We start from the raw sequence: 288,358 nt of genomic DNA on the forward strand, positions 1-288,358 counted from the left end.
GATTTCATTACCTAAGTAATATTATTTCTTTCCAAGCTGTACTTGGAGGAGGAAATATCATCCAATGGCCCTGAGAAATCATACCAGGGTGTCTGAATTCATTTTTTGTGGCCTTACCCAGTCTCAAGAGTTAAGCTTGCTCTTATTTTCATTTTTAGCTGTGATTTATGTAACAACTGTGTTAGCAAATGTTGCCATCATGGTCACTGTGACCTGTGAGCCTCGCCTTCACACCCCCATGTACTTCCTGCTCCGCAATCTCTCTGTCTTGGACATCTGCTTCTCCTCCATCACTGCTCCGAAGGTCCTAGCTGACCTTCTTTCAAGGAGAAAGACCATCTCCTTCAACGGTTGCATCACACAGATGTTTTTCTTCCACCTCCTCGGTGGAGCAGACATTTTTTCTCTCTCTGTGATGGCCTTTGATCGCTACATGGCCATCTCCAAGCCCCTGCACTATGTGACCATCATGAGTAGGGGGAGATGCACTGCCCTCATTGTGGCTTCCTGGATGGGGGGCTTTGTCCACTCCATTGTGCAGATCTCCCTTTTGCCACCCCTCCCCTTCTGTGGACCTAATGTTGTTGATGGCTTCTATTGTGATGTCCCGCAGGTGCTCAAACTCGCCTGCACTGACACCTTTGTCATTGAGCTTTTAATGATTTCCAACAATGGCCTGGTCACTACCCTGTGGTTTGTCCTTCTTCTTGTGTCATACACAGTGATCTTGATGATGCTGAGAACTCAAACTGGAGAAGGCAGGAAGAAAGCCATCTCTACCTGCACAGCCCACATCACTGTGGTGACACTGCACTTTGTGCCCTGCATCTATGTCTATGCCCGGCCCTTCACTGCCCTCCCCATGGACAGAGCTGTCTCCATCACCTTCACTGTCATCATCCCTGTTCTGAACCCCATGATTTACACCCTGAGGAACCAAGAGATGAAGTCATCCATGAGAAGACTGAAGAGAAGAATCATGCTTTCTGAAAGGGGATAGCCTGATTACAGATTGTGGATCAAGCTGCAAGAATATAATTGAGATATTTTCTTAAAATATTAGCTGTCACATATTGTCATGCCTCAACCATAAATAGACGAGTATAGCAAGATGGCACAGGCACAAAGGATCAGCTACCTGGCACAACGATATTGAGAAGGAACACCAGCAAGAAATTAAGCAGATAGAACATAGTCCTTAAAGAGCAATTGACAGCAAGCAGGGCACAAACGTGAAATACTGTAGAAGTTCTTGGTGTCCAGGCAATGGGATGAAAGATAGGACTGTGGTGTCCAGACATGCAGTAGGCAACAGGGACACAACCATTCAGTATGTGTAGAGACTTAGTTTTAAGGATCTTCATTGTCTTTCACTCCCTGTGACTTCCTAACAGTTGGATGTGACCTAGAACTTATACAGTCTTATTTTTAAAGCTCCAATATATGCCTACAGCAAGGGTAAGAATCTGGAACTACCTGTCTAACTGTTCATACTATTGCCTCAGACATAAGTTAGTTTGACTAGTTGAAAAAGGAAAAGCTGTATCTAAGCCAATAAATATTTTTTTCCTATGTGCACTTCTTTGTCATTTCCCTTACCACAGTGCATTAAAGAGCTCCAGAGAACTTAGCAGATCTAATTCTCCATTATATTCGCAGTGTCTAGAAAAGTGCCTGACCTGTAAGAAGCTATTAGTGTTTGTTCATTGAATTTGTGGAATGGAAGGAAAGGAATTTATATAAGAGTATGACATCAGTTCTACTTAATCATGGTTTTTAGAATTTATTTATTTTTATTGAAGTAACATTGGATTATAACATTATAAAACTTTCATGTGTACATTAAACTATATTTCAAATTCTGTGTAGATTACATCATGTTCACCACCCAAAGACTAATTACGATCCGTCACCACACATGTGTGCCTAATCACCCCTTTTGCCCTCCTCCCTTCCCACTTCCCCTCTGGTAACCAGAAATCCAGTCTCTGTTGTTATCTTTTTGTTTGTCCTTTCTTTTAATCTTCTACTTAAGAGTGAGATCATAGAGTATTTGACTTTCTCTGTCTGACTTATTTCACTTAGCGTAATACCTTCAAGGTCCATCCATGTTGTCACAAATGGCCAGATTTCAACATTTCTTATGACTGAGTAGTATTCCATTGTGTATATATACTACATCTTCTTTATCCATTTGTCCCTTGATCAGGACCTAGGTTGCTTCCAAGTCTTGGCTGTTGTGAATCGTGCTGCAATGAACATAGGGGTGCATGTATCTTTATGAATTTGTGTTTTCAAGTTCTTTGGATAGAGACTCAGCAGTGGAATAGCTGGATCATATGGTAGATCCATTCTTAATTTTCTGATTTCATAATTTTCTGAAACTCCATACTGTTTTCCATGGCAGCTGCACCAGTTTACACTTCCACCAGGAGTGTACAAGGGTTCCCTTCTCTCCGCATCCTCCCCAACATTTGCTGTTTCCCGTCTTGTTAATTATAGTCATTCTGACCAGAGTGAGGTCATATCTCATTGCAATTTGATTTATTTTTCTCTGATAGTTAATAATGTTGAACATCTTTGCCTGTGCCTGTTGGCCATTCATATGTTTTCTTTGGAGAAATCTCTGTTCAGATCTTTTGTCCATTTTTTAATTGGGTTGTTAGTTTTTTTATTGTTGAGATATATGAGTTCCTTCTATATTTTGGGTATTAACACCTTATCTGATATATGGTTTGCAAATATCTTCTCCCAATTTCTAGGTTGTCTTTTCATTTTATTGATGGTTTCTGTTGCTGTGTAGAAGCTTTTTAGTTTGATGTCATCCTGTAGGTTTATTGTTTTACTATTGTTTATCTTGCCTGGTCAGACATGGTATTTGAAAGACTGCTGGAAAGACCGATGTCAAAGAGGGTACTGAGTATATTTTCTTCTAGAAGTTTCATGTTTTCAGTTCTCACATTCAAGGATTTAATCCATTTTGAGTTGATTTTTGTGCATGGTGTAAGATAATAGTCTGCTTCCATTCTTTTGCATGTGAGTGTCCAGTTTTCACATGATTTATTGAAGAGACTCTCCTCTATCCATTATATGCTCTTGGCTCCCTTGTGAAAAATTAGTTGTCCATAAATCTGTGGGTTTATTTCTGGGCTCTTGATTCTGTTCCATTGATCTGTGTGTCTCTTTTTGTGCTATTACCACGCTTGTTTTTTTACTAAAGCTTTGTAGTGTATTTTGAAATCTGGGGTTGTGGTACCTCCAGCTTTATTCTTTTTCCTCAGCATTGCTTTGGCTATTCGGGGTCTTTTGTTGTTCCATATAAATTGTAGGATTCTTTGCTCTATTTCTGTGAAAGAATGATGTTGGAAGTTTGATAGGAATTGCATTGAATCTATAGATTGCTTTAGGAAGGATGGATATTTTAACTATGGTAATTCTTCCAATCCAAGAGCATGGAATATCTTTCCATTTCTTTGGATCTTCTTCAATTTCTTTCAACAATGTTTTATAGTTGTTGGTATACAGATCTTTCACCTCCTTGGTTAAGGATATTCCTAGGTATTTTATTGTTTTTGTTGCACTGTAAATGGTATTGTATTCTTAATTTCTCTTTCTGCTACTTCGTTGTTAGTGTATAGAAACGGGACCGATTTTTGTATGTTGATGTTGCATCCTGCAACTTGACTGTATTCATTTATTATTTCTAAAAGATTTTTTAGTGGATTCCTTATGGTTTTCTACATATAAAATCATGTCGTCTGCAAAGAGTGACAGTTTTACTTCTTTTCCTATTTGGATCCCTTTTATTTCTTTTTCTTGCCTGATTGCTCTAGCTGAGACTTCCAATACTATGTAAAATAAGAGTGGTGACAGTGGGCATCCTTTTCTGGTTCCAGTTCTTAGACGGATAGCTTTCCGTTTTTCTCCATTGAGAATAATATTAGCTGTGGGTTTGTCATATATGGCCTTTATTATTTTGAGGTATTTTCCTTCTATACCCATTTTATTTAGAGTTCTTATCATAAATGGATACTGTATCTTGTCAAATGCTTTCTCTGCATCTATTGAGATGATCATGTGATTTTTATTCTTCATTTTGTTAATGTGGTATATCACATTGATAGATTTGCACATGTTGAACCATCCTTGCATCCCTGGAATGAAACCCACTAGATCATGATGTATGATCTTTTTAAGGTACTGTTGTATTAGATTTTCTAGTATTTTGTTGAGTTTTATTTTCGTCGATGTTCATCAGTGATATTGGCCTGTAATTTTCATTTTTTGTATTGTCCTTGTCTGGTTTAGATATCAGGATAATGTTGGCTTCATAGAAAGATTTAGGAAGCCTTGCCTCCTCTATAAATTTGTGTAACAGTTTGAGAAGGATAGGTATTATGTATTCTTTGAATGTTTTGTAGAATTCACCAGGGAAGCCGTCTGGCTTTTGATTTTTGGTAGGCAATGATTACTGTTTTGATCTCCATACTGGTGATTGGTCTATTCAAATACTCTACTTCTTCTTGATCCAGTTTTGGGAGGTTGTATGATTCTAACAATTTATCTATTTCTTCAAGATTATCCAATTTGTTGGCATATAGCTTTTCATAATATTCTCTTATAATCTTTTGTAATTCTGAGATGTCCATTGTAATTTCTCCTCTTTCATTTCTGATTTTGTTTATTTGAGGCTTCTCTCTTTTTTTCTCGGTGCTTCTAGCTAAAGATTTGCTAATTTGGTTTATCTTTTCAAAGAACGAGCTCTTGCTTTTATTAATTTTTTCTATTTTTTTTTCAGTCTCTATTTCCTTTATTTCTGCTCTGATTTTTATTATTTCCTTCCTTCTACTGATTTGGGGCTTTGTCTTCTTCTTCTTTTTCCACTTCCTTTAGGTGCACTGTTTGTTTATTTGGGGTATTTCTTGTTTGTTGAGGCAGGCCAGAATTGTTATACACTTCCCTCTTAGAAGCACTTTTGCTGTACCTCATAGATTTTATCATGTTGTATTTTCATTTTCTTTTGTCTGCCAGTATTTTTTTATTTCTCCTTTGATTTCACTGACCCAATCGTTGCTCAGTAGCATTTTGTTTATTCATCACATTTTTGTGGCTTTTCTGATTTTCTTCCTGTAGCTGATTTCTAGTTTCTTACCTTTGTAGTCTGAAAAGATGCTTGGTATTATTTCAGTTTTCTTAAATTTATTGTGACTTGTTTTGTAGCCTAATATGTGATCAGTCCTGGAGAATGTCCCATGTGCATTTGAAAACGATATGCATTTTGTGGTTTGGGGATGGAATGTTCTATATATATATATATATATCTCTACTAAGTCAATCTGGTCTAATGTGTCATTTAAGGCCAATGTTTCCTCATTGATCTTCTGTTTGGGTAACCTATCCATTGGTGTAAGTGGAATGTTAAAGTCCTCTATTATTATTGTGTTACTGCATATTTCTCCTTTTATGTCTGTTAATGATTACTTTATATATTTAGGGGCTCCTATATTGGCTTCATAGATATTTACAAGTGTTGTATCTTCTTGTTGCTTTGTTCCCTTTATCATTATGTAGTGCCCTTCTTTGTCTCTTGTTATAGTTTTTGTTTTAAAATCTATTTTGTCTGATATAAGTATTGCTACCCCTGCTTTGTTTTCTTTGCCATTTGCATGGAATATCTTTTTCCATCCTTTCACTTTCAGTTTGTGAGTGCCTTTAGGTCTGAAGTGTGTCTTTTATTTGCAGCATATATATGAGTCTTGTTTTTTTTATCCAGTTGGCCACCCTATGCCTTTTGATTGGAGCCTTTAGTACACTGACATTTAAAGTAGCTATTGATAAGTATGTATTTATTGCCATTTTGCTACTTTTCGTTTTCTAGATGTTTTAGTAGTTCTCTGTTCATTCTCCTTCTCTTGCTGTCTTCCCTTGTGGTTTTATGGCTTTCTTTAGTGATGTGTTTGATTTCTTTCCTCTCACTTATTTGTTCACTTATTATAGGTTTCTGATTTGTGATTACCATGAGGTTCCCATATACTATTCTACGTATACAGCAATCTATATTGAGTTGATAGTCTCTTTAGCTTGAGCTCTTGTAAAATCTCTAATCTCTTACTCCCCTCCTCCCACATTTTATGTTTTTGAAATAATATCTAATTTCTTATTTTGTGTGTGTCTATTCATTACCCTCTTATTGTTGAAATAGGTAATTTTAGTACTTTTGTCTTTTAACCCTCATATTATCTTCAGAGGTGGTTGATCTGCTGCCTTTACTGTATTTTTGCCTTTACCAGAGATTTTTATTATCTGTTTGGTTTTTTGATAATTTTCTTATCCCTATTTGTGATCTTCTCTTTCCCACTTAAATAAGTCCCTTCAGCCTTTCTTTTAGAACTTGTTTCATAGTAGTAAACTCCTTTAATTTTTGCATGTCTGGGAAGCTCTTTATCTCTCCTTCCATTCTGAATGATAATCTTGCTGAAGAGAGTATTCTTGGCTGTAGCATTTTTTCCTTTCAGCACTTTAAATATGTCATGCCACTCTCTTCTAGCCTTTAGGGTTTTGGCTGAGAAGAGCACCAATAGCCTTATGGGCTTTCCTTTGTATGTCATTTATGGCCCTTCTTTGCTGCTTTTAAGATTCTCTCTTTATCTTTAATTGCGGACATTTTAACTATAATGTGTCTTGGTGTGGGTCTCTTTGGGATTATCTTGTTTGGTGTTCTCTGTGTTTCCTGTACTTGGGTGTCTGTTTCCTTCCTTAGGTTAGGAAAGTTTTCATCTATTATTTCTTCAAATAGATTATCTGCCCTTTTGTCTCTATCGTCTCCTTCTGGGACACACATAATACGAATGTTAGTGTGCTTGATATGGTCCCAAAGTTCTCTTAGACTGTCCTCATTCTTTTAAATTCTTTTTTCTTTTATGTGTTCAGCTTGGGTGATTTCCTCTAGTCTTTCATCGAGCTTGCTGATCCTTTCTGTATCATCTACTCGGCTATTAAGTCCCTCTAGTGAATTTTTCATTTCCAGTATTGTATTCTTCATTTCTGACTGGTTCTTTTTGATATTTTCTAATTTTTTGTTGATGTTCTCAGTGTGTTCATCCAGTCTTCTCCCAATATCTATGAGAATCCCTATGAGTTTTTGCTTGAAATCTTTGTCAGGTAGATTGCTTATTTCTGTTTCATTTAATTCTTTTTGGGAGGGGGGTTGTCCTGTTCCTTTGCATGGAATGTATTCCTTTGCCTACTGATTATGCCTCTTTCTCTGCACTTATTTCTATGTTTTAGGTGAGTCAGCCATGTCAACTGATCTTGGAGAAGTGGCTTTATGTAAGAAAAGCCTTTAGAGACCCAGTAGTGTGCTTCCCTCTCATCAGCAGTCCAAATGATCCATGAGTGACCGCTGTGAGTGCTATTTATGTCCTTCTGCTGTGTCAGGGTTGCTCTTACTGCAGATACTCAAGGAGTCTAGTCTTTCACTCCCTGGCCAGCTGTTTGTAAATTGGGTTTGGGGAGCCCCAGCAGCATTGGCAACAAGATCTAATAGCACACTTTTGTTGCAGTTTTCCTGTTACTTGAGTAGGTACCCAATGTAGTTGGTTGCTAGGCTCAGGGGATAACAGTTGCTGTAGGCCTCAGGCTTGCAAGGCTATTGTCAGCTCTCTTAGAATCACAGTTCTGGGGGGCAGGCCCTAGGCATGGGGAGCACTCAACTGTTTCAGGCTTCAGAAGGTGGGGCAAATCTTGTTTGTGGGTTTTTGTGAAGCACAAGTCTTCTGCCACTGATAAGCCCCCCCCCGCCCCCAGTCCACACACACCATAAACACAGTCCTGGCTCATGAATACTTCCTGATCTCCTGAAGGGTACTCTGTAACCCCACTGTAGATGTCCCCACCCCTCCACCAATGCCCCCCACAGTTCACCTGGTCCTCACACAGGCCCTGCTCCACAGAGGTGGACACACCAGCCTGTCTGTAGAGGATTAAGGTACCCAGTCTACGCAGGCTGACAAGTAGCATGAGGGCTTGTTGTTACGTGGTTCCAGTCCCTAGAGTGGGCTGCCTGCCCGGGATGAACTGAATTAAATCCACTCTTTATTGGGTGCAGGGGTGTGGCAGACCCTTGAACTAACAAGCCAGGGGAAGAACTCCAATGGCATCTGCCAGCATCTATGTCAGCTCTCCTGTACTTGGTCACAACAATGGCTGCCACTAATGTCTCAGTCTCTGCAGAGGTCTCATCACTCACTGAGATGCACCCAGAGCCTGCCAGGTGAGTCTCTTTTCACCAAAGGACTGTGGAGCTTTCTTTTTGGTGATTTTAGGTTGCTGTCTGAGATGGGTGAATCTATGTATGGGCCTTTTAAGAGCTGGATATTTCCAGCTTTCTTCTGATAGCTTTTCTGGGGTTATTCCCCATTGCAGTTAATAGCCAGTGGAGCCAGATAGTAGGACACTTATCTCAGTTGTGCTGAGTCTGAAGGATGCTTATAGTGGTACAGTGCCCTTACTAAGGGCCCTACTTCTCCAAGGGAGGCTGCATACCTTAGGATGGCTCCCATCTGGCTGGCTGTAAAGCTCCACCACTCACAAAGGTGGCTTCTTTTTCTCTCCATAAGGAATTTCTCTCTCTTCTGCCTCAGTCAGGACAGTTTCTTGTTGTGGGTGTTCTTTTTATCCACATTTCAGTTGTCTGTCTGGGATAATTTTTCCAAGAATAGTTGTGACCTGGCTGTGTTTGTGGGAGGAGGTGAGTTCAGAGTCTGCCTATGCTGCCATCTTGACGAGATCCTCCTTGGTTTTTAGTATTTAAAATTGTCTCTATTTCTTGAACAGAGACTTCAACATGGAAGTCAAAGGAAATGGAAGTATTTGAATCACAGTATCTGCAATCTTATACTCAAGATCTGGGCATCTGTGTGTGTCTTTATGAGAACACTAAATCAAATGTTAGATTCAATAACATTTGTTGAGACCCATATACACCATAGAATAGAAACATCCCAGGAAAAATGAGTGTTTTGCAATATTCATGGAAAATGAATGTACAAATTCATTCAATCGGAGTTTCAATAAACCAGGGCTTTGAGTATGTCCAGACAGACACTTGAAATACCTGACAATCATATATGGGAGGATGGAATTTTTTTACTCTCTCTTTCTTCTAGAGCACAAATCCTAGTAAGATTGAGTAAGTAAACAGATTCATTGAAATGTAGCAGTAGGCTAATTATTATGATAATAATAATGATAATGTAAGCCTGCATTCCTTCATTTTCATTTATTGGAAACAGCTAGATTTTTTAATTTATAATTTCTTATATTTTAGAAACATAATACAGTGCATGTATTATTTATTACGTAATTTCTTCCATGGGAAGCATCTGATACACAAACACTTTAATATTTCTGCAGGCAAATGGATGAATATTTCCACAAACATGCAATAAATAAAAACTGTGCATGGTGTCACATAAATTCAGATCAAATTTTGCAATAAAATTAATTCACGTCAGATCAGAGTTTACTGCCAAATGTATTCCTAAAAATTTTCCAGCATTCAGAGTTTTGAGATTTCAGAATGACTTGCAAAAAATGCAGAAGCTGAGTAAGAGGGAGTTGTAGTAGGAAGAGTAATCCCCCCACAAAGATATTCACATCCTAATCTTCAGAATCTGTGAGTATGCTATTTAGGTAGTAAAGGAAATTAAGGTTGTAGGTAGAATTAAGGTTGCTAATGAGCTGACCTTGAAGAGGGAGATTACCCTGGATTATCTGGGAGAGGGCCAATAAAATCACAAGGGCCTTCAAAAGTGAAAGAGGTAGAGAGCATCCAAGATGGCGCCGTGAGTAGTCCTCTTTGTCTCTCCCCCTTCGAGTCTACAATTATTTGGACACTTATCTCTTAACAAAGGATATCCAGACAGCATCTCAGGATGTCTGAGATACCCACGCGACTATACATCGGAAGGCGGACGGACTTTCCTCCGGGAGGATGTGGAAATAGGTGAAAACTCTCCGACCCTGACTGAGCAGCCGAGTACCCGCAAGCGGCTTTCTTCCAACGGACGCCCCCAGAAGATCTACACACATCTAGGGCAGGAGCGAGCACACAACAGAGGAGCGACGGTGGAAACAGGTGACCAGAACCCTACCTAAACCCCCCGCAATTACTCCTAAACGCAGAGGGAAACTTTGGAGTTGCACACCTGGGCCCACGGGGAGAGTCTCTCCCCGCCATTGGCGGGGAGACCCCGCCTGGTGTTCGCGGCGCTCGGAGGGTCCCAGAGAGAGTCGCTGAGGGTACAGAGGTCTCCTGGCTGCCACTGCCTGCACGGTGGGGCTAGGGATTGCCGGAGATCTCCGAGCGGACTGGGACTGGGTGAAGCTCCAAAGGCCGACTCCACGCCCTGGAGGGGAAGTTACAGAATTCTGCCCGGGCAGCAGAGAAAACTCTCTGTCTTCCATTAGCAGAGGGGCCATGCCCAGCACTCAACTCCAGGAAAGCCCCGGAGAGAATCCGAGGGTGGGGCAACCCCCAGCTGCCATTGCACGCCCTGTGGGACTAGGGATTGCCGGAGATCTCAGAGAGGACTGGGGCTGGGGGAAATTTCAAAGGCCGGCTCTGCGACCTGGAGGGGAAGCTCCGGAGTTCCGCCTGGGCAGGAGACAAAACTCTCTGTCTGCCATTAGCAGAGGGGCCATGCCCAGCACTCAACTCTGGGAAAGCCCCGGAGAGAATCCCAGAGGGCGGGGCGACCCCCAGTTGCCGTTGCCCGCCCCGTGGGACTAGGGATTGCCGGAGATCTCAGAGAGGACTGGGGCTGGGGGCAGTTCCAGAGACCCAGCTCCGTAGCCGAGGGGGAAACCCTACAGGCTCACAGCAGCCTTAGGGAAAGCCTCTGCACAGCACCAGTAGAAGGCACCTAGCCGGCAGCCACAAGGCTGGAAGACCCCAGGGCAAAAGCAGCATAGCTAGGTGAACTAACCACAGACTGTAGAAGATGCCAATAGCTCTCCTGCAACCCATAGAGGACAAGTGAGATTTTGTGGGTGCCGACAGCAACGGAGCGACAAATATAAGTGATCCCAGCCCTGGCCACTGGAAAAGCCCATAACACCGTTGCAGACCCCAAGGAGGGAGCACATCTAGGTGGGCTGCAACAGTAGGCATCAGCAGCCTGAAGCCCCCCTGTGACGGCCCCCACGGCAGAGGAGGGAATCCAAAGGACCACTGTGACTATGAGGAGGGGCCCAGGCCCAGTTAGCAACTGCAGACAGGGTTCCTGGTTGGTGCAGTATAAACAGCTGCTCCCCCACCGCAGCAGCTGAAACAAGTGAAAGGAGCAACTAAACTCTATCTCCATGCAGAGGCACAAATCAACAACATCAAGCAATATGAAAAAATACATTAAATCTCCAGAACAGAAAGATAGTAACAAATACACAGAAAACAATCCCAAAGAAAATGAGATATATAACCTAAATGATGATGATTTCAAAACAGCCATTATTAAAATACTCAATGAGTTAAGAGAGAATTCTGACCGACAACTCAACGAGTTCAGGAGCTATGTCACAAAAGAGTTTGATATGATAAAGAAGAACCAAACAGAAATATTGGAAATGAAGAACACAATAGAGGAGATTAAAAAAATCTAGATGCTCTGAACAGTAGGGCCGATAATATGGAGGAAAGAATTAGCAATTTGGAAGATGGCAATACAGAATTGCTGCAGGCAGAGGAGGAGAGAGAACCAAGACTAAAAAGAAATGAAGAAACTCTCGGAGAATTATCAGACACAATTAGGAGATGCAACGTAAGGATTATAGGTATACCAGAGGGAGAAGAGAAGGAGAAAGGGGCAGAAAGCCTATTCAAAGAAATAATGGCTGAGAACTTCCCAAATCTGGTGAGAGAGATGGATCTTCAGGTGACAGAAGCCAATAGATCTCCAAACTTTATCAATGCAAGAAGACCAACTCCACGGCATGTAGTAGTGAAGCTAGCAAAAGTCAACGACAAGGAGAAAATACTAAGGACAGCCAGGCAAAAGAAACTAACCTACAAAGGAACCCCCATCAGGCTATCAGCAGATTTCTCAGCAGAAACTTTACAGGCTAGAAGAGAGTGATATGATATATTCAAAAATCTGAACGACAAAAATCTACAGCCGAGAATTCTCTACCCAGCGAAAATATCCTTCAAATACGATGGAGAAATAAAAACTTTCCCAGATAAACAAAAATTAAGGGAGTTCATTGCCACAAAACCTCCACTTCAGGAAATCCTCAGGAAAACCCTCATTCCTGAAAAATCCAAAAAAGGAAAGGGGCTACAAAACCAAGAGCAGAGGAGATAAGTAGAAGGACAACAACAGAGAGTAGCAGCTCTACATCAGAACAGATTAAACCATGGGACGAGAAACAAAGGAAATTGAAGAAAACCGGAAAACAAGACACAAAATGGTAGTGGTAGGCCCCCACATCTCAATAATCACTCTAAATGTAAATGGATTGAACTCCCCAATCCAAAGACACAGAGTGGCAGGATGGATCAAAGAACAAGATCCAACAATATGCTGCCTCCAGGAAACACACCTCAGCCCCAAAGACAAACACAGACTCAGAGTGAAGGGATGGAGAACAATACTCCAAGCTAATAATGAACAAAAGAAAGCAGGTGTCGCTATACCAATATCAGACAAGGTAGATTTCAAAGCAAAACAGATAAAGAAACACAAAGAGGGACAGTATATAATGATAAAAGGGACTCTCCACCAAGAAGACATAACACTTATAAGTATATACGCACCCATCACAGGAGCACCAAAATTTGTAAAGCAACTCTTAATAGAACTAAAAGAAGACATCAACAACAATACAATAATAGTAGGGAACCTCAACACACCATTAACACCAATGGACAGAAAATCCAGACAGAAAATCAACAAGGAAATAATAGAAGTAAATGAAAAATTAGACCAGATGGACTTAATAGATATATATAGAACACTTCATCCAAAAACAGCAGGTTACACATTCTTCTCAAGTGCACATGGAACATTCTCAAGGATAGACCATATTTTGGGAAACAAAGCAAACATCAATAAATACAAGAGAGTTGAAATAATATCAAGCATCTTTTCTGATCATAATGCTATTAAACTAGAAATCAACTACAAGAAAAAAGCAGAGAAAGGTGTAAAAATGTGGAGACTAAACAACACGCTTCTCAACAAACAATGGATCATTGAAGAAATTAAAGAAGAAATCAAATTTTATCTGGAGACTAATGAAAATGAGAACACAACATACCAAATCATTTGGGATGCAGCAAAAGCAGTCCTAAGAGGGAAATTCATCGCAATACAGGCTCACCTCACTAAACAAGAAAAAGCTCACATAAGCAACCTCAAACGACACCTAACAGAACTAGAAAAAGAAGAACAAACAAAGCCCAGAGTCCGTAGAAGGAGGGAAATAATAAAAATAAGAGCAGAAATAAATGATATTGAAACAAAAAAGACAATAGAAAGGATCAATGAAACAAAGAGTTGGTTCTTCGAAAGAATTAACAAAATTGACAAACCCCTAGCCAGACTCACCAAGAAAAGAAGAGAGAAATCGCAAATTAATAAAATTAGGAATGAGAGAGGAGAAATCACAACAGATAACAATGAAATACAAGAGATCATAAGAGAATACTATGAAAAACTATATGCCAACAAATTGAACAACCTGGAAGAAATGGACAAATTCCTAGACTCCTACAATCTCCCCAAACTGAATCAGGAAGAAATGGAGAATCTGAATAGGCCAATCACAAGTAAGGAAATAGAAACGGTAATCAAAAACCTCCCCAAAAATAAGAGTCCAGGACCAGACGGCTTCTCTGGAGAATTCTACCAAACATTCAAAGAAGACTTAATACCTATTCTCCTCAAACTGTTCCAGAATATTGAGAAAGATGGAGTACTCCCTAACACATTCTATGAAGCCAACATCACTCTGATCCCCAAACCTGACAAGGACAACACAAAGAAGGAGAACTACTGGCCGATATCACTGATGAACATAGATGCAAAAATCCTCAACAAAATTTTGGCAAACCGAATACAACAATACATCAAAAAGATTATACACCATGATCAAGTGGGATTTATACCAGGGACACAGGGATGGTTCAACATCCGCAAGTCAATCAACGTGATACACTACATCAACAAAATGAAAAACAAAAACCACATGATCATCTCAATAGATGCAGAGAAAGCATTCGACAAGATCCAACACCCATTTATGATAAAAACCCTCAATAAAATGGGTATAGAAGGAAAGTACCTCAACATAATAAAGGCCATATATGATAGACCCACAGCCAAGATCATACTCAATGGACAAAAACTGAAAGCCATCCCTCTGAGGACAGGAACAAGACAAGGGTGCCCACTTTCACCACTCCTATTCAACATAGTACTAGAGGTGCTGGCCAGAGCAATTCGGCAGGAAAAAGAAATAAAAGGAATCCAAATAGGTAACGAAGAAGTAAAACTCTCGTTGTTTGCAGATGACATGATCTTATATATAGAAAACCCCAAAGAATCCATAGAAAAACTATTAGAAATAATCAACAACTACAGCAAAGTAGCAGGGTATAAAATTAACGTGCATAAATCAGTAGCATTTCTATACACTAACAATGAACTAACAGAAAAAGAACTCAAGAACTCAATCCCATTCACAATCGCAACGAAAAGAATAAAATACCTTGGGATAAACTTAACCAAGGAAGTGAAGGATCTATACAATGAAAACTACAAGACTTTCTTGAAAGAAATAGACGATGACATAAAGAGATGGAAAGACATTCCATGCACATGGATTGGAAGAATAAACATAGTTAAAATGTCCATGCTACCTAAAGCAATCTACAGATTCAATGCTATCCCAATCAGAATCCCAAGAACATTCTTCACAGAAATTGAACAAACAATCCTAAAATTCATATGGGGCAACAAAAGACCGCGAATTGCTAAAGCAATCCTGAGCAAAAACAAAGCCGGCGGAATCACAATCCCCGATTCCAAAACATACTACAAAGCTACAGTGATCAAAACAGCATGGTACTGGTACAAAAACAGGTCCACAGATCAATGGAACAGAATTGAAAACCCAGAGATAAAACCACACATCTATGGACAGCTAATCTTAGACAAAGGAGCAGAGGGCCCACAATGGAGAAAAGAATGTCTCTTCAACAAATGGTGCTGGGAAAAGTGGACAGCCACATGCAAAAGATTGAAAATTGACCATTCTTTTTCACCACACACCAAAATAATCTCAAAATGGATCAAAGAACTAAAGATTAGGCCTGAGACAATAAGTCTTTTGGAAGAGAATATAGGCAGTACACTCTTTGACATCAGTTTCAAAAGAATCTTTTCGGACACTATAACTCCTCAGTTGAGGGAAACAATAGAAAGAATAAACAAATGGGACTTCATCAGACTAAAGAGCTTCTTTAAGGCAAGGGAAAACAGGATTGAAACAAAAAAACAGCTCACTAATTGGGAAAGAATATTTACAAGCCACTTATCTGACAAAGGGTTAATCTCCATAATATACAAAGAACTCACACTGATTAGCAACAAAAAAACAAACAACCCGATCAAAAAATGGGCAGAGGACATGAACAGACATTTCTCAAAAGAAGATATGAATATGGCCAATAGACACATGAAAAGATGGTCATCATCGCTAATCATCAGGGAAATGCAAATCAAAACTACACTAAGATATCACCTTACACCCATTAGATTGGCAAAAACATCCAAAACCAAGAGTGACAAATGTTGGAGAGGATGTGGAGAAAAAGGAACCCTCATACACTGTTGGTGGGAATGCAAACTGGTACAGCCACTATGGAAAACAGTATGGAGATTTCTCAAAAAGTTAAAAATAGAAATACCCTATGACCCAGCCATCCCATTACTGGGTATCTCTCCTAAGAACCTGATATCAGAAATCTCAAGAGTCCATTGCACCCCTATGTTCATCGCAGCATTATTTACAATAGCCAAGAGTAGAACCAGCCTACATGCCCAGAAACTGATGATTGGATAAAGAAGATGTGGTATATATACACAATGGAATACTACTCAGCCATAAAAAAAGACAAAATTGGCCCATTCACAACAACGTGGATGGACCTCGAGGGTATTATGTTAAGCGAAATAAGCCAGTCAGAGAAAGACGAACTCTATATGACTCCACTCATAGGTGGAAGTTAACATATTGACAAGGAGATCTGATTGGTGGTTACCAGGGAAAAGGTGGGGGGGGTGGGGGGAGGGCACAGAGGGGGAAGTGGTGTACCCACAACATGACTAACAAAAATGTACAACTGAAATCTCACAAGGTTCTCATCTATCATAACATTAATAAAAAAAAAAGTGGAAGAGGTAGACAGAAGAGGAGGTCAGAGTAAGCAACGTGAGGAGTACTTGAGTTGACATGGTTGGCTTTAAAGACGGAAGTATCCACAAGCCAAGGAATGTAGCTAGACTCTAGAAGCTAGAAAAAGAGAAGAATGGGTTCTGCCTTAGAACCTCCAGAAAAGAATGCATCCTGCCAACACCTTGATTTTAGCTTTGTGAGGCCCATGTCAGATTTCTGACCTACAGAATTTTAGGATAATAAATTTGTGTTGTTTTAAACAACTAACTCTTTGTAATTTGTAACAGGAGTAGTAGGAAACTAATATAAGAGAAATGCTTCAATTGGAGACGAAGGGGCTGTATGGACTGAAAAGGGAAAGAAAGAGAAAAATGAATAAAAAGGGTCAGAGGTGGGACAGGGCTCAATCAAGGGAAGGTGCCCACATGTTTCTCCCAAAAGCCTAAGAATGAGCAACACACCAGGCACAAATCTCAAGTACAAGGGCAATGGGCTAGAGAAGCCAGTCCCAAGCTGTCATCACTTTAAAACTCTGTATAGGATGAAATAGACCTTCAAATCTGAAGTAAAGGTCTAATTTAACACTCTCATAAATTCCACATGTAATTGGCTAATAGTGAGATGACTTGATATCAATTGAAGTGCCCCTAGACTTTATGAAAAGAGACTCAGAGATGGAGTCTCAAGCATTTTGTATATTGACTATACTTACCATATTAGAATTTAAAATGTCATCCACTGTAAACTGTATTTGCCACTTTAATGACAGCTAAGTAGTAAAAATGAAGCATTTCCATATCACATGTACTCATTGATTGTAAGACAAATCTTAATTTCACGGATGTTAAAATATGAAAGAAAAGTTCATCTTAGAACTCAAGAAATTGAATACTTAAAAATACAGTCATGTGTCACATAATGGCATTTTGGTCAATTCAGACCACATTAATGACTGTAATCCTACAAGATTAATACCATATAACCTAGGTGTATAGAAGTCTGTATTATCTAGATTTGTGTGAGTACACTCTATGATGTTCACACAATGACGAAATCACCTAAAAATGAATTTCTCAGAATGCATCCTCACCATAAAGCAACACATGACTGTATGAGGTAATCAGTCCCTGTCACACACACATACACATGCAAACACACACAGTCACGCACAAAGACTTTTCCAAAGAGAGACAGGTAAAAAGTAAACAAGTTTTATTTTGTCAGCCATGTATTTTAGGAACACAGAAGACTGTTGTCAACTCACTAGTACAAAACAGATTTTTATAATCAAATTCTGATCGTCAATAACACATTACCTTATTTATGTGCAGTTCATCATTTTCTTGGTATTAAAATAAAGTGTGAAACTTCTATTTTTGCTCACTTTAGGGGACCAAAGATGCTACAGCTACAGTTCCTCATTTTGGAAGACATGAAGATACTTATCTTATGGGAACCTGATAAGATATTCTCTTCTGGACACCCTCCTTTTGTTTCCCAAAGATCCAGGCACATTCAGGAGTTACACTTTTCTCATTGAACATATAAACAAATGCACTCTATGGACTTGCAGCCTTTCAAGAGAAAGAAGTAAAGACTCAGTGCGTTGAAATGTAATTTTTAAAATTTCCAGGATATACTAAAGTATATAATTTTCATGGGAATTATAGGTTACCAAAATGGACTAAAAGAAAGTAGAAAAATCTTAACAGAAAGTGCCCCTCCTCCTGCCCAGCACTCCAGCTCTGCCATCAGACAGACCACCACACAGAGAGAAAAGTAGCCAGCAGCTGAGGGGATCACACAGGTGAAGGAAAGTGCCCCTCCCCCTGCCCAGTGATCTAGCTCAGCAACTGGCCAGAGTGCCACACAAACAGAAAAGGAGTCTGTTTTGAGCTAGGGAGCTGCAGATTGTGGCAAGCTTAGAATACACAGTGCCTGACCCCACTCAGTGGTGGCAGTTGGAAACTGTGAACAGATAATATCACGAGGGGCCGGCCTAGTGGCACAGCAGTTAAGTGTGCATGTTCCACTTTGGCAGCCCGGGGTTCACCAGTTCGGATCCCGGGTGTGAACATGGCATTGCTTGGCATGCCATGCTGTGGTAAGCGTCCCACATATAACGTGGAGGAAGCTGGGCACGGATGTTAGCTGAGGGCCAGTCTTCCTCAGAATAAAGAGGAGGATTGGCAGCAGTTAGCTCAGGGTTAATCTTCCTAAAAAAAATAAAAGATAATATCACGAGATGGAGACAAAAATCCAGGCCATCAAGCTGTATGAAGATATTAAATCTCAAGAACAGAAGGAAAATGACAAGTACCCAGCAATCAGCCCCAACAGCATGGAAATTCACAACCTAAATGACAGAGAATTCAAAATAACTATCATTAAAAAAATATTCAACGAGTAACTAGAAAATGCAGAAAGGCAGTTCAATGAAATGAGGAACTTCTTCATAAAAGAGATTGAAACTATAAAAAGAACCAATCAGAACTGTGTGGAGATGAAAAACACAATGAATGAGATGAAGAAAAATCTGGATTCCCTAAACAATAGAGCTGATATTATGGAGGATTGAATTACCAACTTAGAGAACAGAAATATAGAAATGTTTCAGATGGAGGAGGAGAGAGAACTGAGATTAAAAAGAAATGAAGAAATTATCTGAGAAATATCAGACTCAATTAGGAAATGCAACATAAGGATTATAGGTATTCCAGAGGGATAAGAGAAGGAGAATGGAGCAGAAAGCTTGTTCAAAGAAATAATAGCAGAGAACTTCCCAAACATGAGGAAGGAGCTGGAAATGCAAGTGAAATAAGCCAATATATTTCCTAACTGTATCAATGTAAAAAGACCTTCTCCAAGGCATATATTAGTAAAGCTGGCAAAAGTCAATGACAAAGAGAAAATATTAAGGGAAGCAAGGCAAAAGAAAACAACTAACAAAGGAACCCCTAACAGGCTTTCAGTGGATTTCTCAGCAGAAACCTTACAGGCTAGGAGAAAGTGGAATGATATATTCAAAATTTTGAAAAACAAAAACTTTAAGCCAAGAATAGTCTATCAATCAAAAATATCCTTTAGATATGACAGAGAAATAAAAAGTTTCCCAGATAAACAAAAGCTAAGGGAGTTCATCACCACATGACATTCCTACAAGAAATCCTAAGGCCCTCATAGTGGAAAAATAAAAGGAAAGGGGCTACAAAGCCCTGAGCCAGGAGATAAATAGGTAGGCAATAATCAGGAAAATGCAGCTGTCTATTAGAACAGATTAGTAAACACTTAACTATAACATTAAAGATAAAGGGAAGGAAAACACCAAAATAAATATAATCTTGTCATTTTAACACAAACTCACAACACAAGATGGAAAAAGATATGACAATGATAACCTAAAAGGGGAGGAGGAAAGAGATGGAATTGGTTTAGTCTAATGAAATAAAAGGCTATCAAAAATGCACTAGCTCATCTATAAGATATTTCTATAAACCTAATGGTAATCAGTATACAAATAATTAAAACAGAGACATAAGGAGAAAATCAAGAAAATCATCATAGAAAACTACTTAACCCAATTGGTAATCCAAAATACATGGGACGAGAAAAAAGGGAAATGCAGAAAATAAGCAATGAGAGGGGAGCATTAAGCCCTCATATATCAATAATCACTCTAAATGTAAATGGATTGAATTCTCCAATCAAAAGACAGAGTGGTAGGATGGATTAAAAAACAAGACCCAACAATATGCTGCCTCCAGGAAACACATCTCAGCCCCAAAGACAAACACAGTCTCAGAGTGAAGCAATGGAAGAAGATATGGATTGGAAAGAATTGGAAAGAATGGAAAAAGAGGAGGATTGGCAGCAGTTAGCTCAGGGCTAATCTTCCTCAAAAAAAAATGTTTATAGAAGGAGAGTAACTCAACATATTAAAGGCCATATATGACAAACCCACAGCCAACATCATACTCAATGGAGAAAAAATGAAAGCCATCCCTCTGAAAGCAGGAACAAGACAAGTGTGGCCACTCTCACCACTCTTCTTCAACATAGTATTGGAGGTTTGGGCCAGAGCAATTAGGCAAGAAAAAGAAATAAAAGGAATCCAAATAGGCAATGAAGAAGTGGAACTCTCACTATTTGCAGATTAGATGATTTTATATGTAGAAAACCCTAAAGAATCCATTGGAAAATTATGATAAATAATCAACAACTACATCAAAGTGGCAGGGTGCAAAGTCACCTTACAAAAATCAGTAGTATTTCTATATTCTGATAATGAACTAACAGAAGAGAACTCAAAGATACAATCCCATTTAGAATTGAATCAAAAGGATAACACGCTAAGGAAGAAATTTAACCAAGGAAGTGAAAGATCTGTTCACTGAATCATAAGCCATTGATGAAAGAAATTGAAGAAGATATATATAAATACAAAGATATTCTATGCTCATGGATTGTAAGAATTAATATTGTAAAATGTACATACTACCCAAAGAGATCTACAGATTCAATGCAATCCCTATCCAAATTCCAATCACATCTTTCACAGAATTAGAAAAAGCAATTGAGAGAAAGAAAAATAAATTCAGAGGCATCATACTTATGATTTCAACCTTTATACTACAAAGCTTTAATAATCAAAACAGTATAGTCTGGCATAAAAACAGACATACAGATAAATGGAACATAATCAAGAGCTCATAAATAAATCCATGCATATACAGGCAATTAATTTACAACAAAGAAGCCAAGAATGTACAATGGGAAAGGGATACTCTCTTCAATAAATGATACTGGAAAAACTAGATAACTAGATGCATAATAATGAAATCAGACCCCTGTCTTACACAGCTCAGAAAAATTATTTGAAATGGATTAAATATTTAAACATAAGACCTGAAACAATAAAACTCCTAGGAGAAAAAGTCATGGAAAATCTCCTCAAAATTGGCCTTGTCAATAATTTTTTGGATATGACACCAAAAGCACAATCAACAAAAGAAAAACTTAATAAATGAAACTACATCAAACTGAAAGCTTCTGCACAGCAAAAGAGACAATCAAAACATGAGAAGACAACCTACAGAATGGGAGAAATTATTTGCAAATTATGTATCTGATAAGCTGTTAGTATCCAAAACACATAAAGAACTGATAAACTCAATACCAAAAAACACGCAATCCGATTTAAAAATGGGCATAGGAACTGAATAGATATTTTTTTAAACAAGGCATTCAAATGGCCAATAGATACATGAAAATGTGCTCAACATCACTAAGCATGAGAGAAATGCAATTCAAAACCACAGTGAGATATCACTTCACACCTGTTAGAATGGCTATCATCAAAAAGACAAAAGATAAGTGTTGGTGAGGATGTGGAGGAAAGAAAATCCTTGTGCACTGCTGCTGGAAATATACATTGGTACAACCACTGTGGAAAACAGTAGAGAGGTTCCTCAAAAGATTTAAAATAAGACTACCATATGAACCAGCAATACCATCTCTGGATATATACCAAAAGGAAATGAAATTAAGGTCTTGAAGAAGTATCAGCACTTCTATGTTCATTGCAGCATTATTCACAACATTCAAGATATGAAAGCAATCTCAGTGTCCATCAATGGATGGATGGATAAAGAAGGTGTGGTCAGTCACAAAAAATAGAAAGTCCTGCCATTTGCAACAACACAGATGGACCTTGAGGGCATTATGCTAAGTGAACTAAGTCAAACAAAGACAAATATTCTATGATCTCATATATACATGGAACCTAAAAATCTGATCTCATAGAAACAGAGTAGAATGAATGTAGGTTACCAGGTGTTGGGGATGGGGAGAAGTAAGGAGATGTTGGTTAAACTGTACAAATTCCCAGCTATAAGTTGAATAAGTTTTGGATCTAATGTAAAGATGGTGATTATAGTTAACAATATGGTAACAATACTTGAAAGTTTAAAAGAGAGTATGTCTTAAATGATCTCACTACCAAAAAGAACGAGTAATTATGTGAGGTGATGAAAGTGTTCGCTAACACTAAGATGATAAGCATTTTGCAGTTATAAATGTATCAAATCAACACATTATATGCCTTAAACACACTCAATGATATATGTCAATTAAATCTCAGTAAAGCTGGGTTGGGGGAGGAATTACCCATCTCAAACACATAACCTGCATCATGCACTTTTTAATCTGTGTAGGCTAGTTTACAGTACTAAAACAAAATGGAAAAGCAAGTAAATCCAAACCCATCAGCATTCTGCAAACAGTGGAAGTTCATTTTATATAAGATCACATCATTCAATAAATTCAGGTAATCTTAAGTAACTATTATGATTTTGTAGACAGCTTTACTAACATACTTATCTAGATGTATCCAAATTGAGAGTTTCCATTTGAGTAGAGTGTTGGAAAAAAGGAAAAACGTGCATTCCCCAAACGTCATCTAAGTCTTGTTTCTCTACATGCAGAGACTTAGAGCAACATCATGAGACTATAATCATTCTGCATATAATTAGAAACTAGACTGGTAGCAAAGGATTTGAGGTGCAGGTTTTTTTGAGATTTTTGACAATCAAAATGAAACTGATTTGTCTATACTGTCCTCTGAGCCTTACAAGCAATGAAAACTGGACCCTTTTTCTCTCTCAGGTGCAGTATTTGGCATGTTTTAACAAAGTTCTTATTGAGCTATGGATAAACAGATAGATTTCCTCTACTGCCTCTAAAGAATTTGGATATCAATCAAAATGTGTCCGTCTGTGTATGCGTGAATGTGTGTTTACACATGTGAATGTTTCAGTAACTTCTTAATAACTCCCTTTGAAACTTCATCACCAACAACAGAATCAGGCACTGAATTCCACTTCCTTGTCCAATATTATTCCCTTTGCAATTCTCACATTAAGCCTGAGGCTGAGGGATTTGCACGTAAGATAGGGACACAGAGGAAGTTCTTGAAGATGTGATTCTTTGAATCTGCCCTTTCTTTCCTGAAAGGAGAATAAAGACACTAAGATATTTAGTCTTCCAAGACGCTCTGCCTTCAGAAACAATATTTTCAAGAATTAACATCACTAGTGTCACTAGTGTTCTATTCTGGTCTGTACCTGATGACATACAATTTGTAGTTGGAGTTTCAGGATCAAAGGTATTAGGTAAAGATGTTAAGATTTAGCTAAGGTTAAAGTTATCGATAGTGACATTGAGATGTTGTTATTGATTATACAAACTATGTATGAATAGTTTGACTTTGATATTTTCCAGGTATACTGAATGCTTCAGAGCCAAGATGATCTTCTCAGTGACAGAAACAACAAAGGTGGGTGTTAACTATTGGAAGAGAGGTGATATGTTAAGAGGGATTCAGAAATGTGGTCCACTCAGTGTGAGAGAAGGCATCATTCGTTTGCTGTGATCATTTGAGTTGCTTCTTGATGAGGTAGTCTCAGACTAAGCTCCACATAAATTGGGTTTCCAGAACCCCTTTCTGAAAAATTCTTATCTTCAGACAGACTTTACCAAATTTTCTTTTCTTTGTTTTGTTTCTCTGAGAAAGATTGTCACTGAGCTAACATCTGCTGCCAATCCTCCTCTCTTATGCTGAGGAAGATTGGCCCTGAGCTACTATCTGTGCCCGTCTTTCTCTATTTTACCTATGTGGGATGCCTGCCACAGCATAGCTTGATGAGCAGTGCATAGGTCCGTGTCCAGGATCCGAACCAGTGAACCTGGGGCCACCAAAGCAGTGCATGCAAACTTAACCACACGGCTATCAGGCGCACCCCAAAATATTCTTGTTATACAAAATGAGACCCTATATACATAAGATTGAAGAGGCAAACAAAACAATGTTTTTTCCATCCTATTTCTATCTTTTCCTTAACTTCAGTCAAACATAGATTCACACTATATTCCATCTGAAAAACAGGAATAAAGGATAGTGGTGAAAATTCAATGTCAACATTTCATAACTCTTCACACACAGTAAACACTCAAAAAATAGCAGCTTTTATTACTGATAGAAATCATTATATCTCTTAGCATAGTTCCTATCCCAACCAAATCAATCTCTACTTTTCTCTTGACATTTTACATTTTATCATGCATTATGTTCATCAATTTATACAAATCATTCACTTTCGCTAAGCTGCAAACACTTTGACAATGTGGTCCCATTTGTTCATATACATTTGAACATTGCAATAAATGTTGACTTGCTAAGTATAAGGTGGAATAAGTAATAATTATAAAATTTCCTAAGAATGACCAATAACAGCTTATAAAAAATAGGTATTATTCTAAACATATCTACATCTCTCCCTCCTGTGTGAACCCTCCACTCTCTTAGCTTTGATCCACACAGAGAAAGAGGCAGAAGAGAGTGTGGTTGATAGAGTATGGATGACCTTTCAAAAGTGGGTCACTATCTTTATTCTCTCCCCCACACTCAAGCAAGGATCACAACAGTTACGTGAGATGAATAAGTTCTAGAGAATTGCTGTGCAGCACTGTGGCTATACTGTATTGGCACCCAAAAATTTGTTGAGGGCAGCTCTCATGTTTAAGTGTTATCACAATAAAAGAAATTAAAGATATTCTTTGATATTTGTATTTATATATTGTTTCAATGTGTTTCTTAAAAATAAAATTTAAATATTTAAAAATAATTAATAAAAAATCTGATTCGTATAAGGTAATGACAAAGAAAAGCTACATATATGGAATAACAGGTGACATTTTAAGAAATTCAACATAAAACAGCCAACAGTAAGGAAACTGACTCATGCCACAGCAACATTGTAGTAAGAAACAGAATGATACTCTTTTTTTCTTTTTAGCAAGACAAGACCCTGTGGAAGTCAACAGAAAGTTCGCTAATATGAATATTAAACTTTCATACTATGAGTCTACTGTGGCTGGAACCACATTGTACTTATCTTTCTGTTTATGATTCAGATATTTTGGACATTCGATATATTTGGATGGAAGAAAACAATAGCAAAATTTGAAAACTAAAATAAATTAAATAAAATGTTATGTAAGCATCACTGCTGAACATAAAGTTTGTTCTTTTCAAAAATAGTTTTATAAGAACAGAATTATTGAATGACTTTACATGGGATAATTTGATTTGATCACCAAACTGACTGCAATCTTAAAAATTTAGACAAAACAACAAATCACAAACAGCGCAACCACGCGAGGAACATTCTGAATTGTATTCTTAGTGCTTGAGAAGAAAACAAAATAAATAGCCAAGTCTTTTCAAATGAAGAAGCTTGAAACAAGAAAGAAGTTGACTCAATGGAGCTAAAAAACTGCACGAGGGTCAAAGAATTTATTTTCCTTGGCCTAACCCAGAATCAAGAACTGAACTGGGTCTTATTTCTTTTCCTGCTTTGGGTGTATGTGACAACTCTGCTGGGAAACCTCCTCATCATGGTCATGGTGACCTGTGAATCTCGCCTTCACACCCCCATGTATTTTTTGCTCCGGAATTTGTCTATTGCCGACATCTGCTTTTCCTCCATCACAGCTCCCAAGGTTCTGGTGGACATTCTGTCACAGAGAAAGACCATCTCCTTCAATGGCTGCTTCACTCAGATGTTTTTCTTCCACCTTGTTGGAGGGTTGGACGTATGTTCTTTGTCGGTGATGGCATTTGATCGCTATGTGGCCATCTCCAAGCCCCTGCACTACGTGACCATCATGAGCAGAGGGCGATGCACTGCCCTCATTGTAGCCTGCTGGCTGGGGGGCTTTGTCCACTGCATCGTGCAGATTTCCCTGTTGCTGCCCCTCCCATTCTGTGGACCCAATGTTCTTGATACTTTCTACTGTGATGTCCCCCAGGTCCTCAAACTAGCCCGTACTGACATTTTTGTGCTTGAGCTACTGATGATTTCCATTAGTGGGCTGCTCACCACACTGTGGTTTATCTTCCTGTTTGTGTCCTACACAGTCATCCTAATGATGCTGAGGTCTCAGGCAGGGGAGGGCAGGAGGAAAGCCATCTCCACCTGCACCTCACACATCACTGTGGTGACCTTGCACTTTGTGCCCTGTATCTATGTCTATGCCCGGCCCTTCAATGCTCTCCCCACAGATAAGGCCATCTCCATCACCTTCACTGTCATCTCCCCTCTGCTGAACCCCTTGATCTACACTCTGAGGAACCAGGAGATGAATTCAGCCATCAGGAAACTGAGAAGAAGATGTGTACCTTCTGAGAGGATATAGACTGGTCGCTCACTCCTTCTCACCACCTTTGAAAATGTTCATCAAATAAACCGCATTGACTAAAGGATTTCTAAATAATTTTGATATTTCTACTGAGATGCACACGACTTTCAAAGATTCTGTTTGGCATGCAATAATAATGTAAAAAGATACGTTTCATGTTGCAAAAGGAAGCAGAGAAATCAAACTGTTAGCTGAAGAGTTGCATAATGCTTATGCAATAAAGCCTTGGAAGAAATAAAGAAAAGAGAATATGTATGCACTCAGAAACTTTATCACATTGGAATTGTTGTGGGGGTTTCATTCAGCTCTATTGCATATAATTGAGAAATACAAATGTTGTTTACTTCAGATGTACAACTTGATGTTTTGATATACATATAGATTGTGAAATGATCATTGGGGGAAAATGGATTAAGGTGGGACCTCTCTTGGTTATCACTTACAACAACACGGAAATCTCCAATTGTATAAATAAAATTAACAATAAGAAAAAGCAAATATATATATACTCAGACATTCCCACTATATTCTTGTTACCAGGAAGGGAGCTGAGAAACATAATGCAGCTTGGGCATTGGATTGCTAAGGTCTTTCATGAAGTAATCACATTTTAATGAACTAAGCACACTCAAATTAAGTTCCTCCTCTGACTTTCTGATATGAGTAAATTAAATAACTACTACCTGAAGATTTTTCCGTCTGAAGCCCACACTCCAGTGGTTGAGTGCAAGTGCTTTGGAAGCCAGCACAGCTTGAGTTAGAATGTGGACCCCAGTAACTATGGGTTCTATGACCTCATGTAGGTCCTTACCCTGACCTTCCTCTGAACCCCACGCCTACTGACCACACTTCCATGACATTGCCTCAGCGACCGGGGCTCAGCTCAAGCACCACACTCAGGACCTTGTTTCCAATTCCCTGTCCTCCTTCCTCCTATTCCCCGAGTAGGGCTATGATTTATGTATTGTATCCCCAGCACCTAGCACAGCAAGTAGAACGTAGAAAACTGTCCAAAAAATGGTTGAGTTAAAGAACTCAGTGAATGAATATCACCTCTCACTCCTTTCTGTTTCTCAAATCATTGGAGAATAGGAGTAAGAAAACAATGGATTTGTTATTATTTTCTGTTAACATGACTCCCTAAAAATGACAGAAACCTATGAAGCTGCTTCAGACTACGCATATACATTCAAAAAGGTTGGCATGAACGGAAAAACATTATTCAATACATGAACTTGGTTTTTATTTGTTTTCTTGTTCTGCTATTTACAGCATTTGGGAGTTTTTCTTTTTTGCCCTTCATTTCTGCAGGTAGATCCTAGATCTTAAAATTTTTGAAATTAGACAAATGTTCATGTCACAGTACAAATGTCAGTTCAAAAATCAGACATGCAAAGGTCCTCAGGTGGGGATGTGCCCAGGCCTTCATAAGAAGATGAGAGGAAGCAAGGAGGAGACAGGTAATAACTGTAGTCAGAGAGATAATGAGGCCACGGGATCAGGTCCTTAGGACCTTTTAGACATTGTGAGGATTTTGACTTTCACCTAAATAAGATGCGATGCATTTTGAAGGGCTTTGAAGAGCAGAATAGTGATGAATGTTTTAGCAGAAATGCAGTGCTTACTGTTATGAATAGACTGAGGTGGGGCAAGGAAAAAACAGGGAGACCAATTAAGAAGCTATTGCAAAAGTCCCAGGAAAGAAATAATGAAGACACAACTTAGGGTAGTAACAGTGGAGGTGGTGAGAATGGTGAAGAACTCTGAAAGTCGAGCAAGTAGGAGTTGCTGATGGATCCAGTGTGGATTTCCTGGTGATGTGTATGTCCTGTGAGAACTCCATCACCCACTTTCTTCATCCGCCCATTGAGATCTCCTTCACTCTCATCTACATAATCCTTTCAGGTCCAATGGCTCCTTCCAATACTTGTGTGTCACACTTCAGGAATTACCCTACATGGGTGAAACTGCCTAAGGAAGTTGTGCAGAATCCCTAAGAATAGGCATTTATGTCCCAACAGAAAAACTACTAGGGGAAACATCAGAGGTAAGGTGGAATTCTGGGTAAACTGACCTAACAGGATTCTTGCTGAAGGCAGGCCAGGGTGATCAAATATCACTTGGGGCATGGTGGATGGTGAGGAACCTGATTACACACTGATGGTGATCAACATGGAGGGTGGGGGATTTTGGCTAAACTGAATTAGCAGAATTCCTGTTAAAATTTGACAATGCAGAGACAAGCATGGAGGTCCCAAAATGGAGGCCTAGTTGAGAAGTTCAGGGGAGCCTGAGTAGAGTTTGGTCAAGGGGAGAATCTTTGTCACTGCTAAAAACTTTTAGATCCTACACAAAAAGTGTGTTCCTAAGGACATGTGCCTGAGTCACATCTTGATTACTCCCACTGAAACCACCTCTCCATCAGTAGAATTTTTCCACAACCACATCCAATCATATGCCCTCTGATAATTCTCACACTAGTTCTGGGATTGACAAATTGGTACATATGATGGAACACTGTGAATCAGTGTGGAAGAGCCAAGGAAATATTATTCCCTGAGTCTGCCCTTTTCCGCATAAAGAAAGCCACTGAAATCACTGGCTTTCAGAGGGGTATTTAACAGAATTTTCTGAAGCCAAATGATTCCCAAGGTTCGTGTGAACATTGTTTAAGATGTTGGAGAAGGAGATTGGAAATTTTAGGTAAGAAACATAACTCTACATGAGTGTGAATGACTATGGTGTCTGAGCGTCAATGAATAAGCATGAGAAGAGGAGTGAGAAAAACTGAAATCTAGATGGAATCGTTAAGATTAATAAATACACTTTGACTAAAAATAATGCAATATATACCCAAGATGCTGCATTCCAGGGTGAACTATCAGTGGCAGACAGCGCAACTAAGAAATATGAACAAAGAAGATATTGTGTAAGGAGAGTCATAGAAATGAGTTCAGTTTGGAAGTAGGGAGGAGGAAACTCTTTTTTCCTGGGATCCCTTGAATTGCACAAACAAGAGATTTTTCTCATGCTTATTTCATGTAGATGGATCTCCTCAAACTGAAATGCTAAATTTAAAACTAGAAAGAAAATAAAATATTTCAAAAAAAGTTGAAAGAATAGGACAATGAACACCTACATGCCTGTCCTTAGATTTATCAAGAACTAAAATTTTACAACGATTTTCTTTCCATGCCTACATATTTGCATCCTTTTCTTTCCAGCCAAACCTCCCACTCATCAGCAACTGTTATATATTCAAGGGGTCCCCTAAAGCCAGGTCTCCCGTTCTCTCCACTCCCATGTGCCCCAAACATAAATGTCACCTCCTCCATGCAGCTTCCTCTGAGCCTCTTGGTGAGAAATCACCCTTTTCTCACACACAGCTCATCTGTCTTATGACGGTCCCCATCACACCCGTATCACTATTATATTTCAGTTGTTTCTCCACTGGTTTGGGATTATATTCATTTCTCTCAAATAACCTAGACCTCTGCCAATTTTTAATCAATATTTGTTAAATAATGAAATGGAGTAAAAATAGCAGAAAAATGGAGCAGAAGGTGGAGGATGTTGTCTGAATTACGAAAGGTAGTTTGTGAACATGGACCTATTCCTTTCTGACAAACAGGCCTGACTTGGAGTATGAGGTACTGTACCTTCTACCCATCTGTGTAGACCATTATCTATGGTTTACGTGGAGGTCCCTGTGGAGTGTTTTCATAACTAGGTAGGACCTCCTCATTATCTCTAGTAACTAGATTGAGTTGGTGTTTTCTGGTGATCATTTCCCCACTTTAACTAGTCAGAATTGATAGCTCAGCTACTAATTAGTTCAACACACTCTATTTCCTGATAAGCCTCCTGGGTTAAGGTTACCCAGCATAATACACATCACAACAGATAAGCAGCCATGTGTGCTGAGACTCTGCATATGTTAATTCACCTAATCCCCATAACTTCCCTGTGAGGTGGATATTACTATAATCCCCATTCCACAGATGAAGAAGTGGAGACTCCATGAGGTCTCTCACTTACCCAAATGACACAGTGACAAAGCCAGGACTTGAGCACAGATAGCTCTCACTGCAGAGACCTGCACCAGATTTCTCTGGTCTGCTAAGATGATGTCAGATAAGAAACCAAACCAAGCAAGCACTTTCCTTGCTACCATACACTGTAACCACCCTCTGGGCCACTCTCATTGACAGTAAAAGAAACATACCCCCTATTTTCCCCCAAAAAAGTATGTTTTGATGAAGCTGTTTTAGAAAACATATTCTAGAAAATGTACAGCTCCTCTAAAAGATTGTCAGTACATTTAAAGGAGCTGTGTGCCTGTGACAGTTACTAACCTGGAGTTTTACTTTAAGGTAACACACACATAAGCACACTTATTGCTTAGGCAATGCTCTAAGTATTGATGCTTTTGCATAGATTAATTCATTTAATCCTCACAAAAATCACACAAGGAAGATGCTATTGTTTCCAAATACTGATGCGGAAGCTGAGGCCAAAGGGGTAAAGTAACTTCTCTTATACCGTAACCAGTAAGTACCCAGCTGGGATTTGAACAGGCTATGTGATGCCAGAGGCTGCCAGGTATCTGCCTGCATGCTCTGATTACTCTTGGTGGCTTGTTTAGTCTCCCATATTAAGTAGACTTTAAACAAAATTACATACAGAAGAAAGACAACTTGAACAGAAAGTGAGCTAGGTGAAAATAAATTTCTTCATTTGTACTGGAAAACCCACCCAAAAAGTGAAAGAAGTGACTTTCACCTTTCTTTTCTTTCTGATTATGGTAATAAAAAAGAGATAAACTGTAAAGAAAGAAATTAAGTCCCTTTCAAGGATTCACAAAAAATAAGAAAGGAATTCAAAAGCAAAATGATTATATTGTAAGCACACACTTAACATTTTAGGAAACTGATAAACTGTTTTCAAAAGTGGTTGCATCATTGTGCATTCCCACCAGAGTTACAATTCCTCTACATTTTTGTCAACTCTTCATATATCCACCTTCTTTATTTTAGCCATTTTAGTAGATGTGTACTGTTATCTCACTATGGCTTTCATTTACATTTCCCCAGTGATGAATGATGTTGAGCATGTTTTCATGTGCTTATCGGCCATCCCTATATCTTCTTGTTGAAGTGCCTGTTCAAAGCATTTGCCCCCTGTTTTTTAATTAGGTGGTTTGTTTTCCTATTGAATTTTAAGAGTTACAACCATCCTATTCTTAGGTACGTACCTAAGAGAAATGGGAATATATGTCCACACAAAGACCTATACACGAACATTCATAAAAGCTTTATGTGTAATAGCCAAAAACTAGAGACAATCCAAAGATTCATCAACAAGCAAACTGAAAAACAAAATGTGGCACATGCATACTATAAAAAGGAAAAAAATATTGGCACATGCAAAAACATGGATGTATTTTGTAAGTGAAAGAAGCCAAACAAAAAGAGAGTACACATTGTAGGATTCCATTTATAGAAAGTTCTAGAAAACACAAACTAATAGATAGTGACAGAGCACAGATCAATGGTTACCTGAAGAAGGAAGGGCAGAAGGGACATATTATAAATGGCCACAAAGACATTTTTGCATTGATAAATATATTAACTATCTTCAACACAGTGATGATTTTGTGGGTATACGCTTATGTCAAAATTTATCAAGGTGTACGCTTCAAACATATGATTCTATTTTATGTCAATGACAGCGCAATAAAAAAATAGCATTTAGGAAATAAATTTGACCAGTGAACATAAGAGAAGCTCTGCGTTACCACTTTTATTTCATAGCTGAGGAGTTATTCAACTCCAGGGCTTTTGGTACCTAAAGTAGTTTAAAGTAAAGACAGAAACAAAGAAATCCATTTAAGGAAGATAAGAACAATAGAGAAGAATTTTACAGCTTTAAAATTTTCTAATTTTTCACAGCATTAAACTTGTGATTCAAAAAAAGGAGGAGTGCTTCTGTGAAATTCAGTTGAAGGACAACCATGTTGCAGATAGGAGTTCTTAAAGTATTTAAACGGAGCACCCAGTCTGGAAAAAACCCATACTCGTGTGGATCCTCAAAGGACCCCAGTGGTACCTAATAGGCATTGTCTTATCCACACACCAAACTGCATCCATTTTTGTATCCCTTGTGCCAAAATACTCCATTTCTGAATATTTAACATTCACTTGTTTATCTTGGATACTTGGAACTTATATTCCGAGAACACTATTTTTATGCATTTTCTGAAATACTTATAAATTACAGAAGAAAACAATAACTAAATGCATGCTTGTGTAATGAGATGTCATGTAGGACATGTTAGCAATAACCTTGGAAAGGCTCTTCATATACTGATAACACCTCACTAGTTTTCTGACCTAATACCTGACTCTGTAAACATGAATCTATTAATGGAAAGTAAACACTTTCTGAAATAACACTTTTAATTTTTTCCAAGCAATGCGAAGAAGAAGAAATATGATTCAGTGGAGTTGGGAAATGGCACCAGGGTAAAAGAATTTATATTTCTAGGACTTACTCAGTCCCAAGATCTCAGTTTGGTCTTATTTATTTTCCTGTGTTTTGTGTACATGACAACTCTTCTGGGAAACCTCCTCATCATGGTCACTGTGACCTGTGAGTCTCGCCTTCACACCCCCATGTACTTCCTGCTCCGCAATCTAGCCATCCTTGACATCTGCTTCTCCTCCATCACCGCTCCAAAGGTCCTGGTAGACCTTCTGTCAAAGATAAAGACCATATCCTATACTAGCTGCATGATGCAAATATTTTTCTTCCACCTGCTTGGTGGAGTGGATATTTTCTCTCTCTCTGTGATGGCATTTGATCGCTACATAGCCATCTCCAAGCCCCTGCATTATGTCACCATCATGAGTAGGGGGCGATGCACTGCCCTCATTTTGGCTTCCTGGGTGGGGGGCTTTGTCCACTCCATCGTGCAAATTTCCCTATTGCTGCCCCTCCCTTTCTGTGGACCCAATGTTCTTGACAGCTTCTACTGTGATGTCCCCCATGTCCTCAAACTCGCCTGTAGACACCTCTGCACTTGAGCTCCTGATGATTTCCAACAATGGCTTAGTCACTACCCTTTGGTTTATCTTCCTGCTTGTGTCCTACACAGTCATCCTAATGATGCTGAGGTCTCAGGCAGGGGAGGGCAGGAGGAAAGCCATCTCCACCTGCACCTCACACATCACTGTGGTGACCCTGCACTTTGTGCCCTGTATCTATGTCTACGCCCGGCCCTTCACTGCCCTCCCCACAGATAAAGCCATCTCTGTCACCTTCACTGTCATCTCCCCTCTGATGAACCCCTTGATCTACACTCTGAGGAACCAAGAAATGAAGTCAGCCATGAAGAGACTGAAGAGAAGACTCATGCCTTCTGTGGTGGAATAGAGTAAGAGTTTCCAACCTCTTCATCACCAAGGACTAAATACATTATTTTTCCCACAAGTTCTATTTACATACTCAAATATGTTGTCAATAAACTAATATACATTTACTAGGTAACAATTTATTTTCCTAGTAAAGTTAATAGGTTGCTGGTAACCCAAGCTTCTGGTAAGCATGAAGTAACTAGTGTTATAGGATTGAGCTCATTGATGTATTTCCATTCAAATATCAAAGTAACAATGTGTCAATCAGGACAACTATATGGCAAGTGAAGAGAATGATTGAATCCATCTCCTTGTCAAGAGGTAAGTAAACAGAAGCCTAGAGTTAGAGTGATTTGCTCAAGATCCCACATCCACTTAATTACAGAGATAAGTCTTCAGATACCCGATTGATTGCTCTTAAACTATGTGGATGTAATTTATTACATTACTGGACCTGTCTATGCCAAACTGTGATCCTGTTCTAGAAAGATTTCATGATCAGTGCATCTGAAGCACACATATATGGGGACATATGGCCCATCACAGATTAAGACATTTTTTCTGCTTAGTTGAACTCTACATGGGCTTGTGACCTCTTGAGAACCTCAAAGGCACACAATGGTTGTCCTCCTGGATTCCTATCAGGAATGAAGAAGGCTTGAAAGATTTCCAATAATGGCCTACAGGGATTTATGTCATGCAGAACTACATGTACCAGATTCACATTCTTGTGGTAGGTTTAGACAAAGGCAGAACCTCAGAGATCCTACACAAAGAGCAAGCCATTCTCATTATTCCAAAACTGATCTTCTAGTCCAGCCTTACCAGGACCAATCTCAGATTGGCTTCTCCATTGAGAATTTACACTCTTCCCACTTCTCACTGCCCAAGAGAGAGAGGAAGGATTAAAGAAGATAAAACTCTAAACAGTCTGTTTTTCAATCTATTGGTGTTTGTGAAGAAGAAGTATAGGCTAGTGTTTTTGTCTGGGAAATCATGGTAAAAGTAAACCATTATAGCTGAATGCTCTAACCTCAGAGTCATACAGCCTTGGGTCCAAATCCTATCTCTGCCATCCCCCAGTTGCCTAATCTTGAGCAGGTTATTTTATGTCTTCAGAAGTCATAGGTCATCTATAATAAGGTACTTATTTACATGTCATGGAGTTGTTGTCAGGGTTAAAATGAGATGGTATATGTGAAACATACAATGCCTGGCAGGTAGTAAATGCTCAGTGAAAGGCTAATGTCATTATTAATATCATCCAAATGGCTGTGCATTACGCACATTCTGACCCGACCCTAACCCTAATCCCCATCGACCTGTTACACTCTTCTCCTACAGGACCCATACTCCTCATTATTGGGAAAAAACTGATGGGGTAGAAAACATGGGAATGTACGTTGAATTCAAAGCATCTTTCATCTTAAAATTTCCAGCTTTTGGTCATTAAAATGTGACAATAGCTTTGCTTCTTATTGTTACAACTTAAAGAGTCATCCAGAAACTGTTGAGATAAAGCATAGGAGAGTTTCATATTAAAAGAAGGTAATGGGTCAAATATAAACCCTTGGCTTTTAGAGTAGAGATAAGGGATCAGAACAAGATGTCAGAGCACCCAGGACAGAGAAGAGCCCAAGCAGAGTTAGCCAAAGGATACTGAGCGTTGAGGACAAACTTTACTTATGTCCCACTTTGGGTCTGGAATGGCACCATAAGCATTCATTGCCAAACTGGTTCAATTCACTGCAATTGCTTGTCACCTGGTGTATCAATACTAAATTTTTACAATATTAACCTGCTTCCCCTAAAATGAAAATTCTAAGAATAATTCACATTTGTCGAGTCACTGTTCACAAGGTCCTGCTTCCTTTGTTCAGGCAGCACTGGTCGCGAGTCTCTAAGCTTTCCTATATGAAATTGCCTATGAAAAATGCATACCACAAACTACTTTATAGTCTATTTCATGCCAACGTGTCCTTTTCTCTCCTTCCTATGTCTCGTGACTTACTCAAATCAGATTTTTATCACTATGTCAGAATTGGATGGCACCAAAGATCTATGGGGTCTGAATCACTAACTGTATCTCAGAAGCATAACCCCAAGAGACCAAGAACCAAAGAACCCTTGCCACATCACTGTCCCTGAGACTTCCTCAAGCCACGTTTAAACACACAACACAATCTGATTCAATAATCCAGGGGAAGGGGAAAGAATTACATCTGATTACAAAAACATCTATCATTGATCTGGATGGTGTAAAATCTAAAGGTGGGCTGCATTTTTTCCAACTAAATCAGCCTTTATTATTTTTAAGCTCTGCTGCTAAGACCCATGGAAAAGTCGACTGGCTGCTCTGGACACACACATAGCTTTCAAAATACCCTTTCTTACATTGCTCCCTGAATCAAATATTTCAATGATCAACATCTCTTGGTACCTGTGAACCCAATAACATAAAATAATTCTGAAGTAATTAACCTGATGAATATCAACAGCTGTCACTAGGCTACCTTCCTAGATTCTAAGGGAGCTGTGGGTCTTAGAGATGTAGATTAAGATAATTGTGTAGTATCAATGAACACATTGCATTCAACGAAATTGGACATATAAATCCACATCAATCAATCTCTGACAGCTGCCCTGACAGTAGCCACAAAGATTTGATTTTTCCATTACTACTCTTTTAATTAAGCTTTACATCTCAGCCAATTAAAGCAAAGCAATTTTGGTTAGAAGGAAGACAGCACAGCCCTTGGTGTAGTTTAAAATGCTTTCTTCTTGAACCAAGAGGGATGATGCACTGTCTAGAGAAAGATATGTGTACTGAAAGTGCACTAGTGCCTCTGCATGTACATGTGAGATGGAACATGGAGATGAGGGAGAGAGAGGAGGAGGGCTTGATGACATTTTAATGACTCCTACAGGAACTCCATTGAATTGGTCACTCAGCTTCCACATCCATATGCAACTATATTCCCTTTACTGATTACTTTAATAGGCTTGTGGCTGACAGACTAATAGACGTAGCTGAGTCACGGTAAGGCAAAGTGGAATTGTCGAATGATATGATTCCCTGAGGTTGCCATTTCCCATATGAAGGAAGAAGATAAAAAAAAATCACTAGCCTTGAGCTAGGCTTTCCATTAAACAATGAATTTCGCCAGAGCCTACATCTTATAAGATGCAGTTGGAGCATTATAAGAGGATCAATTTCCCACTTGAAGACTGATGTCAGTTAGTGTTGGGGTGTGTGAACTTCTAAAACTGATAAGCTGTTAGGGCTTATTTGTCAAAAATGCTGCCATTGTGTGGAATGTTCCTTTTGAAACCAAAACTCTTAATGAAGCAAAGAAAAAGGTTAGTTTTTCATGACTAGGAAGTGGGGAAGTGTGGCTTGAAAAATATTAGAAGGTCAGTTGACGCGGGGGGATGGGATGTATTTTACTTGGCATGATGTTGAGATTGAAAATTATTTGAAGGCAATTGAGAAGGTGTTCACATCCCCAGCTCTCAGGAGGGTGATTGCCTTGAAAAACAGCACTCTAAAAGCCTTCCTAAATTCATTATATGCTTCCTAGCCAGCTTTGCTTCTTGTCTGGAAGTAGAAGTTTGGGGCTTTAAGCAAGGTCTTTGAATGGCTAGCTTATCTGTGTCCTCATGTGCAACTGAATATGAATAATGTTCCTAAAATTTTTAGAGATTCATTCAAGAGTAGAGGCTTTTCAATGTTAGGAAAGAGAAAAAGGAGCAGCATTTCCTCAGTGGGAAGCTGGAGTATAGGGATAACATTCAGTTTGCAGGTTCTTACGAGATGCTTGATAAGCTTGTTTCCAAAGGATGGTCCTCTTTGGTGTGATTTTTAAGAACTCCTGTGATCCTTATTTTGACCTTGCAACACATAAAATTATATTTCTCTATCCATTTGGCCCCTTCCCCCTCTTATATGCATGAGTTTCACTACAATGTGCGTAATCCTATACTTTCAAAGTATCCTTCCCACTCTTTGCAAAAGACAGCATCCATAGGAACAGACCAGATCCATTACTTTTGAGAGTTTATGTTTGAGGAGATGCTACTCAGAACTCACTTCCCCTGCCACTGAAGCACCATGAAGCTGATCCAGGCAGTTGGTTGAGGTACCCACAATGACTATAAAATTTGCTTTCTTCAAACTCTGCTTTTTTTTTTTCAGAGTCACTTCTGACATCATCTCATACTAAGGCAGTCTCAGTCACAGCTCTCACTCACCACCTGCAGGCTCCTTACACCCACAGACTAACTTGATTTGAAAAAGATTTTTCTGAGCCTTTTTCTTTGTACCATTTTCTGGGAAGGGCTGATAAACACTGGGAAGAACTATAGTTGCAGTAGTTAAGAGCATAAGTCTTTGGAATAAGACAAATCTAGGATTGAGACCTGGCTTTACCAGCTGGGAGACCTTGAGCAACTTACTTAATCTTTCTGTGTCTCAGTTTCTCATCTATAAAATCAGGACAGTAATGTCAACTTCACATGGATATTATAGGTTTTGGAGAGATAAAATGAAGCAGTCAGTACAAGAATCACTCCACGAAAGTTTTCTAAAAACAAACTTCAGCAAAGCAAACCTCCATTATTTTGCCAACATTTCCATAATGTTGAGACCTTGGAAGTAGCATGGACCCCCCTGGGGCCTGATATCAAGATGATTGGATTTGTAAATGAGGATTATAATCTATTTTCTTTCCATAAAGGATTGTAATATAAATAACTATATCTAAACTGCGTACACAAATTTATTTATGTTTCTAAGGAGGTGTATGATACAATACTCTGATTTTTTGAACACGTCTTAGCTCAAATTCATAAGTGAAAAAGAAAAAAGTCCCTAGAGGAGAGAGAGTATTTGCCACTTACCTCAAGTGTTGAGAAGAGGGCTTTGAACGACACAATCAATAGCAAGATGAACCAGTCCCAGACAACCCCACAGATGAACCTGGCATGTATAAGGAAAGAAGCACTCACCTGGAGCTGATGAGACTGGCAAAATAAGAATCCTCAGCTGCTTTCAGTTTCCTAAACAGACATACAATCTCATCTACTCCTTAGAAGCACCTTGTGTATGAGGTAGGTCTCATTATTTTCATGTGGTAGATAAATTATAACGATGCAGGCTGAGAACTGACTCTAAGCCATTCCCTGTGAAACTCCCATGTATTTCTCATGAGTTTGGTACAATTATGGAGTGATTTGCCCAAGGCCACACCAACTAGGAAGGTGGTAAAATCCAAATTGCCTGACTGTTCCAGAGGATCCACACGTGTGTATCCAAAATGCAAGTGTGGGATATGATACTGTTCAGCACACCTCCTGGATGGAGTTTAAAAACATCGTATGCCCAAATGGGGCTATTTTCATATACATCCTCATGATTTTGTACCTCCTCCCTTTTTTCTGCCGACTCCACCACCTGCAACACTCTTATTGTCTTAACTGTAAACCTCCTGACGAAAAGATCTATGTTTGAGTCGCCTTTCACTCAAAAAGACCATCTCAATGTCATTATGATGGTTAATTTTGTGTCAACTTGACAGGCGACATGGCGCCCAGATTAAACATTATTTCTGGGTATGTCTGTGAGAGTGTTTCCAGATGAGATTAGCAGTTGAATAGATGGACTCAGTAAAGCAGACTAATTGCCTTCTCAATTAAGGTACACATCATCCAATTCACTGAGGGTCTGAGTAGAACAAAAGGTGGAGGAAGGAGAAATGTGCCCCATTTTCCCTGCCTCACAGCGTGAGCTGGGACATCTCATCTCATTTTCTCCTTCCCTCGGACTGCGATTTACACATTGCCTTCCCTACTTCTCAGGTCATCAAACTAGCACTGAATTATACCATCAGCCTTCCGGGGTCTCCAACTTGCAGACAGCAGATCTTGGGACTTCTCAGCTTCCATAATCACGTGAGCCAACTCTTCATTATAATTTTACCTTGTATATCTATATATGTCCTATTGATTCTGTTGCTCTGCTGAACCCTCATACGGTCACAGAAATATCTAGAAGAAGGAAGCAAAGAAGGAAAGAGAAACAGGGGAGGAAAAGAAAGGAGGAAAGAAGAGCACAAGTGACAACGTAATGTATGAGGCTTGTTGCAGTGGTTTCCTCAGCAGAAGATTTGAAAACCATTGACTTATCAGTCCAATATCCAAAAGAAAGATTCTAGAGTGGGCTGCTGTCATTCATTGAAATCTGTTTCCACACTCTAGATTAACTGAACAGTGTTTTAGGGGTGATTTCTCCACCTTCTAGCCATGGTAAGTATAGTGTAGGGAATTCTTACATCTGAGATGCTAGAGACCTGAAATTTCCCACAATCGTTATTCTGAACATGTGTTCGTATCACTCTGTGCCATTGACATAAACACCAAAGATGAGGAGACTGAGATGAATCCGAACTGATGACCATGGAATCCGAAAGGAGGCTCTTATCTTATTCTTCCAGGTCAGCAAAAATGAGAGTGCTGCTTGGGGAAACATGGTCTTTTAAGGATTTTTTTCTGAGGTTTAAAGAACAAAGTAAAGAAAACATAGAGAAACAAAAATCAGAATCTGAGAAGGCACTACATGTGGACAGAAGGGCAACCTGCCTAACACAAGAATTCGGGAGGACCTAAAGTCTGTAGGTGAGAAAAAGATAAAAAGGTAACTCAAGTTGTAGCTGGTAAAGGCTGTAAGTATATAACTATAAAAGTAACCATTATGCAGTGGGTCGTCAATTAAACCTCACTTGGATGAAAGTCATTCTGTAGACATGAGATTAAAATGTTATAATCACCAGGTTCATTATTTTTAACTTTCTGCTGAAGGATAATATACAAACATACAGAAAAATGCACATTAGTGTACAGCTCAATGAATTTTCACACAAGCAATAAATTTTTGTAACAAGCACCTAGATTAAGAAACAGAACATTCTCAGTAGTTCAAAATCCTCCCTCATATTTCCTTTAGTTTGGTATACTTTTTGTTCTTTATGTGAACAAAATAAGTGGGTGCACACTTTGTTGTGCCTGGCTTAGACTCTACATTGTGCTTATGAGACATTTATGTTGTTTCATGTACCGTACATTGATCATTCCCATGGCTCTATGGTATTGTATGAATTTAACAATTTATTTATCTTTTCTACTGTTGATGGGCATTTGTGTCATTTCCAGTTTGAGGCAATTACAAACAGTGCTGCTATGAATATTCTAGGATACGTCTTGGTGGAGATGACATATGCACATATGTACATACTTCCTAGGAGTGAAATAGATTATTCTGAGGACGGAGATGTATCCTCAGAAAAATCAATACGTACAACTGAATGAACTATATATATGTATCCATTCTAAGATAGGTGATTAGATAGATATACATAGATATAGGTATAGATATGGATATGGATATAGATCATGGCGTTAGCAGATATAATCAGACAGCAAAGTGATTCTCCCGATTTGCACACCCACCAGCAGGCTATGAGAGGTTCCAGTTGTTCCACGTCTTCACCATCACGGGATATTTTTCATCTTTTTCAGTTTAGCCATTTTGGTACGTAGGTGGTAGTTCCTTGCTGTAATTTCAATTTACATTTCCCTGATAATTCATGAAGTTGAATTGCAATTTGAATATCCTCCTTGGTAAAGTTTTGGTTAGTGTCTTTGCCGTTTTCTCTTTCAACATCTATCTTTCTTTACTGATTTGTAAAATATTCTTTACATATTTTGGACCTGAAGCTTTTCTTAGTATACATATTGTAAATATCCTCCCATTTGCAGGTTGTCTGTTAATTCGCATAATGGTGTCTTTTGTGAAGAAACATTCTTCATATCAAATTCATGCTTATTTTTTAATAACTGTCATATTTTGTATTAAAAGTACAATTGAATAGCTTCACGGATCTGTCACCTGTGTTTCAGTGGCCACAGTGATAGAACCTACCTGTTTGGATGACTGAGTCAAAAACCTGGGTCCTCTTCCACTGGTGGCACAGAATTGCAGGCACGGCCACATACATAAAAGATGAACTTCCTCCCCAGGAAAGCATCAGACACAAGTGACAGAAAGACAACAGTAGATTTCATAAAACTTTCTTTAACTGCACTTTTATTTCTTCCAGAGATATACTTCAAAAAGGATCTGGGACCCAATGGAGCAGGGAAATTATACCACAGTGAAAGAATTTATTTTCCTGGGAATTACCCAGTCTCGAGAACTGAGCTGGGTCTTATTTGTCTTCCTGTTTTTGGTGTACATGACAACTCTGATGGGAAACCTCCTCATCATGGTTACAGTTACCTGCGAAGCTCACCTTCACACTCCCATGTACTTCCTGCTCCGCAATCTATCTGTTCTTGACATCTGCTTTTCCTCCATCACAGCGCCTAAGGTCCTAGCTGATCTTCTGTCAGAGAGAAAAACCATCTCCTTCAGTGGCTGTGTCACTCAAATGTTCTTCTTCCACCTTCTGGGAGGTGCGGATGTTTTTTCTCTCTCTGTGATGGCATTTGATCGCTACATAGCCATCTCAAAACCCCTCCATTATACGACCATCATGAACAGGGGACGATGCACTAGCCTGGTTGTGGCCTCCTGGGTGGGGGGCTTTGTCCACTCCATCGTGCAAATTTCCCTATTGCTGCCCCTCCCCTTCTGTGGACCCAATGTTCTTGCCACTTTCTACTGTGATGTCCCCCAGGTGCTCAAACTCGCCTGCACTGACACCTTCACTCTGGAGCTCCTGATGATCTCTAATAATGGATTGGTCAGTTGGTTTATATTCTTCTTTCTCCTCATATCCTACACAGTCATCCTGAGGATGCTGAGATCTCATACTGGAGAGGGCAGGAGGAAAGCCATCTCCACCTGCACCTCACACATCACTGTGGTGACCCTGCACTTTGTGCCCTGCATCTATGTCTATGCCCGGCCCTTCACTGCCCTCCCCACAGATACTGCCATTTCTGTCACCTTCACTGTCATCTCTCCTTTGCTCAATCCTATGATCTACACCCTGAGAAATCAGGAAATGAAGTCAGCCATGAGGAAACTAAAGAAACGACTATGGCATTCAGAAAAGATTTAAATTCTATGAGGATGTGCTAACACTGAAATTTAAAGATAGATATTAAATTTCACTTCCTCAAAATGTCCAGAGATCACCTTAATGCCAAGAAGAAAGGGGCATCTATGGATACCATGGGGTCCTAAAAGAGGCTGGTCCTATAGTACGTACTGGGGACCCATGGGTGATACCGCTTTAAGGTGAGACCCATTATGTCTTCCACTACTTGCTTTCAATTATTCATTCCACATATATTTACAGAGTATGTATTATGTGCTTGGCAGAGGTGGGATTCAGACTGCTGCAGAAAGATTAAAGATAGTCACTGTCCTACAGGCACACTCCAAGATGCTATAAGAGGATATGGACAAAGTGCAGTGGAAATATTGTAGGCACTTTACTTGAGAGCTTCAAAGGACATTCGACAGTGAGGAGACCTTTTCAAGGGGAAAAAGATAGAAAGGGACAGTCTAGGCAAAGAAGTCAGTATTTGTGGAGGGAAAGACTGATGTAAGAGTGTGCCACGTTCATGCAACAGTGAGCTCGTTTTAGCCACGAAGTAGTACACTCCTGGAGTCAATACCAGTATTTGACGTTTGGAAGGAAAAACTCCGTCTGTGGTCTCCTGAGCAATGCAAATCTGTGATTTCTACTAGGGACAGAGGATCCCCAAATCACTCCAAGGCCATGGTTTCCTCCTGGCAGAAGGAGGTAATGCTGTAATTGGGAGTATTCAGGAAAAATTAACACTGATGAGTAGAGGCTTTGGACAGCTCACCTGGATTCATGAAAGGCTTAAGCAAACACAGATGCTAAGCACTCTCATGGGAAGCAACTGACTCCCCATTAGAGAGCAGAATTATCCCAATCACAGACTGGATAGGCCCAAATGTCTCATTGTTTCTGTTTTTTTGTTTCTTGGGAGTTTTTTTTCCAGGTTTGTTGAGATATAATTGACATGTAACATCATGTAAGTTTAAGGTGTAAATCATGTTGATATGATAAACTTATATATTACTATATTATTACTCCCATAGCATTAGCTACCACCTTCATCACATCACATCACATGATTAACATTTCTCTTTTGTGGTCCTCATTGTTTCTTCACACAGAGACCTCACAACTTCCTTACACTTCCCATTCAATCCATTAGAAGGTAAAGACAGGATAATAGAAAGCATGAGGCTTTAATCAGTGAATCTGAGAATTTGCTAGTCTCTATGAAATGAATGGAATGAGAATGGTGCTAGGAGAAGGTTAATCTATAACTCCATTTGGTATTTTGCTGGGATCTATTGACTTTACTGTACAATATCTCCCATTATGATAAAGCTCAAGCCATAAAAGCTGTCACTCAGGTATTAATCAGACACCTAAACACCATGACAGAAAAGTTCAAAACAGAAGTAGTTAACCACAGTAAAAGTTTATTTAATTCTCATGTCACAGGCCAATGCTGGTCTACAGTAAGAGTTGTGCCACACATTCATTTAGAGAAACAGGCTTCTGTTTCTTCCATCTTTGGCTCCACTTCTCTCCAGAGCCTCACAATGCTTTCCATTCATCCACAAAAACAGGAAAAAGAGAGAGGATTAAGAATTATGAGGTAAAGAGAGGGATGGTTATGGGCCAGTCATGAAAGTAATGTGTATCACTTTTGACCACATCCACTGGCCAGCTCATAGTCCTATGGCCTCAACTGACTGCAAGGGAGTTTGGAGAATGTGATCCTGCTCTGTCCCCAGTAAAAAGAGGAGAACATGAAAACTGATGAACTCCAGCGATTTCTTCCATACATATAACACATTATTAAGAAATCACAATTGGATTAGATGAGAAGGACTAAGACTTTATCTCTAAAAGGATTCTCTTAATACCTAGAAATATTTGCTGGAAGTGCTACTGGACCATTTGGATTCACAGAGAACCAAACTGAAATGAAGGAGATAAGAGGAAAGAAAATTTAATAGAAAGGATGGAATGGTGATCAAAGTAAGCCTGGAAATAGCATGATAATAGGCTAGAAGGTCAGGATCCAAAACATAGAACACTGGAGGAGAGTGTCCAAAGAGGACTGGTCAAGAAGACAACCCTCACTTAGCCTCATACTTTCTAAAGGCTAGTTGTAAACAAACATCTAATCATCCAGAAGCTCCTATAGAGATAAATACCATCTTCTTTGTTGATTGCTCCTCCATGTGTTCTATTTTTTGCCCATCACCCAAACATTTTCTGAATTATTATCTAATATGAGACTTACTTGCCCAAGCGTAGAATTGAACAAAGACATAGGTTTGTCTTCAGCTGTATCCATCTGCAGACCAAATGACTATTTACTGCCTGGCTCCCTCTTTGCTCTAGCATCATTGTTCTTCAGATCCTACCTACTTTTCACAATGATTCCTCTTTCTTATATTTCTGTTGACTTGACCTTGAGAAAAACCTTTGTGAATGGGCAGAATTTTAAGTAACCAAAGATATATGCAATCAGAGTTTATGTTCTCAACTGTAGGACCCTGCAAATGATAGAAACCCAGCAAAATCCACCCAGGAAGTTGCCTTGGACTGTTTACACGTGCAAAACAACCTCATCACACACAGAGATGGAAAGCAATGGAATTCAGGACAACACCATTAAATTTACTTCTCTTTCAACATGACACCAATTAATTATTTGGATTAATCTATCTCTTTCTCAAGGTGGAGACATTTTCTTTGGAATTATTAGATATTAAACTGATTCTAGCTTATTCTACACAGGTCATATATACTTGGTCCTACCATCTGATTTTTTTCTATATAAAGAAGGCTGGTTTTAAACCTCCACAACATTTTTCATAAGCAGATAAATGTATCTACATACACAAACTGGCTGGTTTAGGAGTGATCCTGCCATTCTGGACTTGTTTGAGAAATTCCAGAAGGTTCAGGTTGTTGAAGCTTAATTTCTAGGACTCTAGGATAGTCAGCAAAACAGAAACTATATTTAAGCATTCATGAAGTTTCAGCCACAAAACTCTGCCCTGGAGGGATATGCAGAGTTTTGTTGTTGATATTGTTGAGGCATGACTGACATTTCAAGTCAGAAAGGGAATGTTACCAACAATGCTCTTGTGCAATAAAGACAACTATTAGTAATCTATTTCTGTGTAACATATTAACCCATAACACAGTCACTTAAAACAACACACATTCCTTAAGTCACAGTTTGTGTGGGATGGGAATCAGTCAAGACCTAGCTAAATCTTCTGCTTCAGAGTCTCTCACATGGCTATGTCAAGGTGTCAGCTGGGAGCTGCAGTCTCATATGAAAGTTCAACTGGGGAAGGATCCACTTCCAAGCTCACTCACATGACTGTTGGCCAGAACCACAAGCTATTGGACGGAGGGCTCAGTTCCTTACTGGCTGTTGGCTGAAGGCCTTCCTCAGGCCCTAGTCCTATGGGTCTCTCCAACATGGCAGCTTACTTCATCAGAGGGAGCAATCAAAGCAAAGGAGAGTGTGTCAACTAGATAGAAGTCAGTCTTTTATAGCCTCATCTTGGAACTAACATCCTATCACTTTTTTGATATTCCCTTAAGAAGCAAGTCACTAAGTCCACTCTACACACAAGAGGAAGGAATTGCACAACTTCGTTAATATCAGGGAGGAACTGCAAATTTCTAGAAGTAAACTATGAACAATCATTGAAAATCATGAAATAAGCCTAAAAGTTATTTATTCAGGAAGGGTTACAAAAGACTAAGAAAAAGAAATAAGGGGTAAGTGAGAGTCTCAAAGATAATTCAGATATACTGAGCCCTTGTGACAAGAAGAATGATAGTATCAGCTAAGAGAAGTATTTAGTTCTTGATAACAATGCTCAAATCGATTTTAGACATTTTAAGTTACAAGTGTGCAATATATGCAAGTGAGAATATCCATAGACCTATGGTGAGACAAGGTTTCAAAAATGACATTGGGAGTGAGACAAGGGGGAAAATGGAATTCTTTGCTTTTAGGATCTCTGGAACCAGAGGGTCTAGAACATGGAGGTGCTCAGTAAATATGTCACAATTAAATACTTGATGAGTGAATGGTACCGACACATCATTTGTCTGCTTATATCTCCTCCTCATGTGAGCAGCTTGATGGAAAACAAGAGCAAATGCATTTCTCAGTCTTTATGATGCTTCTGCTTACATATCTTAATAGGACATAAGTACTCAATCTACCTAGAAATAAAATGGAATGGGCTGCCACACTGGGAGCTCTATTCATTTTCCCTCAGTTCCTACCTCCTAAGGAGACAGACTCTTGTTTGTCCCCTGTAAGCCCTTCAAGCAAAGATATCTGGGCTTTAAGCACAAGGTCCATGAGGATTCATCTTCTCCTCTACACTAGCAGAATTTCAAAACCAAAACATGCATGTCTGCACACATCTTCTAGTGCATCTTTGACTTTTCAATAACATTCAAGGAAGCTTCATCACAAATGGAAAGTTTGGCTATTCAAGTTCAACAATTCCATGAAAATATATTCCGTTTGGTGATTCTTCTACCAGATCTGGGGCTGAGATGCTGATTCTCATGGGGCAGTGTGGCAGGACAATGCATAGACAATCAAGTATAACAGGATGGCACAGACACAAAGGATAGGAAACCTGGAACACTATCATTGAGAAGGAACACCTTCAGGAAGTTAAGTAGATTGAACATAGTCCTTGAAGAGTAATTGAAAGCAAGAAGGGCACAAATGTGAAATAGAGCAGAAGTTCTTGGGTGTCCATGCAATGGCATAAAGCATAGCACTGTGATGTGCAGACAACCAGTAGGCAGCTGGGACATCTATCTCAACATTGTAGGGATCTAGCAGCTAGTTCCCACTTCAGTAATAGTTACCCTATGTCTACTTATTAAGTATATACTTACATACTAAACACTGTAAACCTTCTTCTCTATTACTTCTGTTGTAAAAGCAACTTTGCAGCTTCTTTTTAATCAACTCCCTTATAAAATACACTGGCACAAACCCCCACAACCATTCAGTATGTGTAAAGAGTCTTAACTTTTAAGGATCTCCATTGCCTTTCACTCCCTGTGACTTTGTCCAAATTGGATGTGAACTGGGACTTCTATAGTTGGACTTTGTTTGTCCCATGTATAACTACAGCAATGGCCACAATCTAGAACTACAGGTCCTTCTGTTCATACCACTGCCTCAGGTATGAATTAGTTCCACTAGTTGAAGAAAGAAAAGGCTATGTCCAATCCAATAAATAATTGTATTTTTCGTATGTGCACTATTTTGTCATTTCCCTTACAATGGTATATGAAAATACCCCATAAAATTTCAGAGTAGATCTAATTCTCCTCTATATCACCAGTGTCTGGAAGAGTGCCTGACATGTAAGAATCTAGAAGGAAGTGTTGGTTGAATCTGTAGAATGGAAGGAAATGAATGTATGTTAGAAATGATACCAAAATCTACTTAATCTTGGATTTAGTACTTAAAATTGACTGTATCTCTTGAACAGATACCTCCACAAGGAAGCCAAAGGAAAAGGAAATGATTGAATCAGAGTGTCTGTTATTATACGGAAGACTTTAGCCTCTATGTGGGTCTGTTTGAGATCACCAAATCAAGTATTAGATCCAAAAACTTTTGTTGAGACTGAGGTACACAATAGAATAGGAACATCCTAGGACAAATGGATGTTTTGCGATATTCATGGCAAATGAACATACAAATTCAATCACAGTTTTAAAAACCTAGTGCTCTGAGTATGTCCAGACAGACACTTGAAATGAATGGTAATCATATAGAGGAGGATGGGATTTATTTCCACTTTCCTCCTTCTGGAGCATGGGATGTAGTAAGACTAAGTAAACAGAGTCATTGAAATGTAACTATAGTCTAATAATTACAATAATAATACTAATAATACAAGACCATGTTCTCTTATTTTCACTTATTGTAAACAAATAGGTTTGAGAATTTAAAATTTCTTAGGTTTTAGAAAGATAAAACAGTGCATGTATTGTATATTATATCATTTCTCCCATGGGGAGCACATGATACCCAAACAACATAATACTTCTTCAGGAAACTGTATGAATATTGACACTAAGTGCAATTAATAAAATCTAGGCATGGTCTCACATTAATTCAGATCTGATTTTGCCACAAAATTAATTCAGGTCAGATCAGATTTTACCACCAAATGGCTTTCTAAAAATCTTCCAGCATTCAGAGTTTAGAGACTTCAGAATGACTGGCAACAAATATGGACACTGAATAAGAGGGGATTGTAGCAGGCAGAATAATCCCCCAACAAAGATATTCACATCTTGATCCCCAGAATCTGTGAGCGTACTATGTTAAAAGGAAGGGAAATTGAGTTTGCAAATGGAATTAAGGTTGTTAATGAGGTGACCTTTAAATAGGGAGATTATCCTCGACTATCTGGGTGGGCCCAGTGTAATCACAAGGGTCCTTAAAAGTGGAAGAGGTAGACAGAAGAGGAAGTCACACTAAGGCAATGTGAGGAGTACTTGACTTGACATGGCTGGCTTTAAAGATGGAAGGTTCTACAAGCCAAGGAATGGGGCCAGACTCTAGGAGCTAGAAAAAGTAAGAAAATGGATTCTGCTGTAGACCCTTCAAAAAGGAATGCAACCTGCTGACACCTTAATTTTAGCCCAGAAAGAACCATGTTAGACTTCTGACCTGCAGAATTGTAGGATAATGAATTTGTGATGTTTTAAGCCACCAAGTGTGGTAATTTTGTTACAGCAGAAATAGGAAACTAATACAAGGCTAATGCTTCAGTTGGAGATGAAGAGGCTGTTGGGGCTAAGACAGGAAAAGAAGAGAAAGACAGATGCAAGGAAAATGGGTCATGGGTGTGAGAGGGACCAACCAAGGGAGGGTGGTCATAGGCTTCACCCAAGAACCTAAGAATGAGCACCACACCCATGCACAAATCTCAAATAAAGAGCAATCAGCTAGAGAAGCCAGACCCAACCTGTCACCACTTTTTGAACTCTGTATAGGATGGAATAGACATTTGAATCTAAAGTAAAGATCTAATTTAACACTATCTGAAATTCCACTTGTAACTGATGAACAGGAAGACCATTCGATGCCCCTACACTTTATGAAAACAGACCCAGAGATTGAATTTCAAGTGTTTTGGATAGCGAATATACTTAGCATAGTGGAACTGAAAATGTCAAGAGCTGTAAAATGCATTTGCCACTTTAATAACAGCTAAGTAGTAAAAATGAAGCACTACCATATTACATGTACTCATTGCTTGTAAGACATATCTCAATTTCAGGGACATTAAAATGTGAAAGAAAGAAAGGTTTATCTTTGAACTTAGAAATTCAGTTTTTAAAAATAGAGTCATGCACCGGATAACAACATCTCGGTCAATTTGGGCCTCATTGACAACAGTGGTCCCATAAGATTACTACCACATAGCCGAGGTGTATAGCATGCTGTATCATCCAGGTTTGTGTAAGTACATTCTATGATGTTCACACAATTACAAAATTGCCTAACAACGCATTTCTCAGAACACTTCCCCGTGGTTAAGCAATGCGTGACTGTATGAGATAATCTGTCCCTGTCACACTCACGTATACACACAAAAACACACGCACTCAAACACTTTTCCAAAGAGAGACAGATAAAAAGCAAACAAGTTTTATTTTTTCAACAACAGGTTTTAGGAATACAGAAGACTGCCATCAGCTCACAAGTAGAAAAGAGACTTTATATAATCAAATTCTAATCGTAGATAACATCACATTATTTACATGCAGTTCATCATTGTCTTGATATTAAAAGAAAGTGTAAAACTCCTAGTTTTCCTCACTTTAGGGGACCAAAGATGCTACTGCAACAGTTTGTCACTTTGGAAGCCATGGAGATATTCATCTTATGCCAACCTGATAAGATACTCCCTTCTAGAAACCCTCCTTTTGTTTCCCAAAGATCCAGGTACATTCAAGAGTTACATTTTTCTGGTTGAACATAAAAATAAGTGCACTCTGTGGACTTGCAACCTATCAAGAGAAAGAAATAAAGACATCCATTGAAATATAATTTTAAAAATTGACAGGATGGGAGCCACTCCCATGCCCTAGTGATTTCATTCAGCCTGCTCCACTTTGGGAGTCCAGATTCATTTCCTGAGCACAGACCTACACCAGTTGTCTGCAGCTATGCGGTGGCAGTGGCCCATACACAAAATAGAAGATTGGCACAGATGTTAGCTCAGTGCAAATCTTCCTCAAGCAAAAAGTGGAAGATTGGCAACAGACATTAGTTCACAGTGAATCTTCCTCAGCAAAAAAAAAAAAAAAAAAACTGACAGACTGGAATAGAGCATATAGTTTTCATGGAATATATACATTACCAAGCGGCTCAAAGAAAGGAGAAAAATCTTAATAGATCAATAATTGTAGATGAATTGAAAAGTTGTCAAAAATAGACTCTTTGAAAAGGCACCAGGTCCGAATTGTTTTGTGGGTGATTTCCAATAAATATTTCAGGAGCCAGTAACTCCCAATTTGCTTATGGATTTTAAAAGCTTCTTAACTCATTCTATAAGGACAGCATAACTCTATCCATGAATTAGATAATAGCCCATAATGTATGTAATACTATTACATATCTGATATATGTATACACACCAATTACATCTTTGAACATAGTTGTAAGTTCTCACAAAACATTAGTAAATTACACAACAATGAATTAAAACAATGAAAAATCATGATCAAGTAACGTTTTCCAGAAACTCAAAGAGAAATCCAATTCAGTAAAATAACAGATTAAGAGGAGAAACAGTAGGATTATCTCAATGATGCAGAAAATACTCTATACAAGTCAACCCAAATTCCTAGGAAACGAAACACCTTAGAAGCCAGGAACTAGAGAAAAAGTGTATTATTTGAAACAATATATATAAGCAAGAACAACATAACAAATATTATACCTAATGATTAACATTAAAATAATTTCCATTGCCATCTATAACTAAACATGGATGGCCATTATCACCACTAATATTAATCTTTAAACTTGAATTCCCTTAAAATACTAAAACACAAGAAAAAAATGAGAAAGTATATAAATTTTTGAAAGCTGGAGGAAAAAAATCCATTATCCTCCATTATTGAGGGTACGTATCCAAAATAATACAATGAAATTTCACTGAAAAATTATAGAAAATAATAAAAGAATTCAGAAAGGTGGTCACATACTAAGTCAAATCACATACATCCTTAGTTTCCTATCCACCATCAATAACCATGGAGAAAATGTGATAGAGCTGTTTCAGACAATATGAAAGGCCACATATCCATGAAATAAAGTCTTGATTTAAACATGCACTCACATTAGAAGTGCTTATAGCAAATATTAACTTAAGTGCATGTCAAAATTCACAGGAAATGAAGGGAAGGACTCAGAACCAAAGGTAGATTTAATGCGGGAACCCAGAGAATTGAAAACACCTCCATCAGTGAGAGGGTAAACTGGAAATAAATCCACCTACCAGCAAAGAAGATAGCAGTAAAACTTCTATCCCTCAGTTCAGGCTTTGAATGGAATAAAGATAATCACTTCTAAGAATTCAAAACTTTGACATGAGTTTGGGATTCAAGTTTGTAACGCCTACATGGAATGGGAAGCCCCAAAAAGAAAAATTAACTAAGAGTGATGCAGGGTTAGTAATGCCCTATTATGCCCAAAAGAAACAAATATTTGCCCTCTTAGAAGGAATGCACACTGAACCCAAGCTTTCCAAACTTTCCACATAAATAGCTGTGCATAAATTCATAATTCACAATGACAAAAACCATGCCAAAACAAGCAATTATTAGGAAAAATCGAAAGAGACAACAAAAACACAATCAGACTCTCAAGGAGCTTGAGTACTGGAGTACTCAAATACAGAATATAATATAAATATAGGAGTGAAAAGAAAAAAATTAAAGTAGATACTTTAAAAACATGAGCAAGAAGCAGGATAATAAGGAAACAAAGGAGATTTATATAAAGAGCAAAACAGAACATTTAAATTACAGGCCAATATCACTGATGAACATCGATGCAAAAATCCTCAACAAAATACTAGCAAATCGAATACAACAATACATTAAAAAGATCATACATCATGATCAAGTGGGTTTCATTCCGGGGATGCAGGGATGGTTCAACATCTGCAAATCTATTAACGTGATACACCACATTAACAAAATGAAGAATAAAAATCACATGATCATCTCAATAGATGCAGAGAAAGCATTTGACAAGATACAGCATCCATTTATGATAAAAACTCTAAATAAAATGGGTATAGAAGGAAAATACCTCAACATAATAAAGGCCCTATATGACAAACCCACAGCAAATATCATTCTCAATAGAGAAAACCTGAAAGCTATCCCTCTAAGAACAGGAACCAGACAAGGATGCCCACTGTCACCACTCTTATTTAACATAGTATTGGAAGTCCTAGCCAGAGCAATCAGGCAAGAAAAAGAAATAAAAGGGATCTACATTGGAAAAGAAGAAGTGAAACCGTCACTCTTTGCAGATGACATGATTTTATATCTAGAAAACCCTAAAGAGTCCACTAAAAAACTTTTAGAAATAATAAAGGATTACAGTCAAGTTGCGGGATACAAAATCAATGTACAAAAATCCGTTGCATTTCTAATACACTAACAAAGAAGTAGCAGAAAGAGAAATTAAGACTACAATCCCATTTCCAATTGCAACAAAAAGAATAAAATACCTAGGAATATACTTAACAAAAGAGGTGAAAGACCTGTACACTGAAAACTATAAGACATTGTTGAAAGAAATTGAAGAAGACACAAAGAAATGGAAAGACATTCCGTGCTCTTGGATTGGAAGAATTAACATTGTTAAAATGTCCATACTTCCTAAAGCAATCTATAGATTCAATGCAATCCTTCAACAGTTCCAACAACATTTTTTACAGAAATAGAACAAAGAATCCTAAAATTTGTATGGAACAACAAAAGACCCCGAATAGCCAAAGGATTCCTGAGAAAAAAGAACAAAGCTGGAGGTATCACACTCCCCGATTTCAAATTATACTACAAAGCCATAGTAACCAAAACAGCATGGTACTGGAACAAAACAGACACATAGATCAAAGGAACAAAATTGAGAGCCCAGAAGTAAACCCACATGTTTATGGACAGCTAATATTCGACAAGGGAGCTAAGAGCATACAATGAAGAAAGGAGAGTCTCTTCAATAAATGGTGTTGGGAAAACTGGACAGCCACATGCAAAAGAATGAAAGTAGACCATTCCCTTACACCACGCACAAAAATCAACTCAAAATGGATTAAAGAATTGAATGTAAGACCCGAAACCATGAGACTTCTAGAAGAAAACATAGGCAGTATGCTCTATGACATTGGTCTGAGCAGCATATTTTCAAGTCCCATGTCTGACCGGGCAAGGGAAACAAAAGAAAAAATGAACAAATGGGACTATATCAAACTAAAAAGCTTCTGCACAGCAAAGGAAACCATCAACAAAACGAAAAGACAACCTAACAATTGGGAGAAGATATTTGCAAACCACATATCAGATAAGGGGTTAATATCCAAAATATACAAAGAACTAATACAGCTCAACAACAAAAAAACCAACAATCCAATTAGAAAATGGGCAAAGACCTGAACAGAGATTTCTCCAAAGAAGATATACAGATGGCCAACAGGCATATGAAAAGATGCTCAACATCATTAGCTATCAGGGAAATGCAAATCAAAACTACAATGAGGTATCACCTCACTCCGGTCAGAATGGCTATAATTAACAAGACAGGAAACAGCAAATGTTGGAGAGGGTGTGGAGAGAAGGGAACCCTTGTTCACTGCTGGTGGCAGTGCAAACTGGTGCAGACACTATAGAAAGCAGTTTGGAGTATCCTCAGAAAATTAAGGATAGATCTACCATAGGATCCAGCTATTCCACTGCTGGGTATTTATCCAAAGAACTTGAAAACACAAAGGCATAAAGATACTTGCATCCCTATGTTAATTGTGGCATTATACACAATAGCCAAGACTTGGAAGCAACCTAGGTGCCCATCAAGGGACAAATGCATAAAGAAGATGTGGTATTTATACACGATGGACTATGACTCAGCCATAAGAAATGACGAAATCCAGCCATTTGTGACAACATGGATGGACCTTGAGGGTATTATGCTGAGTGAAATAAGTCAGAGGGAGAAAGTCAAATACCATATGATCTCACTCATAAGGAGAAGATAAAAACGACAAAAAAAAATCCACATAGCATTGGAGGTTGGACTGGTGGTTACCATTGGGGAAGGGGGAGGGGGGAGGGCAAAAGGGGTGATTAGGGTCACATGTGAGGGGATGCACTATAATTAGTGTTCGGGTGGTGAGCATGATGTAATGTATACAGAAATAGGATGTACATCCGAAAAAAAAATTTAAAAAAAAATGGAAATGAAAACTATATGAACCGAAAGAACTCCCTGAAATGGAAAACATATAGACAAATGGATAGAATACACAAGAAAGGTGGCTAGGAGACATGGAGAAGAAAACGAACAAATTTAATAAATAATACATCTGACATGAGTTCCAGAAGAAGAAATTTCTAAGAATAAGGAAGAAACACTGCTTTATGAGATACAACTGAGAAATTTCCACAATAGATGAAAAATACAAATTAGATTCAAAACATACCATGAGAGAATACATAAAGAGTCATCCACATATAGTCACAATGTAGCAAAACTGTGAATCACACAGACAAAAAAACGTCATTCCTATACACTAACAACGAACTTTCAGAAAAAGAAATTAAGGAAACAATTTCAAACTCTGGGATAACATCAAGCACACTAACATTCATATTATAGGTGTCCCAGAAGAAGAAGACAGATACAGGGGCAGAGAATCGATCTGAAGAAATAATAGCTGAAAACTTTCCTAACCTTAGGAGGGAAAGAGACATCCAAGTAGAGGAAGCACAGAGAGCATCAAAAAAGGTAAACCCAAAGAGGCCTACACTAAGACACATTACAATTAAAATGTCTAAAATTAGAGATAAGGAGAAAATCCTAAAAGCTGCAAGAGAAAGGCAACAAGTGACATACAAAGGACACCTCATAAGGCTATCAGCTGACTTCTCAGCAGAAACCTTACAGGCTAGAAGGGAGTGGCATGATATATTTAAAGTGCTGGAAAGAAAAAACCTACAGCCAAGAATGCTCTACCTGGTAAGGTTATCATTCAGAATGGAAGGAGAGATAAAGAGTTTCCCAGACAAGGAAAAATTGAAGGAGTTTATCACAAAGAAACCAGTTCTACAAGAAATGTTAAAGGGACTTATTTAAGTGGGAGAGAGAAGGCCACAAATAGGAATAACCAAATTATTGTTTTTAAAAGAGGCAACAAAATCACTGGTAAATGCAAAAATCCAGTAAAGGTGGCAGATCAATCACCTATGGAGATAATATGAAGGTCAAAAGACAAAAGTATTAAAATTACCTAAACAATGATAAAAGGGTAATGGATACACACACACAAAATAGGAGGTTAGACATGATATCAAGAACTTCAAATGTGGGAGGAGAGGAGTAAAGAGTAGAGCCTTTAGAAAGAGGTCAAACTAAAGAGACCATCAACTCAATATAGATTGCTATATACGTAAACTGTTAATATGAAACCTCCTGGTAGTCGCAAACCAGAAAACTATAATAAAGACAGGAAAACATTGAGAAAGAAACTCGAACATAATAATAAAGAAAGCCATCAAACCACAAGGGAAGAGAGAAAGAGAAAACGTAGTGAATAGAGAAGAACTACTAAAACACCCAGAAAAAAGTAACAAAATGGCAATAAGTACACATTTATCAATAGCTACTTTAAATGTCAATGGACTAAATGCTCCAATCAAAAGGCATAGGGTGGCCAATTGGATAAAAACCAAGACCTATATGTATGCATACAAGAGACACACTTCAGACTTAAAGACACTCAAATACTGAAAGTGAAGGGATGGAAAAAGATACTCCATGCAAATGGCAAAAAATAAAGTTGAGGTAGCAATACTTATATCAGACAAAATAGACTTTAAAACAAACACTGTAATAAGAGACAAAGAAGGGCACTACATAACAATAAAGGGAACAACCCAACAAGAGGTTATAACACTTGTAAATATCTACGCATCCAATAAGGGGCACCTAAATACATAAAGTAATTATTAACAGATATAAAAGGAGAAATAGACAGTAACACAATAATAGGACAATGACACTCCACTTACACCAATGGATAGATCATTCAAACAGAAGGTCAACAAGGAAACATTGGCCTTAACGCATTATACCAGATGGACTTAGTGGATATATAGAGAACGTTCCATTCAAAAACCGCAGAATACACTTTCTTGTCAAATGCACATGGAATATTCTCTAGGATTGATCACATATTAGGGGACTAAACAAGTCTCAACAAATATAAGAAGATCAAAATAATACCAAGCATCTTTTCTGACTACAAAGCTATGAAACTAGAAATCAACTACAGGAAGAAAATGAGAAAAGCCACAAATATGTGGAGATTAAAGAAAATGCTATTGAACAACAACTGGGTCAATGAACGAATCAAAGGAGAAATCAAAAAGTACCTGGAGAAAAATGAAAATGAAAATATGACATGCCAAAATCTATTGGATACAGCAAAACCAGTTCTAAGAGGGAAGTTTATAACAATACAGGCCTACCTCAGCAAACAAGAAAAACCCCAAATAAACAGTTTAACAGTGCACCTGAAGGAACTGGAAAAAGAAGAACAAACACAGGCCAAAATTGGCAGAAGGAAGGAAATAAGAAAAATCAGAGTAGAAATCAATGAAATAGAGACCAAAAAAAAATAGAAAAAATGAGTGTAACCGAAAGCTGGTTCTTTGGAAAGATAAACAAAATCGACAAATCTTTAGCTAGACTCACCTAGAACAAAAGAGAGAAGGCTCAAATAAATAAAATCAGAAATGAAAGAGGAGAAATTACAAGAGACACCTCAGAATTACAAGATTATAAGAGAATACTATGAAAAGCTATACACCAATATATTGTATAATCTAGAAGAAATACATAAATTCTTAAAATCATACACCTTCCAAAAGGAATCAAGAAGAAATAGAGAATTTGAATTTTAAAATAAGCAGTAAGGAGATCAACAGTGATCAAGAACCTCCCAAAAAATAAAAGTTCAGGACCACTTGGTTTCCCTGGTGAATTCTAGCAAACATTCAAAGAAGAATTAATGCCTATCCTTCTCAAACTCTTCCAAAATATTGAAGAGGAGGGCAAACTACTTAAGTCATTCAATGAAGCCAGCATTACCATGATGCAAAAACAAGACAGAGACAACACAAAAAAATAAAATTACAGGCCAATATCACTGATGAACATGGGTGCAAAACTCCTTACCAAAATACCAGCGAATCGAATACAACAATATTTTTAAAAGATCATACACCATGATGAAGTGGGATTTACTCCAGGGATGCAGAGTTGGTTCAACATCCACAAATCAATCATCATGATACACCACATTAACAAAATGAGGAATAAAAATCACATGATCATCTCAATAGATGCAGAGAAAGCATTTGACAAGATACAGCATCCATTTATGATAAAAATTCTGAATAAACTGAGTATAGTACGAAAGTACCTCAACATAATAAGGGCCATATATGACAGAGCCACAGGTAATGTCATTCTTCATGGAGAAAAACTGAAAGCTATCCCTCAAAGAATGGGAATCAGACAAGGATGCCCACTTTCACCACTCTTACTTAACATAGTATTGGAAGTCCTAGCCCAGAGCAATCAGGCAAGAAAAATAAATAAAAGGGAGTAAAATTGGAAATAAAGAAGCAAAACTGTCAATATTTGCAGATGACATGATTTTATTTATAGAAAACCCTAAAGAATCCACTAAAAAACTTTTATAAATAATAAATGAATACGGTCAAAGCAGGATACAAAATGAACATACAAAAATCAGATGGGTTTCTGTACACTAACAACAAAGTAGCATGAAGGGAAATTAAGAATACAATCCCAGAGTGACGTCAGCAACATGGCGAAGTGAGCAGTTTTCTTTGACTCTCCCCCTTCAAATCTACAACTAATTGAACATTAATCAGTCATCAAAGAATATCCACACAGCACCTAAGGACACCTGAGAGATCAGCACTGCTATACATCAGAAGGTGGACAGACTTCCCCCCAGGAGGATGTGGAGACAGGTGAAAACTCTCTGACTCCTAAACAGCCTTCTACCTGCAAGCAAATCTCTACTGGCTGACAAGCTCATAGTATCGCCACAGCACCAGGGGCGGTCATGCATGTGCATCAGCAGCACAACTGTAGAAACAGGTGACTATAGCCCCAAGACCCCTGCAATTGCTCCTTAGCCCAGTGGTAAAATCCATGGTCCCACAGCAGCTGCAAGGAGAGCCTCTACTCGGCCTTAGCAATCAGACCTCTGGGAGGCCCTGGGGCAAAAGAGGCTTGGCAGCTGAGCAACCCACCAGCCGCATCTAACACACAAAGCCCTGCTGCAGCCCTGAGGAGACAAGGGACATCCAACACACAAAGCCCCGCTGCAGCCCCAAGGAGGCAAGGGAGACTCAGTGGGATGGTGCAAGTGGATAGTGACAAGTTGGAGCCCCAGTGAGACTGCTTCTTGGTCCAGGGGGAAAATTCACAGTCCCACAGCAGCTTCAGGGAAAGCCTCTGCTCAGCATTAGTGGAGAGGCCCCGCCCAGCAATCAGAAGGCTTGGAGGCCCTGGGCACAAAGGGGCTCTGCTGGCTGAGCAACTGTCGGCTGCATTTAATACACACAGCCCTGCTGCAGCCTGGAGGGGGCAAGGGAGACCCAGCAGGACTGCACGAGTGGGTGGTGACAATTTGGAGCCCCAGCCTGACTACTCCCTTGTCTGAGAGGAAAATCCACAGTCCCAAAGCAGCCACAGGGAAGGCCTCTGCTTAGCCTTAGTGGAGAGGCCATGCCTGGAACTCACAAGGCTGGAAGGCCCTGGGGCAGAAGTGGCACAGCTGGGTGAGCTAACCACAGACTGCAGTAGATACCCATAGCTCTACTGTGGTCCATAGTGGACAAGTGATATCTTGCGGGACCTGACAGCAGTAGAGCTGCAATTCTAGGTGAACCTGCTCCCGGCCACTGAGAAAGAGCATAACACTACTGCAGACCCGAAGGAGAGAATGTGTCTAGGCGGTCTGTGAGAGTAGGCACCAGAAACCCAAGGCCCCCTTGCGATTGTCCCCACAGTTGATGAAAGACCCCACAGGGCCACTACAATAATGAGGAGGGGCCCAGGCTCAGTCAGGAACAGCTGACAGGGATCCTGGTTAGTGCAGATTAAACAGCTGTGTTCCCTCCCCCCACCCCACCAGTAGTAGCAAGTGGAAGCAGTAAGAAAACTCTATCTCTATGCAGAGGCACAAATCCATGCCATCAAGCAGTATGAAAAAATATACTAAATCTCCAGAACAGAAGGAAAATGACAAGTACCCAGAAAACAATCCCAAAGAGACTGAAATCTACAACCTAAGGGACAATGAATTCAAAATAGCCTTCGTTAAAAAACTCAATGAGTTAAAAGAGAGTACAGATAGACAAATCAACGAGTTCAGGAGCTATGTCGCAAAAGAACTTGATACTATAAAGAAGAACCAATCAGAAATGTTGGAGATGAAGAATACAATGGAGGAGATTAAGAAAAATCTGGACTGTCTGAACAATAGGGTCAATAATATAGAAGACAGAATTAGCAATTTGGAGGATAGGAATATAGAAATGCTGCAGATAGAGGAGGAGAGAGAACTAAGACTAAAAAGAAATGAAGAAACTCTCTGAGAAATATCCAACTCAATTAGGAAATGCAACATAAGGATTATAGGTATCCCAGAGGGAGAAGAGAAGGAAAAGGGGGCAGAGCACCTGTTCAAAGAGACAATGGCTGAGAAATTCCCAAATCTGGGGAGAGAGATGGGACTCCATGTGACAGAAGCTAATAGATCTCCAAACTTTATCACTGTAAAAAGACCAACCCCAAGGCATATAGTAGTGAAGTTTGCAAAAGTCAACGACAAAGAGAAAATATTAAGGGCAGCAAGGCAGAAAAAAATAACCTACAAAGAAACCCCCATAAGGCTGTCAGCAGATTTCTCAGCAGATACCTTATAGGCTAGAAGAGAATGGAATGATATATTGGAAACTCTGAAGGACAAAAACTTGCAGCCAAGAATACTCTAGTGAAAATATCCTTCAAATATGATGGAGAAATAAAAACTTACTCAGGTAAACAAAAGTTAAGGGAGTTCATTGCCATAAGACCCCCCTACAAGAAATGCTCAGGAAGACCCTAATACCTGAAAAAAACAAGAAAAGGAAATGGGTTACAAAACCCAGAGCAAAGGAGATAAATAGAAAGTTAAAGTAAGAAAGTTGCAGCTCTCCATTAGAACAGGTTAGCAAATGCTAAGTATAACATTAAAGATAAAAGGAAGGGAAACACCAAGAATAAATATAATGTTGTCATTTAAACCACAAACTCAGAACACAAGAAGGAAGAAAAAAATCTGACAATTATAACCTAGAAGGGGAGAGGAAAGGGATGGAATGGCTTAATCTAAGGAAATAAGAGGCTATGAGAAAATGGACTGTCTCATCTATGAGATGTTTTTTACAAACCACATGGTAACCACTAAACAAATAACAAGAATAAAGACATAAATTGCCAATAAAATATAGAAAACTTCTTACCAGAATTGGTAGTACAAAAATCTTGGGACGAGAAACAAAGGAAACGCAAGAGAACCAGAAAACAAGCAATAAAATGGCAGCATTAGGACCCCACATTTCAATAATCACTCTAAATGTAAATGGATTGAACTCTCCAATCAAAAGACACAGAGTGGCACACACCAAAATAAACTCAAAATGGATCAAAGACCTAAAGATTAGGCCTGAAACAATAAGTCTTCTAGAAGAGAATATAGGCAGTACACTCTTTGACATCAGTTTCAAAAGAATCTTTTCGGAGACTATAACTCCTCAGTTGAGGGAAACGATAGAAAGAATAAACAAATGGGACTTCATCAGACTAAAGAGCTTCTTTAAGGCAAGGGAAAACAGGATTGAAACAAAAAAACAGCTCACTAATTGGGAAAAAATATTTACAAGCCACTTATCCGACAAAGGGTTAATCTCCCTAATATACAAAGAACTCACACGGCTTAACAACAAAAAAACAAACAACCCGATCAAAAAATGGGCAGAGGACATGAACAGAGATTTCTCAAAAGAAGATATAAATATGGCCAATAGACACATGAAAAGATGTTCATCATCGCTAATCATCAGGGAAATGCAAATCAAAACTACACTAAGATATCACCTTACGCCCGTTAGATTGGCAAAAACATCCAAAACCAAGAGCGACAAATGTTGGAGAGGTTGTGGAGAAAAAGGAACCCTCATACACTGTTGGTGGGAATGCAAACTGGTACAGCCACTATGGAAAACAGTATGGAGATTTCTCAAAAAGTTAAAAATAGAAATACCCTATGACCCAGCCATCCCATTACTGGGTATCTATCCTAAGAACCTGAAATCAGAAATCCCAAGAGTCCCTTGCACCCCTATGTTCATCGCAGCATTATTTACAATAGCCAAGACGTGGAACCAACCTTCATGCCCAGAAACTGATGATTGGATAAAGAAGATATGGTATATATACACAATGGAATACTACTCAGCCATAAAAAAGGACAAAATTGGCCCATTTGCAGCAACATGGATGGACCTCGAGGGTATTATGTTAAGCAAAATAAGCCAGTCAGAGAAAGACGAACTCTATATGACTCCACTCATAGGTGGAAGTTAACATATTGACAAGGAGATCTGATTGGTGGTTACCAGGGAAAAGGGGGGGTGGGGGGAGGGCACAAAGGGGGAGGAGGTGTACCCACAACATGACTAACAATAATGTACAACTGAAATCTCACAAGGCTGTAATCTATCATAACGTTAATAAAAAAATAAAAATAAAAATAAAAAAGACACAGAGTGGCAGGATGGATTAAAGAACAAGACCCAACAATATGCTGCATCCAGGAAACACACCTCAGCCCCAAAGACAAACACAGAATCAGAGTGAAGGGATGGAAGATGAATCTCCAAGCTAATAATGAACATAAGAAAGCAATTGTTGCCATACTTATATCAGACAAAGTAAACTTCAAAGCAAAACAGATAAAGTGAGACAAAGAGGGGCAGTTTATAATGATAAAAGGGACACTCCACCAAGAAGACATAACACTTATCAATATATATGCACCCAACACAGGAGCACCAAAATATGTAAAGCAACTATTAACCAAACTAAAAGGAGATATCAACAACAATACAATAATAGTAGGTGACCTCAACACCCCACTAACACCAATGGATAGGTCATCCACACACAACGTCAACAAGGAAATTGTAGAGTTAAATGAAAAACTAGAGCAGACAGACTTAATAGATATATATAGAACACTCCATGCACAAACAGCAGGTTACCCATTCTTCTCAAGTGTGCATGGAACATTCTCAAGGATACACCATATCTCAGGGAATAAAGCAAGCCTCAACAAATTCAAGAGGGTTGAAATAATATCAAGCATCTTTTCTGACAATAATGCTATGAAACTAGAAATCAACTACAAGAATAAAGCTGGGGAAGGGACAAAAATGTGGAGATTAAACCACATGCTACTGAACAACCAATGGATCATTGAAGAAATTGAAGAAGAAATCAAATATTTTCTCAGACAAATGAAAATGAAGACACACCATACCAACTCATTTAGGATGCAGCAAAAGTGGTCCTAAGAGGAAAATTCATTGCAATACAGGCTCACCTCCATAAACAAGAAAAATCTCTATAAGCAATCTCAAACGACACCTAACAGAATTAGAAAAAGAAGAACAAACAAAGCCCAAAGTCAGTAGAAGGAGGGAAATAACAAAAATTAGAGCAGAAATAAATGAAATTGAAACAAAAAAGACAGGAGAAAGGATCAATGAAACAAAGAGTTGGTTCTTTGAAAAAATAAACAAAATTGACAAACCCTTAGCCAGGCTCACTAAGAAAAAACAGAGAGGACTCAAAAGAATAAAATTACAAATGAAAGAGGAGAAATCACAACGGATACCACAGAAATACAAAAAATTATAAGAGAATACTATGAAAAACTATATGCCAACAAATTGGACAACCTAGAAGAAATAGATAAATTCTTAGACTCCTACAACCTTCCAAAACTGAAGCAGGAAGAAATACAGAATATGAATAGAACAATCACAAGTAAAGAAATTGAAACAGTAATCAAAATCCTCCCCAAAAATAAGAGTCCAGGACCACATGGCTTCTCTGGAGAATTCTACCAAACATTCAAAGATGATTTAATACCTATCCTTCTCAAACTATTCCAGAAAATTGAGGAAGATGGGTCACTTCCTAACACATTCTATGAAGCCAACATCACCCTGATCCCAAAAACCAGACAAGGACAACACAAAGAAGGAAAACTAGAGGCCAATATCACTGATGAACATAGATGCAAAAATCCTCCACAAAATTCTGGCAAACCGAATACAGCAATACATTAAAAAGATCATACACCATGATTGAGAGGGATTTATACCAGGGACACAGGGGTGGTTCAACATGCGCAAGTCAATCAACGTGATACACTACATTAACAAAATGAGAAACAAAAACCATGACATCATCTCAATAGATGCAGAGAAAGCTTTTGACAAGACCCAATATCCATTTATGATGAAAACTCTCAATAAAATGGATATAGAAGGAAAGTACCTTAACATAATAAAGGCCATATATAACAAAGCCACAGCCAACATCATACTCAATGGACAAAAACTGAAAGCCATCCCTCTGAGAACAGGGACAAGACAAGGATGCCCACTCTCATCACTCCTATTCAACGTAGTACTGGAGGTTTCGGCCACAGCAATTAGGCAGGAAAAAGAAATAAAAGGAATCCAAATAGGCAACAAAAAAGTGAAACTCTCACTGTTTGCAGATGACATGATCTTATATACAGAAAACCCCAAAGAATCCATAGGAAAACTGTTAGAAATAATCAACAACTACAACAAAGTTGCAGGGTATAGAATCAACATACATAATCAGTCGCATTTCTATACTCTAACAACAGACTAACAGAAAAAGAACTCAAGAACACAATACCATTCACAATCACAAAAAAAGAATAAAATACCTTGGGGTAAATTTAACCAAGAAAGTGAAAGACCTATACAACAAAAAAAAACTACAAGACTTTCCTGAAGGAAATTGATGACCACATAAAGAGATGGAAAGACATTCCACACACATGGATTGGAAGGATAAACATAGTTAAAATGTCCATATTACCTAAAGCAGTCTACAGATTCAACACTATCCCAAGCAGAATCCCAAAGACGTTCTTTACAGAAATTGAACAAAGAATCCTAAAATTCATATGGGGCAATAAAAGACCCTGAATTGCTAAAGCAATCCTGAGTAAGAAAAACAAAGCTGGAGGCATCGCAATCCCTGACTTCAAAACATACTGCAAAGCTACAGTGATCAAAACAGCATGGTACTCGTACAAAAAGAGGTGCACAGATCAATGGAACAGAATCAAAAGCCCAGAAATAAAACCACACATCTATGGACAGCTAATCTTTGACAAAGGAGCTGAGGGCCTATAATGCAGAAAAGAAGTCTCTTTAACAAATGGTGCTGGGAAAACTAGACAGCCACATGTAAAAGATTGGAAATTGACCATTCTTTTTCACCATTCACAAAAAGAAACTCAAAATGGATCAAAGACCCAAAGATTAGGCCTGAAACAATAAGTCTTCTAGAAGAGAATACAGGCAGTACACTCTTTGACATCAGTTTCAAAAGAATCTTTTTGGACACCATAACTCCTCAGATGAGGGAAACAATAGAAAGAATAAACAAATGGGACTTCATCAGACTAAAGAGCTTCTTCAAGCCAAGGGAAAACAGGATTGAAAAAAAAAAAACCCCACCAATTGGGAAAAAATATTTGCAAGTCATATATCCGACAAAGGGTCAATCTCTATACTATATAAAGAGCTCACACAACTCAACAACAAAAAATAAAACAACCTGATAAAAAAAAAATGGGCAGGGGACATGCATAGACATTTCTCCAAAGAAGATATACTGATGACCAATAGACACATGAAAAGATGCTCATCATCACTAATCATCAGGAAAATGCAAATCAAAACTACACTAAGATATCACTGTACACCCGTTAGAATGGCAAAAATAACCAAAACAAAAAGTGGCAAATGTTGGAGAGATTGTGGAGAAAAAGGAACCCTCATACACTACTGGTAGGAATGCAGACTGGTCCAGCCACTAGGGAAAACAGTATGGAGATTTCTCAAAAAATTAAAAATAGAAATACCATATGATCCAGCCATCCCATTACTGGATATCTACCCAAAGAACCTGAAATCAATAATTCCAAAAGTCCCATGCACCCCTATGTTCACCGCAGCATTATTTACAATAGCCAAGACGTGGAAGCAACCTAAGTTGTCCATCAACTGATGATTGGATAAAGAAGATATGGTATATATACACAATGGAATACTACTCAGGCATAAAAAAGGATAAAATCATCCCATTCACAACAACATGGATGGACCTTGAGGGTGTTATGTTAAGCCAAATAAGCCAGATAGAGAAAGACAATCTCTGTACGACTCCACTCATATGTGGAAGTTAAACATGTAGACAAAGAGAACAGATTAGTGGTTACCAGGGGAAAGAGGAGGTGGGGGGAGGGCACAAAGGGTGAAGGGGTGAACCCACAATATGACTGACAAACAATAATGTACAACTGAAATCTCACAAGGTTGTAATCTATCATAACCTTAATAAGAAAACTTTTTAATAAGAAAACTCATCTGAGGAGTTATGGTGTCCGAAAAGATTCTTTTGAAACTGATGTCAAAGAGTGTACTGCCTATATTCTCTTCTAGAAGACTTATTGTTTCAGGCCTAATATTTAGGTCTTTGATCCATTTTGAGTTTCTTTTTGTGAATGGTGAAAAAGAATGGTCAATTTCCAATCTTTTTTTTTTTTTTTTTTTTTAAGATTTTATTTTTTTCCTTTTTCTCCCCAAAGCCCCCTGGTACATAGTTGTGTATTCTTCGTTGTGGGTTCTTCTAGTTGTGGCATGTGGGACGCTGCCTCAGCGTGGTCTGACGAGCAGTGCCATGTCCACGCCCAGGATTCGAACCAACGAAACACCGGGCCGCCTGCAGCGGAGCGCGCAAACTTAACCACTCGGCCACGGGGCCAGCCCCTCAATTTCCAATCTTTTACATGTGGCTGTCTAGTTTTCCCAGCACCATTTGTTAAAGAGACTTTCTTTTCTGCATTATAGGCCCTCAGCTCCTTTGTCAAAGATTAGCTGTCCATAGATGTGTGGTTTTATTTCTGGGCTTTTGATTCTGTTCCATTGATCTGTGCACCTCTTTTTGTACGAGTACCATGCTGTTTTGATCACTGTAGCTTTGTAGTATGTTTTGAAGTCAGGGATTGCGATGCCTCCAGCTTTGTTTTTCTTACTCAGGATTGCTTTAGCAATTCGGGGTCTTCTGTTGCCCCATATGAATTTTAGGATTCTTTGTTCAATTTCTGTAAAGAACGTCATTGGGATTCTGATTGGGACAGCGTTGAATCTGTAGACTGCTTTAGGTAGTATGGACATTTTAACTATGTTTATTCTTCCAATCCATGTGCGTGGAATGTCTTTCCATCTCTTTATGTCGTCATCAATTTCTTTCAAGAAAGTCTTGTAGTTTTCATTGTATAAATCTTTCACTTCCTTGGTTAAATTTATCCCAAGGTATTTTATTCTTTCTGTTGCGATTGTGAATGGGATTGAGTTCTTGAGTTCTTTTTCTGTTAGTTTATTGTTAGTGTATAGAAATGCTACTGATTTATGTATGTTGATTTTATATCCTGCAACTTTGCTGTAGTTGTTGATTGTTTCTAATAGTTTTCCTATGCATTCTTTGGGGTTTTCTATATATAAGACCACGTCGTCTGCAAACAGCAAGAGTTTTACTTCTTCATTGCCTATTTGGATTCCTTTTATTTCTTTTTCCTGCCAAATTGCTTTGGCCAACACCTCCAGTACTATGTTGAATAGGAGTGGTGAAAGTGGGCACCCTTGTCTTGTTCCTGTTCTCAGAGGGATGGCTTTCAGTTTTTGTCCATTGAGTCTGATGTTGGTTGTGGGTTTGTCACATATAGCCTTTATTATGTTGAGGTATTTTCCTTCTATACTCATTTATTGAGAGCTTTTATCATAAATAGAAAATAAAAGAAAGAAGCTGTAATTACTTTTTGAAGAATTCAACCTCTTGTCCTATTATGCGTCTACATATGGGCCTCAAAGGCTGAATGCAGACAGTAAAACTTCTTTTAAGGGCTTATCAACCATGCCACATCCACTATTTTTTAAAATTTGTACATAATAATTTATAAAACATGCAGGGAAATTTCTTAAAAAATGAGAAAGTAACATCCTGGTCAAGTCAATTAGCTCTAAGCTAGCCATTATATATTTTATTGGTGAAGAATTCACATCTCTTATGATTTCTGGGCAAGGTGTGCTACCTCAAAATGTGTGGGGATTTGAATTTAACAGAATCAGAAAAGACAGTCCTGGTTTTAAAGTGACCCCTACTATCTGGCTGGGGCTCTATTTACTATGCAGCACAAAGAAACATTGTTATTGGACACTATTTTTATAAATCTCTAATTCTCTGACTTCATTATTTGTAATAAAATTTACACAGAAGTGGATATTGTTAGTACAAATATGTCTAAACTTCACTTTTTCCCCCAAATATATGTCAAATAACCTGAACTTGTAATTGGGAATCTTAAAATTTGATTCAATTATTTCTTTTTCCCAACTGTATATCTGATGTTTGCACTCAAGTCAGTCTGTATTATTTAAAACCATCCATGTCGGATAAAGAAGATGTGGTATTTATACACAATGGACTACTACTCAGCCATAAGAAATGATGAAATCCAGTCATTTGTGGCAACGTGGATGGACCTTGAGGGTATTATGCTGAGTAAAATAAGCCCGAGGGAGAAAGTCAAATACCATATGAACTCACTCATAAATAGAAGATAAAAACAACGACAAACAAACACATACCATCGGAGATTGGATTGGTGGTTACCATAGGGGAAGGGGGGAGGAGGAAGGCCAAAAGGGGTGATTAAGCTCACATGTGAGGGGATGGACTATAATTAGTTCTCGGGGGGTGAACATGATGTAATCTACACAGAATTCGAAATATATTATGATGCACACCCAAAAATAAACAAATAAATGAGAAAAAAATTTTTAAAATAAATAAATGAAAATAAAATAAAACCGTCCATGTTAAACCAAAATATAGATCAAAGCAAAAAAGAAAAAGAAAAAGAAAAAAGAATACAATCCCAAATTGCAATGAAAAGAATAAAATATCTAGGAATAAACTTAACCAAAGAGGTGAAAGATTTGTACTCTGAAAACTATAAAACATTGTTGACAGAAATTGAAGACACAAAGAAATGGAAAGATATTCCATGCTCTTGGATTGGGAGAATTAACATAGTTAAAATGTCCATACATCCTAAAGTAATCTACAGATTCAAAGTCATCTGTATCACAGTTCCAACAACATTTTTCACAGAAATAGAACAAGGAATCCTGAAATTTATATAGAACAACAAAAACCCTGAATAGCCAAAGGAATCCTGAGGAAAAAAGAACAAAGCTGGAGGTATCACACCCCCTGATTTCAAAATATGCTACCAAGCTATAGTCACCAAAACAGCATGGTACTGGCACAAACACAGACACACAGATCAATGGAACAGAATTGAGAGCCCAAAAATAAACCCACACATGTACAGACAGCTAATTTTCAACAAGGGAGCCAAGAACATGCAATGGAGCAAGGAGAGTGTCTTCAATAAATGGTGTTGGAAAAAGTGCACAGACACAAAAGAACCAAAGTAGACGACTATCTTACACCAAACACAAAAATTAACTCAAAATGGATTAAAGACTTGAATACAAGACCTTAAACCATGAAACTTCTGGAAGAAAACATGAACAGTACGCTCTCTGACTTAGGTCTTAGCAGCGTATTTCCAAGTACTATGTCTGACCAGGCAAGGGAAACAATAGAAAAAATAAACAACTGGGACTACATCAAACTGAAAAGCTTCTATACAGCAAAGGAAACCATCAACGAAAGTAAAAGACAACCTAACAAGTGGGAGAAGATACTTGCATACCCTATACCTGTTAGGGTGTTAATATCCAAAATATACAAAGAACTCATACATCTCAAGAGCAAAAGTCTATGAACCCATTTTAAAAATGTGCAAAAGATCTGAATAGAGATTTCTCCAAAGAAGATATACAGATGGCCAACAGGTGCATGAAAGGATGTTTAATGTTATTAAATATCAGGGAAACGCAAATCAATATGAGCATGAGATATCACCTCACTCCAATCAGAATGGCTATAATTAACAAGACAGGAAACAACAAGTGTTGGAGAGGATGTGGAGAGGAGGAAACCCTCATACAGTGCTGGTGGGAGCGCAAACTGGTGGAGCCACCAGGGAAAACAGTATGGAGATTCCTCAAAAAATTAAAAATGGATCTACCATATGATCAAGCCATTCTACAGCTGGGTATTTATCCAAAGAACACGAAAACATGAATGCATAAAGATACATGCACTCCTATGTTCATCGCAGCATTATTCACAATAGTTAAGACCTGGAAGCATCCAAGGTGCCCATAAAAGGATGAATGGATAAAGAAGATGTGGTATGTATACACAATGAAATACTACTCAGCCACAAGAAACAATGAAATCCGGCCATCTGTGACAACACGGATGGACCTTGAGGGTATTATGCTAAGTGAAACAAGTCAAAGGGAGAAAGTCAAATACCATGCGATCTCACTCATAAGTCAAATATAAAAACAATAACAAACACATAGAATGAGAGATTGGATTGCTGGTTACCAGAGGGGAAGTGGAGAGTGAGGAGGGCGAAAGGGGAAATTAGGCACATGTATGTGGTGATGGATTGTAATTAGTCCTTGGGTGGTGAACATGTTGTAATCTACGCAGAAATCAAAACACATAATGATGTATCCCTGAAATTTATATAATGTTATAAGCCAATGTTACCATAATTTAAAAAATTAAAAATCAAAATAAGTGAAATATGTAGAAATACCATAAGTTTAAAACCAATTTAAAAAAGGAAAACAATTCAATTTACAATTGCGTCAAAGAGTAAGAAACATAACCAACATAAGCAACAAGGTGAAAAATCTGTTCACTGAAAACCATAAGACGTTGATGAAAGAAACTGAAGAAGAAACAAACAAATGGAAATATATTCCATGCTCATGGGTGAGAAGAATTAATATTGTAAAATGTCCACAATACCCAGAGATCTACAGGTTCAATGCAATCCATATCAAAATTCCAATGGCATTTTTCACAGAAATGGAAAAATAATCCTAAAATTTGTGTGGTATCACAAAAGACAACTAATAGCCAAAGTAATCCTGTGAAAGAAGAACAAAGCTGGAGGCATCACACTTATGATTTCAAACTACATGCTACAAAGACATAATAATCAAAACAATATAGTACTGGCATAAAAACAGACATATAGACCAATGGAACAGAATCACAAGCTCAGAAATAAACCCATGCATATACAATTAATTATCAACAAAGAAGCCAAGAATATACAATGGGAAAAGAATACTGTCTTCAACAAATGGTACAGGTAAAAACTTGATAACATGCATAATAAAGAAATCAAGCTCCTATCTTACACCACTCACAAAAATGAACTTGGAATGGATTAAAGATTTAAGTATAAGACCTGAATGAGGTATCACCTCACTCTGGTCAGAATGGCTATAATTAACAAGACAGGAAACAACAAATGTTGGAGAGGGTGTGGAGAGAAGGGAACCCTTGTTCACTGCTGGTGGCAGCGCAAACTGGTGCAGCCACTATGGAAAGCAGTTTGGAGTATCCTCAGAAAATTAAGGATAGATCTACCATATGATCCAGCTATTCCACTGCTGGGTATTTATCCAAAGAACATGAAAACACAAAAGCATAAAGATACATGCACCCCTATGTTCGTTGCGGCATCATACACAATAGCCAAGACTTGGAAGCAACCTAGGTGCCCATCAAGGGACGAATGCATAAAGAAGATGTGGTATTTATACACGATGGACTACGACTCAGCCATAAGAAATGACGAAATCCAGCCATTTGTGACAACATGGATGGACCTTGAGGGTATTATGCTGAGTGAAATAAGTCAGAGGGAGAAAGTCAAATACCATATGATCTCACTCATAAGGAGAAGATAAAAACGACAAAAAAAAAAACTGCACATAGCATTGGAGATTGGACTGGTGGTTACCATTGGGGAAGAGGGGAGGGAGGAGGGCAAAAGGGGTGATTAGGGTCACATGTGAGGGGATGCACTGTGATTAGTGTTCGGGTGGTGAGCAGGATGTAATGTATCCAGAATTTGAGATATGATGTACATCCGAAAAAAATAAAAATTTTTAAAAATTTTTAAAAATTAAAAAAAAAGTATAAGACCTGAAATCATAAAACTCCTGGAAGAAACAATAGTGACAAGTTTCCTAGACATTAGTCTTGGCAACAAGTTTTTGGACATGACACCAAAAGCACAAGCAACAAAAGAAAAATTAATAAACATTTCTTTGGGACTACATCAGACTAAAAATCTTCTGTACAGCAAAAGCAATCGACAAATGAAAAGATAACCTACAGAATAGGACAAACTATCTGCAAATGATATATCCAGATAAGAGGTTAATATCCAAAATATGTAAAGAACTCAAAGCAAAAGGACAAACAATTCGATATAAAAATGGACAGAGGACCTGAATAGATATTGTTCCAAACAAGACATATATAAATGCTCAACAGTTATATGGAAAGGTGCTCAACATCACTAAGCATCAGAGAAATGCAAATCAAAACCACTGTAAGATATTACTTAATACCTGTAAGAAGGGCTATCATCAAAAAGACAAGAAATAATAAGCATTAGCAAAGATGTGGAGAAAAGGAAACCCTTGTGCACTGTTGGTGGGAAAGTGAACTGGAAAAGCCACTACGGAAAACAGTATAAAGGTTCCTCAGAAAATTAACATTAAAACTATCATATGAGCCAGCAATCCCCTCTCTGGCTATTTATCCAAAGGAAATGAAATCAGGATCTTAAAGAGGTATTGGCACTTTCATGTTCATTGTAACATTATTCACATTATCCAAGATATGGAAACAGTCTAAGCATCCATCGATGGATAAATGGATAAAGACGTGGTATATATATACGATGGAATATTATCGGTCATAAAGAAGAAGAAAATCCTGCCATTTGAGACGGACGTCGAGGGCATTATGCTAAGTGAAGTAAGTCAGACAGAGAAAGACAAATACTGTATTATCTCATATATATTTGGAAGCTAAAACGCTAAACTCATAGAAACGGAGAGTAGAATGGTGGTTGCCAGGTGCTGGGGGCTGGGCAAAATGAGGAGATATTGGTGAAAGCATACAAACTCCCAGTTATAAGATGAGTAAGTGCTGGAGATCTAATGTACAGATGGTGATTATAGTTAACAATACTATAACGATACTTGAAAGTTGCTAAGAGAGTATATCTTAAATGATCTCACCAGACACAAAAAAAGTGGTAATTCTGTGAGGAGATGAAGGAGCAAGCTAACACTACAATGATAATCATTTGCAGCATATAAATGTATCAAATCAACCATTGTAGACCTTAAACACCCATAATGATACATGTCAATTCTATCTCAGTAAAGCTGGGGAATAAAAAAAGAATTACCCATCTCAAACACAGAACCTGTGTCATGCGATTTTTAATCTGTGTAGACTAGTTTAATGTACTAAAACAAAGTGGAAAAGCAGGTAAATCCAAACCCATCAGCATTCTGGAAACAGTGGAGGTGAGTTCTACATAAGAACAACCCATTCAATAATCTGAGTTAATCATGAGTAACTATTGTAATATTGTAGACAGTTTTACTAAAGTAACTTAGCTTGCAGTAATCCAAATTGAGAGATCTCATATGAATAGAGTGTTGGAAAACAGGAAAAAATTGCCTTCCTCAAACATCATCTGTCCTGTGTCTCTACATATGGAGACTTATAGCAACATCATGAGACTATTACAATTCTGTGTATAATTAGAAATTGGACTAGGAGCAAAGGATTTGAGGTCCAGTTCTCTTCTAGGTGTTTGACAATCAAATTGAAACTCATTTCTATATAGTGTCCTCTGAGCTTTACAAGTGATGAAAATTGGACCCTTAGTAGTCCCTTGGGCACAGTATATGGCACGTTTTAAAATAGTTATGATTGAGCTATAGATAAACAGAAAGATTTCCTCTACTCCTTCTAAGTAATTTGGACACCAACCAAAATGTGTCCGTCTGTGTGCGGGTATGTGTGTTTACACATGAGCATGTCTCAGTAGCTTCTTAATAACTCCCACTGAAACTTCATCACCAACAGCAGAATCAGGCACCGACTTCCACTTCCTTGTCCAGTAACACTCCCTTTGTAGGTCTTATATTAAGCCTCAAACTGAGGGATTTGCACGTAAGACAGGGATACAGTGGAAATTCTTGAAGATGTGATTCTTTGAATCTGCCCTTTCTCTCCTGAAAGGGGAGTTAAGACACTAAGATATTTAGTCTTCCAAGAGGCTGTCTTCAGAAACAAAGTTTTCAAGAATTAAAGTCACCAGTGTTCTGTTCTGCTCTGTACCCAATAACTTACTGTTTGTAGTTGGAGTTTCAGGATCAAAGGATTAGGTAAAGACGTTGAGCTTTTAGCTAATGTAAAGGTTACGGATAGTGAAATTGAGATGTCTTTATTGATTATGTATAAATAGTTTGACTTTGATATTTTCCAGGTATATTAAATGCTTCAGAGCCAAGTGATCTTCTCAGTGACAGAAACAGCAAAGGTGGGTGTTAACTGTTCGGAAGAGAGATGAAGTGGTAAGAGAGATTCAGAAATGTGTTCCACTCAGTGGGAGAGAAGGCATCATGCATTTGTTACTTCCTTTGAGCTGCTTATTGGTGAGTCCACCTCAAAACAAGGTCAATGTATATTGGGTTTCCAGAGCCCCTTTCTGCCAAATTCTTGTCTTCAGGCAACATTGTCAAACATCCTTGTTCTGCAAAATTAGACCCTATACATGTAAGATTGAAGGGGGACAAAAACAGTTTATTCCACTCTATTTCCATCGCTTCCTTCCTTTCAGCCAAGTATATATTCATCATACATTCCATAAGAATACAAGTATAACATTAATACTCACTAAAGGATTGTGGGGAAAATTGAATAAATCAGCGTTCATAAGTCTTCAAACATAGTAAATCCTCAAAAACTAGTAGCCTGTGTTACTGCTGGAAATCATGATATCTCCTATCCCCCCAAATCTACCTCTACTTTTCTCATGACACATTTCACATTTTATCCTGCATTATGTCCATCAATTTATACAAATCATCTGCTTGTCTTAGGCTGCAAACCCTTTGACAATGTGGTCCAACTTATCCACATACATTTGAAATTGCAGGAAGTGTGCACTAAGAACAAAGAGGAGCAAATAATAATTGTAAAATATCCTAAGAATGATCAACAACAGATTCTTGAAAATAGGCGTTATTGGGGCCAGCCCAGTGCTGTAGTGGTTAAGTTCGCGTGTTCCACTTGGCAACAGATGTTACCTGAGGGCAATCTTCTTCACAAAAAAAAGGTGGGGGCATTATTCTAATGATACCATTGTCTCTCCCTCCTATGGGATCCCTCCACTCTCTTAGCTTAGATCCACAAAGGGAAAAACACAGAGGAGAGTGTGGTTGGTACAGTATGAACCACCTCTCAAAAGTAGGTCACTATCTTTATTCTCTCCCCGACACTCAAGCAAAATCACGTCAAGGATGACATCACATTATGCAAGATGAACAAGCTCTAGAGAATTGCTGTACAACATTGTAGCTATACTGTATTGCGTACTTAAAAATTTGTTAAAAGGGTAGGTCCCATGTTTAAGTATTTTGATCTCAATAAAAGAAAGTAAAGATATTCTTTGAGATTGGGATTTACATATTGTGTCAATGTGTTTCCCAATCATAAATTGTAAATATTTTAAAATAATTATTAATCAAATAATCTGTTTAGTATAAAGAAATCACAATGATGAGTTACCTACATGGAATAATTCTGCAATTTTAAGAAATTCAATGTAAAACAGCCAACAGCAAGGAAACTGACTCATGTCACAGCAAGATTGCAATAAGAAACTGAATGAGATCCTTTTATTCAGAAAAACAAGACCTCTTGAAGCCACCAGAATATTTGCTAATATGAAAATTCAATTTGTGAACAATAAGTTCTCAATGGCTGGAGCCATGTCTTCCTTATCTTTCTATATAGTGCTTCAGAAAATTCCTGACATTCAATAAATTTGCGTGGAATAAAAAATAATAATAAAATTTTAAAACCAAAATAAATTAATTAAATAAAATATGCTAGGCCAATGTGACTACTAGACGTAAATGATATTCTTTTCAAAAATAGATTTATAGGAAAAGAATTATTCAATGACGTTTCATGTGATACTTTGATTTGATCATGAAACTGATCATAATCTTAAAAACTGGGAGAACTCAAGAAATTGCAAACACCACAACCGCAGGAGGAACAATCTGAATTGCGTTCTTAGTGCTTAGGAAGGAAACAAAATAAACAGCCAAGTATGATATGAAGTAGCTTGAAACAAAAGTGAGAGAAAGATGACTCAATGGAGCTGAAAAACTGCACCAGGGTAAAAGAATGTGTTTTCCTTGACCAAACCCAGAATCAAGAACTGAACTTGGTCTTCTACTTTTCCTATTGTGGGTGTATGTGACAACTCTGCTGGGAAATCTCCTCATCATGGTCACCATGACCTGGGAATCGTGCCTTCAACCCCCATGTATTTTTTGCTCCGTAATTTATCTATTGCCGACATCTGCCTTTCCTCCATCACAGCTCCCAAGGGTTCTGGTGGACCTTCTGTCACAGAGAAAGACCATCTCCTTCAATGGCTGCTCCACCCAGATGTTTTTCTTCCACCTTGTTGGAGGGGTGGATGTATGTTCTTTGTCGGTGATGGCATTTGATCACTATGTGGCCATCTCCAAGCCCTTGCACTACGTGACCATCATGAGCAGAGGGCGATGCACTGCCCTCATTGTAGCCTGCTGGCTGGGGGGCTTTGTCCACTCCATCGTGCAGATTTCCCTGTTGCTGCCCCTCCCCTTCTGTGGACCCAATGTTCTTGACACTTTCTACTGTGATGTCCCCCAGATCCTCAAACTAGCCCGTACTGACATTTTTGTGCTTGAGCTACTGATGATTTCCAATAGTGGGCTGTTCACCACACTGTGGTTTATCTTCCTGTTTGTGTCCTACACAGTCATCCTAATGACGCTGAGGTCTCAGGCAGGGGAGAGCAGGAGGAAGGCCATCTCCACATGCACCTCACTCATCACTGTGGTAACCCTGCACTTTGTGCCCTGCATCTATGTCTATACCCGGCCCTTCAGTGCTCTCCCCATGGATAAGCCCATCTCCGTCACCTTCACTGTCATCTCCCCTCTGCTGAACCCCTTGATCTACACTCTGAGGAACCAGGAGATGAAGTGAGCCATCAGCAAACTGAAAAGAAGATTTATACCTTCTGAGAGGTTGTAGACTGTTTGCTAACTCCTTCTCACCACCTTTTAAAATGATTGTCCATCAAATAAACCAGATTGACTAAAGGATTTCTAAATAATTTTGATATATCTACTAAGATACACATGACTTTCAAAGATTCTGATTGGCATGCAGTAATAATGTAAAAAGATACATTTCATGTTGCAAAAGAGAAATCAAATTGTTAGCTGGAGAGTTGCATAATGCTTATGCAGTACAGCCTTGGAAGAAATAAAGAAAAATGAATCTGTATGCACTCAGACAATTTTATCACATTGGAATTGTTGTGGGGGTTCGTTCAGCTCTATTGCTTATAATTGAGAAATACAAATGTTGTTTATTTCAGATGTACAACTTGATGTTTTGATATACATATAGATTGTGAAATGATCATTGGGGGAAAATGGATTAAGGTGGGACCACTCTTGGTTATTACTTACAACAACATGGAAATCTCCAATTGTCTAAATAAAATTAACAATAAGAAAAAGCAAATATATACATACTCAGACATCTCCACTATATTCATGTTGCCAGGAAAGGGGCTGAGACACATATTAGAAACATAACAAAGCTTGGACATTGGATTACTAAGGTCTTTCACGAAATAATGTCATTTTAATGAAGTAAACACACTCAAATTAAGTTCCTCCTCTGACTTTCTGATATGAATAAATTAAATAACTGTTACCTGATGATTTTTCATCTAAAGCCTAAACTCCAGTGGTTGAGTGCAGGTGCCCTGGAGCTAGCACAGTTTGAGTTAGAATGTGGACCCCAATAACTACGGGTTCTGTGACCTCGTGTAGGTCATTACCCTGACCTTCCTCTGAACCCCACACCTACTGGCCACATTTCCACCACATTGCCTCAGCGACTGCGGCTCAGCTCAAGCACTGCACTCAGGACCTTGGTTCCAATTCCCTGTCCTCCTTCTTCCTATTCCCCCAGTAGCACTATGCTTTCTTTATTCTACCCCCGGCACCTGGCACAGCAACTGAAACAGAGAAAACATTCAAAAGATGGTTGAATTGAAAATCTCAGTGAATGGATATTGCCTCTCACTCATTTCTGTTCCTCAAATCATTGGAGAATAAGGGTAAGAAAACAATGGATTTATTATTATTGTCTGTTAACATGACTAGCTAAAAATGACAGAAACTTGTGAAGCTGCTTCAGATTACACATATGCATTAAAAAATGTTGGTATGAAGTGAAAAACATTGTTCAATATGAGTTTGGTTTTTATTTGCTTATTTTTCTGCCATTTACAGCTGTTGGGAGGTTTTCTTTTTGGCCTCTTATTTCTGAAGGTAGATCCTAGATCTTAAAATTTTTGAAATAAGAAGAATGTTCATGTCGCAGTACAAATGTCAGTTCAAAAATGAGACATGCAAAGGTCCTCAGGTGGGGCTGTGCCCAGGCCTTCATAAGAAGATGAGAGGAAGCAAGGAGGAGCCAGGTAATGATTGAAGTCAGAGAGATAATGAGGCCACGGGACCAGGTCTTAGGACCTTTTAGACCATTGTGAGGATTATGACTTTCACTCTAAATAACATGAGATGCATCTGAAGGGCTTTGAAGAGCAGAATAGTGATGCATGTTTTAACAGAATTGCAGGGGCTCCTGTTACAAATAGAATGAAGAGAGGTGAGGACAAAAACAGGGAGACCAATTAAGAGGCTACAACAATAGTCCCATGAAAGAAATAATGAAGACATAACTTAGGGTAGTAACAGTGGAGGTGGTGAGAATGGTGAAAAACTCTGAAAGTCGAGCAAGTAGGAGTTGCTGATGGATCCAGCGTGGATTTCCTGGTGACATGTGTGTCCTGTGAGAACTCCATCACCCACTTTCTTCATCTGCCCATTGAGAGATCCTTCACTCTCGTCTACATAATCCTTTCAGGTCCAATGGCTCCTTCTAATACTTGTGTGTCACACTTCAGGAATTACCCTATGTGGGTGAAACTGCTAAGGAAGTTGTGCAGAATCCCTAAGAATAGGCATTTATGTCCCAATAGAAAATCTACTAAGAGGTAAGGTAGAATTCTGGTAAGCTGACCTAACAGGATTCTTGCTGAAGGCAGGCCACGGTGATCAAATATCACTTGGGGGATGGAGAATGGTGAGGAACCTGATAAGATACTGAGGGTGATCAACATGGAGGTTGGGGGATTTTGGCTAAACTGAATTAGCAGAATTCTTGCTAAAATTGGACAATGCAGAGACAAGCATGGAGGTCTCAAAGTGGAGGCCTAGTTGAAAAGTTCAGGGGAGTCTGAGTAGAGTTTGGTCAAGGGGAGAATCTTTGTCACTGCTAAAAACTTTTAGATCCTACACAAAAAGTGTGTTCCTAAGGACATGTGCCTGAGTCACATCTTGATTACTCCCACTGAAACCACCTCTCCATCAGTAGAATTTTTCCACAGCCACATCCAATTATATGCCCTCTGATAATTCTCACACTAGTTCTGGGATTGACAAATTGGTACATATGATGGAACACTGTGAATCAGTGTGGAAGAGCCAAGGAAATATTATTCCCTGAGTCTGCCTTTTTCCACGTAAAGATAGACAGGAAGCCACTGAAATCACTGGCCTTCAGAGGCGTATTTAACAAAATTTCCTGAAGCTGAATGACTCCCAAGGTTCGTGTGAACATTATTCAAGATGTTTGAGAAGGAGGTTGGAAATTTTAGGTAAGAAACATAACTCTACATGAGTGTGAATGACTATGGTGTCTGGGTGTCGATGAATAAGTGTGAGAAGAGAAGAGTGAGAAAAAATGAAATCTAGATGGAATTGTAAGATTCATAAATACACTTTGACTAAAAATAATGAAATATATACACAAGATGCTGCATTCCAGGGTGAACTGTCAGTGGCAGACAGCACAGCTAAGAAATATGAACAAAGAAGATATTGTGAAAGGAGAGTCATAGAAATGAGTTTAGTTTGGAAGTAGGCAGAGGAAGCTCTTTTTTTCCAGGATCCTTTGAATTGCACAAACAAGAGATTTTTCTCAGAAAAAACAATGAGATTTTCTCATCCTATAGATGGATCTCTTGAAACTGAAATCTACAGAGGTTTTTCTTATGCTAAATTCAAAACTAGAAAGAAAATAAAATATTTCAAAAAAGTTGAAAGAATAATACAGTGAACACCTACATACCCTCCCTTAGATTTATCAAACAATAAAAATTTTGTAACAACGATTTTCTTTTGCATGTCTTTCCGTGCCTACATATTTGGATCCTTTCTTTCCAGCCAAACTTCCCACTCATCAGCAACTGTTATATATTCAACTGGTCCCCTAAAGCCAGATCTCCCATTCTCTCCACTCCCATGTGCCCCAAACAGAAATGTCACCTCCTCCATGCAGCTTCCTCTGAGCCTCTTGGAGAGAAATCACCCTTTTCTCACACACACCTCATCTGTCTTTAGACGGTCCCCATCAATGTCATATTATTAAATTTCAGTTCTTTCTCCACTGGTTTTGGATTATATTCATTTCTCTCAAATAACCTAGAACTCTGCCAACTTTCTATCAATATTTGTTAAATAGATGGAGTAAAAATAGCAGAAACATGGAGCAGAAGGCAGAGGATGTTATCTGAATTACCAAAAGTATTTTGTGAACGTAGGACCTATTCCTCTCTGACAAACAGTACTGACTTGGGGTCTGAGGTACTGTACCTTCTACCCTTCTGTGTAGACCATAGTCTATTATTTACAATTCCATAGTCCCTGTGGAAGGATATCATAAGTAGGTAAGACCTCCTCAATATCTTTAGTAACTATATTGAGTTGGTGTTTTCTGGTGATTATTTCCCCACTTTAACTAGTCAGAATTGATAGCTCAGCTACTATTTGGTTCAACACACTCCATTTCCTGATGAGTCTCCCATGTTAAGGTTACCCAACATAGTACTAATCATAACAGATAACCAGTCATGTATGTTGAGACTCTATGTATGTTAATTCACCTAATCCTGATAACTTCCCTGTGAGGTGGGTATTACTATAATCCCCATTCCACAGATGAAGTGGAGACTCCATGAGGTCTCTCACTTACCCAAGTCACACAGGGACAAAGCCAGGACTTGAGCCCAGATGGCTCTCACTGCAGAGACCAGCACTTGACTTCTCTAGTCTGCTAAGATGTTGTCAGATAAGAAACCAAACCACGCAAGTGCTCTCCTTACTACCAAACGCTGTCACCACCCTCTGGGCCACTCTCATTGACAGTAAAAGAAAAGTACCTCCTATTTTCCCCAAAAAAAGTATGTTCTGATGAAGCTTTTTAGAATACAGATTCTGGAAAACATACAACTCTTCTAAAAGATTGTCAGTACATTTAAGAAGCTGTGTGCCTGAGACAGTTACTAACCCAGCGTTTTACTTTAAGGTAACACACGTATGAGCATACTTATTATTGCTTAGGCAATGCTCTAAGTATTGATGCTTTTGCATATATTAATTCATTTAATCCTCACAAAAATCACATGAGGGAGATGCTATCGTTTCCAGATACTGATGCAGAGCCTGAGGCCAAAGGGGTAAACTAACTTCTCCTGTAGCGTAAGCAGTAAGTACCCAGCTGGGATTGCAACAGGCTGTGCTATGCTAGAGGCCCCCAGGTATCTACCTGCATGCTCTGATAACTCTTGGTAGCTTTTTTAGTTTTCCATATTAAGTAGACTTTCGACAAAATTGTATACAGAAGAAAGACAACTTGAATGGAAAGTGAGCTAGGTGAAAAGAAATATCTTCATTTGAACTGGAAAACACCCCAAAAAAGTGAGAGAAGTGACTTTCACCTTTCTTTTCTTTCTGATTATGGTAAGAAAAAGGAGATAAACTGCAAAGAAAGAAATTAAGTCCATTTCAAGGATTCGCAAAAAAAAAAAGAAAGGAATTCAAGAGCAAAATGATTATATTGTAAGCACACGCCTAACATTTTAAGAAAGTGACAAATTGTTTTCAAAAGTGGTTGCATCATTGCACATTCCCACCAGAGTTACAGTTCCTCTACATTTTTGTCAACTCTGATATGTCAATCTTCTTTTTTTATTGCAGTAACACTGGATCATAACATTATATAGCTTTCAGGTGTACATCGTAACATATTTCGAAGACTGTGTAGATTACATCATGTTCACCACCCAAAAACTAATTATAATCTGTCACCACACATGTGAGCCTAAATCATCCCTTTTGCCCTCCCCTCTCCCCTATTCCTCTATGGTAACCACCAATCCAATCTCTGTTGCTATGTGTTTGTTTGTCGTTGTTTTTATCTTCTACTTATGAGTGAGATCATACAGTATCTGACTTTCTCCCTCTGACTTATTCCACTCAGCATAACCTCAAGGTTCATCCATGTTGTCACAAATGGCTGGATTGCATCATTTCTTATGGCTGAGTAGTATTCCATTATGAATATATACCACATCTTCTTTATCCATTCTTCCCTTGATGGGCACCTAGGTTGCTTCCAAGTCTTGGCTATTGTGAATAATGCTGCAATGAACACAGGGGTGCATGTATCTTTATGCATTTGTGTTTTCAAGATCTTTGGATAAATACCCAGCAGTGGGATAGCTGGATCATACGGTAGATCTATTCTTAATTTTCTGAGGATGCTCCATGTTGCTTTCCATAGTGGCTGCACCAGTTTGCACTCCCACCAGCAATGTATGAGGGTTCCCTTCTCTCCACATCCTCTCCAACACTTGTTTCCTGTCTTGTTAATTATAGCCATTCTGACCGGAGAGAGGTGATATCTCATTGTAATTTTAATTTGCATTTCCCTGATAGCTAATGATGTTGAACGTCCTTTCACGCGCCTGTTGGCCATCTGTATGTCTTCTTTGGAGAAATCTCTGTTCAGATCTTTTGCCCATTTTTAAATTGGGTTGTTGATTTTATGTTGTTGAGATGTATGAGTTCTTTGTATATTTTGGATATTAACCCCTTCTCTCTTATTTTAGCCATTTTAATAAATGTGCACTGTTATCTCATTATAGCTTTCATTTACATTTCCCCACTGATAAATGACATTGAGCATCTTTTCATATGCTTAATTGCTAAACCTATATCTTCTCGTTAAAGTATCTGTTCAAACCATTTGTCCCTTTTTTTTTAATTGGGTGGTTGGTTTTCTTATTGAATTTTAAGAGTTACAGCCATTCCATTCCTAGGTACTTACCTAAGAGAAATGGAAACATGTATCTACATGAAGACCTCTACAAGAATATTCATAGTGTAATAGCCAAAAACTAGAAACAACCCAAATGTTCATCAACAAGTGAATTGATAAACAAAATGTGGCACATCCGTACAATAAAAGGGAACAAAATATTGGTACACACAAAACGTGGATGTATTTTGTAAGTGAAACAAGCCAGACAAAAAGAGAACGTACACCTTTTAGGATTCCATTTATAGAAAATTTTAGAGAATGCAAACTAATGGATAGTGACAGAATGCAGATCAGTGCTTGCCTGAAGAAAGGGGGCAGAGGGGACATATTACAGAGTCACAAGGACACTTTTGGAGTGATACATATATTAATTAACTTATATCTTATTATATCTTAATATATATTAAGACATATTAATTAACTATCTTAAACATATTGATGATTGCATGGGTATATGCGTATGTCAGAACTTATCAAAGTGTACACGTCAAACACATGAGTCTATCGTATGTCAATGATAGCGCAATAAAAAAAAATAGCTTTTAGGAAAGAAATTTGACCAGTGAACAGAAGAGAAGCTCTGAGTTACCACTTTTCTTTCATAGCTGAGGAGTTATTCAACATCCAGGGGTTTTGGTACCTAAAGTATATTAAAGAAAGAAACAAATAAATCCCCTTAAGGAAAAATAGAACGATAAAGAAGAATTTTACAGCTTTAAAATTATCTGATTTTTCATAGCATTAAATCTGTGACCTAAAAAAGGGAGGAGTGCTTCTGTGAAATTCAGTCCAAAGACAATCATTTTGCAGATAGGAGTTCTTAAAGCATTTAAATGGAGCACCCAGTCTGGAAAAAACCCCACATTTGTGTAAAACCTCAAAGGACCCCAGTTGTACCAAATAGGCATTGTCTTATTTACACACCAAACTGCATCCATTTTTGTATCCCTTGTGCCAAAATATTCCCTTTCTGATTATTTACTATTCACCTTTTTATCTTGGATACTTACAACTTCTATTCTGAGAACATTACTTTTATGCATTTTCTAAAATACATATAATTTACAGAAGAAAACAATAATTAACTGCATGCTTATGGAATAAGATGGCATGTAGGATGTGTTAACAATAACCTTGGAAAGAGTCTTCATGTGGTGATAATGCCTCACTAGTCTTCCGACCTAATACCCAACTGTAAACCTGAATCTATTAAGGGGGAGTAAACCCTTTCTGAAATAACACTTTTAATTTTTTCCAAGCTACACAAAGAAGAAGAAACATGATTCAATGGAGTTGGGAAATGGCACCAGGGTAAAAGAATTTATATTTCTAGGACTTACTCAGTCCCAAGATCTCAGTTTGGTCTTATTTCTTTTTCTGTGTTTTGTGTACATGACAACTTTGCTGGGAAACCTCCTCATCATGGTCACTGTGACCTGTGAGCCTCGCCTTCACACCCCCATGTACTTCCTGCTCCGCAATCTAGCCATCCTTGACATCTGCTTCTCCTCCATCACTGCTCCAAAGGTCCTGGCAGACCTTCTGTCAAAGATAAAGACCATATCCTATACTAGCTGCATGACACAAACGTTCTTCTTCCATCTCCTCGGTGGAGCAGATATTTTCTCTCTCTCTGTGATGGCATTTGATCGCTACATAGCCATCTCCAAGCCCCTGCATTATGTCACCATGATGAGTAGGGGGCGATGCACTGCCCTCATTTTGGCTTCCTGGGTGGGGGGCTTTGTCCACTCCATCATGCAAATTTCCCTATTGCTGCCCCTCCCTTTCTGTGGACCCAATGTTCTTGACAGCTTCTACTGTGATGTCCCCCATGTCCTCAAACTCGCCTGTACAGACACCTCTGCACTTGAGCTCCTGATGATTTCCAACAATGGCTTAGTGAGTACCCTGTGGTTTATCTTCCTGCTTGTGTCCTACACAGTCATCCTAATGATGCTGAGGTCTCAGGCAGGGGAGGGCAGGAGGAAAGCCATCTCCACCTGCACCTCACACATCACGGTGGTGACCCTGCACTTTGTGCCCTGCATCTATGTCTATGCCCGGCCCTTCACTGCCCTCCCCACAGATAAAGCCATCTCTGTCACCTTCACTGTCATCTCCCCTCTGATGAACCCCTTGATCTACACTCTGAGGAACCAAGAAATGAAGTCAGCCATGAAGAGACTGAAGAGAAGACTCATGCCTTCTGTGGTGGAATAGAATAAGAGTTTCCAACCTCTTCATCACCAAGGACTCCTTTCATCATTTTTCCCACAGAGTCCTATTTATATACTCAAATATATTATCAATAAACCAACTACACGTACTAGGTAACAATTTATTTTTCTAGTAAATTAATAGGTTGCTGGTAACCCTAGCTTCTGGTAAGCATAAAGTAACTAGTGCTACAGGATTGAGCTGATTGATGTATTTCCATTCAAAGAACAAAGTAACAATGTGTCAGGACAACTATATCGCAGGTGAAGAGATTGATTAAATCCAACTCCTTTTCCAGAGGTAAGTACACAGAAGCCTAGAGTTAGAGTGATTTGCTCAAGAACTCATATCCACTTAATCACAGAGATAAGTCTTCAGATACCCAATTGATTGCTCTTAAACCATTTGGATGTAATGTATTACATTACTGGACCTGTCTATGCCAAACTGTAATCCTGTTCTAGAAAGATTTCATGATCACTGCAAATGCAGCACCCGTATATGGGGACAAATGGCCCATCACAGATTAAGACTTTTTTTTGCTTAGTTGAACACCACATGGGCTTGTGACCTCTTGAGAACCTCAAAGGCACACAATTGTTGTCCTCCTGGATTCCTATAAGGAACGAAGAAGCTTTGAAAGACTTCCCATAATGGCCTACAGGGATTTATCTTATGCAGAACTGCACGTGCCAGATTCACATTCTTGTGATAAGTTTAGACAAAGGCAGAACCTCAGAAATCCTACACAACGAGCAAGCCATTCTCATTATTCAAGAACTGATCTTCTAGTCCAGCCTTACCAGGGCCAATCTCAGACTGGGTTCTCCATTGAGAATTTACACTCTTTTCACTTCCCACTTCCTGAGAGAGAGAGAGGAAGGGTTAAAGAAGATAAAACTCTAAACAATCCAGTCTTCAATTTGTTGGTGTTTGTGAAGAAGTAAAAGGTAGTGTTTTTGTCTGGGAAAGCATGGTAAAAGTAAACCATTATAGCTGAATGCTCTAACCTCAGAGTCATACGGCCTTGGGTCCAAATCCTATCTCTGCCATCCCTCAACTGTGTGATCTTGAGCAAATTATTTCATGTCTTCACAGGTCATATGTCACTTATAAAAAGGTACTTATAATATCCATCTCATGGAGTTGTTGTCAGGGTTAAAATGAGATGGTATATGTGAAACATACAATGCCTGGCAGATAGTAAATTCTCAGTGAAAGGCAAATATCATTATTAATACCATCCAAATTGCTCTACATTATGCACATTCTGACCTGAACCCTAACCCCAACCCCCAATGATCTGTTACACTCTCCTACTACAGGGCCACTACTCCTCATTATTGGAAAAAACTGATGGGGTAGCAAAACATAGGAATATACATTGAATTCAAAGCATTTTTCATCCAGCTTTCTTGGGCCAGCGCCATGGCCAAGTGGTTAAGTTCGTGTGCTCTGCTTCAGCAGCCCAGGGATTAACTGGTTCAGATCCTGGATGCAGACGTGGCATCACTCGTCAGGCCACGGTGAGGCGGAGTCCCACATTTCACAACCAGAGGCACTCACAACTAGAACCTACAACTGTGTACTGGGGGGCTTTGGGGAGAAGAACAAAAAAAAAAGATGGCAACAGTTTTAGCTCAGGTGTCAATCTAGGAAAAAAACAAATTTCTAGCTTTCTGTCATTAAAACATGACTACAGCTTTGCTGGTTATTTTTATAGCTTAAAAAGTCATCCTGAAGCTGTTGACATAATGCATTGGATAGTTTCATATTAAAAGAAAGTAATGGATCAAATATAAACCCTTGGCTTTTCTGGCAGGGATAAGGGATCAGAACAAGAAGTCAGATCACCCAGGACAGAGAAGAGCCCAAGTAGAGTTAGCCAAAGGATACTGAGCGTTGAGGACAAACTTTACTTATGTCCCACTTTGGATCTGGAATGGCACCATAAGCATTGATTAACTAACTGGTTCATTGCCATTTCTTGTCACCTGGTCTATAAATTCTAAATGTTTACCATATTGACCTACTTCCCCTAACATGAAAATTCTAAGAATAATTCACATTTGTCAAGTCACCGTTCATAAGGTCCTGCTACCTTTGCTCAGGTAGCACTGGTCACGAGTCTCTAAGCTTTTCTATGTGAAATTGCCTATGAAAAATGCATGCCACAAACCACCTTACAGTCTATTTCATGCCAATTTGTCCTTTTCTGTCCTTCCTATCTCTTGTGAATCACTCAAATCAGAGTTTTATCACTATGTCAGAATTGGATGGCACCAAAGATCTATGGGGACTGAATCACTGATTGTATCTCAGAGGCATAATCCCAGGAGACCAAGGACCAAAGAACTCCTGCCACATCACTGTCCCTGAGACTTTCTCAAGCCATGTTTAAACACACAACACAATCTGATTCAATATTTCAGGAGAAGGAGAAAGAATTACATCTGATTACATAAACATTATCATTACTCTGGATGACATAAAATCTAAAGCTGGGTTGCATTTGTTCCAATTAAATCAGCTTTTATTATTTTTAAGCTCTGTTCCTAATAGCCATGGAAAGGTTGACTGGCTCTGGACACACACACATAGCTTTCAAACTACCCCTTCTTACATTGTTCCCTGAATCGAATATTTCAATGATCAACATCTCTGGGTACCTGTGAACCCAATAACATAAAATTATTCTGAAGTAATTAACCTGATGAACATCAACAGCTGTCACTGTGCTACCTTCCTAGATTCTAAGGGAGCTGTGGATCTTAGAGATGTAGATTAAGATAATTGTATAGCCTCAATGAATATATTGCATTCAACAGAAATTGGACATATAAATCTACACCATTCAGTCTCTAACAGCGGCCCTGGCAGTAGCCACAAAGATTTGATTTTTCCCTCACTACCCTTTTATTTAAGCTTTATTTCCCAGCCCCCTAAGCAAAGCAATTTTGGTTAGAAGGAAGACAGCACAGTCCTTGGTGTGGTTTAACACACTTTCTTTAACACACATCTGCCACATTCATTTGGTCAACCAAGTCACTGAGGCTGGCCAGGCTGCAGGGGATGAGACCCCACCTGTCAGTGGGAGGAGCAGCAGAGAAGCCGCAGCCCACGTGAAGTTTTGTCGTACGCCATAGTTCATCAAGTCTAAGATGCCATCGTTTGTAAGACACATCCTGACTTCAAAGACACCAAAATGTCACAAAGGAGTCACGATAGAATGGATGAAACGTAGTGCGTGCATGCTGAGTTGTGGTGTAAAATGGGTGGGCTGCAGTTAATGTTCAAAACTTGGGTAAATTACATTCCAAAGTGAGGACCAAGAAGCAATTTTTCCCGACATCTAAAGACTGAGGGTTTAAAACACAGAGGGTCTCCCTAAAATAACTATTAAAATATTATTATAGAAAATGTCACACAAATGCAAAAAGAGAATACTATGATAAACCCTCATGAATCCATCACCCACCTTCAACAACTATCAACCCACACGGTCAATTTGGTTTGACCCATATCCTGACCTACCCCTCCGCCAAGATTATTGTCAAGCAAATCCCAGACACGGTCATTTCATCTGTAAATACTGGGCACACAACACGTGCCCTCGGTTGTAATCATAGTAACCCACTTGGCCCAGCAATGAATAACACCTCCAGCCTTCCTCATGGCAACAGTGAACACGGATTCAGCTCTGCTGGGAGCTGGGGAGGAGAAAGGGAGGTGCGGGAAAGCTGAAATTCTCATCCCCCAGAAGGAGATGCCAAGAGGCAAAGTCCACACTGGAGGAATCGAGAGGCCACATTAAGCACGTGTTATGTAGGAGCCCGGGCGTCACGGCTCCCTCTCTCGGCTCACCATGTTCCCACCGGGGGGTGGGTCCCTTGGGGTAGAGCCAGGTCTATCCATCCGGGTATCTCCCGGGCAGGGCAGCTCTTCTCCAGAATGTCGAAAGGTGGAATGGGGTGAACGGGGGCCTCACAAGCATGTGTCTGTGTGCAAATCGCAGGATCCTGTGAACGTGAGTTTATTTGGGAAAGGGGTCTTTGTAGGTGTAACTAAGTGAAGCGTCTTGAGGTGAGACCATCCCAGATGACCTAGGTGGGCCAGTGACAAGTGTCCTCGTAAGAGACAGAAGATAAGACACAGGGTGGGGCCACGTGAAGACAGAGGCAGAGACGGGAGACCCGGCTCACAGCCCAGGAGGCCAACAAGCACTGAAAGCGGGAAGAGGCGAAGGATGGATCCTCCACGCCAGCCCTGCTCCTCCCTGCACTGGGTGTGCCCTCGGCGTGTGCCAGGTGGAGGGGGCGCACGCAGCGCTGGCCTCAAACAACAGGACTCCAAAAGGTGCCCCACTGAGTCAAGGACACGCGGTTGCAAAACCACTGGCTACTACTCCTCACCGAGGAGTTAAGCTAAGGAAATGTCAGAAACAGAAGCCTCTGAGCTATTTGGGAATGCACTCGATGACATGTCGGTGGTTAGGACAGCACCCACAGCACCCGGACGCCCACCTCGCTATCCACCTGCCGGAGATACAGGGGAGACACGCTCCTCCCCAGACCCTGGGGAGCCCATCCCCATGAGCACAGGACTTAGCCAGCAAAAGAGCAAAGAAAACCCCAAACCCACAATTACCTTAAAGTGCATGATGTGAGACTTGAAAAGAGAAACTTAAGGGCAGCAATTATGAGGCTAAAGGAGGCTCGACAGAGTTCTAGCGGTGGGAAGGGTCCAGAGAGTCTTCAGTGTGGCCACACCTGGCTTGCGAATGGCTCCCATCCCCGCCGACTGCGGGCGAGCCCTGGGACACTGCGTGTGGGGCGAGCAGACCCGGGAGGCGTGGCTGAGAGTGCGCCTAGCACAGCAGAGTGCGCCTAGCACAGCAGAGCTACTGCAACACCGGCCTGTGCTCTCTGCGTCGTTCTGAGCTGACCTTTTGTTAAAGGCGTAAACGGAACCACCGAATGAAGTTTTAATCAAACACCTGCAACTTAAAGAGTCAATGATGACCTGGTCTGCTTCCAGAAGCTTCAGGCTACCCAAGGCTTGCCCAGCTTTGATCAGGCAAACGGACTGGTGGGTGAAAAAGCAGGGAAGCGCTATGTGCTTTTGAGTCTCACGCTTAAGTGAACCCAAGAACGAGGAAATGCCAAGAAAAGGCTGCCCCCAACAAAACTGGAAAACCAGCCAGCACAGGCTCTCAAGAGAACACCAAACCACCGGATCGCTGTGCCCTGACGGACACCAGCTGGAATGTATTCACCCGAATAAAGAAAACACGTCACTCAGGAGAGGCGGCCGTCAGCCCTGGAAGGACAGCAGAACAGGAAAAGGAAAACCGAGGCGACAGTCAGCAGCGCCCACCCAACACAGCGCGAGGCATGGGGTCGGCCTGGGCATCGTGCACCCCCAGACCTGATGACAATACTGCGGTGGGGGGAGGGCGGGCGACAGCACGTAGGGGCTGAGGCATCGGGTGCCCTGGGCCTGGCGCTGCCAGCCACGAGCGCCGCGCCTTGCCGCCCTGCAGCCGGGCGCATCCTGCCTGCCTGCCTGCCCGGGCCCGTCGGCGCGTCCCTCCCCTCTCGCGCCGGACTGCTTCATGACTCAGGACTCCATCTGAGCGCTCCGAGACCAGGCTCCCTGGGAACCAGAAGGACACAGCCCAGGGCGGGAGCAGCAGGAGAGCAGGGCCCCAGTGCGCGCATGGACTGACGCGCCTCCGCGCCTCCCTGTGGCCTGCGGTGCCTCTGAGCGCCAGGCTGCCCGGGCCTGGTCCCCCAGGTCTCAGCGAGAGAGGGTCTGGGCCTCGGGGGCCGAGGCGGGAAGCCCCTGGGCTTCCTGGCGGGGACGCCCCCATCCTGTGCTTCCATCCCCAGCTTTTTCATTCTGTCAACTGATTTCTACCCAAGAAAGTCCACTCGACCACACTGCCGCCACTGAATCAGCCTGGAGCCGGAGATGAGCCAGCTGCGGCCGATTTGTCACAGGATGACAGCTTATTCTCAGTATCCTTTATTGGCAGTGGAAAACGCCTCAGTACTTTATTGAAAGAAAGCAATAAATAATACTGTGATAAAAATAGTTCAAAAGGAGACTGTACATACTTTGTTACATAATCAGGAGGTTCACACAAGATTAACAGAAAACAGAATGTAACAACGAAAGAATCGTACAAGGAAGTTAAAAGCAGAAACCGAATGTAAACCGTCCACCGACAAAATGAGCTGTATAATAAATAATGCACCGTGGTGGGAACACATTTCCTGCTGGCTCTTTAATGTGCCATTTAAAAAGGAAAAGTTACACCTGCTACTTAGACAGTCCAAAACGGCTATATCGTCAAAAGCTAAAAATGTACCAATAGGTCCCTCCTTTCAACATGTTTACAAACAAATGTAAAAAGATGATTTACATAAGAAAAAATAAGGCCTTTAGTAGAGTCGCACTGCGTGGTTTCCTGGTTTCAGGGAGCCCGCGCCTTCCTCTTCCGGCACGGGCGTCCCTGTGGAGCGCGGTGCTTCCTGCTTGGTCCTCAAAGAGCAGCGGGGCGGGGGCCCGCGTCCACCCGTCGGGGCAGAGCCCGGAGAGCCCCCCAGCCCTTCCTGTGGCCGAGAGAAGTACTCCCGGCTGGGGCTCGTGCCGGGCGCTGAGGACAAGCCGTGCGGGTCTCCAGGGACGAGCTCTGCAAGCTACTGAGAGCCACCAGAGATGCTCACAGTTCTGACGGCCCCTTCAGCCCAAATTTTATCAGAAGCTCATATTTAACACCAGGTACTTTCAGTCTGTTCACGCTGCAGGATAAAGCATTTCTTGCTAGAAAAAGTAGAGTAAGGTCAGTCATTAAAACGCAATTGCTTGAAATTAAGTCTGCTTGTTTCAAAATGATTGTTGTAGAGCTGGTTACATTTGTCAGGATAACGCGCACCATGTCATGATGATCTTACAAATGCAAATGCAGTAAAATCCTCTTCTCTCTCGCCGATTATTATTAAAAAATTAATGATAATTACAATAAACGCATAATTTACAAAAGCCCTGTATCTTTTCATAGGATTTATACATACAAGCATTACAGTACATTCGTTTGAAAGACTAAAATTAGATAGAAGAACAGAATCGATTTGAAAGGATATTTATAGCCTGGATATACATGAAAAAGTAACTAACTATATAAATGAAGTCATATGTTTACATAAATATAAGAAACATTAAATTCTAAAATATTTTCTCTATGGTATTCGTGAATTTTTCACTAATTAAAAACTCTGTAATAAAATATCTTAGGGTCCATGTAACAAGTATCAACAGATTGCAGATCCACTGAATTCTGAAAGGCCGTCTTCGCCGGGTCCCGAGCGCTGCACGGTCATCTGTAGAAGTAGTGTGGGTAAACTGGAAAGGAAGCACAAACAGGACAATCAGCCTCAGGACGGGCCGCCCGGCGCGCACCTGCGTCCTGAGGCCCAGCCCTGCCTCCCTGCCCCTTGCGCTGTAGCTGCTTGAGAACTGAGATGAAACGTCAAGGAGTACGCGTATCAATGAGAAAATTCCTTGCTGACTTCCTTTTGGCGTATGTCTAACAGTTACCAATTAAAAAGATTAGGAAACCAATCAAACCTTCTGGCGGAGACGTGAAAAGTGGAGAGCGGAACACAGCCCCCGGCCCTGGTGCCACGAGCAGGGGCTGGGCTCCCAGCCCCACGTCACCCCTTCAGCGCGAGCGGGCTGCTCGTAACTGCACCCCTGCGATGGCAACGCAGCTGTGTGTTTAAAACCACCCACCAGGCCCTCAGGGTTCACGACAGCGTGGCCCCAGGAAACCTGGCTGTGCGGGGTGCGGCTCATTCAAGAACGTGTATTTCGAAGAAAGCCAGCGGGCGCCGCTGACCTGGGAGCGACACCAGCACGGATGCCAGGGTCAAGGCGGAGAGCCGCCGTGCCGGGCGCTCTCAACCACGGGTGGTCGCCAGCCAAGAGCTGAGCCGGTGAGCTCCTGCCACGCGCTGCTCTCCTGCCTCCCCACCCCCAAAAGACATTAGCAGATACTGAAAAGAGTCCAGCACTTTCAGTTTTAAGGAAAAAATGCAAATACACTTTTTTCCTTAACAAATGAGGATACACGAACCCCTCTGTGACCAACTGTGAGCATACAGAACACCAGAACCACGTAACGGGTGCAGCCGGGCTTGCGTGCGTGTTCCTAAAGGCCTGCAGGAACGGAAACGGGCTCTCCGGGCCAGGCAGCGCCCCCGTGCGGTCACCCGGCCGCCTCTGCGGCCTCCGGGCACGCGGAGCCCTCTACTCACCACGGGGCTTCAGCAGGAGTAAGTCCTGACCGTGGCGGCGTCCAGCCTCTGCGCTCCCGACACGCTGCCTGCTCCGACACCGGGGAGGAAGCGTGCAAACACAGCGTGCGGTTAGTCTTCAGACGTCACACGGGGCACACGTACACACACATCTGCACACCTACAACACCACCTACTGAGGGCTCCCAGGGAAACTGCTAGATGGGAGCGGATGAGCCAGGGAAAGAGAACCTAAGCATTGCCAGGAGGGGCTTCTCTTCAGCCCCCAGCAGCCCTGGGAGCCACTGGCAGCTAATCTCACGACAGCAAGGACGCGTCAGATGATACACACTTCGTGATGTCCTCTGTGTAAGTGACAACTACTTCAGCTGGTAAATTTGTTTCTCCTGAAACTCTCTAGATTTGCAGAGCAACTAGACTTTTCTTCGGGGCCTAAACGTGATATCCCCAAGGCCGGTGTGAGGTAGATAACCCGGGGCAGCGCTAGACACCACGGGGTGCAGGTGACCGGAGTCAAATGCAGGCCTGGCCTGAGGGAGACGCGCCCTCGGGCCACCTGCCCTCCGCGCCTGTCTGAGGGAGCATCCAGGGCACTCCTCCCCAGGGCCGGGCTGCAGGGGGTGGGTAGAGGACAATGACTCATCTAAGAACACTAAAACCCAGTCTCAGTTTCTGCCGGAAGTGATGTGTACCACTGAGGCCTTGTTCCTGTCGAGAAACACACGGCACGGCCCAAGAGGTGAGCCCCGCCTCTCCCCTGCAACCTGGACAGAAAATGTGCAAACACCTGGAGCAGATATTCCCGACTGCCAATTACACAGTTTGTGTTCCCTCGGGTCCAGCAGGAACACGTTTTATCAAGAATGTGCCGTGGTTCCAGAAGAGATGGCACGACAGCCGGCACTGTCGGTGAGCATGGGTCATCTTTCCAAACCCTGACCCTGAGGTCCCAGGAGGCCAGCTATAGCTTCCCCGATGCCCCTTATTTAAGAAGGCATTGAGCAGTCCACTCTCCCGGGGTTGGGCCTCAGTTTTCCCACAAGGGTCAACAGCCGTCTTCCATGTAATATATTCCCTACACCTCTCTCTAGGCTTATTTTTAATTTATCTGAACTCTAATCTCAATGTCGCCGTCAATACTGAACACGGGAAGTGTGACTGAGTCTGAGGAAACTGGGCACGAAGCTGTGAAGAAAATCAGAAGGCGCTCCGGCAGCCTATTCAATAAGTGGAGGGCCGAGTTACCGTTAGAGTTATACAAATTACCTCATGCTCCTTGGAATAAGAATGCTACTGAAGACACTGCTACTCTTGCCCCATTAACCAGATCACTGAGCTCTGCAGAGAGATGCAGGCTTCCAGCAGCAGTGCTGCCCTGGGGGCCATCTCACCAAGCGTCCGGCTGAGCGAAGGCTTTACACACACGCGCTTTTCTCTTATTTTGATATAAGCAAGTGAGAGCCAAACTCACAAACCTACATATGGGAAGGGCTAAGAACAGGGAAACTTGTAAAAGCCAACTCAGGACAATTTTTAAAAGCGCTTCCTTTCCCATAGCCGATCCATGGGCCACAGAGATGAGAATGAAGTCCTTCGTAACGGGAGTGTGGCTACAATGGCCCCAGCGGCCAGCACCACATGGGACCAGGACCCGCAGACGCCTCCTACGAGCCTGACGAGGAGCAGCCGTTTCACTGCCACAGCCGCTGAAGAGGACACGGCTGTACGACGACGGCCCTACAGACGGGGAGACTGAGGCCCAGTGCTCGAGGCTGTGCCCCTCCTCAGCGGCAGAGCCAGGGTCCACAGAGGCCATCTGCCCTTGATCCTGTCATCGTGGGGGCCGCGGTCAGAGCTGAGAGGTCGGTCAGTAAAGCGCGGCCAACTTGTCATCAGCCGTGTCCTCCAAGCGGAGCGGCGGTCAAAGGGAAAACCGCAAGCTCCATCTGGAACCCTGACTGCAAGGCTCGTGCGCTCCCACGGCCCACCGCGCTCCAGTGACGACCTGCCCAGGCTCACCTTCTTCCTCCTCTCCGTCCTTATGGTGCGCAGTGACAGGGACCAATGCCAGCAGGGGTGGAGGGAGGAAAGGGAAGGCTCACAGAGGGGGAAACTGTGTTCTCTAAGATGGACTCAGTCACCTCTCCAGGTGGAGAGACGTCCCGGGAGCACCCGGCGTGGCCCGAGAGCTGCTGCACCACCTTGCGGCGGAGCCTTCCAGGGCTGCCTGCCACACACACAGGCTACAGGACGTCCACTCAGCACGCCGAGAACACACACGACGCTCAGCTTTATTAGTTGGAAGGATATGCTAAGATTCAACCAGACAAGACTCTAAAAAACCTACATTATTGTTAAACTGTTATGCACAGATGTTAGGATTCATTTTAAAACACTTAACCTGGGCATGCACCAGTACTCAATGCCTTGTAACACATCCAAGAGGCCATTCTGGATCACTGTTAACATTCCAGCCACAAAGCTGCTCTTGCCGCCCACAGCGGCTGGCCGCCCCTGCACACCTACCGTCCAGCTGCGTCTTCTTCGGCTGCATGGAGGGTGAGGACAGAGAGGAGGTGACCCGGAAGTTGGCGGGGAGAGTCTCTGCGGACCCAGCAGCTAAGCCACGAACATCCTTTGGTCTAAATTTTTTTCTCCAAGAAGGTGCTCTCCTAAAGCTTTTATCATCGTCCTGGGAAATTAAAGGACAGAAAACAAGACTGATTTTAAAATAAAGGACAAAAATAGACAGTCAAGTTACCAGCCTTGAACCTGACTGCTGAACTCGTCACTGCATGTTTGTTCACACCTATTTAACCCGTTCCTGATAACCACAGGATCTACTGTCCCCACCGGGAACTTCTGAGAGTGACAGGCCCAGTAACACTATGTGGGGCCCTCACTGGGCATCGATGAGGACGGCCCTGGGCCGGCCAGGTGCATGTGCCTCCTGTTCATCACCCCGTTTCCTTTCTTATCTTGGAGAAATCATCTTCTTGCCGTATAAGATAATACATTTCTATTTGTCTTAAAATAGTTTCCAAGCTGTAAGCAGTTCTGCCTTAGAGCCGGGGAAGAGCCAGCAAGCGCTCCTTTAGCTGTCCTCCTAGTCACCAGGCAAACTCACGTTTTCTTAAGGGGCAACGAAGGAAAGAATAAAAACAGTGTGGGAACAAACCAGTCACGACTGTGTGAGGGGAAATTAACATGTTGCGTTTCTCTAATCTCCTTCTAACAGGTTTCTCCAAAGCACAGGGACTCTGGATTGGGGTCAGACATCCAGCGGTCCCCAAACATAGCCCATGGACGCCATGCCTCGGCTGCCACCAATGTTGATGGGAACAACATTTTTGAGGGCTATCAAAACTTCAATAGCAAATATTTTAAAAACAGAAAACCTCAGACTGAAAATACGAGTTTCTTACTATCTCATTTGTTAACACATTTTTGAGAGCAAAGCTTAGCTCAGGAGGTAAAATCATCCCCACCCTTAGAAGAGAGACTGCCGACGGGGCTCACGTGCGTATAAACAAATAATTCACACTGAATGCAAATTTAAATAAAATTCATTAGGCTGAAAACTCACTTCATCAAACCTTCTGTCCGTCCCCATGACCAAAAGGTTGTTAAATTCTCGTTCCAAGACAGCGCGAGCCTGAAATCATAACGAAACAACAATACCGCAAAGCTTCATCAATCTAATCTGAAGGACGTTAGCATATCACAACTGTTTTTCAAATCAAGACTTTTAAAAAGCTCAGGCTATAAACACCTTGAGCCATGACAGCATTTAATTTAATTGAATTAATTAATTTATTTGAGGAAGATTAGCACTGAGCTAACACCAGCTGCCAATCCTCCTCTTTTTTGCTGAGGAAGACTGGCCCTGAGCTAGAATCCATGCCCATCGTCCTCTATTTTATATGTGGGACGCTGCCACAGCATGGCTTGCCAAGTGCTTCCACGTCTGCACCCGGGCTCCGAACCGGCGAACCCCGGGCTGCCGAGAAGCAGAACGTGCGCACTTAACCACTGCAACACCGGGCTGGCCCCCACAACCACATTTTAAATTAGGGGATTCCTGCGGAGCCCATGGATGGGCTTTCAGGGAAAGGGACCCATGACCGCTGGCAGACTATCTACGAAAGTGTGCTCTGTGGGTTGGTGCTGGTGGGGGGATGGGGGGTATCGGCAAAAGACATACAATCTTCTGTAGAAGAAGAATAAATTTCCTGATTCTCAGGTGAGCCCGTGTGTCAAAAAGAATCACACAGGGCAATAGAAACAAAATTAACAGAATCTCCATCGGTGTACCTATGAGCATTTCTCTTTCCACGTAAGAACTAAATACATGTCGTCACTCCTACGAGCATATGGACTTGAACGAAGTTTCCCCTTTTTTTTTTATCGCAAGACTCTCATGCTGACAACAGAAAATGGAAGGACAGGCAAAACTAATGAAGAATTAAGCATTGCTGGTTTGGAACCAGTATTTTGTGGATTAGGGATAGTTGTCTGAGGTACTGTGAAGTTTTGTGTCCACTCAGTTAACCAGCTAGATGTCTCCATCAGGAGACCTGACTGAACGCTGAGTGAGAGCCGGGCCGGCTCTGCAGCATACCTGTGTGTTCTGCTTAGGGATCCGTAACAAGAGTGCCAGTGCGCTGAAATCGAAGGTTTCATCTAAGGCCACAAGTGCACCGTGAACGCCACTCTCCACCAGATTGTTTGCATATTCTTTAAGACCAATTGAGACGATCCAGCGAATCACTCGATCGTTGCTCCACACAAGCACGTCTACAGGTGAACAGAAACAATTAGAACGGCGTCTGCACAAAGCTGTCTTCATCATGCACACCTGTAACAGCACACAGAAGGTGGGCAGGCAACCGCTGCTGCATTTAGAGGTCACGCCTCGGCCCTCCTCCATCGAAGGGAAACTGTCCCACTAGAACTCATGCTGCCAAAGAACCCAAGAGCAATGAAGTTCTTACGGACATTTATTTTCTAGAGAACAGAAAATGAGGAGGATCCAGGGTCAGAAACCAGAAGGACAGAGAAGAAGCTGAATGCCCACCAGGCACGAGCGCGCTTCCTCTACAGCCTTCAGAGTTTCTGAAACACTTTCTTTTCGTCAGAGAAGGAGTTGGCGCCCTGCTCGATTCAACACAAATCTCTCATTTGTAATCTTGAAGCTTGTTTCCTTGAAGCCTTTTTTGTTGTCTCATTTTAAAAAGAGAGAAACTTAAAGATGCTCTCCAGCATATCAGAGACTGGGGGGAAGATCTTACACCACACGAAGTGATCCATTATTAAATTCGCTCTAGTAGAGATCTAAAAATAGCCACTCCATGAAAATATCTCCGGATGCTCACCAATCACTTCCAAAGACAACTTTTGTCAACTATAAAAAGATTTAAAACAGATACAGAAAACAGACAAAACTGATTTACCCATTTTATTTCCAATGCCCTTTTATACTACACACACACACACTATATATATAGTATAAAATATACGCACTACATATATAGTATAAAGTGTGTATATATATATAGTATAAAAGCTGGCTTACGGTTTTTCTTGTGATTCACGTTAGCTCAATCATGACCAGACTATCCTTTAAACGGGCTGTGTCCTCAACCAGTTTTGTCTTCAGTTTCTTTCTTTGTAAAACCTGGGGAAGAAGACAGCACTCACACGCACAGGGTTGTGGGAAGGATTAAATAATTAACCTCTGAAAGTGCTTCGAGTTCTTAAGTCTTACCTATTATTATGACTGTTGTTAGTGATTTCTTTATTCTGAAAATTCTGGGAGATTTTACTTTGAGCTTAATCGTTAACGTCTTACTTAAAAGCAGACTATTGTAGTCGATGCTTTCGAGGCATGCCGGGTGAGAGGCTCCCATTGCATCTCCCCACCTGCGCTCTCACTGAGCCGCCTCTGCCATCGTCCCCTGCTAAGGAGCTCCTCCTCCACCTCCAAGGCCCAGCTGAACCAGCGCCTCTGTGCTGCCCCCTGAGCCCTGGAGGCAGAGACACAGGGCTCCGTCTGTGCTCCTGAAGCCCTCTGATAAGTGGCTAGAGCAGAATCGCCACACTGGAGTCCAGTGAGCCGATAGCAGAGTCCTGCCCGTCTGTGCCCTGGTGTTACCCAGCAGTGTGGCAGGGGGTGGCATTTCTGAGTGAAGGAGTACACACGTCAGAACAAGTCACAGGAGGAGTGTTCCCCTTGAGACGGTTCGCGCAGACTGACGTAAGCACAAGAAAGTAGGCACAGGTGCTGTGGCTCAGAGGAGGACCGTGCTTCCTCCCAGAGATGCAGGGCGTGGTGGCGCACCCTGGTGGTAAGTCACGAGCTGCCCCACAGCACGGCCGCACACAGACAGGTGCTGTGGTGCTGCGGCCAGGGAGCGAACCTGGGCCGCTGAGTGCTGGGGGCCAGACTTGAACCACCAGGCCATGAGAGGAGGGTCTTCAAAGCACTCATCTCCAACCCTCCCTCCTCTGTAAGGATGCCAGACTAGTTTTCTCCACTTAACAAATTTCCTAATATTTTTAAAAATGGGAAATCACTAACCCACAGCCAGCATCATACTCAACGGGGAAAAACTGAGCGCCATCCCCCTGAGAACAGGAACAAGACAAGGGAGCCCACTCCCACCACTCTTACTGAACATAGTACTGCAGGTTTGGGCCAGAGCAATTAGGCAAGAAAAAGAAAGAAAAGGAATCCAAATTGGCAGTGAAGAAGTGTAACTTTCACTGTTTGCAGACGACATGATTTTATATAGAGAAAACCCTAAAGAAGCCATGGCGGGGCCGGCTCGGTGGCTGAGTGGCTAAGTTCGCGCGCTCCGCTGAGGCAGCCCAGGGTTCGGATCCTGGGCACGGACATGGCACCGCTCATCAGGCCACGTTGAGACGGCATCCCACATCCCACAACTAGAAAGACATGCAACTAAGATATGCAACTATGTACCAGGGGGGTTTGGGAAATAAAGCAGAAAAAAAAGATTGGCAACAGTTGTTAGCCTAGGTGCCAATCTTTAAAAAAAAAAAAAAAGAAGCCATGGGAAAACTATTAGAAATAAACATCTACAGCAAAGTTGCAGGATACAAAGTCTACTTACAAAAATCAGTTGCATTTCTCTACTCTAATAACAAACTAACAGAACGAGAACTCAAGAATAGAATACCATTTACAATCGCAACAAAGAGAATAAAATATCTAGAAATAGGGGTGACGTCAGCAACATGGCAGCGTGAGCTCACCCAGGACTCTCTCCCCTCCAAATTACAACTAAAAAGAGCAACTGCTTTCCAACCAAAAAAAAAAAATCCCAATAACAGAAATCCTCACAGACCCACAGCAGCCAAACGACGGAAGGCTGGAGCCGCCCTCAGAGGAGCTGGAACGGGGTCTTCGCTCCCTCCCCTAGAGACTGGGATCGCTGCCGTGGGTGTGAGAAGGAGCAGGGGAGGGGCCGTGCATTGGGAGATCGTGCAGGACTCCCACCGCTGGAGCAGCGGAAACCCTCTAACAGGGGACAGCTTTCGCGTGGGGGAACCCCAGCAAGCCAGGGCCCTGGGAGACCAGAGAGCGAGAGCTGTGCCAATCCAGGTCGGCATGAGAGAAAGTGTCCCTCCTCCCTCAACCCATGCTGGGTGCCACCATCGTGGCTGAAGGCGCAGGGCTCAGAACCAAGGCTCTCGACCCCCATCTAGTGGCGACAGGCTGTACCTGCAACCAAATAACAGCATCATGCGCAAAAACCTCTCCTCTACCATCCAGCAATTTATAAAAGTTCCAGTCCAAAAGGAAAACAATAAAAACACAGAATTATGTCCTGAGGGCTTGGAAATGGGTAAAGTAAGTCAAGAGGAGTTCAAAATAGCTATCCTCAAAATACTCAATGAGGTAAAGGGAAATATAGAGAAACAAGTCAACAAGTTCTGGAGTTACTTCACAAAAGAGATTGAAATTATAAAGAAGAATCAATTAGAAACACTAGAGACGAAAAACACAATGGACCAGATAAAACAGAATACAGATTCCCTGAATGCCCGTGTAGACACCATAGAGGAGCAAACTAGCATAATCAAAGACAGGCTGAATGGCTCCAGACAGAGGAAGAAAGACAACTAAGAATTAAAAAAACTGAAGAAAAGCTCAGAGAAATAGCTGACTCAATGAGAAAATGCAACTTAAGAATCATCGGAATTCCTGAGGGCGTGGAAAAGGAAAATGGAGCAGAAAGTGTGCTCAACGAAATCAGAGAAGAGAACTTCCCAAATCTAGGGATTGAGAGAGAAATGTGTGTGGAGGAAGCTTTCAGATCTCCTACATTTGTCAATGTAAAAAGACCTACTGCAAGGTACATAGTAGTAAAAATGGCAAAAATGAAGGACAGAGAAAGAATACTCAGGGCAGCAAGGCAGAAGAAAAGAACCTACAAAGGAACCCCTATCAGACCTTCAGCGGATTTCTCGACAGAAACCTTACAAGCTAGGAGAGACTGGAGTGACATATTCAAAACTTTAAAGGATAAAAATCTTCAGCCAAGAATACTCTATCCAGGAAAAATATCCTTCAGATAGGAGGGAGAAATTAAATCTTTTCCAGACAAACAAAAGCTAAGGGACTTCGTAGTCACAGGACCTTCACTCAAGAAGGCTCTCATACCTGAAAAAAGAAAAAAAGGGAGTAAGGGGTCACAAAACACAGAGTAGGGAGACAAATAGACAGAAGCTAAATAGGATAGCAAATATTCAACTATAGCATTAGGATAAAGGGAAGGAAATCACCAAAGCAAAGATAATCTTATCACTCTAACCACAAACTCACAACACAAGTTGGAATAAGAGATGAAAATAATAATTTCGGAGGGGAGGAGGAAAGGGACTGAAACAATCTAGGCTAAGGAAGTAAGAGACCACCAGAAAATGGACTATGTTATACACGAGATTCTGAATACAAACTTCAGGGTAGCCACTAAACTGAAAAACTGAACAGAAACATAAAACATAAATAAGGAAAAATCTAAGAAACCCAGCCTAAGAAACTGCAGAAGTCAATGGGTGGGCTAAAACACACAGGACAAGAAACAAAGGAAACACAGGAAAACCGGAAAACGAGCAACAGAATGACAGCATTCAGCCCTCATGCATCAATACTCACCCTCAACGTAAACGGACTGAACTCGCCAATAAAAAGACACAGAGTGGCAAAATAGATTAAAGAACGAGATCCAACAATTTGTTGCCTCCAGGAAACACACCTCAGCTCCAAGGACAAACACAGGCTCAGAGTGAAGGGGTGGAAGACAACACTCCAAGCCAATAGCAAACAAAAGAAAGCAGGGGTCGCAATGCTTATATCAGACAAAACAGACTTCAAGATAAGGCAGGTAAAGAGAGACATAGAGGGCCAATATACAACGATCAGAGGGACACTTCATCAAGAAGAAATAACGCTTATAAATATCTATGCCCCCAACACAGGAGCACCAAAGTTCATAAAGTAACTATTAACAAACCTAAAAGAAGATATCAAAAATAACACAAAAATAGTAGGGGACCTCAACACCACACTCACATCAATGGATAGATCATCCAGACAGGAAATCAACAGAGAAACAGTGGAGCTAAACGAAAAGCTAAAACAGTGGGACTTCATAGATACATATAGAATGCTTCATCCAAAAACAGCAGAATACACATTCTTCTCAAGCGTGCATGGAACATTCTCAAGGATAGACCATAGGTTGGGAAACAAGGCAAGCCTCTACAAATTTAAAAAAATTGAAATAATAACGAGCATCTTCTCCGATCATAATGTTATAAGGCTAGAAATTAATTACAAGGAAGAAGCTGAGAAAGGCACAAGGATGTGGAGACTAAACAATACGCTATTGAACAAGCAATGGATCATGGAAGAAATTAAAGAAGAAATCCAAAAATACCTGGAGACAAATGAAAATGATAGCATGCTATACCAACTCATATGGGATGCAGTAAAAGCTCTATTAAGAGGAAAATTCATGGCCATTCAGGGACATCTTAACAAACCAGAAAATCAGCAATCTTAAACTACACCTAACCGAATTAGAGAAAGAAGAACAAACAAAGCCAAAAGTCAGCAGAAGGAGAGAAATAATAAAAATCAGAGCAGAAATAAATGGTATTGAAACAAAAAAGGCAGTAGAAAGGATTAATGAAACAAAGAGCTTGTTCTTTGAGAAGGTAAATAAAATTGACAAACTCCTAGCCAGACTTACAAAGAAAAAAAGAGAGAAAGCTCAAATAAACAAAATCAGAAATGAAAGAGGAGAAATAACAACAGACTCCACAGAAATACAATGGATTATAAGAGAATACTACGCAAAAACTATATGCCAGCAAAATGGATAACCTACAGGAAATGGATAAATTCTTGGACTCCTACAATCTCCCAAAGCTCACTCAAGAAGGAGGAGACAATCTGAACAGACCAGTCACAAGCAAAGAGACTGAAACAGCCATCAAAAGCACCCAAAGAATAAACCCCCAGGACCAGATGGCTTTCCTGGGGAATTTTACCAAACTTTCAGAGAGGATTTAATACCTATCCTTTTTAAGCTATTCCAAAAAATTAGGGAGGATGGAACACTTCCTAACACATTCTACGAGGCCAACATCATGCTGATACCAAAGCCTGACAAGGACAGCACGAAAAAGAACTACAGGCCAATACCGCTGATGAACACAGATGCAAAAATTCTCAACAAAATTTTGGCAACCAGAATACAGTAATTCATCAAAAGGATCCTACATCATGATCAGGTGGGATTCATACCAGGGACACAGGGATGGTTCAGCATCCGCAAATCAATCAATGTGATACACCACATCAACAAACTGAGGAATAAAAACCACATGATCATCTCAATAGATGCAGAGAAAGCATTTGACAAGATCCAACAGCCATTTATGATAAAAACTCAACAAAATGGGGATAGATGGGAACTACCTCAACACAATAAAGGCCATAGATGACAAACCCACAGCCAACATCGTACTCAATGGGCAAAAACTGAGCACCATCCCCCTGAGAACCGGAACGAGACAAGGATGCCCTCTATCACCACTCTTATTCAGCATAGTACTGGAGGTCCTGGCCAGAGCAATCAGGCAAGAAAAAGGAATAAAAGGAATCCAAATGGGGCGGAAGAAGTGAAACTCTCGCTATTTGCAGACGACGTGATCTTATACATAGAAAACCCCAAAGAATCCATTGGAAAACTTTTAGAAGTAATCAACAACTACAGCAAAGTGGCAGGATATAAAATCAATTTACATAAATCAGTAGCATTTCTATACTCTAATAACAAACTAACAGAAAAAGAACTCAAGAACACAATACCATTCATAATCGCAACAAAAAGAAGAACATACCTCAGGGTGAATTTAACTAAGGAAGTGAAAGACCTATACAATGAAAATTACAAGGCTTTTCTGAAAGAAATGGATGACGACATAAAGAGATGGAAAGACATTCCATGCACATGGATTGGAAGAATAAACACAGTTAAAATATCCACTCTACCTAAAGCAATCTACAGATTCAACGCCATCCCAATGAGAATCCCAATGACATCTTTACAGAAATAGAACAAAGAATCCTAAAATTCATATGGGACAACAAAAGACCCTGAATTGCTAAAGCAATCCTGAGAAAGAAGAACAAAGCTGGAGGCATCACAATCCCTGACTTCAAAACATACCACAAAGCTACAGTAATCAAAACAGCATGGTACTGGTACAAAAACAGGTGCACAGATCCATGGAACAGAACTGAAAGCGCAGAAATAAAACCACACATCTATGGACAGCTAATCTTCGACAAAGGAGCTGAGGGCCTACAATGGAGAAAAGAAAGTCTCTTCAACAAACGGCGCTGGGAAAACTGGAAAGCCACATGTAAAAGAATGAAAATTGGACCATTCTTTTTCACCATTCACCAAAATGAACTCAAAATGGATCAAAGACCTAAAGGTAAGACCTGAAACCATAAGGCTTCTAGAAGAAAATATAGGAAGTACACTCTTTGACATCAGTATTAAAGGGATCTTTTCGGACACCATGTCTTCTCAGAGAAGGGAAACAATAGAAAGAATAAACAAATGGGACTTCATCAGACGAAAGCGCTTCTTCAAGGCAAGGGAAAACAGGAGTGAAACAAAAAAACAACCCAATAACTGGGAAAAAACATTTCCAAGTAATATATCTGACAAAGGCTTAATATCCATAACAGATGAAGAACTCACACAACTCAACAACAAAAAATTAAACAACCCGATCAAAAAATGGACAGGAGACAGGAACAGACATTTCTCCCAAGAAGATATACGGATGGCCAATAGGCACATGAAAAGACGCTCATCATCGCTGATCATCAGGGAAGTGCAAATCAAAACTACACTAAGATATTACCTTACACCCATTAGAGTGACAAAAATAACTGAAACAAATAGTAATAAATGTTGGAGAGGTTGTGGAGAAAAAGGAACCCTCATACACTGCTGGCGGGAATGCAAACTGGTACAGCCACTATGGAAAACAGTAAACAGTATGGAGATTCCTCAAAAAATTAAAAATAGAACTACCATACGATCCAGCCATCCCACTACTGGGTATCTATCCAAAGAGCTTGAAGTCAGCAATTCCAAAAGTCCTATGCACCCCAATGTTCACTGCAGCATTATTTACAATAGCCAAGACATGGAAGCGACCTAAGTGCCCATCAACAGATGACTGGATAAAGAAGATGTGGTACATATATACAATGGAATACTACTCAGCCGTAAAAAAGAACAAAATCGTCCCATTTGCAACAACATGGATGGACCTTGAGGGAATTATGTTAAGTGAAATAAGCCAGATAGACAAGACAATCTCTGTGTGACTCCACTCCTATGAGGAATTTAAACCTGTGGGCAAAGAGAACAGATTAGTGGCTACCAGGGGAAGGGGGGGTGGGGGGTGGGCACAAAGGGTGAAGGGTTGCACCTACAACACGACTGACAGACGATAATACATAACTGAAATTTCACAAGATTGTAACCTATCATTAACTCAATAAAAATTTTTTTAAAAAATAAAAAAGTAAAAAATCTCACAACATGAAAAAAAAATACCCAGGAATAAATTTAATAGGGGGAGGGTGAAAGGGGTGATTAAGCACACGTGTGTGGTGATGGCTTGTAATTAGTCTTTGGGTGGTGAACATGATGGAATCTACATAGAATTTGAAACATGCTATGATGTACATCTGAAAGTTATATAATGTTATAATCAAATGTTACTGCGATAAAAAAATAAAAAATAAAAAGATCTATACAAGGAAAACTATAAGACATCACTGAAAGAAATCAATAATGACAAAAGAAATGGGAAGATATTCCATGCACATGGATTTGGAAGAATAAGCATAGTTAAAATGTCCATTCTAGGGGCCGGCCCGGTGGTGCAGCGGTTAAGTGCGCACGTTCTGCTTCTCAGCAGCCCGGGGTCCACCGGTTCGGATCCTGGGTGCGGACGGGGCACTGCTTGGCAAAAGCCATGCTGTGGAAGGCGTCCCACATACAAAGTAGAGGAAGATGGGCATGGATGTTAGCTCAGGGCCAGTCTTTCTCAGCAAAAAGAAGAGGATTGGCAGTAGTTAGCTCAGGGCTGATCTTCCTAAAAGAAAAAAAAAAGTCCATTCTACCTAAAGCAATCTATAGATTCAATGGAATCCCAATCAGAATCCCAATGACATTCTTCATAGAACAAAGAATCTTAAAATTCACATGGGTCAACAAAAGACCCTGAATAGCCAAAGCAATCCTGAGAAAGAACAACAAAGCTGGAGCATCACAGTGCCTGACTTCAAAACGTACTACAGACCCATAGTGATCAAAACAGCATGGTACTGGTACAAAAACAGGCACACAGATCAATGGAAGAGAACCGAAAGCCCAGAAATAAAACCACACATCTACAGACAGCTAATCTTCGGCAAAGGAGCTAAGAATATACAATGGAGAAAGGAAAGCCTCTTCAATAAATGGTGCTGGGAAAACTGGACAGCCACATGCAAAACAACGAAAGTAGACCACTACCTTTCTCCATACACAAAAATAGACTCAAAATGGACCAGAGACTTGAAGGTAAGAGCTGAAACCATAAAACTTCTGGAAGAAAATACAGGCAGTCCACTCTTTGACATCACACTTAAAAGGATCTTACTGAATACCATGTCTACCCAGACAAGGAAAACAAAAGAAAAAAAGAAACAAGTGGGACTTCATCAGACTAAAGAGCTTCTGGAAGTCAAAGGAAATCAAGATTAAAATGAAAAAACAACCCACCAAATGGGAGAAAATATTTGCAAATCATATATCCGACAAGGAGTTAATCTCCATAATATAGAAACAACTCACACAAATGAACAACAAAAAAAACAAACAACCCAATCAAAAAGTAGGCAGAGGATGCGAACAGACATTTTTCCAAAGAAGATAGATGGATGGCCAATAGGCACATGAAAAGATGCTCAACATCACTAATCATCAGGGAAATGCAAATCAAAACTACATTTAGGGGCCGGGGCCGTGGCCGAGTGGTTAAGTTCGCATGCCCCGCTTTAGAGGCCCAGGGTTTCGCTGGTTCCGATCCTGGGTGGAGATATGGCACCGCTCATCAAGCCATGCTGAGGTGGCACCTCACATAGCACAGACAGAAGGACGTGCAACTGGAGGATACAACTACGTACTGGCAGGCTTTGGGGAGAAGAAGAAGGGGAAAAAAGAAAAAAAAGATTGGCAACAGATGTTAGCTCAGGTGCCCGTCTTTAAAAAAAAACCCAAAGAGCAAAAAACTACACTTAGATATCTTACACCCATTAGAATGGCTATAATCACCAAGACAAAAAACAACAAGCGTTGGAGAGGTTGTAGAGAAAAGGGAACCCTCATCCACTGCTGGTGGGAATGCAAACCGGTGCAGCCACTGCAGAAAACAGTACGGAGATTTCTCAAAAAGTTAAAAATAGAAATTCCATACAACCCAGCTAACCCACTACTGGGTATTTATCAAAAAAAAACTGAAATCCACAATTCAAAGAGACTTAGGTACCCCATGTTCATGGCAGCATTATTCACAATAGCCAAGATGTGGAAGCAGCCCAAGTGCCCATCGACGGATGATTGGATAAAGAGTATGGGGTATATAAATACACAATGGAATACTACTCAGCCATAAAAAAATAGATGTAATCGTCCCATTCGCAACCACATGGATGGACCTTGAGGGCATCCTGTGAAGCGAAATAAGCCAAATGGAGAAAGACAAACACTGGATGATTTCACTCCTATGTAGAAGATAATCAAACTTACGGACAAAGAGAACAATTTAGTGGTTACAAGGGGCAAGGGGTGTGGAAGGTGGCCACAAGGGGCGAAGCGGCACACTCACATGGTGTCTGACAAATATTAATGTACAACTGAAATTTCACAATGCTATAAACTATTATGACCACAATAAAAAAAATACTTTTTTTAATTTAAAGAAACTAGGAAACCACTTAGGCTGCTAATACACTGGGAAGCAGAAATACGCTAAATCAATTAAACGTAATGTACTAGCCTTTTATTTCATTCTGGCTTTCTTCTCTTTTTCTTTCCAGTTCTTTCCGGTCATAATTCAGCCTTCGCAGGCACATAATTCCACACTGGAAGCTCTTTCTATTTACAAAAGAAACAAAATTACAGATGGAAACAGTCAAAAGCCTCCTAGCCAACGAGCAGGAACTGTGTGCAACGACTGACCTGTGGAAGCTGTCCGCCATCTTCAGCTGCCCGCGCAGGTCCTTCTTGGTGAGATAGGCCAGCATGCGCGCGTCCACCAGGCACTCCATGAAGTAGCTGCGGTATTGCGGGAGGCCCAGGCTGGGCAGCCACTCGTTCCCGATCCAATCATGGTTCATGTCCCCGTAGGCGAGCGTCTGCTTTCAACAAGCAAGTACGATCAGTTCAGGAAAAAGAACACCCAAGAGGTCACAAGGGCAGTTTAAATAATCTTTAAACTGGATTTTTAACCTATTACATATCCTTAAAGCTTAAATGAATGACAACACTGTTCTTTATCATTTCAAAATAATTTGATCTCCTATGTACTACCTTTTAAATTTGTCAGTAGAATTTTAACAGAAGGTATCATACCACTGAAAACCTATGACTCATTCGTGTTTATAAATTTAACCTATTTCCCCAACCACAATAAAAATGTAGCTGATAACACATGATCTTTCTGAAGTAATTTTTGTGTATAATAATATAACAACAAAGAATGATCATGACTCATGAACAAGTTTGAAGGATCAATCCACTGTACACAAAAATATCTGTGGCTGGTTTTAATTTTAACACTTTGTTTTCCAAATTTCCTCAACAAAAAATCTGTTAATTTCAAAATCCGTGTAAAAAGTGAACTGAAGGGGCCGGCCCCGTGGCTGAGTGGTTACGTTGGCGCACTCCGCTTCAGCAGCCCAGGGTTTCACCGGTTTGCATCCTGGGCCTGGATATGACACTGCTCATCAAGCCATGTTGAGGTGGCGTCCCACATGCCCCAACTAGAAGGACCCACAACTAAAAGCATACAATTACATACCAGGGGACTTTGGGGAGAAAAAGGAAAAATAAAATCTTAAAAAAAAAGTGAACCGAAAAATAGTTTTAAAAGAAGAGAGAAGCAAGACAACAACTGACAGAACTGAAAGGAGAAACAGAAAAATCCACAGTTACAGTCACAAGACCTCAACCCTCCTCTGACTCAGTCACTGATTGAACAAAGAAGCCAAAACAGGCAGACAGACCCCCTCAGTAAGGATCCAGAAGCCTTAAACAACACTATTGACCAGCTTGACCTAAGTGACGTTTCGTGGAACACCCCACCCAATAATAGCAGAATACGTTCATTTCAAGTGCGTATGGGATTCTCCAAGACAAATCTCAACAGATCTAAAGGGACTGAAATCATACAAACTATGTTCTCTGACCTCAACAGAATTAAATTAGAAATCAATAATAAAAAGATATCTAGAAAATTCTCAAGTATTTGGAAATTAGCATACGGCTAAATAACCCACGTGCCAAAGAAGAAAACAAGAGAAATGGGAAAATATTTCTAACTGAATGAAAGTGAAACACAATCTATTCAAAAATTGTAGGACATGGCTAAAGCAGTGTCTTGAGGGAAATTTATAGTATTAAACACTTATGTCGTAAATGAAGGAAGGTCTCCAAACAACAGTGTAAGATTCTACCTTAAAAAACTTGAAAAAGAAGAACAAATGAAATCCACAGCAAGCAGAAGGAAGAAAATAAAAGAGCAGAAATCAATGAAACAGAAACAAGAAAAATAAAACTATGAAACTAAAATCTGGTTCTTCATAAAGATCAGTAAAATTGACTAAGCCCTAGACAGAGTGACTAAGAAAAAAGAAAAGACGTACATTACCAACATCAAGAATGAAAGAGGGGACACACTATAGGACATAGACACTGAAAGGGAAAACTGTGAACAACTGTAAGCAACTTAGATAAAATGGGCAAAAGACATAATCTGTGAGAGCAACTCATAAGAAAGAGATAAGTTGTATCTTATCAGGACTCAAATTTGCAGTTATAAACTTTCTCTCACATACACATAAAATCTTTACCTTAAATGTCTTCACTGGTGAATCTTACCAAATATTTATGGAAAAAATACCAATTCTACACTATTATTCCCCAAAAAATAGAGAAGAAATGCCTAACTCATCCTATGAAGCCAGCACTATCCTGATACCAAAACCAGACAAAGACATTACAAGAAAACTACAGACCAGTATCTCTCATAGACACAGATGCAAAATTCCTCGACAAAATATGAGCAAATTAAATCAATAATAAATTAAAAGAATAAGCTATCACGACAAGTGAGGTTCATCCTACGAACATAAGGTTGGGTCAACACTTGAAAAATCAATGACATTCATCCTATCAATGGATTCAAAAGAAATACCACTATATCATCTCAAAAGATGCAGAAAAGGCATTTGACAAAATTCGTCATTCATTTATGGAAATCTCAGCAATCTAGCAATGGAAGAAAACGGCCTCAACCTGATAAGGGGCATCTACAGCAAACACAGGGCTGACATCACACTTAACGGTGAAAGACAATGTATTCTTCCTGAGATCAGGAACAAAGGGTCTGCTCTCACTAATTTTATTCAGCGCTGCGGTGGAACTCCTAGCCACGGTAACAAGGCAAGAAAAAGAAATCAAAAGCATAGGAATTGGAAAAAAAAAACCTGTCTTTATTTGCAGATGACCTGATTAGCAACATAGAAAATGCACCTACAAACTGGCTGTGAGAACTACAGCGAGCTTAGCAAAGCGGCAGGACACAAGGCCAGGACACAAACACGAGCTGTGCTTCTAAATACTAGAAGTGAACTGGAAACTGAAATTTACAAAATGCCATTCACAATGTCATCAAAGTCATGAAATCCTTAGGGATAAATCTAACAGAACACAGCCAAGCTTTGTACAATGAGAAATAAGCACACACATTATATGTATCTACAGACATATCCAAAAAAGGCACTCGCTGCCCCTCTGTCCGAGACCAGCTGCGCCCGCAGGCCTTCTGCAGTCCCATCACGGAATCCCTGGACACAGTCCCTCTCAACTACCACCGTGCTCTGCCTTGAAAACACGGCCTCTGGTCTAATTTATCACTTACACCAACCAAGCTGGAAGAAATGACTCACACTCCAACAAGAATGCTCAAATTCGAACAGAAAAAAACATTTTCACTATTTTCTCTAAGCAACCATGAGTGGGAAAAACATCAAACATTTTCGGGAAATCATCACACTGTCATGTTTTTCACTCTTTCAAACCTTACTCTCATCTCATATGCCTGAGACTTACGCATGAGCATCTGGTCTCATTTCCTTGCCTGTGATTACGTATTCTTAAATGGGCACACAACGCAAAGATTTCTAAATAAGAGAATTCCATGGAAGCGGAACCCTCCTCCTTTTTGTTTCCTCATCATACACTCTAGTCACACTTCTTAAGTGGTCAGCGTCAGATAACGTAGGTCAGCGACTGAGGATCAGGCCCAGTCCAGGGAGCCCTCCATCTCCCGGGCCGCCATCAGAGCCTTCTGAAAAAGCCCTTGACACGGATCTCCATCATCGGACAACACCTGGGCCAGAAGAGGCAGCCACTGCCCAGGGCCTGCTAATCCACCACTGAAATGATCACAAACACACTTCTGTGATCTCTGTAAACTGTGAGGGCCGGCGGCAGGGACTGTGGCTGTCCCGCTCACTCCTGTGTCTGCAGCAAGCAGCACAGCCTCCCACAGACAGCCCACATGTGCCACTTGCTAAATGAAGGCACCCACGGCTCTCACCACACCTTGATGCTTTCTTCCCGAGGGCCCGAGGAAACCTTGAACCTCCCCTCGGCTTCAGAGCTGGCCACGAGGTAAGGGCACAGGAGAGGAACACTGTGTGACCGCGGCCCTCAGCAGACCGGGCGGCCTCACAGAGCCCAGGAAGCCTCTTCACTCCTCTCATCTGGGGGAGGCGACAGCGAGAGCAGCTCTTGCTTACTAGGAACACTGAGTGTTGGCTAACTCTGCTGCCGCGGGCACAGCTCACCCGTGTTTGTATTTCTACTGCAGAGAGCAAACATTCCGCTTATTTAATTTATACCTCGTGCCCCGGACACAGGGAATTTCCTACTCAAGTGCTGACAAAGTTCTGCTTCCTAGTGTGAAATACACCGACATTTAAGTAATTACGAAATGCACCCTTTTTAATTCACTGATGGTCATCAGTGGCCTTGTAAAGAGGTAGCTGACCAGGTTAAATCATTAATGAGGATATTTATCTGGCGTAGCAGCACAGAAGGCCCAAATCAGGAGCAGAGGGCTCACACCATCATATTATAGCTTCTCTCTTCTTTTGTTACAAAGAGAGAGAGAATTGGCTTTACGTTGGGAATACAAACAGAGGGAAACTGGCATTTCAACCAACAACTTGTACTCAGGAAAATTCTGATTTGAAACTATCCTGATTCTTTTCAGACATACAACGATCCCGTGAGGACCCTGAGCGCTCTGCCCTCAGCAAGAGCCTCGGGAGACGCCGCCTGCTCACACCGCGCGGCTGTGCGGGTCCCTCTAAAGTGCGGCATGTCACACAGCAACGCTGGTGGGGTCACAGGCAGGGACACGGCTGTGTTAGTCGAGCTGTCTCAGAGGAAGGCTGCAAGACACGTGTGGCAGCTTTTTGTGAGCTGAAGAGCTGGGGAGCTGAAAACGGAAAAGTACATTAAGCAAGAAGAGGCTTAATTTCTGAGAATTCCATTAGTAAGAAAGCCTTTTGATCAGCACTTAGTAAAACACCAACACGAAGACCCGGACGTGACGTCTCCACAGCAACTCCTGTGCTGGAAAGTTCTCAGAATTCAGTTTTCCCACCGGCAGACCTTGCGGTTAAGTTACCCAAGCGGGTACTTAAATCCGCAATGTCAGGAGCCGCCGAAGCCCCAGGACCGCGTCCAGGAGCCGGTCCGCTACACAGAGCCGTCTACGCTAACCAGAACTGACACCACGGCCCCACGGAAGAGAGGTTCAAAATTGTCCATGAGACGTGCTCTTTACGCTCTGCTTCCGCCTAATGCTTTCAAATCGTTAACAATATTCTGAAAAAGTTAAGATGTTAAAAATGTCAAGAAAAGTAAATTACGAGTTTTCATACGCCAATTCTTTTTGTTGCTGTACATATAGTGAAGAATATAGTATAGAAAGTCTCCAACCTGAGCCCAGCTTCCCTCCTCATCCTCCTGATGTTACGTGGTTAGGAATGAAAAGAACACAGCTGTTAGTATCGGTGAGCTTAGTAAGGCAAGCAGATCAACTTCAGAAGGTGCAGCGAGACGGAGGGGAAAGTTCGAGAAATCAAGGTATCATGCAAAACGCATGCAAAACAACAATCCCAGCTTCTCAGGCAGGAGCCGAGGCCCCCCCGGCAAGCACACTCAGCGAGGGAGAAAATGGGCCAGACCCTCAAAATGGAGTGTTCGGCCGAGGCCTCTCCCTAAAGGAGGTGTGAATTCAACCTACTCTAAAGAGAGAGGGCCTACCAATGTAAAGTTCCTGGAAAAATCGAAAATAAGACAAAATACGGATCCTATTTTATACATTTGACTAATACCTAGCGGAAATACTTATCAGGAACAACTGAGTGTAAAATGACCTTTCTGTTTCCCACAAAAAGGCCGGGAATGGTGCCGCTTGTAAGTGGGGTGCCCTGGGAGGAGGACAGGCTCGGGGCGGGACTGACCGTTTGTGGCGAGGCCGCGAGTGTTTCCATCTCCTCATGCGTTAACCAGACATTTCCTGTGGTCTACGGTGACCCAGGGACCACCACATCCAGGGCGAGGGAAGCAGTGACAGAGAGGAAGGTGGCAGACACGTGAGCCACGGGCACACAGGAGGAGCAGGGGAGGCGAGGCCCGTCTCCCCCTCTTCTCATTTGAGATGCCCACGTAGAAAAGGAGAGAACATCGACCAGCTCGCCCTTCTTAAAGAGTGACCACACCTAATTAATGCTGTGTGGTCAGCCACACGAGAAGAGCCCATGATTCCTAGAGCTGGATCTGCCCTGCTCACCCCCTGAGGTATGTGAAATATAAAGAGAAGAAAATACATTTTGCGCCTCTCAAAGTGTGAGTAATTCTCCAGTGCCCATCAACCCGCCCCATGGGAAAGGGCCTCAGCCCAGGAAGCCCACACAGCCGAGCTCCGGACTGGGGGAGACGGCTCGGGGCAGGCGCTCCCAGGATGGGGCCTCTCGGCCTGCACAACCTCGCCGGGGGGCTCAAGAGGCAGGGAGCAGGACTGAGTGTGTCCAAAAGAAGGCCCAATCGCAACTGTACCGGAACACCGGCCCCACGTCCTGTCCCCGTCACTGCAGCCGCGGACAGCCAGGCCCCGCGGCTCTCAACTCAGAGCTTCCCGGGGGACGGGCTCTTCACCACTGGCCGTTAACCTCAGCTCGCAGGACGCGAGCTTTCTCAAGACAGTTGATAAAAACTTGGGGAAAACCACCCCAGCGCCTTCACTTGTAGAAAGGCCACTCTCATGTGAAATGATGGGGGAACAGGGACCAGATCGGATACTGCGACAAAACTTTCCACTGGGAGAAGAGCTGTCTGTGTGACAGGTGAGAACACAGGCTGATTGTCGCTACCACAACTCTTTACTAAGAGACAAAATCAAACAAACAAACAAAAAAGGCTCTTAACACGTTTTGTGCAAAGGAACCGAGGCCTGAATCGGGCCCTGACCTGCTACTCAGAGAAGCATGCCTGTGAGGCTCTTGGTTTCTTAATCAGGGTTTTTCTCTCGAGAGTAAACCAAAAGCTAAAAGCAGAGAGTGGGCACTGGGCCAATGAAAAGAGTCTGCACTTTAGAAATGAGGCGTTGGCCTGCCCTTATCTCCCAGTAACCGCTAATGTTTTCATTAGATTAGTTTTTAACGTTTCAAACAGGAGGACCCTCTTTAAGGACGTTCGAGGTCTCCCCACGGGGAGCAAACCGGATGAGCACAGGTAATGCCTGGTGCGTGAGCACACGCAGGCTAATGGACTGCTCAGAACCCTGAGCTCCCAGGGCCCTCAGTGCCAAAAATGGAAGCACCGAGGGGCCCAACGTCACATTAGAGTAAAACACTGCTTATAGCGCAACTGGGGATCGAGGCTTTTTTCCCTTCACTTTTGATGAATTTATGTTTAAATTTGTGATCGCTACTGTTGTTTTCAGAAACTCCTACTTCTATGTTACAATGCAGCCACTGAAGCCAGGCTGTTGTTAAAAAAAGCATTCAATAAAGTATTTTTAACCACTCAGTTTTCACCCGTTAGAAGCTGTGACGTTTCTGCAGGCTGAAATTTTAAACCGGAGCCCTGGGTGTGTTTACGAAGACTTGGAGAAGCAACGTCAGGAGGGGATAAACTGCTTTCAGGGAGACGTACCGTTCTTGACGTAGGAGGGGCTGACGGACTCGTGAGGGACGTGATCGCCTGAATGGCCAGCCTCAGCTTCAGCCTGTGCAGAGGGTTGCTGATGCCGATCTTGCGCTGGATCTCCGTGTCTGACAGGGTGGACATGATAGCCCCACTTTTCACGTTGGCTCGGCAGGCGGCCACATACCAGGCTGGCAACCCAACCCAGAGCTAGAGACAGGAAATGTTAAGGCCAGAAGGTTATGCACAGTGTGTGAAATGGATTAACACGTTCACATGAGTCACATACTTGATCCAGGATCGAAAGACGACTATACCTCCAGCCAGACGCCAACAGTTGGCCCATCCCATTGTGCAAAAGGTAAACCTTGTCTCCGGGCTTCCTCGAGCAACTCATGCCTACAAATAACCAGACAGTCACAGTGAAAGACTCGATCACACGCATACAGGAAGCAAGTTAGCAGAGTACTCGCTCTATACACTTTCACAAGCATAGTAGCACATATCTCATTATTTTCCTTTCATCTTCTAAACCATCCACTTAACGGTAGTTTGGTACATGTCAGGAAGAACTCCTGAACAATGAAATGCTGACGGACTCGACAAGGTTCTCTGTAGAATCATCTCCTCGCAGAATTAAAGACTTATTACCCACTTTAAAAAAACCCAGCAGAGCCTTTGTATCCAAGGTAGGACATTCAAGCGAAAACATACTCGCTCTTCTCTTTCTAAACGATGAGGGAAAATATGGAGAAAGAGGAAACTAGACCGGGTCTGAACAGAGAAGCCTGCCTCTGTGGGAGCTTCACAAACGTTCAGCGTTCACACCACCAACACCGAGAACAATGTGGATTTTTAACACTAGGAATGGTCTACTGTAGCAAGCAAGTAGTGGACTGGATTTTGGCTGTTTCTCTTCCACGTTGCTAGTTAGCTAACTAGGTACTTGCTAAATTCAGACATTGGGTCATTTCTGTGGTTTAACCCACAGGCTTCAAATCCAGAAAATTTCAACCCGGACAGTTTCTACCAGGACCCCAGACGGAGTGTGAGCCTAAGATGCCCTGCGCTGACAGCTACCGTGGGGCAGGAGGCAGGGAGGAGTCCCAGGGCCCTCGTGAGATCAGAAATATTCTGTAGGCCTGATTATCAAATAGGCGAACTGGAACTTTACCACATTACCATCTTTGCAAATGATTCTGTCTACTGGGAACATGGCTATGTAAGAGAGAACAAAGAAGCTTCACGAATCTTATCTTACTGCTTTGTGCTGTTTACCTCCAAGCCTTTCTAAGACACCCTATCACTTTGACAGGGAGAGCCTCGGAGAGGAGACGGGGCTGCTCACCGCACGCGCCCCGACACCCCAAGTCATTTTCCATAATCATTTCTACAGAACACGTCGTCGAATCTTTTACTTCTAAAGATACATAACAGCTCTTCAACATATTGAAATGCTATTAGACTTTTCTTAAGACTATGAAGTCTACGGACAATTAAAGCTCAAAACGTTTCACACAGGATCTCAAGTAAGTGTTCCTTAAGTCACCCTTAGGCTTCTGGGGAATAACAGATATTGTAACTATCCAGGATAATTCGACCAGAGGATGCAACAAATATCTTAATAGCTCAAGTAGAGTTAACAAGGGGCAAACTTCTCTAGTTCAAATAAGCAAAGCTACTCATAAATAAAAAAGCAGCCAAGTCCACTGGAACTGCCGTCCCCCTGACACAGGAGGCCAATGCTGGACGGAGGGAGGAGGAGGGCCTCGCTGGGCGGGACCGACCGCCAGTGTGCTGAATTAAGTGCCACTTTGTGTTTCCTGGGGACAAGTTCTCCTCAAGGACAGTGGCTCTATCTTATGTAAACATGTCTGTGAGCCATAGGAGCCATACGAGCAAGACAAACACCTCCTCGGCAGACAGAGCAGGGAAAGACCTGAACCCTGACAGCACGGTCAAGGCCCAAGTCCTGCCCGCCTGGCCCGGCGGAGGGGCGGGGATGGCACTGGTGCCGGGCCAACAGGGCTTTCCGATCCCCACACTCTGAAGTGAACTAAACAGGTACTGAGTCCGGGGCACTTGGCAGAGAGTTCGTTTTTCATATGAAACAGACACTCATTGTACACAGGAACATAGGGTTAAAAATAGTCTGGTAATTCCATCATCTGGGGACTGGTGCACACCCTTCTGACTTCACCTGCAATGGTCGTTGGCTTTTATCAACAGCTTTCTCTAGTATGGATTACTTCTGGGTTTCACAGTGCAGGCCCAGCGCCCTGCTGAAAGGGCGATAAGGCAATGGAGGGAGAACGATGCATCTCTTAGATGCCGCCGAGAGACGCGAGAAGTGAGCGCGAGGACAGAGGAGACCCCAGCTGGGCGGCCGGCCCAGGTCTCTGTCTGCTTCCAGCTCCCTCCCCTATCAGGCTAGTTGGTGACCTTGAAGACCCCACACGGAGCCAGATCCCTGCGTTATCACCCCAGGCAGGAACACCAGCACCCCCTTCTTCTCTGGGGGTGACTGTTCTGTCACGTGAAGAAGGCCCCTGCCCGTGGGAGAGGAGAGGGCAGCGCCCCTGGAAGCTGTGCAGGGTAGGGCGAGCACAGGATGCGGAGACCAGACTGGAGACGCCGGGGCCAGCGCCACTCCTGCCCTCTCTGGAGCTCGGTTTCTCGAACAAATACGCTCCCTTCTTGCTCGGTCTAGGAACTGCCTTTCCCTGCTGGCCACTGAGAACGGCCTCAGGCAGACGGCCGCTCTCCTTCGTTTGTGACTACTCATCAGAGCACTTTCTAAGAATCAACAGAACCACCCGTGTGGTTCGACTTCACCGCAACCAGAGATCACCATGAAGGCTGCTGAGTCCTCGCGACAGCTAACCGCCAGGGCACGAGGTCGTCTTCTACTGGCCCTTCGCTCCAAGGCCTGAAACCCGAGAGATCGAAGGCGGCGGGCCTCTCAAGTGCCGTGCGTTTCTCTGCATCCTAAGTCTACCCGAGGCACCCACCTCTGTTCTGCAGAGGCTGAGGCAGAAGCTGATATCCTGGGGCAATGAGGTGTATTCTGTGTGCCCAGATTCTACGGCCCCAAACCACTGTCCAGAGCAAACAGAAGACTCGTCTGCTTTCTGTTGTTACGTATTTCCCTCCTCTGCTTGGAGATACTGCAATCTCTGTCATCGCTTTGTCCACCCTTAGGATCTGCGATCTCCGTTTACAGAGAGCTACTCGAGAAACAAGGGCGGGGCTGCCGTCCCTGCGGGGTAAAGGGACGAGCACTGGGCCTGCGATAGTCAGCCAGCAACTCGCGGCTGCTTGGCTGGGACTTGACCTCCTCCCTCGAAGATCATTCTAGACCCCAAGGGCGATTTTTTAAATACCTCTATACCAGGAAACTGATGTGCCATGCTTCCCAGCCTTAACATTAGAGTCAGAGGAGAAAGACATTCAGAAATATGCTAAATCCCCTGGGGAACAGGCACACGGATGAGACAAAGGTCATGTAACCCGTGAGTGACGGCGTGTGTTTTATAACTAGGACAGGACACGATGATGAAGTTATCTTTCATAACGAGAAGCGGTGTGGGCTTTGCTGACCAGACCCCAGATAAGGTGTACCATCCAAGCGACACACGCACCTCGTTTCTCTGAGGCTGACACGTTCAGTACCATGGCACCTTGCACCAACACCTGCTGGGCTCATGTCACAAACACGGCTCTACGGCCCACGCAAAGCACTACTCCCGCCATGGGGTGCAGCTCGCTGTCAGAGGCTGGGGGTGGGGGCGGCCAGGGTGAGGGGACCCGGGACAGCTCTCAGCAAAGCAGCACGACTCTCCCGGAACCTCAGTTCAGAGCCTGAGGCTGGTGACCGCCAACGCCACAGGCTGTAACACACGCTCAGCACAGCACACCCTCCGCCTCAACTTACCCTGCAACCACACTAGAGTCAACCAGGGAGAAACGGGAAAGAGAGCATTAGAACACCAGGTTACTTAAGGCGACGGAGTTCAGACAGCACCAGGGACACCCGGCAACGCTGTGGGAGCACCGCCAAGCGGACGAACACAGTGATGTCTGATTTCACGCCAGCGGTACCCTCCACGGATTCATTAAGCATGTCCAGCACCGAATGCGCCCACCACTCTCTTTTATGTACCTTAGACAAAACCTCAAAGTCAGCTCTCCACCGAAGTCACCAGGTTCTTGAAAACTCTCTAAAAGTGGATGTGTTTGGCTGTGTGACTTTGGCAGCTAAAGGCACACTTTTGAGGTAATAAAAAGAAATATTTCTGAGGACCGTATTTTGATTCTTACCTCTATAATGCAATAAACGTAAAACTGTATTCCAATAATACTTTTTCCGGATAACTCAAACATTTTCCCACAAGTATAAATAAAGCATTTTTCCTAAAGTCAATTTTATTTCTGGTTAACTGACAGAACTAAAATTACCCACTGTAGGCAGACAAATAACCTCCATACTTTGAATTTTTCCCTAGTAACTTACTAGTACGTCCTAGAACTTGCCGTGCACGACCACAGAGTTCAGAGAACGGCCTGCCCCTGGACAGTTACAGCTATGGTGACACAGAAGTGCAGAGCCAATGCCATCACGGGGAACCCGGAGCTCCAGAGAAACCTGCCTACCACCCACCACCACACACGCTCCCCACGCAGCGGGAAACGGAGTCACGTGCCGGGACAAACAATAAAGGCTGTCTCCACACAGCCAAGTGCTCAAGCAGACCTCCTGCGAATTACAAAATAAATTTAGAAAACAAGGGTGAACCCAAACTTGGGCCAATTTGAATAGTTTGTGACCCTACAGGAACCATGAACTTCCGGGGACGAGGACCGAGGCGCACTGCCACAAACCTTACGGATTTTATTCCAGCATGTGCAAGCGTGTGCACTAGAACACGTCAGCAAAATCTAACGGACACATTTTTCCTGGCATGGCTCCAGGAGGCAAAAGGCCTGGCTGGGATACGTTTCACAAAGGCAAATGGCAATTACCCAAGTTACTTTAAAACATTTTTATACAGTTCAAAGACAGCAACGTTCAAAGCACGTTTTGCTTTCAATGGTGTCTGCGGATTTCCATTCACGGGGACCTGAAAGACTGAGTATTCCTAGGGCATGGTGAGCAATAACAGAAACAACGGCACTTCGCCTGAAATAAGACCAGCAGTGGGCCAGTCAAGAAGATTAGCACGATTCTGAGAAGAGAACGAAAATGAGGCAGGGTTCACAAAAGGGAACCCAACCGGCAACTCTACAGCTAAAGGCACGTGGCCTCTAGGGGAGAGGGTCCCCGGGCCCCAGCGTGGTCCTCGGGGCGCACTGTAGGCCCGGGTGCCACACCAATGAGGCTGTCTCAGGGTACTTGAGTGGCCAGACGACCTTTCCTATCGTCAGACTGACCACAGAACCTACCAATCGTCAGCCTGTCGCAAGGACCAGCTTTGCCATCTGACCACTGGCTCTCGCCCGTCTTCCCCATTCTCAAGGTCAGCGCTTCCCTCTGGGACTGCTAACTGCCCCTTCTGTCATAGAGGGTGGTTCAGTTTCAGTTTTCAGTCGCCAGTTCACTGGGATACTGTCTCTCCCTACCTCGTTCATCTACTTAATTCTGGTTGACATACGGTCAACCAACACACAACCTGCTCCCGATCAGAACGAAGCCAGAGAAACACGCACACACTATTCCTCCATGCCCCTACCCCGGGGCATCGCAGCGTCTCAGCACCTTTGCAGAAAATGATCACCCTGCTATCACCTATTTTCAGAGTCAAGACAAATCGGAATCAAAATTTAATAAACAGACCACAAAATCACGAGTCTATTGAAGATAAAAATACAAAATCTACCGGAGGAGGAAAAAAGGGGCAACACAGCGAATATTTCCTGACAGATCATAGCCCGCACGGCAAACTCTGGATGCTGGTGATCAAGTCGGAGCGGTGGCTGCAATTACACACTCAGTTCTCCCTATTTTAGGATGGCTGGCACTGTTGCCAGTGCTTTACGTGTGTTTATGTAGCGACAGATGTGTGTCTAACACTCACAAAGCCGTGTGAGGCGCGTACCGCTGCACTCCCATCTTAGAGGAGGAAACCGGGAATGCAGCAAGGCTAAGCGGCCCCTCCCCCCAAAGCTGACGCACTGGAGCCGGACTCGGGGCCCCACGCCTGGCGGGGAGCCCTCCTCGTCAGACAGCTCTCCGGGGGACGGGAGCCTCCCCTGAGTCCTCTCCCCCTTCCTGAGCAGAGGCTCTCAGCCCCCCAGGAAGCACAGTCTCTTAAAAGCTTTAGGTTAACCTTTCAGAAGGTAATATAGACACATAAATAGATACTACATTTATTAAATAAACGTTAGTTAAAAATCAGGCACAACTGAGAAGTGTTCAGTGAGATGGACAAATAACGAAAAGCTTACTTTTTTTGAAGTTTCCGGTTTTTCTCCGCCTGTCCTCCCAGTTTGCTGAGTCCCAAGGCATCCTGAGCTGAGTTTTCGGTCTCCGAAACGCCAGCTGTGAGGGCCCAGTGGTTGAAACAGCGAGAGAAATCAACACGGCCGCATTAGGTGAGTTCAGAAACAGGTGGAAGAGCACTTGCAGGCAAAGAACACCTCTAAAGGCTAAGTTTCTGACTAGGCAACCAAGGCACGAGAATGCTCGAGAGACAGTGAGCCCTTTCTGTCTGGGACGCCAGGTTGTTCAGGGCCAAAGAACGTCCACCGTGGCTCTCTGGGTCGCATGTGTCCCAGAGAAAACATACGCCTCCTGAGCTTTCACTCCCTGAGAACGCCCAGCGTCTTCGACAGACCGCCCGTGGGAACAACCGGGGGCACACAGTAGGCACACACACGGCAGGCCCCCCGCCTCCATCCTAAGGGTTAAGAATGTTTGCTGGAAGCCACCCACCTTGTCCTAATGACTCCCTGCCGGCATGTCCAGGTCGGCCCTTTTCTTTCTTGCCAAACAGGCGGCCGATGGAGGACTTGATGCCCTTCTTCTTGGGGGCTTTGTGGAGTGAGTCCTGGCCACTATTACTACTGCTGGGGTTGCTCACGGGGCCGTCCTGTGAGCCTGTGGAGCTTTGGGGACAGAAAACGATCTTTAATGAGCGCCCTCGTCCCAACACAACGTTCCATTCACAGGCACTACAACACTCCACGCTTTTAATACTTGCTCTTCCAACTACACGAGCATTCCAAGTCTCCTCCAGGCATGTCTCCTTCGCAAAATGCATCGCGTGTAGAAACGAAGGCTCCCAGCCATCCCACCACGGAGAACCGTTTCTGAGGAGCTGAGGCTCTGAGCCGGAGCTCTCCTTCTGAGAAGGCTTCCAGTCCGAACCATGGAAGGCAGAGAGCACCATGAGCCCACCTGAGGGCCGCCCCTCGGCTGTGAAGATGCTCTCCCAACTGGAGGCCTGACCCCAGCGCCCCAGCAACCTCCCCAGTGCCACCGTCCCTGCCGCGAAACAAGAGCCACAGGGCCTACTGCAGAGGCGGCGAGGATGGACACCTGCACCCGCCACCGAGGGCTGCCAGGGCGGGACAAAAGCACAGCCCGTGGTAGTTTGACATAGGAGCACACTAGTCACCCACTGGCTCTCATGGTCCCTGTGGGGAGGCGCTTGGAGCGCTGGGGACGAGGTGGGGCTCTCCACAGCTCAGAGGCAGAGAGCGCATCCGAGCGGCGGGACACGGACGGTCCTGCAGAGCAACGCTCAGAACACGCCACATGCTTAGCAAATGCTCCACAAGAAGAGAAAGTTCTCACAAGAGTCAATTTGCAGACTCTGAAGAAATGAAGGCTTTCTAAGATTGCTGCTATCACTGAACTCTCTTTCTAAACTCACGTCGCCCAAACAGACAGCATCTTCTGCTGGGCTCACCTGAGCTCCCAGGGCAGCCCGAGGGCATCATCTAAATCAACTCAACTCAATTAACCAGTATTTCTTTAAAGTCATCATTCTGACTTTTTTCCCCAAGAAGAGAGCAATGGATTTCTGAAAGCTGAGCATGAGAAGGCGGTCTGTTTGGAGCCGGGCTAGGGTGGGACGCTGCCCTCCTTACTTCCGTAAGTCCCTGAGGTCCTCGTGGCCGACCGTGTGCAGCGCCCCTTTGTGCAGCCTGTCCAGCCGAAGGGACCGCGGGGAGGGCGGGGGCGAGGTTTCACATTTTATTGTCGTCTTGTCGTCTCGTACCTCTTCTAGGGAGGCTGGCAACTGAGGGGTTGAGACCAGTGTAAAATTAGTGAACAACACACTGTGACCAAAAAAACCCCACAACACATAGGCTTTAAATTATAACCATAAACTTATGTGGAAATCCACGAGCTATGCTTTCTGCTGAGTACAACCAGCCTCGTTCTAGCCCAACGCCACGTTAAAGGACCGTCTTACTTATCAGGAGCAGGAGCACAGAGCAGAGCCCGACTCCTGGCCTACGAGCACCAGAACGAGCGCAGAGACCCGGGCAGGACACACGGGCACTCCTCCTCCTGAGCCTCCTCGCAGCCCGAGGGCCCGCCCGCCCTAGGATCCTAGGCCACCACGAGGACAGCCACTGAAGGGCACCGAGATCTGAACCACGCCCAAAACCTCGTCCTCACACAGCACGCACGGCACTCACTGTCCCTGATGAGGAGCTGAAGACGAACGTGTTTATCTCCTGATGCATTCAGAAGAAACACCAGAGAGGGCAGAAACCTCTTGGGTAAACTGTCCAGAACTTTTTGTTTTGGGAGAAAAAGAGAAATAGCTTGTACCATGATCCACTATCATTTTGAGTAGTGATGCACCTTCCTGGACTCTGTAACAAGTGGAAAAGCAAAAAGGGATCTAACTCCTGCATCCCAGACACGCCTGTCTGTCTCATACGTCTCAGCGTGCAGAACAGATGCTATAAACTGAGGTCTTTCTACGCGGTTTAAAAGCAATTTGTTTAAGCCGGCTCAAAGCAGTCCTGGCCTTCCACTGGAAGATCCTCTCCTTCAGACTGCCAGTTTTCCCGTGTCGGGGAACGTGAGGACAGGAAGGAGGCGGTGGGGAAAACGTTAACTCCGGCAGGTCTTACTGATCCATGTGGCTCCGTGGTGAAGGCAGGGCTGGAGTCCTCAAAACGTGCGTGGCAGGCGTTTGTACAAACAGCAAGACCTGAGCAGCCAACTTGGGCTTTTTTAATGCGACTGTGTAGAGTGTCGCTCCACTGCAGCCCCACAGCGGCTCAGTGACAACCAAGGGGCTTAGTGCAAAACGGAGTCGAACTCATTTAAGATAGAACCTTAAGCCGTAGCTGGATAGATTCCGCATGCTCTCCTGATTTCAAATTACAATCTGCAGACAACCAAAGGCTACGACGGCTAGAAACTATCAATACGAAACTGAAACAGGGAGAGATTTCAAACTGAGGTTAAAACAATCACCTATAAAAAACAAAAAAGAACAGGACAGGGAGCAGTCCACGGGACTGAGTTCACTGTCCTCAGCGGAGACAGAGCTCAGGAGGAGCGGCCCGCCCTGGCCGGTGGCTGCTCCCGTTGCGCCCCCGTGGTGAGGGGCCCTGCCCAGCCCGGGGCCCGCCAGGCTGGGGCCTGCACGCTCTTTCAGAGCTGACTGGAACGAAGCTCCCCGACAGCTGGGGGGTCACGGTGGCGTAGGCCAGGGACGCTGAGGAGGAGGACAGTGCGCGGCCCACGCCGCCCGTGTCTGCACCATGCCTGCACTCCTGCCTTTCATCCTCACCACAGCCCCACAGCAAGGCCCTCGAAGGAGCCAGCCAGCCAGCCCACAGTGCCGTGAGCAACAGGGTCAGGCTGTCCTGCCTGGACGTCAATCAACACGCTCCTTCCTTCCCTGAGAAAGCCTTCCCACCGAGGGAAACACGGATGCGAGTCAGCGGGACTGAGGGCGTGCTGTGCGCCGCGGGGCCGGTTATAAGCTCTGCTCCTTGCAGATCGTGCACGGCCGGGCACCGTCTGCGGCCACCCCGAGGAGCGCGCTTCTGTCGTTGTCTTCACTTAAACAGGAGGGCAAACCAAGGCGCAGAGAGGGCGAGCAGCACACCCGGGTCACAAATCATCACTGACAGCGGGGACTTGAGCCTGCGTTTCGCTGAATCGCCACGGTGCTCTGCGCAGCGGAGGGCTCCCACGGCTGCCGCCCAGCTCATGTGCTCTAGGCGCTGCGGTCAGAGGACAGCTGCCCGAGCATCCGAAGGGCGGCCTACGAGCGCAGGATCAGGCAGCTTCTGGGTGGGGGTGCAGGCTATGCACATGGCGTGAAGGTTAGGAGGAAGGCATTCTGGTCAACAGATCTGCTCCCCAGTGCGTGCATGTCCTCCAAGAACAGGGAGGCCCGATTCACGACTATCTATAAGGAGAAGAGGCCCACTGGCCCCCGCTGTCAGGGACGAGTGAGGAGGTGAGAGAATCTGCAGAGAAGTCAGGCCGTGGGGGAAGCGACTCAGTGTCCTGGTTTTGAAATCAGACCAGTCCACACTGCAGCGTTCCCTAACTGTGTGCCCCTAGGCACAGCACGTGGCCTCTCTGAGCCTCCGTTCCACATCTGTCCATGGGGATAACGACAGTAACCTGCATCTCACGGGAAGTCCATGAGGACGAGAGAGCAGACTCGTAGAGCACTCAGCACAGGGCCTGGCATACAGTAAGAGCTCATGACAGCTAGCTATGTTTTTTTTTTTTTTTGAGGAAGATTAGCCCTGAGCTAACTACTGCCAATCTTCCTATTTTTGCTGAGGAAGACTGGCCCTGAGCTCACATCCGTGCCCATCTTGCTCTACTTTATATGTGGGACACCTCCCACAGTATGACTTTCGCAAAGGGGTGCCAGGTCCACACCCGGGATCCGAACCGGCGAACTCCGGGCTGCCGAGGAGCAGAACATGCGAACTTAAGTGCTGCGCCACCAGGCCGGCCCTTCTAGCTATGCTTATTAAAATTAGTTTTTCCCCAAACTAAAATCTGTGGCTCTGCTTCAGTAATTTCTCATTGAAAAAATACTATAGCCATTATAAATAAGCATGCAACGATGAGAAGGCAAATGAGTGGAAGAAAGGCACACCCTTACGCCTGTCCCAGCATTCTATGCAAACCACCAGTGACCTGTCTCCAACAGGACAATCGTCATTTGTGACATGCCAGGTGAGTGTCAACATGTCCATTTAAATGTCAGTGATTCACAGGGCTCATTCATGCCAAATGATAGGTGCCCGTCAATACTTCAGAGAAACAAAGGTATGTTAAATTACTAAACACTTGACCTTTCTATGATGTTTCCTTAAATCACTAGGCTGACGGACGCATGCAAAGAAATGAAGAGAAACCAGATTTACTGCATACTCTGAAGTTAAAAATTCAAGGATCAGTACAGGTAAATATATTAAAAAGAGAATGACAAGACAGATATAAGCGAGCTGAGATTCAGAGAAAACGTAACTGGAAATGGAACATCTTTTTCACCATGAAATTTAAACAGTAAGTTACTCAAGATTTACTAGAGAAACACTATAAATCGTTACTCAGGGAGATAAAATTCTATTACAACATATACAATTTATTAAAATACGGCATTTTATAGAACAAAGGGCCCTAACAGTTGTCTATTCTAAGCCAAACTTCTCTAGAACTTAGTTTGCCCTAATGAAAAACATGTCTCTAAACATCAATTTAGTTGACGAGGAAGTTATTGCAAGACTTACTATAAAACTGAACAAACCTACTTTTAGTTATTAATCACCTATTGGTCATTCATATAAAATTCTTACCTAGAAATTGATTTAAAATTTCTCAAACATAAATTTTTTGATTAAAGCAGGGTACCCTGTGAAAATACGTAAGGATAAAAGCTAGCAGAATAGCAGGTGGAATCTTCACATTCTATGATTCCTATGAGATATGTGAATTTAAAAAATAGTCTATTAAAGGCATTAATTGTTTATGTCCAACAAGTTGATGAAATTTACAGTCTTGAATATAAGCATCAAAACCAAAAGGTATACTGTTTGTGTCAAGTTTCCGTTAATTCTATACTTGGCGGATTATCTCTGTATATATAAAAGATTTCATTTCTGAATTACACAAACCCTACACAGTTTGAATAAAAGCACTCTGATCCAGCGATATCATGCCTGTATCCACATCTGTTGTACAGTGACACAGCAGTAAAAACGTATCACTACTGAGGGAAAAAGACACTATTTCATGAGAAACGAAGATAACGCAGAAACCCCACTAATGAGCCCCAGTGGCCCCCACACACACACCATGGCCCCCACTGTGGCGGTTCCCTGAGCACCCCGTGGAGGGGGTGTCACAGCGCGGGCTGAGGCCTGGTCTAACAGTGACAAAATAAACAGAAGGATGACACAAGAAATCAAAACTAAACACGGAAGCAGACACAGCGTCAGCCGGCACACACAACTACAAAAACAAGGAAAAAGAAAAACAGAACTGTTTTTACAAATTCTCTGAAAGGAAATAAGCATGAAATTGTCAAAGAGCTTAAAATATCAGCTAATGAGCTAACGATGTAAATTATAAAAATACTATGTCAAAACACCGCGAAATGGACTAGTTACCACTTCGGACGCTACTAAAGCGATTCACGGTTCATTTAATTACACGCAGGCTAACAACGCAACTAAAAACGAAAATGGGTGGTAGCAGAAGAAATGAGAACGGAAGCGCAGTGAGAAAGCAGAACGCTGTCAACATGATTTCATGCATTCACAAAACCCAGACTAAACACGTGAGAAAGCTAGGCACTATTCTTTAGAGCAGCACGCTGTCGCGGTCCCTGCACTTCCAGAGGCTGCGCACGAACGCAGCCCCGCGCTTCCCGGGGAGGCCAAGCGGCAGCGCGCTCTCACTCACGCCACCCTGGATTCACCTGCAGAACCGGTGCCAAGCATGCCACCGAGGGCATTATTAAGAGGACCGATTTAGCTTTTTCTTCAGTTTTGTTTTTGACGGCATATTCTGTACCCTCCAGTCAGGCATCCCGAACGTAAAGACAGACAGCACTGACTCTCTCTGCACATTTTCCTATATGTTACGATGGCTGCTGTATTTACTTTTGTTACACTGTCTATTGCTGGAAAACAAAAATATCCCCCTAGCTGCCGAACCCTGCAGAGCTGACCACGCTCAGAGCTGAACAAGTGAAAACTTCTCTGGAGTTCAGGCATCACCCCAATATTAAAATTAATTTGTCACCATGCTATTGTTGAATGATTAAATACGAGTTGGTTTTAAAAATCTCAAACCTCTGAGCATAACAAATGCACCTGATTTTCTTCCGGGTTAAAAATAAAGCATATTCGTGGTGTCCAAGACTTAAATCAGGTGTGTCGGGGGCGAGGGGAGACAGCACAAGAAAAGACAAATCCTTACCAGAGTCATGATACCTAGTCTGTCCACCTCCCGAGCTGGGCTGTGCGGAATCCTTCGCGGGGTGGACCGGCCACTGTTCGGAGGAGAGGAGCCGGCGAGCGAGGAGGCAGGGTAGAGGGGAATGGAGCTCACTGATCTAAAACGACGAAGATTGCCAAAACTCCCACTGCCAACTCGACTCTCAATCTCCTCCGCCCGCTGCTCTGTGTTTTCCTTTTCTTCCTGTATCAACCTAAAGTAAAAACAAAACAGTCATCCTTCCTTCATTAGCAGACAGATTAACGGGTTCAGATGAAAAAATCGGTGCTTGCATTACTGTAAGGAAACTCCAATGACGGTTGCTCCAACAATTAACACTTCAGCAAAAACGTTCTACTTTTTCTCTCTTTAACACACTCGGCTTCGGAACAGCACAAAGTACACCTTCCACTGAGTCTTACCAACTATCTCTGATCACTCGCGTTTGATTTTATTTACGTACCCCACAAGTCTGGAGGGGCTAGTTGGCAACTCTCTTACTACACAACGAGATGTTTGAATTTTACAGCTCCGACATTCCCACTTCTCAGGGCACAGCTGCACATTTACCTATCGGTTTTTTTGACTGGAAACTGGGAACTCTGATATAATCAAAAAATCAATTTACAAAGCAATCAGGAGTTTCCAAACACTTAAGTCTCTAGACTAGACGAAAACATTGATTTTTTTTTTTTAAAGGTTGAGTTCGAACAAAAGTATTTTGTTTGTATTATTTGACAGAATTCTCCACCAGCCTCATCTGAATGAATTCACGTCAACCATGCTGCATTAATTTGGAAATTCATAATTAAAGCTCTTCTCTCCTAATGTATAGTGGATGCTTAAACAGCAGTTTTAATATTTGACTATGCAAATCATTACTCTAATATTAAATTAGTAGTAACCTTGCAGTAACCTGTCCAATTAAAGTTCTACTTATATATTCTGAAAGTACTTTCTGTTACTGATACCAAGGCAGTGGACAGAATTTACCATTTATATCAGGTCAACTTGCTACATAAAGAAGAACCCATTTTACTTAGCAATACACTGTGAAAAATAAAAGCTGACGTTTATAATCCTTTCGCGTTTCCCACAGCGATGGGGAAAGGCAGTCTTCCGGGCTCTGCGGGGTTGAACACAGCACACGAACCGTGGTTTACGGAGGCAGACTGCAGGCCGCACACCCCTTCCTTGCAGAGCCTACAGCTCTCCCTGGAGTTAGTTCTGCCCCTCCTTCCCTCCCGCAGGCTCTGCGCAGGAACCGGCACTTGGCATCTGTGTCAGCTTGACAAGAACAAAATGTTGGCAGCAACTCTGCCCGGACCTCCCGCAGGGTCACCGGCACACGGCTGGTCTCTGTGTGCATGCAGGACCGGACCACGGCTGCCTCAGGCCTGACAGGGCAGATCTTGGGCTCCCTGTCACCCTGCACCCCAGACCTAAGGCCTCTTAATCCCCCCTCGGACGGGCAAGTCTTTGGCTTGATGAGCAGTGCCATGTCTGCGCCCAGGATCCGAACCAACGAAACACCGGGCCGCCTGCAGCGGAGCTCAGGAACTTAACCACTCGGCCACGGGGACAGCCCCCCCTCGGATGGGCAAGTCTTTGGATTGCACCCCACAGTCGGCCCTTTGTCGTGTAAATTTACTGTTATAACTGCTAAGAGGCTTTCGAAAGAAAACACCTCTGAAACACTGACGAGGTTAAGATTCAAACCATTCTTTGACCACTGTCTTTTTTTTTTTTTAAAGATTGGCGCCTGAGCTAACAACTGTTGCCAATCGTCGCCTTCTTTCTTCTTCTTCTTCTCCCCAAAGCCCCCAGTACATAGTGCTGGATTCTAGTTGTGAGTGCCTCTGGTTGTGCTATGTGGGATGCCGCCTCAACATGGCCTGAAGAGCGGTGCTGTGTCAGCACCCAGGATCCAAATTGGTGAAATCCAGGGCCGCCAAAGCGGAGCGCGTGAACTTAACCACTCGGCCATGGGGCCTGCCCCTGACCACTGTCTTGTAATGAACCAATTTTCACATTCTATTAGTTTAATAGAGGAAAACGCAAGTAGGAGTGGGAATTTGCCAATCTGAAAACCTCGGCTTTCTGTTCCAGGTGGTTGGGTGACACACCTGAAAACGTGAGGCTCTGAAAGACACACAAGAGGGCCCTCCTCAGCGCTGGAGGAGGCACAAGCGGCAGGTGGACGCTGCCCCAGCTCCCTGCCCCCCGCAGGGTTCAGAGTTGGGGGACACTCAGGCTGGAGGGGGGCAGGAAACTCTCCCTCCCGCTTCCTACTGCATGTTTCACCTTCGCTTGCCAGTGGACTGAACTCTGGCGTTTCTCCTTGTAAGTCACCCGCCACCTGGCACTGCCCGTGAAAAGAGTCCTGCTTCTTACCCACAAGGGCGCCAGGCCAGTCCACCTCCTCCTGGCTCTCCATGGTGCCCTTCCCGCACACCACAGCTCCCCTCTGCACTTCGGAGCAGGGAGGCCTCCTCCGATGTGCGCTCAGCTCTCTGCACCCCGCCCGTCTCTGGAACCCGGCCTGGGATTCAGAGTGGCACAGGTGGACACTGAGCTCCCCGGCAACGCTCTCCAGCTGTGTCATCGGCTCGTGGGGGAACGGACCGAACCCCTTTCACCCTTCTGCAAGATCTTACACAAGTGTACCCACACCACAACTGTGGCGAGAACGCCCGGTCAACTGAACTTTCCAATCAAGGGCAACCTCAGAACTTAAAACTATTCAAACAGGATTGAACTAAGTTTTACTATCATGGGACGTGTAGAATACGTCCACAGTATTTCTTCCAGACTGTCCTAGGTAGCATACAATTCTTTAGAGACATGCATGGTGTCTGTGGTGCTATGCACAAGCCCACGTACCTGATCTCCTTGTTGATGGCGTCCAGCTGCTCCTGAAGCATCATGGCCAGCGTCTGGGCATCGGCCTGCCCACTGGGGGACAAGAGGCCAGCTGGGCTGAAGATGGTGTCCCTGTCGTCTTCGCCGTCGGACGCGTCCACATCACTCTCGAAGGCCTGCGCCACGTTGGCCAGGACACTCGCTTGTTGGGCACGTTCCCAATCCTGTTCATTAAGAGTCTGTACCTAGAAACAAGAAAATCAAATCTCAGCAAAGATGGAAAATAACAACCAAGTTACAGCAACTTACAGTAAACCTAGCAGAAACTTAAATATCTTTTAAATAGAAGCCCAAAAGATTTTGGAAAAATAGGCCATGCTTGTAAGTTGCTGACACGTATTAAGCAGGCAGTATTGCAGGGGCAGGACAGTCGATTACTTAGACTGCCTGGTAACAGTCACATCTCACTGTGGACACAAGGCATTTCCATGACGTTATTCACAATGGTGACAAGACCGAGTGCAAACAAAAACTGAAAATTAGAAAAATACACCATGGGGGGGCCGGCCCTGTGGCATAGTGGTTAAGTTCGGTGCACTCTGCCTCGGTGGCCTGAATCCACGGGTTTGGACCTACACTGCTAGTTGGCCACGCTGTAGCAGCGAACCACATATAAAACAGAGGAAGACCGGCACAGACGTTAGCTCAGGGCTAATCTTCCTCAGCAAAAACAAAAACAAAAACCACACACACAAAAACATGGCACGATCAGCCACGCTAATGGGAAGTAAAAAGTTCACTAGATCCACGGCAGCTGTGTTCACTGCAGTTGCCACACCACTGTACTAGTGTTATCGAGTAACACACCTCACTGGAGTTCCCCAATCCTCCCTCTTCTGAGCCCGGTGTGGACGAGCACAGACAGCAGCAGGCAGGGGCAGAAGGAGACAGCAGGGCAGCCGTTGGACGCACTCGTCTCAACACCCAGGGAAGAGCGAGCTGGCGGACCACAGTCTCTAGAGAACTGAGGCTCTCGGAGAAAAGGCTCCTCTGTGCCGAGCCAACTCCTGTCTCGCGTGATGGAGGGGTACCGTGTGCAATCAGAACGCGCACAGAGAAGGCATGCGCGCCGGGGCCACGTGACCCATCCCGTGCGGCTGTCTCAGCCCCTCTCTCGAAGCCTCCATCTCTTCCTCTCCCGTCCTCACTGAGCCCAGGGCCCTGCCTCCCACTTCACTGACACGACATTAGAGCAACCACAAGACTTGAGATGCCCTGCTGGCTTATCTCCCCGTCCCCCGGGCCTTTACCCATGCACTCCACCTCCCCTCCCAAGATCTGAGGTCGCGGCCAGGTACCTGGGCCCCCACCCAGGCCAGCCCCACCTCTGGGCACGAGGCGCACCCCCTCTGGCTGACTCCAGGCTCGCCTGCTGTGCTCCCTCCCTCTCTCGGGGTAATCGATTCTCTACTGGCCCACACCCATCAGCCTGAGAAGGTTTGCGCCCTTCTCCCTCCTTCAGATAACACACCAGAACCACGGAACCTGGATGCCACGTCTCTTTCCAGCCACCACTGCACTTCGTCCCGATGCGTAAAAGGTCTCCAGAGCCGCCTCGACTCCGCCTCCACCTCCTCTCCTCCTGCTCCCCTCCCCTCCCACAGAGCTGCTCCAGGATCAAAGCGCCCACCTTAAGAAGTCCGCCACTGACCTCCACCGCCCTCTCGTCTGGCCCATCGGCAGGCCCAGGCCTGCTGCTCTTCCCTCTTCCCTGAGCATCTCGCTCACTCGGCTGCAGGCCCCGTTGTCCAGGGTTTCTGCCTACCTCCTTGTCACTCTTTAGTCTCCTGCCGGTCCTTTCTCAGTCTCCCCAACCTCTCAATTTTGGAGGGGCCCACGGCTCTATCCTGGAAGCTCCTCTCTATCAACAGGCACCCACTTTGGACTTGATCTCATCTTACACCTTTAAACACCATCTGTATGGTCATGACCCCCACATCTTTATCTCTAGTCCAGACTTCTCTCTTGGGTTCCAGGCCAGAATATCCAACTGCCTACCTGACACGTCCACCTGGACAGCAGATAGGGCTGTCGACCTGATCAGGGCCAGGCTCCACTCGTCTCCCCTGCCCCGCAGTCTTCCTCATCGCAGGAGACAGCCTCCAGCCTCCAGCTGCTCAAGCACGGGCCCTCGGGGGCCTCACTCGCCTCTTTGTCTCATACTCTATATTCAACCCATCAGCACATCGTGTTGGCATGACCTTCTAATATCTCCAAATGGGTCCTTCCCTTCCTTGGCTCAAATGTCACCGTCCCTGTGAGACCTCGCTGGCTACCCTACTTAAAACTATCATTCCCCTCCTACAGCTCAGGGTACCCCGGGTTTCCTTTCCCTGCTTATGACCATCGGAAACCCTGTGGTGGTTTAAATATACGTCCACACTTCTCTAACACTCCTCCCTTGGCCCACAGTGAGGGCAGGACTCGCTAACTCACTCTAACGCGCCCAGGTGAAGGCGTGCTGCCTCCAGACCAGGGCCTCAGAGGCTCTGGGGCTTTCTCCTGGCTCTCTCTCAGAATGAGCCCGGAGCAAAGCTGGCGGGCACCTTTCCAGGACACTCAAGCAGCCCCCAGAGAGGGGCCAGGCAGAGCCAGGCGAGTGAGCCTGGAAGTGCACTCTTCAGCCCCAGGTGAGAATCCGGACGGCTGCAACCTCAGGAGAACTGAGCCCGAACTGTCCTGCTCACAGCCCCGAGCCCACGGAACCTGTGAACTCTAAGTGCTCCTTGCTTTAGGCCACTGAGCTCGCAGCAGCCTGTGACCGCAGTGAGAGGAAACTGACACACGGCCCGTACTGTACTTCTCACGCACGCTGGCTCCTCACTAGAACGTGCGCCCTGGCGGTGCAGGCATCTTCTCTGCCTGTATTCACTGCTGGAGCCCTAGTCTATAATGACGCCTGGCCCAAACCAGGTGTGCACTGAATACGGGTGCTGTAAATAAAAATACGCAGAAGTAGATAAAGACGTGCTGTTAAACAGACACAAGTAGGAAGGTATTTAAACTTCCCGATGTGAATTCTTCTCACTAAAAGATGACGGATACACGCATTCATTCACGCTTTATCGCTGCTTCCAAACCGTACTAATTACATTACGTTGCACTTAAGAGTAGGTCATATTCTATCAGAACTTGTTCTTCAGAAAAAAGCATGCCTAAAACGAAACTCTTAGCCAGAAAAAGGAAAATGGGGGGAGGGGAAGAGAGAAGGCGACCTATGACCATTGGAATCCCCAAAGTCTCAAAGTCACGGGACGAGCAGGAGACACGCCCGAGGGCCGGCAGCTCGCGGGCGGCGAGGACGGAGGCCCTTGCCTTGGACGGCTCATCCCGCAGGGCTGCCACGCGGCCTTTCTGGGGGCGCCGCAACACCGCGCTGCTGCTGGAGGCGTCTGCGGGACCGTCTGCCACAGGGAACCTGAAATCCGAGACACTGCCCAAGTGGGGTCGGCTGAAATATGGAAAACAAAAGGTCATTATTAGATAAGAAAAGCGAACTAAGTTTGTTAGTCAAGCCAGAAGCTGTCAATTTGGAAAACACGTAATTTCACAGAAAAAGGACTCCAAGGAGGGCACCTCTGTCCTCGCTCCCGCCAGCACTGAGCCTTTCAGCCCCGCCAGTGGGGACACTCCATACCTAGGAAAGCCAATGCTGCCACTGCAGACCTGGAGATGAGAGGATGGGGTCCAGCTGTCTGGGCCGTGGAAGAGGCATCCGTCACCCATGTCAGGGCCCGCAGAGGGGTGTTCAGCCCTGCCTCTGCTCGACCTTCTCCTCGACCCACCAGGAAGCACCCGCACCCCGACCTGCGGCCTTCTACGGTCACTCTCCCATTTGTACCAGGCTCCGCAGTGTGAGGCTGGTGGACACCGACACTCCTCTCTCTGCGTGGCACTGTCTGAAGCGCTCCCACAGGCCCCTCGGAGGGAGCGGCTGCAGAAGCCCTTCTGACCACAGCTCGGGCTGGTATGAACCGGGCTGGGCAGGACGCTTTGAGGATTCCGAACCAAAAGCAGAGACTGCGTGCAATCAGACTGACAGACAATCAACACTCCCGGCTAAAACAGTCCCCTGAACCAGTGACTGGGGCCCTGAGCACCCGCGAGGGAGACGCTCAAGAGAGTCACTAGGAGAGGCCCTGGGGAGGAACTGGTGAGCAGAGGCGAGGAGGGCGCAGCCCAGCCCAGCGCTCAGCCCTGACCGTGGGCACCCCAGCCACACCTCAGTCCTGGCCCGCCACCGAGGGCCTCCCTGTTCTCCGGAAAGAAGGCTGGCTGCCTTCATTTTCAGGAGGCCTTACGATCTGAGAAGACAGAGTCCATTCATCTGATTAAAGCCAGTTAGACAGGGGACCCCTCGAGCCTCCCCACCCGATCGTGGACAGGGCCAGGGTGACATGCCAACTCATCTACTTTTGGTACACACCTCTCGACATCTTTTTAAAGAAATACCTTCTTGTAGCGTTACACGAGATTTACTGCCTGTTCGAAGATCTCCAAGTCTGGAATTCCCCTTGGAGCACACCCAGCCCTACTTCCTCTACCCCTTACTCCTCACGACACTCTCACTCTCCCTCAGGGTGACTTCCAGCCCAACTGCTCTGGGGCCGTGAGACGGTTCAACGGCAGATGAAAGCGATGCACCTGAAATCCTGCGTGTACCTCTGGATGGTTCGGGAAGCACAAATGCTTCCCGATTCTGACACCCCTTCCCAGGCTTACCTGCCTCCCGACCCGCCACCACCCTGCAGCTGATCACTTGCTGAAGCCTCTCTTCTATATGGCCAATCTGTTTATGGAAGGCCACCCATCACCGTGCTTTTCCACTCCTCAAGCTAGACTACCTTTTCTCATGGAGAAGATCACAAAAACAAGATGACCGATCTCACCGTGGAGTCACACCAAATGAGCTGAGCCTGCCCTGCCTGCCAGACCCCTTCTCCTCAGTCCACCCAAGGCCCTTCCACGCCTACTGTGATTGGTCTTCCCCCGTTTCTACAGCTCCCAACCACCTCTCTTCTAGGCCACTTGACATGCAGCCTCTAGCCTTGCCTCCCTGAAACAAAGCCCTTCCCTCCGCATGCAGCCTCTCCTGCCCACTGTCTTCAGACCACTCCGCCCCAGGTGACCTTGGCCATCCCCTCCTGCCACCTCTGCACTACCAGAGCAAAGAGCTCCTTTCTCTCCTTGTCTTTCACCTCTAACATCACACCTGGGACCGGCAAACATGTCAAGACGTCTCCATCGGAAAAGCTGCCCCCAGCTCTGCCACCCCCTCAAGCTCCTACACCGGCTCCCTTCCCTTCAGGACTCGACTTCCACAAGAGTCACACACGCGTGTCCACTTCCTCTTCACCCACGTGCCTGTGAGAGCCTCCTCGCACACACGCCTGCAATCCCGAGCAGCGGGTCCGCCTGCAGCGCTCTAACGACACGAGCCTTCCACCAGCAAGGACCTGAAGCAGAAAGCAAGTGCCTGTTCCCTGCACTGGTCCTCCTCTGCACCTCGCTCTCTGAAGCGCACACTCTCCTCCTCGAAACTCCACCTTCCAGTGGGTTCGGCGTCAGGGGAAGCTTCTGGCTCTGCCCCTCTGTCCTCACTGATTTCTCCTCTAGTTTCTAGGAGTGGGTTAGGCAGGGACAGCCGCAAGATACCCTAAACCTTCAGGATGTCCTAACTTGGCAAATGCCGGAACACCTGCAGAGGTTCAGAGCTTCCTCCTGAGTCGTGTTGGAGGCAGGGGCCCATCTCCTGTGTTTCAGTCACTGCCACCAGGTAAGCGCTTCGATAACTTTTGCTAAAGCGTAACTCTCACTTGATGACCATTTTCTACAAAGAAGTAAATCACCTAAATGAGAATTACCGCCTCTACCACGATGAGGAAGAAAAACTCAGGATGCCGGGCAACTTGGTAGATTCACGCCGAGCCAGGGGGCTCACTCCCGCAGCAGCCGGCCCGGTCACGCCTCGAAAGATCTGCGAGCGCCACGCCGTTAACTCTCAGCCTCTTCAAAACATACAGACTCCAAGCGCCGCACCAGACACGCGAACGTCAGGGCATCCTCCCGCTCCAGCAGCGCAGGCTCTCCGCGGCCTTCTCTTTCACCTCGAGGATGCGACCGTCACTCCCAGGTGGACGGGGCTTCCTCTGGCACCCTGGGCTCTGTCCTCCGATCCCGACACCATCACGCCCACACTCTGTCGGGTGCCTCAGACTCATATGCCCGACACTAATCAATCGTCCCCAGCCCCACCTCCTCCTGCGGTTCTGAGTTGAGTCAAGGACGTGACGGGAACCTCCAAGGTACCAGAACCTAACCTTCAAGATGATGCTGTCCTCTGCCCTCCGGCCTGCTCCGAAGCTCCAGGCTCCCTGAGCTCAGGCCAGGCAGTGTGTTCAGTTGGCTGCCCCTGTGGCCTGCATGTGTTCCTGTACACACACGGCAGGGGCTGGAGCGTGTCTGTGAGTGCATGAGCTCCCCGTACACACACAGCAGGTGCTGGAGCGTGTCTGTGAGCACGTGAGCACCCTGTACACATATGGCACGTGCCAGAGTGCGCCTGTGAGCATGTGAGCGCCCTGTACACACACGGCAGGTGCTGGAGTGCGTCTGTGAGGGTGTGAGCGCCCTATACACATACGACAGGCGCTTGAACATGTCTGAGCACCCCGTACACAGACAGCAGGTGCCAGAGCACGTCTGTGAGCACGTGAGCACCCTGCACACACATGGCAGGTGCTGGAGTGTGTCTGTGAGCGCGTGAGCACCCTGTACACACATGGCACGTGCCAGAGTGCGCCTGTGAGCATGTGAGCGCCCTGTACACACACGGCAGGTGCTGGAGTGCGTCTGTGAGCATGTGAGCGCCCTGTACATACATGGCAGGTGCCGGAGCATGTCTGTGAGCACGTGAGTGCCCTGTACACACACGGCAGGTGCTGGAGCATGTCTGTGAGCACCCTGTACACACACAGCAGGTGCTGGAATGTGTCTGTGAGTGTGCGAGCACCCTGTACACACAGGGCAGGTGCTGGAGCGTGTCTGTGAGCGCATGAGTGCCCTGTACACACATGGCAGGTGCCGGAGCATGTCTGTGAGCACGTGAATCCCCTGGACACACATGGCAGATGCCGGAGCATGTCTGTGAGCGCCCCGGACACACACAGCAGGTGCTGGAGATTGTCTGTGAGGGTGTGAGCGCCCTGTACACACACAGCAGGTGCTGGAGTGCGTCTGTGAGTGTGCGAGCACCCTGTACACACACGGCAGGTGCTGGAGAGTGTCTGTGAGCACATGCGTGGCCCGTACACACACGGCAGGTGCCAGAGCACGTCTGTGAGCACGTGAGTGGCCTGTACACACACGGCAGATGCCGGAGCACGTCTGTGAGCGCCCCGTACACACACAGCAGGTGCTGGAGAGTGTCTGTGAACGCGTGAGTGCCGTACCCGTGGTGAAGGGACACCCCTCTCAGCCTCGCTTGGTCCAGCTCAGCCCTCAAGGCTTCGATGTCCAGTACGAGCTGATCCTACAAAACAGCAAATGACACATACTGCAGCTGTCTCCTTCAGGATTTAAAATTATTTGCATCAAATGTTGAACATAACCATAATAGGTTAAATTAGCAGTTATAAATATCAAGTATTTTAGTTCTGAGAACGTTTTCTCCGAGAGTCCTATAGTAAACATAAACACTCAGACCACCAAATTAGCTTTATAAACCCTGATGCATAAAAAGTCATGTCTTAGTCAAAGAGAAGGTTTTAGAGGCGAAACACCGAGTCATTAACAATTATTAATTCTGTAGAGAGATTTGGGGTGGGAGAGGCGAACAATACTCACCTTCTACTGCACAGACTTCCCTGTGTTGTCTTTTTCCTTTCTGTATTGTCTTTGTCTCACATCGAGCACACATTCATTCATTCATGAATCATTTGTTCATTTGTACGTCCAATCTCATTTTTGTACACGTCAAAACAGTAAGGAAAACTGACAAAAAACTTTTTAAGTCACCTATAACCTTCTAGATCTATGCTGTCCCATACAGCAGCCACTCGCCACACGTGGCCATTGAGCACCTGAATGGGGCTGGTCCAAACTGAGATGTCCTGTAACTATAAAGCACACAGCGGGTTTCAAAGACCCACTATGAAAAAATGAATGTAAAGCAGCTCATTAGATTTTATATTAATGACATGATAAAATAACATTTGACTCTATCAGGTTAAGTAAAACTAATTTCACCTGTTTCATATTACACTTTTAAATGTGGCTACTAGAAAACTTTAGATTATACATGTGGCTCCCATTACATTTCTGTTGCACAGCACAGTTCTAGACGACAGGTTTGTGCTAAGGTTTTAGCTTCCAAATGAACCCAGAAAGGACTCAGAACTCTGATCCCTACCCGCTGCCAGACTTAACATCCACCGCCAACACAAACGCATTCACGCACAACTCTAGGAGTGCCATAAATCTTACAGCAGGGAAGTTTGACCCCACTTCACCCAACGTCTGTAGTAGTTATAGCAACAGTGAACTCGCTCAATTCACGGATTTCTCAATGATTTAGAGATTTAAGTACCTTATCATGTTGCGTTTCTTCTAACTGCTTTTTTGCATTTTCAACTTCTCGTAATAGAGAATTCTGCAAAAGATGAAGAGTCCTTTAGTGTTGATTCTTGAAAACGTTCCACATAATAGTATGGCTACATTTCTGTCTAAGACAATAAAGTACCACGGAAAAGGGGCCACGTGAACGTACTCATGAGCAGTATTAGAGTGAAATGCAACAGTGAGACCATCGCAACTTCTCATGATAATTTTTAAATACAGAACCTACTACCTCCGTGATGGATTTTTCTAAGTAAGCATGTCAAGCCCATAGTGTAGGCCTATCTGCATCCGTTAAACTGGTTTATAGTAGCTTTTAGATTTTACAATTCATCGGTCACTTGGGAAACCTGACATAAGTTTCAAATGTACAGTTTAAATCTAAGGTAAAAGTATTCTGCCCTTAAGGTTGGCCCACTGATCAAGGAGGAAAGGGGGAAGCGCCCTGTGTGGTCTCTGATAACGCCTTTCCTGACGGGCTCTGTGCAACAGGAACATCACGTCATTAGTAATGACCACTGGTCTCTCTCGAATGAGCGTGACCACGGTGCCCACCTCAGGGCAGGCTCTGGCCATTATCTTTAGGGACACCCGTGCAGTCGGGACAGGTCGTGCCAAGGCCCAATGCAACTGTCACCCATGAGAGCTTCTCTGACAAATTCTAGGGCTCTCCTTCACCCTGGGGATGGCTGAAGTGTCCCCATGATGAGAGGAGCATGAGTCCTGCTCAGACGTTTTCCAAACCGAATGGAGGGAGAGAGGGAGGAGCTGGAACACTTTCAGTTGATCCAAGCCTTTATTTTACACCATTCTCCTACACCGTTATGTTTATAAATGAGACAGAAATTAACTTCCGACGCAGGAGCAACGAAGGGGTGAGGGCTGGGCCCAGCAAAAGATTCCAGTGCAGGGGCTGGCAAGCGAGGGCCTGTCCCTGTCAACAAAGTTCTACTGGAACACAGTCACTCACTCACATGTCACCAACGGCTGCTTTCATGCTCATTATTAGTAGGCATGAAATTATTTTGCTCAATCACTCATAATTCGTAAAAGCCTAAAATTTTTACTATCTGGCCCTTTATAGAAACAGTTTGCCAACTCCTGCTCTAGAGAATAAGAATGGTAAACAAGCTTCCATACACACAAATTGGGCAAGAACATAACAAACGAGAAGTTAATTCAGCGAGCGGTTAACAGTTGGCACTTTTTCCTCCTTACGGAGTCATTTCTACTTCCTGTAATGGCTGTTAACCACCATTATGCAGCATTCCTGGGGAGCAGAACATGGGCGATCTCTCTGTAAAGGATGGGAAACCTTCGGCGAGGTGTGTGACATCCCACCTTGTCTTCCAGGGCAGCCATCCTCTCTTTGGGATGAAGCTGGAGCCTCTCATCAGACTCTGACAGAAGCTTGTCGACGGTGTCGGACAGGCGTTTGTTATGCTCCTCGTTCATCTTCTCTCTCTGCCTTGCCTGGAACAGGAGAAACAAAAACCTGGCCACTGCGAGCAAAGGCAGGATCGTTTCCCCCACCGTGGAGTCACCCGTGCCGCCATCCCTGGGCTGTTCCGGCCCTCCGCCATCAGTGGACGTCTACACGATGACCAGGACTGCCTCACAGGCGCAGAGAAAGGCAGGGCCAAGTCGGCGAGAGCGTTAATGAGAACGTCCACTGCTCCTTAAACGAGGCCCTCACGGGGCCTCAGCAATGTCACCCATCCCTGACTGTCGGGTGGGCTCCAGGAGCAGATTTACACCCAGACACAGCAGAGTTTCAAGGGGATCAGCTTATCCACACACCAGTGGAGGAATCTGCCCATGTAAACAGAAGCTTGCGTGTGGATTCAGGAGAAAAAATGAACTCAACTCACAAAGCAAAACGTAAAGAAATTCATCTGGGGCAAAAACAGTGGAGACAGAGACTTTCACCTGTTCTTTATACTCCTACATCACTTGAATTTTTCGTAATGAACGTTTATGTTGAAAAATTACAAATAATCACGAGTAATTTTAAAACTTAAAAATAAAGTCGCTAAGTCTGTGTTTTATAAAACTATCATCAATTTCATGGCTTAAAAAGCTTGCTTTCACCCCTTATTCTGAACAAAGACAAAGGGCACGTGGAGGGGACAGGAAGGGCTAACAGGCGGCACCTGTCAGGGTGAGTCCCCCGGGCCGGTGGGCAGCTCCCGGGCAGAGGGCAGCATGGCTCGGGGGCTGAGACCTGCGCTCAAGCCACGCTGCCTGGAGGAGCAGCCCACAGGGAATCGCCAACACAGTCAAGCCCTCCGTGCTTCAGCGTCCTCAGCTGACCACCACGGGTGCCAGCATCTCCCTTTTCTCATGGGTCACGGTCAAATCAAACAGAAGGCTCTCAGAATCATGCCCAACACACAGCAGCTACCACCATCTGGAGAGACCCAGCACACCACACAATAAGGCACCGGTGTTCAAATATTTTTAAAGCAAAGCAACTTAAACGTTTACTTGGAATTGCCTTACTTATTAATGGCACCCCTATCTCAACACTGGTCCTTCCAAATTCTATCAACAGTTCTGAAAGTAAGGAAGTGCATCCCCAAACGGATAAAAATCTCTGCCTAAGAGCTACGCGTGTGCGTATGGGGGGCAGGCAGAGGACTAAGATACAATCTTCTGAAGGGAGTCAGAATGTTTGAAAGTCTGCGGTCCACGCCCAAGAATACGGGCTTCTGGTGAAAATAAAATCTGACGGCCTTGAATTGGTGTCGTAAGGTTGGGTGCCAGCCGGACGCAGGACGGCCACTCGCTCCATTGCCTGGATGCTCCACACTGACATCCGACCAACTCCTCAGGGAAAACTCTCTCAGGATTCAACTGACACGAGCCTCCACTGCACACTCTCTTCACAGCTCACAGCTCAGTCACAGTCTCCTCTTCCTCGCCAATACCCACCTCTGCACACACCTGTGTGTCTGCAGTCATACTTTGGTACTTTGGGAGACAGTCAGGCCCGTGACCTGAATTTGGGCTTTCAGTGCCATATCCTAAGCAAGTGGACCTGTCATCTAGGACAACACGCCTCACTCTAAGTTTCACGGGGACCCCAGGCCAGCACCTCAGGTTTCAGGGGCGCCTGGAGAAGGTCCCCTGACGGGCTGGTCAGAGAAGCAAGCGGCCTCCTCGGGCTGGGGACCCACCTCCCTGCAGGGCCTACGGGCACCAAGCTCTTCCCCTGCTGCAGTGCTGGCATGACTGTCCCCGGGGTGGATGCACCTGTCAGCAGACGACTCGTACATGAGGCCACAAACGAAACACACATGACAGGATGGAGAAGGGACCGGTGTCCGCGTCGGGACAAGTGGAATCACGAGGTGTCGCTTTCCCCTGCCTGAGCGCGTCCCCCCCGCACCGGGCTCGGCGCTCGGCCTTGTGCCTGGACACGTACCCGCTGCAGCTCTTGATTCTTCTCCTCCAACTGTGCCTCCATCTGGCGCAGCCTCTCCTCAATGTTGCCGTGTCTCTCCTCGGCCTGTCAGCAAACACAGTGTAAGTTCAACCAGGGTCTCCGCTTCCCTGGCAGCATGCTGTACGCCACTGCGGCGGCAGCCAGCGGAACATGCTCTGCGTGCACCACTGTCAACCACGTGAGACGGAAAGCGTCTCCTTACATCTCCCGACACAGCCTACGTGGCTTCACGTGCTCATCTGGGAAGCGGTTAATCCTCTCACGTTGGTGACGCTGAGGCAGGACTGGTGTTGGTGACAAATGTGGTGAGAGAAATGTGCTTCCCCAACCCCGTGCCCAATTTCAGTGGATCGTATGCTCCCCACCCTCACACCGCGTTTGGTTAGTCAGCAGGGAAAGCAGGAAGCAGCAAGCGCGAGTGAGAGCAATGCACACGTTCTACCTTCCTGAGCTGGGAAGTAAGTTCGAACAGTTTAGCTTCCTTAGCAGTAGACATTCCAGAAGACCAAGGGTCAGACTATAAGGTCAACCAGGGACAGGAGAGACGACAGGGGAGAGAAGAAACCGACACTTTAAACACAGATCACGAAGGAAGAGAAGCGGTTCTGCGACAGCTGTTAGCAATGAACTTGCTCTGAGGGAGGCCTGTGCGCACTCGACAGCATCTGACCCACCCAAGGCGAGTTTTCACCAGCAGCAGCCTGTGCCTGTCCTGCCCTTTTCCCACGGGTGCCCTCCCCAGCAGCTCACTAAGCTCGAACCAGGCGACATGAAACCACTGACGGAGGCGCCCACACAGGCCTCTGCCAGGAGGCCCCCTGGCCCGGGGCCGCTTCTCTGCCTGGCTGACTCCCACGGGCACTGGAGGCTAAGCCTTCCCTAGGCCCAGGGAGGCTGGGCTCTCTGTCATCACGTGCTTCCTCCTCCCGTACGGGCCACCTGCTTCTAGCACCTACAACATCATTCTGAAGGTGCCTAGTCACCTGTGGATAGAGAGGGCAGGGCGCGTGTCTTGCATACGCCTAGTCAACATTTGTTGAACAGATGAATGAATAAATTGCTTAAAAATTTGTTTATTACAAATTTATTTTCATTGTCTTTAAAAGAAAATGGCAGGGCTAGCCCTGGTGGCCTGGTGGTTAAGTTCGCTGTGCTCCGCTTTGGCAGCCCGAGTTCAATTCCAAGGAGCAAACCTATACCACTCATCTGCCAGTGGCCATGCTGTGACAGCAGCTCACATACAAAAAAGGGGAAGACTGGCAACAGACGTTAGCTCAGGGTGACTCTTGCTTAGCAAAAAAAAAAGAAAAAGTAAAACAAATGAGAATGGTGTTTTCCGATTTCTGGGACCAAGTCTATCCTTCTACACAAAGCTTCCATCCTACACTTTGAGTTGCTGACTAACTCTAAGCAGCAGTGACTCTTAGATCAAGCAGCCTGGGGATGAACAGCACACACCTGACAAAACTGGAGAGAAATTAGTTCAGGGATAACAAAAGAGGAGGCTCACACTGGACATTTAAAAAGCGGTCCAATCTCAGACAACGCAAGACTAAGAACCAATCTGAGCTCTTTCGTGGGCGGAGGTGCACCGACATAAGAACAAAAGGTAAACAAGGCACACAGGGAAATCATCTCAAGATCAAAATCCCGACATTGGCCCCAGAAGGGAACCCAAGGCGGCACCTTGGAGAGCGCGGCCACCCTCTGGGCCAGCTCCGCTTCCACCTCGGGGAGCGTCTCCGCTTTCCGCAAGGTCTGCTGCAGCTTCTGCTCCGCCAACTCCAGGCGCTCTTGTAACCGGCGGTTCTTATCCTCAGTCTACGAAACGAGAGCAGAGCATCAAAATGGACCAAATCTTCTGGCCCTCTCCATATTGACAAACTGAGGAAAACTCTAAACGCAGACATCTCCTAAACCAGCTCTGACAGAAGCAGCACTGTGCTGGCAGGCACTTCAGAGTGAACCTCGTCTTCCACTGTTTGGGCTTGATTTCAATGTGCAAAGCGCCTCTGCCAAAGTATTTGCTTTACCTAAATATCTTTGAAGAAGTCTTTTTTCTTAAAAAAAAAACAAAAAACAAAAAACAAAGTTCCTATACATGAAAGAAAACCCATTTTCTGTGGAAGCTTGCTCATTCTTAGTGACAAGTTAAGGAAGAAGAGTCATCATTAACCCTTTTTAAAAAATAACCAGACCCATGATTTGAAGGTAACACTACTTCCAGCCAACTGCCAGGGGCAGGTAAGCCAAAAGATGGCCTTCTCCTTTGAAACAGAGACCTTCGAAGAGTCGGCCTAAGGAAAAGCTAGTCAAGCTATTTTTGTAAATGTATCATTGTTCTTTTAAAAAGTCCTCCTACTCTAAAAAAAAACTTCAATGTGGGAAATTTAGACAAGAACTTCTTAAAAAAAGAAAATTTTAAAAATCATCTGTAAGTTCAGGTTCCTGAGAGGCGGACATTTGCTCCTAAGCAGCTTTCTCCTCTTCCTGTGTGCACGTATCTCCGTAGACATACAGACAATATATTACGCTTGAAAACCTTTGGAAAACGCGTCACACTGTCCACAGTATTTTGTGGTCTGCCCTTTAAAGTCATCCCTGTGAACAACTCCCAAGCTCTCAAACAGTATTCCACAATAAAATTGTTAATGGCTTCCTAGTATTTTATGTTTTATTTTTATTTTGGGTTTAATGATATACTTTATGATACACCAGATGAACTCACTTTATTTTCAAGAAGCTGGATTGGGGTTTTCTGGTTAACTCGATTCTCTGGGGCTACAGAGAAACAGGAGCAAGCGTGGCTCAGCAAACCGCAGGAGGGGCAGACTCTCCCTGCTGGCTGCATTTCTAAACGCGCCATGTATTACACTGACCCAGCTGTTAACAAGCAGCCACTGCCTTGCAGCTCTCTGCCACTCTGCTCCTTTGGTAAAAACGCTAACAAGCAACAGATTAACATTCACTTAAAACAAAACAAAACAGGAGAAAGAAGCAAGGAGTGCAGTTCCATAAAATGGTTAAATCAAATCCTAAGTAATTAAAACTGGCCAGTTGAAGTCATTCACCCTTTTGAACACAGTAGTCTAAGATTACAAAAACTTTACATTGGGCCTTGGTTTCCAACATGGAAGTCACAGGAAAAAGGCCTTTAACTGCCTTAGTAATTATTCAGCGAAAGCCAGACAGAGCTCTGTAAGATCCCCTACCTGGCAATGCACGGAGTCTTTGTGCGCGATTTCGTTTTCGAGTTTGTCGTTGAGGTCGTGCACAGAGGTGGCCTCCCACTGCGCCGCGAGATAGCGCTTCTCCAGAGCAGTGATTCTCTCTTCCATGTCTTCCTTTTGGGCCATGGCCTACATTAGGTGTTTCAGACGGAAAAAAGGTGAATGCTAAAGAGAGAAAAAACTGGACTAAACTCTAATTTTGAAATCAAATATAAAATTAGTGTCCTCAGAATTCAGTTGACAGAGATGCCAGTTTCCTTCAAGGTGAATGGCAATGTACCTATCTCAAATATCATAAATATTCATAAATATTCACCTACTATGTTTGGCCACTCAGTTTACGAAGCTCATCCTTTTCTACATAAGATTACCCAGAAAAATGGACAATAAAATAGCCCAATCTTGCAAGAATCCCAGGAGGTGAAGGTCTTGACAATGAAGACACGACCTCTGTGTGCCTCACGATGCAAGTGCGCTCCTGCAGGACGGGGCGAAGCCCCTCAAGGACACGATGCTGAGACACTAGGCTCATTTTCTTGGCTAGAAGTTGGATGAAATCTCATGCAATTACCACAAAATTAAAGCAATAACATTAACAAATGGGAACAGAAGTCAAAGTTCAATTTAATTGGATGCAACCTTCTGATGCCTCATTCAGCAGCAAAATTCTATTACACAGTATCGAACACTGAAACCAGGACCAGAACTTTCTGATAGCGCCATTCCTGTCCCCCAACCTAAAAGTCCATTTCAGGTCCCTCTTTGTTTACTAAGGAACTCACGTTAGCCACGTCTTAATATTCAAAGTGACGGGTCTTAAAGAAGTTCGAAATCCTCTGCATATTAAACTCCGCCACATAAATAATCTCCTGCTGCCAAAGAACAATATAACTAAACAAGTTCTGTAATAAACGTAGTCTTTTTCTTTGTTTTGAATTCCTACAGAAAACTGCTCGCACCGAGTTGCTGAAGGGGCAGTGCGGCTGCTCCGCACCCACGTGAAAAGGTCTGAAGGGTCTTCCCGACAGGCTCTCTGAGATGGTCTCGCAGGGGTGCGCGTGCGTGTGTTCTGTTTGTTTACAAAGGACGGGCTGCAGTGACAGGAGGAAGCACCAGAGAAAGTATCCAGCCCTCATTTGCTCTTATAATGATGGTTAGACAGATTCTCGTAAATAATTCTACGTGCAGAAACATGTGCCGGAAACGAGTCTATTTCTGCATATTGTTCCAGCACGCTCCTCACGGCACAGTGTGAGCCAATTCCACTCTCGCTGTGGTCCGACCTCTGACATTCAATACCGTCACCCATCCCTTCGCAGAGCAGAAGGTCAGAGCGCCGGAAGACTGCCAGGAACGCGCCCTTAACGCTCAGCAGATCACGCTCACATCACTTTCAGGGAACAAGCAGACAACCGAAACCAACATTCCCCTTAAGCAAGAAGGAAACCTGAGCATAACGAAGAATAAATTCAGACAGCCTGGAAGCCGTGGACGTGAGGGACCCACAGACCAGGGCACTACAGCCACACCGCAGCACGGCGGGGAGCCGCGGCCACCAGGCTAACAGACCAGCTGGACCGGGGGTCCTCCAGCTCCGAAGACCTCAGGGAAAGGAGGCCTCACCACCGAGATGGGGAGGCGCCTACCACAGCCTCACAGTGCTGTTCTGTTTGGCCGTCACTTATACAGTAACCCAAAGGCTGGAGGGAGCTGGGAGCGTGAGGGACAAGATGAGCGAGGATCAAACCCAAACCGCCCAGCCCTGGGACTCCAGGGCAGCGCCGTCTCCACCACCACTCACTTCGCGGACGTCCCGCTGCAACTTGGTGTTCATTTCCTCAGATTTGATGAGAGCTTTCCTAGCGGTGTCCAGGTCTTCCTCCAGCTCCGTGACGTGACTGGAAAGGGCGGCCAGACGCTCCTTCATCTGCCTCTGCTCTCTCGACTGCTTATCTATGACTTCCTGGAGCTCGATGACTTTAGCAAGGTCCTCCTCCTGGCTTAAGGAACCATTGGAAGATCGCTGCTGGGGGAAAAAAATCCTTAAATAGGCTTGTTTGGTGAGCTAGGAAGTAAAGGACTTCCAGGAGGAAGGTAAAACCAAAGCTGATTTACGAGACCTGCTGGATGGCACAGCGCTCACGACACTCAAGCTCGAAGCGGGGCTCGACAACAGTTGTGAAACAGTGCTGCACGCACACTGCGGGCAGATGGAACTAGGAGACGACAAAGAGAAAGCCCACGGACTTGCCTTTCCATTAGTGCTCCGTGTATTTTCTTGTTTGCGGTTTACGTCAAGCACCCCATCTTTGAGAGTTTTTTTCTGATTATTCTGTTCCTTAAGAATCATTAGCTAAAACCAAAAAAAATTGGATAAGAGCAAAGAAATAAGGAAAGATAGCAAACTTCTTTTGGAAAAACAGAACTATAAACTGTAACCATAACACAAAAAGAAAACACATGGTGGTGTCACCCACCCTGAGGGGAACCAGGTTATCAAAACAGAGTTTATTATCTCCCGGCCAACCGGGTGCTTAAGAGACTTTTGCAACTTGGAAATAAAAGTCTAGTTTACGAGTCATTCAAATGACCCAGATTCAGAAAGATAAAGAACATCCGATATCCACCACTAAGGCATCATACTTTTTTCAAAATTAAGAAGTAAAAATTAACAGCCCTCAATTCCAAGCACACAATGATTTAGCAAGCTTACCTCCTCGTGTGTGGCTCCTAATTCTTCTTCCAACAAACTACATCTTTCAAGTGCTACTCGTAACCGCTCTCTCACCTGAAAACAGCAGGGGTGGAGTGTGTGGGTGCACACTTCTCCAAGCCTTCGCGGACAGTGACCCTATCACTAGCAGAATATAACACAGAACACCTGGAACGTCTCTCATTGATGTTACCGTCATGGAAACTTGCTTTTAACAGCTTTAAATTTTAAGTTTGAGAAAAATCTTCTCCCTAAATAAATTACATTACCCAATTCTTAACAGCAAATCTATAAACAGGATATAATAAATTTTAAAACATTTATGTCAGGGGCTGGCCCCGTGGCCGAGTGGTTAAGTTCGCGCGCTCCGCTGCAGGCGGCCCAGTGTTTCGTCGGTTCGAATCCTGGGCACGGACATGGCACTGCTCATCAGACCACGCTGAGGCAGCGTCCCACATGCCACAACTAGAAGGACCCACAACGAAGAATACACAACTGTGTACCGGGGGCTTTGGGGAGAAAAAGGAAAAAACAACAAACAAAAATCTAAAACATTTCTGCCAACTAATACTTTTTAACCATATAGAACTGTCTTCTTATAGAAGAACTTTGTTGAGAAGAATTCCAGAAGCTACTAAGAGTAAACTGAAGCTGCACACGCACAACGCCCGCCGGGCGCACAGCGCGCAGCCCAAGGCTGGCCCCGGGGCCGCCGGTACCTTCTCATCCAGAGCTTTGTGGTGCTCGAACAAAAATTTCAGCGCCTTCAGCACTTCCACCTCACTGGACACGCCGGCGGGGGACTGCGCCTGCCTCTTCACCACCGTCATCCTCAGGGACGGCTCGTGCCTGGAGACGAGGTACTCTAAGTGCTCCAACAGCAGCTGGGAGAAAAGGCCAACACAGACGCAAGTTTAAACAACACCTTCAATTGCACATTGGGATTCGGGGCAAATCAATCCTTTCCATCTCATGCTGAACCAGTGTGAATGCCTTCAATCCAGTAGAAAGTTAGAGAAATTCCTCCTCAAATGGATCAAAATACTAATTCTTAACTATGAATTTCAAGAAAAGTATGAGAACGCTGAACTGATCGATCACAGTTAAGTCGTGGGAAAATGTCGAAAATGTGTTTGAAACCAGGTAGAGTGGACGTCTTTCGAGTTTAAAGCCAGCCAGAGTGACTGATAGTGGCCCAGAGGCTCAAGTTCCGGCACCTACTGACCCTGGTGTTGTTTCTTTCGGCCTTCATTTCGGCAACTTCTTCCTCCCTCTCAAGGAGCTGTTCCCTGCACGCACTGAGGTCTTTAATGAGTGCTGCATACTCCTAGAAAATAAGGGGGGAAAGAGATCTTTTAAGGACAGACTCCCAGCAAGCCACCCCAGTCCTCACACAGGCAACCCCAGCCGGAGGCTCTAAGGGACCTCCGTGGGGGGTCGAGCCACCAGCCCAAGACCGCGCAGACGCCGTAACTCAGACGCCACCCTCCCTCCACCCCTGCACCTGGGCACACGCACAGCGGAGGAAGAAGGGACTCCAAGCCCACCTCCTCAGACCCAGAGAAGCCCTCGACACGTTCCTGAGCAGGAATCCTGACACCAAGTGGACACAGACATCTTTAAACGACTCGCACCCCGGTGACCTGGAGCCACCGGAGAGTAAAGAGGCCCCGAAGGCCGCCGCCCTGTGCCCAGCCTCCTGCTCTACGCGGATTCTCCCCTGGGGAAGAGCATCCCCAGGAAAAGGCTGATGGCACTCCAACGCTAACGGATTGGCCAAGTAATTACTCAAAGCCAACTCCCTAATGTGGACTTTTCACAAATGCCGGTAAGCCTTTGGTAGGAAGGGGAAGTTTAAGAAGACTTATTTCTGGGGCCGGCCCCGCGGCCAAGCGGTTAAGTTCGCGCACTCCGCTGTGGCGGCCCAGGGTTTCACTGGTTCGGATCCTGGGCGCGGACATGGTACCGCTCATCGGGCCACGCTGAGGCGGCGGCCCACGTGCCACCACTAGAAGGACCTGCAACTAAGACATACAACTATGTACGGGGTCGGGGGGGATTTGGGGAGATAAAGCAGAAAGAAAAAAAAAAAGAAGACATTTCGTTAGCTAAGGGGAAAAAGTTCCTTGACGACATCACTGAGAGGAGAGGTGCCAGGCGCTCCCCTTGTCAACCGTGGGTCACTTCTAACTGCAACACTGAGCACCCTCACACAAACACGATGTCATTAAGCTGGGGAGAAAGGAAAGCACTCACATTCTCCTGTCAGTTTTTCAATGGAGCAAAACTCCTCTGAAATAATTAAAATTATCTGCCAACTGCCAACGTTTCTCAACATTTTAAGAGTTTTCTCTTTACTGGACAAAGGAACGGATAAAGGTTCACCTAACAAATAATCCAGCTGCCAGTCAAAATACGAAAAGAGGCTGATTGAGGTAATTCTAGAAAATCAATTGACAAACAGGTGGTGTAAAGCTCACTCCTAAATTAATCATTTGCAACTCAAAGTCAGCATTACCATCTGTGGTCAATTAGAATTTGACTTTATAAGGCTAGCCCACAAAAGCCTATTTGAGCCATGATGCAGAACTGAAATACTTACCCCTGGGGGATGAAAGGAAGCAAGCCATATTGTTACATTCCACAATGGAAAAGAGTAAAGTGAAAACATTTATTTTTTTCTCGAATGCTGTTATCTCAAGGGTAACAAATAGAAGGGGATGGGGATGGAGACAGTTTACAGAGATCTTGAAGGACACGTGAACATTTTTGTGGATATAGTCAGCTAACGCCCATTTTATCTAATTTCTTCTTCAAGAGTCTATGACTGTGGGTGATCAACTTCCAGCCTGACAGCATGAGGAGCTGTGCTGACCTGCTCCCCAGTGAAACTCGTGAGATTAATAGATAAAAACAACTATTCGTGGGGCCGGCCCGGTGGCACAGCAGTTAAGTTCACACGTTCCGCTTCAGCAGCCCGGGGTTCGCCGGTTCAGATCCCGGGTGCGGCCATGGCACCGCCTGGCATGCCATGCTGTGGTAGGTGTCCCACATATAAAGCAGAGGAAGATGGGCATGGATGTTAGCTCAGGGCCAGGCTTCCTCAGCGAAAAAGAGGAGGACTGGCAGTAGTTAGCCTAGGGCTAATCTTCCCCCAAAACCAAAAAAACAACTATTCAAAGCCTCTGACCTGGTCCTAAGGGCAAATAACAAATGAAGAAACATCTATTCAAGAAAATCTATGAAGATTCCGTGGAAAGGGAAGAGTCTGCGGCTTCTGCACCAAGACTGCTCCCTCCCCCACCCCAGCTCCAGGAGGTAGAGACTCCAATCTAGAGGCTGCAGCCAAGAACACAGGCTTCCCGTCCCCTCGCCCCCATCAGAAGGACTTCTTCCTGGGAGGGGCAGGACAGCAGCATTTCCCACCTGGGCCCCCAGCTACCTGGCACAGAGGGAAGCATGGTGGAGATGTGCGGGCTCCCAGGTTCTGCCCAACTTCCACTCAAGGAATAGAGGCTCATGCCACACCTTGGGTGGCGCGTGCTGAGAATCCTGGCCCTGATCATCCCCGCCCTCGCTCTCTGAGGCAGTGGTTCCAAGGCTGCAGAGACCCCAGGCTGCTGCCCACCCCTGCCAGTGCTCAGCTCCTAGAGCACAGGTGTCACTCAGAGGAGCCTGCCATTGTCCGCACCAGGCTCCAGAGCCCTAGTTCAGAGATTTTCCGGTGGGGGGGCGGGGGGAGGCAGTAAGAGAGCTCCTAATCTCGTCCAAAAGGAGCTGACTCCACGGGTGAAGTTTAAGCCTAAGGGCGCTCTCAAGAACAGTGGGGGTCAGGTGACAGGCAGCTGGGCAGCTGGGAGGAGATGACCGGCTTTCCCAAGACACAGCCCAGATGGTACCCCGCTGGTGTGCAGGAGGGAACTGGAGCTTCGGGGAGCTGGGAGGAACCCTCCTGGGGTCAGGGCAAATACCAAACTCTGACCTGGAGACAACTCCTAGAAAGGAGGCAGGATTTGACTGGGTTCGTGTGTAGGGGAATTTATGCCCCAGGGCACTGCTGGAACTAGAGCAATTGGCTGGCAATTAGTGGAGTTAACAGCTGGGTGGGTCAGGGACAGAGGGGAAGAGGGCCCCTACCACTGCCACTACCGCCCAGGGCGACTGGGGGCCTGTCCAGAGCCGCACCTCCCCGCCCCCCCCAGGAGCACAGCCGGGGGCCACAGACACAGGCTTCACTGAAATCATCCAGCTACTCAATAAACTGGTTAAAATGGTAGGTATATACGTTTTCACTGTACAAAATTAAGGTTTAACTTTATTTTAGTTCAAATGGATAGACAACAGTTTCAACACCAATAGTTACTCAAGTCATCCTTTCCCCTGCTGAAACGAATCGCTTTACTCCATATGGTCTGTATATTTTATCACAATTTACACACACACGGTGCCCTTGGAGAAAAGGCTGCTCCTGAGAGCACAAGACTGGCTAAAGAACACGGACGACTCTGTACTTCAGTATTCCACCGCAGGCCTGCAAACAGAAAGAAACTCCGGGAACACTAAAAGAAGTCATTCAATGTGCCTTGAAGCCTGACACACACTCCCTCAAGGGAGATGCTGTGTTCAGAAGAGCTGGTAAGAGGGTGAGGCCAGAAGTGGAGGGACCAGGCAGGTATTGCAATGACGCAGGCAAGACCAGGTGAGCGAGCGCAGTGTAAGAGAAGTCGGAGGGCTCCGAAGATGCCCTGGAGGAGAGCCAACAGGATGTGCTGACAGACCCAACAGATCTGAGAGGAAGAAAGGCCCAAGACCATGCCAAGGATTCCGGCAGGAGCAAGGGAGGGACGGAGTCACTACGTTCCGAGAAGGGAACGAGCATGGGAAGAGCACGTTCTGAAGAGAGGGGCGGAAGTCCAGTGTGGACTGCTCCATTTGAGATAGCATCAGACACTCACACGGAGTGAGATACCCAGTGCAGAGCTGCAATTCCCTGTCTGGAGTTCTCGGGAACGTTGGCCAAGACGGGATAGCAATTGCATTCCACGCAAATGGACAAGGCACTGAGCGCAGACAAGAAGAGATGAGGTTCCAGCCCTGTGACAACCTAACATTGGACGGCTGGGAGATGAGGGGCATCAACAAAGCAGACTGGGAGCGGGCAGTGGGCAGGAGGACATGCCGGAATCCAGCGCTCCCAGCAGGAATCAGCCCTATCTCTGATGCTGGCTGACCGATCACTGATAGGTGGATCTGCTGAAAGGCAGGTCAGCGGTGACCGTGAGAACAGCAGTTCTGGCGCAGCGGCAGGGCCGAAAGCCTGACTGGGCTGAGGTCACTAGAGAGCAGGAGGAGAAGCGAAAACTCCTTTGAGGAACTGGGCGGTAGAGGGGGAAGAGAAACAGGGCAGGGGCTGCAGAAGACATGGGTTTAGAAAGACCTTCTGGAGGACGAGACAGTGTGCGTGCTGACTGGCAGGAAGCCAGGGGAGCGGTGGGACTGACAGAGTAACTCCCCTGAGTAAGCGCGAGCAGATCGGGCCAAGCGGCCAAGTGCAGAGGTGGCCTTTCCTGGGTGCACACAGTTCGCCCACAGTAAGAGGAAGGGCAGCCGAATACACGGGCACAGATCCAGGTAAATAGGTAGACATGTGGTGAGAGTTTACGCAAGACCTCTTCTGATTTCTTCCAATTTCACTGAGAAAACAGAGGACTTGGCGTTAAGTTTCAGGGTGGGTGAGGAGCGCTGGGGAGGGGAAAGGGGAAGGAAGAAAACAGCCACCTAGAAGAGAAGAGTCGCTGTTTGACAGTCACGTGACTGTGGCGGCATGCAGGTCCACTTCCGGTCACTGGTCACGACAGCGGACGGAGAACGCACTTACTGGGTGCAGGCTTCTGCCGGTGAGTACAGTGAAGTGAAAGAGGCGAGGGAGGGGCAGGGCGTGCAAGGCTGTGATGATAACGGACCATGGGATTTCAGGGGGGTGAGGAAGAAGGGAGAGGGGAGAAGGGCGAGGGACCATGACAAGTGGCAGGGGACCTGCAGTCCCAGGAGGGTTGAGTATCAGCGTTTTATTTTTAAGTCTTACTAGCTGTCATGGACAAATTTCGCCACCTTTAAATGAAACGCCTAGTCGAAGCACAACAAGGTGGACACTGGACGCTTCATGGGGTGCGTCGAAGCTCCCCTGCGCACCGGGACGAGGAGCTGGCTCCTACACGGACTCACACCGCCTGGAAAGAGGGAGCTCCGCCCCGGAGCCCACTTGCGCTCCCATCGAGCCCCTATGCTGGATGCCTGTCACCTCGCTTTCCCGTGACCTCCTCCCGCCCCCATCCCCGGGCAAGCCTCTGTCTCTTTCATGCAGTTCCCCTAAGTTCTTCCTAACAGCCCAGACTGTCTTCGTTCACCTGTAAAGAGAATATGCTTCATTCCTATCGCTGGGTTATATCTCAAAAGAAATCTGTGACACACTGCTTTGGCCATGGTAGAAAACACATTTACAGAACTTGACAATTATTTTTACTCCTTAAAGGAAAACCTTTTCCCTTGGCTCAAAAGAATTCGACAACTGAAAAAGCATCAAAGCAAATTTAAACTTAGGAGTTTAGATAAACATTAGACAGGAAATTCCAAAGTTTAAGATTCCAGAAGCACGTTCATATGTGCACTGTGTATCATTATTGCAGAAAAAACTAGCACAGGCTGAACAAACCCCAAATATGTGCAGTAAATGACCTCCTCTGTTACCATCACAGGAATCTAATTGTCAGCATCTACCTTTTTCCTCTTTAGAAAAAAAACGTTGCTCTAAAAAATACTGTAAGCCACATATACTACTAGTCTAAAGTGTCATTCTATTTACTATAATTAAAGTATCTCTGAAACTGAACAGATCCAATAATCACTGGGATACTTTCATTTAAAGTATAAGTCTGAGCAATACAGATTTGCATTTCCGTTTGACACTTTCTAGGATTGAGAACAGGGAAGGTAACAGCCATTAACACCAGCTCAAGAACTTGGTTTCACATAACGCTCAAAAATGCTGACATTTAGCATTTCTGGACAAAAGGTTCAGATCTGGATAACAGGTCCAGATTATGCAAACCAGACATTATTTATCAAAATCCGCCATGAGACCAATTTTAAGTTACGTCCTATGGATCAGATGCAACATTTAGCTCTGAAAGCAAAGAACATTCTTTCTTCCCAGTCATTCCAGTAGCTCCCAGCAACTGCAGGACTCTGGGCTGGAAGCAGCCGCCCTGCCCACTCCCCCAGCCCCACGTGAGTCCTGACCCCCCCCCGCCCTCCCCCAAATTCTTCACTCGGCCATCCCATGCTGCGCTTCAGCATCTTTCACTCTCTAGCATCTCCATCAGTACTTTCGTTTTATGTTTTAGCTACTCTTCATTATTTTCGCTAACCTGCTGAAACAGGAGCGAAGCTTCAGTGGCGGCAAAAAGTACCCGTCCTCTTGGTGTGGGGACAGGGAGGGTAATAAACAAATAGAAACAGGGTCTAACTGTTAGCACACCAAACGAACCCCTGAAAAGCTGACTTGCAGAACTGACAGATTATCTTGTGCCAGCAGAAGCTACCCGCTTCAGCCTTAGGTTTTAAAGCATGTCAAATTGTGAAATAAGGGAAATTGGAAGTTTATTTACGAGTCAGCAAATCATATGTTTCAAAACTCCAGCATCTTGATTAAAAGTGTGCTTAGAAAGGTTATTATAACTATCTATTCCTGTTAACAGACTATGTCTAACTGTCTGCTGATGTCGCATCTAACGACGGGAGGAGAGGGACACTCAGAAGACAGCAAACTTTACGCCCTTGGAAAAGCTGACCATCAGCTCACTGGACTTGTGGAAAGCCACTTTTAAGGCAACAGCACGGGATTTTCAGTCACTGAACGTCATTTGCAAGCAACAGAGTAAAATGCATAAGCAGTTACAAAGTCCCAATACATCTAATTTCTTTTGTCGGTTTCTCTTTAAGAAACGGATACTGACACAATCTATGCTGCTGCTCAGCATTTAGGGATTCATAGCAGAGACTGTATAATCCGAACCAAAAAAGACAGTACAGCACAGTATTTCAGCGTCATCTCAACCTGGTTCACAGCAAACACACACCATGCGTATTTTTTACGTCTTTAAGGTAACACAGAGACGGACACCCAGCAAACAGCTAATGCAGGTTACCCACTGGGACTGGGAAAGGGGGCTGAAGCGAGACTTCGTTTTTAATTTATATTCATTTTTAAATTTTTAACTATGTCCTTGCCTTGTATTTAAAACAAAAAAAAAGACCAATCCTCCCTTCTCTTTTTGTCTCCCAAAACCATGCTAGAGCACAGGACGCGACCAGAATATGGACTGTCCACGTGGACACAGAACTTGTTCAGAAATACCTGGCCCCTCAGCCACCACACCCCAATCCTGAATCCTGTTCTTGCTCTCTGCAACCTGGCCTCAGGCCCCGCTGCTGCCCTGAAAGCGCTCTGGCTCAGACACAGCAATCCGCTCGCCTGCGCTAACCCCAGGCAGGCTTCGTGCTCGCTGACCTCGCCAACCACCGTCAGGGAGCATGCGATCCCACCTTCCCCTTCTCTTCCCCTCGTCCTTTTCCCTGCTCATCTCGTAACTGCTGAACAAAAGGTTCCTGGGTGCCCTGTTCACTCTCCACACCTGTGTCCTGTGTCCAAGGCTTTAAGCCCCCACCCCGGCAACTGTCCAACTGCCCGTCAGACATCTCTACTTGGACGCTTAAACCACCTTCCCCAAACGGAGTTCATCACCCTCCTCCCTGACCCAGCCCCCAACTCCTCCCAGGCCCTCACTCAACTCAGCAGAGGACCCACCCATGCAGTTGTCCAAGCCAGACTCCCGGACGTCACATCACCCACTTCCTCTCCCCCCACATTAACCAGCTGCTGGGTACTAATTCTGCCTCCTACCTGGATCTTCTGGAGGGTCCTCGCTGCCTCCTGCTCTGCCTAGGCCACCAGGTCTCCTTGGTCTGGAGGGTGGTTCCAGAAGTCAGCTCCCGCAGCTCTGACCCTGCCTCTCTCTCCAGCCTCCTCCCTCATCACTCTGTGTCTCCTACACGGCATGTCAGTCCCAACTCATCTACAGTTCCTAGAACACGTCTGTGCCTCGGCTGTGCCCTCTGCCTCAGGTCTGTGAATCAGCCGGTCTTCCCCTGGCCACCACTCGCCCTGCTCAGTTCACGGCCTAAGGGCCGTGTGCTGCAGAACAAAACACCCGTCCACCTCAGAGGTTTGCAGGCGGCACAGGGAACCGTGCTGTCCAGACCAGCTGCCTAAAAACCACCTGTGCAGCTGATGAAAATACAGACTCCTAGGCCTCAGCCTACTGAATCAACATTTCTGGGGTGGAACCTGGAATATGTATTTTTAAAGGCTTCCCAGGGGAATTCAGTAGCCATGCTGGGAAACAACTGACCTTTATGACCTTGGACTGGTCACTTAGTTCTCCATCTTGACCACTCATCTAAAAATATGGGGAGCAATATCTACGTTCTACCACGGCCACAAGTGTGACATCAAATGAGGACGCTGGAAATGAGCCACTCCGCTGAAAGGCCTCACCGTCAGCCCTCAAACACAGGCGACGGCCGCCACCTGGCCCCGCCGAGCTCCTTCCACAGCATCTCCGGGCCTTTCCACCAGGAGCAGGTGGCTAACAGGGTTCTGACGGGCTGATTTTTGCAATATTGCTAAAACGGATGTCACTTAAGTACCTTCAAATGTTAGCTCAGCTCTTAACAGAAGCATTCCCACCCATGATGGGGAAAACGATCACACGTACACTCACCTTCTTCCAACAGGGACCACTGGCTGGCTTTCCAGCCCGCCCTGTCACCTCCCATTACCTTCGCCACCACACTTCAGAGGCGGTCTGCACGCTGCCCCGCGTACCCGTGCTCATGCCCGCCCAGGTTCTCGCTGTCCGCCCCCTCTCCCTGCCACTCACCGACCTACTGCTCTCCAAGATCAGCAAACCTGAGCGCCACCCAGCCCTCCGCTCTCCCTGCGCTGGACCCTTCGCCAGCTGTCGGCCCCGGGGTCTGCTCTCGTCTTCCAAAACTCGTCTCTGCTAAGTGCTGAGCAGCCACTGCTCCCAACAGCAGCTCAAACCTGTTCTGCCAAAAACCGAATGTGACTTCCATTTGGAGGAGAAAAAAACTACCTTAGTGTTTTTTTTTTTAATGTATGTATGGACCAGGTCAAAAATACACTGTGCCAGATGGTTACAGATTTACCCATAATGGCCAAAACCTGGAAGCAACCAAGAAGTCCCTCAGTGGGTGAGTGGATGAACTATGGTCCACCCAGACAATGGAGTACTATTCAGCACTAATAAAAAGGAGCTATTAAGCCGTGAAAAGATACCAAGGAATCTTAAATGCACATTCCTTGGTGAAAGAAGCTAATCTTGGTGAAAGAATCACATACTGTATGATTCCAACTATATGACATTCTGGAAAAGGGAAAACTATGGAGATGCTCGAAAGATCAGTGATGGCCAGGGCTGGGGGAAGGGAAGGATGCACAGGGGGAGCACGGGATTTCAGGGCAGTGAAACTACTCCGGATGACCTATAATGGTGGACACAGGTCCTTACACACGTGTTCAGCCCACAGCAGGTCCAGCACCAAGAGCGAACCCTGACGTCAACCGTGGACTCTGGGTGGTGACGATGCAGTAGGTTCAAGGACTGTAACCAATGTGCCACGCTGGTGGGGGGTGTGGACAGTAGGGGTGGCTGGGGGAGTGGGGGGCAGAAGGTATACGGGAAACCTCTGTATCTCCCCCTCAATTCTGCTGTACGCCCAAAATGGCTCTAAAAAATAAAGTTTATTGAAAGAAACCATCCTGTGCCTCTTTCCTAACTGTTGGCTTGGCAACTAGGGAGGATGCATTGTGTGGGAGTCTAATTCCAAACGAGCATCCTTTAGAGCCAAACCTGAGCATCTCTGTAGGATGCGGTCTGTCCACCGGCTGCAGGGGCACTGCCAGGCGGCAATAACACAAACACAACTCACAACTTGGTCTGCCCACTCTGACATTTGATCATTTTTGACATCTTAACTTTTTTTACTCTTGAGAGAACTGCATTACCTCACAGTAATTGAAACACTGATGTGAATTTCTTTTCCCCCCAAGACTGGCACCTGAGCTAACAACTGCTGCCAATCTTCTTCTTCCCTTTTTCCTTTCTGCTTTTTCTCCCCAAATCCCCCCAGTACATAGTTGTATCTCCTAGTTGTGGGTCCTTCTAGTTGTGGCATGTGGGACACTGCCTCGGTGTGGCCTGACAAGTGGTGCCATGTCCATGCCCAGGATCCGAACCAGTGAAGCCCCAGGCTGCCGCAGCAGAACCAGGGAACTTAACCACTTGGCCGTGGGCCGGCCCCTGATGTGACTATTTTATAACACTATTTTCAATCCACATCACTCAAATTCATAAAAAATGTGACCACACTGCTTTTCTTTTCTTTTTGAGATTTTTTACTACGACAAAAGTCACCAACATAAAATTCACCATCTTAACCATTTTCAAGAGTACAATTCAGTGATTTTCAGCATATTCACAATGTTGTGTTACCATCACCAGTAATTCCAGAACATTTTGGTCACGCCCCAAAAGCTGATCCATTAGCAGTCACTCCCCATTACCTCCCCCCCAGCCCCTGGCAGCCACAAATCCGCTGAGTCCACGGACTCGCCTGTTCTGGACGTTTCGTATAAATGAAATCACACAATATCTGTCCTTCCGTGTCTGGTGTCTTTCAGTCAGCATCACATATTTAAGGTTCATCCACATCGTAGCGTGTGTCAGGGCCTTGTTCACTTTTATGGCTGAATAACATTCGACCGCATGGATGGACCATGTTTTGTTTATCCCTTCATTCGCTGATGAACATGTGGGTTGCTTCCACTTCCTAGCGATCACGAATAATGCTGCTATGAACGTTCCTGCACAAGTTTTCATGTGGATTTATGCTATGTTTTCTCTCGGGTGTACACATGGGTAGACACATTTCTTTACAATGGCAATGAGTGAATTATTCCTTTCTTTTTTTTTTTTAAAGATTTTATTTTTTCCTTTTTCTCCCCAAAGCCCCCCAGTACATAGTTGTATATTCTTCGTTGTGGGTCCTTCTAGTTGTAGCACGTGGGACGCTGCCTCAGCGTGGTTTGATGAGCAGAGCTATGTCCGTGCCCAGGATTCGAACTGACGAAACACTGGGCCGCCTGCAGCAGAGCGCACAGACTTAACCACTCGGCCACGGGGCCAGCCCCGAATTGTTCCATTTTTGTTCCTCATTTCCAATTTAAATTTCTAGCTATGTTAGCCATCACTCCTTTCTTCTTTGGAAGGCATCTGCTTTTAAGCAAAAATGGGGATTTACTCATGGGCAGTGAGTATAAGATTTGCTTCACGTATTTTTACCTTTCTGCTAAATAGTAAACCAAAATGTTTTCGGTTGTTACAAGCATGTTGTATTTAAACACAAATAATGTCTCACAATTAGTCAAGACAATGTGAAATATGAATGCACACGTATATTTCAAAACAATCTGAAATATTAGTGTGAAAGTATATTTCAGAAGCATAACATTTCAGTGCATAATAACAGCGAAATACTCACAGGCAAAAACATTCTGATTAAATTTTTCAAACGGAGCCTGAGCGGCAGGGGAGAATCAAACCAATGAAATAAAAAATCAAGGGCAGAAATATTTATTCAAATAGGAATGAGTGCCTTCTGGAATCTTCTAGGTAGGTTTTTTTTTTTAAACATTACTTTTTTACAAAAGACGACTACCTTAAAGAGTTTCAGATAAATTAACAACACTAGATAATAATAAAATGAAAACACAATATGAAGCATATTAATGTCCAGTTTATATTCACACCATGTTTCAAACTTTCCAGTAAAGCAAGTATGTGATTTTTGGCGCTGCTCGTGCTTACTGGAGTATAAAATAGTTTTCATTTTCGAATACTTCCTTTCATAGATCTATGCACGTGCCAAAAAACCACTGAATCATAAAGAAACTGTCTTTAAAGTATGAGACCAGAAACTGCCTGCCTGACCTTGACAGCCTAAAGCCATCATTAGGAGCAGCGTAAAATCCACATTTCCACGGAGATGTTTTGGCCATCACAAACTTTTACAAAACAGGGATAGCAGCAGCAATGGAAGGATGCTCAGGACAGAGCTCTTTGTCACACCAACTTTTAAAACTTTGTTTTTTACAAATGGTAATAAAGGTATCCATGGAGGCCTCCCTTCCAGCCCTGGTGGCTCTTCAACTCGGCAGGCAGCTGAAGGCAGACGCTCCCCGTTTATCCCGAGGTTCGACGCGCGGAGAATCCAGTGAGACACGCATTCCCTCTAGTGCCTCTCCAGCAGGGACACGGCCTGAGGACGGCCGGCCGGCTCGCAGCGTCCTCCTCCTCTCACAGCCGCACTGACACAAAAGCCGTAACGTATTTATTCTTCTCCTACCGATGGACACTTACGACTGTGCTTCCGATCTTTAGCTCTGACAAACAGCATGGCAACAAATAACCTTGTACATGTATCATTCTGCACGTGTGCCAAGTGCATCTGCAGGATAAAACCTTAGAACTTCTGAGTCAAAGGTCAGTTGCAATTTTAATAGCTACTGCTAAATTATTCCTCCTGGGCCAGCAGCTTATGAAACACCTGTTTCCTGTAGCTCTGCCACCCTGGTGTGTTATTAAACTTTAGGGCCCACTTTCTTTTTTGGATCCATCTTCCATTCCCTGTCGCCCATCAAATAGGGGGTCTCCAAAATCTTCTCATATGACAGGGACTGAACGCATGCCTGGGCATTTGGTGAGAGTTCCAGAGGCAATATGTTCTTCGTGACCCTCCGTCACTCCCCTGGCCCTCTCATGACCAAGGGAACTCTTCTGACATTTCACCTGCAAAGAAGGCTCAGCTCGTATGCGAGACTGTTGTACTTGCCCAGGTCTCTACTTGACAATCTGTGATACGAAAGGCACGTTGTCCTTATTTCAGTCACGGTTATTCATTTTTCTCGGATCAAATACAATTGAGATTGGTCTGTGTTTACTTATCCTAACACACTTTTATGGAGTGGCCACCTCTTCTTTCACATTTCTCTATTTTTCTATGGAATGGCTTCTGATCATCTTCTCTTAAACTCATTCATCAGCAGAAGGTACAAACATCTGACTTGCGTCTTCGGTGCAGTCGTGCCCAAACATTTACAGAATGAAATGTTTCACCGTAAACTAACTTTTTAAATTTACTTTATTTTATAATTAGGATATTGTACTGATTTTTTAAAATTATGTACAAAAAGGAGGTACTGGATTGCTCTGAGGGACAGACCCAGAAATGGACCTGCTGGCTCCAAGACCTATGGAATTGAATTCTCAACGTTTCTAATGTTATAAATTGCAGTGTACTAAATAAAGATTAGTTTTACTGTTTTTGTCATTTCCTCATACATTTATAATTTAAGAGAGTTTGCAATGTCTTGAAAAAAACGTAACAATCACAAACACAATCGTCTCCATCAATGATTAAGATTGCTTTGTAGCGGGCCAGCTGCATGGTCATTTTTATAGTCCCATGCAAAGTGAGGACTGTCTTACTACTTTTTAGAAGATAAAACATTATTTGCAAAAATAATGTTTTATTTCACTGCAATTTCTCTATGTAGAATCTTTGCCCTTTCTTTTTGGCCAGGAAGACTGCCCCCGAGCTAACATCTGTTGCCAATTTTCCTCTACTTGGCATGTGGGTTGCTGGCACAGCATGGCTGACGAGTGGAGTAGGTCTGTGCCCAGGAGCCAAACCCGAAACCCAGGCCACTGAAGTGCAGTGCACCGAACTTAACCACACCAGGGGGCTGGCCCCAAATCTTTGCCTTTTTTAACCTCCCATGGCAATAAAGGACAGATTAAAATATTACGCTATTACATAACAGTAGAAATAATCACAAACCTGTGATTATTCAGCTTGACACCCCAGTTATGAAGCTTATGTAAACATCACATACATAGTCTGTGTGCCTAAACACAAGGCGACTTCAAGGGGCCAGCCCCCCATTTCCCTACGAAGACGCTGCCCGAAAGCTTGGCCACGTTAACACACCCTTCCAGGAAAGTAGAGCACCAGCCGACTCTGACTCCGACTCAGCCCCACAAATTTATTACAGTAAACAGGCAGACAAAAGTGTTCGTGCCAGCTGCACGCTAAGTTACCACATCGAACATGCTTACTCTGCACTTACATCACCAGGCTTTAAAACATCTCCGCGAGACCCTTAAACTATGTTTCCTAGTCTTCCTTGCTTGACAACAGCAGCTCATCTTTTAGTGAGCCCTTGGAGACTCATCTGACAGCATCTACCACGAGGGAGTCCCTCCGTTAGGACGCTCCACCTGCGAGTCACTGCTCTGTCACTCACACTCCGCCACGTTCCAGAACCACTGGTGGTCCCACCTTAGCATGTGGTGGTATCCCTCCCGGCAATGATGGCTCCACCAAAACACGGAGCCAATAAAGGCATGGAAGTGATGGAGGGTGCCAGTGTTCCAGGCATCCTGAACCTGAGAGGGGAGGACAGTAACCTGATTAAGGCCCCCGCTCCTCTAGTAAAATGACGTCATACTGGTCTCCCCAGCCCCTCTCAGGAACAGCTTTAGAGTTCACAGGTTAGCAATTCTCCTGAAAAGTCCTAGGGTGTGAGCAAGGTTTCCCCGATTCAGTTACTATTTTAGCATTTTTCAGGCTTGTCAGTAGTTCACACTAGCACTTCAATTCTGCAAAGAAAGCCACAATCCACTCTTTTGCGTGTGATGAAGCACTCTGTGAAGTTATTTCATGACCTTTATTACATGAGGACGTCCGAGATGTGGAAGAGCGTTTGGACACCACCCCCTAGGCCTTCATAGGTACCACCGAGCACAACGGCACAGAAAGGGATCTAAGACAGGACCTGCTCTGTCACACTTTGAGACTCCACTACTGACGGGAACAGAAATGTCAAACAAGACCCCCGCGGGTACTATTCAACAGCCCCACTCTGACGGCAACTGGGTCCCCGCACACTGCACCTCACTGCCCTAGAGCCACCCGCAATTCCCAAGGCAGGCAGGGAACGAGCACGGAGAAGCTGGGCCAGCACTGCAACACATACGGGGAGACCACACCTCGAAGCTCCAGCTGAGCGCACAGGACACCGAGGACAAGCGAGCAGCCTGCTCTCCTTTCCGTCTCTGACGAGTGTTTTGGACACACGGGACAGAAGGGCATCTCGGGCTGAGGCAGGGGTCTCGACATCAGCCGTGCCTGAAAGTTCTCCATGCGGGATTCCTCCCGCGGCTCCATCACGCCGGGTCAGCAGAAACACAAGTTCAGAAGGAGCACCTACGGCTACCTGAGGCTACACTGACAGCAGCTCCTCCCCGCCTGCTAACAAGTCAAAGAAACACAGCAGCTGCGGCGTGCAAGGCCACGCAGCCTCGGCTGACAGTAGTGAGGACAGGTGAGCCCGAAGACGCTGTCGACCCCCTCTCCTGCAGTGTCCACAGCAGGAGTGACAACGGCCCCCGGAGCACACACAGCTGGCTGGCGGATCTCAGGTAAGGGTGCAGCGTCAACAAAGGCGGCCTCTCGGCACCTGCAGGGCCCCCATCACGCTGCCCCACCAGAGCGCTCTCGGAGAACTGACTCCAGCCCTCGGGGACCGCCCTGCCGTGAGCTCACACCCTCGGTGCCTTTCTGTTCCTCTGTCGACCCTTCTCCTCCCACCCGGCGTGCCTGGCACACCACACCCCTCCGCAGCAAACCACCCGACACGCAGCAGGCCCGCCCAGCCGGCCCACAACTGCGCCCTCTGCTCGTGCTCGCGGGCCCGTGGCAGCTCCTCCTTCCCAATGCCGCCCCAGCCCCGCGCCTCCCGCATGCCCAACACGACGTCGCAGCCGGAGCTCAACCCTGCCGCTCTGTACAGGCTCCGCCGGCCCCTGAGAAAGACAGCACCTGTCCCTTCCGTGCAGCACCACACTCACACGAGTCTGCTCGAGGGAAAGAACTGCTCCCCTCACTGTTTCAAAATCCCCAGCCCGGGCGAACAATGTAGTGTTCAAACAACAGGTCCCCGTGGATCTGAACCAGCAACGACTACGTCTGACTGTGAATATTACCGCGTTGTAACCTTCTTAAACTGTCATGGCTCCGTGTATTCACGTCTTGCAAACCAGTCTCACACGAGCCTTATATTATAACCAGTTTTACCTACCCTCTAACTTAACAAGAAGGGCGTCTCAGAAAGAACCAAAGGTCTAAGTACAAAACTGGAACGGAAGCTACTTTATTAGGGATTTCCTCTCGAGGCTCCAGCAAGCTCAGGAGACAGCAATACCAGCTGGAGAAGGAGCAGCCCTATTAATCTGGACAATTTACTGAACAAAAAAGTTGGGAGGCACGATGCTAAGTACTCCTAAGACACAAATATTCATTGTAATAACTTTATACGTGCTTAATGCTTGACTGGTTTTCAAAATATTTTCCAGTATTTATCACATAAAAGTAGATGTCACATACGACAGGAAGGCATACATAATTAGCTCACTTCACAGACTGGAAGACAGGCCCGGGCAGGTTAGTGACCTACAAAGGTCACTTGGCTGATAAGCAGCTCGGGACTCAGAGCTCAAGACGATGTCATCTTCAGGGGGAGATCCCACGGTGAGCACCCAAACCAAGCCCCCGCAGGCTGTACGCCCTCCCAGTCACCCGAGTCGGGGTTACGGGGTCTGCAGACAGACACCTCGCATCTAATGAAGGCCCATCTTCTGCAGGGTACAGCGGTGGATGCTTTATTTTAGTTCTCACTAAATCTGCCTATAATATTGGGAAATAAATAGTATCTCTACTTTACAGACGACAAAACGGTCTCAGAAGTGAAATATCTTGGCCAAGATCAGAAAGTTAGTAAGCAGAGGATCCAAGATTTGACACGGGTGTGGAGGGGGAGGTAGAGGAGGAGGGGAGGGTGGGAAAGAAGAGGAAGCCACTCAGCAGTCAGTGAAAAAGCAGACTGTTCCACGCTCACCCAGCAAGCCCACCGCCATCATCCCATGGGGAGAAAGAGGCTGGCCACACGCCCCACAGGAGATCTTTTTGTGATTTCTTTTGCCCCCTCAAGAATGACCTTGATCCTACTCTTTCATCTGCGTTTTTCTTAAAGCTGGTGGCATTTTGAAAAACTGGAGAAAAGATAAAAGGAATCACAGTAAAACCAGCCCCAAGCACCAAATCTGTCGTCTCCTAGAGATGGGAGCGACTCTGAATCCCAGTAGGAATCGGAGTTGGTCCGAGCAGACCTCACAGGGGTGACCTCGGCCTGGAGAGGCAGCTGGGGTCTGATGAAAGCGAGGAGAGGGAGAGGCAGTACCCGAGCAGGGAATCGCGCAGGACGAGGCGTCAGGGAAGGGGAGCAGAGTGAGCAGACTGGTTGGGCAGAGTGAAGGGGCATTTACAGAGGGAAAGATGTGGGAAAGGTGAATAAAGCCAGAACACGGAGCCATGAATGCCAAACTGCCAAACACCTGCTGCCATGGATAGGCCCTGCCAAAACCTTCTCATGCCAGAGGTCTGGGTTACCCTGGGAGCTAGGTGGCCTGGAAAGGAAGAAAGCACAAGCAAAGCCACCTCATGTAGACACCAAGGCCCCACGAACGGCCCAAGCTAGCGCACCAGAGCACAAAGGAAAACAGAAACGACGTGAGAGCAGAAAACACGGGACAGAGCTGCGGACTGGCCCAGCAGGATGAGCGAGGAAGGGCAGAGGAGGCGCGTGAAGTGGGGAGGGAGGCGGGGAGATTCGAGGCTGACCAAGGAGGAAGGCGGAGCAGGACCCTGGACTGAGACACAGCAGGACGTCTACGGGCCGTCTAAGGGATATGGCAAAACTCGGGGCTGGGCATGCAGGAGCATCCCAAATGTGGAGCTCCAGACAGAAACGTGGCGATCATCTTCAAAAAGGGGACGGGTGACCCCACAGAGACGAAGGAATCTCCAAGATGACGACTAGAGCAGAGGGAGCAGAGGGCTAGGATTTAACGTATTTCCTAGTCAGTGGCACAAAACTTTCGTTCAAATGAAAATAATTACCCAAGAATGTGTGGATAGCAAGTGCTTCCTTTCCCTCCGTCCTTCCCGCAGAGGTTTTCCAACTGGAACGAACCTAATGCCCGCCAGCGAGCGCAGCAAACAGAACCACGGAGACCCGAGCACAGGCGGTTCAGGAGCTCCCTGGAAATTAAATTACTGGCAATGCTTAAAGTTACTGCAAATTAGCACTACGTGTGTCACTATCTCTTTACACGGCATTACTATAAAACTTCCCACCAGAGGCTCTTCAGACGAATTTACAACTGAAGGAACACCGGCAGCGTTTCAAAGCACAGAGAAACCCGCATCCCGAGTCCCAGACACGGTGGGCAGCGACGCCCTGCCCTCCACAGCTCGTGGGTTTCCAGGCCAGGCGGGGGCACGGGCTCGCAGCCTGGAAGCCGCGGAAAGAGCGGCTACTGTATTAACGCTTCCAGGTCTGCTGGAAACAGCTCCCTTCCCGCAGCGCCCAGCCCTGTGGACACAGTTGGGGAACATGAAGGGGAACGAACTGGACGTTAAGGGTTTGTACAAACTACGCAGAACCTATAATCAGGAATCTGCTTCCACACAATCTCTTAGTTCATCGTCAAACTTCGTTAGGAACAACTATTTCTATGGTTTGCACAAGAAAACAACCTCGGAATGCACATTCTCTCCAACTTAAACCCTTTATTCTAACCACCTACTACTTTGTCCTGCATGGGACTTTCTCCCACTCTGGTGACTGTCAGGCACCCACCATACACACATCAAAAAGACACGCTGTCCAGTTTGTGAAACTGTCTCACAGAAATGGAGTCAAGATCATCAGGAAGGAGAATAAAAGTAACAAACGGGGGGTGGGGGGGGGCGGTATATAACTCCAAATCCCTAATCCCCGGGTTTATTTAACACGTGTTCTCTTCCCTTCTCGGGGAAGTCAGGGCAGGGGAAGGGGAGGCGGCAGTTGGCCCTGATAATCCCAGCCAGGAGGAGCGTTCCAGCTGCCATGTAAGTAACACTAAACTGCCTTCTCCAGCTGCAGAGGCACAGCTGCAGTGATTTCAGGCACGCTGTCACAATTTGTCACCTGTTTTGGCTGCCCGGCCTCTGAGCCCCTCCCCAGGCCTGGGAACAGCACCGGGCCAGAGGAGCTGAGAGCCCCAGGCACTTACTCTCCCGGCCTCTCCTGCATTTGGGGCAGCACAGGACGGCCCCAGGCCTGCCAATCTCAGACTTGAGACAAGAAGCGAGCAGTGTGCAGAGGCATCCTTTAATCGCGGGCCCCGCCGGGCAAGGATGCGGCAGGGGGGCAGCACTGGACCGAGGCACGCCTGGTGAGGATGCGGCAGGGGGGGCAGCACTGGACCGAGGCAAGCCTGGTGAGGATGCGGCGGGGGGCAGCACTGGACCGAGGTACGCCAGCTCAGGATGCGGCAGGGGGGCAGCACTGGACCAAGGCATGCCTGGTGAGGATGCGGGAGGGGGGCAGCACTGGACCGCAACACACCCGGGGGGCCCTGCAGAGCTCTTCTCCCACCCTCCCATCGACGCAGGGAACCAAAGGCCTTAGAACAATTTATTTCTCTGCACGGATCACCAGGCAGCTTGTCGCTAAGCCCCCTGACTCAGCAAGTTTATTTTACTCATTACTTGTATTCTCACAATGTAGAACTTCACCCATCTTTCTCTACGAAAAGTATGAACGCACAGTAAAAACACCACCGCCTTTCAGATAAAATACCCCACACTGTGGACATACAGGGTGGAGAGAGAGACTGTCACTCCGTCCACCACACATTTGCATACCGTTTGCACTTTTTCTTCGTCATTCTCCTTTTTTCCCTATTGGTCACGGTTAACTGTGGGAGTCAGAGGGAAGCACTCTTCACCATAACCAATCTCCACACTCATTCGCTACCGGCCTCTGAAGGGGCTCCCAAACCTCTCCGTGCCTCAATTCCTTCACTGTCAGACAGGCTGCGGAACAGTCCCCTGCCTTCCAGCACTATTTATAGTAGAAAGAATGCTCTACAGTACTGTTATGAGACTCAGGGAGATAACTCACAGAAAGAGGCTTAGAAGCAATAAATGCTGGCTATTATCTCATTTAATCCCCCAAACATCTGTCTACCCAGCCCTTGGACAGACAGTGCCTAACACACGGCAGACAATCAATATTTGCTGAAGCAAAACCGACAGTTACCGTCCCTAACTGACGGATGAGAACTCCGAAGGCTCAGAGACGAGGTAACTGACGCAGGGAACTCGGCGAGGATGGGGCGCGAGTCCGCCGACTGCCCACCAGGCTGCTTCCTCCGAGCCTTGCCCACCGGGACCGAGGGAGACCGGGGGTCTACCTACAGAGACGGACGGCAGCACAGGAGACAGGGCGGCACACACCCACACACCTGCTGCCACTGTCCTCTGCAGTCAGTCTGTCCGCCGGAGGAGGGACAGGCACTCAGCACGTTGCGTAAAGCGCCTTCAAACAGCACGAAGAAGGAGACGCCAGCTGGCTGACGGTCTCCCTTCCGTGTGTATCTCTGCGGGAGCTACAGGAGCTGAGCCACAAAACAGCCAAGTAAAATTCTATACGGGACTTCTTTAACTCTGTGCATCAACTGCATTTCACACTCAGTCAAAAATGAAGTCTTTCATATTTTCATTTGCATGAAAATAACACATCAGACTATCCTAGAATTCATACTCAAGACTCTTCAAAATACCCTTGCCCTGCCACAGCTGTTTCTATTGCAGGGCGCGCAGGCTATCGCGACCTCACCTGTCACTCACGTTTTCCCCATGAACTATTTTTAAGGCGGGAGCAAGAGTGTGTCCTAGCTTCTTAGCAGCACCCCGGGATTTCCAGAGATGTTAAGGGCTCAGCGACATTGATTAGTCTTCTTCAGCATGGCGCTACACGAAATCAATTTCCATATTACTACTGGCAAAGGTTTAAAAATACATAGGCAGGAGGGATAATTACCCATTTGCAAAGCAGAAAAACTTGGAAATGCAAGATATGCTTCAAGCTCCCAGATTATTTTCAGAGAAAGAGGAAATTTCCTCCTCAGAATAAGAACGAGCCTCTGGAAGCCACAAAGAACTCCCTCGGTGGACCTTCCCTGCCCAGCGAACCGCGATCCAAGTCAGCAGAGCTCGGCCAAGAGCTTCCTTCCAGCCACAGGGAAAAACCTACCAAGTGGAAACATTTTGTCCGCTCTCTCATGAGCATTAGCAAGCGCCGACAAGGCTTTCCCTATGCTTCATTTCTGAGAGTGAAAGGGGCACGGCTGCTAATTGCCTGAGGATAAGAGGCAAAACCCAGGCCTACCCTCAGGCAAACCGGACCGTGGTCCCCCACCTAGAAGGCGTGAGTGGGACAGGGACGGGAGGAGCAAGACTTCCGACTATGCCTTTTTCTATACTTCTCGTTTTTGAATCACGTAAAAGCTTTATGTATTTGAAGAAAAATTAACTCCAGAAGAACAATGTAAACCCTAAACTTAAGAAGCAGCAGAAACAAATGAACTTTGCAACTTCCAACAGAAGGCCCGATTTGGGCAGGAACACCAACGGGCACTCCAACTGTTTATCAAATGTTGTGCGGTTATGTTACTTCACATTGCTTTGAAACCCATTATTCTAGCTATGTATTCTTAAGATAGGTTTATTCTAAGATCCAAAAGAACTACAAAGAAACTCTAAAACTTCACTCAACAGGATGATTATAACAATACGATATTAAAAGGTTTAAACTATTTTATGTGTATCATAGGATAAAAAAATTAAGGCTAATATCATTAGAAATCAAAACTGTCAGTCTAAGACAAGAAGTACAAAATAAGGGCCGGCCCCGGGGTCGAGTGGTTAAGTTCATGCGCTCCGCTTCGGGGGCCCAGGGTTTCACGGGTTCGGATCCTGGGAGCAGACATGGCACTGCTCGTCAGGCCACGCTGAGGCGGCATCCCACGTGCCACAACTAGAAGGACCTGCAACTGAGATATACAACTATGTATCGGGGGGTTGGGGGAGATCAAGCAGAAAAAAGAAAAAAGAAAAAAAGAAAGAAAGAAATTAAGGGGAAAAAACTAGGTTTAATTTGTAAAGGAAATACCAATATGAAATCCAGGTTTTTCTTTTTGTCAAGATTTTTCTCCAGCTCTGTCCCGAAAAGAACCTAGATGTGAACCTCTGTGACAGTGAGCACACCGAGCCCCCAGATACTGATTTCTAAACAGCATTTCCCCACCAAAAGGAACCAGGGCTCCTCAGAGGAACGACTGCAGATCTGAGGCAGGAGAAACACAAAGTGGGTCTGCGACAAATTCTGTGTCAGGAAACAACGGAGCATTCAAAGACTAACAGGGCCCTGGAGAAAGGACACAGGAGCCCAGCTGAGGGGACAATCTGAGTATCCAAAGGAATAATGATGATAACTGACTGCGATACACTGAATAAATACAAATGCAAGGGGCCACAGCAACTGAGAGAGAGAAAGAGAACAGAAAGGGATGCTCCTTACTGAAGAGGAGCAGCTAACAAATGAAGGAGGATTGAGTCAGAAAAATCACCACTGCGCAACCTCCAGTACAGGACCCGGTTCGGGCAGGAACACCAATGGGCACTCCGACTACTAGAAGGCCCCAGCTGACCAGGAAGGTCGCTGGGAATGGGCTCCCTGTCTGTGGCCCTCCGCAGACGCCCGAGGAAGCTCCGGGAGAGTCCAGCGTGGTCTGCAGTCACAGCCAGGGCCCGCTGCCCCACCTCCAACCACAAGAACGGGCCCACAGGAACTCATGTCCCTCCCGAGGTGATGCCAAAACCAGGGGGAAGGAGGTGAGGCTGGGAGGCAAAAGCGAGAGATGTTAAACCCATGAAGTGGGAATTACACATTATTTATGCTTTAAATGGTTTCTAAAAATAAATAGATGCTGGCATCTATTACTTTTCTAACTTGCTCAGGAATAAAGGATGTAAACACGCTAAGATGTTACGGTGAACATCCTTATGCCGAAAGTCCCCTCCAGAAAGCAACCATTTCTGGAGCAGAAGTAAAACTGCTCGGGCAGAATACGAGCACTTTTGAAGATCTTTATTCACAGGGCGAAACTGGTTCTCCAAAAGAGTTAGTTATCAAATTACTTAGCAGTCGTTAGCACGAAGAATCAGCAAGCAGAACACAGGGTGAGTAAAAAAGACCGCCTTCTCTGAGAACAGCATATTTACAAAGAAGTTTCCAGAAAACAACACATCTGCATGTGAGGAACTGCCCACAGCTCAGCGCGGCGGGTGCCAGACCACAGGGGGCCGGGGCGGGAGAGGCCACGGGAGCCAACCGCTCCTCGAATCACCCTGATGGAAAAAACGGTCCAGCTCTCGCCAGTGCACCTCAGAGGCGGGCTCCGACAGGACAGGCACACGCCTCAGGACCTGCAGACTGCAGGCTGAGGAAGAGGCGAAGCGGGCTCCCCGGTTTCTGAGCCCCTGGCTGGGGGGAGGCCACACTGCTCACAGGAGGAGGGACAGACGAGGGCAAAGGATGGTTGTGGCCGATGTTGAACTGAAGGAACCCAAAGACCGCCCAAACGGAGGTAGAGAGCGTGGCGCTGAGGCAGGTCTCTGCGAGACAGAGCAGAGGGCGTGGCTGAAAGTACAGGGATCACGGCCTCCCCAAGTCCGCCTGCACAGACACCCAGGACAAAACAGCCACGGCTGCAGCCACCGCACCGTCCACACATTTCACCTGCTCCAGCTGAACCCACACAGCCCTTCCGTCCTCCAGCTCTCCTTGCACAACTGAAACATACCTGGGTTATGCGCCCCTTACTACATCCTGACTCTTCGGCACCTAGAACAGTGCCTGCCCCGTAACAGGCACTCGGGAAGTATCTGAACACAGTGCTGTGCACGTGACAGGCGTACACACACAGCCGTTACACACCCGCCACTGAAACATTCTCTAGCTCTGCAACATCATACACATGCACACTGCTCTGCGCTCTGTGGGGTGGGCGATGTGAACGGGACTTTAGTGCTGGCCCAAAGCACTAACTTCACAGCTCAACCCAGGCATCAGGAGTGCCTTCTTGGACCAACGGTTCCTACTCCCCATCCGTTCTTGCCTCCAGCTCAACCCATTCTCCACACAGCACCAGCGTCATAAAAACCCACCCAAATCACCTCAACCCCTTCCTGAGAAGCCACAATACCCTGGGGCCCTCAGAAGTCCTTAAAAACAAAACAAAAATCCCAGCTCTGCTGGGGAAGGCTCCACCTGACTCCCAACTCCCTGGTCCCCCTCACCTTGTTCGTCTTTTCCCTCCGCCTCCGGTCCAGGAACCTCCGCAACAGCTTCATGGCCTGACGCGGCCAAGTTGTTCCTTGCCCCTGGCCTTGGCCCCAGCAGGCCCAGCACCGGGAAAGCGCTCAGGCTGGCTCCGCTCAGCTTCAGATCTTGGCTCAAACGTGAGCCCTCCGAAAGGCCTTTGCTGGACCACGGTGTGCACACAGGCGGCCTGCCCACACACCGGGTCGTGTCTTTCCTCTTAACTACTTCCTCCTGTCAGGGTGCGCTCACAACCTGTACTGATCGTGAGAAAGGATCCGCTCTGTCAGCTCTCTGAGGACTGCGATCCTGTGTGCCTCCACCACTGTCTCCCAGGAGCACGGAACCTGGAACCCGGAACCAGATATAGTCACAGAGGGGCTGGGGGTGGCGCTGGCTCCTGCAGACGATTAAAGGGACAGAAACAGGAAGACAAGAAGGCAGAGCTGGGGGCCGGCCCGGTGGCACAGTGGTTAAGTTCACACTCTTCACTTGGGCGGCGTGGGGTTTGCTGGTTCGGACCCCGAGGGCGGACCTGCACACCACTTGTCAGGCCAGGCTGCGGCAGGCATCCCACACATAAAGCAGAGGAATTATGGGCACGGATGTTAGCTCAGGGCCAGTCTTCCTCAGCAAAAAGAAGAGGATTCACAAAAAGAAAAAAAGAAGGCGGGGCCAGCCCCGTGGCACGGCACTTAGGTTTGCACGTTCCGCTTCTCTGCGGCCCAGGGTTCGCCAGTTCGGAACCCGGGTGCGGACATGGCACCGCTTGGCATGCCATGCTGTGGTAGGCATCCCACATATAAAGTAGAGGAAGATGGGCATGGATGTTAGCTCAGGGCCAGTCTTCCTCAGCAAAAACAGGAGGACTGGCAGTAGTTAGCTCAGGGCTAATCTTCCTCAAAAAAGAAAAGAAGGCAGGGCTGCTTTCAAAGAGATGGCAAGTTGAGTGTGTAGAAAAGAGAGAAGATGCAAATAGTCCAATACTACTTTGAAGGGATATATTTAACTGTTTCATAAACCAAACACAACAGAAATAAGCCTGATTTTCTGGGGGGTCTGCCACCTCCTCCTCCAAGAGCAGCAGTCAGTAACGGCCACCAGAGGGGCACTATCTAAACTGAAGGGGACGTCTAGAATGGACCCTCAGTCAGCAGTCACTGAGCTAGTCTCACCTCATGCGGACTACGAGGTCAATTCTCCCTCATTTACTCACCAGCTTAAGCCCAGCAAGGGCTTGAGGAAGCCTTGCTAAGAGCACTCAGGATGAAACGACAGGGGCGCGCCGCACCCCACTGGAGATTAGAGCAGTCCCCGGGAGAAGCCTGGGTTCCTCCACCAGAGCCTCTCCACTTGGCACCTGCTTCCTGAATAGTAGTAACTCCTCGTTGTGGGGGCCGCACTGCAGAATGTGTAGGAGCACCCCTGCCCCTAGCTGTGACAACCAGAACACCCCAGACACTGCCCAGTGTCTGCACCTTCCTCTGTCACCCCAACCACCCGAGCTGTCCCCTGCATCATCTTTCGTCCTTTCTCCTCCTGCCGACCGGGCTGCACCTGCACCTTCTTCCTTTCCAGCCCCCAGCACACCTCATACCGCTACCAGTTTAGCCTCGACCTGTGCTCTGACAACCAACACACCCGACACAGGTCGACTCAGGCGTCACGAGGTCGTGGCTTTAAGACCTTACTCCCGAGGGCGTTCTGAGTCCTACAGACACGCCCCGTCTCAGGCATTGGTGGACTCTGGGGGACCCACAACTGGGGTCCCACCCACAATTCAACCCAAATAGATTCTCTTTTCTCAGTCTTACATACTGGAGCTCTCTGAGTGAGACGTCTTATTAAAATCTCATTCGGTGCTTTCAAAAACACCGTAAAATCACTGCACTAGATTTCAAGAACAAAATCTGCATTTTCAACTTTAAAATGAAACCGGAGGGAAGCTTAAAAGCAGTAATTTGTTTAAACACTCAAAGTGAAGACTCACATGTGATCAATTCACAGAATGTCACTTAACCCCTTCCAACTCTTAAGCCTTCTCCTCTGCCACTGCCAGCCTGTCATCACAGAGCCTGCCCTGGGCTGGCTCAGGGCAAGGGGAAGAGGAGGGAGCAGTGCCAGGATGGAGCGTCCACGCAGCAGCTGAGAGAGGAGCCAGGAGTGGAGGTGCTGCCTGTGTGTCCTGGTGGGGTGGGCCACCTGCTCCGTCTTTCCCTGTGTATGTGGCTGGGCCAGGGCAAACGGGATGCTGAATAGAAAAAGAACAGGGGGTACTAAGCAAGGACTAGTGGGTTTAGGTTGCTCTCATAACAATAACGATCACTATACTTACTAGGACTCTGACATCTTGCTTCAGATGGAGAGGGAACACCGATTTGTTTGCCCACGTCCAGCTACATACACGAACAGCCTGCAGGAGATCCACTCACCAACAACTAGAAAAGCTGGATACACTTTTAAGACTGTTTGAAGGCATCAAGGAGATACTGAGGCAGCCAACTGGAGGGGCAAAGATTCCAAACAAGAGGGCAGCCCACTGAGGCCAGTCTAACATTCCGAGAGCCACTCTCTCCCTCAGGGCATGGGACGATCAGGTGTTCCTCAGGGATTTGGGGAAATGCACCAATAAGCTGGGAAGAAAACAGCAGAAAGCCAAGCAGAAAGTACTGGCTAACAGAGCTCTGGAGAGTTCCATGGGGCTGGGAAGACAGAAATTCAAATACAGGCCTGACAAATCAGACGGGACTTAAGGCGCCAAGATCTCTGAGAAAAGGGAGGCAGAGAAAATGAGCCCAGCACTGTGCAAAAACTGCCTGAGAGGCTGAGCCTTCAGGAATCTCACTGTCTTCAGGTGACAAAAATTGGGCTTCAGGACCTGCCAAGGAGGAGGGGCCCCGGGAAACACTTCAGGCTTTCAGATGGAGACCCGGGGGCTACACCCTGGGTGAGAGGGCAGATGAAGGCAGCTTATAAGGACTGAGGCTTACAAAGACCGAATCCAGCCTAGAGTCGCTCAGAAGCTGGCTGAACGGAGAGTGTCTGTCCTCTGGGTGTGTGTCAGAGGAAGCGCTGAGGGAAGACAGCATCACCTAGAGTCTCCACAGGTTTTCATCCATAACGCCCAAGGTTCACTTAGAAAAATAACAACAAACAGGACCAAGAGAAAAAAGGAAAACAGAAATAGAAACAGACCCTGAGGTGACCCATACAGTGTAGTTATCAGATGCAGACTTCAACTGGTCAAAAATAGACTTGACAAAATGAAAATTTTCACCAAAGAATCAAAACAGATTCTAGAACTGAAAAATAGGGTAAGTGAAATTAAGAACCCAATCTATGGGTTTAAGCTCAGGTTGAACACAACTGAAGAGAGGATCAGTGAACCAGAAGACAGGTCAGTAAAAAACAGCCAGATAGAAGTCACAAGAAAAAAGTCTGGAAAATACAGAAGGAGCCCAAAAGACATGTAGGACACGGTAAAAGGTCTAATGTCCATATAAATGGGGACTCCCAAAGTGAGGAAAGACAGAACAGGGAGTAAGAAACATCTACAGACAATGGTCAAAACTTGTCTGAAAGTGATGAAGGAATCAAGCCATTGACTCAACAAAGAAAACCACACATTGGTTTTCAGCAGTCCTTCGGAGTGTGCCTAAGGCAAGAACAAAGTGTCAAAAGGAGCCAGACGAAAAAAGGCACCACCTTCAGTGGGACAACAGGAACACTGAGAGCTGACTTTTTAAGGACAGGGAAGGAAGCCAGACGACAATGGATTGGCATCTATAAAATGCCGAAAGAAAATAACCACCAACCTGGAATCCTATACCCAATAGAAAGTCAAGACAAAATATAGACTTTTCACTTCAAAAGTGAAGACAAAATATAGACTTTTCAGGAAACAAGAATGAGACAACTCATTGCCCACAGGCGTGAACTAAAAGGATTATGAAAGCAGTTCTTCAGGGAAAAGTAGTCTCTGACAGAAATACGAAAAAACAAGAGTGAAGAGCAACAGAAAGGGTCACTACGAGAATAAACCTTCATAAGCACTAACTGTGCAAAACGAGGATAATGCCAAAAATGTATCTAAAATTCAAAAGTATGATAATGACACAGGAGGCGGGAGGGAGTTCAGTGCAGTTCAAGTGTCAAAGGAAACAGCAGTGTCAGGAGGTAGTAAAAGCAGTAAATAAGGCTCAAATGTAAAATGCACCCTGTATCTAGGAATGTACACAGCCAACAACCTAAGAGAGAAGTACCGAACTAAACACCACGATACGTCTAACAGAAGGCCAGAGAGAAACACAGCACAGCATAGGTGGAACAAACAGAGAACAGATAGTAACATGGTACCTACAAACCAAAATACCAGCAATTATATTTAAATGGAGCAAACGCTCTAATTAAAAGATAAAAATCGTCAAATTGATTAAAATCAAACTAGCTGTATACTCTCCACAGAGGCACGCTTAAAAATACAAGATCACAGACAGGTGAAAGCAAAACATCCCCAGGCCAACGCTACCTAAGAGAACACCGATGTGGCAAAGATCACTATCAAATAAAGCAGCCTCGACAGCAAGAAGCCTGACTAACGAGGAGCATTTCACAATGATAAAAGTGCAATCCACCAAGAAGATAAAAACGCTAAATCTGAATGCACCTCACAACACGATCTCAAAAGACAGAAAAATTGATAGAAATAGAAAAGGAGAAACAACCAAAGCCAACATCACAGTGGGAGGCTTTAAGACACATCTCTCAGTAACTGATAGAAAAAACAGACCCAAAAAAAGTACGGGTGTAGGGGTCGGCCCAGTGGCGCAGCAGTCAAGTTCCCACGTCCCACTTCGGCGGCCCGGGGTTCGGCGGTTCAGATCCTGGCTGCAGACCTACACACTGCTCATCAAGCCATGCTGTGGCAGGCGCCCCACGTATAAAGTAGAGGGAGACGGGCACAGGTGTTAGCTCAGGGCCAGCCTTCTTCAGCAAAAAGAGGAGGACTGACGGTAGATGTTAGCTCAGGGCTAATCTTCCTCAAAAAAAACAAAGTAAGAGTGTAGAACTGGGCTGCCCAGTAAACAGTCACATGCAGCTATTAAGTACCTGAAATGTGCCTACTTCAAATTGAGACGTGTTGCAAGAATGCACACCCGATTTTAAAGACTTATCACAACAAAAAGAAGGCAAAATATTTCAGTAGTCTTTTCATGTTGATTACACATTGAAATTATAATATTTTGGATATTTAGGTTAAATAAAATACATTATCAAAATTAATTTCACCTATTTCTTTTTACTTTATGTAATGTGGCTACTAGAATCTAAATTATATGATTAACAAACTTGATCTACCTGGTATACATACAACACTGCATTCTCACCGATAAATAACATTTTCAAGGGCCCAAGGAACGTTTAACAAAAATGAATGTACGCTGGGCCATTAGGAAAGCTCGACTCATCTCAAAACGTTGAAATAATGCAGGGTGTACGTAGAGATTACAACAGACTGACAGTTTACGTCCCCCTAAAATTCGTCAGCCCCAAGGTGATGGTATCAGGAGGCGGGGACTCTGGGAGGTGATTAGTCTGGAGTTGAGAGAGCTCGCTCGCCCCCTCCGCCATGTGAGGACAGTGAGAGGCTGGCCGTCTACGAACCAGGAAGCGGCCCCTCACCAGCCACGGAATCTGCCGGTGCCTTGATCCGGGACTTCACAGCCTCCAGAACGATGCGAAATAAACTTCTGTTGTTCATAAACCAGTTAGTCTATGCATCTGATTATAGCAGCCCCAAAAGACCAAGACAGGGATCTTCATGCAAGGAAGGTAGAAACCAACAAAAAGCTAACCAGAGAATCCCCACAAACGTTGGGAAGTCAAGTGACATAATTCTTTAAAAACTTTATGAGTAAAAAAAGATACCACGATGAACATCAGAACATGTTTTCACACAAGAGAGAACGAAAATCTGGCTTTCAAAACTTGCGGGATGCAGCTAAAGGTGCACTTACAGGGCCAGCTGGAGCCTCACATACATAGACTGGAAAAGACGAAAGAGCCAAAATCAGTTAAGCATCTATCTCAAGAAACTAGAAAAAAGAACAGCAAACAGAACACAAAGCAAATGGAAGGAAAAAAGCATAAATTAACAAAATAGAGAACAAATACTAAACAGAAAAAAATCAATAAAGCCAAAAGCTGTCCTTTGAAAGGGCTACTACAATTCATAAGACTAGCAAGACCGATGAAGAAAAAGAGAAAAGGACAAATTACCAATATCAAAAATTTTTAAAAGGGGATATTACAAGAGATCTTGCACAAAATAAGGATATTATGAACCATATTACACTTAATAATCGGAAAGTTTGGGTGGCCTGAACAAATTCCTAGGAAAAAAGAGCATCTTACCCAAACAGACACAAGAAGAAATATAAAATCAGAAAAATCCTATTTCCACGTGAATAACTGAATCTGAAACTAAAAGCCTTCTCACAAAGAAAACCTTACACCAGCTGGTTTTGCTGGTCAATTCTTCCAAAACTGCAAGGAAGAAAACACCAGTCTCACAGGGGCTCTTCTGGGAATCAACAAGGAACGCTTTCCACCTTGTGTTAGGAGACGAGCATGAGCCAAACCTAACAAGGACAACACAAGACAGCAAAGTTACAGACCAAGCTCTCACAAACACAGACGCAACAATCTTAAAATATTAACAAACAGAATCCGGGGAAAGCAGAATACATCAAGGTCAGGTTGGGATTCTTCTAGAATTGCAAACTAAAAGGTAAATCACCACATAAAAGGAAAAAAACTGGACTGTCTCAAAAGATGCAGAAAATGCACTTAAGAAAATTTAATAATTTAATTCATGATTTAAAAAAACATTCAGCAAACTAATAGAGGAGAATTTGGATATTTCGATAAAAATATTTATGGAAAAGCTACAGCCAACATCAGATATAACAGTGAGATACCGAAAGCCTTCCCTCTGACACTGGGAGGGAGACGAGGATCCCTACCCTCACCACTTCTACTCAGCACTGTGCTGGAGGTCCCAGCCAGGCCAGCGAGGCAAGAAAAAGAAAAACGAGTACAGCACTTGGAAACAAAAAAGAAAAGAAACTGTCTCTTGCAGACATACTTGTGAACACCTACAAAATACAAGAAGAATTACTATTAGAAATAAATGGATTTAGCAAGTGAATACGCAAAAATCAATTCTATCACTATATAACAGTAATAAACAATTACATAATATATTTATAATAAAATAAGAAATGTGAAATATCTATGAATAAATGCAATTAAACATGTAGACGATATATATACAGAAAACTGTATACTATTAAGACAAATTAAAGAAGAGCTAAATAAATAGAAGGCTATATTGTGTTCATGGATTTTAAAACCCATGTTTTTTCCCTCCGAGGAAGACTAGCCCTGAGCTAACATCTGCTGCCAATCCTCCTCTTTTGGCTGAGGAAGACTGGCCCTGAGCTAACGTCCATGCCCATCTTCCTCCACTTTATACGTGGGACGCCTGCCACAGCACGGCTTGATAAGTGGTGCGCAGGTCCACAGCCGGGATCCAAACCTGCAAACCCTGGGCCGCCAAAGCAGAGCGCAAACTTAACCGCCGCACACCGCGTGGGCCCCTGTAAGACCAATATTAAGAAGCTGTCATTTCTCCCCACGCTAGTCTACAGATGAAACGCAATCTCAGTGAAAATCAGAGCACGTTTTCCGGGGAGAGGCGGCCACGCAGACTCTACATTTTAACCGAGGATGTAAAGGGTGAAGATTAGCCCAGCTAGCCTTGCACAAGAACGAGGCTGGGGGACTCAAATTACCAGATGCCAGGACAGGCTAAATCTACAGCAATTTACACAGCGTGCTGCTTGTGCAAAGACGACAGAAAGACCAACGGGGCAGAGCGGAGTCTAGATCCAGGCCCGTATATTTACGGTCACTTGCCTGATGACACAGACGACACTGTCGTGCACTGGGGAGAGGAGGGTCTGTTTAATAAATTATTCTCGGTCAACTGTATAGCATACACTTAAGGAAAAAAAAGGAACCTTGGCCGTTATCTCACACCACAAACAAAAATCACTTTCAGATGGATTACAGGTCTAAATGTGAAAGATAAAATCATAAAGCTTTTACAGGATAGTATCTTCATGATCTTTGTGATACTATCTTCCAATGAACACAAAGAGCATTCAATATTACTGAAAAGACTGATCCATCGGGCTAGATTACAATTAAAACTTCTGCTTATCAACACACCACTGAGAGCCAAAGGGCAAACATACACAAGAATGTAAAATAACCTGCCACACACACATGTACTCAGAATATATAACTTGTACTCAGAACATATGAAAAGAACTCCTTCAACTCAGTAAGAAACAACACAGAAAACCCAATCGAAAAACGGGCAAAGGACAAGCACTCACAAGAGAGGATCTCGAAACCGCCAACAGACACACACAAAGAGTCTGCTTCTGCGCGTCCCCGGCCACCGGGCAGCGGCCAGCCCACAGCACACTGAGCCTCCTCCACTCGGTGCCCACCGGACAGCCGCAACGAACGAGCTGACGACACCAAGCGCTGGGGAACGGCGGACGGCTCACACACGGCTGGCGGCAGCACCGCCACTTTGGGCAGTGTCTACTCAGGTTGGACAGACGCAGACCCTGGCCCTCTGCAGTGCCACTCCTGTGAACACCAACAGAAACGCATACATACCTGCACCAAAGAAACAAGCACGAATATGCAGGGCGGCGTTCGTCTGAACTAGGAACATCCAGAATACCCAAGAATGGCAGAAAGAATAAATGATGGTAAATTCAGAGACTGGGTTCCTGGGCAGCAGACAAGAAAGAACAAAGCTACGAGACAACGCGAGTGGATCCCACAAAGGTACTACTGAATGAAAGAACCAAGAAACCAAATGTACGTATAACTTTATTTCACTTAGACAGTCAAGCACACGGGAAAGTCATCAATGGTGGAAAGCCAAGACCACTGCCGGCTTTGGGGGACAGTTCCTGGGAGTGGGGACGAGGGGGCTTCTGGGAAGCTTGGCCATGTTTCACTCCTTAATGTAGGCGGTATATTACGAGAGTGTGTTCACTTAGTGAAAAAGTCACTGAGGTGCACACTTACGCTTGGGGAAATTCTCTGATGTATGCTACAGCTAAATCTTTTATAAGTACAGCATTACGTGCCAACATAAAGTGCCAGGAAGACAAATGCATTTAGTTAAGCACATGCCTCTCTGGTCACACTATTAGCCACGAAACATGAGACAAACGCCAGGAATCGGAAGGGTCCTGAAAGTGTTCACTCAGTGGTTCCTGCGTTTCTGAAACGCTGGGCTCAGGGACCACTGACGTCACCGCCTTCTCCACCCGGCGAGGCATTTCCAGGCTACAACACTGAGCAGTGGCTGGAAACAAACCACTGAGCGACCGGCTCCTCCGCCGGTGCGATGGCCTCCGCCGCTCCACACTGGACTGCACACACTCCTGTCCCTTCCCTGCGAGGGCCCCTGAGACCATTCTCTCAAAAACCACCTTATCAAATACGCGGTATCTGACACACACTTCAGTGTAAGTGCCCCAAATTACATGAAAACAAACACAGCTACAAAACCAAACAAACAAAACTACTGAAAAGATAAATACATGAAAATCCCAGTAAAACATAATTTGACCAATCCTTCTAAGCTGTGGTAATAAAATTTGACCTAAACGAACTTCGTAATTTATAAGATTCAGAGGACAAAAAACTTAATGATTCTCTAACCCAACAGAGAAGGAGCATTATAGCCCTGCATAGCGCGAATTAGATGTTAAAAAGGAAACCCAGGGCCTGGCCCCGTGGCCGAGTGGTTAAGTTCGCACGCTCCGCTGCAGGTGGCCCAGTGTTTCGTTAGTTCGAATCCTGGGCGTGGACATGGCACTGCTCATCAGACCACGCTGAGGCAGCGTCCCACATGCCACAACTAGAAGAACCCACAACAAAGAATACACAACTATGTACCGGGGAGCTTTGGGGAGAAAAAGAAAAAAATAAAATATTTAAAAAAAAAAAAAAAAAAAAAGGAAACCCAAATGTTTGGCTAATCAATCTTTCAGAAGGACTGACTAAGCCAAGAAGCGCATTAAGCTTGTCATTACTCATCTCCTAAGTCAGTGCTGCAGACCCATCACGAGAGTGTAAGTGTGCACCCACTCGGTCCACCTGAAAGCACCACAGAGGCACCTGTTATGAGCAAGTAAAATGGCACCAAGACAGCACAGAGGCCCCCGGAACCCACGTACCCTCCACTTTCCTAGGTGCCGCTTTCCTCCTTCACCTGCCATGACACCTCACTCAGCTCCCGAAGGAAAGGCTCTGACACCCTGGTCCCAACGCCAACACACCGGGACTAACAAGTTCAGTGTGACTCTAAGCTTTGTAACTCTCATCCGCCAAGGACAAAGTTCCAAAGGGGTCAACCTCCAGTCTTCCACCCCCTAAAACAGATTGGATTTACAAAACACAGGTGTTCTAATAAAGGTGGTGTGTAAAAATATTTTCTCTGTGAAATCCATCCTATTTGTCCACTAAATTTCATTAGGATATTGGAAATATATGATGAAACCCATGGGAAATACACATTTAGCGAGAAATGGCTTAAGACGACAGGTCAGAAGGCACCACACAGCGGGGGGCAGATCAGTCATCGGAGAAGGCAACTTTCACAGGGCAACTTAACAGGGGCACCCTCTGCCCGGGGAACACCACAGGGGCCCCCCCCGTACCTGCAGGATAGTGGCCCTGGGCCTCCGTGCTTTCACAGACGGCCTCTGGGGCGAAGGCCAGACCCTGCTGGCTATCGGCGTCCTGGTAGTCGGCGGCCTCGGTGCTGTACACGGGTTCCGGCTCGCTCACGGGGCCTCTGTAGCTCGGCTCGGCCTTGAACGAAGCCGCATCCTGGGGAAGAGCCAGGGAGACAGTTCACATGGGCCAGGCGGGTCGCTGCCACGGCCAAGGGAAACACACGGACCACTTCTCGGTCCAGCTGAGACCGAGCAAATGGACACGGAGAAGAGGAGGCAACACCTGCCGACGTGTGCAGACGGCTTCGATTCTAACCGTGCTAAGTGTGTTCAGAGGGACCACGTGGCACTTCTTCCTGAATAACCCCCATCCTCACCGCCCCCCAGCGCCCGCAAATCCTGCAGGAACTGGAACCCGCACGGCTGTCACGAGCTGAGCGCTTCTCAGGCTGTCGCCTGAGGCAGGTCTGGCCTGTTTCTTTTTCAGGTCCCAGCCCTCCGACGGCCACCCAGCAGCTTCACAATGTCACCCCATCACACGGCCAGAGCTGGCAAGGCCGCGGACGGCCGGGTTCTGTCCTAACCAAGTCCTCTGGCGGAGGGGCGGGAGGGAGGGAGCACCAGGTCACGTGCAGGAGGAAATCACCAACTCCCTGGTCACAAGCACCGGGACTTCCAAGCTCGAACCCAAGTCCTGAACTCCTGATCATCAACGGTGGCTTTCACCAGTGTTTCCAACGAGGGTCCTCCTGAAGGCGCCCTCGGGAGCCAGAGGCGGCGGGGCATGGGGAGAAGCTCCAGGAAGGGCCGGTGCTCAGGCACCAGCTCTCGATGGAGGGTGAGCAGCACAGTGCATGCTGCCTGGGAGAGGTACTATGAAGGCCACAGAGAGGGCACTCCACCTCCAGGCCAGGTACCAGGAGTCACTCAAGGGTTAAAGAGGGAGGGACAGAGCCAGAGGCTCCTTTTGGCAAGGTCCCCCTGGATTCAAAGGGAACGGACTGGAGGATTAAAGGCCAGGCCATGGTGTGGGGGCACGAGCTGGCTGCCCGCACCCTCAGCTTAGTCATGTGGGGGCACCGTGAGCAGGTGGGCGCTACGGCGGGCATCCCACACTGGCAGCACCCTATTCTCCTATCTTCCAGCAACGCCACCTCTGCCCCACCCAGCACAGGGTTCCAGCAGGGCTGCTGATCTAGGACCCACCTCCCATCCCTGCCAGGGACAGCATGCCATCTTGGCCTTCTCAAGAACCAACTGCTCAGTGACGGGCCAGTAGTGGAACATGATGGGGGGGGTGGCTCAAGGTCCCCGTTTTCCATTGGATTACGAATTATAAGGCCACATCCAACACACCCGCCCAGAAGTCCAGAAGGACACGGCCGCCACACAGAGGGAACAGCAACACAAGGAGATGACCCTGGTGGTGATGAGACTGTGGACCTGAGGCCAGGCCTGCTGCCCCGGCCCACAGCTCTCCCCGCATCCTCGTCCCTTTATGCCTCAGCTGATATGAGTTAGTTCTCATCCCCTGCGACTCAATGATCTTTGAGGGCTAATGTCCAGGGAGAGAAGACGGGTGTGGGAACCAGGACAGTGGCCGCAGGGCCAGAGAAGGGATGGAATTCGGGGCTCAGCCGGGTATGGCCATGGACGGTGGTGGCAGGGGTGCTCCCGAGAGAGGGAGATGCGGAGACCCCGTGACGGAGCGAAGGAGAGCTGAGGCAGGCAGCTCAGTAACTCAGATCAGGAGAGAGCATGGGGATCCGTGTTAGCAGGCCCTGGGGACACAGGCAGGCACTAGGCACTGACGACACAACTGAGGAGAAAGGGCCAAGGACAGAGGCTCTGGAGCAGACACGTTCAAGAGGGGCTGAGGGAGGGGAGAGCTGCAGAGGGCTCCAGTGAAGCGAGGCCACGCGGGAGAGGCAGCTGGGTGCCGCAGGATGCGGATTCTAGAAGAGCGGGGTCAGCGCAAATGCAGCATGACCACGTGAGCTCCGGACCAGAAGCCATCCACTCGGTGTTCGGAGACCCCACTGGGGGGCTGCGGGCTGGCTGAGCAAGGGGGCCTCGTCCAGGAGCCCAGTGAGGACGGCCATTCTCGGTGAGAAGCAGGCCGTGTGCCCGGGAGCGTCCCCCAGCACCAGGAGGCTGCTCGCCAAGCCGCCCTCTGTGGATGGGCACCTGGCAGAGCTGAGGAGGGAGCCCACGCCGTCCGCGGTGGCGGCACTGCCCCAGGAGGGATGGCTTCAAGAAGCCAGAGACTCACTCACAAACAACGGAAGACCCACCTCATAGACGGGGCTCGAAGGCGGCCTCTCCTGTGCCGGCTGAGGAGCAGGGGACGCGGGCGGGGTCTGCTTCCCGGCTCTGGCCTGCTCCTGTGATCGACAGACACGCAGCACTCAGAACACGCCTAGGACACTCTGGGTCACCAGGCCGCCTCCGCGGCAACACGGCTCCGGCAGAAAGAGCAGAGAGGACCAAGCACGGAGACCGAACACCAGCAGGTCTTAAGGGAAGTTTGCTCTGAAGTGAAGGTCACGCAGTCAGTCAAGTATTCTCAAGAACTAGGACCTCGGTGGCCCGTAATACTCCTGCTGCTACCACATAAGGCACAGGATTTACTCACTGTGCAGTCGGCAAGGCAACAGTACCACTACCGAGCTACAACCCCCGGCCCACCCAAACCCAACTCAGACTTTTAAAATGGACAGAATGTATTCTGCACGTAGTACGGACATGAATCTTTGGGGCTCAGAGCGAGGACTGTCATGGACAGAATACGGCCCCTAAACAAGCTGACATCCCAGGCCCCAGATGCTGTGAACACGTGACCTCACAGGGCAGAAGGGACCGCAGATGCGACGAAGTTAGGCATCTGAGATGGGAGACAATCCGGGATTATCTGGGTTGGCCCATGTCATCACGGGGTCTTACAAGAGGGGGACAGCCATGTGAGAGAGAGAGCAAAGCAGAGGGTGCAACGCGGACGGCCCCAGAAACTGGAGAAGGCCAGGGAACGTCGTCCTCTCCAGCCTCCAGAACGGACGCGGCCCTGCTGACCTGTTAGGACTTCTGCCCTCCAGCACTATAGACAGGAAATGAGTGTTGTTTTAAGCCACTAAACTTGTGGTCATTTGATCCAGCAGCTACAGGAACGAGTTCTGCCAGCTGGAAGGCTGGATTTTTCTCCAGGTTTCAGACGAGGAGACTGAGCTCCCGGAGAGGGTAAGTCACACACCCAGGGACGCATGCCGGCGACGGGCAGAAGCGGAATCTGAGCCCTCTCCTCCCCACCCCCCAGGAGAGTCCCAGCACCACAAGTCACTTGGACGCACCCACAAGTACTTGAGGCAGCAGAGCGCCTCCTCGAAGGGGCTGTGCCTGGGCTGGGCGGCCGGGCTGAAGGTGGGCTTGCAGAGAGACCGGGAACTGCAGAGGCACAGGGCCACGGATTCGTCTATGAATCACTTCTAGAAACATGTCTCCAGGCCACGGGCTCTAGGACAGCCCCTCTCAAAGGTGGCAGGGTATAGGCAGACTCCTTCCCAGAGGCGGGCTTCCAGGATCTGAGAGTCAGGCGTACGGGACCCAAGTCAAACTCTCCTCGCCTGCCAGGAGGGAGCACTCAGAAGACATGTGCTGTCGGGGAGCCGAGTGCTCCAGCGCCCTTCCACAGCCCAGGGGGTTCTGCTGGGAGCAGTACTGTGCCGACGGAGACTCGCTCTCACTGGGGAGGAGGAAGAGAGCAGACGGGTGGCAGGGGCTGGGGACAGAGAAGGACAACACACCCGAAGGGACAGCAGGAGAACCTCCAAAGGAGAGAGGTTAGGTGACGATGATCAAAAGTTTTCTTCTTCTCAAGCAGCCCATCCCTTCTGCATCTTGTGGATGCTGAGGCGACTTAGATGGCAGGGGTCAAACTTCTAAGGCAAAAAATGAGGAGGGCACTATTTGAAAAGAAGACCAAGATAGCAGGAAAAAATGCCTTGTAGTCTGTGAGCGTGTGTTCTGCAATGAAAGAAAGCTAACTTACAAGCAGCTTACTAAAAACTTGAAGGAGACATGTCTAAAAGTTTTCCAGCAATTAAGGAATAGTAAATGGTAACCGTAAAACTTGCTCTTATTCCGACTTCGCCGCATGTGGTAAGACAGCAGGGCTTATTTAACTCACGTCCTCCGTGTCGGCATTTTCTGTCTATTGCATGTTAATTTCCTCGACTATCCACGTTCTCAACATTCCCCCCCCATGATTTCGGGCAGAACGTCCACAGAGTTAAACACACCTTTACGGTTTATCAATGTTGCATGCATGACTTCAGACTCTACCTCGTCACTACCCCAAAAAGAGTCATGATGAGTGTCTCCACCCCCATTTCATGGACCAGAACATGAGGCACAGAACAGCGAGCTCATCTGTCACGGGTCGCCCAGTTGGTAGGCGAGAACGTAGGGACCTGAGCCTTCAGACACCAGCCCCCCTAGGACAGGTTGAGGAAGGAGGAGCCCACCCCTCCGGCTCACCTCCCAGGCTCCCGCTCCTACCTTCTCTGGTGGGAAACACTACAAACACTCACAGGAAAAGGCAGCAGACCCAGGCTGCAGACCCCTGGACTAGAAGAGGCCCTCACACGAGCAATCACCTGAAAGGACAGGCTGCGGCAGCCTGGACCAGGCCCAAGGAGGAGAAGGAGCGAAGGAGAGAGTGCCTACTCCAGCTCACTCACAGGCGCTACAACACATCCCTCGGGTCACAGCCAGGGCCGACCGCATCCAGGGGCACCAGCGAGCGTGTCTGAGCAGCAGGTGCCACAGGACCCTCCCAGAACGCGGTTCCAGCAGCGAGAAGGGCCCTCGCACACGTGCAGTTAACCCAGCTCTACTTTGGGAGGCACCCACCAAAGCAGATCCCCACGGCCGGAGAGCACAACACGCAGTGTGGGAAAGCTGCCTCTGACCCTCTGCAGGAATAAAGAGGATCTTCCCTCAAAAGGCAAGTCAATTTCTTTCCTGAAAATACACAGGAACGACTCTGCTCCCCATTCAGCTCCATCTCTCCACTCATGCTCCATCTGCTCCTGGTGCACATTCTGCCAACTACCCTTTTTTTTGAGGAAGATTAGCCCTGAGCTAACATCGGCCACCAATCCTCCTCGTTTTGCTGAGGAAGACTGGCCCTGAGCGCACATCCGTGCCCATCTTCCTCCACTTTATATGTGGGACGCCTGCCACAGCATGGCTTGCCAAGTGGTGCCATGTCTGCACCCGGGATCTGAACCAGCAAACCCCGGGCTGCCGAAGCAGAACGTGCGAACTCAACTGCTGTGCTACTGGGCCAGCCCCCCAACTACCCTTTGCCCTGAGCATTTTCCTGGGACAACCAAAGAGCGTGGAATTTCCTCCTGGAAAAACCACAGTGCCGGTAGGGGGTCCGCCAGGACTCACCTGCTTCGACAGGGACAGTCTTCTGATACGTGGAGGCCACCTTGGCGACATCCTCAAGGGTTGAAGCATTCTACTGAGACAGGAAAGGAACATCAGGAAGGCACTGTTCTCTGCTCCTCACACCCCGTGACGGCTGCCACCTCACCCAGACGGCAAAGCCTGCCCTCGACCTTCCCAAAGAGCCCACCGGGGAGCCCAAAGCTTTCCTATCTCCTTCTCTGTTCTGCAAGTTAACTGAGGCATGAAAAGGGTTACGACACACACTTGCTGGTGACGACGTGGGTCAGCGTGAGAAGAAAAAGTACACGCGTGAGGAGGGATGGACAGGCGGAGCACAGAGGATTTCTAGGGCAGTGAAAATACTCTGTAGGGCAGTGCAAGAGGGACACATGTCCTTACGCACGTGTGCAAAGCCACAGAACGTCCAGCACCAAGAGTGGACGCTAAAGTCAACCGTGGACTCTGGTGACGACGACCTGTCAGCGCAGGCTCGCGGACTGTACCCAACGTCCCAGCTGGCGGAGGATGCTGATGGTGGCGGAGGTTGTGCGTGGTGGGGGTGGGGGGCATATGGGAAATCTCTGTACCATCCTCTCAAATTTGCTAAAACTGCTCCAAAAAAAAAAGAGTAGGAAAAAACCCAAAAGCATATCTACACCTGCGCAATCAGAAACCAGGTGCGGGTTCTGCACTAGCCCTCGCCCCGGGAGGGGACACAGTGCCACAAGCCTCGCCTGGCCTGACCGTCCACATCCCCCACAAGCGTGAGTACGGGGGCCCATTTCTGTCAGACGACACTTTGAGCGACAGCTGCTCCTTCAAGGCTGATGCTGACGCAGACACTGATGCAGACAGGCTCTGGGAACCACGGGCCATCCTCAGTTTCTTCGTGAGCAACCACTTCCCAGTGACACACCTGGGGCGTGCGACAGTCACTGCCTTCCTGACACAAATCAGGGGAGCAGGGCCCCGAGGACGTGGACCTGAAGTTAGCGGGCACTGTCTGAGGGTGACTGTGAGTGGCAGCTCCCTCCCGTCCAGGCACAGGCTGAGCCCTGCGCGGAGTGCCGCACTCACGGGCCAGGCCCCCACCCTCCCCCAGAGCCCCGTTCTCCCTCCACAGCCACCCCGCTCGGCCAGAGCACGGCTGTCCGCCCACCCGTCTGCCATGCCCAGCCACAGCCAGCCTGAGAGCCCGGCACCCCGGCCACCCTGGCCCCCCTGCCCCCCTCTCCGAGTGCGACCGCTCAGCTGCCCTGACCAAGCGCTCTCCCTTCCCAGACCACCCGCCCACCAGAACGGGCCTCTGCCACCTCTCTCCAGAACAATCTCTTCTCACACTCACTCCCTGCCCTGCCCCCCACCTCCGGATGTCCCATCAGGCTCCTGCCTGCCCTGTGGCTTCAGGGGTAGGGGCGTCAGCACCCTCCCCATGGGACCCTCCTGTCGCCCCCATCTGCCCAGCCCAGCCAGTTCTCCAGCACGCTGCCCAGAGCCAGTTCTCTGCCGTCACCTGGGGGCTTCCAGCAAACACGGCCCCCAACCTCTCATTTTGCAGCGTCCCCACCACACCGCGCCCGACCTCCTCCACAGCACGCCCCCATCACCAAGACCCGCTTGCCGACTAGAAGCTTCTCCCTCTCACCGCCCTCCTCTACGCGGCGCCTGCTCCTCCCTCCCCTCGGTCCAGCCTGGCAACTCAAGGTCACAACCTCTCCCAGGTCCCACCTGCTGGACACCCCTCAACCCGTTTCCATCCCCTATAGGGACTTCACACCCGAATCCCTCCACACGCAGCTCACTGGGACCCCGCGCAGCTCCCTCACCTTCCTAAGCCTCAGGCCGCCAACCGCACAACACGGACGCCGTCACACCACCAACAGGAACCACAGTCACCGTCAGACACAGGCTCACCCAACCTCTGCGCCAAGCCACCACGCTGCCTCGGTCGCAGGCCCCCTCGTCAGCCTCTACCGTCCACGGCTGCGTCTCAGTGACCCCACATTCTCCACCAGCACCACCTCACGGTCTCCCTCCACATGCCTGTCTACGGCCTGGGCTCCCCTACACGTTCTGGTCTCTTCCATCTTAAACAGAACCATCCCCTCGGCTGACCGCTGCCCAGCTCACAGGACCACAGTGGGCGGAGCGGGCCCAAGCTTGCCGACTCTACGACTGACCCTCCCCACACGGTGCGGGTCCCTGCAGGCCAGCTTCCCCCAACCTGCCCCCCAACACCCACAACAATGCCCTCACCAGGACTCCCGGGGCTACCACGTTGCTCGCCCAGACGTCGCCCCCACCAGCAGCACTGCTGGGCACAGGTGACCCCCCTGCCCCAAAGCTGTTTACCCTCAGACCAGCACCACCAGACCCTGTGGGCTCCCCCCACCTTGCTGGGTGCACTTCCCAGTCTCCTCTACCAGCCTGACTGCTGCCATCCCCAGGTGTGTCCCTGGGCCCGCTCACCACTCTGCAGGCTCTCCTCGCCTCCGACTTGACCCCGGCTCCGTCCACATCTGTGCAGTGGCCGTCTGCCTCTGGTCCAGCCGCACTCTCGTCCACCTGCCCTGCTGGGTAGCCCACCCCGGACACACCCACAGCCGACTCAGCTACCCACCCCTGCTCCTCCCAGGCGCCCCAGCTCAGCAGAGGCCCACCGCCCACCTGGGGCAGTCCTGCCTGCCCCTGCCAGCCCTTAAAGCCGGGGGCTTTACCTCCCGCCTCGCTGAGGTCAGTGCCGCTCTCCCTCTGCCACGAGCCCCTGCCCGAGCCAGCACCGCACCCTGCTCACACCGCTGAAGCCACCTCCTAACTAGGGCCACAGCCTCGCTGCTTCTCCGCAATCCACTTCCACACTGTGACCAGGGTCTTCTCAACACAGATCCCGTTTGTGTCACTTGCCTGCCAAACCCTTCGAGGGCCACTCAGGACTCATCTGATGAAGAACGAAACCTGACGTACGTAGTCTGCAGGGCTCCCCGAGATGGTCCCTCCCAGCTCCTCACCCCTCGGCCCTCCTCTGCAGTGAGACCCTAACAGTCTTTGCGGCGTCACCCCCACCCCCGCACACACGCTATGCCCCTGCTCTCCAGGCTCCTGGCCCATCTTCCCGGCATGCTCCACCCGTCAAAGCTGAGCCCAGCCTCTCACTTCCCCAGGACCCTTCTGGCCCCTCAGCCTGAGCCCTGGGCCTGCCACATGCTCCCAGGGCCCATGCGTGGTCACGTGGTGGAGCCCCTGGGTGACGGCCTCTGTGTGGTCAGCTGTGAGCCTGACAGCAGCAGAACTCCGTGAGGACTGGCCCTGCTCTCCTTGACCACAGGCCGGGCACAGGACCAGGCAGGACGGCCTCCGTCTTTGCTCAGGAGATACAAGCCACACGTGTCCTCGTGTGGACAACTCCACACCTGCTCTAAGTGTAGACTCTGCTATGGCTGGACCGTACGCTAGAAAAACGGCCGTCTGATACACTTAAGACTGACTCTCAGAGATCCGACACCGTGTGACAAAGTCCCCAGTGAGAAACAAGCGTGTTCCCCGGGACACCCGTGGGAGGCGGTGCTGTGGGCAGGACCTGCCTCTACACGGTCCCTGTCCCGTGGACCTTCCACCATGAACCATGATACAGATGTTCTAGACCCGCGCGCTCCCAGAGCCGCCGCCGCCACGCGTGCCTACTGAGCTCCTGACATGGGCAGTGTGACCAAGGAGCTCAATTTCCAGCCGGTTTACCGCTAACTACTTTGGATTCAAACAGCCACACGTCCTCAAGGGTCTCGTGTTGGCCCCAGAGTCTAATGCCTGGCTTCCAAAGGTGGCCCCGCCACTTGCTGCTATGCTGTGGCCAAGCACTGAGCCTGCCTGGCCAGGGACCCCCAAATGCAAAAGGGGACAGGGACAGTCTCTCCCCCACAGCACGACCATGTGGGGTACCGGAGAGGATGTCCGTGACCGGTAGACGAGGCCTGGCATACAGGTCAGCAATCGGCACCATCAGTGATGACACGTGCCCGACTTAAACGTTCGTGCTTCTGAAAACCTGAGCCACACCCCACCCCAGACCATCCACGGAGCCGTGCGCTGACACACCAAGAGCTCCACGAATTCCCGGACCTCCTAAATTCCCGAACACGGCAGCAGAAGACACTCAGGCCTGGATCTGGAATCCTTACCTTGTCCATCCGGTCCTTCTGGACCCCGTACTTTCCGCCGAATCCTTTGGAATAGTCTGCAAAGTGGCACAACACAACACTCACACTTAGGCTGAGGACCAGCGAGGTGCCCGGGGCAGAGGCATGCAAACAGATCCAGAAACAGCCCAAGAAGACGCACCCCGAGCAGAAAGAGACCAGAACCGCACCCCGCGCGGTCCTCACTTGCAAGTTGAGTTGGTTTCTACCCGTGGTGTTCAGCACACAGGCGGGGGAGAAGCAGAAAAGGGGTGTGCGCATGCGTCCCGTGCTCTCCTGAGGGACAGAGGGTGCCGTGTGGGCTGGCAGGCAGTGAGCCGAGGGCCCAGCACAGGCGCGGGGCAGCGTGCCACTCCAACAGCACAGTCCTCCACCTGGCACCGCTCCCTCCCTACTAGGACTAGGCAGAGGCTCGAGGCAGCTGTTTTCTTGCTTTTTAAAAGAAAAAAAAAAATTCCATGGGGAAATTCTACCAGCCAACTCTTAGGACGTAGCAACACAGATCTCCGTGACAGTCACACCGTCACACGGCCTTAAGGCCACGCAGAGCCAAGGCCGTCTCCGCGCAGGCTGCCGGATCAGCACCGGATCAGCTGCGTCCGCCGTCCCTCGCCTGAACACGGCCGTGTGTTCCCAACCAGGGGACGGAGCCTACGCTCTGCCCTGGCAAGGAGGACCGTCCTTGTCTTCCGCTCGTGTGTCCAGGTTCTAACGGCCAAGTCCGAATTTGGACAGCAATTAAATAACTGCTCTAAGGAGAAATGTTTTCACCGTGTGGACTCCCAACAGATACACCTAGAAATTTCCTGTGTCTTCTTAGCTTCCTGTACATACCGTTTAGCTCTGTGTGGGGAAGTTATACGTAGGTGGTGTCGTCAAAAAAACCAAAACAAACGAAAAACACCTCCCACCCCTGGTCAAAAAAACACCACCACGATGAAACAGAGACCACACAGAACACGGCTGCCCCTGCCCCTGCCCCCCGGTGACCCGCGCCTCTGGCTGAACTAAACATGGTTCTCCCCGTCTCAGAGGCAGTCAGGTGGCTTACTCAGTAGGTAAGTCACGGTCAACAGCAAGAGCTCCAGCAGAAGGCTGCTGGGAGACCAGGGACACCCCGCTCCAGGATGGAGCCACGTTATGGGTTTAGGGCAACACACCCTGCAAACTACGGCCATGTCTTGCCAAGCACAAACCCCATGGTGCCAGGGAACAAGTGAATGGGGGTGGGAGGAGTGCAGGCGACCATGGCTCCAGCATACACCTGGGTTTCAACGCCCGAGTGCCCCTCGAGGGCACAGAGGGTGCTGGCAAGGCTGAGGCTGGAAGTCTGTGCTAGAAGTGGCCGCACTGGAGGGGAGGCGGGGGCGGGGGGTGGTGAGCAACGGTGCCTTGCTGGGACTCGTGCTTGGCCAGCCTCTCCTTGTAATCAAACCCCACAGCACAGGAGTCCTGCCTCTCGGGCTGAACACCAAATCTGCCTCCGAAACCAGTCTTATAACCTGGAAATCCACAAGCAACAGTGAAGAAAACCGAGAGAGGAAACACAGTTCGGTTAGAATCGTGGGAGCATGGGCAAGAATCAAGTACATCGTTTAGAGAAAGGAAAAGCTCTGCCAGGCTCAGGGGCTGCAGAGCCAGCTCGCAGGCTCAGCAACAGTCAAAACTGGGCTCAAAGGTTAGAGGGCAAACTCAAACTCTTAACACTCCAGCCAAGATCAGAGACCGGGTTAGGAACTGTATTTCAAGTAATTCGGGAAAGCCACTCCATGCTTTGAGGTTTCTTTCTAGGTCCTACCCACGCTGCAGACAAGAGAACGCATCTCTGCGCATGTGAAGAAAGAGACACGTTATACACGAGGTTACTGCACGGCAACGCGTACCAGCCCCACCTCCATCTGTGCTGGCTGAAAGGACGGGGTGAGTCTGGGGCTCACTCAGAGGTCTCCCGTCCCCACGTGCTACTTTCCCAGGGACATGGTTCTGTCGTGGAAAGCACACACTCCCGGGCAGAGAGGAGGCATCCCCTTCCACAGCCTACAGCACGCTTTATCAGCACCAATTCATGGACTGGATCGCTGTCGGCCCTCTGGCCGCCCGCTGAGGGCAGAAAACAGCGTTCCCAGAGCTGCTGCAGGCAGTGACCGGCGCTCCAGAAGCCCAGTGACATGGGGCCTTCTCGCGGGAGCCCTCCCGTGGGAGGGGACGGGGGTTCCTCACTCCTCTAGCTGAAGGGCTGTCTCAAATCACGGGAGGGCTACGACAACCTCCCACACTGAAGACACAACACCACTGCTACAGAGACACGGCAAAAACACGGCACAGTGACGGACCTGGGAAGGGAAATAAACTCGGGAAACGATCCCAAGTAGGAGATTCAAAATGAAGGTACCTTTTTGGGATTCGTGCAGCTGCAATTTCTCCTGGTGATCCCGGCCAAGAGCACATTTGTCTTGTCTGTCTGTCTGCACACCAAATTTTCCGTCAAACCCTTTCACGTAGTCTAATGGATTAGAAAAAGGACACAAACTGGTATTAACGGATAGCCCGGGCAACAGAGAGAAAACATGTTTTTCAATGCACGTCAATACACACAATTCGCTCAATTCATCCCTTCTCTCTCAGATCTTCGGTAAAACTTTAGGTAACACTCATCAAGAGGCCCTCCTCATACAGCGTCTGGAAACTGACCCCATCTGTAATCCCAGCGTTCCGAATAAACGCAGACGGGACCCCACAGAAGCAGCGCCAAGCGATGCAGCTTAAGCAGCAACCGGAGCCCCACAGTCCCACCACTTACACACGCGACACTATTAGCACAAGCGGCACTGCTGGGGTGTCAGAGCCAAAACAACTGGCAAGAGTCGATCTCTCATGTAACAGCTGTGTTTCTGCTTTGCTGTTTTAAAGCTGGCTGCTTAACTGAGAGATGTCCGTATTAAGGGCTGCTGGTTACGCTCCGTCTCTGCCTGCTGCTCTGGTTACCACCCGTCCCGTTAACGGTCACCGGCTGGAGAGCTGGTAAGATGCAGGCACCTGTCTGGGACTCGTGCTTCTCCGTTTTGCCTTGATACTCAAAGCCGACGGCACTTTTATCCACCTTGTCCTTGTCGATACCGTACTTGCTACCGAAGCCTTCGGAGTAATCTAAAAACAAGGAAAGCAGTTTACAGGCCAGCAACACAACCAGCGAGCAAGCTGTGGATTCCAGCAGGCTTCAAGAAAGTACTTTTAACACTCAATTAAAAAAAATATAAACCAAAAATCTTTTAAGCTCACTATAAGATCACTGATACAGAAAATACCTAAAAGTCTTGCTCATATGTAATAACAGGACTAGGAAGAGTCCTATAAAGACAGCAGATTTATAACTGTAGCATCTTTCCTTCATTCCAAAAGACAGCATGGAGTAACAGTTTATTACAAAGCTTCTGGATCAGCACGAGCCGAGCAGCCGGCTTTTAATGGGTCCCTCTGCTTCATGGACCAGCACAAGGAGAGGCATGCAGGGGTGCCTGCAAAGACAGGATAAACCTGGAACGCCCTCCAGAAACACACGCCCTCCAGAAACGCCAGTGGAATGGTTCCCTCTGCACTAAAGGAGGACTCCATCGTGGGCACGTCAACGCACGAGCGCGCGGAGCAAACCCCTTCCGCAAAGGCCTGGGGCTGCCGAGGAGCCTGCCTGCCCAGGCACTTGGGGCTGTGCCCCCGACCTCCCAGAGTGGCATTTCCTCTGCCCCAGAGGCCTCTTGGGGAGAAAGTCAGTGCAGACTGCAAGGCATCCAGCAGCAGGTCCTGAGGAACTGGGTGCGCGTGGGGCAGAGGAGCACAGGTCTGCTCCAAGGAGGGAGGGAGAGAAGGCAGTGACAGCGACCCCGTGCCGCAGGCCACCTGCTGTAACGGAAGTGACGCCTGCGGCAAAGGGACACTGGGCTGGCCCACGGCCAGCTCCTCGCAGAAACGCCAAGCCAGTGGGGTTTCCAGTGCTGGGTTTTGGTTTTGTTCTTTAAAGAAACCTGGGATTTTTTTTAAATACGTGAGCTCTCAGTTTTTATATGTTGGCAATCGTTTTAAAAAATCTAAATGTACAGGCCAAACAAAACAATGAGGAGAACCAACCGTTCGTGGCCTCTGCAGGAGGGACTGAATCTAACACCCTCCACCTACAGCCCTCGCTGGGTGACGGCAGTAAGTGACCCACGAGGCCGCCACAGCAAAGGAAGCCAGCACGGCTTCTGAGGACAATCTGGCAATCTATCGAAATTTTAATTCAGTGTTCTCTGACCCAATTATATTTCTAGGAATTTACTCTTGAATAACCACTTACGTACATAAGACACAGGGAGAAGAATACTCATGCAGTCGACTTTTAACATCGAAAATTGAAAACAACCTAACTTGTACATTCCACAGAGGAATGGTTACGTAGACTACGGGATCTTCCCACCACAAGGACTGAGCAGTCACCAAAAACGCGACAGACCCCTACGCTGACCTGAACGGAACAACAACGGCCAAACGTTTGAGTTAAAAAACCGTGTAACTATAACGTGACCCGCCGTACACAGGGGAAACGCCCCAGTGCGCATGTCTGTAAGCGTGTGGGAAGCAGCGGCGAGGGGGCAGGCCGCGCGGTGGACGGGCTGCGGGGCGCCGCCCGGGCGGACCTTTCTGCGACTCGTGCTTCTCCGTCTTGCCCTGGTAGTCGAAGCCCACGGCGCTCTTGTCCACCCGGTCGGCCTGCACGCCATACTTGCCGCCGAAGCCGCTGGAGTAGTCTGTGGAGACACGCAGCAGTCGGCATGGGAGCAGATAGGAGCTAACCCGGCGCTTGGTTGAACCAGAACAGAAACGACTCGCGGTGTGACTCAGCAAGAGATCAAGCACACATTCTAAAACACACGAGCCACCCACTATCACCCACGCGTGACGCTCGACTCAGTCTACAGCGTCCCTTTCACCTGTTAGGGGCACTTCGTTCCTGATGGCAGACGTGAACTGCGTTCCCACCTCGGAAGTTCACCGTTCAGACACTTTCTGAGCACCGACTGCACGGCAGCGAGCAAAGGTCTGAATCACCACTTACATACACTCAAAAGTGTTTCAAGAATAAGTCTAACAAGATGCTTCCACTACAAGTCAGCTGTGGGGCGGGAACGGGGTGGGGGTAACTTCCAGTTCCTGGGGGGCAGAGGATCAAAACCAACTCTGCATCCCTTTGGCTCCTTCTTCCAGCGGGTCTGAAAGTTGCCTCTAGGACTCTGCCCGGCTCCCTGAGCATCTGGGAGCACTTTTCCAACCAGAGGAGAGTCAGGACTGCGCCAGGGGCTCAGCCGCGCTCAGCCAGGGGCAGGGGGGCCCACCGACCCACAGCCCTGGGATCTCAGCCCTCGCCAGCCGCCAGCCGGCGCCCGGCTGAATCCCGCGGTCAGGGCCTGGGGGATTAGCCAGGCAGAGCGCCGCGGGCCCAGGCAGCCCCGCGCCAAGCGGAGCGCCCGGGGAGGGCGCACTCAGTGGGGATGCCGCCAGCGCTGCGATCAGAGGGAAACGGAACCCCCCCCCCATCCCACCCCCGCCCCCAGGCCCGACACGTCCACAGACCGCGGGCGGAGGAAGCCCCGCACCCGCTCCAGGGAGGCCGCCCGCGGAGATCGAGTTCCTGGTGCCACACTCAGGCGATTCCAACAGAGGAACCAAAAACCCAGAAGCACCTTTCTGCTGATTTCCAACACAGCCAGAAGAGGGATGGCTCCAAATTTAGAGCCTCTCGGCCGTCTGCAGCTGCGCGTGTCGCTGCATTTCCAGTGACCTGATTGCTAAACCTCCCTGTAGGTGCGGGCCGGGCCGCAGGAGCCGCGGCTGCGACGGCCCCGCCCGGGCGCCAGGGAGACCCCGGCCCCTCTCGGTCCTTCCCCGCAGGGCCCCACTCCTACCTCGCCCCGCTTGGACCCAAACCCCTCCCTGTCGGCCCTCCATCCCCTTCCCCTAAACCCCAGGGCCCTGATCCCGTCGCCCCCGATCCCGGACCCCTCCCCGCAGGGCCCCTCTCCTACCTCGCCCCGCTTGGACCCCAGCCCCTTCCCCTCGGCCCTCCACGCCCCTCCCCTAAACCCCTGGGCCCTGAGCCCCTCCCCCCGGATCACACCCCCTCCCAGCATGGCCTCTCTCGCACCTCGCCCCCCTCCGACCCTCGGCCCCTCCACTCTCTCTTCTCCTAGCCCCCGGGTCCCGGGCACCCTCTCAGACCCCAGACCCCCTCCCCGTCTGGCCCTCTCCTCCCCTTCCTCCCTGCAGCCCCGGCCCCTCTCCTTCGGACCCCTAAACCTCAGAACTGCCCCTTCCTCCCCGACACCAGGCCCTCCCCACCGCTCGGCGCCCCGCCCCTCACCCCGCGGCCCCCCGGCCCCCACCCCTCGGCCCCCGGCCCCGGCTCCCCCGCCTGGGGAAGCCTCGCCCGCGCTCCCCCCGCGGCCGACCCGAAACCGCGAGCGGAAGAGCGGCTAGACCGCTGCGGCCGCCGCTTCCTTCCCTTTTCGGGGCCCGGGGGCGCCCCAGGAGCGCCGCGGAGGGGCCGGCCCCCCCCGCCCGGCGGAAGCCGCGCTCGCTCACCGCCGCCTGGCTCCGTCCGGACCCACTCGACTCCGACTCCGGCTCCGGCCCCGGCCCCGGCCCCTGCAGCTGCGCGCCCGCCGCTCCCAGGCGCCCTGCTCCACTTCCGGTTCCTCGGGCGGGGGCGGGGCCTCATCCGGGTCCCGACGAGGCCCCGCCCCTCCCCGGCACGTCGCGCCCCTCGCCCGGCCGCCTCCCTCGCGCGCGTGCGCGGGCAGCGCGGGCCGAGCTCCGCCGGGGTGCGAGCCTGCAAAGCACGCGTGGAAACAGTCTGTTCCTACGCGCAGAGTCAATGTACGGAGCGAAGGCTCCAGAAGGAGGTTTCTTTTCTCTTTTTTGAGAAAGATTAGCCCTGAGCTAACATCTGCCACCAATCCTCCTCTTTTTGCTGAGGAAGACTGGCCCTGAGCTCACATCCGTGCCCGTCTTCCTCTACTTTATATGTGGGATGCTTGCCACAGCATGGCATGCCAAGCGGTGCCATGTCCGCACCCGGGATCCGAACCAGCAAACCCCAGGCCTCCGAAGCAGAACGTGCGAACTTTGCTGCGCCACCAGGCCGGCCCCCAGAAGGCGGTTTCTTGACTGAGTGACTGGGAAGAATGAGGGGTTTGTAGGCTTAATGAGGAAGTCAGAACTGGAAGGAGGGGAACTAACACTGGGGAGGCAGCCTGCGGGCCACGTGGCTTCTGCCCCTCAGGAGAGTGTGTGGCCCAGACCAGCTGGCCACATAGCGATTGTGGATACAAGGTAATCCTTTTAATACAGGATGGTTCATTTTTCCCTGGAAACAGCTTTATGAGTTGAAAATTATTTTTAAGAGCATCTTATTGAGATGTAATTTACATAAAATATAATACACTCGTGTACAATTCTGTGGTTTTTAATATAGTCACAGGGTGGTGTAACCATCACCACGACCTAATTTTAGAACATTTTCATCCCCCCCAAAGAAGCCCACCTTGTTAGCAGTCAACCCCTGTGCCCCGCTCCCCCCCCCCGCCCCCGCAAGCAGCCACTCATTACTTTCTCTCTGTGAGGTGGGTATTGTTGCTTCCGTTTCCCAGATGAGGACAGCCAGAGCTCACTGGGGCTTTCAGCGGGAGGGTGGCGTGAGCCGTTTGTGACACCCAGATCCATCCAGCCTCTCTATGGAGAACAGACTGCTTCAGAGTCACATCCGGCGAAAAGGCAAAAGGCGGCGCCCGTCTCCCCTTTGACACACCGTGTCAGGAGAGTGTGTGGCAGAGACTGGCTGGCCAAGTAGCATGACAGATACAACGTCAAATTTGGAAAGCGAAAAGGTTTAGCCGTGCTCAAAAACAAGTTGAATGTCTCTGTGGACCGGAAGTGAATAGAAATGTGACGCGGGGGGCTGAGGCTGTAGGCCTGCTGGGCCCGGGGCGCCCACCCTGGTCCAAGGAGCCGAAAAGGCAAATGCAGTGAGGACAACCTGCCCAGCCCACACAGGACCCCAGCGGGCCAGCCGCTGTGGCATCCACACCACCACGCAGGGCGGGATAACTCGGTGTGGCAGAGAGTGGATCCCCTGCCCTCCTTCTGGACTCACTGGGCCTCTGGCTGCCCAGCTCCACATCTCCCAGCTTCTCTAGGTGACGGGTGCGGCCACATAGCCAGGATCTCACAATGGAACATCAGAGAGGAGGATATGCACCGCTTTCTGGCCCGTAAAAACGCCCGCACGGCTTCCCCCTTACCATAGGTTGGGATGACGGCAAAGATGGATCCGTGCCCGTTGCTGCTGAGACAAATTACAACCAAGGTTGTGGCTGAAAAAATGCAGATACTTACAGTTCTGGAGGCCGGAAGTCTGAAATCAGTTTCGTTGGGCCAAAGTCAAGGCCAAAGAGAGACCCCAAGGAAGAGCCCGCTGCCCCTTCCAGCTTCTGAAGGCCACCTGTACCTGCATTCCGTGCCTCGGGGCCTCTTGCTCGAGTCACTGAGACTCAGGCTTGTGTTGTCACATCTACTTCCTCTCTGTGGTGGAATCTCTCACTGCCTCCCTGTTGTGGGGACCTTGTGATCACACTCAGGACCCAACCGGATAATCCAGGAGAATCTCCAGAGTCCCTTTTTCCATATAAGGTAATATTCACGTGTTCTGATGATTGCCGAATGGACATTCTCGGGGGCCGTTATTCAGCCAGCCACATTAAGGTGACAGGTAGACCTTGGAAGCCATGTGCTGGAGACGGCAGAGCCCCCACTAGCCTGGGTCCCTGCGAGACTGAACGGAACAGATCTTCCTTACCATCCCCTCCTCCTCCTCTGTCTGACCGGGAACATACACCCTGGCCTGTTGCATGAGATGGAAATGAAATCCTGTGTTTAAGACATGATCTGCGCAGTCAATTTGTTACAGGTGTCTGGCCCACCCCAATACAGAGAGCTTGGAGGCGAGTGCAGAACAGGAAGACGGGCAGGGCCCCACACCGAGGGAGGAAGAGAAAAAGCAAAACAAAACACTTCCCACTTGTTATAAACCAATGTTGCCGCAATTAAAAAAAATAAAGTAGGGGCTGGCCCCGTGGCCGAGTGGTTAAGTTCTCACGCTCCGCTGCAGGCGGCCCAGCGTTTCGTTGGTTCGAATCCTGGGTGCGGACATGGCACTGCTCATCAAACCACGCTGAGGCAGTGTCCCACATGCCACAACTAGAAGGACCCACAATGAAAAATATACAAATATGCACTGGGGGCGGTCTTTGGGGAGAAAAAGGAAAAAAAATTCTTTTTTAAAAAAATAAAGTAAAAAACATTTTAAGAAACACTTCCCACTTAAAAGGGAAAAGAGTTAGAGGGAGAAAACTCCCCAGGCTCTTGCTCTCTGGAGTCATGTTTACCATGGAATTATTCCCCTGCTAATTTTTCATGCCCCACTTTGCCATGTCCCTTCTAATTCAATTCCACACTTCCTCATGGTCCTACTATGATCTCATGATTATAGCTTTTCTTTTAATGAACTTGGAATCATTTGTGGTGGAAAGGACCTAGTGATCATCTGTTTCAATACCATTAATTTCCAGGTGGGGACTAGAAGCCAGTGGATCTAAGAGATTTGCCCAAGATGACACAGCTGGCTGGTAATATAACCTGACAACAGTAAATTAGATATGTGGACACTTTTACAAAGCACTTTCATTTTAGACAAATACATACATGCACTTTCTCAAATACCTAACCTGAATCAATCATCTCAGCAGTCCTATGAGGCATACATGGTGTGATTTACTATGCATAAGTGAGGAAATCACAGCAAAAAGGAATACAATAAAACTAATTCATGATAGAGCCATGACTTATTGTGGTTAATACCATGGGCATTGGTGTCAGCCAATCTGGGTGGAATTCCAGCTTTCCATTTATTGGTTGTGTGACCTTGAGCAAATTAACCTCTCCAAGCCTAAGTATATATCACCTATTAAATGGGGCTAATAATAGTAGCTACTTCATACAGCAGTTTTTCATAGAATCAAATCAGATAATGCTCATAAAGCACTTAGCCTGTGAGGTACACAGCATGCCTCCCATTAATAGCAGGTTTAATTTGTGTGTTCTGAATTGGAGTTCTTTACAACATATTATGCTGCATTACTAATCCTTCATTAAAAAATATCTGTTTAAGATCATTCTCACAAACGTTTCTTGTCTTTTTTTTTTTTTTTTTGGTGGAGATCATCTACCCTGCCATTACTAGGGAAACAGAGATGTTTTAGGAAGGTCTCATTCTTGGTTTGCTCTATTTCAGTTAATATTAATTCTAGAGAGAGAGTGGTGGGTGGGGCAATGAGTTAATTATTTAATTTAACTCTTCCTAATAGGTTAGTAGTCAGATATTCCCACAAGTAAGAACTGTAATAGATTAATCTTTTAAATTGAACAGATTCTTAAGATGTTTTTAAAAATATAACACCAAAAGTATAGAATTAGGGCACCCATTCAAACCATGGAGAGCATGTTTCTGGTCAATAAGAAGCATCTATGCTCCACAAATTAAATTTTGTGAGACTTAAGATGAATTGTGGCTACTCTGGGAAGAACATGGAAGACCTCAATATGCTCAAAGCTTCTATCTGTAAAATGTGGATAATTTCTCAACTGCCAACTTCATATGGTAATAGAAAAAAATCACATCCATGCAATTTAACTATATGAAGTGTAGAGTATTGTATAAATACTAATGTAATATATGTGAAGCTTACTATTTAAATTCTCCTCTAGGGGCCAGCCCTCTGGCCGAGTGGTTAAGTTTGTGCACTCCGATGTGGCAGCCCAGGCTTTTGCTGGTTTGGATCCTGGGCATGGACGTGGCACCACTCATCAGGCCACGTTGAGGTGGCGTCCCACGTGCCACAACTGGAAGGACCCACAACTGAAATATACAACTATGTACTGGGGGGATTTGGGGAAAAAAGCAGAAAGAATAAAATATAGATTGGCAACAGTTGTTAGCTTAGGTTCCAATCTTTAAAAAAGTAAAAAGTAAAAAAATTCTCCTCTATAAGTATATGTCCATTTAAATGTTCTTTAAATTCTCTTAGTTGGACTAGAGTCTACATCGTACCCCCAAGTAAACTGGCTTTGCTGCTCCCTGGTCAAACTTAAGGTCCAGGAATATTTGGGAGACTCAGATCTCTGGGACTCAGATCCTGTCTCCCTAGACACACCATGACAGCCTGCATTTCTGAGGTCTTGCATGGTCTCTGGTAAGCTACCATAGAGCAGGCTACAGGCCAACTATGACCAGAAGTTGATGACTTTGACTTCTTTCTAGCCTCTGAGAATCTCTCTAACTCTTGACCTTATTGTGCCCCTTCTTTCTACCATTCCTTTCACCCATACCTTTTTCAAAATTCGCTTCACAAGGAGGCTCAATGAGTAAGATGGAAGGAACAAGCTTATTTGGGAATAAAGCCAGATCAATCTTTCTTCTTCTCCTCTCCTGTCATATTTTATCTTTCTCTGTCTTTCCTTCAGTCTTTCTATCTCTCTCTTTCTGTGTCCCTCCCTCTCATGCTCACTCTCTCTCCCTCTTTGAGGTGGAGATTAAAAGTACTCATTTTAAAATAATTTTTAAGTTTCAAAACTTGATTTTATACATTATTTTATTTTATTGAAATACATATAAAAGCTTAACAGTTGAAAATGAATAAAAGACATTTTAAAAATCATAGGAGAAAGACTGTGTGGATTCCTAGGTTCTTGTCTATCTCTGCATATAATGTCTATCAGAACCTCTGTTCTCAAAATATGGGGTTTACCTACGTGGGTATAATCCTGGGAACAAACCTTTTAAACTAGATTCAATGTTCATAACACTGCCTCAAACTGATCGCTTGGTAGTGTGAGCTAAATATGATGGCACCAGGAATCAAGAAGTGAGTTTTTCACTTCTCTCTATCTAGCTGTTGTATGACCTACAAAAAGTTCTTACATGTTCTTATCTCTATTTTCCTTATAGGGGAAATAACACCTGCCCAAATATTGTTTTTATGGAGATAAATGTGTTACTCTCTTTGTCATCCTCTTGAGGGCCTCTTTGATCTCCTTGTTCCTGAAACTATAGATAACAGGGTTTAACATGGGGATTAGGATAACATAGAACACTGACAGCACCTTGTTTTGCTTCTTGGAGTGGCTAGAGTTAGGATGCAGGTACATAAAGAGGCTTGTGCTATAGAAGATTGTCACAACTACTAGGTGGGAGGCACAGGTATTGAAGACCTTGGCACTACCTTTGATGGAAGATAGTTTCAGGATGGAAGCTACAGTGATTGCATGAGATAAGATGATTACCAAGAAGGAACCAAACCCAACAAGAATAGATTCGAGAGACAGAATCATTTGGCTGATGTAGGAATCAGAACAAGACAAAGAAATAATCTGGGTTACATCACAGTAGAAATTTGGAATGATATTGGGCCCACAGTAGTAGAGACGAAAGCAAGAAACTGTTTGAACTAAGCTACCAAGGAAACCACTCCCATAGGCCCCAGCAATCAACTTATGACAGAGGCCAGGAGCCATGATGCTCGAGTACTGCAGAGGCCTACCGATACCAACAAATCTGTCATAGGCCATGGTGGCCAAGATGCAGCATTCAGCCTGACCCATCCAGCACCCAATAAAATACTGGGTGGCACAGGCAATGAAGGAAATGTTTTTTTCATCTTTTAAGAAGTCTGAAAGCATTCTTGGGCTATTTGAAGAAGAATAACAGATGTCTAAAAATGATAGGAAACTGAGAAAAAAGTACATAGGCGTGTGCAGGTGGGAGTTCATCCTGATTACGATGATAAGACCCAGGTTCCAGATTAGAGTCATAAGGTAGATCCCTAGAAAGACTGGGAATAGTACACGCTGCACCTCTTTTTCATCTGAAAGTCCCAGGAGAACAAACGTGGACACAGAAGTCTCATTTCTATTCCTTTCCATGGACATGGTTAGTGTCATCTACTGACAAAAAGATGACAGATGGAAATTATTTCATTCTCAAAAAACAAAAACAAGTATTCTTCGTCTTTTTCCAGTCATGCAGCTGACTAAATATACAACTTAAATCATCATGTTGAGTTAATCTGTCTTCCACGCATGATTACTAAACTTAAATGAACAATTCCCTTCAATAAACATTCTCATTCTCTTTGGGGACAAAAGACAGTAAATTGGCATTATGAGTACATTATCCTCTGAAATGTCTTAATTTCATGTTTTAACTTCCTAGAATTCACAAATATCTGAGAATCAGAAATAGACAAAACTGGTGAAAACTGCTATCTCTCGATATGGTGAAACAAAAATTCTCCTCACACATGGCTCTGATGTTAATCAGTGCTTGAAGAAGTCCCTGAATCATGAGGCTTCATACACCAAATGAGGATGCTGGGGTACATGTCTTTTAAAATCTCCTTCGGGGGCAAGCCCTAGAGGCCTAGCGGTTACGTTCAGTGCCCTTCACTTAGGGTACCTGGGTTTGAATCCTAGACACTGACCTACACCATTCTTCTGTTAGAGGCCATGCTGTGGTACAGCCCACATAAAAAGAAAAAAAGGGGAAATATTGGAAATGGATGTTAGCTCAAGGCAAATCTTCCTCAGAAAATAAATAAATAAATAAATAGAATCTTTGGAACCAAGATTCCACTAAACTGTAATCAGGGAGGGTGGACTATCTTGTAACTGCCTTTCTGTTTTCATAAAACCATCTGAGATCTAAAAATAATGCCATAGAATAGTGGGAAGAGTCAGAGACAAGATATAGTTTGGAAATGGATGTGAGTTGAACAACTTAATGATTCTAGGAAAGCACCTGAGAAGTTAGATAAGATAAGTTTGAAAGAGCCATTATGCTCCTTTCTTTGCAGGTGCAGCTTTTTCTTTCTTCAAATCAGAGATACTTATAAGTTAAATTATCTAAGACAGCGACTCTTGATCTTCTTTGAGTCAGTGATACATTTGAAAATCTGTTACAAAGTCTGAACCCTGTACCCAGGAAACTGCAGCCACTTATCACCTCTGCATATGGTTTTATTGGATTCTCTGTCACCCTCAAGTCTATTCATGGTTCCTAGATTCAAGACTTCTGTAGAAGTAGAGTGATTTGAACTCATGTAAGGATGAGGATGCTTAGGCAAGGGATATGGGGATTAGAAAACTGAGGCAGGATTTCTGGAAGTCCTTTCTCTTTTTCTCCTTGGAGCCAGTCCAGAGAAGTTAAGCACTAAGTCTTCAGGCCAAACAGTAAATAACCAAAATAATATTTTTGCATAAGACACTGCATGCCCTCTTCAAGATGCAATAGCTGTCATCTCTTCAGGTGGTCATTAGAACATCTCCAGCACAAGTATATTTTTATTCAGATGAACTCAAACTAGAAAGAAAATCATGGGAAGCCATGAAACCTAGAAAATATATGTCACATGTAGCTGAGAGTTTTGTGTTTGCGTAAAGTAGAAGTCTTGGAGATTTCCCTGGAGAAAGACTGCAACATTAGTGGAATAAACTATGTCTATGAGCTACAAATACTTGTCAGTATTAGCCATCCAGAATGACTTTCTTTTCGCCAATCATTTCCCAGCCTTCTAGGACCAAAAATGAACAATATGAGAAAATCCCCATTGAAGCATAAGGCTGTAGTCTGAGAAGTGAGGCAGACGGGTTCATTTCCCAAAATTAGATCTGTCTTTGCTTCATGGTGAACTCTTTTGAAAAGTATTCTGAAGGAAGGAAGTTACTAATTAGAAAATAAATGCAAGATTTGAGATCAATGTGGAAGGAAAAATGGGAGCAGACAGAATATGTACAGTCATGTGCCACGTAACAACATTTCAGTCACCAACAGACCGCATAAATGATGGTGATCCTGTAAGACTAGTCCCATATAGCATAGGTGTGTAGTAGGTATACCAAGTAGGTTTGTGGAGGTACAGTCTATGATGTTCAGACAAAAACGAAATTGACTAATGATTCATTGCTCAATGTTTCCCCACAATTAAGTGATGCATGAGTGTATTGATCGTGCCAGACTTAGGTGTGGTTCTGTCCACAGTGAGACTGAATAGAAAGAGAATTTTGTGAGAACAGAGCAGAAAACTGCATTCTTCATCATCATCGCAGTCATCATCTTAACCAACAATCATGACAACAAAAAGACTGATTTTACATCTACGATATATTCTGTTCATCTTCTACTCACGGAGGTATTCACAGCTTCCTCTAATGTCCATTCATTCAATAAGGTAAACTTAAGCCTGATGTGCTATCTATCAAACACAGGTAATATTCTGAAATTGTCTTTATATTTCTAGTATATGCCTCTGGAACCACAATTAAATGTCTGTCATTGAATCTTCTTGCTCTACCCTCCACTTCACTCAAACATCCATTATTTGTATTTCTCTCCTGTGTTCTGTTTAATTTTTACAGATCTCTCTTCCAGATAATTTATTCTATCATAAGTTTTGCTAACTGGTTGTTTAATGCATCTGTTTAATTTCACATTTCAGTGATAATATTTTGTTTTCTCTCTAAAGGTTTCATTTTGTTCTTTTCCTGAGTGGTCATCTTTGATAGTCTCTTATTCTTTCATCATACTTTCCATAGCATCCATTATTTAAACATATTAAACATATTTATTTCTTATTAATATCTAATAATTTAACTACATAGTTTTGCAAATCTGATTTTATAGTTTGATGTTATAGCTGACTCTTAGCAAGGTATCTTGTATTTTTGTCTGCTTAGTGATTTTTTTTTAATCTTAATTTAGCATTTAAAAAAAATTTATCTGTGGGAATCACTGAGGCTTGAGTTTAAAATGTCTTCCTTCAGAAATGCTTTATATTATTTCTGTCAGATACCTTAGGGGCAACACCAACACAGAATCCCTTTAAACAAAAATTTTGACTTGGTGTCTTTTGGTGTCACAATAGTCAAAGATATAAGCTGCATATCTACATGAGTAAGTGTATGAGATTAAAAATTATCAGAGGAAGGAGGAATGTTAGCATCTTAGCAGTAAAAGACAGTCCTTCTTTTTGTCCCACTTTTGTAAGAATGAATTAGACATCCATTCTTGAGCAAAAACACCCTGTGGGAGTTGTGGTATCCAGGGCCATAGACCAAGGGACCCAGGAAAAATCTTGCCTACCTGTGTATCCCATAATCAAACAGACCTCAGAATGGGCTGCAGAGCCAGCAGGAGTCAGTGAACCTACCTAAGTCCATCTGGGTTATGATCAGGTAAAGTCTGGAGAGTGCTGTCTTTGGCAGACACCCATGAATGAGAGAGACTTTGTGGAACCCCAGCCTTCTTGAGAGTGGAGTACAGTGAACTATTGGAACAGAAAAGAAGCATGAGTTGGTCACAGTGGGGAAGGTGAGAGGAGCATTCCAAGGACCACTCATTCAAGGCAACAATGCACAGTCTGAAATATTCAACGGTGGTGAACTATGCCACAGGGGAAAAGAACAGTGAGTGAGTGCCCAGCCACTTCAGTAGTGTTGGACACAGCTGGAGAAATCTGTGTCTCTAAAAAGAACCTAGTGCACTGAGACAGGTAGTTGGTGATGGAGGGAGGGGGAAGATCAGGAAATAAACAAATGACAATATCAAAAGACATTAAATGAGCATAGTTCCTGCCTACTGCACTCAGGATTTCAGCTGAAATCCTCCGTGAGCCTCCAGGAGTACCTCACCCAAGAATCTCCCCCCCAGATCAGTGGGAACCACAAGGCCCCAGTGCCAAACCCACACCTCTCCCCACTCTGCAACTGGCTTCTTGTGAATATTTCTAAGGGAAGCAGTGACAACAAAGCTGGTAAACTGGGTGGTCTCAGAAAAATAAACCTGGGTCTATGGCAAGAGAGAACACACAAACATGAGCTATAGCACTAGCTTTGAGAAAACAAATAAGAGGTTTCCAGTAGCCATCCTCGTGAATTGTAACGAGGAAGACACAATAGCCTAAAAATTCTGCCAACCATGGTAGCAAGCAGAGTGGAGCACATTCACCCATATAAAGTCAGAGAAAATCTCAGATATAACACCACCAGTGACAGTAAACCCCATAGGAAGGCAATTAGTAAAGATTTTAGCAGGTCTTTTTTAATTCAAATGTAAAAGCAGCAACCAAAACCTACAAGAAATATGAAATATCAAGGAAATATGTTGTCACCTAAAGATGACCATAATCTCCAATTTCAGAAGTTTAAAGGTACATAATTTTGTGACCAAGCTAATAAAGAATTCAAAATAGCTTTTTGAAGAATCTCAATGAACTACAAGGTAACTAAAAAGACAATAATGAGGTTAGGAGAAAAAAATGAACAAAATGATATATACACACACACACACACACATATATATATATATGTACTAAATAAACCAAAACCATAAAAAAGAAACAATTTCTGGCACTGAAGAATTCAATGAATGAAATGAAAAATGCAATAAAGAGCATTTGCAGTAAAGAAAACTGAAGGCAAATAAGTGAGCTAGAAGACAAGAAGTTTGAAATAACCCAGTCAGAGCGAGGCAAAGAAAAAAAGAAAGACAATAGAGCAAAGAAAGCCTATACAATCTATGGGATTTCATCAAAACAAAATTAAAAGAATTGAAGTTTGAAAGGAAAAAAGAGGAAGAAGGCAGATGAAAATTTATTTAGGGAATAATACTACAGACTTCTCAAACCCGGAGACACTTGGACAGCCAAGCTCACAAAGCTTATAGACCACCCAATTATTTCATGCCAAAAGACTTTCTCCAAGACATATTATAATTAAACTTTTAAAAATCAAAGATAAACACAAAATCCCAAAGGCAACTACGGAAAAATGATGGTAACCTACAGAGGAACCCCCATTAAGTTACCAGGAGTTTTCTCAGCCACATCCCACAGACCAGGACAAAGTGAAATGACATACTTAGTGTTGAAAGAATAAACTGTCAGTCAAGAATACTCTATCAGGCAAAGTTATACTTCATATATGAAGGGAAAGTAAAGAGTTTCCCAGAAAAACAAAAGCTGAGATTGTTCATCACCACTACATCTTCCTTCTAAAAACTGCTGAAAGGAGTTTTTTGAGCTGAAATGAAAAGACACTAATCAGCAACATGAAAACATACAAAAGAATACAGCACAGTGATAAAGGTAAATATAAAGGCAGACTGAAAAGACTAATTCTGTAATAGGATGGTGTGCTAACCACTAAATTGTAGTATAAAGACTAAAAGTGAGGAGTATTATATAATTATAGCTACTATAATTTGTTAAAGAATACAGAATATAAAAAGAGGCAAAAATAACATAACAATGTAAAACAGAAGAGTAGAAGGGTCCAGTTTTTGTAGAAAATGGAAGTCAAGCTGCTATGAGCTTAAAATGGACTGTTTTCCTTATGAGATTTCTATACAACCCTCATTGTAATCACCTAGTGAAAATCTAGACTAGGTTCACGAAAGATAAGAAAGGGGAAACAGAGCCTACCACCATGGAAAAAAACACATGTGCAAAGGTAGGTGCACACAAGAAAAAAGGAAACAATGGAAATACAAACAACTGGATAGCAATGAATAAGATGGCATTAGTAAGTGCTTACATATCAATAATTACAATAGATGTAAATGAATTGAATTCACCAAAAAAAAGGGCAGAGTCCTAGATAGATGAAAAATCAAGACCCAACTATATGCTGCCTACAAGAGGCTCACTAAGCTTTCATGAGACCCATAGGCTCAAAGTGGAAGAATGGAAAAAGATATTTCATGCAAGTGGAAAACAAAAGAAGGCAGGAATAGCTATATTTATATCAGATAAAATAGACTTTAAGCCAAATATTGAAACAAGAGACAAAGAAGGTCATTACATAATAATAAAGGGGTCAATTCATCAGGAAGACATAATAAATGTAAATATATATGCACCCAAAATCAGAGCACCTAAATATATTAACCAAATATTAACAGATACAAAGGGTGAAATAGACAACAATACAACAATAGTAGGGGACTTTAATACTCCTTTTTCAGAAATGGATAGATGATCCAGAGAGGAAATTCCCACAAAAATGTTCAACTTGAATCACGTTAGACCAAATGGATATAACAGACATTTATAGAACATTCCATCCAATAGCAGCAGAGCACACATTCTCCTAAAGTGCACAGAAAACATTTCCAGGATAGATCACATGAGAGGACACAAAATGTGTTTTAGAAAATTTAAGATTTAAATCATACCAAGTATCATTTCTGACCACATTGGCATGAAACTAGAAATCCATTAGCAGAAAGCTGAGAAATGAACAAATATGTGAAAACTAAACAGCACACTACTGAAAAATCAATGCGCAGCTGAGAAATCAAAAAACATCTTGAAACATATAACAATGGAAATAGAATACACCAAAACCAATACTATGGTACAAAAGCAGTTCTGAGAAGGAAGTTTACAGCAATAAATGCATACATTAAGAATACAGAAGGATCTCAAATAACAACCTAACCTTACACTTCAAGGAATGAGAAAAGAAGAACAAAGACCAAAGTGAATAGAAGGAAGGAAATAACAAAGACCAGGCTAGAAATAAACTAAATAGAGACCAGAAAAACAATAGAAATAATAAATGACATTAAGGGCTAGTTTTCTAAAAGATAAACTATATTGACAAATCTTTAGCTACACTAACAATAAAAGACAGGAGACTCCAATAAATAAAATCAGAAATGGAAGGGGAGACATTACAAGTGATAGTAAAAAATACATAAGATTATAAGAGACTGCTATGAACAATTACAGCCCAGCAAATTGGATAATCTAGAAGAAATGAATAACTTCCGAGAAATATACAAACGGTCAAGATTGAATCAGGAAGAATCAGAAAATCTAAATAGAAAAAAATCAAGTAAGGAAATTGAATCAGTAATTGAAAACCTCCTAACACAGAAATCCCCAGAACCAGATGGCTTCTTTGGCAAATTCTACCAAAAGTTAAAAAAAGTATTAATGACAATCCTTCTCAAACATTTTCAAAAAATTGAACAGGAAGGAATACTTCCTATTGCATTTTGGAATTGAAAGTATTACTCTGACACCAAAGCCAGATAAACACACAAGAAAAGAAAACAAGAACAGCACACAGGAAAAGAAAACTACAGACCAATATCCATCTTGAAAGAGATGCAAAAATTCTCAACAAAATATTAGGAAACCAAATTCAACAACACAGTAAAAGGATTATACACCACGAACAAGTGGGATTTATCCTAGGAAAGGAAGAAAGTTCAATGAACAAATCAATAAATGTGATACACCACATTAGTAGAATGAAAGGTGAAAAACATGATCATCTCAATAGATGCAGAAAAAGCATTTGACAAAGTACAATATCCTTTCATGATTAAAACCCTGCAAAATTGGATCTAGAGGGAATGTTCCTCAACATAACAAAGAACATATAAAACAAACCCAGAGGTAATATTATAGTCAACGGTGAAAAACAAAGCTTTCCCTCTAACATTAGGAACAAGACAAGGGTTCTCACTCTCACCACTCTTATTCAATATAGCAACTGAAAATCTTAGCTAGAGCAAAAAGGCTAGATAAAGAGATATAAGACATACAAATGGGGAAATAAGAAATAAAATTAGTATTACTTGCAGATGTTATGAGCTTGTAGACAGAAAATCCTAAAGATTCAACCAAAACTGTGTTGAAAGTAATAAATGAATTTGATAAAGTTCCAGAACAAAAAGTCAACATTCAGAAATCAGTTGTGATCCATGAGCATGAAATATCATTTCATTTCTTTCTGTCTTCAGTTTCTTTCAACAATCCCTAACTGTTTTCAGTGTGCAGGTCTTTCATCTCCTTGGCGAAATTTATTTCTAGGCATTTTGTTGTTTTTATTGTGATTATAAATGGGATTTTATTTTTGATTGCTCTTTCTGCTGGTTCATTGTTAGTATATAGAAAAACAACTGGAGCTGGCCCCGTGGCTGTGTGGTTAAGTTTACGTGCTCTGCTTCAGCGGCCCAGGGTTTCTCCGGTTTGGATCCTGGATGCATATGTGGCAACACTCGTCAGACCATGCTGAGGTGGTGTCCCACATAGCACAACCAAAACGACCTACACTTAGAATATACAACTATACACTGTGGGCTTTAGGGACAAGAAGAAGAAAAGAAGATTGGCAACAGATGTTAGCTCAGGTGTCAATCTTTAAAAAAATAAATAAATGAAATGGGTATGATCTTTGCCTTTAAAAAAAAAACAACTGATTTTTGTATATTGACTTTGTACCCTGAAACTTTATTGTATTCGCTTATTATTTCTGATAGTTTTTTGATGGATTCTTTATGGCTTTCTAAGTATAAAATCATGTCAACTGCAGATAGTGACAGTTTTACTCCTTCTCTTCCAATTTTGTTACTTTTTATTTCTTTTTATTGCTTAATCTCTCTGCTTAGAACTTCCAGTACTGTGTTGAATAAGAGTGATGAGAGGGCCATACTTAGACAAAGATGTTTTGATATTAGTTAAATCCCCTGGAATTCAGCAAATTATTATTTTTCATTCAATGCTTTATTATTAATTTCTAGAGTGTGCTAGGCTTTATAGAAATTGTCTCATTAGATTCTAAATGTTTCTATTTCTCTCATTTTACAAGTGAAAAACACAAGTTAACTGAGTTAAAGACCACATCATTAAGAAATTGCAGAACTAGAACTCAACATCATCCACCCCTCACTCCATAGTAATATTGACATTTTAGATTAGAGATTATTCTTTTCACTGAAGGTGAGAGAATTTGGGTAGGGAGAAAGAGAACCCCAGGAAAAGCCCTAAGTGGAGGGTGTGGAAGTGAGGGAGAGGAAAGAGATAAAGAAGAGAAGAGAGCATAAACCTCATAAAATGTATGAGGACCACAAATCTTACTCCACATAGGTTTTACTGGAAGAATCACTTGGATATTGAGATAACACGGAATCCACTCTTTTCTATAAATCTTGCCCTCTCACCTTGACCTACATCCCCCAGGATAACAGAGCTCTTGCCAAACTTGAAATTGCTCATTTGCTTTCAAAAGATCTATTCAGGTGGGCCCTACTGCACTCCAAGATTGGTGCTTTAGGCCATGAAATTGGCTGTCCATTCACAGCCAAAGAAACACCCACAACTGGATGGGTATTTCTTAAATGTGTTATTAGGGCAGAGGTGAAAAGAGAAAAGACAATGAGGGAGAAAACACTCCAGGTGCTTATTCTCTTGGGTCATGGTTGTCATGGAATTTTACTCCATCTAATTTCATGCCCCACTTTGCCATGTCCCTTCTGATTCAATTCCCCACTTCCTCATGGTCCTATTATGGTCTTGTGATTATAACATTTCTTTTAACAACCTTGGAGGCATTTGACATGGAAAGGACCTGGACATCTTCTAGTCTAATACCATCATCATTTTCAAGGCGAGGAGCTAGAAGCCAGAGGAGCTAAGAGATTTGCCAAAGATGACACAGCTAACTGAGAATACTGCTTGATAACAATAAATTAGATATGTGGACACTTCCCTGTTTACAAAGCCTTCCATTTTAGATATATATTTTTTCTCACTCCGTGACCTGAGCTAATTATCACAGCAGCCCTATGAGACAGATATTGCATGGTTTCCTAGGCATAAGTAAGGATATTGAAGTAATAAGGAATACAGTAAAACTAATTCTTGACAGAGCCACAGATCATCATGGTTAATACCATGGACATTAGTATCAGCTAATCTGGTTTGAATTCCAGCTTTCCATTTCCTGGTTGTGTGACCTTGAGCAAGTTAACCTCTTCAAGCTCCATTAATATCACCCATAAAATGGGCTTATAGTATCAGCTACTTTATAGAGTAGTTCTTCGTAGAATCAATTAGATAATCCTTATAAAGCACTGAGAGTGTGAAGTACGTGGCATGCCTTCTATTAAAAGTAGGTTTAATTCATGTGTTCTGAATTGGAGTTCTTTACAACATATTATGCTGCATTGCTAATCCTTCATTAAAAATATCTGCTTAAGATGATTCCCACAAAATTTTGGTTTTGTTTTTTGGGTTTTGTTTTTCCTTTTTTTTAAGATGGAGCTCATCTACCCTGCCATTACTAGGGAAACACCTGATTTAGGAAGTTCTCATTCATGATTTGATCTGCTTCTGCTAATCCTACTTCTAGAGAGAAAAGGATGGATGGGATAAGGAGTTAATTACTCAGTTTAACACTTGCTAATTGGTCAGTAGTTATATAGTCACTCTGATAAGAACTGTAAAAAATTAATATTTTAAAAGGAACAGATTCTTAAGATAGTTTTAAAGCTATAACATCAAATGTACAGAAATTTGGCACCATGGACAAGTAGCAGTAGAAATGTTTCTGGTTAGTAAGAACCATTTTGTTCCATACATGACACTTTGTGAGCTTCAAGAAGAATTGTTGCTACCCTGGGAAGAATGTGGCAGACCTCAATATGACCAAAGGTTTTATCTGTAAATGGGTCTAATTTATCCCCTGCCAACTGAACATGGTAAGAGAAAAAAATCAAACCTATGCAATGTAACTATGTAAAGTGTAAAATACTGTGTAAATAGTAACATAATATATGTAAAGCTTAGTCCACAACTCATGCATGAGAAAACATCTCTTTTCAAAATTTTCTTTAAATTATACCAGTTGGACCCTGAGTCTCCATGGTACCCCACATCTGGTTGCTCTGCTGCTCTCTGGTCAACTTAAGGCCTTGAAATTCCATGCGCTTAGATCTCTGAGATTCAGACTCTGCCTTCCTAGACATACCATGACAGCCTTCATTTCTGAGTCTGGCATGGTCTCTGGGAGGCTACCACAGAACATGCTTCAGGCCACGTATGCCCGGAAATTGATGACTTTGACTTCTTTCTAGCCTGTGAGAATCTCCCCAACTCTTGACCTTAAAATTGCCCCTTCTTTCTACCATTCCTTTCTCCCATCTGTTTTTCACAATTCAATTCACAAGGAGTTTCAAGGAATAAGATAGAAGGAACAATGTTATTTGGGAATAAAGCCAGAACACTATTTTTTTCTCTTTTCCTTTAGTTTCCTCTCCTGCTTTCTCCTCCTTCCCCTCCCCTTCCCTCTGTACCCATTTTTTCTGCGCTCTCTCTCTCTCTGTTTTTCTCCCTCTTTCCAATTTTCTGATTCTGTGCCATCTCTCTCACACTAGATTTCTCTCACTCTCTTTGGAATTAATAAGATAAAGTATTCACTTTTAAATTATTTTTAACATTCACATATGCAATTTTATACATTCTTTTTAAAAATTTTCTTGAAGTACAAATAAATTCTCAACAATTGAAAATATATAAAAGAAAAAATCAATGAGGAAAGAACTGTCTGTGTGGCTTCCTAGATTCTCATCATTTCTCTACATTAAATATATTACAGAACTTCTATTCTCAAAGTGTAGGGTTTTATCGACCTGGGTCTAATCATGGATACACGCTTTATAAACTGAATTCAATGGTGGTGACACTGCCTCAAATAGATCACTTGATGGTGACAGCTAAACACAATGGCACCAGGAATCAAGGAGCCAGGTTTTCATTCCATCTCTCTACCTAGCTATTCTTGTGACCTACAAAGGGTCACACGTATTCTTACTCTTGTGTTCCTCATAGGGGAAATAACAGCTGCAAAAATATTGTTCTCACTGAGGTAAATGTATTAGCCTCTTTACCACCCTCTTCAGGGCCTCTTTGAAAGCCCTTTTCCTCAAACTATAGATAAGAGGATTTAACATGGGTATAAAGATAACATAGAACACTAACAGCACGTTGTCCTGCTTGTTGGAGTGGCTAGAGCTGGGAAGTAAGCACACAGAGAGGCTTGTGCCATAGAAGATTGTCACAACTACCAGGTGAGAGGCACAGGTATTGCAAGCTTTGGCACTACCTTTGACAGAAGATATTTTCAGAATGGAAGGTGAAACAAAAACATAGGATAAGCTGATAACTAAGAAAGAACTGAACCCAACAAAAATACATACGAGAAAAAGAATGGTATGGCTGATGAAGGGATTAGAACAAGACAAGAAAATAATTTGGATTATGTCAAGGAAGAAATTTGAACTGATGTTGGGCCCATGGTAACAGAGATGAAACCAAGTGGCATAGTAATAGCGATGACAGCAAGGAAACCACTCCCATAGGCCCCAGCAGCCATCTTCTGACAGAGGCTGGGAGCCATGATGGCTGAGTACTGCAGAGGCCTACCAATAGCAACATATCTGTCATAGGCCATGGCAGCCAAGAGGCAGCATTCAGTCAGACAAATCTAGGACTCAGCAAAATACTGGGTGGCACAGGAAACGAGCAAAATCATTTTTTGTATCTTTTAAGAAGTCCGAAAGCATCCTTGGGCTGGTGGAAGAAGAAGAACAGATGTCTGTAAAGGACAGGAAACTGAGAAAAATGTACGTGGGTGTGTGCAGATGGGAGTCCATCCTGATTAGGATGATGAGACCCAGTTTCCAAATTAGGATCGCAAGGTAGATCCCTAGGAAGAGTGGAGAGAGGATAAGCTTTACCTTTCTTCATCTAAGAGTCCCAGGAGAACAAACACGACTGCAGAGGTTGATTTCTATCTCCTTCCATGGACCTGGTTGGTACCATCTGGAGGGAAAAAGATGGGAGAAGGAAATTATTTCATTTTCAAAAGACAAAAAGAAATACTCTTAATTTCTTTCCACTCTGCAGCTGGCTACATATATATCTTAATCATCAACTTTGAGTTAATCAGTGTCTTCCATTTATAATTACCAAACTCAACTTAAAAAATTCTCTTGCGTAAATACTGTAATTCTCTTTGGGGACAAAGACAATAAACGGACATCATTAGTACATTATCTTCTAAAATGCCTTAATTTCATATTTTCCCAATCCATAGTTTACGAACGTATGAGGATTGGAAACAAAGTAATTAAGGAAAATACTCTCATCTCTTTATATGGTAAAAGAGAAAGAATCTGATCAGTCATGGCTCTGAAATTAATTAAGTGCTTGAAAAAGCCCCTGAATTATGCTGGACCATTAAATGAGGATGGTGAAGTAGGTGCTCTTTAAAATCCCCTTGGGAACTAATACTCAATTAATTTGTAATCAGGGAGGGTGGAAAGTTCTGTAACTGTCTTTCTGCTTTCACAAAGCCAAGAGAGATATAAGAAAAATATAATGAAATGGTAGAAAGAGTCACATGCCAAGACACAGCTTAGAAATGGATGTGACTTACCCAACTTAATGACTCCAAGAAGGCTCCTGAAGAGCTAGAAAAGATCAAGTTGTAAGAGCCGTTATCCACCCATCCTTGCAGGTACAGATTTTTATTTCCTCTAATCAGAGATACTTATGAATTAAACTGTCTAAGACAGTGATTCTTGATCTTCTTTGGTCAATGATACTTTCAAAAGTCTATTGGAAACTCTGGACCCTCTACCCAGCAAACTGCAACCTCTTATCACTTTTGCATATGGTTTTATTGGATTCTCAATCACCCTTGGTTCTATTCATTGTTCTTATGTTCAAGGTTTCTCCTACAAAGTAGAGTGACTTGAATCATGAAAAGGTTACGATGCTTAGGCAATGGACACAGGGATGGGAAACTTAGGCAGGGTTTCTGGAAGTTCTTTCTCTTTTTGTTCTTTGGAGCCAGTCCAGGGAAGGAAAGCACTAGGCCTTCAGGCCAAATGCTAAATAACCAAAGAATATTTTTCATCAGGCACGGTAAGCCTTCTTCAAGATGTTATAGCTGTCATCTTTCCAGATGGTCACAGAACATCTCCCATCAAAAACACATTTTTATTCAGATAATCTCAAAATAGAAAGCAAACCATGGGAAGCCATGAAAAGTAGAAAACAGATGTCAAATGTAGCCTGGCAGTCATGTATATGGGTAATAGTAGAAGTCATGGAGATTTCCCTGGAAAAGGGCTGTGTCTTTAATGGAATAAACTTTGTCTATGAGCTGCAATCATTGGTCAGCATTAGGCATCCCGAACTTCTTCCTACTTCCTCAACATTTCCCATTCTCCTTGTTCCAAAGATGAATGAAAAGAGAAAATCCTTATAGAAGCATAAGGTATAGCCTGATAAATAAGGTAAAAGGGTTCCTTTCCCCAAATATGGATGCAGCTAGGAATTCCTTGCTCTCTAGAGATACTTAGACTACTGAGGCAGATAGACCATGAGCAGAGGGAGAAGGGAGATCAGGTTAAAAGGCAGATAGGAATATCAGAGAGAATTAGAGGAATGCAAGGGCTCATGATTTCAGCAGGAAGTCCTCCCATGAGGCCCCAGGAGTACCTCACCAGAGGATTACCCCACCACATCCACAGGAATGCCCAAAACTCCAGTGCCAAACCCACACTTCTCTCCACTCTGCAACTGGCTCCTTGTGCACATTCCTGAATCTGGCAAACAGACTGCTCTCAGAAAAACAGAACTGGCCTTTGTACAAGGGAGAAACTGCAAACATGAGCTAGAGCACCACCTTCTGGAACAGAAAAGAGGTTTCCAGTAGCCAGCCTAGTGAGTGGTAACAACCAAAGACACAATAACTTAAGAATTCAGCCACAAGAGGGAACAAGAAGAGTGAACCAGGAGTACCCAAAGAACGGCAGAGCAAACTCTAGATCCCTTACTCACAAAACTCACAAAACTTAACTTGCAATGAACTAAAGATTTAAACATAAGACCTAAAACCATAAAATAGAAGAAAAAATAGAGGAAAACTCCTTGACGTTGATCTTGCAATGATTTTTTTCTGTATGACACCAAAAGCACAAGAAACACATGCAAAAATCAACAAGTGGGACTAGATCAAACTAAAAAGCTTCTACAGAGCAAAAGAAACAATCAAAAAAATTAAATGCAGCCAACAGAATGGAAGAAAATATTTGCAATCCATATATCAGATAAGGGCTTATTATATTCTATATTTAAAGAACTCATACAACTTAATAACAAATAATCTGATTAAAAATGACATTGAAAATAAATAGACATTCTTTCTATAGAAGACATTCAACTGCCAAAAGGAACATAAAAGATGGTTGATATCACTAATCATCAGAGAAATGAAAATGAAAACCATGAGATATGACGTCACACCTGTTAGAATGGTCGTCATCAAGAAGACAAGAGAGAACAAGTGTTGGCGAGAATGTGGAGATAAGGGAACTCGCATGTGTTGCCTTGGGAATGTAAACTGGTCCAGCCACTAAGGAAAAAAGTATGGAGATTCCTCAAAAAATTAAGAATATAACTATCATATGATCCAGTAATTCTACTTCTGGGTATATATCCAAAGGAAATGAAAAAAGGATATCAAAAAGATCTCTTCATTCTCATGTTTATTGCAACATTATTCACAATAGCCATGATATGGAAACAACCTAAGTGTCTGTCAATGCATTAATAGATAAAGAAGATGTTACACACACACACACACACACAGTGGAATATTACTCAGACAAGAGAAAGAAGGAAATTCTGCCATTTGCAGCAACATGGATGGACAGTGAGGGCATTACACTAAGTGAGATAAGTCAGACAGAGTAAGACAGAACTATATGATAGTAACATGTGGATTCTAAAAATGCCGAACTTGTAAAAACAAATGGAATGGAAGTTACTAGAGACTGGGGGCTAAGGGAATTGGAGATATGTTGTTTAATGGTACAAACTTTTAACTTTCAGATAAATCCTAGAGATCTAATGCACAGTATAGTGATTACAGACAGCAATATTCTATCTTAAACTTCAAAGTTCCTAAGACACTAGATATTTTATTTATTTATTGAGGTGACATTGGTTTATAACATTATATAAATTTCAGAGGTACATCAGTATATTTCAAAATCTGTATAGGCTAGATCTTAATTGTCCCCACCACAAAATAATAAATATAATTATGTGATATGATAGAGGTGTTAGCTAATGCTAGAGTGGTAAGTGCATTGCAATATGTAAATGTATCGACACATCAAACACCTTAAACTTACACAATGTCATATGTCAATATTATCTCAATAAAAATAAATTTTAAAAACAGAATTATCAAGGAAGACTCTTTTGCTTTTTCTCTTTCAAACTAAAGCTGAGGGAGGTGTGCTTATCACTGTCTCATTTTGTGCATAGTTTTTTCTTTTTTCTAATAGTTTGCCGTCTGAGAATGTCACTCCTGGAGAGTCCCTGTTTTCAGTGGCATTGAGGGGAAAGGGTGTTGTCTCTAAGTCCATCTCACACATTGTCTTTTTCTCCTAACTCTTAGATATTTGCTCATTGAAACCCATAACGAGGCGACCAGAGATTAGCAGATCCTCTGGGGAAAATACTGGCCCCAGCTCACTGCCTCTGAGGTTTGTGCTTTTTCTCCTCATTTCTGAATCTTTATAAGTTTATTTGCTTTCTCACTGACTCAGCCTTTAAAAAATTCTTTTAAATTTTATCTGGCATTACTAGTTTCCTTGAATATATAGTCCACAGTACTAAGAGTAACACCTTTACAAATAATATTTCTGTGAAAGAGTTGAATACTGCAGCTTACTCCTGGCCATTTTTTTTCTAAAACGCAAAGCTACTTGATTTGCTTCATTTTTTTCTGCTTCTAATAGGATTGAATTTGCCAGAAGATCAAGTATATTTTTAGGTAGCTAATATTTATTGGGTATGTACTATGTTCCAGGTGCTATTCTGAATACTTCTATGTTTTATCTTATTTTAGTTTTCAACTAAAATTTATGAGATATGTGCACTTGTTATTGCCATTTTACAAATGAGAAGACCTTGGGTCAGAGCAGCAAAGAACTTAAAGGACACACAACCCATGAAAGGCCAAACTGGGATTCAAATCCAGGCAGTCTAACTCCAGAGCCACGTTTTAAATATCTGCACTAAAACTGCACACTAAAATATGTTAATTGCTGCATTAATCTTGTTTCTAAACACTGGAGAGTGTAAAGGACTATACTTGGTGCGTTGGATGATGTAAACGATCCAATACGGAGCTTATAGCCCAGGAAGAGAGATGAGAAATGTACCCATAGAGACATCGCACAAAACGAGAGATGATGTGTGGCATGGGAAAGACAGAGATAAATTCTTGTAGGTGATCACTGACAGGATGTGGGCAAGAGATTAGAGATGGGGGAATGCCCCCGCATAGTCATTGCAAGAATTTCTCACAAAAGATCTCTAGAATGACAGACACCATTTCAGATGCATTATTATAAAAATGGACAGGGCAATGAAAACGTAATTGAGCATGCTTTCAATAACATGATCACCACATCTTTTCACATAGATGCACTTTCAGGAAATGAACAGAAAGGCTGTAATGGTGACTGCTTGCCAAGTCAGTGAGATAAACTGAAGGAGAATTTATCTTCTTTCAGGAAGAAGAAATAAGGGGATATTAAAATGTTTTGCAATACGTGCTGGTATAACTGCCAGAAAGGGAAATCTCAGGTTTAGATGGTGAACACTGCAAAGCTTGTACCCACAGATGTCTAAGATAAAATTACCGAGGCCAATTGTACCACACACAGAGAACTATGTCAGACTAGTGATGCTATTCTTTATCCCAGAGCACCTTTTAATTGCCACATTGCTTTTCTCAACCAGCCCAGATTCTACCATTTCTAATTAAACCTTATTTTTAGTTTCCTCTTCTTTATTAAGGACTCCTAAGCTTTCTACCTTTTGTTTTGGATAAAGTTTATCTTGGGATAAAGCTTATGTGGATTCTCTTCCTTCAATTTTTCTCAAGTCATTTCTGACATCAGATAGTCCCCCTCCACATACTGACCTCCATTTTACTCTGCTTAGTAAATTAAAAAAAAAACAAAGGAAATGGAAGGAGACTATTAAAAAGTGGCCCATTTGACAAGCTCTGCTTCTTTAAGATATTTCATCAATAATCCTTCCTAATATTTAGTTAGCTGACTTTGGAAAAGTTCACCATATTTGTAGAGCAGGAAACAAAATCTGAAGAGCTTTGTTTATCAGGAACAATATGGGCAGGATCACTGTCAGAAAACCAAGCATTGCATTTATTTTCAACTGGTGGTCCCTCACTTCCTCAAGAACTGACCTGTTCATCAAAGTTGAACTGAGTCCACTCAGTTAGGGAGACTTCTGTAGAATGCTCAAATTTGACTTGTTAGTGGAACAAATCAGGAAGTATAGGCCTCTCAATAATTACCCACACCTTTTCTTCTGGCTCTTTGTTTTCTCCTTTTAAATATGAACAATAGTCTCAGAGGGGTTCCAGCTCCCCATTTTATGCCAAAGTGTATTGACACAGCCTATAAATTTAGATCATCCCTCTACAGATTTGTCTTTTCAGGCTAAATGAGCCACCATAGAAGAAGACTCCTTATAAAAATAAGACTTGAAGTACAATGATATTGAGTTGTTTGCAAACCTTTGAGATTCTTCCTGGGTCCTAGGCCTTCATATTCCTTAGAGCAGAGTCCCTAATTACTTACGTAAGAGTGCTGTAAAGATTTACTCTTCTTTTTATTGTGTGTGGTGTACCCAGGTATTCAGAAAGAGCCAACACATATTTCAACTTCCAGGTTCTGTGAGTATCCTACTCCATCACTACTCTGAGATGTGCGCATGGTCTTTTGTTAGTAAGGTTTGACTCACTCAGCCTCCCTCAAGAATGATCCAGCTGTGGGAGAAGAGGACCTTAAAAGCTTATGAGGTTTCTCTCACATCTAAGAGAGGACTTGGGAACACAGCTTGCAATAAAAAAGGAGCAATTAAAATCATGCAAGCTGTAAATAACCTCCCTCCTGGGTGATAGAGGGGAGACCAACTCTGTTAATGGGTTCCTTTTTTAGGCTCCGAGATCTTGCTTCAGGGTGTTCAAATTTTGAGACATGTTTATGTCAAGGAACCCTCCATTCACCCTGGAAGAATCATGGAGTTCATTTAGAGATCACTTCCATCCTACGCCCAAAGCATAGGAACAATCATCAGAGACCTCTGTCTGGGAAACATGCCAGGAAGTAGTGAACCTCCAGCAATGCTGAGTCAGACTCTCTGTGGTATAGGGAATCTCAGCTCTCTACTTTCTTGTTTTGGACCTTATTTTTTGTTTTTACTTTTAGATGGGACTTCTTGGGAGGGTTATATTCAGAAAGACCTTCCAGAGATTTGGAGTATGGAAGTAGAAACATAAATGATTCTCTTCTTCTCTCCCATGGCTTTGACTGCTTGTTTTAAAGTAAGAAGTGAGTAGAAGAGTGAGAATGAGAGAAGAAGAAAATTATTTTATGGAGAATGGCAGAGACAGGGAGGAAAAGAGGGATAATGGGGTAAAGTATGTATAATATTTCACCTAACATTTCCTTCCCCACATCTCTGATCATTCCTTTTTCTCAAGTACGTAAGTTATTAGGTTCTCAACCTTCAGAGAAGGGATGTGGCAGCGAAAAGAAATCGAAGCAGAGATGATGTGGCCAAAAACATAAGTAAGTCTCAGAATGGCTTAGAGACAGCACAACTATCAAATAAGTTTAGAGACACCAAAAACAGAGGGACCCTAACCAAAAGATTCTTAGGGCCTGAGTTGGCAGGCCAAAACTTAAGAAAATGTGGTCATGGGAGTCCAGGGAGATAGCAACTGGGCACTGAGGGCTTACACTCTACAGAATTTTCTGTGCCGTAGTCAAAGATGGGAGCAACAGAACAATTCCCATTTAACCAAGACTCGCTGTGAGCAGCAGAATCATCAGATCTTACAAGTCTTTAGGATGAGGATAAATGGAATTCAGTAGCAATTCATTTGTGATTTGACAGCTGAGGATCTGTTGAGGTAACATATTTCACAAGATGCTGCTATGGAGGGAAGTCAAGGACCCGATTCCCCTGTTGCTGTGGTATCATTCAGCCCTCTAGAACTTAGACACAAATGTAGAGAAAAGAAGAAACGATCCTTTAATTGACTAAGCTTTTTTCACAGAGGAGAAATAAGAAGGAGTGCAAAGTAGGAATAGTGTGATGGAAACATAATGAAAATTGTATTTCTTGAATTCCTGATTTTGTAGATTGATTTTCAAAACCTGTCACATGCATCATAAGTATTATTTTCCTTCATGTGTATTATAATAGATCAATTCATTATATCCTAATGTATTTAACCTTTTTCTTCATGTAGCATATGGGTTATTTCCAAGTTGTCAATGAATATTTTTGAATATATCTACTCTGAAGCATTTCTACCATCTGAGTCCCTCCAAAATGGTTCCCAATGACCCTAGCTTCCTGGTATTCATAGGCTTGTGTCTAACCCTACAATATTTAATAGGGCTATCCCATGTAACCAAGAATATTGGCCTCCTGTCATAAGCCAGCTCCAACTTGACAGCTATGTGAGAGATCTACTTTGGAAGTGGATCTTTCAGCCTTGATCTAGCTTCAAAGGACTTCAGCTTTGACCAACTACTTGAATGGAACCACATGAGGCTCCCTAAGCCAGAATTACACAGCCAGGTTGCCCCTGAATTTCTGACCCACAGAAAATATATGAGGTAATAAATGAATATTTTTGTTTGAAACCACAAAGTTTGGTAGTAATTTGCTGTGCATCAATAGATAACTAATATACTACAGGAAGAGACCAGTTACTCAAGGAGAGTCACATTTTTGTGATTCTTGGTATAAATTATAACATTTTTTTCAGAATTAGGAATCTTTCATGTTTAATGACAAAAGAAAAGAACTGAAACTGGTTAAAACAATCAAGTGAATCTATTAGCTCATAAAATTGAAGTCGTCAGAGAAAATTTGATCCTGTGGCTCAAACAATATTATAAATAAATGTCTAATTTCTTCCACAATATCTTCTTTAACTGAGTGTTTTAATTTTGGAGTTTTAGTTTTTTAAATACCCTAATGCTCCCTGCATCACGTTTGTGTCCTCTGAATTCTTTTCCTTTTATTACTCTTTGTTTATTTCAGAGCCTCTGTGTGGTTGTTCTTTGCTGTCCTTTCCCATTGCAAAGTGAGGCACTAAAAAGCAACATTTCAAGCATGGTTTTTCTGGCCAGATATTGTCCTCTGGTGGGGTTTCTGCTGGGCAATCTGGGGAGGACTTCACAATTGCTTTGATGGGCCCCAGCTTTAAGCATCAGGAGATATATATTTTATCTTGGGCGGGTCTTTCTCCAGAAAGGAATTCTCCAGTCTCCTGCCAAAGAGAAATCATCCCAGCTGGGAGTGTTCTGAGAGTTGAATGAGTGAATGCAGTAGGTGTGTGGTGGAAGGAGAGGCTCAAGCAGGGAGAATCTCCTTTTTCACTGTGCGTTTATTATCTTAATTCCTCTGTTTTTAGCATCCCCCCTTAGATATGTGTGATGACTCTAAGCCCATACTTCTTGGTTCAATTCTCCAGAGAATAAACCTTCAGTCTTCTGTTAGAGCAAGGGAAGGATTAGGAGGGAGGGACAGGAGTTTCTTGGATGCAAAAGCGGGGGAAGGCCTTGTCTAGTAGTCTAATTGTTCTTAGCAGATTTTTTTCAACCAAATATCCAGTTTTAAGCCCCACTCACTGTGCAGGTCCATAATGCCTTCAATTACGGATCCTTATTGAGGTCTTACAAGGGGAAACAACTTGCTGCTTGTTGTTTTTTGCTCTCCACTCTACCCAGGACCCATGGCTTCCTGATTTCTAGAATCTGAGTTGGTTATTCTTCATAAATCTGCCTCGCAGTTTCCAACCTTTGTTGTCACATTTCCTGTTATCCATATCTTCATGACTTTATAGGTTTTTTCTAAAAAACTTTTATTATCATTTTAGGTGGCCTCCAAGAATGAGCAAGACAAACATTTGGATTCAGCCCACAAGGTTTAACCAAATATCACAACCACATTTTCAAATTTCTTAAACCATTTAATATTTCCACCAGAAATAAGTTACAACATATTATTGCTCATTGTATTGTCCCCGGCATTCATATACTGTAATATTTAAATTATTTCAACATTTATTTTTTACTGATATTTCATTAGGTAGAAAAATTGATTTAACTTCCCTTTATTACCTTTGATATGAAACTTTTTGTATTTATGTTTACATATTTTTAATCATATTTATTTTCATCCTAATTTCTATTTATCTTATCTACTCATAAAAATGTAATTAGCTTATGCTATTATCTTACTACTGTCTATAACCTACTGATTATTCACTATCATATTTTCTAATGTTCCTAAGGCCTTATATCTGAGTAATAAATATATATACATATAAAAGTGTATGTTATTTAATATATGATAAAAGCACATTTTGCTGTCATTCAGAAACTATAATTAGGCCATAGTTTTAAAACTTAACTTGCAGTATGTCAGGGTTGACTGAAAAACTGAGAAATTCTGTATCCCATGAATAAAGTCAAAAATAAATAATTTTGCTTATATATTTTAATAGATCTGAAAAACAGTTTTGTTGAATCACAATTTTGATTAATTTTACTATAAAAGGTCAGTTATTTTTATTTTTTATTTTTTTTTGAGGAAGATAGCCCTGAGCTAACTGCTGCCAATCCTCCTCTTTTTGCTGAGGAAGACTGGCCCTGATCTAACATCCATGCCCCTCTTCCTCTACTTCATATGTGGGATGCCTACCACAGTAGGGCAAGCCATGTGGTGCCACGTCAGCACCCAGGATCTGAACCAGCGAACCCCAGGGCACCAAAGTGGAATGTGGGCACTTAACTGCTGTGCCACCGGGATGACCTCATAGGTCAGTTATTTTTAAAACAAAAAAGTAAAGCATATTGTCACAGTATAATATAGTCTAATATTTAAATAATCATGATCTCCATGTTTCTCTCAGAAGAAGTCTACTGAGAACTTATCTGTAATGTGAATTATTCATTTTATTTTTGTTAAACACTTTCAGAAACTTTGTTGAAGGTTGGTTCTTGAATTATTGTACCGTACTTACTGACTTAGTAAGAACCAAAATGTTAAGATTTGTGCTAAGACACAAGGTTAATTCATTTGACAAATATTGATTAGGGGCATACAATCTACCAGGAATTATTCAGATACTGGAATATTGAGGGTTCTGGTAAGTGTAAGTGATAGAAGCCAAGATAACTAAGAGTGTGCTGTGAACTAATCTTCCCCTCTTTCTTAAGAACCCAAAACAGACAGGTAGATAATGTCACAGAAAGTTTTATTGAAGCAAGTCTCCTCCATATCCTACTCTGAACTCATAACAACTCCTAGAAGAGGCAGGCTACCCTTTGAGGGTGGAGAAAAGATATCGTCAAACACAACTTTAAAGAAACATGCTCAGGACATTCAAATGGTCAACAGGTGCATGAAAAGATGTTTGTCATCACTAATCATCAGGGAAATGCAAATCAAAACCACAATGAGATATCACCACACCTGTTAGAATGGCTATCATCAAGAAGAGAAGAGATAACAACTGTTGGTGAAGATATGGAGAAAAGGGAACCCTTGTACACTGTTGATAGGAATGTCAATTGGTTCATTCACTAAGGAAAACAATAAAGAGGTTCCTCAAAAAATTAAGAAATAGAACTAAAAGATTATCCATCAATCCTACTTCTGAATATATACCCAAAGGAGAGGAAAATAGGATATCATAAATATATTTGCACTCCCATGTTTATTGCACCATTATTTGCAATAGCTGAAATATGGAATCACTGTAAGCGCCCATCAATGGATGAATGGATAAAGAAGAAGTGATACACACACACACACACACACACATACAATGCATTATTATTCTGCTATGAAAAAGAAGGAAATCCTTCCATTTGAGACAACATTGAAAGACTGAGTACATTATACTAAGAGAGAGAACACACACAGAGAAAGATAAACCCTATATGATATCACTTATATGTGGAATCTAAAAAAGCTAAACTTGTAAAAACAAAGAGGAAAATAGTGGATACCAGGGCCTTGGTTGTGGGGGAATATGAGAAAAGTTGTTTAAGGGTACAAATTTGCAACTAGTAGTAAATACGTCCTAGAGATCTAATGAAAAGTACAGTGACTATAGACAACAATATTGCCTTATAATATTCAAACTTAAGAGATTAGATCTTAATTATTCCAAACACATATTAGACATGATAATTATGTGACGTGATAGAGGTGCTAATTATCACTACAAATGCAATAATATCACAATATATAAACATATCAAATCAACATGTTGTAGAATTTAATTTAACACTTGTATATCAAATATATTTTGATTGAAATTTTGTTTTTATTTTGAAAACAGACACAAGCTGAATATCAAAAAACAAAAGGATAAGAAATTAATGGTGAGTTGCCCCCAATTGTAATTGTAAAATAAAAGTAAATGAAATGCAATGACATCATCATCATGGCAGAGTAAGCTATTCTCTTTGTCTTTCCTTTCTAAGTTACAAACCATTGGAATACCATTGACCAACAGAAGATCCCCTACACAGCATCGCAGGAAAAATAACAGATCCATACCTATATACAACTGAAGGCAGGTGGCCTGGACCCACAGGAGGCAATGGAACCAGAGTAGCAACACCCTCCTCCTCCCTTGGTATCAGTAATCCAGGGAACAGACCCCAGGATGGAAAGTGTAGGATCTCAAATACAATAAGAAGCAGATCAAAACCAAAGTAATCAAAGCTATACCCAATTAAGAATGGTAGTACTATCACAAGTGCCCCAGCAGAGACTTAACTCACCAAATACCGTGAATAACTACAGTAACATGGTACAAGAGAATGAGAAGGAAAACTCTCCAGAAACCAAACTTGAAGTCACAGAAGAATATAATCTAACTGAAAGAGAATTCACAATAGCTCTTCCACAGTAAATCAATGAGTTACAAGAAAACTCAGAAATATCGTTCAATGAGCTCAGGATTAAAAAAATAAACAAAAAACAAACAAATGTTGGAGATGAAGAACAAAATTATGAGATTAAAAATAAGTAAGAAAGCATTAAAGATAGAGCAGAACATATGGAGGGGAGAATTAGTGACCTCAAAGATAGAAACTTAGAATTGATTCAGGTGGAGGAAGAGAGAGAATGAAGATTTTAAAAAGTGAAGAAATTCTTCAAGAAATATCTGACTCAATTAGGAAAAGTAACATAAGGATAATAGATATCCCAGGAGGAGAAGAGAGGGGAAAAGGAGAAGAGAGCTTATTCAAAAGAACAGTAGCTGAGATCTTCACAAACCTGAGGAAGTAACTGGACTTACAATTACTTGAAACCAATAGAACTCCTAATTACATCAAGGCAAAAAGATCTTACCCAAGGCATATAATACCAAAGCTTTCAAAATTCAATGACAAAGAAAAAATATTAAGGGCCACAAGACAGAAGAAAATAACCTACAAAGGAATATTTATCAGGCTTTCAGCAAATTTACAAGTAGAAATCCTACAGGCTAGGAAAGAGTGGAATGATATATTCAAAATACTGAAAGACAAAAACTATCTGCCAAGAATACTCTGTCCAGCAAAATTATCCTTCAGATATGATAGGAAAATAAAAATTTCCCAAACAAGATCTGAGGGAGTTCATCATCACTAGGCCTATTGTAGAAGACATGATGAAAGGGACCCTCCTACCTGAAACGAAAAGGAAAAATTATACAAAGCTTTGTGCAAAGAGATAAATAGAGAGAAAGAATCAAAATATTGCAGTTCTATATCAGAATAGGTTTGTATAAACAATTATAACACAAAAAATAAAGGGAAAGAAAGCATCGAAAAACAACTATCGATACTTCAATTTGGTCACAAACTCACAACACAGAAAAGAATAACTCATGACAAAAAAAAAAACATAGGAAGGTAAGAGGAAAAGGGCTGAACCTGCATAGGCTAATAGAGATAAGAGGCTATCAGAAAAAGTACTATCTCAATTATGAGATCTTTTATACAAATCTCATGGTAACCACAAAACAAAAAATCAGAGTCACAATTCAGAAATAAAGAGGAAACTGAGAAAAACATCACAGAAAAGCACCAAACTGAAACGGCAGAGAGAAATACAAGTAAAAAGAAACAACTTAAACATAAAACAACCAGAAAACAAAAACAAAAGATAAAATGACAGCAGTAAGCCCTCATAAGGCAATAACCCCTCTAAATGAAAATGAATTGATTCACCAATCAAAAAATGCAGAGTGGCTGGATGGATTACAAAAGAAGACCCAACAATATGGTGTCTCCAGGAAACACATCTCAGCTCTAAAGACAAACATAGACTCAGTGTGAAGGGATGGAAGATGATACGCCAAACAAATGGCAAGCAAAATAAAGTGGACAGAGTCATTCTTATATCAGACAAAACAAACATCAAGACAAAAAATATAACAAAAGACAAAGATTGGGATAATATAATGATAAAAGGGACATTCCACCAAGAATACATAACCCTTTTTAACATAAATGCACTTAACGAAGGAGCACCAAAGTACATAAAGCAACTGTTAACAGTCTGAAAGGGAGAACTTGACAGCAACACAGGAATGGTAGAGGATCTTAACACTCCACTTATTTCATTGGATAGGTCATCCAGACAGAAAGTCAACAAGGAAACAATGGCCTCAAATGAAACTCTAGGTCGTATGGACTTAATAGATTTATATAGAACATCCCATTCAAAAACAGCAGAATACACATTTTTCTCAAGTGCATATGGAATATTCTCAAAGATAGACCATATGTTGGAAAACAAAGCAAGCCTCAGTGACTTTAAGAAGAATTAAATTGTATCAAAAGCCTTTTCTGACCACAATGCTATGAAATTAGAAATCAACTACAAAAAAGGCCAGAAGTCACAAATATGTGGAAACAAGCAACATGCTACTGAATAACTGTTGAATCAATGAAGAAATCAAAAAATACCTCAGGAGAAATGACAGTAAAACACAGTGTACCAAACCTTATGGGATGCTGTGAAAGCAATACTAAGAGGAAAGTTTACATAACTACAAGCTTATTTCAAGAAACATGAAAAATATAAAATAAATAATTTCAAACTATACCTAAAAGAACTAGGAAAAGAACAAATGAAGCCCAAAGTCAGTAGAAGGAAGGAAATAATAAAAATCAGAGCAGAAATAAATGAAATAGAGACTAAAAAATCAATAGAAAGGATCAATGAAACTAAGATCTGGTTCTTTGAAAAGTTAAACAGAATTAATAAACCCTTATCCAGACTCAGTAAGGAAAATAGACAGAAGGCTCAAATAAATAAAATCAGAAATAAAAGTGGAGAAATTCCAATGGACACCACAGAAATACAGATTATAAGAGAATACTATGAAAAGCTGTATGCCCACAAAACAGGGTAATCTAGAAGAAAGGAATACATTCTTAGAAACATGTAGCCTCCTAAAACTGAATAAAGAAGAAATAGAGAATCTGAATAGAGCAATCACAAATAAAGAGATTGAAACAGTAATAAAAAATCTCCCAAGGAACAAAAGTCCAAGACAGGGAAGTTCTACTGGTGAATTCTACCAAACACTGAAACAAGATTTAATACCTATCCTCAAACTCTTCCAAAAGCTTGAAGAAGACAGGATGTATCCTAGCTCATTTTATGAGGCCAAAATTATTCTGATTCCAAAATCAGACAAGGAAAACAAAAAAGGGAACATTACAGGCCAATATTGCTGATGAACATAGATGCAAATCTCCTGAACAAATGTTAACAAATCAAATACAACGATACATTGGAAGGATCATACACCACTGTCAAGTGAGATTTATTCCAGGGACACAGGGATGGGTCAACATCTGAAAATCAATTAATGTGATACACCATATAAACAAAGAAGAACAAGAATCACATGATCATCTCAGTAGATGCAGAGATAGCATTTGACAAGATTCAAAATACATTTATAATAAAAAAAACTATGAATAAAATGGGTATAGAAGGAAAATAACTCAACATACTAAAGGCCATATATGACATACCCATAGCTATCACCATAGTTAATGGTGAAAAACTCAAAGCTATTTCTCAGAGGACAGTAACAGGAAAAGGATGCGCACTCTTGCCACTCATTCAACATATTAATGGAAGTTTTGGCCAGAGCAATTAGGTAAGAAAAAATAATAAAAAACATGCAAATTGGAGAGCAAGGTGCAAAACTGTCATTATTTGCTGATGACATAAATCAATATATAGAAAATCCTAGCAAATCCACCAAGAATCTGTAAAAAACAATCAACAAATACAATAAAGTTGCAGGGCAAAACATCAACATAGAAAAATCAGTCACATTTCAATATGCTAACAGTGAACTGTCAGAAAGAAAAATCAAGACTACAATAGCAATAAAATATCTAGGAATAAATTTAACCCAGGAAGTAAAAGACCAATACGCTGAAAACTATAAGACATTATTGAAAGAAATCAAAGAAGATATAAAGAAATGGAAAGATATTCCATGTACTTTGAGTGGAAGAGTAAACATAGTAAAAATATCCATATTACCTAAAGCAATCTACAAATTCATCACAATTCCAATCAGAAACCCAATGACACTCCTCATGGGAATAGAGTAAATAATCCTAAAATCTATATTGAACAAGAAAGGACCCTAAATAGCCAATGCAATCCTAAGAAAAAAGAACAAAGTCAGAGGTATCACACTCACTGAATTCAAAATGTATTGCAAAGCTAGTAATCAAAAGAGAATGGTTTTGGCACAAAAACAGATACACAGATCAATGGAAGAGAATTGAGGGCCCAGAAATAAAACCACACAACTATGGACAGCTAATCTTCAACAAAGGAGTAAAGAATGCGCAATGGAGAACATAAAGTCTCTTCAATGAATTGCATTGGAAAAGCTGGACAACAAAATGCAAAGGAATGTAAGCAGGCCATCATATTACACCATATCCAAACATTAACTCAAAATGGATTAAAGGCTTCAATACAAGACCTAAAACCATAAAAGTCCTAGAGGAAAATATAGGCAGTAAGCTCTTTGAAATCGGTATTAGCAGTGCCTTTTTGAATACCATGTCTACTCGGGCAAAGGAGACAAAAGCAAGAATAAACAAATGGGACTGATCAGACTGAAAAACTGCATTGCAAAGAAATTACCAACAAAAGGAAAATATAACTCACCAACTGGGAGAAAATATTTGCAAATCATGTATGAGACAAGGGGGTAATCTGCAAAATATGCAAAAGAACACATACAACTCACCAACTTGGATACAATATTTGCAAATCATGTATGAGACAAGAGGGTAATATGCAAAATATATAAAAGAATGCATACAACTCAACAACAAAAATACAAACAAGCTAATCAAATAATGTGCAGAGGATATGAACGGACATTTTTTTCAAAGAGGATATATGGATGACCAACAGGTATATGAAATGATGTTCAATATCACTAATCATAAGGGAAATGCAAATCAAAACTACAGTAAGATATCACCTTACTCCTGTCACACTATCTATAATTACCAAGACAAAAATAACAAATGTTGGAGAGGATGTGGAGAAAAGGGAACCTCATACATTGCGAGTGGAAATGCAAACTGGTACAGCCATTATGGAAAACAGTATAGAGACTTCTCAAATAATTAAAAATAGAAATACCATATGATCCAACTAGTCCAATCCCGGGTATGTATCCAAAGAACATAAGAACACTAATTCAAAAAGATATATGCACCCATATGTTCATTGCAGCATTATACACAAAAGCCAAGACAGAAGCAACCTAAGTGCCCATCAGTGGATGAATGGATAAAGAAGATGCAGCATATATACACAATGGAACACTACTCAGCTATTAAAGAAGATGAAATTTTACCATTTGCGACAAGATGGATGGACCTTGACTATATTATGTAAGCAAAAAGTCAGACAGAGAAAGTCAAATATCGTAAGATTTCACTCATAAGTGGAAGATACAAGCAGTAACAACAATAAACAAACACAGGGAAATACAGATTAGATCAGCTGTTACCAAAGGGGATGGGTTGTGGGGCAAGGGGTGAAAAGAGTAAAAGGGCACATGAGTACAATGACAAATGGTAACTATTCTTTGGGGGGTGAACATGATGTAGTCTACATATAATTTGAAATGTAATGATGTATACCTGAAATTGATATAATGTTCTAAATCAGCATTACCTCAAAAAAAAAAAATAATAACAAGCCAAAAATAAGAATTCAATGAAACTCTAAGAATAATATGTAAATGTAATGACATGTTTTGTACCAGTTTGTTCAAGTCAGAGCAATCTCGAAAGTCAACATTCAGTGTTGCTACACATCTTTTTTTTAACCTGACCACAACTTTCTCTCCTACTTCACACAGCAAAAACTGTTCAGAGTTGAGAACCTTGCTTGTACCACCATCTATCTCCTTTCCTGGCCCTTGAAGTCTGCTGGAAATATCAGCATTAGAGTAACACAAACCATTCTACTTCATCTATAATATCACCCCAAAAAACCATAAATCTCTAAGACATAAAATGTTGAACAAAATGATAGGAAAGAAAGTATATCAATTTTCCATATTTGCTCTTTGTCTTTGCAATACTGAATATTCAGTAATTCTGTTATTATGATGAGCTGTCACATGTATTCTCACACCAAATAGTTTCAGATGTTTGAGATATGAAAAATGATTTGGTAGTGTGATCCCATTGGCTATGTGAACCAAGGGTAAATTTTCCAGATTGGATGGGGGAGAAAAAGGGAGAGTTGAGTCCCACAATATCAGAAATTGCTATTGGCTGTGACATGGATTTTGAATATCATCTCCCATCAGAAATCCCCACTGGACACTATGTGCAAAAAATTAACTCATCAGATTCATAAATAAACGGCATTGAAGGGACAAGATACTTCCTTCCATTCCTTTTATGATTCAAATCACCTCCTCCTTCCTTAGACTATAGGTGGTATAGACTAGGATGTAATCAAAAATTTATTAGATGATTAGCATTGAAAGAGGCCTTAGACAAACACTAGCTAGGTAAGATTGGTCTTTGCAGTAGGCACAACCAGACCAATTGCACAGGATTGTTTCTGTCCAAAGTCACATCCTTTCTCTTTGTTCCTTCCTATTCTGTTCAGAAACACAAAACAAACATTGGTCACTTCTGTGTCTTAGTCATGCTGCTGCATCAAAATATTTGAGTGACAAAGTTTCTATATCCAAGAGGACCTCTGTCTGTTACCTTTCCTTTCATGTCAGAGTCCTGCAATTGGGCAGGGTTCAATCTCAGAAACTAAAGGAAGCAACAAGTTTTTAAACCTGATGTTTCATAAATGATGGAAAGATTGATATATAAATAAATGATCAATCTACTCCTCATGTAAGCTGATGTTCATGAACCACTAGGACTTAAAGATATTGTGTTTGCATGGCATTGAGTCACCTATTGGTCCATTTTGGCATATTATTTGTGTCAAATTAAGTCTTCTTTTTCCAAAGGCAGTATGAATTTTGTTATAGTGCATTCTTGTGCATGTTATTGTGGGTTAAGGTGATTCTGATAGGATAAATATGTCAAAAATCTCATAATCTGTGACCTCAGCAATACTTTCCCTTCTTTTGCAACCTCTTCAAGGCGTCTTTGATTTCTTTGTTCCTCAGACTATAAATCAAGGGATTCAACATGGGAATCACCACAGTGTAGAAGACTGATGCAAATCTGTCAAAGCTGGAGGAACCGCCAGAGCTGGAACTCAAGTAGACAAAGATACTTGAGGAATAGAAGAGGGTCACTGCTGTCAGGTGAGAAGCACAGGTGCTGAAAGCCTTGGACCTGCCTTTAGCTGAAGTGATCTTCATAATGGAGATGACAATACAGCCATAAGATATCATGATAATTGAGACATTTATTATCCCAAAGATCACTATTAATACCGCAGTCATGAGTTGTACAAAGAAAGTGTCAGTGCAGGACAGGACTAACAGTTGGGGCATGTCACAGAAGAAGTGGTTGATGATATTAGGCCCACAGAATTGGAGCTGAAGCATGGCACACAATTGGGATATAGAACCAGAGAATCCTGCCATATAGGACCCAAGCACCATTTGAACACACAGAGTGGGTGACATGATGGATGAATAGAGAAGTGGGTTACAAATGGCAGCATATCGATCATAAGCCATGGCTGTCATGAGACAAGACTCACTCAGTCCCATGGTTGAAAAGATGAAGTATTGAACAGCACAACCCACAAGGGTGATGGTTTGCTGCTCCTGGAAAAAGTTGGAGAGCATCTTGGGGACTGTGGAGGTCACGTAGCAGATATCAATGAAGGACAGATTATGGAGGAAGAAGTACATGGGTGTGTGGAGATGGAAATCCATCCTTATTAAGATGATGAGACACAGGTTCCAAATCAGAGTCATAATGTACACCAACAGGAATACAACGAAGAGCACTGCTCTGATTCCGGGGAAATCTGAGAATCCCAAGAGGAGGAAATGGGTGATAGCTGTAATATTTCCTCCTTGAGTCATTGGCTTGGTGCTCCTAAAATGAGAAAAGAGTCAAAAGAATGCATTACTGACTCACGTGAAATGACGACATTATAATTCTCACATCTGCCATTTTCTTCCCTTCACTGAGCACTGAAAAATGGAAAACGCTTTACCGTCCTAGAAGAAAGACTACAGTTTCCATCTAAGTGCCAAATAGGACCTTCTCAGTGTTTCAGGTTCCCAATTACCTGATGAGGTCTCAGAAAAATTAAAAGACATATTTTAAAAATATTAAATATTTATTAAATTAAATATTTAATATAGGACCCCAGAACCATCTGAACACACAGAGTGGGTGACATGATGGATGAATAGAGAAGTGGGTTACAAATGGCAGCATATCAATCATAAACCATGGCTGTCATGAGACAAGACTCACTCAGTCCCACGTTTGGAAGGGTGAAGTACTGAACAGCACAACCCACAAGGGTGATAGTTTGCTACTCCTGGAAGAAGTTGGAGAGTATCTTGGGGGCTGTGGAGGTCACGTAGCAGATATCAATGAACGACACATTATGGAGGAAGAAGTACATGGGTATGTGGAGATGAAATATTAAATATTTTTAAAATTTTCTAAAAAGCAATAGAAACTCTATAATTATATGAGAGAGATCATTGTAAAACTGTAAGATTTTATAGGAATTTTGAAAATTCAATACATAACTGCTGCTTAATAATAGTGAGGTAAAACTGGCATCATTCCAGAATAAACTTGAAATAGCTCTTCTCTCCAAGATCTCATCCAGGTAGATTTTTAAAATTTTCTTCTTTTACACATAAGAAAAATTACCCTGTTTATAATAACTTCTCAAACTTTTTACAAATATATTTAATACAACACCTTCAACATGGCCTGGAAAATTATATCATAATTTATAATCCTGATATTTTCTTGGGGGATAGCATGTATGCCCAATAAAGTTATGAAGTAAGTCTTCTTAGGGAAGTCTTCATATGAACTATTCCTAAGGGAGGCTGGTACAAATATTAGCCCCAACTACTGTATCAATTGTAGGATATTTTGCATCTTAGGAAACAGCATAGTACTGTGGTTAAGGGTTCAGACTTTAGAGTTTTTATTCTGAATGACGTCATCAAGATGGCAAAATAGGTCATTCACTTGGTCACTCTTGCCAGAAAAAACTAGCAACTACTCGTAACAACACATCATTTTGAAAATCCTAGAACACGGGGATGAGGCTGAAATATCCCCATGGGCCACAGAGAATGAGAAGAATCCTGTTAGAAAGTTAGAGGAACAGCTACACTCTGACTCCATGGTCCCTCCCCCTGCCAGCACTGATACCAAAGCCAGATAAGGACATTAGAAGAAAAGAAAACTGCAGGTCAATGTCCCTGACCTGTTGAATACAGATTCTAAATTTTCAAAAAAAAAAATCCTAACAAACAGAATTCAGCAGCATACTAAAAGGATCATACTCCACTATCAAGTAGGATTCATTCTGAGGATGCACAGATGGTTTAGTATACAAAAATTAACAAAAGTGATAGTCACGTTAATAAAATGAAATATAAAAATCATATAATTCTCCATAGATGCGCAAAAAGCATTTGACAAAATTCAACATACATTCCTGATAAAAATTCTCAATAAATTAGGTATAAAAGGAACTAAATTGAACTTAATAAAGGCCATATTTAACAAAGTGACATCTAACATCATACTCAATGGTAAATGGTTGTAAGATTTTTTTTCTAATACCAGGAAGAAGACAAAGATGGCCATTCTCTTCATTCCTAAAACACGACAATAAGTCCTAGCCAACACAATAAAGTCAAAATAATAATAATATTAAAACCTCATAAATGGAAATAAAAGATTGAAATTGTGTCTATTTGCAGATGACATGATTTTACGTATAGAAAATCCTAAAATCTTCACTAAAAACTGTTAGATCTAATCAAATAATTCACTAAAGTCCTGGGATACAAAATAAGCATTCTATATACTAACACAAATTGTCTGAAAAAGACATAAAGAACCAATCCCATTTACAATAGCATCAAAAACAATAAGATGTGTAGAAAAAAATTAAACAGGAAGGTGAAAGATCTCTTCACTGAATACTATAAGTCACTGACCAAAGAAATTGAAAAAGCTACAAGTAAATTGAAAGGTATCCCATGTACATGGATTGGAAGAATTAATATTATTAAAAAGTCTATGCTACACAAATCTGCCAATAGACTCAATGCAATCTCTATCAAAATTCCAATGGCATTTTTCACAGAAATAGAACAAACAATCCTAAAATCCCTGTAGAACCACAAAAGACTTCGTATAGACAAAGCAATCCTGAGAAAGAAGAATAAAGCTGGCAAATGTTTCAAACTATGTTACAAAGCCATAGAAATAAAAACAGTATGCCACTGGCATAGAAACAGACACAAAGACCAATGGAACAGGATCAAGACCCCAGAAATAAAACTGTGTATATATGGTCAACTAACATTTGACAAGAGAGCCTAAAATACTCAATGGAAAAAAACAGTTTCTTCAATAAATGATGATGGGAAAATTGGATATTCACATGCAAAAGAATGAAACTAGACCCTGATCTTACATCACTCACAAAAATAAACCCAAAACGAATGAAGACTTAAGTGTAAGACCTGTAATCATAAGACTCCTTGAGGAAAACGTAGGGAAAAAACTTCTGAACATGGATTGGAAATGATGTTTTGGATATCACACCTAAAGCACAAGCGAAATTAAATAATTAAATAAATAAATACATAAGATGGATTATATCAAACTAACAGGCTTCTGCACAGCAAAGAAAATGATAAGCAAAATGAAAAGGTAACCAACAGAATAGCAGAAAATATTAGCACATCACATCTCTGATAAGGAGTTAATATCTAAAATATATAGGAACACATACAACTCCGTAGCAAGAAAATAATCCAATTCAAATTTTTCATAGGACCTGAATAGATATTTTTCCAAAGAAGACATATAAAATGCCAACAGGTACATAAATATGTGCTCAACATCATAATCATCAGGGAATTGCAAATCAAAATCGCAGTAAGATACCAACTCACAACTGTTAGAATGGCTATAATCAAAAAGGAGACAACAACGTCTGGCCAGAATGTGGAGAAAAGGGAAACGCGCATTGCTATGAGAATTTAAATTGGTATAGTGACTATGGAAAACAGTATAGAGTTTTTTCTTTTTTTTTTTTTAAAGATTTTATTTTTTCCTTTTTCTCCCCAAAGCCCCCCGTACATAGGTGTGTATTCTTCGTTGTGGGTTCTTCTAGTTGTGGCATGTGGGACGCTGCCTCAGCATGGTCTGATGAGCAGTGCCATGTCCGCGCCCAGGATTCGAACCAACGAAATACTGGGCCGCCTGTAGCGGAGCGCGCGAACTTAACCACTCGGCCACGGGGCCAGCCCCCAGTATAGAGTTTTTTCAAAAAATTAAAAATAGACCTATCATATGATCCAGCAATTCCATATCTTGGATATATATATATATATACACAAAGGAAATGGTATCACTGCCCCTAAAACAAACCTGTATCCCAATGTTCATTGCAGGATTATTTATTATAGCCAGAGTATTGAAACAATCTAAGCAACCACCAACAGATAAGTGGATAAAAAGTCAAATTATATATTTATAAATAACACATGTATAAATAACATAAATAATAGGATGTATCATAAAGGAATATTGTTCAGGCATAAAAAAGAAGGATATCCTGGAATTTGTGACAATATGGATAGACCATCAGGATATTATGCTAAGTAAGATCAATCAGACAGAGAAAGGCAAGCACATTATGGTCTCACTGTATGTGGAATCTAAAACGAAACAAACTCATAGAAACAAAGATCAGATTTGCGGTTGCCAGAGGCAAGGAGTGGAAGGTAGGGGAATTGGGTGAAGGTGGTCAGAAAGTAAAACATTTCCAGTTATAAGGTAAATAAGATCTGTGAATATAATGTACAGCATGATGAGTATAGTTAACAATACTGTATCATATATTTAAAAGTTGCTAAGAGACTAGATCTCAAAGTTCTCATCACAAGGAAGAATACTGTAATTATGTGAGGTGATGAAGATTAATCTTACTGTGGTAATCATTTTATTATATATATATATATATAGTAAATTATGTTGTACACCTTGAACTTATACAATGTTGTATATCAACCATATATCAATACAAATGGAAAAAAATAATTTTAGTTTTGATACTCTCTCATGCTCTGAACTTACCCTGGTGGTTTTAACACACTAGAAATGATTTACTCATAGCAAAGTGAGGACAAGAGCCCCTTAACTGTAAGGTTAATGGGAGGGTTTTATGAGGGAATTCATGACACTGCTCAGCACACAATCCAGGACACATTAATTGTTCAATAGATGTTGGCTATTACTATCATTGATTACTTACAGATAACTATGAATGACAGCTGTACCTGTAAAAAGGAATGCCAGGGGTGCTAGAATTTATGGGTTAACTTGGGGAAATTCCTGAGACATCATCAGCTCTGTAGACAGCTAGGCATCATTACTTCTGGGCAGGTGTAGATTCAGACCTAGCATCCAGACAAATCAAACCACCTGAAGTCATAAAGACACAAATCACAGAAGTGATCTTCTGTTTAGTTTGCTTCAGTTCATGTACACTTGAGTCAACAGATAACCATCATCAAGCTATGATGAGCATTGATGTCGAGAAAGAGTCAAAGCAACTGTTTCAATTCCCAAATACAACAAAAGTATATTTCATATGTTTGTTGATACATTCAGTGTATTATAGCTCACTAATAGATTCATAGCAGATAACAACAACTGGCTATGTTCCATATCCAAAGTGATCTTCCTTGAGTTGAAAGAGTAAATCAATATTAATGACCAAGAAAATTTTGAAAAAAGATTAATAATTAAAAAGACTTGGAGATTCAGACTTTAAAAAATAATATAAACATTAACAATTCCTTATTCTTGTAAAAATAGACATGTCAAAAGAAGAAATAGAATTTAACAAGTAAATTTTAACATTGGTAAGAATTTAACATATGATATAGGTAGTATTTTAAACTGATAGAAAAAGGATAATCTCTGCCCGAAGTGATCGCTTAAACCTAGCTCACTATCAGTAAAAAGCATTAGAGGGATTAATAGACATGCATTTATATAATCTTAGGATGGGAAAGAAATTTCTAAATTATAACATGAAGCCAGAAACTATGAGAAAAAATATGATATAACAATTTAAACTTGGCTATGGGTGAAAAACCTACTTATATAAATACAATTGATAAACTGTAAATTGGGGAGAATAGAATCATCTATAATATAATGAGACAATATCTATAAAGGTTAACACATTGTAGATATTAAGCAGTTAATTTTGCACATTCCGCTTTGGTGGCCTGGGGTTTGCTGGTTTGGTTCCCAGGTGCAGACATGGGACCGCTCATCAAGCCATGCTGTGGCAGCTGCCCCACATATAAAGTACAGGAAGATGGGGACGGATGTTAGCTCAGGGCCAGTCTTTCTCAGCAAAAAAGAGGTGGATTGGCAGCAGATGTTAGCTCAGGGCTAATCTTCCTCAAAAAAAATAAAATAAAAATTTTAAAAAAGGCAATGGACTGTATAAAGTTGGGAAACACAGACAAGCATATTTTATCTTAGTTAATCCTGAAATTCAGCAAGTTATTATTTTGATTCAGTGCTCAATTATTAATATCTACAATGTGTTAGCCTTTATACATATTGTCTCATTATATTATAGGTGATTCTATTATCCCCAATTTACAGGTGAAAAACAGAAATTAACAGCGTTTGAGATCATACACTTAGGAAATTGAGAACCAGTACTCAACATCCATGCCTGACAGTTTAGTTTAGAAATTATTCTTTTCACTGTATACCATAGAATTTGGGTAAGGTGAAAGAAAACCTGAAGAAGAGATATAAGTGCAGGGTGTGGAAGTGAGAAAGAGGGGAGAGTTGAAGAATGAATGAGATTGAGGACCATAACCCATGCCTCATGTACTTCCTCTTCCTACTAGAAGAATCACACAGCAATTGAGATAGCATAGAATTCACTGTTTTCTATAAATCTGACCTTGACCCAGATCCTCCAGGAAGACAAGCTTCTTGCCAAAGGTTGAAATTGCTTATTTCTTTTCCAAAGGAATTTTACAACTGGACCCTATTACACTCCAAGATGTGTGATTTTGGCCATGAAATTGGCTGTCCACTCACAGCCAAAGAGATGCGCATATCTGGAGTCCTCTTACATATGTTATTAGGACAGAGGTGAAAGGAGAAAAGACAATTACAGGGAGAAAACTCTCCATGCACTTGCTCTCTTGAGACATAGAGTTCTTTTCCTGATAATTTCATGTCCCACTTTCTCATGTCCCTTCTGATTCAATCCCCCACTTCCCCATGGTCCTATTATGATCTCATGATTATAGCTTTTCTTTTAATACAGTTGGAGTCACTGAAGTTGGAAAGCACCTAGAGATCATCTATTCCAATACCGTGAATTTCCTAGTGAGGATCTGAAGCCAGTGGAGCTAAGAGATTTCCCCAAGATGACACATCTGGTTGATGATACAGCCTGATAACAATAAATTAGATATGTAGACACTTACTTGTTTACAGAGTACTTTCATTTTAAGTACACTTTCTCAAATAGCTGACCTAAATCAATCATCACAGCAGCAATGTGAGGCAGATAGGGCTGATTTCCTATGCACAAGTGAGGAAAACAAGTCAATAAGGAATACAGTAGAACTTATTTATTACAAAATCATAACTTATCATGGTTACAACCATGGGCATTGATATCAGCCAATCTGGTTTGAATGCCAGTTTTCCACTAGCTGATTGTGTGAACTTCAGCAAATTAAGCTCTTCAAGCCTCAGAATTTTCACCTATAAAATAAGGCTGATAGTAGTAGCTCCTTGATAGAGTAGTTTGTCATACAGAGAATCAAATTAGTTAAATGCTTATAAAGCACTGAGACTGTGTAGTACACAGTATGCCTTCTATTAATAGGTTTAATTTTGTGTTCTAAATTGGAGTTCTTTTCCACATATTATGCTGCATTACTGGAAAGAAGGCATCAAGATTGAGGTGTAGGTGGACTCTAAACTCCCCCCCTCCCATGGACACAACAAATTTACAACTACTCTTGGAACAATTACCTCTTGGAGATCACCGAAAAGTGAATAAAAAGAACACTGGCAACAAGGGACAGTGCTGGCAGAGCTAGAAGAGGTAGAAATTCCTTACTGGAGAGAAAAAAAGCCACCTTCAAGCTATGACACTTCTCAGCTGGGAGGGAATGATCCTAAGGTACGAAGCCATTTCTGGAGGATTGGGCTGTCTGAGTAGGGGAAGGTTACTGCCATATGCAACTTTTAGATTCAACACAAATGAGATAGGTGTCATAATTTTTGGCTTTGCTGGCTATTAACTACAATAAGGAATACCCCCCAAAAGCTATCAGACATAAGGGGAACAAAAGCCTACTCTTAAAGAGCCCATGTGCAAATTCACCCATTTTGGAAAGCAACCTAAAATCACCAGAAAGAAAAGTGTACAGTCCTTTGGTGAAAAGAGAATCACTTGATAGGCTCTGGGTGGATCTTGCTGAGAAGTGAGACATCCACAGGGACTGAGACATTGGCAGTGGGCATTATTATGATCTAGTACAGGCAAGCTGACACAGAAGCTGCCAAATGCCATTGGAATTCTTCCTCTGGCCTGTTAGCACAGGGGTCTGCGCCATCCCCCCCCCCACTAGAGCACTGATTTAATCCAGTTCAGCCAGGACAGACAGCGTGCCCTTGGGACTCGCACCATCTAACAGCAAACCCTTGGACAACTTGTGGTTCCACAGATGTGGGGTGCTTGGAACCTCTGCTGCCAGGTGAGTGGGTCTATCTCTGTGGGGCAGGGCATGCATGTGGAGCAGGTCTGCATTGGCAGAGTGTGTGGAGCCTCTGCAGTGATGCAACTGTGTCCACTTAAGTGGGTGGGGGCATGCGCACATGGCAAGACTGTGTTGATGATGTATGTGGCCCTGTGGGTGGTGGATTTTGTCAGCTGCAGCAGACTTGTGCTTATCAAACAACCACATAGGGGATCCGCCCCATCTTCCAAAGCCTGAATAAGTTGGATGCTCCCATGCCTGGGGCTGGCCCAACTCAGCTGCAATCCTGAGAGAGCTGGCAATAGCCTTGCAAGTCATAGGCCTATAGCTGTTGTCAGTCCCTCAGTCTAGCAACCAGCCACACAAGGGGAACTACTCACTTAACAGAAAAAGTGCAATAGGGACATGATATGAGACCTTTCAATCAACTGTTCTGGGGCTCCCCACACTTGATAAACTGACTAAGGTGACCATAGCAGCAACATGAAACTGAACCTTACAACCAGCCAGCCAGGGGGACAGCCTAGCCTCCCCAGGCACCTGCAGCAAGAGCAACCCTGCCACAACAGAACACATGTAGCCCCCACAGGGGACACTCCTGAAACATTTGGAACTAGTCACAAGAGGGAAAAAGACTGATGGACCTCAAGGCATCTCTTAAATAAAGCCACCTGTCTAAGATTGGGAGATGTAGGTGACCTACCTAATACATAGATATAAGCACAGAGAAAGAAGCAAAATGAGGAGACAAAGGAATATGTTCCAAATAAGGGAAAAGGACAAAACCCAGAAAAAGAGCTAAATGAAACAGACATAAACAATCTACCTGACAAAGAGTACAAACTAATAGTCATAAGGGTGCTCACTGATCTTGGGAGAAGAAGGGATGAACTCAGTGAGAACTTCAACAAAGAATTGGAAAATATAAAAAATAATCAATCAGATGTGAAGAATACAATACTGGAAATGAAAAATTCATTAGAGGGACTCAATAGCAGAGTAGGTGATACATAAGAATAGATCAATGAGCTGGGTGAAAGAGTAGAGAAAATCACTCGAGCTGAACATAAAAGAAAAAAAGAATTAAAAAGAACTAGGACAGTCTAAGGGACATCTGGGACAACAGCAAGCACACTAATATCCATATTATATTTGTCCCAGAAGGAGAAGAGAAAGAAAAAGTGGGAGAGAATCTATTTGAAAAAATTATAGCTGAAAACTTTCCTAACCTAAGGAAAGAAATAGACATCCAGGTACAGGAAGCACAGAGAACACCAAACAAGGTAAACTGAAAGAGTTCCACACCAAGACACATTATAATTAAAATGTTAAGAATTAAAGATAAAGAGACAGTCCTAAAAGCTGCAAGAGAAAGACAACAAGTTACATACAAAGGAAACCACATAAGACTATTGGCTTTCTTCTCAGCAGAAATTTTACAGGAGTCAAATCACTTGTAATGGCAAATATACAATAGAGATAGCAGATCAATCAAAAGGACATAAGACAAAAGTACTACAGTTATCTATTTCCATGATGAGGGTAACAGATACACATGCAAAAAGAAAAGAGATTAGGATGTCAAAAACATAAAATATGGGAAGAGAGGAAGAAAAGAGTAGCATTTTCAGCAAGAGGTCAAACTAAAGGGTTCATCAACTTAATATAGATTGCTATATACATAGGTGACTGTATGTGAACCTCATCATAATCACAAATCAGAAACCTATAATAAATACACAAAAAAGAGAGAAAGGAACTGAAACATAATGCTCAAGAAAGACATTGAACCACAGGGGAAGATTCAAGAGAAGAAGAAAGGAACAGAGAAAAACAATTAAAACATTCAGAAAAAAAGTTAGAAAATGGCAATAAGTACACTCTTATCAATAGATACATTAAATATTCATAAGCTAAATGTTCTAATAAAAAGGCATAAGGTGGCCAACTGAACAAAAAAAAGAAGATCTATATATATGCTACACACAAGAGACACACTTCAGACCTAAAGACACTCACAAGCTGAAAGTGAAAGGATGGAAAAAGAATCTCCATGCAATGACAATGAAAAGAAGGCTGTCGTAGAAATATTTGTATCAGAAAAAAATGCACTGTAAAACAAAACTGTTAACAAGAGGCAAAGAAGGGCACTGCATAATCACAAAAGGAACAATCCAATAAGATGATATAACACTTCTAATTATCTATTCACCCAACATCGAAACACCTAAATATATAAAGCCATTATTAACAGACATAAAAGGAGAAATAGGCAATAACATAATAATAGCAAGGGACTGTAACACTCCACTTAACACTCCACCAATGGGTATATCATCCAAACAGAAGATCAATAAGGAAACATTAGCCTTAAATGACATGTTAGACCAGATGGACTTAGTAGATATATATAGAACATTCCAAACAAAAGCTGCAGAATACACATTCTTCTCAAATGCACATGAAACATTCTCCTGGGTAGATCACATATTAAGCCACAAAACAAGTCTCAATAAATTTAAGAAGACGGAAATTACACAAAGCATCTTCTCTGGCCACAACTGTATGAAACTAGAAATCAACTACAGAATGCAAATCGGAAGAGCCACAAATATGTGGAGATTAAACAAAAGGTTACTGAACAATGATTAGGTCAATGAAGAAATCAAAGGAGAGATCAAAAAATACCTGGAGAGAAATGAAAATGAAAATAGGACATGCCAAAATTCATGGGATACAGCAAAAGTGGTTCTAACAGGGAAGTTTACAACAATACAGGCCTACCTCAACAAACAAGAAGAATCTCAAATAAACAATCTAACAGTATACTTAAAGGAACTGCAAAAAGAAGAATGAACCAAGCCCAAAATCAGCAGAAGAAAGGAAAGAATAAAAATCAGAGCAGAAACAAATCAAATAGAGACAACAAAAACAATAGAAAAAACTGATGTAACCAAGAGCTGTTTCTTTGAAAAGATAAATAAAATGGACAAAACTTTAGAAAGACTCAACAAGATAAAAAAGACAGAAGGCTCAAATAAAAAAAAATCAGAAGCGAAAGAGGAGAAATTGCAATGGACACCTCAGAAATACAAAAGATTATAAGAGAATACTATGAAAAGCTATATGCCAATAAATTGGATAATCTAGAAGAAATGGACAAATTCTCAGAATCATACAACCTTCCAAAATGTAATCAAGAAAAAATAGAAATTTGAATAGACTAATCACCAGTAAGGAGATCAAAACAGTAGTCAAAAACCTCCCCAAAAACAAAAGTCCAAGACTATATGGCTTCCCTAGTGAATTTGACTAAACACTCAATGAAGATTTAATACCTAGTCTTCTCAAACTCTTCCAAAAAAGTCAAGAGGAATGAAAGCTTCCTAACTCATTCTGGAAGCCAATATTATCCTGATAACAAAACAAGACAAGGACAACACGGAAAAGCAAAATTACAGGCCAGTATCACTGATGAATATTGATGCAAAAATATTCAATAAAATGCCAGCAAATTGAATACAATTCATCAAAAAGACCAAGTGGGATTTATTCCAGGGATGCAGGGATGGTTCAACCTCCACAAATCAATCAATGTGATACACCATATAGACAAAAGGAAGAATAAAAACCATATGACTATCTCAATAGATACAGAGAAAGGATTTGACAAGATACAGTATCTATTTATGATAAAAATTCTAAATAAAATGGGTATAGAAGGAAAGTATCTCAACATCATAAAGGCCATATATGAAAATCTCTCAGCTAATATAATTCTCAATGCAGAAAAACTGAAAACTATTCCTCTAAGAACAGGAACCAGAGAAGGATGCCCACTTTTGCCACTTTCATTTAACATAGCAGTGGAAGTTCTAGCCAGTGCAATCAGGCAAGAAACAGAAATAAAATGGATGCAAATTGGAAAGAAAGAAGTGAAACTGTCACTATTTTCACATGACATTATTTTATATATAGAAAACCCTAAATAATTGCACAAAAAACTTTAGAAACAATAAATGAATACACTAAAGTTGCAGAATACAAAATCAACATACAAAAATCAGTTGGGTTTCTATACATTAACAACCAAGTAGCATAAAGAGAAATTAAGAATGCAATCCCATTTACAAGTGCAACAAAAAGAATAAAATACCTAGGAATAAACTTAACCAAAGAGGTGAAAGACTTGTAGACTGAAAACTATAAAATATTGTTGAAAGAAATAGGACACAAAGAAATGGAAAGATATTCCATGCTCTTGGATTGGAAGAATTAATGTAGTTAAAATGTCTATACTTCCTAAAGCAGTATACAGATCAATGCAATTCCTATCAAAGTTCCAAAGACATTTTAAACAGAAAAAGAACAAAGAATCCTGAAATTTATATGGAACAAAAAAGACTCCAAACAGCCAGAGGAATCCTGAGAAAAAGGAAAAAACCTGGAAGTATCACACTCTCTGTTTTCAAAATATGCTACAAAGCTATAGTAACCAAAACAGCACGGTACTGGCACAAAAACAGACACACACATCAATGCAACAGAATCGAGAACTCAGAAATAAACCCACACGTCTACGGGCTGGCCCCTATGAGCAGCTAATTTTTCACAAGGGGACCAAAAACATACAATGGAGAAAGGAAAGTCTCTTCAATAAGTGGTGTTTGGAAAACTGGACAGCCACATGCAAAAGAATGAAAATAGCCCACTATCTTACACCATACACAAAACTTAACTCTAAATGGATTAAAGATTTGAATGTAAGATCTGGAACCATTAAACTTCTAGAATAAAAGATAGGCAATACACTCTTTGACATTGGTCTTAGCAGCATATTTTCAAGTACCGTGTCTTACCAGGCAAGGGAAACAATAAACAGATGGGACTACATCAAACTAAAAAGCTTCTGCACAGCAGAAGAAATCATCAACAAGATGAAAAGACAACCTAATAATTGGGAGAGTATGTTTGCAAACCATATATCTGATAAGGGGTTAATATCCAAAATATATAAAGAACTCGTGCATCTCAACAACAAAAAATCCAACAACCCAATTAAAAAATGGGCAAAAAATCTGACATTTCTGCAAATAAGTTATACAGATAGCCAACAGGCACATGAAAAGATATTCAACATCACTAATTATCAGGGAAATACAAATCAAAACTACAACAAGATATCACCTCATACCTGTCAGAATGGCTATATTTAACAAGACAGGAAATAGCAAGTGTTGGAGAGGATTTGGAGAAAAGGAAACTCTCAAACATTGCTGGTGAGAGTGCAAACTGGTGCAGCCACTATGGAAAAAAGTATGTAGATTCCTCAAAAAATCATGATCTCGTAATTACAGCTTTTCTTTTATAAAACTTGGAGTCATTTGAACAGCAATGGACCTAGAGATCATCTAGTCCAATAACATCAACTTCCATGTGACTACCCAAAGCCAGTGAAGCTAAGAGATTTGCCCAATATGACACACCTGGGTGCTAATATGGCATGATAGCAATAAATTAGATATGTGGACCCTTCCCTGTTTACAAACCACTTCTATTTTAGATACATACATGTCCTCAACCACCTGACCTGAATCAATTATCACAGCAATCCTACGAGGTCAACATGGCATGATTCCATGTGCATAAGTGAGGAAATTGAAGCAATAAGAACACAATAAAACTAATTTATGGCACAGCCACGTATCATTGTAGTTAATACCATGGGCATTGGTATTAGCCAGTATGGGTAGAATTCCAGGTTTCCAAATGCTGTTTGTGTGAACTTGAGCAAATTAAACTCTTTAAATCTCTTTGTTATCACCTTTAAAGTGGTGTCGACAGTAGTAGTTGTTTCACAGATAGATTTTCATACTGTGAATCAAATTATATAATGATTACAAAGTTCTTATAAGAGTGTGAAGTACAGAGAATGCCTTCTATTAACAGTAGATTTAATTTATGTGTTCTGAATTGGAGTTCTTTCCAACATATTATGCTGCATTACTAATCCTTTATTAAAAATATCTACTTAAGTTGATTCCTGAAAACTTTTTTTTCTTGTTTTTTGTATTTTTTTTAAGATGGAAACATCTACCCTGCCATTACTAGGGATACAGCAATGCTTTAGGAAAGTCCCAATCACAGTTTGATCTACTTCAGGCAATTTTAATTTTAGAGAGAAAGGCATGGATGCGGCAATGAGTTAATTTGATTTAACACTTTCCATTTGGTTTGGAGTCATATGTTACCCCTGATTAAAAACTGTATAGAATCTGCATACCACTGGCAAGCAATGGTAGTCATGTCTCTGGTCAGTAATAACCCATCTGTGTTCCACAAATCATGCTTTGTGAAACTCAAGATGGATTGTTGCTATGCTGGGAAGAATATAGCAGACGTCAATATGCCTAAAGGTTCTACCTGTAAAATGGGGACAATTTCTCATCTGCTAGCTTTTCATGGTAATTGAGCCAAATCACACCTATGCAATGTAACTATATGAAGTATAAAATGCTGTATAAACACTAATGTAATATGTAAGTAAATTAGTCCATAAACTCTTGCCTGAAAAATGTCTCTTTTCAAATTTTCCTGAAATTCTCCTGGTTGTGCTCTGGCTTTCCATGGTACCTCCCGACATTAGCTGGCTCTGCTGCACCCTGGTAAAACTTAAGGCCTTGTAATCCCTGGGACTTTCAGATCTATGGACTTCCGACGCTGCCTCCCAAGACACATCACACCAGCCTTAATTTCTGAGGTCTCTTGGAAGCTACCATGGAGCATGTCCCAGGCCACCTATGCCCAGAAATTGATGACTTTGATTTCTTTCCAGCCTCTGAGAATCTCCCCAAATCTTAACCTCAAAAGTGTGCCTTCTTTCTACCATTATGTTTTCCCATCTCTTTTTCACAATTCACTACACAAGGAGTCTCGAGGAGTAAGCTGGAGGAAATAACAATGTTATTTTTAAATATGCCACACCAGTCTTTCCCCTCCCCTTGCCTCTTGTCTCCTCCCCTCCCATCTCCTTTCCTCTACTTCCTTTCTCATTCTCATTATCTCTTTCTGTCTTTGTACTTTTGTTTCTATCTCTCTCTTTTTGTGTCTCTCCCTGTCACACACTCTTTCTCTTTCTCTCACTTTCTCTATTCATGAATAAGACGATAAAGTATACATTAGTAAATTATTTTCAATTTAACATATTTAATTTTGCACACCATTTTATTTTTATTCAAATATATATGAATGCTTAATATTTGAAAATAAATAAAAGACATTTTAAAAATCCTAGAGAAAAGAAGCATCTATGTGTCTTTGTATGCTCTTGGCATTTCTCTACATATACTATCTATCAAAACCTGTACTCACAAAACAGAGAGTTTTATCTAAGTGAGTCTAATCATGGAAAAAGGCTTTGTAAACTGAATTCAGTGTTTATGATGTTGCCTCAAACAGATCACATGGTCATAGTAGCTAAACATAATGGCACCAGGAATCAAGAAAACCAGATTTTAATTTCTGCTTTTTACATAGATATTCTTGTGACATACAAGAGGTCACTTAAATATTCTAAACCCTGTCTTCATTATAGGGGAAATAATACCTGCACAAATATTGTTCCTAGTGAAGTAAATTGTTTGTCCTCTTTACCATCCTCTTGACAGCCGCTTTGATCTCCTTGCTACTCAGACTATAGATAAGAGGATTTGACATGGGGATAAGGGTAGGATAGAATACTCACAGTACCTTGTCCTGCTTTTCAGAGTGTCTAGGGCTAGGATGCAGGTACACAGAGAAGCCTGTGCCATAGAAGACTGTTACACCTTCCAGGTGGGAGGCAAAGGTATTGAAGGCCTTGGCAATAGATTTTATGGAGGATATTTTCAGGATGGAAGCTGCAATGGGTGGAAACCATGGATTAAGAGGATAAAGAGAAAAGAACCAAGGGCAGTAAAACAACTAGCAGAATATCAGTCTTTTGGATGATGAAAGGATTGGAGTGAGGCAAGGAAATAATTTGAGCTATATCACAGAAGAAATGTGGAATTTTATTGAGTCCACAGTAGTAGATATGAAAGCTAGGGACTGTTTGAACTAAGCTACTAGGGAAAGCACTGCCATAGGCCCCAGGAACCATCTTCTGACAAAGGCCAGAATCTATGATAGCTGAGTACTGCAGAGGCCTACTGATAGCAACATATCTGTCATAGCTCATCATGGTTAAGGAGAAGGACTCAGTGAGACATATCCAGCACCCAGTAAAATACTGGGTGGCACAAACAATGAAGGAAATCATTTTTTCACCCTTTAAGACGTCTCAAAGCACCCTTGGTTTGGTGGAAGAAGAATAGCAGATGTCTATAAATGACAGGAAACTGAGAATAAAGTATATAGATGTGCGCAGGTGGGAGTCCACCCTGATTAGGATGATGAGACCCAGGTTCCAGACGAGGGTCACAAGGTAGATCCCCAAGAAGACTGGAAAGAGGGTAATCAATGTTTCTCATGTACAATCAGCAACCTTAACTGAAAAAATCCTCTATGATTAATATTGCCATTCTCTGTGGGAACAGAATGAGCAATAGGCATCATTAGTACATTATCCCCTAAAATATCTTAATTTCCTGTTTTCCCATTCCAGAGTTTACACATATATGAGAATTGGAAATAGACTACATTAGGAAAATAGTGCCATTTCTCAATATGGTGAAAAAGAATGATTCTTCTAAGGTTTGGCTCTGATATAAATTCAGTGCTTGAGGAAGTCCCCAAATCATGCTGGACCTCATATGCAAGATGAGATTGGTGAAGTAGGTACTCTTTGAAATCTCCTTGGGAACTAATATTCCATTAATCTCTAATGAGGGAAGGTGGACAATTCTGTAACTCTCTTTCTACTTTCATAAACCCTGGATAAATATAGGAGCAATGTAATGGGATCATGGGAAGAGTTACACACCCAGAGCAGCTTGGAAATGGATATGACTTACCCAAGTTAACGACACTAGGAAGGCTCCTGAGAAGTTAGAAAAGACAGGGTTGTAATAACCATTATGCTCTCTTCGTTAAAAGTGCAGATTCTTTTTTTGGGGGGGAAGATTAGCCCTGAGCTAACTACTGCCAATCCTCCTCTTTTTGCTGAAGAAAACTGGCCCTGAGCTAACACCCATGCCCATCTTCCTCTATACATGGGACGCCTACCACAGCATGGCTTTTTCCAAGTGGTGCCATGTCCACACCCGGGATTGAGCTGGCGAACCCCAGGCCACCGAGAAGCAGAACGTGTGAACTTAACCACTGCACAACCAGGCTGGCCCCAGGTGCAGATTCTTATTTCCTCAAATCAGATATTCTTACGAGTTAAATTTTCTAGGACAATGATCCTTGATCTTATTCGTGTCAATGATACTTTAGAAATCTTTTGGAAACTCTGGACCTTCTACCAAGGAAACTGGAACCACTTACCGCCTTTCTATATGGTTTTATTGGATTCTCAATCACTGTCAATTCTATTCATAGTTCCTAGGCTAAAGAATTCTCCTATAAAGTGGAGTGACTTGAAATCAAGTAAGGGGTAGGATGTTTAGGCAATGCACATGCAGATTAGAAAGCTGAGGCAAGATTTCTGGAAGTTCTTTCTCTTTTTATCACTGGAGCTAGTCTAGGGAAGGAAAACACTAAGTATTCAGGACAAATCATAAATAACCAAAATAATATTTTGCATCTGGCACTGTATGACATCTGTAAGATACTAAAGCTGTCACCTCTTCAGGTGGTCTTTAGATGATCTCCCAACACAAAAACATTTTGTTCAGATGAACTCAAATAAGAAAGTAAATCATGAAATGCTATGAAAGGTAGAAACTAGATGCCAAATGTAGTCTAGGAGCTGTCTATATGAATAAAAGTGAAGTCTTGGAGATTTCCCAGAGAAAGGCTGTGACATTACTGAAATAAACTGTGTCTATGAACTACAAATATTTGTCAGCATTAGCCCTCCAGAGTGTCTTCCTTTTCCTCAACCATTTCTAGCCTCCTAGGTCCAAAAGAAAGAATAAAAATGGAGAATCCCTTTAGAAGCATAAAGCTATAGCCAGAGAAGTAGGTAGAAGGGTTCAATTCCCAAAATCATATCTAGACTACTCAGCCAGGTAATACATGCTGAACAGCAAGGGGTATTGAAGGGTCATAGTTCCTGCTGTCTGCACTCAGGATTTCAGCAGAAAGTTTACTCATATGCCTCTAGGAGTACTAAAACCACACCTCTCCACACTCTGAAGCTGGATCCTTGGTACTTGTCTGAGGGCACAGTGAGAGTAAATCTGGTAAACTGAGTGCTCTGAGCAAAACAGACCAGGATCTGTGGGCAAGGGAGAAATCACAAACATGAGCTGTAGTGCCACATTCTGGAAAAAGGAAAAGACATTTTAGCTAGCAGATCTGGTTTCTGGTAAGAACCAGAGAAAATGCAATAGCTTATGAATACTGCCAGAAGAGAGAGCAAGAAGAGTTGAGTATGTGTACCCACATAAAGGCAGAGACATTCCCAGCTATAACCCTACTAACAATAGTATACTCCATCTAAAGGGAACTAGTAAAGGTTTAAGGAGATGTCTGTCTCTTCAAATGCTGAAGCAGCAATACAAACCTGTAAGAAACATCAAATATTAAGAAAACTTTCCCCACCTAAAAATAACAAGAATTCTCCAAGAACCAAGTTGAAAGGCAAAGAATTATGAGATCTAGCCGATAAAGAGTTTAAAACAGCCATTTCAAAAACACTTAATGAACTACAAGAAAAGTCAGAAAAAAAATTCAATGAGATCAGGGAAAAAAGAACACAACGAGATATTTACCAAAGAGATAGAAATTATAGAAAAGAACCAAATAGAAATTCCAGAGCTAAACAATTCAATGAATGAAATGAACAATGCAATAGAGAGCATCCTCAGTAGAGTAGAGCCAATGGAAGACAGATGAGTGAGCTAGAGGACAGGAAGTTTGAAATAACCCAGTGAGAGCCAACCAAAGAAAAAAGAATGAAAAAGAACAAAGATAACCTACATTATCTATGGGATAATTGAAGCTCAGAAGGAAAACAGATGGAGAAGGGGGAACCAAATGTATTTGTTTTGAGGAAGATTAGCCCTGAGCTAACTGCTGTCAATCCTCCTCTTTTTGCTGAGGAAGCCTGGCCCTGAGCTAACATCCACACCCATCTTCCTCTACTTTATATGTGGGACGCCTACCACAGCGTGGCTTGCCAAGTGGTGCCATGTCCGCACCTGGGATCCAAACTGGCCAACCCCGGGCTGCCGAAGTGGAATGTGGGCACTTAACTGCTGCGCTACTGGTCCAGCCCTGCAAAATGTATTTAATGAATAATCCTGAGAACTTCCAAAACCTGAGGAGATATTTAAACATCCAACTTCATAAAGCTAACAGATCATCCTATTATATCATGCCAAACCACCTTCTCCATACACTTTATATTAAAAATGTCAAAAACAAAGAAAATGAGAATACTAGAAATAATCAAGGTCAAAAGATTATATCCTACAAATGAATCCCCTTTAAGCTTTCAGCAATTTTCTCAGCAGACATTCTACAAGCCAGGAGAGAGTGAATGACATGTTCATTGTTGAAGGATAAAATGGCCAGCCAAGAATACTCTCTCTCACAAAGTTGTACTTCAAATATGAAAGAGAAATAAAGACTTTCCTAGAAACACAAAAGCTGAGGTTGTTCATCACCACAAGACCTGCCTGGCAGGAAATACTAAAAGGAGTTATTTAAGCTGAAAGAAAAAGACACTAATCAGGGACATGAAAACATACGAAAGTATAGAAAAGAGTGATAAAGGTAAATATACAGTTACATATAACAACCCCTAATTCTGTAATAGCATGGTGTGTTAATCACTTCACTATAGTATAAAAGTGAAAAGTGAAGAGTATTAAAAATAATTATAGCTACTATAATTTGTTCAAGAATATACAATATAAAGGTAAAAAATTACATAAAAATATAAAAGATGAGAGTAAAACAGTACAGTTTTTTTTATAAGGAAGATTCACCCTGAACTAACATCTGTTGCCAATCTTCCTCTTTTGTTGTTTGAGGAAGATTAGTCCTAAGGTAATATCTATGCCAATATTCCTACATTTCTGCCCGACATTCAGGGCACTGAGGCAGAGCATGATGAACTTAACCACTACACCAGGGTGCTGGCCCCAAAAGGGGACAGCTTTTGTAGACAATTGAAGTTAAGCTGGTATCAGCATAAAATGGACTGTTTTCTCTATGAGATGTTTATGCAAACCTCATGGTAACCACAAAGCAAAAATTGAGAGTAGATTCAAAAAGTGGAAGAAAGAGGAAACAGAGCATACCACCTCAAAAAATCACCATTGTACAAATGTAGGCAGACACAGATGAAAAAAAGAAAGAAGGGAATTAAAAGACAACCAGAAAGCAGTGAATAAGATGGCATTAGAAAGTTCTCGTGAATGAGTAATCACTGTAAATGTAAATGGATTGAATTCAGCAACAAAAGGCAGAGGACTGGGGATGCATAGAAAAACAAGACCCAACTATATGCCACCTACAAGAGAATCACTATAGCTTTAGGGCACACATAAGTTCAAAGTAAAGGAAAGGAAAAGATATTCCATGCAAGTAGAAACAAGAACAAAGCAGACATTTTATATCAGACAAAATAGACATTAAGCAAAATATGGAAATAGGAGACAAAGAAGTTCATTATATAGTGATAATGGGGTCAATTCATAAGAAGATATAATAAGTGTAAATATAAGAACACCAAAAATCAGAGCACATAAATATATTAAGCAAATACTCACAGATCTGAAGGGAGAAATAGGTAACAATACGATAACCGTAAGGACTTTAATAGTCCACTTTCAGCAATGGATACATCATCCAGACAGAAAATTAACAAGGAAATGTTGGACTTGAAACATACATTAGACCAAATGGACCTAACAGACATTTATGGAACACTGCCTTCAATGCAGTAGAATACACATTCTCCTCAAGAGTAAACAAAAATTTCCAGGATAGATTATACAACAGGACACAGAAGATTCTTACAAAATTTAAGATCAAAATAATACAAAGTACCTGTTTTGACAAAATAGGTGAAACTAGAAATCCACAAGAGGAAAGCTGGAAAACCTAAAAATATGTGGAAAGTAAACAACACACTCCTGAACAACAAATGAGTCAAATCAGAAATCAAAGGAGAAAAGAACAAATTAAGCTCAAAATGAGTAGAAGGAAGGAAATAACAAAGAGCAGAGCAGAAATAAATGAAATGGAGAGCAGAAAAACAATAGAAAAAAATCGACAAAGAGCTGGGTTCTTTGAAAAGATAAACAAAACTGACAAACCTTCAGCTAGACTAAGAATAAAAGTTAGAAGACTCAACTAAATGAAACCAGAAATGAAAGAGGAGACATCACAAGTGATAGTACAGAAATATATAAGATCATAAGAGACTACTATGAGGGATCATATGCCAACAAATTGAATAATCTAGGAGAAATTAATGATTTACTCCAAATATACGTCCTATTAAGACTGAATCAGGGGCAGATGTCATCAAGATGGCGGCATAGGCAGACTCTGAACTCATCTCCTCCCATGAACAGAACCAGGTTACAATCATTTTTGGAAAAATTACCCTGGATAGAAAACTGAAAACTGGATAAAAAGAACCCTCACAACAAGGGACAGTCCTGACTAAGGCAGAAGGGGCAGAAATTCCTGCTGGAGAGGAAAAAAGCCACCTTCAGAAGCAGCAGAGTTTCTCATCCAGCCAGGCAGAAGGCACCCTAAGGTAGGCAGCCCTCCCTGGAAGAGTGATGTCTGCAGCGGGGGCCTGATACTGCTATAAGCATCCTTCAGACTCAGCACAACTGAGATGAGGGTCTTACCATCTGGCTTTGCCGGATATTAACTGCCGCAGGGAATACCCCCAGAAAAGCTATTGGATGAAAGCTGAAAAGACCCAGGTCTTAAGGGGCCCATGCACAAACTCACTCTTCTCAGCAACCTAAAATCACCAGAGAGAAGGGTGACAGACCTTTGGTGAAAAGAGACTCACCTGGTGGGCTCTGGAGGCATCTCAGTGAGAGAAGAAATCTCTCCAGATACTGAGACATTAGTGGTGGCCATTGTTGTCACCTATAAGTATCAGAGATACTTAAGAGTTAAATTATCTAAGGCCATGATCCATGATATTCTTTGGGTCAGTGATACTTTTGAAATCTCTTGTAAACTTTGGGACCTCTTCCCAGCAAAATGCAACCGCTTTCCACCTTCACGAATGGCTTATTGGATTCTTAATCACCCGCAATTCTATTCATGGTTCCTAGATTCAAGATTTATCCTACAAAATAGAGTGACTTGAACTCATGTAAGTGTTAAGACGCTTAGGCAATGGACATGGGGATTATGAAACTGAGGCTGCATTTCTGGAAGTTCTCTCTCTTTTTCTCATTGGGGCCAGTCCAAGGAAGACAATCACTAAGTCTTCAAGACAAAGGGTAAATAACCAAAGCAATATTTTTGCATCAGGCATTGTGTCTCCTCTTCTAGATGCAATAGCTGTCATCTCTTCAAATGGTTGTTACAACATCTCCCAACACAAACACTTTTTCATTCAGATGAACTCAAACTAAAAAAAATATCCTTGGAAGCCATGAAATAGAAAATAAGTGTGAAAATTAACCTGGGAATTGTGTATGGGTAAAACTAAAAGTCTTAGAAATTTCCCTGGAGAAAGGCTGTGACATTAATGGAATAATCCCTGTCTAAGAACTACAAAAGATTTGTCACCATTAGCCATGGAGAATATCTTCCTTCTCCCCAGCCATTTCCCAGCCTCCTAGTTTCAAAAATATATGAAAGAGAAAATCCCCATAGAAGCATAAGGATATAGCCTGAGAAGGAATGTAGAAGGGTTCGTTTCCCAAAATCAGATCAGTCATTGCTTCATAGTGCACTCTTTTGAGAATAACTCTGAAGGAATGAAGAGATGAATTAGAAAAGAATATTAAGCTGTTTGCCATCAACATGGAAGGAGAACTAGTCACAGACAGACTACGTATTTATCATCCCACACTTTGATGTGGTTCTGTCCACAATGAGACTGAATGGAGGGAGAATTTTGTGAGAACAGAGCAGGAAATTCCATTCTTTATCATCACTGCCATCATCATTATAATATACAATCATGGCAACGAAAAGATTTATCGAGTAGCTACAATATGTACTGAATTCTACTCATGGAAATATTCCCAGGTTTCTTTAATGTCTATTTGTTTGGTATGGTAACCTTAAGCATGCTGTGATGTCTGCTAAACACAGAGAGTACTCTAAAAATTGCCTCTATATGTCTATTATATGCCCATGGAATTCCAGTTAGATGTATGTTGAATCTTCTAGCTCTACCCTCTACATCACTGAAACATCCATTATTTGTGTTTACCTACTTTGTTTTGTTTAATTTTTCAGATCCTTCTTGCAGTAAATCAGAAGTTGTGCTAATTGGGTGTTTAACTCACACATTGAATTTCAAATTTCAATCATAATATTTTGTTTTTTCTCTAATATTCTTTTTGTTCTTTTCCCAAATATTCAGTTTTGATAGTCTCAATGTTTTTCATAATTTCTATAGTATCTTTTACTTAAACATATTCAACATGCTTGTTGAAATTATTATTATTTAATGATGTAAATGCATAGTTTTGCAAGTCTGACTCTCTAATTTAATGTTATTGCTTACTCTTACTCGAGGTGCCCTGTTTGTGTGTTTAGTGATTATTTTTATCTTAAGTTCATGTTTCTTTAAAAGTTATCTATGGGAACCACTGACACTTGAGTTTAAAATTTGTTTCTTCAGTAACGATTTATATTATATTGTGAGATGCCTTGGGGGCGGAACCAGCCCACAATCCCTTTAAACAAAAATTTTGATTTTTTTTTTTTTAGTGTCAAAATAGTGAAAATATTTAGGCTGCATATTTACAGATGCAGATATATAAAAATAAAAACTACCAGAGGAATGAATTACATCAGTGTCATTGTGATGAAAGACAGTCCTCCTTTTTGTCCCCCTTTTGTAACAATGAATTGAACATCCATCCATGAACAAAAGAGCTTTTGTGGTATCTAGCATGATATGCCAAGGGATGTGGAAGGAATCTCACCCCACCGGTGCATCCAATAATAGGCAGACACACCCTAGCATGGGCTACAGAGCCAGGAGGAGACAGAAAAATAGCCCCAACCCGTCTTGGTCAGAGTCCTGTAAAGCATGGAGAGGGCTGACTTGAGCAGACACCCATGAAGGAGAGAGACTTTGTGGAAGTCCAGTCTTCCTGAGAAGGTATTCCAGTGTACTGCTGGAGTAGAAAAATAGGTGTGAGATTGGTCACAGTGGAGACAGTGAAAGGAGCTTTCCTAGCACCAACCACTTCAAGGTACACTGCAGAAGTTGAAGCATTTAGCAGTGGCAAACTCTTCTGGTGAGGAAAAAGATCAGTGAGTTAGTACCCACCTACCCCAGGGGTGCTGGAGGCAGCTAGAAAATCCATTTCTCTCTAGAAGTACAGAGATTACTGTGGTGAGTAGACCACGACTAGAAAAAGAAGGGAGATCAGGAAAGAGGCAGTTGAGAATATTAAAGGGGCACACAGGCTCAGGATTTCAGGAGGAAGTCCATCCATGAGCATTGAGGAGTAGCTCACCAGAGAATCTCCGCACCAGGTCCACCAGAGCCCTCAACCTCCCAGTGCTAAACAAACACCTCTTACCCCTCTGCAACTGGCTCCTTATGCACATTCCTGAGTGTAGCAATAAGAGCAAATCTGGTAAACTGAGTCTCAGAAAAACAGACCTGGTCTGTGGACAAGGCAGAAACACAAATGTGAGCTCTAGTGCCACCTTCTGTAAAATGGAAACAAAGGGTTCCAGGAGCCAGCATGGTGAGTGACATAAACCAGAGGAGACACAATAGCTTAAGAAGGCGCAGCAAAGGAAACCATCAACAAAATGAAAAGACAACCTAACAACTGGGAGAAGATATTTGCAAACCATATATCTGGTAAGGGGTTAATATCCAAAGTATACAAAGAACTCATACAGCTCAACTGCAAAAAGACCAACAGCCCAATTAAAAAACAGGCAAAAGATCTGAACAGAGATTTCTCAAAAGAAGATATACGGATGGCCAACAGGCATATGAAAAGATGCTCAACATCATTAGCTATCAGGGAAATGCAAATCAAAACTACAATGAGGTGTCACCTCACTCCAGTCAGAATGGCTATAACTAACAAGACAGGAAACAACAAATGTTGGAGAGGGTGTGGAGAGAAGGGAACCCTAGTACGCTGCTGGTGGGAGCACAATCTTGTGCAACCACTATGGAGAGCAGTATGGAGTTTCCTCAGAAAATTAAGAATAGATCTACCATATGATCTAGCTGTCCCACTGCTGGGTATTTATCCGAAGAACTTGAAAACACAAAGGCATAAAGATACCTTCACCCCTATGTTCACTGCAGCATTACTCACAATAGCCAAGACTTGGAAGCAACTTATGTGCCCATCAAGGGACGAATGGATAAAGAAGATGTGGTATTTATACACAATGGAATACTACTCAGCCATAAGAAATGATGAAATACGGCCATTTGTGACAACATGGATGGGACTTGAGGGGATTATGCTGAGTGAAATTAGTCAGAGGGAGAAAGTCAAATAACATATGATCTCACTCATAAGTAGAAGATAAGAACAACGACAAACAAACACATAGAAGTGGAGACAGGAGTGGTGGTTACCAGAGAGGAAAAGGGGGGAGGGCAAAAGGGGTGATGAGGCTCACATGTGAGGGGATGGACTATAATTAGCTTTTGGGTGGTGAACATGATGTAAGTTACGCAGAATTTGAAATATATTATGATGTACATCTGAAAGCTATGTAATGTTATAATCCAATGTTACTGCAATTAAAAAAATAGATATGAAAAATTTTAGATACTTAATTTAAAAAGTAGACAGTACTTTCTTTAAAAAAGCCATGTTGAAAAGCGTATTAAAAAAATCACTATTTATTTGAAAAAAATAAAAGAATTCAGCCACAAGAGGGAGCAAGCAGAGTGGAGCATGTGTACCCATACAAAGGCAGAGAAAACTCCAGACCCCTTACTTAAACTACTCATGAAACTTAACTCGAAGTGAATTAAAGATTTAAACATAGACATAAAACCATAAAACTCTTAGAATGAAACCTAGAGGAAAAACTTGTTGACATTGACCTTGGCAATGAGTTTTTGGATGTGACATCAAAAGCACAAGTAACATCAGCAAAAATCAACAAGCGGGACTACATCAAACTAAAATGCTTCTACACAGCAAAAGAAATAATCAAAAAAAATTAAAGGCAACCTACAGAATGGGAGAAAATATTTGCCATCCATACATAGGATAAGGGTTTATAATCCCATGTATTTAAAGAACTCACACAACTCAGTAACAAATATCAAAAATTTGATGTAAAGAAATGGGCAGTAGAACTAACTAGACATTTTTCCAAAGAAGACATTCAATGTCCAAAAGGAACACAAAAATATACTCAATATCACTAATCATTAGGGGAATGCAAATCAAAATCACAATGAGATATCTTCTCACACCTGTTAGAATGGCTATCATCAAGAAGACGAGAGAGAACAAGTTTGGCAAGGATGTGGAGATAAAGGATCCCTCATTCACTATCATGGGATTACAAATTACTTCAGCCACTATGGAAAAAAGTAAGAAGTTTCCTCAAAAAAATAACAATAGAATAACAATATTGTCCAGCAATTCCACTTCTGGCTATTTGTCCAAATGAAATGAAAAAAGGATATCAAAAAGATATTGCACTCCTATGTTTCTTGCAACATTATTCACAATGGCCAAGATATGGAAACAGCCAAAATATCTGTCAATGAATGAATGGATAAAGACGATGTTATACCCACATACACACACGGTGGAATATCAGTGAGTCACGAGAAAGAAGAAAATCCTGCCATTTGCAGCAACATGGATGGATCTTGAGGGCATTACATTAAGTGAGATAAGTCAGATAGAGTAAGACAAGGCTGTATAATATCACTTATATGCAGGTTCTAAAACAGTCAAGTTCATAAAAACAGCAAACAAAATGGTGCTTATCAGAGACTGGGGATGCAGGAATTGGAGATATTTTGTTTAACGGTACAAACTTGCAACTCCCAGATAAATCCTACAGATCTAATGCCAAGCATAGTGATTATAGACTACAATACTCTGTTATAAACTTCAATATTCATAAGAATAGATCTATTTCCATTATTGAGGTAACATTGGTTTATAGCATTATATAAATTGCAAATGTACATCACTATATTTCAAAATCTGTACAGGCTGGATCTTAATTGTTCCAACCACAAAAAAAGAAATCTACCTATGTGACATGACAGAAGTGTTAGCTAATGCTAGCATGGTAAGCATATTGCAATATGTAAAAGTTTCAAATCAACACGCTGACTCTCTTAAACTTACACACTGTGATATGTGAATTTTATCTCAATAAAAATAAATTTTACAAAAAGAATTATCAGGGAAGGCTTTTTTACTTTTTTTTTAAGAGTGGCAGCTGAGGTAACAGCTGTTGCCAATCTTCTTTTTTTTTTTTTTCTTCTCCCAAAGACCCTCAGAATATAGTTTTATATTCTAGTTGTGAGTGCCTCTGGTTGTGTTGTGTGGGATGCTGCCCCAGCATGGCCTGACGAGTAGTGCCATGTCCGCGCCTGTGATCTGAACCTGCAAAACCCTGGGTCGTCAGAAGTGCAGTGCACAAACTTAACCACTCAGCCACAGGGTCAGCCCCAAGGCTTTTTTACTTTTTGTCTTTCTTTCACAATAAAGCTGAGAGAGGTGTGCATATCACTATCTCCTTTTGAGTGTAGGTTTTTCCTAGTTTGACAACTGAGAATGTTACCCTTTGAGAGTCCATGTTTTCAGCGGCAGTGGGGGAATGAGTTGTTGTCTCTAAGCGAATCTCACACATTGTCTTTTTCTCCTACCCTTCATACATTGGCTTATTAAAACCCAGGACTGAGCATACCAGAGATTAATAGATACTCATGGGAAAATAATGGCCCCATCTTTCTGCCCTCTGAAGTTTGTGCTTTTTCTTGTCATTTGAGTACGTTGATAAATTTATTTGCTTTCTCACTGGCTTCTGCATGAAAAAGCATATTTTATCTACTGTTAGTAATTTCTTTGAACATATGATCCACCATATTACCAGAAACACTTTTACAAAGAATACTTCTATGAAGTTTGGGTTACTCTAGCTTATCACTGGCCATTTGTTTTTCTAAAACCCCAAGCTACTTGATTTGCTTTTTTTGGCTTCTAAAGTGATTGCATTTGCCTGAAAATTAAGGTGTGGTATTAGTTAGCTAATATTTATTGAGTGTGTACTATGTTCCAAGAGCTATTCTGAATACTTTCACGTTTTATCATATTTTAATTTTCAACAACTTTATGAGGTATGTGTTCTTACTAGTCCCATTTTTCAGATGAAGAGACTGTGGGTCAGAGTAGTAAATAGCTGAAGGTCACACAACTCACAAAGGGCAGAACTGGGATTCAAATCCAGGCAATATAGCTCCAAAGCCACATCTTAAATATCTGCACTGAACTGCACATCAACATGTGTTCATTGCTGCATTAATCTTATTTCTAAACACTGTAAAGCACTATCTTTGTGTTTTGGATGATGTAAATCATCCAATAAGGAGCCTACAGCCCAGGAAGACAGGTGATAAATGGACCCACAGAGACATAATGTAAAACAAGAGATGATGTGTGGCATGAGAAAGATGGAGATAAATTCTTGTGGGTGATCACCAGCTGGATGTGGTAAGAAGTCAGAGACCAGGGAAGGCCCATACATATTCTTTGACATACCTCTCTTCTTTAAGATATTTCATCAATAATCCTTCCTAATATTTACACAGTTGACTTTGGAAAAATTCAACATATTTATAGGACAGGAAACAAAATATGCAGAGCTTTATTTATCAGGAAATATGGACAGGGTCAGTCTCAGAAGACCAAGTATTACAGTTTTTCTTGATGGGTGGTCCTCCAATTCCTCAAGACCCAAAATGTTCATCAAAGATGCACTGAAATCACTCAATTTGGGAGTCTTCTGTAGACTGCTCAAATGTGACTTTTATATGGAACAAACCAAGTAGCATAGGCCCCTCAAAAATTACCCACAACTTTTCCTTTGGGCCTGTGTTTTCTCCTTTTAAACATTAATCAAAGGTGTCAGAGGTTTTCCAGCTCCCCATTTTGTACCAAAGTATATTGACACAGCCTACATATTTAGATCTCCCTCTACAGAATGCTTTTCAGGCTAAATGAGTTGCAATGGAAGAGGGACTCATAAAACTTAGACTTCAAGGACAATGATATTGAGCTATTTGTAAAACTATGAAATTTTTCCCGGGTCCCAGGCCCTCACATTCCTCAGAGCAGAGCCCCTAATGACTCACCTAAGAGTTCTGTAAAGCTTTACTCTCCTCTGTTCTAACTCTTTCTTCTTTGTGGTTTACCCAAGTATTCAGAAATAGCCAAAAAATATTTCAGCTTCCAGCTTCTGAGAGTATCCCACTCTATCAGAATTCTGAGATGAGTTCATGATTTTTATTAGTAATGTTTTGCTCACTCAGCCTCCCTCAGAAATGATCTAGCTGTGGGAGAAGAGGACCTTGAAAGCTTATGAGGCTTCTTTCACATCTAAGAGAGGACTTTGGAGCACAGATCCCAACAATGAAGGAGCAATTAAAATCATGCAAGCTGTAAATAACCTCCGTCCTGGGTGATAGAGGGGAGACCAACTCTCTTAATTGGTCCCTTGTTTATTTTCCAAGTTCTTCCTTCGGCATGCTCATCTTTTGAGACATTTTTATGTCAAGGAAAGCTCCATTCACCCTGGAAGGATAATGGGGATAATTTAAAAAACACTTCCAACCTTGTTCTCTATAAAATAAATTATGTCATCAAAGCATATGGACAATCATCAGAAACCTCTATCTGGGAAAGACACCAAGAAGTGGTGAATCTCCAACAATGCTGAGTCAGACCCTGCAATAGAGGGAATCTCAGCTCTCTACCTTCTTATTTTGGACCAGTTTTTTGTTTTCTTTTACTTTTGTTTTGTTTTGGTTTTTTACCTTTAGATGGGACCCAAGCATGGGTCACATTCAGGAAGACCTTCCAGAAGTTTGGAGTAGGGAAGAAGAAACAGAAATTGATCTCTTCTTCTCTTCCATGGCTCCATCTTCTTATTTTAAAGGAAGAAATAAGTAGAAGAGAGAAAATGAGAGGAGACAACAATTGTATGAAGAATGGTAGAGACAAGGAGGAAAAGAGGAAGAACTGGGCAAAGAGCATAAGGAACTTTGAAAAGAGAAATAACATTCAGTCTTCCCAAAACATGCACCAAAAAGGAACTCTTGCATCTCCCTCCACCCTACTTTGCTATCATCTCTCACCAAATGTACAAGAAGCAATTCTTTATTTGGGGTGTTTTTTAAAAAATTTATTTTATTGGGGTCACATTGGTTGATAACATTATATAAATTTCATTTTTACATCATTGCATTTTGATTTCTGTATAGACTACATTTTCTTCCCCACCAGAAGGCTAGCTCACCATATTTATGTGCCCCTTTACCCCTTTCTCTCTTCCCCTCTGTTAACCACCTATCTGTTCTCCATATCTATGTGTTTGTTTGGTTATCTTCCACATATGAGTGAAGTCATACAGAAATTGCCTTTCTATTTCTGACTTATTTCACTTAGCATAATACCCTCAAGATCTACCCATGTTGTCAGACATGGCACAATATCATCTTTTTATGACTGAGTAGTATTCCATTATTTATATATCTCTATGTGTGTGTGTGTGTGTATATATATATATGTACACACACACCACATCTTCTTTATACATTCATTCACTGAGAGAAGCAATTCTTGTTTTGCACCCAAGACACTAAACCCTTGTCCTCTGGTCCTCAAGGTCTGAGTTTTCCTTCTCCATATGCTACATGGAAAGAATAACTTAGAGGAGATAGAAGAGGCCATGCTATGGAGAATGTCAAGCAGTCAGTGACAATATGTTAGAAAATAAGGTCTGTTCATGCTTCTAATATGTCTTTAGTATCTTGTCAAATCCCCATCCAACCTTCCTTTTTAAATTTTTCACTTAGCTGTATGTAACAGCTAATGGAAAATATTTTTGTAATAATATTTAGCTTTTTACTTAATATTTCCTTCCTCCTATCTCTGACCATTCCTCTCTTTCAGTCAGGCAAGTTGTTATGTTCTCAAGCCTCAGAGAAAGGATGTGACAGCAAAAAGAATTTGAAACAGAGATCATGTGCCCAAAAACATGAGTGAGTCTCCAGAATGGCTTTGAGATACCACAACTATCAAATAAGTTTAGACACACCAAGAACAGAAGAGCCATACCAAAAGATGGTTAGGGCCTGTTTTGGCAGACAGAAACTTCGGAAAATGTTTTCATGGAGGTCCAGGGAGACAGCCACTGGGCACTTAGGGCTTGAGCTCTACAGAATTTCCTGTGCCAGAGTATAGGATGGGAATAACAGAACAATTCCCATTCAACTAAGACCGTTCACGAGTAGCAGAGTCACCAGACCTAACAGTCTTTAGGATGCGGATAAATGGAATTCAGCAGTAACCCAATTATGATTTGACATCTTGGGATCTGTTGAGGCAATAGATATCTCAGGAGATGCTGCTGTGGAGAGAGATCAAGAGCCCAATAGCTCCTTTGCCCTGACATCATTCAGTCCTCTAGAACTTAGACACAAACGTAGGGAAAAGACAGAAGGACTCACAAATTGACTAAGTTTCTTCCCAGTGAAGAAATAGAGAGCGCAAAGTAGAAATTGTGTTATGGAAAGTTAATGAAAATAGTGTTTCCTGAATATCTGAATTTGTAGATTGATTGTCAAAATCTTGTGCCTGCAGTGTAAGTGTTACTTTCTGGCATGTGTATTTTAATGAGCCAACTGGCTATATCTCACTGTATTTAACTATTCTTTTCATGTAGCATAGAAGTTGTTTCCAAGTTTTCAATGAAAGTTTTTGAATATATTTACTCTGAAGCATTTCTAACAGCTGAGGGTGATAGGCAGCCTTGAAGATCGTCTCCAATGACCCTGGCCTTCTGGTCTTCATGGGCTTGTGCAGAACCCTCCTACATTTAATAGGCCTAACCCATGTAAGAAGCATATTACCCTCCTTCCATCAAACAGCACCAAATTGCCAGCAATGTGAGGCGTCTATTTTAGAAGTAGATCCTCCCACCTTGATCTAGCTTCAGAGGACTCCAGCCCTGACCAACTACTTGAGTGCAACCTCATCAGACCTCTTAAGCCAGAACCACACAGCCAAGTTGCACTTGAATTTCTGACCCACAAAAACTATAAAAGGTAATAAATATCTATTTTTGTTTGAAGCCACAAAGTTTTCTACCAATTTCTTGTACAAAAATAGGCAAATAATATACAAATAATAGAGAACACATTCAAAAAATCACATTTTTGTTATTCTTGGTATATATTACAAAATGATTTTCAGTAGGAATCTTTCATCTTTTATGACAGAAAAAGTATGAAACTGGTCAAACAATCAAGTGAATCTGTTAGCTCATAGAACAGAAGTAATCAGAGAAAATTTGATCCAGTGGCTGAAACAATATTATAAATATCCAGTTTTTTCTTTTTTGTTTAATATGCTGTGGAGACTAATTGTTCTATCCTATGGATAATTTCTCTTATGGTAGAAAAATTGTATAAATTCTAGAGATCACAGTCTTACTTCACACCATCTAAAAGAAGAGAGTATCTCTTCTGGTAGCTTCCACAGAAGAGAAAAAGATTTTCTTTCCCAGAAGCCCCAGAAAACATCTTCTTGCATCTTTCTTGCATTAATTTGTTCATATCCCTCACTTCTACCCTAAGCTAGTTGCAATAGCTATTGGATATTTTCTAATTGTCTTAAACCAATCTGGGTTCAACCCTGAAACCCAGAGTTGGGACGAATCTACTGAAACAATGATGTTTAACAACAGAAAAATCATCCTCTCCGTATATATATATATTTCAGTATATTTCTCAGAGAAAGAATGATTATGAATGTTAGAGAGCAACAAATAAGCCGCCACTTTTCCAGTCTTCTTGGGGATCTACCTTGTGACCCTCGTCTGGAACCTGGGTCTCATCATCCTAATCAGGGTGGACTCCCACCTGCGCACATCTACATACCTTATTCTCAGTTTCCTGTCATTTATAGACATCTGCTATTCTTCTTCCACCAGCCCAAGGATGCTTTCAGACTTCCTAAAAGAGGAAAAAATGATTTCATTCATTGCCTGTGCCACCCAGTATTTTGTTGCATCCTGGATGTGTCTGACGGAGTGCTGTCTCTTGGCTGCCATGGCCTTTGACAGATATGTTGCTATTGGTAGGCCTCTGCAGTACTCAGCAGTCATGGCTCCTGGCCTCTGTCAGAAGATGGTTGCTGGGGCCTGTGGGAGTGGTTTCCTTAGTAGCTTAGCGGAAACAATCCCTTGCTTTCATCTCTACTACTGTGGGCCCAATATCATTCCAAATTTCTTCTGTGACATAACCCACATCATATCCTTGTCTTGCTCCAATCCCTTCATCAGCCAAATGATTCTTTTTCTGGTAGCTTTTTTTATTGGGTTCGGTTCTTTTCTTGTTATTCTCTTATCCTATAGTTTCATTGCAGCTTCCATCCTGAAAATATCCTCCGTAAAAGGTAGTGCCAAGGCCTTCAATACCTGTGCCTCCCACTTGGTAGTTGTGACAATCTTCTACGGAACAGGCCTCTCAGTGTACATGCATCCTAACTCTGGTCACTCTGAGAAACAAGACAAGGTTCTGTCAGTGTTCTATGTTATCCTTATCCCCATGTTAAACCCTCTTATCTATAGTCTGAGGAACAAGGAGATCAAAGAGGCCCTCAAGAGGGTGATAAAGAGGGCAAAACATTTACTTCAGTAAGAACATATTTGAGCAGGTGTTACCCTAAGAAGGAAAACAGTGGTAAGAACATTCAAGTAAACTTTTGTAGGTCACAAGACTAAGTATAGAGAAGTGAAAACCTGACTCCTTGATTTCTGTTGCCATTATATTTAGCTTCCACCAGCAAGTGATCTGTCTGAGGCAATGTCATCAACATGGAAATCAGTTTGTTAGACCCAAGTAGATGAAAAGCTTTCTTTTGAGAACACAGCTTCCAATAGCTGTTATCACTATTGCAGACAAATGACAAGACCTAGGAAGTCATGCACATGATTCTTTCCTCTACAGTTTTTATGATTGCTTTTATTTTCAATTTTTCAGCATTATTTATATTTCTATAAAAGGAAAATAAAATAATGTATAAATTTTTATGTGTGAAAGTTAAAAATAATTTAAAGTGAATACTTTATCATCTTAATTCTAAACAGAGAGAGAGAAAGTCAGCATTAGAGAGAGTGATACAGAAAGAGAAAGCTGGAAAGAGAAAAAGAAACAGAGAGGGACACATACACAGAGAGAAAGAGAGGAGAGAGAAAGGGAAGAGAAGGAAAGAGAGAGGCTGGAAGGTTAAGGCAGGAGAGTAGACAAAAGGAGAGGAGAGGGAGAAGAATTGGTCTGGCTTTATTTCCAAATAATCTTGTTCCATTTATATTACTCTTCGAAATTTCTTGTGAAGTAAATTGTGAAAAACAGTTGGGAGAAAGGAATGGTAGAAAGAAGGGGCTTTTTTTTTTTTTTCCTGAAGAAGATTCACCCTGATCTAACATTCATTACCAGCCTTCTTCATTTTTTGCTTGAGGAAGATTAGTCCTGAGCTAACATCTGTGCCAGTCTTTCTCTATTTTGTGTGTGGGCTGCCGCCTCAGAACAGCTGATGAGCGGTATGCCCATGCCCAGGATCCAAACACGTGAACCTGGGCTGCAATGTAGAATGCACAGAACTTAAGCATTATGCCACTGGGCTGGCTCCCAGAAGGGGCAATTTTAAGGTCAAGAGTTGGGGAGAGTCTCAGAGGCTAGAAAGAAGTCAAAGGCATCAATTTCTGGTCATAGGTAGCCTAGAGCAAGCTTCTTGGTAGCTTCCAAAGATCATGCAAGACTAAGAAACGAAGGCTGTTATGGTATGTCTAGGGAGGCAGAGCCTGAGTCCCAGAGATGGGAGCTTCACAGGAACTCCAGGGCCTTCAGTATGACCAGGGAGAAGCAGAGCCACCAGCCTTGGAGAGTCCAACTAAGAGAATTTAAAGAAAATTTTAAAGAGAGATTTTTCTTCAGACAAGAGGTTGTAGGCTAAACTTCGTACATGTTACATTATTATTTACACAACTCTTTACACTTAATTAGTTACATTGTATAGATGTGATTTTTTTCTACTACCATGTGCGGTTTGCAGGTGAGAAATTATCTCCATGTCACAGATAGAACCTTTGGGCATATTTTGTTCTGCCACGTTCCTTCCAGGGTAGCAACAATCCATCTTTGAGTTCACAAAGTGTCATGTGTGGAACATAAATGGTTCTTACTGACAGGAAACATGTCCTTCATTGCTTGTCCCTGCGCCCAACTTCTACACTTTTGGTGTTACATATTTAAATCTATCTTAAGAATCTATGCAGGTTAAAACATTAAATTTTTAAAGTTCTTATCAGAGTGAATAAATAACTACTAACCAATTATCGAGTTTTAAATCAAATAATTAAGTCATTAACCCATCAATACCTTTCTCCCTAAAAGTAAGGTTACCTGAAGGACATCAAACCATGAGTGGGAACTTCCTAAAACATCTATGTATCCCTAATAATGGCAGGGTAGATGAGTTCCATTTAAAAAAAAAAACACAAAAAAACAAAAAGCAAAAGTTTGTGAGAATGATCGAAGTGGATATTTTTAATGAAGGATTAGTAATACAGCATAATATGTCAGAAAGAACTCCAATTCAGTGTAAATATATTATACCTATTTTAATAGAAGGCATGCTGTGTGCTTCACTCTCTGATAACTGCCTTATAAGCATTATCTAATTTGATTCTATGAAGAGCTACTCTATGAATAGCTGATACTATGAGCCCATTTTACAGGTGACAATAGTGAGGCTTGAAGAGGTTAATTTGCTCAAGGTCACATAACCAAGAAATAGAAAGGTGGAATTCAACCCAGATTAGCTAATACCAATGCCCATGGTATTAACCATGATGATCTGTGACTCTGTCTTGAGTTACTTTTATCGTATTCCTTATTGCTTCAATTTCCTCACTTACGTGTAGCAAATCATGCCATGTCTGCCTCACATGGCTGCTGTTATTGATTCAAGTCAGGGAGTTGAGAAAATATATGTATCTAAAATGAAAGCGGTTTGTAAACAGGGAAGTGTCCAAACATCTAATTTTTGTTATGAAGTTGTATTGTCAGTCACCTGTGTCATCTTTGGCAAATCTATTAACTCCACTGGCCTCAGGTAGTCACCTTGAAAATGATGGTATTCCACTGGATGATCTCTAGGTCCTTTCCAGCTCAAATGTCTCCATGTTCATTAAAAGGAAAGCTATAATCATGAGCTAATAATAGGACCATGGGGAAGTGTGGAATTGAATCATAAGGGACATGGCAAATTGGGGCATGAAACTAGCATGGAAAAAACTCCATGACATTCATGAGTCCGGAGAGCAAGTATCTGGAGAGTTTTCTCCCTGTAACTGTCTTTTTTCCTTTCACCTCTGCCCTAAGAACACATATGAGAGGATCCCCAGGGGTGGGCATTTCTTTGGCTGTAAGTAGACAGCCAATTTCATGGCCAAAAGTCCCCATCTCGGAGTGCAGTGTGGCCTACCTAAATAATTCTTTTGAAAAGAAATAAGAAATTTCAACTTTGGCAAGAACTCTTTATCCTGGGGGATGTAGGTCAAAGTGAGAGGGCAAGACTTATAGAAAACAGTGGATTCTGTCCTATCTCAACATCCATGTGATTCTTCCAGTAAGACCTAGGTAGAGTAAGATTTATGGTTCTCATAAGTTTCATGAGATTTATGTTATCTGCCATTCTTTAACTCTTCCCTCTCCCTCACTTCCACACCCTCCACTTAGGGTTCTTCTTTGTGTTCTCTTTCTCCTCACCCAAATTCTCTGACCTTCAGTGAAAAGAGGAATCTCTAAACTGAAATATCAGGTATTACTCTGGAGTGAGAGGCGGATGTTGAGTTCTACTTCTGCAATTTCTTAATTATGTGGTCTTGAACTCTGTTGACTTCTGTTTTTCACTTGTAAAATGGGGATAATAGGATTATCTTGAATGTAGTGAGACCATATCTATAAAGCCTAAGACGCTGTAGAAGATAATAGTACAGCACTGAATCAAAAATGACAATTTTCTCAATTTCAGAGAAATTAGCTAATATCAAAACGTTTGTCAAGTATGCTGCTCTCACCACTCTTATTCAAAATAGTATTAGAAGTTCTAACCAGAGCAGTTAAGAAAATGAAACAAAATGTATCCAAATCGTAAAGAAAGCAGTTAACACATCACTATTTGCAGTTGACACAATTATATGTATAAGAAAACCTAAAATTCATGAAAAGACAATTAGAAATAATCAATGAGTAGAGTAAAATTTAGTGAACAAAATCAATGTACAAAAATCAGTTGCTTTTTTATACACTAACAATGAACTAGCAGAAAGAGAAATAAAAAATATAATTCCATTTAAAATAGTAACAATAACAATAAAATACGTAGAAATAAATTTAACCAAGGAAGTGAAAGACTTGTACACAGAAAACTATAACACAGTGTTGAAATAATTCAAGGAAGATAGAAACAAATGGAATGAAATTTCGTGCTCGTGGAGCACAACTGAGTTCTGAACAGTGATTTTATATCCCGCAAATTTACTGCATTGGTTGATTACTTCCAACCCTTTTTTGGTTGAGTCTTTAGGATTTTCTACATCCAAGTTTATATCCTCTGAAAATAACGACAATTTTAATTCTTCCTTCTCAATTTGGATGTCTTATATTTCTTTATCTAGCCTGTTTACTCTATTTAAGACTTTTAGTACTAAATTGAATAAGAGTAGTGGGAGCGAGCACCATTGTCTTGTTCCTAACAGAGGAAAAACTTTGTTGTTCACCATTGAGCATAGTGTTAGATGTGTGTTTGTTTTATACGGCCTTCATTATGTTGAGGTATGTTCCTTGTATATCTAATTTTTGAGGGTTTTAATCATGAAAGGATGTGATATTTTGTTCAATGCTTTTTCTGCATCTATTGAGATGATCATATGATTTTTATCTTTCATTCTCTAAATGTGGTGTATCACATTTATTAAATTGGACATCTTGAACCTTCTTCCTCTCCAAGGATAAATCCCACTTGGTCATAGCTTTGGTGTGAGTGTAATAGTGGCCTCCTAAAATGTGATGGGAACTATTCCTTCCTGTTCAATTTTTTGAAAGTGTTCAAGAAGGATTGGCATTAATTTGGCAGAATTTGCCAGAGAAGCCATCTTGTTCTGAGGGTTTCTGTATCAAGAGGTTTTTGATTGCTGATTTCATCTCCTTACTCATCTTTTTCTGTTCAGATTTTCTATTTCTTCTTGATTCAATCTTGATAACTTGCATATTTCTAGGAAGTTATCCATTTCTTATAGATTATCCAATTTATTGGCATATAGTTGTTCATAGTAGTCTCTTATGATCTTATGCAGTTTTGTAATATCACTTGTAATATCTCCCCTTTCATTTCTGATTTTATTTCAGTATACTTTTTTTCTTAGCCTATCTAAAGATTTGTCAGAATAGTTTATTTTTTGAAAACTACCTCTTAACTTCATTGATTATTCTTATTGTTTTTTGGTCTCTAATTCATTTATTTTCATTCTAATCATTCTTGTTTCCTTCCTTCTACTCACTTTGGTCTTAATTTGTTCTTTTTTTCTCATTCCTTGAGGTGTAATGTTAGGTTTTTATTGAGATTCTTCTATAGTCTTAATATATGAATTTATTGCTATAAACTTCCTTCTCAGAACTGATTTTTTTTATGATGGTATTGGTTTTGGAGTGTTATATTTCTATTTTTATTTGTTTTAAGATATTTGTTGATTTCTCTTTTGATTTCTTATTTGACTTATTGGTTGTTCAGGGGGTTTTTTTGGTATATTTTCTGTACACGAAAATATTTGTAAAATTTCCAGCTTTCCCTAAGTTGATTTCTAGTTTCATACCAATGTGGTCAGAAAAGATACTTGGTATGATTTCAGGCTTAAGAATTTTAAAATATGTTTGTATCCTGTCATATGATCTATCCTGGAAATATTCCATGTGCACTTAAGGAGAATATATATTCTGCTGCTATTAGATGAAATGTTGTATAAATGTCTGTTAAGTCCATTTGGTCTAATACGATGCAAGTCTAACATTTCTGTGTTGATTTTTTGCCTGGATGATCTATCCACTGCTGAAAGTGGAATACTAAGTTCTCCCACTATTATTGTGTTGCTCTCTAATTCCTTCTTCAGATCTGTTAGTATTTGCTTAATATACTTAGGTGCTCTGATTTGGGATGCATGTATATTTACATTTACTATGTTTTCTTGATGAATTGGCCCCTTTACTGTTACATAGTTACCTTCTTTGTTTCCATATTTGGCTTAAAATTTATTTTGTCTGATATAGATAGCTGTTCCTGCTTTCTTTTGGTTTCCACTTGCATGAAATATCTTTTTCCATTCCTTCACTTTGAGCCTGTGGCTCTCCTTAAAGCTGTAGTGAATCTCTTGTAGGCAGCATATAGTTGGGTCTTGTTTTTATCTATCCAGGACTCTGCCTTTTGATTGGTGAATTCAATCCATTTACATGTAGAGTTACTTTTGATATATAAGCACTTACTAATGCCATCTTATTCATTGTTTTCTGATTGTTTTGTATTTCCATTGTCTCTTTTTTCCTTGTGTGTGCCTGACTTTTTATCTTTGGTGGTATGCTGTGTTTCCTCTTGTCTTTTTGTGAATCTACTCTAGGCCTTTTCTTTGTGATTACCATGTGCGTTACATAAACATCTTATAAAGAAAACACTGCATTTTAAACTGATAGCAACTTAAATTTTCTACAAAAGCTGTACCCCTTTACTCCTCTCTTTTATATTTTTATGTCGTTATTTACCTTTTTTTACATCAAGTATTCTTTAACAAATTATTCTAGCTATAAACATTTTAATACTCATCATTTTTAAACTTTATACTAGAATTAAGTGGTTAACACACCATCCTATTACAGAATTAGAGTTTTTGTGCCTGCCTATATACCTACCTTTATGCTATGCTATGTGCTTTTGTATGTTTTCATGTTGCTGGTTGGTGTCTTTTTATTTCAATGTGAAAAACTTTTTTAAGGCAGGATTAGTGGTGATGAATAATCTCAGCTTTTGTTTTATGGGAAAGTCTTTATTTCTCCATCGTATCTGAAGTATAACTTTGTGGGATAGAGTATTCTTGGCTGGCAGTTTTTCTTTCAACACTGAATATACCGTTCCCCTCTGTCCTGGCCTATAGGATGTCTGCTGAGAAAACTGCTGATAGCTAATGAGATTCCCTTGAAGGTACAATCTTTTCTTCCCTTGTTGCTTTTAGGATTCTTTCTCTGTCTTTGATCTTTAACAGTTTTATTTTGATTTGTCTTGGAGAATGTCTTTTGAAATGAGAACATAGGGTGATCTGTGATTGTGAGCTTACCTGTCTAAGTCTCTCCAGGTTTTGGAAGTCTGTAGTATTATTCCCTAAATTAATTTTCTGCCCCCTTCTCCCTCTTTGTTCCTTTTGAACCTCAATTCTTCTAATTTTGTTTTGATGAAATCCCATAGATCACGTAGGCTTTCTTTGCTCTTTTTCCTTCTGTTTTGTTTCCTTGGCTTTGACTGCGTTAATTCAAACGTCTTGCCCTCTAGCTCACTTTCCTGTCTTCCATGTTCTCTACTCTACTGAAGATGCTCTCTATTGTATTTTTCATTTCATTCATTGAATTATTCATCTCCAGAATTTGTTTGTTCTTTTTTATAATTTTTATTTCCTTGTTATATATCTCATTTTGTGTCTTTATTTCCTTATCTTATTATCTTCTTTTGCCTTTTATTTTCTTTCATTGAGATTCTTCGAAAAGCTATTTTGAATTCTTTATTCGCTTAGTCACAAAATTCTGTGCTTCTAAAATTCTGTTGTTGGCGATTTTTGTTAACTTTACATGATGACATGTTCCCTTGATATTTCATGTTTCTTATAGCTTCTGGTTGCTGCTTTTGCACTTGAAATAGAAAACACCTCTTCAAATCTTTGCTAGTTGCCTTCAGATGGGGTATCCTGTTATTGGTGGTGTTATATCTGAGGTTTTCTCTGCCTTTATATGGGTAAATGTGCTCCACTCTTATTGCTCTCACTTGTGGCAGAATTCTTAAGCTATTGTGTCTTCCCTGGTTGTTACCAATCGCCAATTTGGCTACTGGAAGACTCTTTTTTGTTTTCTAGAAGCTGGCACTACCGTTCATGTATGTCTTTTTTCCCTTGCCCACATACTCAAGTTTATTTTTCCTAGATCACTCAGTTTACCAGATTTGTTGTTGCTGCTGCCCTTGGAAATATACAAAAGAAGTCAGTTGCAGAGTGGGGAGAAGTGTGGGTTTAGCACTGGCAACTTAGGGGTTCCCACAGACCTGGTGGGGAGATTCTTGAGTGAGGTACTCCTGGAGCCTCATGGGTGGACTTTCTGTTGAAATCCTGAGTCAGGAGGAAGAAACTATGCCACTTTAAAGCTCTTTAATATTCTCAACTGTTTCTTTCCTGCTCTTCCCTCTTCCTCCAATCACTGACTACCTGTCTCAGTACACTAGGTACTTCTGGGAAGACTTAGGTTTCTCCAGATGCTTCCAGCACTACAATGGTAGCTGGGCACTCACTTGTGGCTCTTTTTCCCTGTGGGATAGTTCACCACTGCTGAAATGTTGTTGCCTTGAGCAGGTGGTGCTGGGAATGCTCCTCTCACCTTCTCCGCTGTGACCAACTCATATTTTTTTTCTCCTCCAATAATGTGCTATAGTCCCCTCTCAGGAAGGCTAGGCTTCCATAAAGTCTCTCTCTTTCATGGGTGTCAGCCAAAGTCAGCACTTTCCAGGCTTAACCAATCATAACCCAGGTGGCTTGGGTTAAGTTCACTGTCTCCTGCTGGCCCTGTAGCCCATTCTGATGTCTGTCTGCCTGTTACCAGATACACAGGTGGGCAAGATTCCTCCTGGCTCCCTTGGTTTTTGGTCCTGGATGCCACAACTCCCACAAGGTGTTTTTGTTCATGGATGAACGTCCTATTCACTGTTACAAAAGTGGGACAAAAAGGAAGACTGTCTTTTACAGCTAAGATGCTAACGTTCCTCCTTCCCCTGATAATTTTTAGTCTCATACTTTGACTTACATAGATATGCAGCCTGAATCTTTCACTGTTCTGACACCAAAAGACACAAAGTCAAAATTCTTGTTTAAAGGGAGTCTGTGTTGGTGTTGCCCTCAAGGTATCTTCCAGAAATAATATAAATCATTTCTGAAAGAACATATTTTAAACACAAGCATCAAAGATTCCCACAGACAGGTTTTTAAAAAACATGAACTTAAGTTAAAAAAAATTCACTAAGCACAGAAATATACAAGGCATCTTGACTAAGAGTCAGCTATGACATCTAACTATAGAATCAGATTTGCAAAACTATATATTTAAATCATTAGTTATTAATAAGAAGTAAATATGTTTAATATGTTTAAATACCAGATGCTTGGAGAGTATGATGAAAGAATAAGAGGCTGTCAAAGGTGACCATTTGGGAAAAGAACTAAATGGGAACTCCAGAGAGAAAATAAAATATTATGATGGAAATTTGAAATTAAGTGGATAAGTTAAACAGCCAATTAACACAATTTATGTTAGAATAAATTTGTTGGAAAAGAGGTCTGTAAAAATTATACAGAAGACAATAGAGAAATACAAATAACGGATGTTTTAGTGATGTGGAGGATAGAGCAAGAAGATTCAGTGACATACATTTAATTGGGGTTCCAGAGGCATATAATAAAAATATGTGGGCAATTTTAAGAGTATTATTTGTGTTTGGTAGACAGCACATGAGGCTTAAGGTTACCATATTGAACAACTAGGCATTACAGGAAGCTGTGAATATGTCCATGAGTAGAGGAAGAACAGTATAAGTTGTAGCTCCACAATAAATCTTTTTGCTGGCCTGATTGTTAGTTATGATGATGATGGTAACAGTGATGAAGAATGTAATTTTCTGCTCTGTTGTCACAAAATTCTCCCTCCATTCAGTTTCACTATGGACAGAACCACATTCAAGTCTGGGAATGTTAATACATTCATGCATCACTTAATTACAAGGATACATTTATAAATGCCTTGTTAGGCTATTTTGTCTTTGTCTAAACATCATAGAGTGTACCTAGACAAACATACATGTTATGCCTACAGCACACCTATGTTATATGGCACTAATATTATGGGATCAATGTTGTATCTGTGATCTTTCATTGACCAAAATGTTGTTACATGGTGCGTGACTGTGCAGCATGTCTGCTACCATTTCTCCTTCCATATTGATGGCAAGTCTTGTATTTCTTTTCTAATTAATAACTTCATTTCTTCAGAATACTCTTCAAAGCAGTGCAACACGGAGCAATGACTGATCTGATTTTGAGAAATGAATGCTTCTACTTTACTTCTCAGGCTGTAGCCTTATGCATCTATGGGGATTTTCTATTTGCATTCATTTTTGGAACTAGAAGGCTTGGAAATGA

At 43.0% G+C, this 288,358-nt stretch overlaps 7 protein-coding genes and 2 pseudogenes across 30 annotated transcripts; 5 read left to right on the forward strand and 4 right to left on the reverse strand.

The window, feature by feature from the left end:
* Positions 1-64: 64 nt before the first annotated feature.
* On the forward strand, positions 65-1,000 carry LOC138916856 (olfactory receptor 4D11-like). The gene has a single exon (XM_070230459.1). The coding sequence runs from the start codon at positions 65-67 to the stop codon at positions 998-1,000; it is 936 nt and encodes a 311-aa protein (XP_070086560.1).
* A 24,776-nt stretch (positions 1,001-25,776) lies between these two features.
* Positions 25,777-26,959, forward strand: LOC138916857 (olfactory receptor 4D10-like). Its single transcript, XM_070230461.1, has one exon. It carries the CDS (start codon positions 25,777-25,779, stop codon positions 26,710-26,712), a length of 936 nt encoding a protein of 311 aa, XP_070086562.1. The 3' UTR covers positions 26,713-26,959.
* Positions 26,960-29,389: 2,430 nt separating this feature from the next.
* Positions 29,390-34,149, forward strand: LOC138916503 (olfactory receptor 4D11-like; annotated as a pseudogene).
* Positions 34,150-42,313: 8,164 nt separating this feature from the next.
* LOC138916858 (olfactory receptor 4D9-like) lies at positions 42,314-43,249 on the forward strand. The gene has a single exon (XM_070230462.1). The coding sequence runs from the start codon at positions 42,314-42,316 to the stop codon at positions 43,247-43,249; it is 936 nt and encodes a 311-aa protein (XP_070086563.1).
* Positions 43,250-85,853: 42,604 nt separating this feature from the next.
* LOC138916671 (olfactory receptor 4D11-like) lies at positions 85,854-86,789 on the forward strand. Its single transcript, XM_070229800.1, has one exon. The coding sequence runs from the start codon at positions 85,854-85,856 to the stop codon at positions 86,787-86,789; it is 936 nt and encodes a 311-aa protein (XP_070085901.1).
* Positions 86,790-92,809: 6,020 nt separating this feature from the next.
* On the reverse strand, positions 92,810-198,736 carry LOC138916669 (liprin-alpha-1-like). 24 transcript variants are annotated; one of them, XR_011423977.1, is made up of 31 exons: positions 194,827-195,098; positions 194,424-194,493; positions 153,826-153,927; positions 153,320-153,484; positions 152,601-152,675; positions 152,139-152,240; positions 151,689-151,913; positions 149,870-150,016; positions 148,344-148,478; positions 147,100-147,174; positions 146,637-146,720; positions 144,551-144,682; positions 143,181-143,243; positions 142,045-142,124; positions 137,909-138,044; positions 134,555-134,778; positions 131,654-131,885; positions 126,316-126,467; positions 125,156-125,328; positions 124,669-124,762; positions 118,542-118,623; positions 118,234-118,434; positions 116,541-116,603; positions 115,956-116,040; positions 110,959-111,134; positions 110,777-110,874; positions 99,729-99,904; positions 98,694-98,762; positions 97,634-97,799; positions 95,108-95,175; positions 92,810-94,193 (listed from the first exon to the last, which is right to left on the reverse strand). XR_011423977.1 is itself a non-coding variant. In XM_070229780.1 (29 exons), the coding sequence occupies exons 1-28, from the start codon at positions 194,991-194,993 to the stop codon at positions 95,117-95,119; spliced, it is 3,657 nt and encodes a 1,218-aa protein (XP_070085881.1). In that variant the 5' UTR covers positions 194,994-195,091; the 3' UTR covers positions 92,810-94,193; positions 95,108-95,116. The 24 variants fall into 24 exon arrangements, 20 of the variants coding, with proteins under 20 accessions (XP_070085881.1, XP_070085880.1, XP_070085890.1 ...); XR_011423975.1 differs by lacking the exons at positions 115,956-116,040; positions 116,541-116,603 and adding an exon at positions 100,683-100,784 and having other exon boundaries at positions 194,827-195,087; XM_070229780.1 differs by lacking the exons at positions 115,956-116,040; positions 116,541-116,603 and having other exon boundaries at positions 151,689-151,910; positions 194,827-195,091.
* Positions 198,737-199,817: 1,081 nt separating this feature from the next.
* LOC138916674 (src substrate cortactin-like) lies at positions 199,818-205,502 on the reverse strand. The gene is made up of 5 exons (XM_070229805.1): positions 205,229-205,502; positions 203,287-203,397; positions 201,653-201,763; positions 201,009-201,119; positions 199,818-200,118 (listed from the first exon to the last, which is right to left on the reverse strand). The coding sequence occupies exons 1-5, from the start codon at positions 205,362-205,364 to the stop codon at positions 199,952-199,954; spliced, it is 636 nt and encodes a 211-aa protein (XP_070085906.1). The 5' UTR covers positions 205,365-205,502; the 3' UTR covers positions 199,818-199,951.
* Positions 205,503-210,407: 4,905 nt separating this feature from the next.
* Positions 210,408-212,602, reverse strand: LOC138916859 (olfactory receptor 5A1-like; annotated as a pseudogene).
* Positions 212,603-243,403: 30,801 nt separating this feature from the next.
* On the reverse strand, positions 243,404-244,342 carry LOC138916860 (olfactory receptor 5AN1-like). The gene has a single exon (XM_070230463.1). It carries the CDS (start codon positions 244,340-244,342, stop codon positions 243,404-243,406), a length of 939 nt encoding a protein of 312 aa, XP_070086564.1.
* Between the last annotated feature and the right edge of the window lie 44,016 nt (positions 244,343-288,358).

This window comes from Equus caballus, chromosome 12 (assembly GCF_041296265.1).
Source record: "Equus caballus isolate H_3958 breed thoroughbred chromosome 12, TB-T2T, whole genome shotgun sequence".
NCBI classification, from domain to species: Eukaryota; Metazoa; Chordata; class Mammalia; order Perissodactyla; family Equidae; genus Equus; species Equus caballus.

Bases quoted from the DNA above. Each gene is read 5' to 3' on its own strand.
- LOC138916856 (XM_070230459.1), top strand. From the start codon at position 65: ATGGCCCTGAGAAATCATACCAGGGTGTCTGAATTCATTTTTTGTGGC.
- LOC138916857 (XM_070230461.1), top strand. From the start codon at position 25,777: ATGGAGCTAAAAAACTGCACGAGGGTCAAAGAATTTATTTTCCTTGGC.
- LOC138916858 (XM_070230462.1), top strand. From the start codon at position 42,314: ATGGAGCAGGGAAATTATACCACAGTGAAAGAATTTATTTTCCTGGGA.
- LOC138916671 (XM_070229800.1), top strand. From the start codon at position 85,854: ATGGAGTTGGGAAATGGCACCAGGGTAAAAGAATTTATATTTCTAGGA.
- LOC138916669 (XM_070229779.1), bottom strand. From the start codon at position 194,993: ATGCCCCCCACCCCCACCACGCACAACCTCCGCCACCATCAGCATCCT. The intron at 152,676-153,319 runs GTACCGGCGGCC...TGCTGTTTTCAG, and splicing joins ACAAAGCTCTGGATGAGAAG to GTGAGAGAGCGGTTACGAGT. The intron at 97,800-98,693 runs GTGAGTTTTCAG...TTAATTTCCCAG, and splicing joins CGGACAGAAGGTTTGATGAA to GACGATGATAAAAGCTTTAG.
- LOC138916674 (XM_070229805.1), bottom strand. From the start codon at position 205,364: ATGAGGCCCCGCCCCCGCCCGAGGAACCGGAAGTGGAGCAGGGCGCCT. The intron at 201,120-201,652 runs GTGCCTGCATCT...CTAATCCATTAG, and splicing joins GAAGCACGAGTCCCAGACAG to ACTACGTGAAAGGGTTTGAC. The intron at 200,119-201,008 runs GTACCTTCATTT...GTGGATTTCCAG, and splicing joins GCTGCACGAATCCCAAAAAG to GTTATAAGACTGGTTTCGGA.
- LOC138916860 (XM_070230463.1), bottom strand. From the start codon at position 244,342: ATGACTCAAGGAGGAAATATTACAGCTATCACCCATTTCCTCCTCTTG.